Raw genomic sequence first — 255,989 nt, forward strand, 5'->3', positions numbered from 1 at the left:
CTTCTTGGCAAAATCCCTTGAATGAATTATAGTGTTATTGACCTTCAGAGCCCTGCAGCAAAAAGAACAAGGAAACAGGCTATTGGACACACGCTGCGCAAGAAGTTTCCCAGACTTTTACTGTACTGCGGATTCCTGAGGCTTCAGCAGATCAACAGGTGGACTCATGTTTAGTGCTCTTGTCTTGTGCCGGCAAGGGCTCTGGTTCTCATCCTGTCTCCTGCTGCAGCAACCTTGAGCAAAATACTCACCCTGACCTGCTCCAGTCGCAGTCACCCATCTGCGTCACTGAGTGAATCTTGAAGGAAAATGTCTGCGGAATATCTGAATCCGAATTTAAGTCTCTAACATTTAGCATTCCAAAAATAGCCTTTTCATCCATAGCTAAACAGATTTGCATCTCTTTAAAAAATTCTGCTGGACTTTGAAAATCCATTTCAGCTATTAGTGGCATTAGCCAATTATTTGCATGCGTGTGGAAAAAAAACAGCTTATGTATTTCAAAGGACTAGTCATGTGTGCAGACTAATTCACCCTTTTTTGATTAACTGTTTACTGTCAATGGCAGTAATAACTTAGAGATCAGTAACATTAGAGTCTGAGTTAGAAGAAGCTGAAGCAATAATCAATTAAGTGGTGCGGTAAAGCTTAGTGTACCTTGCAGGCAGTAATGATGGTGCCGTTTCTCTCCAGACGAGCGTCACAACGACGTCATGTAGGTAGCTCTCCCTACCGACAGGGAGCTGCAGGCAGACGCAAGAACCTCCTCCTCTCTGCGCCCAGTGGAGGCTGGAGCAGGATGAGAGACAAATTAAATCTTTCCAAAGAGAGCATAAAATTTGGCATTCCCATCAGAATGTGCCTTTGGCGCAACAGTCTGTCAGTAAGATGCTGCATTTTTTTCCTTCTTCCTCCTGTCTCCCTCCTTAGAGCGATGCTTTCCATTTCAAACACTTGGAAACTCGCTCTTTACACACGCTGCGGCTCAGCTCCTAAAGGAGCGATGCACGGTCCTTGGGTACGCTTGCGGGTGGACGCAGCTCCGGCGGGCTCATGCCATGCCCCTGCTTCACACACTCGAAGCTCTTAAATCACGGACAGGGCAAGAAATTCCACTGCGGAGTCTAAAATGCATCCTATGTGAAGAAAGCTGAATTCAAACGGTTCTGTCTGAAAGATTAGAGCAGCCGAACGCCCGCCTTCGTTGGTAATTTTTCACTTCAAATGCGGCATTAAGGTATTCTGAAGAATAAAGTATGCCACCTGCAGTAGGAGACTGCTAAATTCCTGTAAACGATCTGAAAGCAGTGGGAAGGGAAGATAAAGTAAGTCCATGTAAACACATTGATTCTGACTCGCAAATACTCTAATCCGCTGCTGGTTGCCATGTAAATAAGAATTTACAGCACTCCTAGCTGCTTAGACTAAAAGAAATGCCAGCTCTCCCCCCCGATACTCTTCATAATAAGGTCAGCGTGAAGTCGGCGTTTGTCTCAACTCAACTTTTGAAAAAATTAATTCATCTAGTCCTGTCAAAACCTTTGATGAAACCACTGGACCTCCTGCGATCACGTTTTTCCCCTTTAGACGTCATGAGTTGAAACTGTCTATTCATATTGCAGCTCGTCTCACTGAAAAAAAATGGTTCGTGCAAAGAAATTAAGGAGAAATAAGCAATTTCCTCTTGTTTTGCACTGTGCGGTGTAAAGAAGAGCTGGACGAGGACAGCTCACCTTAACCTGTGCAACCTTTCCCTGGAGGATGGTCTCAGCAAACGGTCCACAGGCTTCTTCTAATGCAGCACAGAGAGCACAGAGCAAAGCTGTGGCGTGAAAACCATTGAGGGTCCACCTCGTTCACCGGTTTAAAATGCCATTCCAGCCCAGTTTGAAAACATGTTCTGGCGACAACACTTACAGTTTATGGGAAGAGCTCAGCATTATGGACAGGAAGGCTCTCATGTGCATTAGCTGTTGGTGCACTTCAGCTTTCTCCAGTTTTCTTTGTCATGGGTAGTGTGTGAGTGACAGAGAGAGTGTGTTCCACTGATGTATGGATGAGTGACCCACTGTAAGTAGTGTATCTAGCAGTGTAAGTCACCACGGTGAATAAGGTGTGTGGGCTCATAACACTACATAGAGTTCAGTGAAAGTTGCTATGGAGAAAAGCATCCGCTAAATAAATAAATATAAATGGAAATGTAAATGAGTAGCCAGCTTCTCGAAGGTAAATCGGAAATCAAACCCACTTATGGCTTGTGCCTTTTTGTTTCATTATAGTCAGAATAAGAATATGGAAATTAATGTTTCTGAGATTGCACACAGACCGTGTGTTTTTCTTAGTTTTTTTTTTTTTTTTTTTTTTTAATTATGGGACCTTGATATAAGTGGTTTTAAAAAATGTTGAGGTAATAACCATCACTAGGCTGTTTGGGCCAAAAAAAACCATCTATACTATGTTTAATTATGCATATAAAACCCTTGTGAAAAGAACTATAAACAAAACAGACTGTGTAGAAGGTGGTTAGAGGATATTAACGGTCATAAAAAAGAATTACTTAAAACAAATTGCCTAAAACAACCTCACACAGAACATTCTAATTCAATTAATAAACAAAATCTCTCATGGAAGCTGCAAAAAAAATGCCAGGAATAAAGCCAGGAAACCCGCTGCTCCAAATTCATTCTAGCTCCGCCCAGCTATCCTTCCCAATTCCACTGAACATAAGCACATTTTTTTTGAAAATTTGAATTTTAAAGTGTTTTAAACGTTATGATTCAATTATTAAACATTCAGAAAAGTTGTGATTAGTTTAAAAAACAACATTCATTTTGAATGAACTTAAAACGTGATACTTGAAACGCACCGCTTCTCGACACCAACAATGCCTACAGTGCTGGTTGAAATTATGGAAACTGTACAGGGATGGTCATTATTCTTGTATAAAACATTAAAATAAACTTATAAAATCTGAATGTTAATAACTTTATAAAATGAATAAATGATTATGATTTGCACACCTGATGCTACTGACCTACGTGGTTTAACCAATTCAACTTGAGGTTCACTTTTTTTACACCTGCATTACTTTCATGTCTCTACTACACACGATTTCCTCTAAAGTAACATATGGAATTGATCATTACACACATATTATGTCAGATGAGAAACACTGATTCTCATTAAATAACAATTTTGTGGTAAAACTAAGGAACACATGGGGTTCACATACTTTCAAGTAGCACTGTCTATGAAAACCGAGTAATAGAAAAACAGAAAACCACAAACTGTAAGCTATGAATTAAGGACTGTGCTCAGGCTCCAGTAAGTGACAAAGAGTAAAACTGTTTTTTTTTTTTTTGTTGTTGTTGTTGTTGTTTTGTTAAAATTTTTTTTCAATTTTGTTTAAAATGGAAAGAAGCTTTTATAAAACTGAATCATTTTTAAATTTATTTTTTTTTTTACCTTTACTTGGTAAATTATCAAAGGTGCAATACACACTATGAATCTTCTATGCATATTTACTCTTAGTATCTCTTTCCCATTTATATTCCTTCATTTATTTCACTAATATAGTCCATCATTTCCCTTTATTCAGATTTAAACTTACCATCACCAAAAATAACTAAAAAAAGAATCCGATGGCCATAATTACTCCTGTTTCAGTACCTTACAAACAGCGATCATTAATACTGGGGCAGCATGGTGTCACAGAAAGTAGCACTGCTGTCTTACAGCGCCTTGGTTGTGTGGCAGGATTTGGGATCTATCCTCGCTCAGTCTGTGTGGAGTTCGCATGTTCTCCCTGTGTCTGCGCGGGTTTCCTCCACGTGCTCTGGTTTCCTTCCACAGTCCAAAGACGTGCTGTTCAGGTTCTCCCAGAGTGTGTGAGTGACAGAGAGAGTGTATTCCACTGATGTATGGATGAGTGACCCAGTGTAAGTAGTGTACATAGCAGTGTAAGTCACTGTGGAGAATAAGGTGTGTGGGCTGATAACAGTACAGAGAGTTCATTGGAAGTCACTTTGGGAAAAAAAGTGTCTGATAAATAAGTAGAATGCTACTGAGGGACATGAAACCTGGTAGGGTGGGTAATGCACAGTTTAATTCTGCTGAGTCGTGCATCTTTATGAGAGTAAGGCAAAGGATGTTTCAAAAAAAGTCAAAATTCACTGAAAAAAATGAGATCACAATAATACATTTTCCAACTTCTGTATTGAGGGCTGGTGAAGTATGATAGATGAGACTTCACAGTGCTGGTTTGTTTTAATAAAAAAAATAACAACAATACAGGCTTGCTGTGATTTCTAGGAAATACGCCTCACTGAATAGTATCTACATTGTCCTTTTCATGTGTTTTCAAACACAAGCAAGCAAACTTCAAAAGTCCACTTTCTGTTTGAAAGTATCTGACAAGAAAAGCTTTCATTGGAGTCTTTTAAAGGCTGTTGGGCGCTTTACCTCGGAGACGTTCTGTGAATTTGTATTACATGTAGATGGGCGGAAGCACGAAGCTGTCAGTGTGCCTTTTTGTGATAGCAGCTTCTTATGGCCACGAATACAAATGAATCCCTTTTTAATTATTACTTTTACCTGCATTATTGTTTTATTAAATTTGCCTGCTATTTTGTTTGTGAGACGTCGACAAAGAATAGGAGTCTTATCCCTATTAATTAAAGAACCTTTTTCCTCAGTCCCCATATATGTCGAAAACAAAGCGTTCACTAAACCCTCTTTGTGATGTACCATTCACTTATGTTCTGCTTTTCACCCACACACACACACACACACACACACACACACACAGTCTGAAACCACTTGTCCCAAGCAGGGTTGCAGCAAGCCGGTGCCTACCCCGGCAGCAGGGTGCGCAGGGCTAGAGGGGGAGGGTATGCACCCAGGACGGGACGCCAGTCCATTGCAAGGCACCCCAAGCAGGACTCAAACCCAGACCTGCCAGAGAGTGGGCACAACACTGCATCCCCCCTTTCTGTTTTTCATGCTTTTAAAAAATGTTTGTAAAGCATCATTTTTTGCTGATCTCCAAGTTTGAAGTCTTCAGTATCAATGTAACCTCTAAAAACATAAATGTCAGGTGGATTAAATATTACTTGTATTTGCTATTCAACGTCAAATCAGAATAGAAATTATGCAATTTATATGCAATTTTTCTGTGTTGAAAGGTTAATTTCTACTAAAAAGCAAACATTTTTATCAGTGTTTGACCCGTTCTGCAGTGCTTGAACCCCGTTTTTGTCCAATAGATATCTGCCATACCTCAGTTCTCTCACCTCATACCTCATGCTCAATTCTGCATACTGTCTGAAGGACCTGCATCAGCAAAAAAAGACCTGGAAATGCAATTTTAAACAAATCACAGTCACGAATAGCTCTGCACATTCCCAGGTGTCTAGAAAAATACCCGTTAATCAGCAAAGGAACAGCTTAATACAAAAGAGAGATTTAAGCACAGCAGTTAGTCATGGAAGGCCTGTTGGAAAGGGAAGCCTTAAATACCGTGGCTCACAATCATGCTGGGTCACCATTGCAGCACATTAAAAACCCAGCAGAGTAATTGATTGCCTAAGAGTAGGGATTGTCTAAGGGGCTTTAAAATAAAAGGAAATATCATTTTTGACTTACACAGACGGCCAATTCCCCATGGAGGAGGAAGTATTAAAGAGATGCACGTTTAATGTCATATATAATCTTAGTTAATAATTCAAGTACCGTACATTGTGACATTGTAAAGTCTGTCTGTGGTTTATATTTTAACACGTTTTCTCACATGGTTTAGGCATGGTTTATATTTAATATGCAAAAACCAGAAAGGCATATACAAGAATGGAGAAGAATCTTCAATAATTTATTTGTGCATGATGTGTAAAGAATTCATCTGATGACGGAGGGGATACCCATACGGGGAAAGGTTTGTAGAACAAGATGGTATTTGCAATAAAAAAAGTCCCGGGATAAAAATAAATGGTTTTTTGTGTCATTTCCTTTGTTAAATGAAATACAGCATCTCTGCTGTTTAATAATTCAAATAATTTGCAGGTTCTGCATGTTTTGATGGGAAAAATTCATAAACATTGCTCATCGAAGGAGTAAAAACAACAAGAGTAATCATAGTTGTCAAATACAATGGCATCAGTAGCACTCGTTCATGTAGAGTGTTGAAAAGCACCACAAAATCGTATGCAGGTTTTCAGAGTTACGAATGTACATATTTACTTTTGCATTTGCTGTGCTGAGAATTTAAATGCCCAACCAGTGAGATGAATGAAAATGAAAGCAGCACTGATTATTTTTGCCGTTTATCTTTGTGTATAGTTTATTTGCTTCTGAGAGCTTCTCCAAACTACCATTTTCTCAATTTTTCCGGATTAATTGACACACACAACACATAATGCAGATGCTGCAGATCATCCAAATAAACCAGGCTAGAGGCTACCATAATCGAGGCTATCTCAGCCTCTCCAGAAATTGAGAAACTGATTAACCTTGTCATTAACTGTGGCATGAAGCATCTGCTGGGTCACCTTTGGAGCCTTATTTTTCATGCTGTGTTAGTCCCACCCTAAAATAATGTTAACAGGCATTTGTACATGCATATAAGGTGGGATCAAATATTCCCTCCCCCCAACCCAAAAAGGCGGCAAGTGAGCGGTAAGATAATAATAGTAGTGATAATAGTAAAAGAGTTGCCTGCACATTCATCTTCTGAATCCACATCTCTCCATTCACATGGTGAGGATTTCTTAGCTGTAAAATATACCAAACTGATTCTCCACGTATAACTTTCCTATTGGTTTTCATCAGATTACCAGCAAAGAGACTTAGAAAAAGAAAAACTTAAATGTGACCAAATCCTATTTTTACTTTTGAAGACTTTAAAGGGCACTAAAAATGTACATATCATCTTGTGATTTGAGCATAAGTTTGAGTATTTTGATTGTCACAGTTAAATTATAGATGTGTAACAGAAAATACTACTTTAAGGAACCAATTTACATTAATCTGCTTCTACTTCTGAGTATATATTTAATACTAAATGCATCGCTGTAGCTGCCAGTTACTGATAGGAGTTAAAAGGTCTTAATTTCCTAGGATTTAAAAAAAAAAAATCTGCACTACTTTTGCATGATATCTGATTTAATTTTATAAAACAGGACTCAGCTGCCCAGACTCTTCCAACAATCTACTTAAAAGTATACGCCAGCATTTAATTACTGGCTAATCCTCACACTCTGATATATTGCTGGCTATACCACCTTTATTTTCCCTTGAGAGATTTAATTAAGTCTTAAACAAGCCCACTGATTATAAACAACCTATTTAAAAATTACTTAAGTAACCAAAATGGCTGATTATTTCTCTTCTTGTACCTACTGCTGCCATTGCACTGATACAATAAAAGTTGTTTGTTATCCTCACTCCCTTACAGCTGGAAACAAGCTCATTGTAGCAGACGACCATCTCACAATTTCCATACTTTTTTATAACAGCAGGTGGTAGCATGCTGGTTTTACCTGATGCCTTTGGACCTGAAAGACCCTTGCTTGAGTCCTAGCCCCTGCTATAATAACCTAGAGCTAAGAATTCAACCCGAATTATTCAAATGCAATAGTTACATTTATTTAATTACATTTATTTCTTTAAATTTATTTATTTTGCAGATGCTTTTCTCCAAAGAGGCTTCCAATGAACTCTGTGTAGTGTTATCAGCCCACACACCATATTCACCAAGGGGACTTACACTGCTAAATACATTACTTAGAGTATACCATACTTTTTTGTGTGTCCATGTGTATATACTGTATGCACCTCTTCACATAAAAATGATGTCTAAATGAGTTAATACGATGCAGATGATGAAACACTTAAAATTTCTAAATGGAAAACAAAGTGTATTGCCTGCCTATACATAGCATTTTCCTAAAATTCAGTTAGTATTAGATTATGTTGTATTAAGTAAAACTTACTATTATGTTATATTCAAGGCGTCTAAAGCTACCAATGAAATCTGTGCAGGGACAGAATAGTTGAGTTGCTTGGAGTGTCAGGTTTGAAAGGGTGGCACTCCAGTATGAGAGCAGCAGTCTCAGATGACAGACCTCGGGTATTTACAGTCATGGGACCTGCAAGGGTTTTTTTGTGGTTATTAGCACTCTGTTATTGACTTGCAATGTGCCAAGTTTATAGTTAATTTTATCAGTTTTTTGCATATTTTACTAGTATTAACAGCCAGTTAATTGCTTCTAATATGAGCCGTTAAATAGTTCTTTCACAATTTTGTAATCTGTTAAAGGACTGGTTAGCTTTCAGTTCACCAATGCAAATGTTATTATCCATTCGCCCAATATGAATGAAAACTTGTCCTATTCAGAGTCACAGTGATCAAGAGCCTATCATTTTTTTGTGCTGTTACTGTGTATGCAAATAAGAGCAAAATGTCTCTTTTCCTTCTCACCCCTCTCTTCAAGAGGCCTGCAAGACAACGCCGTTATGTTATTCAAGGTATAAATATGAAATATAGGAATAGTCAAAAGCATTTTGTTTATCACAACTTACTCACCATAGTAAGGGTTACAGTATAATTCATTTACATTATTTAAGTCCTCTGAGTGAAATGCCATTAAATACTAAATAGAAAACAACATCTGTCTACCATTTCAGTCTCCAGTAATGAAACACTTAGTTAACTGTAATTAATTATTACGTAATTTATAACCTTGGGAGTGGAGATTGTTGTCATCATAGGAGTCATTGCATTGTTGTTATTGTTGTTGTAAAATCTAAAACTTAGATTTTAATATGAAAGAATTCTTCGGATGTGACATTTTTGTTCTGGCCATGCATGTAATCACATGGTTTGTTAACATAATTTCTGTCTAGACATGACTTCATAAAATTGTTCATTTCATTTATATCAATAATAAATAATATTAATTGATTCATTAATATTAATTATTAAGAATTAATACTAAGAAAAATATTGCAAGATCTGACAAACATTTTCTAGTAACTTACATCACAAACAGCTATTGTTAAATTCTTAAACTCACAAACCACTGACCATGTGATACTCTGTAGATCCAATAATGTGGATAATGGGGTCCAAAATTCTGAATTGTGTTATGACCCTGCATTGAATGAAATTTGCACATTTTAGCATAAATGTACCAATGCTTCATGCTTGATAGTTAGAAACCATTAACCTAAAGGGTGCAACTACAAATAATAATAGTTACAAATGAAAAAGTCCCAAAGATGAACATGTAGTAATTAGATGCATTTTTTTAATGCTGTAAAAGAAAAGTTCACTTAAAATTTTTTGCTGTCTTTCTGCTAAGAACAAAAATTCACACATGTAAAGTTAAAACAATACTTGCACTATCACTACAAATAAGAAAATCTTTGACAAGCACCTGAACATAAAGATTGTGGAATATGAAGTAGACAAAAATTGGGGGGAATGGAGTCGAAACTTTGATCACTTTACAAGGGCAATGCAATGTCTACAACCACTTATCCCAAGCAGGGCTGCAACAAGCCGGAGTCTCACCCGGCAACACACGGCGCAAGGCCAAAGGGGGAGGGTACACACCCAGGATGGGACGCCAGTCCACCGCAAGGCGCCCAAAGCGGGGCTCGAACCCCAGACCCACTACAGAGCAGGCACCGGCCAAACCCAGCACACCCAACTTCATAACTGAGTCCATGTTATATCAAGCCACATGATGTTGGGTCCACAGTGTATTAGCAGTCACTTAACAGGGTTTTTAACTTCCCAGGCATTCATTTTTCTGTATTCCTAGATGTCATTTTCTGATGTTAGGTTGATTATGAAAGGTAATGTTAGTAAAACTATATTTGCATACTGCATAATTAACTTCAAAACTGAGACCAGTGGAAACCAGAGAGCAGCGCACTGGCCTGAAGGAAGTGATGCATAATCTGCTAATCTTTTCCATTTGCTTTATAGTGTCCTGGAGGACTGATGGGACAAGGATGATTCCAATGCACATTTAGATGTTGTCTGGCTTCTGAAATCAAAAACCAGCACCTTTGAGACATACTCCGAATAATTCCATGTGTGCATAATTTGTTGAATAATGTAACTAGGGAGATCTTGTAACCAATGGTAAATAATTTTATAGAATATAAAATTCTATACATTTCTAGAATATAGAATGTATATTAAAATTCACAAACAACCTACAGTATGCTGGAAAAAGATCAATCACCGCAACATACCTTGTGACAACTTGTAGCCTAAAGTCTAAAATTATGTCAGACTATATTAGTTGCTAGGCTTCCACAAGGCATTGATAAATTACTGACAAAGGAAATGAAATGCACAAACATGTCTACCGAAATTTACCCAGTGGGTTGGTAAATATTCTGCGCAATAATATTTCTGTTTTCTGATGGTACTTTGAGGAGACATACCATGTTGACTGCAGTAAAATGAATATGCGGGTTTTGCGTAGATATCGCTCAATGACGTGCAACTTGAAAATATTGGATTTTAAATAGGAAGATAACAAACTAAGGCAGTAAATGGGCTTTAGCTATTTCTGTGCCAACACCCACGCCACTTTGAAGAAGCAATGCCTTTTTTCATTTTCTGCTGACAGGATTAGGCTGTTAGAACCACATCACAAACAGCGCTCCCACAGTCTGTACACACACACACACACACACACACACACACACACAGGTGACTGGAAGGCTAACCCCATTCCCCCACCCCCCAAAAATGTATAAATGTTGCATTTATCAAAATATATCCAATACACAGAAAGCTGTCTCTATTTGGCCTTTGGCATTTGTTCCTAGATGATACGCACAAATAAACACTATATCTCAAGAGTAACTCAGCCACATATAAATCTTCTCTAGGGCCCTGCTCACACAAGCTTCACCCTGAAAAGTCTCTTGTAACACTTTCTTGTCCCGAGGCCAGAAAATGAGTGAGTCAGGTCATCGCCACTTATGTAAAATAATAACAGCTCCCAGCAGTTTTTGCTGCAAAACATCATAATGTAACACAATTGCATTTTGTTTATGTGGTGAACACAAATCAAATTTGTTATATATAGGCCACTGTATTTATGGGTCATGGCAGAGTCTATAAAGGAACACAGCACAGCGAGTAGAAGGCTGCCTACAAATATACACACCACACATTAATTGGAAAACCACACAGAAATGTACTTTTCAACATAATGGCTAACACTCGAAAACATATTCAGGTACTAGAAAAGAAATCCAATTTATTTTGGAGGAACAGAGTTTTCACACACTTTGATCATCAGTACCAACAGGTTACTATTGTGGCTTGACCTATTGCGACTATTCTTTTTCTTATTTGCACAGCTGGATATTGTTAAGTAGCTTGTTTATTGGTTCTAGTGCAGGGCTCTTTCCTGAGATTCAAATCTTAATTATTATAATAAATGATTCTTTAACAATGGCTTTAATTGACTATGGGGGCAGCTGGTAGTGTAGTGGTTAAAGCTACAAAGATCCAAAGGTTGCAGGTTTAATCCCCACCTCTAGCTGTAGTACCCTTGAGCAAGGTAATCACCCTAAATTGCTCCAGTAAAACTACCCAGCTGTGTAAATGCATAAATAATTATAACCTTAACAGTGTAAATTGTTTTGGAGAAAGGTGTCAGCTAAATGAATAAAGGTAATTATATCATATTACTTTTAAAAACAATATGAATCAATTATGTAATACAAAGCTATATTAAAATGTATTTTAGGTTGAAGATTTTCAATTTTATCACGGGTATTTGAGGTACCCCAAACCCCAGTTGCGTTTTTCCAGCTGGATCATACGGCGCATTTCAGACAAGGTGACTCAACAATGTCCTCCCAATCTTTTGCCTTATTCAGAGGTGTCCCTGGTGCCCCTTTGCAGAGAATACCTCTCCGTGTGAGGGCTCCTGCAGCAGTGCGGCAGTGTGGCCGCATGAAGCAGCTGTCAGTTAAAATCACTGTTTGTAATGCCGTCTTCTTGTCAGATGCTTCCTCCCCCATCAGTCAAACTCTACATGCTCAGCGCTGTCACAGCAACGACGGCGTCGGCATCGCCCACCTGACCCCTCCTCCGCCTGCCCCTCACGCCGTCACAGACGAGGGAAACTGCTTAGTGCCGCTCTCGAGATGACAAACGAGTCCTGTCATTCAGCCAAAGGCTTGTTTGTGCTTTTATTAAAGCTGTGATGGGCCGGATCGGGGTGACCACTTGATTAATGTACTGACTAAGTACATACTTTTGAGGTTCGCTTTTGAGGTCATTCTTGAAATAAAGGAGGGTGGGGGAAAGTCACTCTGCATTATTGACATGATAGTAAATATCTCAAATCTGCTATAACAAAATTAAGTGTCTTCTGCAGCACTGTTATAGTGTTGGCTGTCTTGTGTTTGTCACAGCTTTTAGATACAGGGCCAGAAAAGCATATTTTTTCAAATGTTTTTGGAAAACAGCAAAACAAACAGGGACAGCTGGTAGTGTAGTGGTTAGAGTTACTGCCTTTGGCTCTACGGGTTGTGGATTTGATCCCCACCTCCAGCTGTGGTACCCTTGAGCAAGGTGCTTACCCTAAAATTGTTCGAGTAAAAATTACCCAGCTGTATAAATGGGTAAATAATTGTAAGCTGGTGATAACTGTAGCCTGAACAGTGTAAGTTTCTTTGAAGAAAAGTCTGAGCTCTAGGGCACCAGCTGCTCAATTCAGATTCTGGAGGCCTGGGATGAGAACTGCTCATTGACCACAGTAACAATCCTGCTGGAAACCTTGTTGTCTTGATCAAATCAATTCCACTGACCCTGTCATTTCTAAAATTGCTAGTGGATGCTCGTGTTTAATGGCACCTTCAGTCCAAAGAAGATGTTCTGACTCAGGAGCAACTCACGTAGTCGTATTAGCAACTTCTACGGTGCACTGCTGGACTATTTCACCGAGTGGCAGATGTGTAATAAAAATATGACATCTGTGCCAAAAAAAAAAAATCAAAAGCAAACCCATACAAAAAAAACACCCTCAGCAGGATAAAACAAAAATAATGTTCAGGATTTTCCACACGTTGTGTCAGTGTGCAGGAACGGCTGGAGAAATGGCTCCCCTGTCAGGACTACACATCCCATGATTCCACAGTGAAAGTCCCCCAAACTCCGAGGAATGAATATACCTATATAAAATGTGTATAATATACTTCCAATTGCATTTATAAATTTTACTTTAAAAAGGCAAAAAAAAAAAAAAATAAGAATATAACATTTTCACATAAATAGTTTATTACACTTCCACTTTATGACATCAAACTTAAATGTATTCTTTATGAAACACTGTGGTATATCCTGTAAGTAAAGAAAGGAGTTCCTCACACTTTTCTAATTTGGCCCGATATGGTTTGGTAAATCTCCCCATCCGAGATTACTGCTAGACATTACAAACTGCTGGATCGGTTTATTAAGCACTGAATACAACCCACTGTGAGTAAAACTAGTGTTTAATCAGAAAGCCAATAAGTCCCCTGAGGTCCTTGGCAACACATCAGTTGCTGATGTTCAGAGGGAAGCACCCTGGAGGAGGAGGATCAGGTGCATGATTGTATACCCTGAAGTCATGGGAACATATGGGACCATTGATGCGTGGCTCACTGCTGCTGAAAGCTCAAGAGCAGCACAGTAGACATGAATGAAAACACACAAGCAATTATAGAAATATATAAAACACGCACGCCGCAATGCCATGTATGTTAAACACTGTTTTCAGAAGAGCTACTGAAGAACATACAGTATATATCATATATCGTAACTCTAGGTTTCCAAATGAAAAATCTTTTACATTGTATTGTCCACAATCTTTGAAGATAAATTAACAAAACATGCGATTTGAAGGTCTGACTGATTATTTGGATATACGTACATTCTCAATTAAATGAATATACTTTCCTGATATGGCTTTAGGTGGGTGTGGTGGCGCAGTGGGTTTGGCCAGGGCCTATTCTCCCGTGTGTCTGGGGTTCCAGTCCCGTTTTGGGTGCCTTGTGATGGACTGGTGTCCCTTCCCTCTCCAAAGATGTGCCCTGTGTTGCCGGGTTAGGCTCCGGCACGCCAGGGCAAGTAGTTTCAGAAAATGTGTGTAATTCAGCTCTATACATGTCAATATCTCTATATATTCATTTTAGGATGAATTGGTCTTACGTTGAAAGTAAAAATCAACTGTTCTTTTCATCATATTCACTGTAAAATGTAAAATGTAATTTTTTGATAGTGATTGTCTTAAGCAAATATGACATTGGAGAGGGAGGGAAAATATTGATGCAATAAGTTAAAATTATATAAAAGTGTATGAAAATAAACATTTTTAAATGTCAGTGGTGTCATTCTTTATTTCACTTCTTCACTTGCTGTCAGAGTTCTGTACAGTTTTCTCCTACGTCGTTTCTTGCGGCACGTTCTCGGTATCCGTATAAAAAAACATCTGAAGGTCAAATACTCATAACGAGCCGTATATTAAATTAGTCATGCCAGGCAGTATAAATGAGGTGTGTGCGTTCCTCTGCACTCATATATGCGTGGGTAGGTGGGGGAGGAGGGCCTAAATATGGACAACAGTAATCTGCAGTTCTGCAGCTCAGTGTCACTGCTTATTGAATCAATGTCAGAATTACGCTTTCTTCGAAGACATATACCAAAACATAAGAGACACAAGAAAGGGAGATGGAAGAGCTACTGTATTCATATTTGCAAATTATTACCCATTAGGGAGCGCTACGCGCATGAAAACGCCATTCCTCCAAATTACATCTCTCAAATGTCATTATGCAAAGCTAGTAAACCTGCTGTAGGCGACTTATTTGCAACGCAAAGCACACACTTCCCCAGGTCTTTCACCTGCCAAGGTATCTCTCATAGTGACTGATGGAAGTGGCGCGTGGTGAGGGGGGCGGTGAAGGCACCACCGCAACAGACGAGTTGAAGTGTGTACAGTAGCGGCCCTGCTGCACAAAGTTTGCACGCAGTTTGTCTCCCGCCAAGATTCCCCTGTTCGAACATGGCAAACATGCAGAAAATTAATCCTCTGCTGACGGGACTCCTACACACAGTCCGAGATACAAGGTTATGACGGGCGCCCTCGTTGGTCCTCGACTTCTACGTATTTTATTCAGTCAGGCATCATCCCCGTTCAGAGCAATACTCAAGACAAAAGTGACACAGTAGATAACATTTAAAACAAAATTCCCGCTGTGAACACCATCACCACCTGAATACCATTTGCACTGTTCAAAAGCTCCTGCTGGTGGCATGGTGGCACAGCAAGCAGTGCTGCTGTTTCACAACACCTGGGTGGTGTGAGAGAAGGTGGATTCGATCCCCACTCAGTCCGTGTGGAGTTTGCATGTTCTGCCCATGTCTGCGTGGGTTTCCTCTGGGTGCTCTGGTTTCCTCCTACAGTCCAAATACATGCTACTCAGATTCACCCATAGTGTGTGAGTGACAGACAGAGAGTGTGTGTTCCACTGATGTATGGATGAGTAACCCATTGTAAGTAGTGTATCTAGCAGTGTAAGCCACCTTGGTGAATAAGGTGTGTGGGCTGATAACATTACATAGAGTTCACTGGAAGCTGCTTTGGAGAAAAGGGTCTGATAAATGAGTAAATGTAACGAAGCTCAGAGCAGAACTGCTCCTTTTTTTAATATAAAAGTATATATATACAGTATATAGGAGAAATATTTGTGTTATAGTGTTTACAGCAGTAACTTTGTTTTACAGGCTATTTGTTGTGTGACTTTTGCCTATATATGTGTGTATGTGTGTGTATTTTTTTTGTTTGTGTGTGTTTTTTTCTTTTCCCTAGAGGTGCAGTATGAGAAAGCAGTACACAGAGACAGCGACAGTGTTTCCTCTCATAGAGGGACCTTCTCTCTGGCACGTAGTATGTTTGTAATGAGCTCTGGCACCACTCCTCCTAAAACAGGCCAAACCTGACTTCACCTGGGCCATGGAGCATCTCCCCAATCAGATCACTGAAGCCATGTCTGGCTGGCTGTTGGGCGCACGACTGTGTCTCCTGCTGACACTAATGGGGAATAACCCATGGCAGACCCGCTAAAGATCACATTTAACAGGCATGTCCCTGTGTCACAGAGGGCCGTTTGAAATTGACAGGGAAGATATTGCCATACTTACTTTCCTGCCTTGGCCTAATCTGCTTCTCATAGGGTAAGTTCAGATTGTGCTGACCCTCGGGTTGAATGGTCATTTCTTTGAAGCCATTGCTGTCTAATGCTTCATAATATGCTGTCAGAATTTTTTTTTTTTTTTTTTTCCAATGACACAATATTTTTTGGAAGTTGGAAACTTGCCCAGTTTGTAATCACCATCAGTTCCTAATTTGCTGAAGCTTAAATGAGAGCATATAAAAGGTTGAGGAGCTCCTCCAGCATGACATCATAGTGTCACGACAGGCCGAGTGAACCGGGACGGAAAGACCCAAGTGCAGAGTCATTCGTCTGGAGTCAGCGGATCAGGCAAGTTCTCGGTATCGGGAACAGGCGGAGGGTCAGTCGATCAGCGGTCGGAGCCAGAGCGGGAATCCATGGGCGAGGTCAAGAGACGAAGCGAAGAGTCGGTCGAACGGCGATCGGAGTTGAAACGAAGACCCGTGGACGTAGTCGAGAAACAAAGCTAGGGGTCAAAACCAGAGAACGTGAACTGAGAACTGGAGATGCGTATGAGCGAGGAGTCACAAGGAAGGGCGGTTGTCCCTGATGAGATTCCGCAAAGGTATGGGAGCTGAGGAGGGTCTTTTAAAGGGTGAGTGGTTAATCAGGTGCTGGAGCAAAGTCAGGTATTGTAGGTTGAGATGTGGGCGTGGACGTGACACATAGATAAAAATAGTGTTTTTCCTTATGATTTATAATTCTGATATAAATGGACAGGACCCACTGCCTGTCTATTAAGCTGCATTGATACAGTCAGAGAGAGAAGGGAGTCAGATGACTCTGACCTTTCTAAAAAACGTAACCTTTCAAAATGCCATTACAAGAATTTGGCATCACTAGATAGACCTGGTTGTTAATGCCAGATCCCTGGAAAACTCTCATATGTTGCTGCTATCTCAGTATGACCTATAAAGCACCACCACTTACACACTACTGAAAGGAAACCTGACAATAATAATTGCTGCCTTTCTCCACATCTATTTGGAATGGTTGTAAATGACTTCAGAACCCTGCTGAATAGGACCAATTTTCTTTAACAGTGTCGATGACAGTGCAGAGATGAATGGTCTCATTTTAACTATTAGCAGAAAAAAAAAATGAAACTCTTGAATATAATGTACACAGATGTAGAAGACTATTTTCTGCAAACAAATTCTTCCAGACATATCCTATACATGATTATTAATATATTATTTTTTTGTTGATGCATCACAGAAGGCAACTTAAAATTGTATGCATATAAGAAACTCAACATTCTATCAGACCGAAATTGGAGTAATGTACGAAATAAGGGCCCCTCATGAAGTATGCATAGTACTTCAGCAGGTAAACATCAGTGTTATGAATTTTGCATCCTTATCCACTGTACATGATGAGTTGGCTGTTCATGTCTGGGGAGGGCTGCTTCAAGTGTTGGAGGTGAAAATATGGAGCACTTTTAGAGCTAATTAAATAGACATCCTGCAGCCACATCACAGGTCAAGCCAGCAGCAGATTCTCTCTGCAAACCTGTTGTCAGCGCTGCTGTCCTCTGGTGCTGTAATTGGCCTTTCGGGTTAAGATGGCGAAGCAGCTTTTCAGCAGCGCTTCAGCCCCTGCTCTCATGGAACATGCCAGGAAGGGCAGTATCGACATGGACATCACATCAGATGTGCTCCAATAAGAAAGAAAGCAGAAGACATGGCAAAGTGATAATGGCCCCTGTTACGGAGAATTGAAGAGCACAGGCAGTCCCCAGATTACAAACGAGTTCTGTGCCTAAATCTGTCTTTAAGTCGAATTTGTACGTAAGTCGGAATAGCTAGGTATGGGGGGTATCTAACGTCAGTTTGTCAAATGTTTGTCTTAGCATATAATATATCGCGTACCTTTCTATGGATAAAAAAATACTAAAGAAACACATCCAGATACACTAAAACATCTATAACATAATAATACTACTAATAAGAATAAGAATAAGAATAACTACAGTATTTAAAATAGAGAGACATAGAAAGAGATAATAATAATATATCTTACTACAGTATTTATAACAGAGAGACAATCATCAGGACAGAGCCTTTTACATGCTCAATTATTTTTGCTTTGTCCTTTAAAATTGTCCCAGTCGTTTACCATTCATTTTCCTTTTCTTTGATGCATCGCCATCACTTACATCACATTTACACTTTGGTGCCATGGTTATGAGGTTAAAAACAAAAAAATTAAAGCCAAATACAGTAACACAAGACACTGGTTTTTTCAGGATATTGAAATATTGACCTTTGGTGTGCATATTGTGCGTATCATGAAAGTGCTTGATGACCGTTATATCTGCGGCTTAGAGTCAGCTGGAGGGCTCACACCTGCCATCGGGCAAGGTTGTTGAGCAAGGTTTCTGAGTGTGGGCGTGACTCACTCCAATACGTCTCTCCTGAAATGACGCTTTAACAAATTTCTATTCTTTAAAGAAAACATGGAAAAGAGCTTTTTCTATTACGAAGATGATTTGCACACAGTCATTAAAGTGTTTAAACATGCTTTAATACACACACACACGCACACACATTTTCAGAACCGCTTGTCCCATACGGGGTAGCGGGGAACCGGAGCCTACCCGGCAACACAGGGCGTAGGGCCAGAGGGGGAGGGGACACACCCAGGACGGGACGCCAGTCCGTCACAAGGCACCCCAAGCGGGACTCGAACCCTAGACCCACCAGAGAGCAGGACCGCACCCCCCCCGCTTTAATACATTTGTATCTTATTTAAAAGAGCATTTCTATTATGCAAGTAAAACCGTCATTTAAAATGATGTGCTTTTGTTATACTTCAGAATTGTCTGCAGAGAAATCTTTCCCTTTAGAGTTATAGGACAGATTAACAGTACTGATATTCCTCTACTTATGGTTCGATTCAGGATTTTTTGAAGTTATGACGGTGCGATAGTGAATTTGGTAGAATCCGTACTTTGAATTTTGAGTTTTGATCTGTTCCTGCGTTTGCGACATGCGGTATGATACTTTCTCCCAATGCTGGGCGATGGCAGCGAGCCACAGCATCCACTCAACCAAGCTCACAGTCTCTGTAGCGATCACGCAAAGTGTAAACAATTGCAAGTGTAAACAACCGACATTGTGTTGAAAGCGTTTTTTTTTTATTTTGTGTTTTCGCATCCCGTCACGTCTACTAAATGCCCATGTGTGTCTCCTGCTTAACTTGTTCCAGCTGTAGGCTATGATAAGTGTTCTGAGCACGTTTAAGGTAGGCCAGGCTGGGCTATGATGTTCAGTAGGTGCGGTAATGTATTGTAATGACCCATGTTGCTGGTGTTGGTGCTGGTGCTTATTGTAAATAATTGCATTGTGGGAAAAATGTGAAATGTGGGTGTGCAACCATTGGGGGCACTTCTGGGGGAAATGATGGGGTCACCCTGTTTGCCAGTGTTTTGGGAGGGAGAGCCTGGAGGTGCTAAGCAGGTGGAGAAGGTGCACTGGTTGTGCAAGTCCTGAAGGAAATGGGGTCCTTGGACCAAGAGCATTATTTCTTTGGTGTTGGTGTTCAGGTTCAGATAAATAGTTTGAAATAAAGGCTGCCTCTGTATCCCTCTTTGTTTCATCCAAACTCAGGGTGCTACATGCCATAGTATTCTCTTTTGAGTTGCGGTTTTTTCACTCACGATGCATTTACTGGAACGTAACCCCATCGTTAGTCGAGGAGCATCTGGACTAAATTAAAAAGGAAATATCAACAAAGGTTTATAAAGTTGAATTTTTTTGAGGAGAGTGCCTATAAAAGTGTCTGTATGAATTTGTTTTGCTTTTTTAATATGTATTAAGCCTTTTCATGACACAGCCCAAGTCTCATTTGTGAACCTGCATTGTAATCTGCCAATGATTCTGTACAAAAGAAGCTTAGCTGTAGTAGCTATAATGCTTGTCAAGCAACATGCTACACGCCTGATGCTAAAAGCAGACTTGGCTCTGTAACTCAGGTGGTTTCAGGTATCCTGACAAAGTGTGTCTTGTTACATAAGAGCTTTCTGATGGACTTTCTTCTGCAACCGGAGAACGAAGCCCAAGAGGTTTGAAACCTCCTCCAACACATGGCCTACAAGAAGAAAAGCACTGAGCAGCCCTAGGCCATCTTGTGCTAGCAAAATTTTTGCAATATACAGTATATATTGCAAAAAATTTGGTGTGAAAACAGAGGGACAGGTGGAAGTGTAGTGGTTAAAGCTGCTGCCTTTGGATCCAAAGGTTGCAGGCTGGAACGTCCCACCTCTGGCTCTAGTACCCTTGAGCAAAGTACTTCTGCTAAATTGCTGGAATAAAATTACCCAGCTGTACAATTGGTAAAAAGTTGTAATGTTAACATTGTAAATCACTTTGGAGAAAAGTGTCAGCTAAATGTATATGTATACATATTTTTTTGATAAACTTAAACATTTAAAAATGTAAATAACTACAAAACATTCTTTATTAACTCCATGTACATCGCATGTACATCCATAATAATCTATATATACTACAGACTAAACATTTTTTATTATTCTGTAATAATAAAAAATATTTTTTCCCCATGTGTTCAGGGTATTCTTCAACATTCTTTCCCCGTTTACACTTTGGCATCGTGGCTACTGCTGTTGAGCTTAAATCATTTATTGGTCAACAACATGATGCAGAATGACAGTCATCCTGTTGCCAGAGGTCTTTGCTATGTGCAGAGAAAGAAAATCAGACCATGCAGTGAAACCCACGCTCCCTGATGATCTCATTCTTGTCACAGCACTTCCTTGAAAGATGTTCAAAAAGAAGCTACGCCTTCAAACCAGATATTTGCGAGTAAGTGTTTACCAGCATTTTAATTGATTTTATGGCAGGTGTTAGAAACAGGGGGTGCGGTGGCGCAGTGGGTTGGACCGCAGTCCTGCTATCCGGTGGGTTTGGGGTTCGAGTCCCACTTGGGGTGCCTTGCGGCGGACTGGCGTCCCGTCCTGGGTGTGTCCCCTTCCCCCTCTGGCCTTACGCCCTGTGTTGCCGGGTAGGCTCCGGTTCCCCGTGACCCCGTAAGGGACAAGCGGTTCTGAAAATGTGTGTGTGTGTTAGAAACATCATGGAATGGCACAGAGAACCTGACGTAAGAATAAAAGTTGCGAGGAGTGGAAAAAACCTTTGAGGTGAATCCCTACATGCCAGCCACTGTGGAGTGTGTTGTGTGTATAGCATCAAGCCAACAGTTTCCAAATTTCAAGACTAACTCTATTATTAGTTTTTGGATATCACATTTATTAAAGAGTTGAAGATCATAGAGAATACTGGTGATCTTCGTAGCTCGGGTTGATGGTTGAGATGATGGTTCGCCGAGCTTGGCATTTAGGTTGCAAACGTTTCATCACCAGTTGAGGTGGCATCATCAGTGCATAAGTTACATGGTTTTTGTTGAATGCTTCCTCCTTTATATATAGTTTGATGGGTGGGATTACCTGAAGCTTGCACATGATTGGTTGGTTTCACGTGACCTTGAGCACGAGCGGTTCTTCTGATTTCTGATTGGTTGGTTGACGGTTTCAAACCGGAACCGGTTCGATACCGGTTAGGCCCTTGTTGGTCCTTGCATTGTACTGGCTCGTAGATGGGGTCCAGATCAATATGTTTGTTTATGGAATTGGCTAAAGAGTACCAGGTCTCAAGGAACTCCCTTGAATGTTTTGTATCTGCCTGAGATAAGATTTCTGTATTGTCCATATTGAATGTATGTCCTTATTGATCCTGGTGTACGGATATCATGGACAATGGGTCATGCCTCCTGGTGGCCAGCTTGTGTTCATGGAGCCAAGTTGATAATTTTCTTCCAGTTTGGCCGACATAGTATTATTAAAGAGTATATGGCTACATTAATCCCTCTCCATGTCAGTTTTTAGGGTACACCTCCTGCAATGCCGTGCAGAAAGGAGCAAGAGCCACAGCGGCTGAGAGTGAAGACTCACAAATTTGTCTCTGTCAGGAGATCAAGGTGATACCTGGCAGTTATACTGGAGGTAAACAACGATCCCTAACCCCCAGCCGTTTAGGCAAACAGCAGCTCTCTCTCACAGGCACATGCAAATTAAGGTCTGCAAGAACTCGCTCTGTCACAAGCAGTCAAAATGGACATCACTTTCTCCATAACTTCATTGCAAATATACCTATCCATTGCTGCTTGTAAGGAGACTGCCTTCATTCTCCCCTAGGTTTGTTGAAGACTTGGGAGAGTGCGGTAAGTATCCATATTTATCAATTTAATGCAGTCTCTTTCTGCATTTCCGCCCAGCGGAGGTAAGGACTAATCTGAATCGCTGCAGTAACCCAAAGTAAATAGACTGCAGGTCTCACGCTTACTAATAAGACAAATGCTCAGAGGTCTGCTTTTAATTTTTTGTGGCTTAGTGATGCACGGCATTTTTTAAATTGCAGTTCTTCATCAATTAGACTAAAACACAAGGATGGAATATTCAACTTTGTGCTGAAGATTTGCAAATTTTATTCTGATCACCTATTACTCAGATTTTTTCCCATTATATTACAGGAAATTATTATGCACATCTCTTTGTCTTTTTTCTTTATTCTTTCCATACATAATTAAATAGAGAAGATAAAAAAGATGTTCATATTCATGCATACATATCAACTAAAATGTATATGTATACCATAACGAGGGCAGTGCGCAGAATGTTTACAACAAACAGGGTGGTATTGCCCGAGTGCACACAGGCTGCAGGATAATCTATCATTCTATTACATCATATTTCTAACATCCAAATGCCCTCAGTCTGACCATAGATTCCCATTTAAAGGTCTATATAGCAAATGTTCAGTATTTCCTACTTTCTACTCTCCCAAAAGTCACCAAAATTTTACAGGAATAATTAAAAATTGATCATCTAATAATACATTGCTATGTATGGTAAATGGGTGCAGAGTGAAGCTTTTACCCTTTAAGGGATAGAATTTGTCCCTATATATATATACTGTACCAAACTGAAGGGAGAGGGGGCGTGGTGGTGCAGTGGCACAGTGGGTTTGGCCGGGTCCTGCTCTCCGGTGGGTCTGGGGTTTGAGTCCCGTTTGGAGTGCCTTGTGATGGACTGGTGTCCTGTCCTGGGTGTGTCCCCTCCCCCTCCAGCCTTATGCTCTGTGCTGCCAGGTTAGGCTCCTGTAACCTTGGATGGGACAAGGGGTTTCAGATGATGTGTGAGATATCTAAATTGATCATCTAATAATACATCCCTGTGTATGGTAAATGGGTGCAGAGTGAAGCTTTTACCCTTTAAGGGATAGAATCTGTCCCTATATATACTGTACTAACAGAGTAGAGAGGGGGTGTGGTGGCATAGCGGGCTTGGCCAGGGCCTGCCCTCTGGTGGGTCTGGGGTTCGAGTCCTGCTTGGGGTGCCTTGTGATGGACTGGTGTGTCGGCCTGGGTGTGTCCCCTCCAGCCTTGTGTCTTGTGTTGCCAGCTTAGGCTCCGGCTTGCTGCGACCCCATCTTGGGACAAGCAATTTCAGACAATGTGACAATGTGTGTGTGTAAAGGGGTGTGGTGGCATAGTGGGCTTGACCAGGGCCTGCCCTCTGGTGGGTCTGGGGTTCGAGTCCTGCTTGGGGTGCCTTGTGGCGGACTGGCGTCCCGTCCTGGGTGTGTCCCCTTCCCCCTCCGGCCTTACGCCCTGTGTTACCGGGTAGGCTCCGGTTTCCCGTGACCCCGTATGGGACAAGCGGTTCTGAAAATGTGTGTGTGTGTGTGTGTGTGTGTGTGTGTGTAAACTGAATGGGGTAAATTTGAAACATCCTAATAACATTTCTGTGTGGTGCCAGACAGTACATTGCAAAAAATTCCATCTGCAGGCCTACTGCAATCCTGGAGGTAGTAGTTTTTGTTTTTTTTTTTTGTTTTGTTTTGTTTTTTGGGATCCATTGGGAGGACTCCCTAAAGTAATCCAGACAAAGAATCTCTATGAATTATGTGTATAAAGCTGAGCTGCCTGAAGATGGGAGCCCTTTCAAAATTTCTCTTGGGTCAGATTCATCCAATTTGGAGAGGTACAGCTCCAGTTTTTAAAATAACATTTGACAAAAATGTAAGATCTAAATTAATCACTGAGTGATGATGTAACAGCCTGTGGCATAATTTGAACAGTTTATAGAATCTTTCCTTGTTTGACTAAATTTACTTTATTGAAGTACTGTGCTCTTTCAGAAGCTATATGCATTAGCTGTAATGAACTGATATGTTAATCCTTTCAGTCAATAAAGTATCGGGGGTGAGGTTTCACATCAGATATAAAAATAAAATAAATAAAAATATTTGGTGTTTCAATATGAATAAATGTTACTAACGTGCTAATGTGTTATAATGTAAATACAAATATTTAAATCACATGTAAACTAGAAATATTATTCAGCTAGTCCAAAATTTCTGTTTGGTGAGTTCAGGGAAAGCTGCTTTACCTTTCTGATCATCCCCTGCCTACAAAGCATTTGTCTTGAACCTCTCATGAGTCATTATAACAACCCCTTTATTTTTGTTTGAATGACTGGGAACAGCTGCTGCCATAGACCTTTTGTTCTCAACCTTGTGGGTCTCCTCTTTACTACAAAAGAAGCACTTAAGCATTGCTACAGGCATATGATATCTTAGAGCAATATTTAGATGGTTAACTTATTAAACTGTTGAAGCATTTGAGCTTCCATAGTCCCAGTCACTCAGGGTGACCACTTAAACTGAAAGGATACGGTATTATTAAAAAACTGATATAGAAGGTACAATTGTACTCACACTGTCTGAAACCACTGGCCCCAAGCAGGGTCGCAGCAAACCAGAGCCTAACCCGGCAACACAGGGCACAAGGCTGGAGGGGACACCAGTCTGTGGCAAAGCACCCCACGCGGGACCCGAACCCCAGACACACTAGACAGCGGGACCTGGCCAAACCCACTGCACCACTACAGCACTGCACCCTCTCACTTCCACGCTCCACCGATGTTAATTAAAGTATTTAGACCCAAAGAGGATGAAAATAAACATTTTTTAAAGAAATTTATCACACCTAAATCACACCTGCCAATATGTGTTCCTAGCATGATGCTAAAAAATATGCAATAATAATAAAATATGCATTGTGTGTTCCCTCCTCCCTTGAAATGTTTCCCTAGTAAATGATTTAATATGGTGAGGAAGAATATGTCATAGCTTTGTATTTTATGATAAAATGTTACATAGTTGCTATTATGTTAAAATGTTGTACTGTTATAACATGAGAAACACTTTATCTTCTATTTGAACCAAGTACTGTGTGCAACCCATGTGCATCCAAAGACAGTGACATCTTCATTTCCCACTAACACTGACATTCACACTGATACATACACCATAAACCATAATGATGCATTCTATATGGAAAGTACAGCGTTATTCCTCTAGGAATGAAGAATGAAAAGGTAGAGGCCAGGTAAGACCCTGATATATTAGCAACTCTTTAAAAATCCTGTTCTGTCTCACTGCCTCAATCTCACAGGTTTATGGCATCATCCGTGTCAGGGATGTGAGTTAAGGTTCAAATGTGGCATCCTGTTCCCCCCCACGGGCTGCTTTCGGTGGCAGAAGACAGGGTACAGTCTTGAAGAGATTAAGTGTATTGTATGAAGCTGAACAAATTGGGTGAGTTCAAATAACCAGCAGTTATTCTTCAAGAAGAAATGCTGAGGAAATTCTGTTCTTTTCGAAATTTCTCAGGTCACAAATTATCGTTGCGAAGCTCAGTTGAACCATCAATGAGATGGATGCAGGCGGCTGTATACAGCGGAGCAAACGCTGGGAAAATCAGCACGGAAATGTGGTCAGATCTAACCATCTGAAAATTCATGTTCATTAGACAAAAAGTACTTTCACAGCTTTACAGCAGCCCCATTTCGCTAATTATTAAATGTGTTATTATCATACAGCACCCATATATTAAAATTCATCTATAACATTTATTTATAAATTTATTTCTCTGCCAGTCAGCCACACTGGTAAAAACAGAAACCAGATATTAGTTCTTCAGGTCTTCCATAAATTTACTTTTAAAGAATTAAATGATTACATGGCCTGTAATGACTATGATAATGAAAAGAGGGCAAACACGTATGGACATCTGAGTATACGGTATTGCTTGAAAGCATGTGAACACCTTTTGTCTTTTAGTTTTATTAGAAAATAGTTATTTAATGAGAAAGAGTCTTTCAAGGGGGTGCAGTGGTGCAGTGGGTTGGACCACAGTCCTGCTCTCCGGTGGGTCTGGGGTTCGAGTCCCGCTTGGGGTGCCTTGCGGCGGACTGGCGTCCCGTCCTGGGTGTGTCCCCTTCCCCCTCCGGCCTTACGCCCTGTGTTGCCGGGTAGGCTCCGGTTCCCCGTGACCCCGTATGGGACAAGCGGTTCTGAAAATGTGTGTGTGTGTGAGTCTTTCACATAATAAGTGCGTAATGTTAATTTCCATATGTTACTTTAGAAGAAATCATGTGTGTAGTAGAAGCACAGAAGCTGTAAAAATAAGTGAAGTCCAAGCTGAACTGGTTAAACCAAGTAGGTAAGTAGAATCAGGTGTGTAAATTATAATCATTTTTTAATTTTATAAGTTTATTTTAAGAGTAACATTTTGACGTTATATTTTAACATTTTATATAAGAATACTATCCCTATAGAGTTTGCTTACTTTCAAGGAGCACTTTTTATTTCAACTACAGATAAATACATAAGTCTTTTTTCTTATAGTCATGAATGTGTGGAAGATGAGGAAAATACTGAAGAATAACGAGGTCCAAGTATAGTGGAGCTTGTGAAATGACAGTGAGTCGAAGAAACAGTAATGGTACACCTAGTAACCAACCTGATGGATAGTGCAGAAGGCTGATCACTAACAGCCTGAGAGCACACAAATATGGCTAGAAAGTGATGATCAAGAGAGAGTTCTCTGCTAAACATGTCATTAAATGTGGTTTAAGCACCCATAACGAGTGTACCATAAATTACATGGGGGGGAGAAGACTTTGCAAAAGAAAAGGGGAAGATGAGACGACTAGAAGCTTTTCGGGCGTTTTTGACGATTTTCGGTATGAAGCTCAACTGTGGATGCTGTAGAAGAGAAACTGATCTTCACACACCAAAGTAAATAATACAACACTTTATTGAAAGCATATACAAGTCATAACCTGTCATGACTGAGAATACAACTCTGCATTTATTGTCTCAGCAGATTCTGAAAGTTGCTTTAAGTGACATCAGACCGGTGATTTCAAGTGCAGTGATAGTACTGGGTAGGTAATTCATCCTACTGAAAACTTTGCACTAAAAAGAATAAATACGGTGCAGAAATAATCTGGTGGGAGGTATGATGGAGCAGCGGGTAACGTGGATGCCTCATAACTCCTGGCCCGTGGGTTTGAATGTGGGCTTGAATCTGGTGCAGTTGGAGTCTGCAGGTTCACTCCAGGTTTGCGTGGGTTTCCTCCTACTGTCCAGTGACATGAGTTTCAGGTGAACTGGTGACTCAAAACTGTCTTTGGTGTGTTTATGTGTTTAAATGAGTGTGTCTGCGTGTGAATGCTGTGCTGCACTTGCATCCCACGAGCAACCCTTTGCTTCCAGGATACACTCGGGACCACTGCAACCCTGCACTGCTACTGTACATGTATACCTCATTGTAAGTAGTCCTGTAGGTCTCAACAAAATCTGCCAATCCATTTTAAATAACTGCTTGTCCTCTGCATGGTCGCAGTGACCTGGGCCCTATCCCTGAAGAATTGTGCGCAAGGGTGATGGAAGGTATTCCCTGGATAGGACACCAGTCCTTTGCAGGGTAGCCATACACACACCCCATTCACATGCCATTGGCAATTTAGAGTACTTTCACCCAACTGTGTGTCTGAATACCTAGTTGTGGTCCTGTGATGGACTGGCGTTCCGTCCAGGGTGTGCCCCGCCACCCCTTCAGCCTTGCACCCAGTGTCTCCGGGATAGGCTCCGGCTCGCTGCAACCCTACTCGGGACAAGCGGTTCTTGAAATTGATTGGTTGGTTGGTTGGTTGAGTCAACAATTTACTTTAACTGCATGTCTTTGAACTGCAGGAAGCAACCAGAGCACCCAGAGAAAATCATGGAGACACATGCAGAACACACAAATGCCACAGAGACCAAGCAGGGATCACACACCTGTTCTCTTCCACCACCCAGGTGCTGTGGCAGCAGCACAAACCGCTGCACCACATTGTCTCAGCAAAACAAAGGTTATTAATAACAATAATAATAATAATCTCTGCTTCTACGTAACACCGTTAGTCAAGAAGCCAAATACATTACTTTAAAAGAATTCTCCTTTATTAGACTTAGGAAGTCTATAAGCAAAATATATTTATTTCTTCTCCGTTGATTAATAGGATCCTAAAAATGCGGTCATGCCCCGGACGGGGTGCCAACCCATCGCAAAGCATCCCAAGCAGGACTCGGACCCCAGACCAACCAGAAAACAGGACCCAGCCAAGCCCCCCTCACTGCACGCCCCCCCCCCCCCCCCCAAACAAAGGAAACTTTTTATAAACAGCATGAGGTCACAACAGCATACAGATAGACAGTACACCAAGAAATTGCAAATATGTCCACATACACTGAGTGAGAGATGGTCAGAAGCTGTCACAAGTGTGATCATGCAGCACTGCCTGATAACTTTCAGAAGGGTGTCCAGGTATTCCGGAAGTAATTAGAATTGTCATATAAATCAAATGTCAGTTTTCAAAGTGGGACGAATTGTAACACTTCAGTAGTTCATATGTTTACAAGAAGGTCTGGTGGCGACAACAACACCGCAATACATTTCTGTGCCAAAAATGTAAGAGTAGTTATTCTACATACCATAACATTGTGAACAGAGAAAGTGAGTGATTGAACAAGAAGAGAGCTGTGGAGAAAACACATTTTTTGATTTCTTGGATAATTAGGTGTACCTCAGTCCAGTAAACTTGAGTCTTATCACATTCCCAGAATAGATGCGTCAAAGTGCCTGGACAGACTTTACATTTAAAGCACGGCTAAGATGTCCTTTGAAGGGGCACTGGAGTGAAGTAGCTTCTGTGAATGAACTCAAAGTTTTGTTCCCGGATGCCTATGGAAGTGCAGGCAGGGAAGACTTTGGTTCAGGTAGATGACCATGGCTAAAAGATACTTCAAGATCCTGTTCCCAAGTCTCAGTGAGTCAAAACAGTACCAGCATTGATAAATGGTATATGTGGGAATCATTTCTAAGGTTCCACTTGCACATTTCTCTAGCATTACTGTCAAGATACCTGACAATTAACAATTTGACTTGTTTCACTGATGCAAATCAGCAGTCCCTCCATCAAGGTCCTCTTAATATCTTCAAGTACTTCTGGGTAACTTTGCCCTTCGGGGGCTAGGAGACACACGGAGGTAAGTGGAGTGTGGGTACCTTTCCCTGCCCAACAGCCCACATCGATGATGACTTCATAAGCCAAGTTGGTCCCCACGTAGCAGGAGTCCCTGTCCCCAACATCATCCACTGCTAGAGTATGTCTCTACGACCCGGGACAGAAGGACTGATCTTCAAAGGGAACCCAGCACGCTCGCCCAGGGGTCCACACTGAATTGAGTCAGTGTGTTGTGCTAGAAATCCCCTGCAGCTCCAACCAAAACAAAGCATGATGCCATTTGGTTCTGTGATGCCGTTCTTTTTGTTCCTCCAATCCCTGGCCCTGCACCCCTCATACTTGCGTCAAAATATCCTCTGTTTGGAGCCCCTACCGACTGCCTGTAACCTGCAGTGGAGAGAAAGCTCCATTTCTACACAGGGCTCGGCAGCTGCATGAGGGCTCAGCACAGCGGTGGTCTCCAAAACGCCTCATTCAGATATTCCTGTTGACTCACAAGAAGGGAAATAGTGGTATCCTATTGACACCGCTCCATCGCTCCTTTGATCACTGAAGATGCGCAATAGTAAATTATTGCCATTGCCAGCACTAATTCTGGCAAAGAATACAGACGCAAGGGGTGAACGAACTGAAGAGCAGAGAGTTTATGAAGGCCAAGCTCCAATCAGGAGCAGTATTTAAAAATGAGCAACAGAAATTAAAAAAAACAGTTCAGGAAATTGAGAATATTATTCTTTTTAAACGCTTTGAAGGCACAAAACCTCCCTGTAAGGCAAACTGAATTACCTTGAAATTTGGATTATGACCCGAACCAATTAAAAATTCAGAATTCTTACTAAATTGCAGCCATCAATGTGCAATTAAACCCTACATCACGTAAATAGGAAACCATTTCAGACTGTTACTCCTGAATCATATTTAATGACAGGAACTCCAGTAAGCAATTAAATACAAAATCCTTACTTAAGTGTCGATGTCAAGAGCATTAAATATGGTAACTAAGGTAATGACGGCACAAGAGAACAACTTCCACCTAAAACCCAGAAAAAAGTTTTCTAGGAGAAAAAAAGTAAAATTACGACCTCCTCAAAGTTCCACTCCTGTCATTGCGCAATACAGGATGACACAATATAACCACGTAACTGGTATTTAGAGTAAAACCAGCGTTTGTGAATGCATACTACAGCTCTCCGAGCACAGGTCTGTAATTTACCAGCTCTGACCTTCTATTGATAGTAACTATTGTCTCGAGCAAACAAGTGAATGCAGGTGGATTCTTCAGCACACATGGAACGTGGAAAACCACACAGGAAGTGCCTGTAGAGGTGCCATTCTTTTATTCTGCAAGGTCAAATGCATACCAACAAATGGCTCATTTAACCTGCCAACATTCTGCCATCATCCGAAGAATAAAAGCACATATTTTTCTCATGAGGATGAATGATGATGTTCGAAAACAACTAACTGAGGCATTCACTTATGAATGTATGTATCCATGCGTGTGTTGTCATAAGGTTATGCAACAATAAGACTTATATTTATGAGATTCAATTTCCGTGCCATAAAAAGAATTGCTTAAATACAAAAAAAAAAGACAAAATGTACAGTGATTTCCTAAAAATGACAAAATTTACATTGACTTCTTTACCAAGGACAACAAAGGTTTTGTCTAGGATTCCTTTTCACACTGGTGTCAATTACCAACTGATATATTTTATATATATATATATATTTGATTTAAATTAAATTATATAATTAAATTATATACAGTAATTAAATTAAATAAGTATATAATTAAATTATACAATATATTATATATATTACCAACTGATACATATTTGTAATACATCCTTATCAGATTGTTTAAATTAAGTGTCCATGTAATATCTGCACCTGGAAATTAACCGATGGCCTTTTATCCATTTGAACATACACTAAGAATTTGGCTGGTTATCAGCAGATTATATACATATATAATATTTTATCTATTAATTCATATTTAAAATCCTTAAATGTCTTGCTTGACAATCTATTTTTGCACCTATTCTTGCATCCTGGTGATAAGCTCATGCTGTCCCTTTGGAAGACACCTGATCAGTGACATTAGGTTTTATCTAATATGATAAAGCATGTAGCATACTGTTTTTCCGTAAATTCAGCATGCTGAACAAAGTTCTAACGTGACGTTGGAGCAGCAGAATCCTAAGATATCTTTAACTAGCAGTAATGCAAACACATAAATGACACAACCTAAAAATACGTATGACAGTGTCACTAGTGTCTACCCAAGTCTAACATTTTCCTTACTATCGTCACAGATCACTATCCCGAATGCTCTATATTTATTTCCTTCTCTGTTTTGATGCCCCTAGCTTGTCTGTATTTCTTAATGAATAACGATGAATGTTGACGAATTTATGAAATGTACTGTGATGCCCTAACTTCCTGAACTCTGCAGCAGTTACTAATACAAATGAAAGGCTTTTTGACGGTTTATGCAAAGCAAAAACAAGAGCCATAAGTCTCGCGATGATTTGTCACAAGCCACCACCTTCCTGCAATGTTCTGACACTTGCTGGGCAAACAGCTTTGTAGAAATGTGAGCTTTCGATCTAAAAAAAAATAGAATCCATCTGGATTCCATGTATGTAATAATATTCATAATTGAGAAAAGAGATAAACCCCTGGCATGGTGTGTAGGCCTGCTGGATTACCAGTGTGCACACGGGCACCGCAGGCTCCCCGCAGCTCCTACCATTCCTTTGATCTGCAGTCCTGCTTCCACTGTGCCTCTGACTCCTGTGTCCTTTTACTGTGTTTACACCCTGGAGGACAAGGCTATAGATGATCAATGCAGGGGACCCCATTCGCTCCGTGGGGGCAAAGTGATGGCTTTATTTGTGAATGTCCATCCTCGCAGGCCACTGCCCAGGATGGATCTGCATTGCACCGCAGCTCATGTCTGAGTGCTCAAGGACAACACTGGACATATGATCCCATATGCAACACCAGGGCACGTGTTGTGTACCACAGAGGGATTAATATAGCATTATATTGCGTCCAACTAGAAGAAAGCAAAGCGACATGTGGAATTTTATTTACTGTTAGCCCAAATGGAGTGTCTGTTAGGTTGCAATAATTACCAATAGTTGATCACAAATTAAAGATTAAAAAAAAAAAAATGCGACTCAAGTGAATATAAAAGGTTATATTTTTGGTGAATAACAAAAAATATTAATTCGACCTGTAAGAGTTGTGGATGGAGGACATCACTTACCGTCACAAGAGAATGTTATGCTTGTTACGTGGAAATCTTATCATCATTCCTAAATATACCGCGAACTCCAGACAGCATGTTGAATAATTAAGCGGCCTGCAGGACTCAGCCGTTTTCGTCTTTAAACGCGTCTCTCGGCTCAATCAACGCAGGGGGACATCGGCGGTCCACGTGAGGCTCGCGCGCGACGCGTCCACCGATGAACAAGCGGCGCCCGAGGGACTCGCGGTGAGAGGACGCGCGAGGAAGCCGGGACGCGCGAGACGACGCTCCTTTAATTCGACGTCAGATCGAAGTTTGATCAATATCCCACCGCCCCCCTCCTCCCCCCCCCCCCCCAACCCGGGCCGATCGGAGGAGCCTCACTCGCGCTCAGATCCTCCGACTCGCACCAACCACCATCTTTGCCAGAGAGAGTCCCTGCTCAGAAAAGCCGGCTCTTCGCGCCTCCATGAGCGTCAGTGGCGCGCAGGGCGGGAGAGACGCGCATCTGGAGGGTCTCCTTTGAGTCGGCGCTCGCGCGCACGCTCCTGTTTCAGCGCATTCGTCTTAGGAGCTCCGTTTGGAAGACTGGTGGGGGAAAATGGCACGCGGCGCGCTCGCACTTCTCTTTCTGTGGCTTTTCCGCGCGTCCCTCGCAGGATTCCCGAACCAGATCAACATTGGTAAGTTGTCTTAAATTAATACCGACTCCTCTCGTTCCGTTCTGACCTTTGCGCTCTTCTTCGCCTCCACACACACACACACACACACACAGGATCTTGTCTCGCCCGCACATCCATGCCCATTCGGATTCACCATCCCTCCATCGGGCTGCTCAACTTGGCAGAGGGTTAACACGCGTCCGCGGTGGGAGCACTGCGGGGTCTCCACACCTTCACACACACATCTTCCCCATCATAGGTGTCTCGCGTTTCTGCCGCCTCGGCTTCTTTTGACAAAAATCCGCGTTAAATAAACGAGTCATGTCCAAAAACTGTGAAGACTCGGGGCAGCAGTGCGCTGAAGTCTTGGGGAAGAAATGTCACGAAGGGAGACTGAAATGCGCAAAAAGTGCTTGAGCCCAGAAATGATCCTTTTGATGAGTTTCGTAGTTTGCAAAGCGCGAATTGTGCGAAAGTGGAAATGTGATACAATGTACGTCCCTTTGTTGCGGATTTAGGGACACTTTCACACAGCGCGCGCGAGACGCGTGTCCGTGTACGTACAGAAAGTGAGCAAGGGCCGTTGCGTTGGGTTATGATAACTGCGTGTTCCATACGTTCGCAAAAGCATAAAACGAGGGGGGGACGAAAAGAAAGGAAATGTTCACTAGCACGTTTTCGCCACATGTGTGTCTTCTTCGAATTCTAGGCGGACTCTTCATGCGCTCCACGGTGCAGGAGCACAGCGCCTTCAGGTTCGCCGTCCAGCTCTACAACACCAACCAAAACGTGACGGAGAAACCTTTCCACCTCAACTACAACGTGGACAACCTGGAGTCCTCCAACAGCTTCTCGGTCACCCACGCGTGTGAGTGCAAACCCGCTTTTTCTTTTTTTTCCTTTTTTTTTTTTTTTTTACACACCATCATGCTTTCTTCCCCCGTGTGTTCGTCGGCGGTATTTGCGCGCGGCGGCGAGTCGCAGTGCGCGCGCTGTCCAGCACTTCAGCAGCACTCCCCCCCTCCTCCCCGTCCCCCCCCACCCCCACCGCTGTGCCTCCGCGCGGCACACATGGTCTCTGTCCAAATACCCCCCGCGGGGTGCGCGTGCCATGCAGCCGCGGCTCGTGTGCGCTTACAGGCTGCTGGGAGCGTCTGCCTTCCGATGGGAATCGTTAAGGAATCCGTTATGGTGAAAAGCGCGCGTGTTGCTTCAACCTCTGCATCCCAAAACCGAATTATTATTTTTTATATATATATATATATATATATATATCAATTGACGTGTTTATTTTGGAACTAATCAGCTCGCTGTGCTTATATCATTTGTCCTTTATTGGTCAGTGAAATGAGGGTGAACCTGGATTTGAACCGCATGTGTGCAATTGGCCCTTATGAGCTTGGCGTTGGTATTGTGCATATCTGTATTTCCCAATTTTTTCTTTTTTTTTTGTTAAATATCACTGTTAGTTGTTCATCACAATGTCATGATAGTGCTAGGCTCAAAATTTTTTTGTGTGTTTTCTTAAGATCAGATGTCACGGTTTTCACATTCAGTTAAGATGACCGTTTTTTTTTTTTTTTTTGCATGTCAAGAAGTTTATTTTACTAAGTATGTGTAGATGTGACGTAAAAATGGACTGACTTTGCAATGATTACTGTGAATTTTAATCCCAAGTGCGACTGATGTTACTTTAAAAACTGCACTTAATTGCACAAGACCTTAATGTAATTAAGAGGACTTATTATTTCTGTTTCAGAATTTTATGTTAAAAATAATTTGTTTGACCGGCATCCTGTAAAAGGGAACTTTCAGTGGACATTTCAAGGTTGGATGTCAGGAAAAAAACGTAAAGATAACAGTCCCCCTGCACCCTTTGCATAACTTCATAATAAGTTTGGCAGACATCGGGGCTTTAACTCCCTCCGTCCTCTATTTCAGAAGTTTGTTTTTGTTTGTTTGTTTGTTTGTTTATTTTTGAGATTCTCTGCCAAGAGACTGGGAATTGTCACATGAGATACATGGCACTGCATTTTTTTAAGCATGGTGCATATATTTCCATCTTATTTTTAGTTTTGTATAAGTAGCCTTCAAGAAATATTTTGCACAATTCCAAAAGAAAATGCAAATCTGTCAAATCATTGAAAACGTGCATCAAGAAGGAAGAACATTTACGTCAGTCTCTTTGTATCTTTTTGCTCACCGTTGCCAACATTATACAATAGTGTACATCCTGTACTACAAAGCAAGAACTTGTTTATACAGATATGCCGTCGCATCCAAAAAAGAAAATAGAACGCAAATATAACAACCTTTTCAAATTCAAGTGTTTGACAATTCAGCTTCCTTACCAAATTGATGCCCCCTAAGGCCTCAATAAACACAGTACTTTATTGCTTTTTGATAGCTAACAGAACTTTGGAGGCCTATACAGGACAATGAACATGTCAGAATGCAGTTGTCTTGATCGTTCACACATTAAGGGTACCACATTGGATTTTCCACTGTACTGAACTACCTCAGCCCTCTTCTGGAGAATTATGTGGCAAATATCTTAAATTGCCAATCCACATTCCAGTCCCTGCTTAGGGTAATTTAGAGCACTTGAGATTTTACAAACATAATCTCCAAACTCACCTCTGTATCAGAAAGTTTTTTTTTTTTTTTCCTTTTCGCAAGAATACAGCGGTGCCTTGCATGAATCAAAATGCAGCACTGAAACTGAAAAAGTTCCCTTGGCAACCAGGTGAGCAACATTAGATGAATATATGCTGGACCGTGGCAACCTGATATTATAGTTGTACTTCTTTTGCAACGAAGCTATGAAAGGAATCAGCTTGGGAGACACTCATACGCACAGCTGCAGTCAATAGCACTTTCTTCTGATCTCAATTCATAACTTGGGAAGTGTGAAGGAAATGGCCTGCTTGCTTCTGGAAATTCTCTGTTTGTTTAGAACATGTGCTGTTCCCAACAGAAACAAACATGGTCTGTTAGCCTCATTGCCAGCACTGCATACAACAGTTGTTGTGCAAGGATTGAGATTCTTTGGAAAGGTCTTCTCTACTTCTTTATATATTTCATACCCACATTGGTTCATTCAGAAAAAATTCATTAGGAAATGAGATACATGCATATTAAATAAATACATACCATATTTATTTTTTAAGTATCTAATATGTATATAATTATATATTTAATTTATATAAACATTCGAATGTATGTCTATTTATATCTATATCATGTGTAATGTAGCAGTTGTTGCAGTTCTCCCTGTGCTCTTGCCATACAATTTTGCTGCTAGATGTTATACAACAATCAAACTCAATTACATTTATTCGTTTAGCAGAGTCTTTTCTCCATAGTGACATACAACTTGAAAACAAAACTGCATTTCACCAACAGATGGAGCGATGTAGATGCAGACATGCGATTCTCCAAGTGCAGTCAATTAGTAAAATACCACTGTGTAATCAGCATCCATTACACAAGTAGCTGCATATGGAATTGGTGCTGTCACGCGGAACCGAGGACACCGGGACGACTGGACCCAAGCGCAGGATAGTTTGTCAGGTGTCAAGGGGTCAGGCGAGTTCTCGTTGTCAGGGACGGGCGACGAGTCGGTCGATTGGCGGTCAGAGTGAGAGCGAGGATCCAAGGACGTGGTCGGGGATGAAGCGAAGGGTCAGTTGATTGGCAGTCAGAGTGAGAGAGAGGATCCAAGGATGTGGTCAGGGGACAAAGCGAAGGGTCAGTTGATTGGTAGTCAGAGTGAGAGAGAGGATCCAAGCACGTGGTCAGGGGCCGAAGCTAAGGGTTGAAAGCCCGAGAACGGATACAGGAAGCAAGAGATGTGGAAGAGCAGGACATAGCGCAGGAGGACAGTTGTCTTAAATGAGATTCCGCGAGCGTACAGGAGCTGAGGAGGGTCTTTTAAAGATGAGTGTTTAGTGAGGTGCTTGATTGGTGTCAGGTGCTGTCGACTGTGGTGCGGGTGTGGACGTGACAGGTACAGGGTACTTTTCACAAATAGATAATAGATAAAGTTAAGGCTTATGGAATTGATAGGTGATCGGGAGTTGGGTCTGAAAGAGATTTGTTTTGAGACCATTTTTGAATATTGGCAGGGATTCAGCAATTCTGAAGAACAGAGGGAGACTATTCTGCCACACCAGAGCCAGAGCTTTCAGGTTTTTGATGTTGGACATCTTGTGCATGAGACCACCATAATGGTCTGGATAATTGTCAGGTTGCAATGTAGCATGTGATCTGGAGCTTTAGATATTGGATAGCAGATCCATTCAATTAATGTCTCATCCACACCTGTTTGTAAATGTCGATACTAAAACATGTTTATTCTTCTACTGTATTTCCTATTTGGGAGGTAGAACCATGTGTATGTCAGGTGGATTGTTTTTGGGGCTGGATGCTGTTTCAGTAATGGGGCTTGGAGACAGAGGGACCAAGTAGTGATACAGTACTGCGTTGGTTCTATCCCAGTCTTTGTCATGCAGTGCTATGTTTTCTTGTGCCTCTGCAGTGTCAGCTCATTAGCACACAGATCTCACACTTGACTCCCTGAGCTGTCATTGCAAGAAAGACCAAAAAACTCCTTCAGAATCAAGGCGTGAGCGTACAAGGAGAACAGTGAGCATTGCAAAGGAGCTGCAGCAAGGCGAGTCCACAGTCCATTTGTGAACCACCTTTGACAGTTGTAAATATGTTGAAGAGGCAAAGCGCGGCAAAGGAGTGGCTTGGCTGTCGCAACGTTATGAATGTGCAAGCAGACGTTTCGTGTGATCTGTGTGATCCTACTAAGGAACGTTACCCCCATTTTGGCTTGTTGGTAGCTGGGCTTTCCCAGCTCCACCAGGGTGTGCTTTCCAAGCATTCATGTGTGGTCTCTAAATCGTGCTGAACGCTCAGAGCTCTATCACCATCATGAAACCACAACATTTTCAAATTTGTGGTATACAGCAGAAAAGAATATTTACACTGGAGACTCAGTTCACCATTTCTGTTTTTGGATGGGTCCCGATGTAGCTTTGAAGTACGTTATTAGGTTGGTAATAATTTACTAGGTTTTGACACCTCTTCTGCAGACTACCAGTTAACTTTATTCACAGTTTGATACCAAACTGAAGCCATGTTTTTCAAAACAGATCTTCCACAATTATTAATATACTCCCTCAGATTGAAGTGATTTTTTTGCTCCCGTCTCATGCAAACTGTCTCGTTACACAGAAAGGCACCAAATAGTGTATCCCAACAACCAGCAACACTGTATGGCACCACAGCCCTCACCAGGATGAGCTCTTTGAAAATCAACTGTTGAATGGAAAACACGGTACGTTTGGATTAAAATTTTTACGTGCATTCAGTCCACTTTCTACACTAATTTTGGTAAGATTTTCATCTGATTTTGAAAATCATTTCAGTACGAGACACGCATCAAGTTCCATTGGCAAATTCATTGCCTGGAAATAACTGGGTGACCATAGTAATGGAGGGGAAACGTCATCTTGAATTCAGTCAAAGTTTATGACTACATGACTACATGACTACATGCATGATGTTCAATATACCCACCCACCCATCATCTGAAACCACTTGTCCCATACGGGGTCACGGGGAGCAAGAGCCTAACCCGGCAACACAGGGCGCAAGGCTGGAGGGGGAGGGGACACACCCAGGATGGGACGCCTGTCCGTCGCAAGGCACCCCAAGCGGGACTCGCACCCCAGACCCACCAGAGAGCAGGAGCCGGTCAAACTCACTGCACCACCACGCCCCCCTCAATATTCTCCAACAGAAATTTGCCTTTTAAAATGCAAAAATTCTAACCATGCAGTCCGAGGGAATCCAACATAGATATAATAAAGTAAATGTTAATTTGAAAAAAAAAAGTGGTTAATTTGAATAATGTCCCTACTGCTTGGGTATCTATTTTCTACGGCATCTGTGTGCTCAAACTGGACTGTATGGTGACAGAAACTGATTATGTAAAAATGGTTTAAGGAGAGGGAGCACTAGATGCTCTGGATAATAACGCCACCAAGACCAGAGAGTAGATGTCGTTTCAGTGAGGTGAACATACCTCCCTTAATCTTCAGAGCTTTTCACTGTGGACTGGATCATGTCCTTTTCATCTGAAACGGATATATATGAACACAATATGATCTGAGAGACATGCATGCAATAAAAGATGAGGTTATTTTTATCTGATATTAGAGGCAATGCAGTTGAAGGTGAACCAGTGCTTGATTTCATCTTGCACACCTTAAGGCAGTTATTTCTCCTCTTAAAATAGGCCTAAATGGAAAAGGTCACGGTGCACAATTAGTTGGAGACACACTCTATGCTCAGTTAACTATAATTCAGCAAGATTTTATAAGTATTACGCACACACACATTGTCTGAAACCACTTGTCCTGAGCAGGCAAGCCAGAGCCTAACATGGCAGCACAGGGCATAAGGCTGGAGAGGGGAGGGGATACACCCTGGATGGGATGCCAGTCGGTCCAAGGCACCCCAAGAGGGACTCGAACCCCAGACCCACCGGAGAGCAGCACCTAGCCAAGCCCACTGTGCCCCCACGCCCCCTTATAATTATTAATAGTTTTATTTTTATTTCAGCTCTCACAAGATCACCAAGGACCAAGGTTATCAGTGTACCTACTTATAATGAACATCACTCTTAATTTTTTACTGTATAAGTAATGCGGAGATATCATGTTGATGTGACGCAACCGTGTGCCGAAAAAAGCTGTTGTTTATTTCACGTGGGACACACTCACGCACAAAGAAATGCACACACATGCTTACATTCACTCACTGATGGAACTTTTGATTTCCTTGTAACGATTTTCTCCTTTGCGCGAATACAATGGAGAAATCGGATAGTTATCAACAATGCCGGGGGGTGAGATATTACAAAGGCCATAGAAACCACAGTACCAGGAGAGATGGCTTATTGTGCCTTGGCATACGGATGAACGCCTGCCAGCGGGAAGTAAACGTCTTCGTAAACATGGAAACTACTGAGCTCCTTCCTTTAATTTGCCCACAAATATTTAGGATTTTTCTGTTTTTATTATGAATCAACTTTTTGAATTGCTTTTTGTATATCAGGTTAGTATGCTGCAGAGATAAACAATGCAATATGTACTTTTTCATTTTTTTAAAAAGAAAGCATCTGCTGTAAATTATGCAAAGGTGGCTATTCCACGACTCTGTGAATGCCTTTCCATTACTCCAGGCTATTCATACTGAAATTACATATTCTGGGCATATTCAACTAGAGTCTGATAAGGGAATGGCTGTTACGAGAAGTAATCGTAGGCTTTTGACCGTTCTTTTTGCTTACTATGCTTTATTTCATAAAAATTTAGACACCGTTTACATTATTTGCAAATAACTCTGGAGGGTCATGGAGAGGCAGCTTCCTATGAATAGAAAATTTCTAGCTTTACTGATGTAAACAATGTGGAAGTCATTGTCACACAATATTATGTTCAGCTTTGCTATGACCTAATGAATTCTATCTTAATTGAAATTCTTACATTTTATAAATTAATTCAAGAATGAAACATCATTTACCCCAGAAGAGAAATTCTGCTCATTTGCTTCAGCATACAGCATACAACATATAGTATATTCATATGTACGTAGACACATACGTTGAAGATACAAAGATACGTAACTAGATAAATAACTTATGTTGAGTGAATAAGTTAGGAAAGTAAATAAATAAACAAGCCTCTATACACAGGCAGGGTGAAGTGAGGCAAACCGTAGTGTGATCAACACTGTTACTGCTTTATTATCAGGTGCATGATTTATTTATTTAGCGATAATGAAAACATTCATTTGGACACGACATGCAGATGTTTAAGGGCTATTTAGGGTTCCCAACACTTAGTTTGCCGTTTTTTTTTTTTTTTGCTTATACAGTGCACTTAACTCTGTCATTAAGCTGAGACTGTATGAGGCAGGTGGATGCCATAGAAAGCAGCAGTACAGGACCAAGCACTCCATCTCAAGCCAACCTTCTCCATAGCCAGGGAGTCGTTCGCCAAGTAGCAGGACTATCACGAGTCCTTATTCACTGATCTCCCTCTCGCAGACCCCCGAAAAATCCGTAAGACTGTTGCAGTGCACCAGTCAAGGAAATGAGGTGTTCAGATCCACATTTGACTCCATAAAGACAGGAGACTTAGTGAGGTTGGCGCCAGCACAGTGCTTACGGGACACTGCAGTGAAGGTCACACTTCAAGGGTCTGCACTCAGTTGCCATGATTCTGTTAGTGTGCTTGTTTAATTGTGCCCTCTGAGCTGAAAAGGATAATCTTTGAGGTGAAATGATTGGAGTGACCTGTTTTCCGCAGATCTGTGTGCAGCCACATATCCTGTTGACAAATCACTGTACAAAGCCCACGAGCAGAAATGACCTGTACTTAGAAGAAAATACTTACCACATCGTGTAGACTATTTACCACCACCCATCATCATAAAACCGTGCAATGTCCATCTATTGCAGCACAATAACCATGAAACTGATTCAGTGGTGGGGCCAACATCTGGTGTCAGGGAACCAGAATTGTGGCACCTCTCAGAATTGCCCCATTCTTTCTTTTGAAAAATTAGGTTTATAGATCACACACGACACATACAGTGTCTACAACCACTTGTCCCAAGTGGGGTCGTGGCGAACCGGAGCCTAACCTGGCATCACAGGACGCAAGGCTGGAGGGGGAGGGGACACACCCATTACGGGACGCCAGTCCGAGGTTTATAGATGATACACTAAAATAATTGAGTAATATATGGGTGATATCCGTCATTTGAGTTATATAAAGACCTACATATTGGTTTAATTCCTGATGACACAAATGAAGAGAAAACTTGAAAAGAGACTGTGGCGTACCCCCAACAGGATCACTGTACCCATATCTAAGACTAATTTACCTTAGCCCCAGGCAAAAGTCATTGATACCAACAATTTAAAAGACATTTTTAATTCATCCATCCTTTTCTTCTTCAAAATAAATAAAAATGCTGACTCACCAAGAATCATACTCGCAATGTGCTTTTCCTCATACTGAGTCTTTTGAAAAGGTCCGGGGAGATGTGTCGTAAGGAAAAAAGGATCCGCTATAGATGGGCGTGACCGTGGCTGGTATGAGGAACACCAACAAAACTTACACCTGCAGATTTAATGCTGTTTAAATGCAGTGTGTGAAGGGGTCCGTCCAGAACTAACCATTCTGAATAGTTCAGACTTGTTGGAGAGCCTTTTAGGCACATATCTAGATCTACATTTACAATAGATTATAAAGGAATGGAAAAGGCCATTAGAAAACATAAGAGCATTTGAATTTTATTTCAGTCATGAGCTACAGTGAGCAGACTATTACAACAATTCAAATGTGGGACATAATAATAGCATTATTGTACATCATACTTAATGCATTTAGGAAGCCCTGCTTGCACCAGGCTACCAATGAATATTCATTTTCTTATCATTATAGTTTGGTTGCTTGTGCGATACTTTTATCCAATGCAATTTGCAATTCTACATATTCTACATTAATTCAGGTTAAATACCTTGCACAGGAAAACTAAATCAGGTCCCTTTGACATAAACCTACAGCCTTCAAATTACAATTTCTCTAAGCACTGGACAGTTTTCTGGGTTCAGTGTAGAACAACACAAATATAATAAGAAGAGACTATAATCTGTATGCTTCTGAAATAAATACATTGTTTATGTGCACAGTGCTAAAGATAGTGTAGAAATTAACTTAAATTTACTGGTCATCCGATTTTGTACACTAAATATAAGAGATTAAATAAGGTTTTAAGATCTGACTTAATGTGAAAAACTAGGCACCCTCTGAAAAGTTTCTTTCTTCAACATACTCTGGCTTTTTTGATATTTGATCCATGTGTCAGTGCACAATAGAGTGATACACACACACACACTGTCTGAAACCACTTGTCCCAAGGCGAACCGGAGCCTAACCCTGCAAAACAGGACACAAGACTGGAGGGGGAGGGGACACACCCAGGACGGGGCATCAGTCCGTTGCAAGGCATCCCAAGCAGGATTCAAACCCCAGACCCACCAGAGAACAGAACCCAGCCAAGCCCGCCACTTCTCCTCGCCCCCTTAGACTGCTACTCAAGATCCAAATAACGCATTGTCTCTATAGTAAAGACTGGGCAGCCCTGTTCTATCAATTGTTGAACCAAATATATTATATTATCAAACAGTTTGTTTGCGCCCCAGTTTCACAAAAAGGCGGAAAATTTGATGTACTTCACTCGTGATCGTACAGATGAGTGGAAAGAGAATGTGCAAAGATCCATATAGTCTTTCCAACAGTAGAGCTGTTGATGACCATGTGTCTCAAAGGGGTTAGAATACAATTTCAAAGGATTTTCAAGTCAATAATTCTGGAGTACTATGGATTATGCACAAATGAAGGAAATTCAAGGGGGTGCGGTGGCGCAGTGGGTTGGACCACGGTCCTGCTCTCCGGTGGGTCTGGGGTTCAAGTCCTGCTTGGGGTGCCTTGCGACGGACTGGCGTCCTGTCCTGGGTGTGTTCCCTCCCCCTCTGGCCTTACGCCCCTGTGTTCCCGGGTAGGCTCCGGTTCCCCGTGACCCCGTATGGGACGAGTGGTTCTGAAAATGGTTGTGTGTGTGGTTCTGTGTGTGTGTGTGTGTGTGTGTGTGTGAAGGAAATTCCATATCCTTGGTAATCTGCCAAGTGCAAGCTGTCCCAACAAATTCATCTCTGATACTGACCAGAAGATACTCAAAGAAGTTTCATGGCACCATCAACACATGCATGTGTAAGTCAACTGTCAGACTGTTGAAGACTCTGAACTTCAACGCTGCTGTCAAAAAAACAACCTACACGCAAATGTTATTAGCGATCTGCTGACTGTAGATCTGCAGTTTGCTCTAGACAGACAAAGGTGGAGTTATGTAGCCCCAATTACAAAGGTGTTGTTTTGCAAAAACCAAAGCTGCCAGTAGTACCGCATCTCAACTGCAAACAATGGTGGTGGGAGCATTGTGTTTTGAATTGTGCTACATTCCGATGGCTTTGCTGCTTCAGGGCCTGTGGAGCTTGCCATCATTGAATCAACCATGAATATCACCAGGACCAGAGAATACGAGAGAATACTTGAGCAGAATGCGAGGCCATCTGTCAAAAATCTGAAGCCGAACCAGAAATATATCTTGCAACAGCACAATGATCCAAAGCCCAGTAAATCCACAAAAGAATAGCTAAAAAGAAGAAGGAAGTTTTGGAATGAGTAAAGTCAAAGCTTCGATATAAATTTGGTTGAAGCGCTTAGGGACGATTTAACATAGGATGTACATGCAGGAAAGCAGTGAAACATTACAGCTGATGCAGGCCTCTGTTAGAGCTTGAGCCAGCAAGTGCAGCAGCCAGGCGTTGTAAGATACACAGCTACAATAAACACAAACGTCAAGTTATTGCTCTCAATCTAACACCACCTGATGAAGACGTGGGTGAATTTACTTTCGGCATGGGAGAATTTGTTATTTGGTGTGTGTGTGTGTATGCATAGGTATATAAATGTAAATGTTCTGTATTATTCTTTACATTGTGCCACCATAGAATAAATACACATGTCCAAGTCCATAAAAAAAAAAAAAAAGACTTTTGAGAGGTGCTGTATTGCTGTATGTACATTAAAACGCTAGAGGATGTTGACAAGCAAATGCAGTTTTTCAAGGCACTACTCACTGAATGTTAGACATTTGAAGTAATTTCTTTTAAAGTCAGTTTTAAGGTTGCCTGCTAATGGAATTACTGACCGCCAGCGAAATACCGCGAGGCTCCGGTGATCCTCCAAGAGGAGCTTTGCACAGTCCCCAGCGTACAGTAAGCCGAGGCTGGGGAGATTTATGACTTTGAAGCAGACCTCAGGAATTAAATATACACCAATTACAAGTTCAGAGCTGGTAAACAGCAGTGCAGGTATGTCTGCCAATGGAGGAGGACCAGATCAAAGGGAACAGAGACAACGGTGAAAAATCCCGAGGGAGTCAACATTGCTCTGCTCACGGGCCGTGACTGAATTAAGGGTAACAGCACGCTTTTCACCATTTCCTTTCTGACCTGGGGCCAAAGCATTGAGCAAGCCCCTGAGATTTTGTGTTTCACTGTTATTTTTATTTTTTTTGTTTACTTACTACCATGTTTATGATGTTTCTCTCAGATTTCAATTAAAGAGGAATTTTGCAATGCTTGGCTCTTTAATCTTTCCCTCCCGTCCCCACAAAGTTCCCATCGTTCATTCTGTCGCTTAGCTAATGGCGTGTGTCCCCGCTGCATTTTCTTTTCCTCATGCACCAACCCCACCACCACCACCACCACCACCACACTCTCTTTATTGGATCCTCCAGGTTCTTTAACACCCGCGTAGCAGATGGTTATTTGGCTGCACACATCCTGCAGTCTGCCGTTTATACTATAAAAAAGAACAAAGGCAAACAGCAGTTCCGTTTCGTTGCCGTCGCCTTTCCAGTAATGAAAGCTGGCCCCGCTGCAGAAGCAAATATTCAGCGGACTGAATTTCTCTGTAGGTGGAGGGCATCTTAATGTGTGGATGACAGAATATGTTTATCCAGTATGTAGCTGCTGGTGAGGGGCTGCGATTCTCGTAATCTGCTGAAATACCATGGATATTAGAATGTGTTTATCTTCATCTTTAGGTGGATTTACCTTTTTTTATTTTTTATTTTTTTTTTTTTTCTGTATGTTAGGCAGCCAGCAAGGAATGCAGCTTAAGTATTTACATGCACACATAAATAAATTTATTCTGTTGAATAGGTGTGCAAGGATTCGGTCTGATTCAGTTATACTCCTAGTGTCAGTGCGTCTGCCTTTCAAACAGTCATCCCTAGGGCAAAATGCCCCTTTTGCATGGCCGACCGACATCTACACCCACTTGTCCTGAGCAGGGTTTTGGTGAGTTGGAGCCTACCCGACAATGCAGGGCGCAAGGCCGAGGGGGGGGGGTCACACCCAGGGACGCACACCAGCCTATCCCAAGGCACCCAAAGCAGGGCTTGAACCCCAGACCTGCCACCCAGCAGGCCCCGGCCAAACCTGCCGCACCACCGTGCCCCCCTCTTGTATGATATATGAGCAAAATGTCTGACAAACAGGGACAATACAGCCTTGTGCTAAATAATAAATTGGAAATGAAATTCAGAAAAAAAATTAAGAAACTTTTTTTTTAAATCCACTGAGATTTCCCTAGCCACATAACACAGGCTGTATAATTATTTAAATCATGGTGTTTGCTCACAGGGAATTTCAAACCTTATAAAACTTTATAGCCTACATCAGTTGATAAACACATCATTGACTTTAATTAAACAAATTAGTGCCTACTACAGTAGTATTTGAGCTAGATTCAGCATGTGCCTGTTCCAGAGCTGCTCCAGGTGAGAATTCTAATTCACCAAAGGCCTGGAAAGCAACAATAAGCTGAAAGTAGAAAACTTCCCCTACAGCTTTGCTGAATAACTTAAAGGCAGATATACCCGAATGGCCAGGTGAATGTGAGAAAATGTGAGAAGTGATTTGTGCTCATTCTAACAGACTGCAACATGACAGAAAAACTTGATAAGCAGGTGTGTTTGGGGAGCTGTTATATTCCAATTACAATATGAAACATTTCCCCATGCTAGTTATTGCGTGGACTTTCCCCAACTTTCGCTAGCTAAATCTAATATAGTTGTTTGCTGCTTGGTAGTGTTTTTTTTGTTGTTGCTTGCTACCAGTCTACTTATGCAAAAAAGCCATTGCATATCACCTTGGTTTACCGCATTCCTTCTGCAGTGCTGTTTCTGCCTGGGCTATCCCAGCAAACAGCAATGAGGAGAGCAGAGTGCAATGACTGTGTGCAGATCTGAGCTCTCATGGAATAAGAGGCTGGTTTCATGCAATTTCCGTAATCTTTCTGAAGTATCAGAACACTTCTCACCAATCGTTTTTGGCAGCCTTTGAATAGGATAGTCACTGTCCTGGCATTAATAACAGTTTAAGTTCCATCATTCTGTAGAGTGCGTTGAACGGTTTGCTTGAGGTCTACTCGTTCTTGGCATTTTAAGTTCTGTCCCTCATTAAGGATGCAGCTTGCCAGCAATGCGGTTTAGGTATTGATTGAGCAAGGTCCAATACATCAAACTAATTTGATTGTTGGAGCACTAGGAAATGAGTTGAAACATGAGTCCGTAAACAATGCAGCCCTCCGGATTGTTGCACCTGTTTCCCTAGCAAACAAATAGACTGGCCCTGTACCAGCTGTTCTCATCACTGCCGATGGTGTCGCTTGGTTGGGTTGCAGTCCTGCTGCTTATAAACTCATCTCTTTCATGCAGCAGACAACTAAAAAGAGCAGAAAACATCAGGCTTGTCTAACATGCTCAGTTCTTTCATTTCTCAGTTTTAATCTTTTATTCTGAATAATCTTTTATTCTTTTTGCTGTATTTCATAAGCTGCAGAATATCAAAATGTGTTGGAAAATGTACTGAATAAAGCTGCTGTTTTGATGGTTTCTGAAAGAGCACTTTCTTAACCAGTACGGCAGACTCCACAAAAGACTAGATAAATAGTCCAATTAGTCTAAAGTGGCCATATTTGTATTAGCTGCAAAAAGATATATTCCTTTGTTCTTTTTTTTTCGGAATGCAAAAATACTTCTGTGCGCCTTGCATAAAGTGCAGAGTTGTAGAGCAGGGACTCTCTAATCAGTGCGATTACGCCCACGTGCATCTTTGCACAAGTCGCATATCTCTAATGATAATACTCGTTCCTCTGATCAGAGAAAGAGAGGAAGCCACCGATTAGCCATGTCTCGCATGCACTTTCACTGTATGGGAAATGTCAGAACTGCAAAAGTAACCTGGCTTTAGAAGACTGGTGATGGCTTGGGCCTTGGGTGCTTTGGGTTGTGCCAGCTGAGACAGTCCCACTGTGTGACCCCCCCCTACAAGGAGACTGCAGAGACGTTGCACACCCGGCTGGACTCTTGTCATGAGTGCCCTGCAAAGGACTCTCCTGGCAGATGAGATCTTGCAGTGCCTCAGGTTGCTGTTGTATATATGGAATTGGCAGTGGTCATGGGATACTGCCAGTTGGGCTTCTGTAGTTGGAGGCGTTTGGCCCTGCATTCATCCTTAAGCACAAAGACTCTTAAGTCCCACTTTTCAGTTGCTGTGGGCATTCATCAGAATGGGTGCCCTCCTCCTTCTGTACAAGGAACAGCCCTCAAGAGGGACCATGCCATCAGAACAGGGAGCAGTGATGCACAGATTAGCCTTTTTGTGGACGTGCGACTCGCCTTGTGATTTCTGTAAAGGCCCCGTAAACCCCTAGAGCACCAGTAACCATCCAACCTAAACCTCTACGGTATATGAGCCTTGAATTTCCTGTGCAATAAAAAAATTAAAATAAAATTAACAAATATTTATTAGTAAACCTCTAACATAGCATAGTGTGGTCGTTTAAAACATAGTAAAAGCTTTTTTCTAGAATACATTCCATAAGGGTGTGTGACAGGCTGATATTTCTCCACCGCAGAAGTGAGCAAGTGTGAAGTCGAACAGCATGGATTTACAGAGTTTTATTGTAAGCATGAAACAACAAGTGTAGCAACTGCAACTCCGTCACACACAAAAAGGGACTTTGACCTACACTAGCAACAGCCCTTAGTCCCCTTTTAGGTCCACCCTTTCTCCACCAGTCCACTGTAATGCTACCGCGAAGGTTCTCGGTTTTGGCTCCGTTGTGGTGGAACGACCTCCTCCTCTCACTCAGAACTGCTGAATCTCTATCCACATTTAAGAAGGGTCTTAAAACTCACCTCTTCCTGACTCACTTTAACCATGACCTATTAAGTTCATGTAATGTGTAAATTGTCATTCCCTATAACTTTGAGATCATGCCTGTTAAACAATGAATAAGCTTTCACGCAACTACTCCTGTAATGTAACATAAATATACTGTATATATACTGTATATGTATCTATATATATTTTTATGTTACATTCATATATATATACATATATACATATATATGTATATATATATATGAATGTAACAAAATGTTACAATCAAAAATACAATATGTATTTTATGTTCCATTCATATATATATATATATATATATATATTTTAATTACTAGGAAGGAATCGTTGATATTTGGATAAGGTTTATGCAGCTACTCGTGTGATCTACACTGATTCAAATAATGGAAAGAAACTAACAGCACTTAAGAATCACGCGTCTGAATCTAAGTTTTTCTTTCTGCTAATGTACACTTTATATTTTCTATGAGATGTACGTCGTTTTGGAAAAAAGCATCTGCTAAATGGATAAATGTAAATGTCAATGTAAAATACTACCCGACCCCCATCTCCTCTCCAGGTGGATTACCTTTACAGTTAATCATTTAACTGATGCTTCTCTCCAAAGTGGCTTATAATGTTAGGCTACCCTATTTATGGATTTATACAGCAGGGTGATTTTTACTGAAGCAATTTAATGTAGGTGCCATCATCAGTGGTAAAACTTTCGGATCAAAAGACAACAGCGTTAACCGCTACACCACCTGCAGGTGTAGCTGCTAATCCAAGAGGTGAACATGTTCCATCACAATATCACTTTGTAATATTGTGTTTTGGCCATACCAAATTTGGTGAAAATTTACTGAATTTACCCCTTCCTGAAAATGGTTTGGATGCCAAAATTCTGGATACCCAAAGCCTTTCCTCATTATTTTAAGTGAGAAATAATAATGATGTGTTGTCAGCCTATCCAAAAACCCCAAGCCCCAAACCAATCTTCCCAAATATCACTAAAAGACTGTTAAACTGCTATATGACCATCAACGCATGATTTTAACATGTTATAAAACACTTCAGGATTATCAGACATTTAATGATGTCGTTAATGTGTATGCTTTAGAAAGGAATTGCGATTTTCTTATAGCAACAAACTTTCAATAATAAAATTTATGTTAAGAAATAAGTTCAGAAAACAATTTAAAATAAACAATTTACTGTAATGAACTGTTACTGGGGGTGCGGTGGTGCAGTGGGTTGGACCACAGTCCTGCCCTCCGGTGGGTCTGGGGTTCGAGTCCCGTTTGGGGTGCCTTGCGATGGACTGGCGTCCTGTCCTGGGTGTGTCCCCTCCCCCTCCGGCCTTACGCCCTGTGTTGCCGGGTAGGCTCCGTGACCCCGTACGGGACAAGTGGTTCTGAAAGTGTGTGTGTGTTTGAACTGTTACTGTACTCACCGAATGAAGGGAAGGTGCACTGTGGTGGTGGAGGAAGAACAAGGCTTGGCAGTCATTCTTACACCACCACTGTACAAAGTAAACATGAGACAAGAAACTCACAGAACAGCTGATTGCTACACTAGTACCAGCTACAGTACTTTACTGCACTTCCACTTCACTCACGCAACACATAACTTTCAATTTTTTTTGACAGACTTCAGATTATTTTCAGATACTAGTTTTTTTCTTCCGGAAATCAGAAAATTTGGTATCGGAAGCCAAGAGGCATTATACCAATATTTCAGATGAAGAAACTTTGCAGATCGAGGGATGCCTGTAGTTTTTTTAGATAATTTTCTGACAAATTAAGCATGAATCCATCTGACTTGATTTCTAGTTTAGTATGTCCTTTTTGCCCATGGAGACTGAGGAGAAGCTGAACAAGCAGCTGTGTGACAGTATAAACACAGAGCGTCTGTGCACACTTGGGGCCTTTGGAGGAGATTCATCTCACACACGAATCAGTAGCTACCAAGTCACGGTTTCTGGAACTTTTACATAAATAGTGCTTTTATTATATAAACACATAGGGCAGATGGCTATCAATTTTTAGCAAAGTCACAGTGCCAGCACCTTAGATGTATGTAAATAGCACTTTTCTGGAGTTAGATGGGAACAGATGGGATGGTAATTTTGTTTCTCAGGTAATACGTTCAAGCTTTTAGGTCGAATGAGTAATGTTATTGGGCTATAAACAGCTGGTTTCTCTCAAAACAGCAGTCCAAGAAGGCCTGACTCACCACACAGTTGTGTACCTAGCATTAGCAGAGCCGCGCGCAGCCCTAATGTCAGTTGATAGATCTGACATGACTTTGCCTCGTGGCGGTCTCCATTTAGCGGGATTAACACAACACTACATATGTCACGAGCTGTAATAAGACAGCGTGGGGCTACCGCTAAACTAACAGTGACACTTTAAATGCTCCCTGGTTTAATTAATTAAATGTTAACATAATGCTCAACCGCTCGTCAGATGTTATAATAATTTTAAAAGGAATATCTGTAAAATCAGAAAACAAGAGAGGCATTACAAGAGCAAGTGCTCTGGTGCAGGACACGCAAACGTTGTGGTATGTGTGTGTGTGTGTGAGACCATGTTGCTCGCTCCAGTGAAGTGATCCTCCCGCTCCAGTCCCGTGGTTGGAGAGGCACTCCGAACCGAGATAGCCAGTTATGGGCTCTACTGAAGTTCGTGTGAGTTTAGCATGGAATTCTGCATCCAGGCTTTGTTGAATGGGATTCGGACTATTGGCTTTCTGTAATAGGCTGCCGAGGATGTCCAGGATGTCCAGCGCAAACGTGCACTTCTGGAAGAGCAGGTCACATGATGTTGAGAAAACCTAGCATTACGGCAGAGCCACGGACCACTATGGGACTACCCCCACAAAGAGTTTTTTTTTTGTTAGCACTCCATTTTCCTGACTTCTCTGCTGATGTAAGGGCAGCTTTGCTTCTGGGACCAAAAACCTCAAAAATCTAGATAAAATATAAATTTAAAAATGATTCAATGAAATGCCCAAGGGTTGTTAAAGAACTCAGAGCCCACTTTCAAATTAAAGCTCTTTGGTCTTTAAGCCGCACTTAAAAAATCTCCTATCCTCCCCGCAGATTTTTTAAGTAGCAAAACAGCCCTTTGGAAGGCGTAATACAATGAGTTCTGGGCGGAAACAAGAAGTAGTGAGGAAAAATGACTTGACCCTGGGTAAATTGAGTTCGAGTTCTGGACAAAGGTTGCTAAGTCGCGCGGGACGCTTGCGCTCCATCCGAGAAATTACACTGCATCGGAAAACATCCTGCTTATTGTTTTATATGCATGCCATAGAACCATATCTGGCATTAACTGCTTAAAACCTTTTTCTCATTTGCCTGTCTTCATATCAATGAATGAACGGGATATTCTGCTTGGAGCGTGCTGAAAATTCATAATTACGCAATAACCTGTGGTGGCCAGCTAATAACCATGTACTCAGGCACCATTCAGCAGCAGGTATTTAGTTGTAAGTGACTGCAAATACCTTGTGGTCCACAATTCAATAGAAACAGCAGGATGCCATGGGATAATAGCTGCTCTTTTTCATTCCCCACTGCATACTGACCAGTTTAATAAGACAACACAAGGTGCTGCAGGTTGCTACTAATGAATCAAATAGAACTGAAAATTACTTATCAATTCGTGTCTGTTGGGAAAAAATTTATGACGTTAGTTTAGCTGCCGGGGGGGTGCAGTGGCGCAGCGGGCTTGGCCGGGTCCTGCTCTCCGGTGGGTCCGGGGTTCGAGTTCCGCTTGGGGTGCCTTGCGACAGATTGGCATCCTGTCCTGGGTGTGTCCCCTCCCCCTCCAGCCTTATGCCCTGTGTTGCCGGGTTAGGCTCCAGCTCGCCACGACCCCATTCGGGACAAGTGGCTTCGGCCAGTGTGTGTGTGTGTGTGTGTTTGAGTTTAGCTGCCGGTTAGTAAAAGGACCTGAACGGAGCCCAGATAGCATATCTGCACATGTCTCTCTGGGAGTCCTGTCCGCTAGGCCCTTTGATGGCGCTGTGTTTCGCCGCACTCGTCCGCACCATTGCAATCTGCTCCTGATGGCCGTCCCTCTCATTAGCTCCTGGTACGGCTGAAAAACACCTTGCAGGAGTCGTCCCTGTGGGACGTTATGTAAGGGAATCCAAGTCATACCTGCCGTACATCTCCTTCCCTGTCACTTGACCTTATTCTCTTCTGTTTCCCTCAGAAAAGCAACCTTGATTTCAAAAGTCTGCCTGATTAAATGAAATTCTAATGAGATAAAGAACTCATTACATATTCATTTTATTTAGGGGAAATTGCCATCTTTAATCTGAATATCAAATGAGTACTTTTTTTGGCTCTGAAGAAAAATACCGCCAACGAAGATATATTTTTCTAGGAATCCGTGAGCACGTTTGCCACAAGTATATCTTTTATTATTTCATGTTTGGTGTATCAAGGTTTACTGTACTTTGCAGTAAACATGAGTATGCTTTGGGCAATTTCTAAATTTTGCAAAAAAAGCAGTTTTTTTCTTTTTTTTTTTTCTTTCCCACTGTGCCCGAATCATTACCCAGATTATTTGGGACAAACTCAGAATCAAATAAACCATGAAGCATGAGTCAGAGGACCAATATTTAACTGGTAAAATTGAATTTTACAGCATTACAATTTTATCCAGTACTTTCTCCCTTTAAGAAGTAGAAATATTGTCACATTTCTGCAAACAGTGAGAATGTACACTCTCGTTTTGCTGGTTTCAGTATCTAAATAAATATGTGTTCATATGACTTCTTAACATTTTACTATTATATCAGTTATTATATGCATTGCAATGCATGCAGGAATATGGCATACAGTGCGCATGCAAAGGATACCCTTGTCGAGATTATTTGAATGATCATAACCTCCTTTAAATTAAACTGCTGTAAACTGATGATGTAAGGTCTGTATTTGTCAGATTTGTTCCAGGCGTAGTCTGATACTGCTATACATTGTTGGCTTGTAGGTTTCACCATTTGTCTCATAATGCTAATAAAGTAAAAGTATATCTAAATAATATTGTATTTGTTGCTTTACCTTCACGGTCATTACGGTAAGGTTGTTTCATTTAACCAAGAGCATGTGTGTGTCGGGTGTGTGTGTTCAGCTACTTTAGGCACATAGGGTGAGGTCAACTGAGTCATTTTTGCAGACTGCATTCCTTAGAATAAAAGGGATCTCTGTCACCTTTCATTGGGTCGTTTTTTTACAGACCATCTGCTCGCTGAAGATTGACATCTGTCTCCTTTGCTCCATCGGCCACAGGGTTGCCTTGACATTTCTATGAACCCCTTCAGCGTAGAGATGTCAGTGAACCCTTAAACATCTATTACGGATACTAAGGACCCCTTCAAAGCTAGAGACAGGAATTCAATTCAATTAAATCACCAAATAAACGTTTCCGAGGCCGAGACAACAAATTGACGTCTCCTATTAATCTATGAGTAAACATTTCTGGAAAAGCGGAGCGCGCGCAGGAAACGCTCCGGTGATGATTTCCGCTTCTGACGGCCGTCTTACCTCATCCATCACAGCCGTTCGGTTTCGATCGAGCAGCCGCCGCGGTCTCCGCGGACGGCAAAATGCTAGCTCTGCTTATTTCGTTTCCTGCTCTGCGGTAGCCTCGTGTGTCTATAAACGCAGGTCTATCTGGCGGAGGAAAGAAATCTGTATCAATTACAAAATGGCTCTCTTGGCTAATAACAGGCTGTCCCAGGATGAGCGCTGGTAATGTATAGTCTGGGCGTGCATATTGCATGTGCCAGTAGACAAGCTAGCACAGCACAAGATGCCTCGTGTTGTGTGCAGAGTGTCATTAGGGATGATACTGAGGCATCGCCGTGACCCCGTACACCTTCATGTTGTGCTGATCACGTGTGGAGTGGAAAAGGGTGAAGTGGGGGCGGGAGGGAGCCGGGAGCGGCGTGTCGGCACATGAAGCCTGTCCGCTACGTTAACCACACGGACGCCCAGCCACGTGTGAAGCAATAAACGGTTTATTACAAAAACAGCACCCAGCTCCACGCTTTGCACTGACGGGGGAAATAATGGCTCTGGGTTGTCATCGCCGGTTATTCATCACCGGGGCAGCAATTGTGCCGTGGCCCGCCTGCGCCCGACTGCCGCTAAACAGTTTGGCAGCGCGAGGTTAATTTATTTACATAAACGGTGCACTTTCTCCGTTGTTGTGGTAGTCAGGTCGTTACAGCAGAGAAGATCCTTGCATTATACTTCAAGAGGTTGTTCGCCCCAACCCTTCTAAAGCAGGCAAAGGGAGGCATGCGGAGGGAACGGCGCACAACGCCGCCGCGGCAGTCAGCACATTTTTCCTCCCTCTGACTCAATTCAAAGTCCTTTCCACATCCTCTCAGCCATTTCTGCTCATCCTATCTGATCGTAATCATCCAGGCAACGCAGGAGCCCTGCATCTTCCTCTTTCTCTCTCACCTGCAACAGCAATCATTTTATCAATAATTCTTAAGGTGAAACCAACCCTGTAATGGCACATTGGGGAACGTTGTCCAGATTGGCTGGCTTTTTCGCTCCGGCGTCCATAGCCCTGCTGGATCTGCCGCTGGGAGCAAGGTCACGTAAGGTCATATAGATCACTAAGGCGAGAAACTTTACGTAGTCCTGTGCTGCTGCTGCGAAGGGATGGCACACCAATTTCAGAGCACCTCTGGGCCCATGATGTGCCACGCTGCATAAGGAGAGTCAGCAATGAGTATTTTATTTTCTTTTTATGTTACTCACAGGTGCTCACAGTATTTCTTGGAGCTTCTTGGGCTGTCTCCATCATGGAGGGGCTCAAAAAGCAGGCGCACAAGGAGCAAGGACACGGGGGAAATTAATACACACCAGCGACAATATACAGCAAGTTTTTTTTCAAGATGCCGGAACATTGCTGCTCGGCGTGCTGTAGGAACCTAAATTATACTGCGCTTGCAGCCGCATGAAATAGATTCCTTTTATTGTGCCATGGTCATTGGTATGGGTATGGCCCACGAGGCTGGTAAAATGGCGAATGTCACTTTGACGGTGACAGCAAGGCATACTTCTGCCTGACACCGTCCAGACCCAGGGCCCCGGTTCGCCGTCTCTGCCTCGCGCACCCCCAGGGCCCCTCACCCCCTGCGGTGTGAGGCATGGAAAAACCATCAGTGTTACCCAGCTGTCTCATTGAGTTCATAAACATGGTCCTGGTTTGGCGAACCATAACAGAATGAATAAAATTCACATTGATTTTTCATTTAATGTTTAAATATTAGATGAACGACATTTGGGGATTCATTGCTTGTGTTTCAGCGAATCATCTCTTTATCTGCTGCTATGTAAATTTATAGGAAAAATGTACTAGGCTTTTTTCCCCCTACCCATGCATATTCTGTGAATATAGCTCGCCCTCTGTGTTTCTCCTCTAGTAAAATTAAAGAGATACCCTAGAAATGTTAATGTTCAAGCTTAGTTTTGCTTTACAGGCATAGCTTTTTGCTGCATGGAAGTAATATTTTTTCCTTTTAATGCAAACCCTGCAGACATATGTATGTGTGTATGTGTGTGTTTATGTTGTCTTCACACTGAAAGAATGTCCTGCTTGTGTTAAGTGAAAAATGTGCATGTGTGTGTGTGTGTGTGTGTGTGTGTGTGTTGGGGCCATTCTTTGCACTCTGTACAGCTCAAAGATTTGTGTGTGGTCTCCTTTTTTTGACCAGTGACTGAATCACATCAAAGCAGCTATGTGAACAGCCAGTTAAAGTATAAGATAATCAATGAAAAATAAGATAATTTTAATGCCTAAGTGTGTTTACATTTTGACATGGTGGATGCTTCCACTGACTCAGAAAGAACATCATTAGAAGAGTGGTAGCCATGTAGAACACATTTAGAAGAAGATGCAATGAATAAGTACCATGCATACAGTTCAAACCCTATTGTGCAATTACTTACAGGTGGAATCTGGTATGGTTTTATAGCTAGATGCAAACAGTTGTGTCTTAATGTCCATTCAGGTAGGGTATGGATCATAATGTGAACTTCACCGATTACTAAGGGACACTGCTGAAGGAAAAACAAATCATTGTTATTGTTATCCTTGTTATTTGGATTCTGGGGAGGGCCTGCAGTGATTTTTTTCTGGTCCTGGAATTGTAGAGGTCTTGGAGCTTGCAGTAGTACCAAGGTGAGAATATTTCAGAATGTGCACAACTTGTAAATGTCCACACGGATGTCACAAATCTAGTCTTCCGTATCTGGTGTCTCCAGTAGCTTCCCAATGAAATGTTCCTCAGACTAAATAAAAAGTAACCAGCCAGTGCAGAGCAGCCAGTGACTGGTTTACAGTGCTCTTCCATGTACGTTCTAGAAAAATCCATCTGTATCACTCTGTTAAGATGATAACTCAAGACTCCATCTATCATTGACTACATATTGCGACTGTTTTTTTTTTTGTACTGTCAAAGGCACCCCACTGAGTTCCCTCAAAACTCTTATTGATTTCGTTAGATATCTCCCTTCTTTAAAGATTAAATCTGAGAGATTACAAAGGCAGATCTCATGCTCTGGGGAAAGCAGGCAGTCTTAAATTGACCTTTTTGTGTGCTGCAACGAGAATATAATTTCCACAGGTTTGAGCTGCTTTTCTGCTCGTTTTCTTTATGCTTGAATTTTTCGTTCAAACAAAACAATTTTTATCATCCGTCACTCTGTGTTCTGAATGGACATATCAATATCTAGACAAGTTATAGGCTATAGGATGAGGAAACTTTCCTAAGACCGATACACACATTGCTTTATGTCTGAACAGTTCTACGTGCTCAGCTCTTTCTTTCTTTGCTCTTTATCAATGTCCAGTGACATGTAAGCATGTCATTGCAGTTACGTGTTCATTACTGTGGCACAGCAGGTAGCACTGGTGCTCGCAGCACATGGGTTGCTCGTTCAGACATAGATTTGAGTTTGGCTCAGTTTGCCTGTGTTTTCCATGTTCACGTGGGTTCTCTTTATGTCTTCGAAGTTTCTAGCACGAGTGAGTGAGTGAGTTTTCTGCATTGCTCTATTGTATAGATGTGTGAATAGTTGCAAGGAATTTAGGTTACTGTGTCTTGAACCATGGACAAAGTTATTGGCTAAATATAAATTAATGATCATTGTACATGGGCTGGGGGGTGCGGTGGTGCAGTGCGTTGGGCCAGGTCCTCCTCTCTGGTGGGTCTGGGGTTCAAGTCCTGCTTGGGGTGCCTTGCGGCGGACTGGCGTCCCGTCCTGGGTGTGTCCCCTCCACCTCCGGCCTTACGCCCTGTGTTGCTGGGTAGGCTCCGGTTCCCCGCGAACCCGTATGGGACGAGCAGTTCTGAAAGTGTGTGTGTGTGTGTGTACATGGGCTTTGAAAAAAATGACCTGCTAAATGAATACATTTAAACAAATACTTTCTAAAAAGGACATGTGGAAGTGTGGGGAACCACTCTGGTTTTATTGATGGTTATTTATTTTGACATATGATGATTGTTGTTTTAGGTCTTATATAAGATAGTGTGAGCAAATGCTGTTGTTTAGAAAGATTAGAAGATATCGTGGTGTTTTTTTTTTTTTGAGAAATTTTGAGAAATGCATTTTAGACAATCAAATGAAGCTGTCAATGGGCAGACAAAATTTCACTATGAATGCAAGTCATTGAACAGAATCAATGGAGCAGCGACGCGCGAGTGATTAAGAAGTTATTCATCAAATAGTGCCCGTAACAAGGGATTTAGAAAAAAGACCTTTGTGTCTTGGAGAACACAGGTTTGGGTTTCACCTGTGTTTGCTTTGGTAGTGTGATTGGATCTTCAGAGGAGTCTGGACACTAGACAGGATGAAGGTGTCTGCAGATGCGTGGCAGCTCGATGGAATATTACAACCGTCCTACATGAGGCCGAGAGGCCAGGATACTGCGATTTCCTTGACAGTGACGTCTCCTCAGTGGCTTGTTTGCAGAGCAGGAAGTGAACCCTGGGCCACGATGATAAGTAATCCTCCGCAGCTGCAGGCTCAAAAGACCCCCTGGAATGCTTCCATGCACAATCCCTCCAATGGAAGAGCCTCCCTCAGATGTGCTCACCCTCAGGGCTTCAGAAGCTTCCCAAAAATGTGAAAAAGGCAAAAACGAGTTGCTTGGCAGAGTCGTCATTGTGGCGTTTGAGGAACGGGGGGAAGGCACAGAGGCAGAGACTACCAAAGGAGCCATGCGGAGACTTGAAAATCCCAACAGCGTGTTTGGAGCGTGGGCCTGATAACGACACAGTGGGGTCTCAGCTTGGATGTCGCTTTGGTGTTAAGCAGAGCTGAAATAGAGGTGTAACCCAGCCTCAGAAGACTGGAGCGGAGTTTCCGAGAGCCCTGGACTGATGGTGACACTCAACGTCGGCATCTGTTTCAGGGCTGAGGAGACTCTTGTGGTGGAGTCTTCAACTTGTCACACTCCTGTCGCCACTTCCAAAGACGTCTGCTAAGGGGACAGAAGTTCCTAAGAGTTGCCCACACTTCCCCTGCCAGCAAATGGCCTGCCTTTTCTGTGGTCACCACTTCTTTCCTGTGCTGCCCTTCTGCCAGATATTAAAGCCCTTCTTAAGCAGTGAAGCTACAACATTCACCGCTTCTATTTACCTGATGCTTTTCTCCAAAGGAACTTACATTGATAAGCTACTTATAATGATTTACTCATTTGTATAGCTGGGTGATTTTTCCTGGACCAGTTTAGGGTAGGGACCTTTGTCAAGGGTAGTAGAGCAGGAGGAGGGATTCAAACCTCGGTCCTCGGAGTGTAAGGTGGCAGCTGTAGCTACTACGCCACCTCATCTCGTAGACACCTCCACCCCATATTGTTGAGGATACACAGCTGAGAGCAGCTTGTCTGGGGTTGTTCACAGGGGGGCTGAAGGTGGTGTTTCCAGCGCATATCGTCTTGTTCCCGAAGGGCTTTAGACATCCGCCTGTGGGCTCTATGTGCATCTGGCCTGCTTTGTGTCTGTGAGTTGTGTGTACACTAAGAGATATTTCTGGGTGGTGTATAGGAATTATTTCTCTGGTGAATCGTAAGATCTACATCCTCAGTGAGTTTTTATGTAAGAGCAACACTCTCAACAAGGGCTGTATAAGAGTACAGGTCATCGACTTACATTGGAATGATCATTCAGTCCAGTAAATCACAATACTGTTTTTAATATAATTTCAGGAAAAAAAATCAACAAAGAGGAACCCTTTGTTAGTTTTTTAAATGATTTTTTTTATTGAAATTTCAATAACACACACACACACACACACATTTTCAGAACCGCTTGTCCCTCACGGGGTCACGGGAAACCGGAGCCTACCCGGCAACACAGGGCGTAAGGCCGGAGGGGGAGGGGACACACCCAGGACGGGACGCCAGTCCGTCGCAAGGCACCCCAAGCGGGACTCGAACCCCAGACCCACCAGAGAGCAGGACTGCGGTCCAACCCACTGCGCCACCGCACCCCCTCAATTTCAATAACATTTTATTAGAAATTCAGATTTGGTAAGCAGACACCACATCTTTCCACATGGCATGATGATCATTAATATTTTTTCTTTTGAGTGATTGTTTAATCAGCAAAATTAAGTTGAATTCTTTTAAATATATATATATATATTTCATGATTTATATGTACACACATACACTATGTGAAGCGGCTTGTCCCAAACGGGGTCGTGGCAAACCGGAGCCTAACCCAGCAACACAGGATGCAATACTGGAGGGGGAGGGAACGCAAGTCCATCGCAAGGCATCTCAAGCGGGACTCAAACCCCAGACCTGCCAGAGAGCGGGACCCGGCCAAGCCTGCTGCGCCACTGTGCCCCCCATGATTTATATGTTTTTTTTTTGTTATTTCTAAGCATGCAATTCTTAATAATTAACTAAAGCATTTTATTTGCTGTTTTATTTTGCTACTTTACTGTTATTTATTTTATTTATTATTATCATGCCAAAATGATTTTAAAGGATCAAGTATATGATTCATCGGAATGATTGATGAATCATATGACCGAACCACCCATTCTTGTTATTATCCAGTCATGCGAGTGACTGGTCATTACAGTGTGAACTGTATGTTCTCAGTAAATTATGTGTAAGAATGAGCTGCTCCCTAAGTGATGTGGGTTAGAGCTACACCCAGGGATCTTAGACACACACCATGGTGCTACATGAACAAGATGCTGAAATAAGCTCCCATTTATGTACATATGGAGAGAAGCATAGCAAGTGGACAGTGAGCATGATGGCAAACATTAGCAACAACTCTGAGTGCTGTGCTGTAATTGACTATGAAGCTGGTGAGATAACTCAGAAGGTCCATATACAAGTGACCCAAACTGATTTATATAAAACATTTATTGGACAGCAGTCAGTTATGTAGAACATAATAACTTAATACTGAGAAATAAATCACAGCAATTAGGTAAGGACAATAGGAATTAGAAAGGTTACAAATTAAAAATGAACCCATATTTCTCTGATGGCATAAGGTAATAAAAACTAAACTGTTCAGAAAGTTAAGTGTTGTTTTGTTGTACATAAAAAAATTACGGAATAGACTACGGACAGAATTCGCTAAAGCTGAAAAAAAAACCCGGTGCATGGAAAAATTCCAGGAGTATGATGTTGGCATTATATACCTTTTAAAAAAGGTTGCACTGCTGCATAGCACCTGGACTGTTTGAGCAAAGGTTCAAATTGGGCTGTCTGTGTAGAGTTTGCATGTTCTGCCAGTGTTTGTGTGGCTTTCCTCCAGGTGCTCCAGCTTCCTCCCACAGTACAAAGACAGGCAGTTCAGGTGAATTGGTGACTCTAAATTGCCTGTATTGTGTGAATGGGTGAGTGTGTGCGTGTGTGGCTACACTGTGATTGACTGACATCCTTCCCCAGGTATAACCCCCAACCTTGTGTGCATTGATTCTGGATTAAGTTCTGGACCACCCTAACCAAGGCAACCATTTAGTAAAAGTGGGGGACTAATCAATAAAATATCTGTCACAGTATTTCAAATATTTCTCACTCTTGCCAGGGAAGGTGGGCAGAGGCCCTCCTGCCCACTTCATGTGCGAAGGGCTACAGCTGACGCTTATCTTCAAAGCAACTAGCACTCATTTACCCATTTATGCAACTGGGTAATTTTTACTGGAAGTCAGAGGAAAAAGATCAGAGAGCAAATTCAAGCTTAATGAGATAAATGCTTCATTGTGCAACACATATTCATTTTGGCATGTTTCCTTCAGCAGCGTGCATGTACATTATATTGTGTATACTATGACACTGTACTAGGCTAGGTCCTGCTTTCTGGAGGGTCTGGGGTTCGAGTCCTGTTTGGGGTGCCTTGTGCTTGTCACATCCACGCCCATAACTCAATCGACAACACCTGACTCCAGTTCAGCACCTACCCGTTAAAAGACACTCCACAACTCCCAGACCTTTGCGAAATCTCGTCAGGGACAACCGCTCTTTCTCGTGGCTTTTCGTTCACAAGCATCACTAGCTCTTCGTTCATGTCCTCCGGTTTCTGACTCTTCGCTTCGTTTCCCGACCACGTCCACGGATCCTCATTCCTATCCTGTTCGTCATTCAACCGACCCTTCGCTAAGTCCCCTGACCTTGCCCATGGATCTTCGCTCTGACCCCGACCGCCGATCGACCGACCCTTCACCTGTTCCCGACACCGAGAACTTGCCTCATCCCTTGTCTCTAGACGAACGACGCTGCACTTGGGTCCGTCCCAGGCCCCTATGTTTCTCGTGACAGTGCTGGACTGGCGTCCTGTACTGGGTGTGTTGCCTCACGCCCTGTGTTACCGGGTTAGACTCTGACTTGTGGTGACCCTGCTTGGGACAAGTGGCTTCAGCCAGTGTGTGTGATTATACTATATATTGTGTATTCATACTATACTGTATATACTGTTCATGTGACAGGTTATCACATCATTGTTTATGGACCAGCAGCTGAAACCAATAATATAATTCTAATCATAACACAAAGGTAGCATAAATAATATGAGGATCATGAGTACATAAATAACAAATTATTGTAACAACAAGGTGAGGACAATTATTTAGAAAGAGACAATAACTGGAAAATAGAAAGTAGTCCAAAAAGACTTCCAAATTATTGATAAGCAACCAAAAATTCATCTATGAAAAACTGGGTTAAGAAAACACAATTCATTAAGAACTCGGTTAAATGAAGCGCGGTAGGGACATGTCTTCACTGAGGCCTTCAGTGATATTGTACTGCAAAGGTGAATGGACTGTGTGACTAACAAGTGTCCCTTTCGCCCCTCTTCATGATAACTTTACTACTGTAATTCGAGAGCCATGAAAAGGAGAGTACCAACATCATGTCCCACCATATTAAAATGAAATATGCTGGGGCTCTTTGTGTTATGAAGATGACAGCAGGAGGTGGGATTCAAATCTAAGTCCTCTGAGCACAAGACGGTCACTCTAACTTTTGCATCTCCCTCATACCTCCCGTGTTTGCAGCTTACTGTGACTGTAGAGGGTAAGTCATTTAGACCTGTCGTCTTGCACTGTGCCTGTTATAAGGCTGAAAACTCCCCCAGCTCTCCTCTCAGAGCTCCATGATGTGGTGAACTGAACTATCACTAATATTAGTGTGAACAGGGCCCACACCCACCTTCTCCCTATTCCACCTCCTGACAAGGAGAACCTGTGAGATTGGCCTGTTGCTCTACGGCGCTCTCCCCCCACTACTCCATCCGCCTCCTCTTCCCTAGCAGGCGATTACATGCCTCCACGGTGCTTCCTGCGCTCCCACAAATTGGGCCCTGGGGTTAAATTAGAGCACAATGCTGCTGAGGTGTGTAGACACATTTCCTGCGCTATCCCACAATGCGACGGCAGCAGTTCTTCCTTCACCTTAACGTCTGTCTCCGCGCATCGGTCACAGACACGCTCCAGCCCCACGGCACTGATTGGGGATCAGCTGCTGGGACGGGACCTTGTCAACAGCTTTCTAAAAATCCAATTACACAATATCATACGGCCAGCATGTTTTAACCCTCCGCTCTGCCCCTGGTGATTTTTATGGGGCGAAAATTCCCCGTATAACATGCAGCCTGTCCTGTAAAATCATATGGATTAGATTCGCAACAAATGTTTTCCTTGAATATCTGCGGTATGCTTCACAAGTATTTACTAGCTGTATTTTTATACCAGAGAAGAGCATTAGATGCCTTCTGTAAACCCTCTGCCACTGAATAGAAATAAAGATAACAGTTAATTGCATGGATATCATTTTGTTTTTCTCTCCAGGATCCCTGCATTAGATAATGTCGAGCGTTGCCTCCGCTGATTGTCTGTCCTGTACGTCTCAATTAAATCCAATCAGGGGTGATTCTTATGCAGAGCGATTCCCAAAGCCCTGGTATCTCACATGTACGAATGTGACATTTCGCCACGTGCAGTTTAAAGTGATCGATTCATTATCAGCAACCCACTCTGAGTGTGGCTTCCTCTCCTCCACTGCCAAATGTTCGTTCGCATGCCTCGGAACAGTAAGTTGTTCAGGAAAATCTCTACGTTGGGCTTTTCATCAAAAGACTTTTCCTATAAATCAATGCCTCCACTGTGGAAAGCACTTAATTAATTTTGCATATGTGCCACTTGGTTTATATTTACACTGTCTTATGGAGTTTAATAAATGGAGTACAATTAAAGGGTATTATTTGTCCATTGACTCATAATTAGCACTATAGTAGTCAGAAAGGAAGTGTCTTTACTTTTCCTTTAGACACATCTACATTTGTAGACCATAGACTATTATTTGTGCGTAAATAAGCCCACGCTCATAGTCTAGAGAATGCTACTGGTACGTAGGCACACCCACATCCAGAGACCACAGGCAGATCATGGTTCACAAACAGACCGACACATGTAAAACAGATTACTGAAGCACACAGACATGCCTGCGCTTCGGAGGCCATCGGCTACTGCTTTCTGTACATGCATTCGAAAGGCCACTTCACATGGAGGCACCAGCACACTTCAGGATCTCAGGTTCCATTGTAGCATGTGTCACTCCAAGGGAACTGTGCACTCATTGCGCAGTTAAGGTCATATGAGGTCAGCGATGGTGCACGACCATGTTTGCTAAGGACCACACTCATAAGTACATTTTGAGTAATGCTCATGACTCACCAACATATCAGTGATACTGGCCATTGCAATGAATACATATCAATATATGAAACTATATACTGCCATTTCACAACTCTTACTTCTAGTCATGGGGCATTATCCCCCCAGCTGTGCAGTTAGTGGACAAGTACAGCTACAGGCAAGGATTTTGATCTCTAATCCCGATGTTAACTAAGCAATGACTGTAAAGATCTGGAGCCACTGGGGCCAGCTGCCTTGGTATCATCAAGTGCCTGGAGGAAGGCAGCCTGAGGATTCGGGGAAGCAGTGCTTTCTGACTGGGGCCTTGTCCCTGTCAGGGGAAAGCCTCAGGTCCAGTGTAGGAATGAAGGGATTGACTTCGTAGGATTGCGGGGAAACCTTTGCACCGATGGCACATTATTCATCACCGAGTCAGCAGAGAGTGAGAAAAGCCATCCCGTACGTCATGTATAAGCTGTTTGAGCATGTTATGTGTTCTAATGTGTTTCTGTTGGTTCAGCAACAAGAATAGCGTGAGTGAACAAGTTTCCAATAAAACTGGAATAGCTGCTTTAGATTGGTTGGTTTATGAGTGCTCACACATTGAGGTTACAACGTCTTAATCTGCTGATGCAGTCATTCTACAAACATCAGTTGCAAAATATTTGATGGAGAGAATCACAGGCCGCATCTGATGTGCCTAAGAGCCGGCCTAGACAAGGTAACCGGCAGTCCATCGAGCCACTGCGATCCCCAGATGGATCCACCACACAGGTGCTGGACTGAGCAGAATAAAGGAATCAGAGGCATGTAGGAAGTAAAGATCTGGGGAAGCAAATAGTAAGAGAAGTCTTTGTAGGTGACAACATGGGGGAAAGTATATTTGATTTAAGGCAGAGTCTTTTTTTTTTCAGGGAATGAAAAAACTAAAATGCACAGGAGTGCACTGGCATATGTGTTATTCTATCAAGTGCTGCAATTACAGTAAGACGCGGCAGCAAAGGAACACCATGACAGAGCCAGGGGAACTGTTTCCCCGTGCACATCATGTATAATTATTGCAATGAACGGACGGACGGTAGAACATCGAGAATCATCTCTGCTGGCATTCCTGCGTGTGTGCATTAGCGTACTTGTAATAGTTATGCCTGGCATCACAAGCTACATTTACCTCATCGGGAGCCTCATATTTCCTGTAGCCATTCATGTAAATGTACCCCGAACTAAAAGCCATACTTCCTGCCTATATAAATATGAAATAATTTCTGAAATAAAAGTACTTATTAGAGGCAAGCCTAATTTTTTCATTGTTTTCAGTACTGATTAATATTTATATGAGGTTTGTATGTGTTACTGTCAATCGCACATTAAAGCGCATGATATTTTCGCAGTCCTTTGGACGTAGAGAGGCTGTCGGTGTTGGGTTGGTATTCTAAAAGAACGGTCTGCAGCGCTGCACATCTCTAAATGAAAAGGGCTGATGCAATCCCCCACAGAGATTATCTGTTGTGTCACTGTGGCTAGACTGCAAAAGAGGATGGGGTTGATGTGGGTCCTGAGCAACATGGGGGGATGATGCGGGGGTGGAGGCCCTGGGGGAGGATCGGTGGGAGGAAGGGGCACGAACATAGGGTGAGGAGGAATAGGACAGGATGTAAAGCTTCAGCTTGCTCTGCAGCACTTTCCCATTGCTGGATGGAAGAAAGCTTGAGTGCAGGAGAGCAAGACACTGAAATCCTATCATTAATTTGCTGAGGGGCGAAAACAAGACCAGAGGGTGATGCATTTACAGCATTTTTCGTAATTTGAGCTCAAGCTGCAGCACGACAGGCTCCCCTGATGGATTTAAAATTAAATGTCCTGTTCAGGCTGTTGTGGTTTTGTGTCTTCATTACGGCAACGTGCAGTGGTGGGGCAAAGCGTGACTGCCGGCAGCCTGGAGGGGGAGGGCGCACGAGACCCAGGCTTCCCAGCGCGGAGATGTGGGTATGGAGATGCAGCCATCTTCCAAGGCCAAGGCTCGACAGGCACATGCTCGTGCGCTCAGATGTAAATACGGCTTATTAAAATCCACAGTGACACCCGAGGATCTACGGACTATGAAACCTGATGAGCCGTTCTCCTCCCCAGACCGCAAAACGGGCCCAGTTTACATCCAGTGCTGTTCTATTGGCGACACTTTGATTTAATTACGAGCAGGCAAGAGAGGGAGAGGGCTTTGGCAGGCGATCGTCGCAGCCTGCGTTCCTGCGTTTTCCCACTTGGGTTGTGAACTTCGTACTGAAAAAGGACACCCATGAAATCAAAGCGATTCCAGAGAAATGAATCCTGACACCAAAAGAAGGGATATACAGTAGGTTAAAGGGGGTAAACGGCGTAAAAGTGTGTTCCGATGATCACGAGGGGCGTTGTCCAGGCAAGAGGCATTTAACCGTAGTACTAAGGGGTAACATATTTAGATTCGTATTTAAACAGAAGCAAGGGCTCATGCGAGACCATTGAATGGAAGGGGTAGCAGCTTGCATGGCTCCCGAAGGCTGTGTCTCTGGCTGTGCTGAACCTACACTGGGAGCAAAATGCGACAAATGAGGCGGCAGTGGGAGTATGAGGGCTGTCACCCGCCGAGGGGGAGTTGGGGGGTTGGGCTGAGGGGAATGCCTACCCACACACGTGGCTGTCACAGCACCCAGGATTTCTCCAGCAGCACAGCCATTAGGGTGGAGGGTCCTAGACTTCGGGGAAAATGCTATGCCGTCAGATGGCATAGACAGGCTTTTTAAAGTGACTAAGTGTAAATATAATTTTTTGTAATTTTTTTGAAGTACATTACTTTTTGTTTGGTGCTGACAGCCTGCCTAACTGTGTCTGCAAAAACATATACGCATATGTCAAAAGTTGTAAGAGACTAATCCCAGGGTTAACATTATTTTAGAGTAATAAATATATAATAAGCAAATTTTATTCTTCTTTTTTTGCAGCTCCGAAAACTGTCTACAGAATCCATAAAGAAACCGAACGTAAATTTTCTGAAGGAGGATATAATACATTTTGTTCACTGAAAATAAAATAAATGATTTCCATCTTACGATCTTGTCTCCTCTCACTACGACTTGACAACACAAGATGTGCACATTAATTTCACTACTCACCATTTATCATGCTATGTTATACTATGAGGAAGAAATTTTTGATAGCAAAAGCTTTTATTGTTAGCTTATATTTTAATGTTATATTTCCGCAGATCCATTCATTATCAATAACAACTTGTCGAATGCAGGGACAAGGAGGTCCAGAGTATCCAAGAAGCACAGGACATGGAGTATTTAGATAATTTGCCTATCATGCTTTATATGATGTTTATGATATAAAATTCAAAAGATCACTGTCTGTGCCTCTCGCCCTGAAAAGTATGTGGACACTTGTGTTTAAAAAACTGCCTGAAAAAAAAACTTTATTATCAATAAATAAAGAACCCTATTATAATTCTAACTGTAAACGTAGCTTAACACTGTAAATCGTTTTGGAGAATAAATCTCAGCGAAAACGATTATTGTTATTATTAATATTATTAATATTAGTATTATTGTTGTTGTTGTTGCTGCTCTAATAATTCTTATTATTATTATTATAGCAGCAATATATATAATATTTATTATAGCAATAATAATAAAAATTATTATTATTATAGTAGTACTGAATCTGATCTTTCATTATGACATTATATTGTATATTTTCATTTTCACTCGGGAAGTTTCAGTCCTTTATTCCGTCTGTTTCATGTGATGTAAATGCCTTTGGGTGTATGAAATGAAGGTTATTTTTTTATTATACTGTACATGCATGGCTTGTCTTTGGCCAGCTTCCTTGCACAGACATGACAGTGACCTGAGAATTTTCTCCTCTTTGTTACCGCAGTCTGCTCCCAGTTCTCCAGGGGTGTCTACGCCATCTTCGGCTTCTATGACAAGAAGTCCATGAACACTCTCACCTCCTTCTGCGGTGCACTGCACACATCGTTCGTCACGCCAAGCTACCCGATCGATGCTGACGTGCAGTTCGTGATTCAGATGCGGCCGGCATTGCGCGGTCCTGTCCTCAGCCTGCTGTCCCACTACAAGTGGGAGAAGTTTGTCTACCTCTATGACACAGAGAGAGGTGAGTCACCTCCCTGGCGAGCAAAAGTGTTCCCATGAAACTGAGGACTGTGCTACACTGGAGACCAAATGTCTACCAGTAAACAACATCTGATATTTCTGAGACTAAGCACTTATCAAAGAAAGGAAAATGTGAATGAATGAATGAATGAATGAACGAATTTTATAAATCCCAGAGGGAAATTCTATTTGGGTGCAGAGTATACAGTGTAAAACATACTGTGCATACACACAAATTACATACATATATACTGTAAAAAAACTGATAAACAGGCAGATTTACATTTCATTTATCTGACACTTATCTCCATAGCAACTTATAATTATTTACCCATTTATACAGCTGGGTAATTTTACTGGAGCAATTTAAGGTAAGGACCTTACTCAAGGGTACTACAGCCAAAGGTAGGGAGTGCACCTGTGACCTGTGGGTCCAAAAGCAGCAGCTCTACCCACTATGCTACCAGGTATCTGAAAGGTATTTAGTCATTTAAGATCTGCAAATGAATATCAAAAAATCAAAGTTAACATGACATAATATTTTATATTTTATACATAAAATATGTAATAAAAATACACGTTTGCCAATCTGAATTGGGCTCATCTGATCACTGTTCCAGAACAAAAATGTGTCGAGAGCATAGGACAGTACAAAGACACACACAACCGAAACCCTCCAATTAGTCCAAACAGTGTCATTTAGTCGTGTGGAGAGAATAAAAGATCTAGCAAAAGCACACCAAAAAGTCAGAAACCTTCAGATTCCTAAAACACACACACACACACACACACACACACACACACCAGGATAGCAGTCTGCACTAGTTAGGTGTGATTCTGAATTATTGTATATGAAGGACAATTTTGCTGTGACAAATGGCCACGAACAAAAGAAGCGGAGAAAATAAGCAGAGATGAGCGAGGGACCGAAAACGAGAAAATGGTTTACACTTTGACGAAACCAAGGGCATGCGGCACATCGAAAGGCTTCTCCCCCGCAAACGAATCTGAAGTGGACGTCAAGTTATTGCCAGCAAGAATTAGCTCAGCCGCCCGGGCTTCCTTCCACTCTCCCGAAATTATAGTCAAATGGAGTGAACTGAAGGCACGGAGAGAAGAGGCTGACCCGCAGTCGGCTCCTCATGAGATTTCACTATAATTCCCTTTTATTTTTGTGATGGGGGCAAGTTGGGTTGACTCACCAGACCATGAACAAGTAAGTACTATAGCGAATATTTCCAACACATTTGGCTCTGATGCCACGCATAGCCGTTCCGTGCTCTCTGGTGTGTACGCAAGAAAATGTGAGCGAGAATGTCTCTCGGGTCTCCGCATTCTGTCGACTAATTGCGATCGTTTTTCACGATTCCATTTCAAAATAAGCTGTTTTTCTGAAAGAATGTATTTCTGAATATGTTTGTCTGAAATGTGCCCCGTGTCTTTCTGCTGCAGCTGCTGTCGGCAGGATTTATGTTGTCTTAATTATAAGGCAAGGAATCATCTTAATTGTGTGTAAGGAGTAAACTAAAATTGACTTGCCATTGGAACTAATGTAAAATAGGGTAATTACTGTATGTGACCACAACACCCTACTTTCTTTGCAACAAATACACTGCCTCGCTTATACTACAAGGGTCTTTCTGAAACAATGAAAAATTATTAAATACTTGCATTCAGAGACATACATGCAGTAAAATTCTGCAGAAATACTGCATTTCATTACACTTGTATCTGCGTGCCAAAAGTATGGGTTGCTGGGCAGCAAAGTTACTCTAGATGCTGCAGCTTTATAGACCATTTCAAACAAGTCAGCATGGATATATTTATGAAAACCTGACTAAGTTCCGCCGTGAAACATGAAATGGAAAATTCAGATATTTGGTGAGGATGGTTTTAGTCAGCCAAGGAGTTTCATTTTAAGGTTGACTGGCAATGGCATGCATGATAATGACTTGCCTTGAGAGGAATAAACAAGTGTCTGCAGTGTTCTGAAATCCGCCGTGTTTTGCAAAAAATATCAAACTTTATGGAATCGGCTTTTTAGGTTTCACGCAGGTGTGTGTGTGCTCTCGGAATGAAACCGCGATAAATCCAGCAGACTAAGCGCCATGGATTGATCTAGAACAGCAATAAGGGAGATGCTTTGCTCTTCTGCCATATGGACTTATGAAATTATCGGCGCCCTCCAATCCAGAGGAATGAGGAGTCAGAATTGATTTAGAAACAGCAGTAATGCAGTAAAGATTTTTAGAGACAAATATTAACATTGTGAGGACGGTTAACAGTGATCGAGAGACTCTGAATGAATCTCTGCCATTCAGACCAGCCAGACAACAGCACAACTCAAGGCAAGTGGCACTGATTGTTTTATAGTGTATGTTCATATTCTGCTCTCTCCTAATTTCTAAATACTCAGCACTCTGATAGTTTTCCTCTCACTCTAGGCTGGAAAAAAAAGAATTATCTTTGACTCATCATGACATCCGATTCCAATAACCTTGTCGCAAGTCCCCTCATACTGTACTATATATACCATATCTATACCACAAGGATAAGAAAACAACATGCAACTCTAGTATGTTGGATAATACCTCTGTTGTATTTTTTCAGCAATTTCACACATAAATATGTTAAAATGATACTAGAACGGAAGATTCATTTTAATACAATGCAGTGTTATAAGTATGTACTTCTAATATGATACACAAATATTGCATATTTATATATTTTCTAATTTATTTCTAAATCCGCTTTCACTTTCTCTCACTTTTCCGTTTCTGCATCTTGCTAGTTGTTGTAAAAAAAGGTGACTTGAATGATAAATGCACACACACACACACATTGCGTGAAATCGCTCATCCCAAGCGGGGTCGCGGCAAGCCGGAGCCTAACTCGGCAACACGGGGTGCAAGGCTGGAGGGGAAGGGGACGCACCCGGGACGGAATGCCAGTCCGTCGCAAGGCACCCCAAGAAGGACTCGAACCCCAGAGCCACCAGAGAGCAGGCCCGGCCAAACCTGCTGTGCCACCGTAATGACAGCAAAATATTCTGTAAATAAAAGAATGCTTCTGTAAATAAAACATAATGGCTAATAGAGACACTGACAGCAGAGCCAGTTGATGTTATTGTACAGCAGATGGAGCGTCGTCACTAGGTGTTACAATCAAACATCAGGACTCGAAATTAGTATAATAAGGTTGATGAATCAGCTGTCATAAGTGCAGGTTGTCATAAGTTACATATATCATATTGTATACTGGGCAGCACGGTAGCACAGCAGAGTAGCGTTGCTGTCTCACAGCACCTGGGTGGTGCGAGAGGATACGGGTTCGACCCCCATTTAGTCTGTGTGGAGTTTGCATGTTCGTCCTGTGTCTGCGTGGATTTCCTTCAGGTGCTCTGGTTTCCTCCCACAGTCCAAAGACATGCTGTTCAGGTTCACCCATAGTGTGTGAGTGACAGAGAGAGAGAGTGTGTGTGTGTTCCACTGATGTATGGATGAGTGACCCATTGTAAGTAGTGTATCTAGCAGTATAAGTCACCACGGTGAATAAGGTGTGTGGGCTGATAACACTACATACAGTTCATTGGAAGTTGCTTTGAAGAAAAGTGTCTGCTAAATAAATAAATGTAAATATCACAAGTCAAGGATAACCTGTAGTTGCGTGTCTCAGCAAATGAAGAAATCCCCCTGGAAAAACAGAGAAACACATGTAGAGACTCTTAACCATTCACCTCCATAGGGTGAGTGTCCCCATACCTGCTTATGTTCCATTCATCCCACTATACTGAACAGGTTCAGACCACAGCCTGGTGCTGCACTGTATGAATATGGGATGGTGCCCTCAGCTGCTGCCTATGCTGCATCGTGCCAAATGACGCCAACACACTCACGCAGGTATTTTGGCTGGGGCAGGGCCTGGTGCTATGTACATGTTTAATCCTGCACCATTCCTGGAAACCACTTGCGAATAATTGGATTAGACAACGGGGGGGTACGTCTCTTTCCCATTACCTTCACCAGCCACATGTCCTTTAGGCAACTCCAATTCAAGGTGAGGCAGGCAGCACAGAATAGAGGTGGGGTTGCGGGGGGGGGGCAGCAAGAGCACTGAAAAAGACTCATCTGGAGTGCAGCAGCCAGCTTTTATTCTCTTATCGTACGCTCATGATGGAGCGCTGCTTCCTCTGGCAGGTGCCTTTCCAACCCCTTCCATTCATCCGCACCCCCTCCTTCCTGCCCACTACTCTTAAAGCTGGAGCTGGATGCTATCTTTATTAGCGAGAGCAGTGGGTCCCAAAGAAAGGATTTGAGTTTATTGCATCAAACACTCTGGTGGTTTCTGCTCTTTCCTGGCAGGCCAGATGTACTGGATGAAGAATCTCACCTTATCAGAAGCCTAGAGGTCCCTGGAAGGGTTTGAAGTGAGCCAGTTCAACAGAGGAGCAGATGCGGAAATGAAAGAATGTTCCGGAATCTAAAACCGCTGCCCGGAAAGTAATGCTCCCATTTTTACTCCCTCTGGCAAAACAATTTATTACAATTGAGTGCAAGTGCGGGGTAATATTTTGCAATAACTTGATTTTGAAAATGCCTGCGCACTCACCCTCTGTAGTATCCATTAGGTGTGCGCTCCACGCATTTGTGCCAGTACGTCGTCGGGTTAGACAGCTTCATCTTTCTGAAGTAGCCCGTGTAAATACACCATCCATGCATTTCCGTGGCCAAAAGGTTGCCACCGTTGAGTGCTGTACAGTTTTTTTTTTCTTTTTTCAAAAGGCCGGTAGAGACTCGAAACGTTCCAAAACTGGCTGAGGATTCTCGTGGTTTTCGGCTTCAAGAAAATACCAAATCAAAATATGAAACCCTTTTATACACTTCATACGCATGATAAGTACCCGAACAGATGATTAATTTGGGTGGCAGAGAAGAAAAAAGATTTTTTTAGTCTGTGTTATTAATAGAATTATAATTTGATAGCAAAATATAAAGACGGGCGGTACGGTTGTACAGCGAGTAGTGCTTCTGTCTCACAGCTCTTGGGTGGTGCAAGAGGATGTGGGTTCGATTCCCGCTCAATCTGTGTGGAGTTTGTACGTTCTCCTCATGTCTGTGTGGGTTTCCTCATGGTGCTCTGGTTTCCTCCCACACTCCAAAGACATGCTGTTCAGGTTCACCCATAGTGTGTGAGTGACAGAGAAAGTGTGTTCCACTGATGTATGGATGAGTGACCCAGTGTAAGTAGTGTATCTAGCAGTGTAAGTCACTGTGGTGAATAAGGTGTGTGGGCTGATAACACTATACGGAGTTCATTGGAAGTCACTTTGGAGAAAAGAATCTGCTAAACGAATGTAAAACTGTTGTCACGCCCCCAACTGTACCCCAGTTACATGCACCTGGCAGGGATCAATGGGACAGGGTTTAAAAGCAGCCCAACCACTGCTCTCAGGTTGCAGAATCTCCCAGAGACAACCGTCCATTCCACTCTAGCCTGCAGCCCATGACTCTTAGCCCTGTTTCTCCTGCATCCTTTCCTCTCCCCTGCCCTGTTTCATTGCCCCACAACTTGGCAACGCCGGTTCTGATCACTGCTCCCCACCTCGACTACGGCTGCGGATTCGCCCGCTGAACGATGTTTGCACCTCGGTTCCTGAAACTTTTTTTTCCCCCAGCGATCATTAATAAAATTCCTCTGCAACTGGGTCCAACCTCTTGCCTCCCGCCTCGTGGTTGTGACAACAGTCTGCACTTTTCACTCATCTTACACATGCGACAGCTATATTTTCATTCACTACTTTTTCAGTTCTTTCAGAATTCAGGAAAGGAGCCCACTATCTATCATCAAAATGGATTTGGATGCTGACATTAGTTTAGTGTCTTCCCGCAATTTAATTAAGCTAATATATTTTGAAGTAAAAAAAATGCCTGCAAGCTGGAAATCTAATTGGTAACAATGGATTACACATCAAGCACTCGATGAATGGTCTTTTATCTGCGAGGAATAGCAACGATGCTCTCCGTCTAACGGATTAAAACAGGTTTTCTTTCCGACACAAAAACTAATGTGACACCAGACCAAGGGCACAATAGCTTTTATCAACTTTAAAAAAAGGGACCTGAGTCACTGTGCAGTCACTAGAGACAGCCACTGGGACAATGATTTTTCACTGAACACACATGCACTTAACTTGGACGGGCATAACATATACTGGTGTTCCTTGACTTTCGGCAAATGGCACTACAGATGATCCGGACTTGCAAAATTCATCCCATTAACTTCGTTATTTGGGGGTGTGGTGGCGCAGCAGATTTGGCTGAGTCCTGCTTTCTGGTGAATCTGGGGTTCAAGGCCTGCTTTGGGTTCCTTGTGGTGGACTGGCATCCTATCCTGGGTGTGTCCCCTCCCCCTCCAGCCCTGTGTCCCGTGTTTCTGGGTTAGGCGCCGGTTTGCTGCGACCCTGCTCGGGACAAGTGGTTTCAGACTCTGTGTGTTATTTTCAGTTCCAGATGTTTGGTGATGACAAGCAGTCCACTGCTGTATGATGACATGGGGTGGCACCACATCTCTTATTGTTTGGGTCTCAGTAAGTGTTTGGGTATATTGCAGCAATTGTTTACACAGTTTTTTGTTTATTTCCTTCAAGTTATTTTTTTATGTGAAATTGCTAACAAGCGAACAAGAGTGTTGCGGTGGTGCTGATAAGAAAAAGCAAGTAAAAACAATAGTGCTGTATCAAACTATAATAATAATGTTTTGTATTTATATTATAATTATCTTATGTCAGTATTATTTTAACAGAAATAATTTGTGAAATTAACAAAAAATATGAGAATGCCCATTGCTTTATCCAGTTTCAATAAGAGCTTTGCCCTGAACAGGATTGCAATGATCTGGAGCCTATCCCAGAAGTATTGGGTGAAGGGCGGGGGGGGCGACCTGGATGGGACAACAGCCCTTTGCAGGATAGCCGCACACACAAAGACTCTCCCCCATTCACACACTAAGGGCAATTTAACATCACCAGTCCACCTAAACTGCATGTCTTTGTACTGTGGGAGGAAACCAGAGCACCCGGGGGAAACATTCAAACTCCACACAGACTGAGCACCACCCAGGCATGGAGGTGGCAGCGCTCCTTGCTGTCCCATCGTGCTGCACCCATTATACAATGTTTTAAATTTTTTATATATGCATATGGTTTATATATAAGGATTTTAGACTTATGATGAAATTGATTTACAACAGGGTCATCAGAACAGAACACCTGTGTATTCAAAGCCTTTCTGTGATGCTAAATGCATGGAGAAGTCTGCAGTGCTCTCGCCAAAGGTGATATCATTCAGTCAATTTCTGCACCACGCACAAAGTGTGAGGAGGTATATGGGAAAAAAAGTGCAATCCTGTGCAGTTCCAGTATGAACGTATTTTCCAGGCAAATTGATGAAAATAATTGCATTAACGGCTTCAACTGATGTTCCAAGGAGTGCTTTTAGACCAGAGTGGTGCTTTCAAGATCAAGAATAATCTCCTGCTCCTCAGTGTAAGGACTTTTCAAAGGAGCAGCAAGGCCAGGGCCAGATTTTGGTGTTTGTAGGCCCTGGACACACTCAATTTCAAAAGCGCAACAAGAAAAATAAAGAGCATCTGAAATATGACAACTGACATTACAGCATTTAGCAGACACTTTTCTCCAAAGCAACTTCCAATAAACTGTATGTAGTGTTACCAGCCCACACGCCTTATTCAACAAGGTGACTTACACTGCTAGATACACTACTTACACTCTGTCACTCACACACTATGGGTGAACCTGAACAGCATGTCTTTGGACTGTGGGAGGAAACCAGAGCACCCAGAGGAAACCCACACAGACATGGGGAGAACATGCAAACTCCACACAGAGAAAGTGGGGATCAAACCCACATCCTCTTACACCACCCAGGTGCTGTGAGACAGCAATGCTACTCGCTGTGCCACCCATGTGACTTGACGCAAATTATTCTAAAGCTAAACCATGCAATTGGTAGAATGCTTGGAATTATGTTTCTGAAATGTATTTTTGAAGTTTTTTTCACAATGAATATTACATCTCAATCATTTTCCTTATTTTTACTTATTATGCTTTATTTTTTCTGTTTTTTTTTTTTAATTTTTCCCCTCCTTCGTAGGGCCTGAACATTTTGTAGGCTTTAGTGACCGTATCTCTATTGCCTAATGAGAAATTCGACACTGTGTGAGGCTCAACAGCACATCTGCAGCTCTTCTGCAGTGGGTTCTGCAAAAGTACATGAGTCAGGTGAGCTGTGAAAGGCCTTGACAGCCCCCTTCACATAGTGCTCTCTCATTCGTGAATCCAACACATTAGTCCAAGACCATGGCTGGAATCCAAGGCAGCCTCTAACAAGAGCAATGGCTGCATTGAGTGAAAGATCCCCTTGTTATTTTCCTCATTAGGGACCCTGTACCTTGCTCAGTCTGCCTTTCATCTCCCTTTGTTAGCACTCAGATCCAGTACAAATCTTTAAACCCAGAATGTGTCAAAAGGATGTGAAGGTTGGGAAACGATGGGTGGAAGTCACCGACCTCCCAGGCCCCTAGGGGCTGCCTCCCCTCTGCAGTACACAGGTACTGTATGGTAACTGCAGGCTGCCATGGTGCACGGGATGATTATGGGGTTTTATTGTCTCGCGGAGACACGATCAACCCCTCCCTCACCCTGATTCAGAACTCTCACCCTCCTCTTGATTTATGGGACTCTCTTGCACTGAATTTATGGGAAACTGGCTGAAACACACCCCTACTGAGGTAAAAAAAAAAAAAAAAAAAAAAAAAACAACTTCGCAGCAGCAGAATAAAATCTCTTTCGTTTCCAGTTTACGTTTGTGACTGAATTTTGAGAAAAGTAACAGCACTGTAAAATTTTCTGCCTAATTGCCAGGCCCAGAATTCATTTAGATGACACCGTTGGAAAATATTAAATATCAAAGACACCTTGTGAGAGATCTTGCGAACATTAGAGTATTGATAGTAGGTTTTGGGAACTCATTCAAGGGCAACTCTGCTGACACTATATTCTGGTTTTCATTCATACTCTGTGCTTTACATTAAAGCTCATCTTCACCTCATTCAGTAACATATAGTTATATATAAATATAAAGATAAATATAAAGTCAATACTCAGAATAAGTGTTGAAAGCACCTGAACCCCACAGCAAAAGCAGTGTTGTGGTTTAAACAACAGACAGACATCAAGCATGATGTATAGATGAGTGACCCATTGTGAGTAGTGTATCTAGCAGTGTAAGTCACCTTAGTGAATAAGGTGTGTGGGCTGGTAACAATACATAATATCCGTTGTAAGTCGCTTTGGAGAAAAGTGTCTGCTAAGTGAATAAATGTAAAAGTAAGCATGGTTGTATTTACTGCTTTTTCCTTTATATAGTCAATTACAGTAGAACATTTTTATTATGAACTTGTTGATTAGCTACCAGGGGGTGCGGTGGCGCAGTGGGTTGGACCGCAGTCCTGCTCTCCGGTGGGTCTGGGGTTCAAGTCCCGCTTGGGGTGCCTTGCGGCGGACTGGCGTCCCGTCCTGGGTGTGTCCCCTTCCCCCTCTGGCCTTACGCCCTGTGTTGCCGGGTTAGGCTCCGGTTCCCTGTGACCCTGTAAGGGATAAGCGGTTCTGAAAATGTGTGTGTGTGTGTGTGTGTGATTAGCTACCACTTAGATGCAGAGTGGCTTTCTATAGCTAAGGATTTTGTCAAAGTCTCCAACCTTATTGAAAAGCATGATACAAGAGCAGGTTATAAAAGCTTGAATTGACCACCTTCAGCTAATGCAGCCAAGCCCTTAACCATTATGCAACCTTCTGCCACAGTAACAACAGGGTCGAGAAATCTTATTTGGCTATTGTTACTGTAGATGATATATAGCATGGCTTTGTAGCTCAATGGAAAGTAAATGGTTTTATGTCTTGGAGAAGCTCTAGGACATATTGAACATACTGCTGTGAAATAGCTACAGATTGCTACCACAGAGAAGCATAATTCAAAACTGAAAATATGAACAGTTTTATTTTGTCCTTCAACAGAACTGACCAAATAAAGCACACTGAAAAAGCATGGCTCGCTTAAGGCTCCTAAATTTGTTCAGTGAACATCTATGCACGAAAATTGCATTTGTTTTTGCCCCTTTCACAAAATCAGGTGCCATTTTTTTCTTCTCCAGTGACAGCTAATGGGAAATTATTCGCTTCCTATCAACAGAGTGATTCCTAGAACTCAACCCTGTGAACTAGGGTTTGGTTAACAACATTGCGTTCACTGTTGCTTGGCAAGAGTCATGCATTAAGTGGAGATTTGTGATGTGTGTCAGGTTATAGCTCAGCTACCTCCTTGCTCCGTCGGCTAAAAGCTTTTCATTAAGGTGAATAAAGATGTGGAGACTAAATCTCCCAAGCCTGAAACTGCATTTGACTTACCCAGTCAATTCAGTGTGTTACTCGCCTGTGTTTCAGACTGCAAATTGAAGTCTTAAATTAAAATACAAAAATATGTCCACATTTGTTAGCAAAGGTCTTCACATTTATTCTGAGCCATATCCCCATTAACACACTAACAGAATACATCTAAAAACAATTTAAAAAAACAAAATAGCAATGAAATTTTTGTTATGAATAATTTAATAAAGGGTTATATAAAAGAAAGCATATTTTTTACAGCATATCTAAGTATACATTGAGTTTTGAGATACACTGCTTAATTTATTCAATGGTTTTGCCCAAAAAAAAAAAAAAACACCCACAGTGTCATAGATGAAATACTTATGTTAAGTTTGGTACAATGAACGGTCATCAAAGATAAATTAGCTTTCATACCATTTTTGGTCTGCAAGAAGCATGTATTGAGGCAAAATCACACCAAGAGAGTAAGCTAGTCTTGGGTGGCAGTTTCATATACAAGGGCATTTCCTTTAGCTATTAAATATCTAAAGGTAAATATTAAATGTTACCAATATTGACGGTGATCAGCCGTATTAGTTACTGTGTATGTACTATCTGTCTGCTGATTGCTCAGATTTCATCAACAAACAAGGGACTGTGGCACCTGGTAGCATCTAGGGTTCCCACGCCTAGGAAAGGACCCAGGTTTGAATTGTATCTCCTGCTGCAGTGCTTTTGAGTATGATACTTTCTCTCCATAACTTCAGTAAAGATGACCCATACATTTAAATGGGAAAATCATTGTAAGCTACTCTGGAGAGTGATGCCAGGTAAAAACGTAAATGTTTAATTTGTACTGTTCTCAAAGCAGTGGGCAGAATCTTGGATTTCATTCTATTATCCCCCAAACCAGACAAGACCAGATTAATCAAACAATGTTAAACGAGTGTTCAGTGCAGAAAAGACCAGATTAATCAAACACTGCTAAACGAGCGTTCTGTTCCGCAGCCAAGATCAGGCTAATTAACATAGTGTGGGAGAAAGGGCCAAAACAATACTGATGCTTCATTTGATGCACACCCTCCAAGGGCCGGACTGGGCTCGGACCAATCAATTAAAAGCAGCAGATTATCACTTATGTCACTCTCCCAACCTCGGAATTATCTTCAACACTGCAGTCGTTGCGATTTCCCTCTTTTCACTGCGCCTGTATTCTTCCTGGCACACACGGTTGTCCGAAAGACGTGTCCCTAATCCTTTTAACAGGATTCTCGCTTTCAGTGGGGTTGTAGCTCAAGTGTGCTCCATTCTGCTTCCACATGGTAAAATGTGAAAACAGTGTTTTAGGGAAAGGAGGGGTGGTTCGCTGGCTCAATACCTAACACAGCAATGACCCTGTTTTGGTCCAAAGGAGATGAATACCAGCTGGTCCTATTGATGCTGTGAGACAGGGCACTGGAGTCAGCATCAAAATCCATGGGAACAGGATGATGTGATGGCTCTGATTCCCTCACACAGTTGCAGGAGGGGAAGGGGGTTGAAAGATAGCGAAAGCAGATTTCCACCATCTCTATCTCATTTTACTGTGGTACTCAGATCAACATTACAATTGTACACAGACCATATCAGATGTACTGCATGTTTCTCATCAAAAAATGCTAAAACACACTGTATATTTGCACATTTTAAAGCACATAAGTGTATAAATGAACAAATGACAGCCATATACCTATAAATACTGTTGGGACCCAAGTGGCCTCTACACTCCCAGTTATTCTGTCTCCTGATATCCGTTTCACATATCCAGTCACATATCTGTTATTAATATCCTTCATTACCAGATCTTCATATATCTAATCTGCCACTTATGTCACATCTGGTCCTGGCCAACAACATTTGGTCTATTGCGATAAACTGAGATTGCATATGAACATTGCTCTAAGTACCTGTGCGAGAGACACTGTGAGATGCACTGCATTGTAGGAACAGGGTACCGAGGCTGCAGTTGTATCTGGCACTGTGCAGTGTCTCCTGTGTATTCACGTTTGTGGGTGAATCCTCTGTTTTGTGCCATTGTGCTTTAATTCTCCAATGATTCATTTATTTAAAAGCGATATTTAAAAGCATTTATTTAATTTATTTATTTGTCTTCCTGAAGACAGTCCACATACACTATTACTGGAATTTAACTTTGTAAAATCAATGTATTACAGAAAATATCAAACTTATGTCTTAGTTAAGAGTATATTTCTACAGCAAATTTATCTTTGAGTACAGACGTGTTGCTTAGCGGTGGGGATACGTTCTGAGCACTGTGTCGTTAGGCAATTTCGTCGTTGTGCGAACATCATAGAGTGTACTTATACAAACCTACAGTAGACGGTATAGCCTCGGTCACAGGGTGTACTTATACAAACCTAGATGGTATAGCCTCCATCATAGGGTGTACTTATACAAACCTAGATGGTATAGCCTCGGTCATAGAGTGTACTTATACAAACCTAGATGATATAGCCTCGGTCATAGGGTGTATTTATGCAAACGTAGATGGTATAGCCTGGATCATAAGGTGTATTTATACACACCTAGATGGTATAGCCTGGATCATAGGGTGTACTTACACAAACTTAGATGCTATAGCCTTGGTCACAGGGTGTACCTGTACAAACCTAGATGGAATAGCCTCGGTCATAGGGTGTACCTGTACAAACCTAGATGGTATAGCCTCGGTCATAGAGTGCACTTATACAAACCTAGATGATATAGCCTCGGTCAGAGGGTGTACTTATACAAACCTGGATGGTATAGCCTCGGTCACACGGTGTACTTATACAAACCTAGATGGTATAGCCTCAATCATAGAGTGTCCTTAAAGAAACCTAGATGGTATAGCCTTGATGCAGGCAAGAGATGCGGTAAACATGAGATTTATGACGCTGCTGCCAGCATAACACAGCATTCTGTTTTACAGAAAACTTTTTTATCAGTAGAAAGAGTACACTGTGAAATAACGATAAAAAGTATCAGTATGGTAAATACATAAGGCAGTGACGTAGGTGTTTATTATCATTATCAAGTGTGATGTACTGTACATAATTGTATGTGCTATACTTTTATACGACTGGCAGTGCAGTAGGTTTGTTTGCAGCAGCACCACCATGAACATCTGAAAAAAAATTCAAATCGACTAGCGATGTCATCGACATCGCTAGTCGATAAGAATTTTTCAGCTCCATTATAATCTTACGGGACCACCATCGTGTATGCAGTCAGTCATTAAGCGGCGCATGATTGTATATCAATAGGCATCCCAGTTGAATAGATGCAATTTTTTGAGCATCTTCTTTGTACTGGACAGAGAGGGGTAACAGTAGTTATACAAAGCAAATTGGAAAAATGTGAAAATAAAGTGTGCCCTTGCAGCAAAATTGACCAGGTGCCTGGGATTTCACTTGGAATGCCCCCTCAGTTCCACTGCCAGGACAGGAGTCTGGGCTTCAGGTGTGTCACTTGAACACTTCATTAGCTATGAGCGCTAACACAGCACGCACCGTGTGTTCGGAACAGATGGAGAGGTTTTCGGTTCTGGGACGTCTTAACCTTTCTGCACAAGGCCCCGTGCGCATGCCAAGTGTGCCGGCTGAGCTGACACTCCATTCACTGAGCCCCAGACAGCCCTCCCACCCCCACCCCAACCTCCAGCAAAAAAACAGGCCTGTTCAGAGACAGCAGTGACAGTGAATGTCATACTGGCCCAGGGCTAAAACCCCTGGATGACTGTGCACTCTGTGTCCTCTGTGGAAGTACAGGCTCTCTGTGTTGGAGATATAAAGAACCAGACGTAATATCTTCATACACAGGCTTTCAGTAGTTTGTATTTCATTCTCTATGTGCAGAACACTGCACAAAATGCCTGATGCTATTAGAATTTTGTGTGTGTGTGTGTGTGTGCGTGTACACCGATCAGCCACAGCACTGAAACCACTGACAGATGAAGGCTCTGGGTAATGTACTGCTGGGAAACCTTGGGTCCTGACATTCATGTGGATGTTACTTTGACACAGACCACCTACATAAAGATTGTTACAGAACACGTACACCCCTTCATGGCAACGGTATTGTCTGATGGCAGTGGCCTCTTTCAGCAGGATAATGCACCCTGCCACACTGCAAAAATTCTTGAGGAATGGTTTGAGGAACATGACAAAGAGTTCAAGGTGTTGACTTAGCCTCCAAATTCCCCAGGTTGCAATCCGATCGAGCATCTGTGGGATGTGTTGGAAAAACAAGTCCGATCCATAGAGGCTCCACCCCGCAACTTAGAGGACTTAAAGGATCTGCTGCTAACGTCTTGGTGCCAGATTCCGCAGGACACCTTCTGAGGTCTTGTGGAGTCCGTGCCTTGATGGGTCAGAGCTGTTTTGGCAGCACAAGGGGGCCTACACAATATTAGGCAGATGGTTTTAATGTTGCTGCTGATCTGTATGTGTGTGTTTGTTTAAACCCTCTCACTGCAGTCTGCATTTTTCCCTTGAGAGAGCAGACTTTTATGAGCCACTCTGACACAAATGAAAAAGACACATCTATCGCACCCAATGAAACTTTAATTCTCCCACGTGGTTTAGAAACCTTCACCACCCCCTTCAGAAAGGAATGCTAAATTATGCATGAGTCAGAGGAGTAATTGGTTCGGACACTGTGACGAGAAAGGACACTGAGGCAAGGTAAACGATCGGGAGCAATTATTCAAAACGTCTGCTTTATTTTCTTTGTTTCATTTTTGAATTCATGTGTGAAGTACTCATAAATAAGATGCTGTCCTGGATTCCCAACCGAAATCTCACTTATAATTTAACTATGCAAAGAATAAATCAATACGACGATAGCCAAATGTCTTCTGCCGGGCCAGTGATCTTGTAGAAGGGGAACAATAGATATGTTAGTCATTTAGGTGATGCTGGAATGAAGTCATTTTACCACCTACCAACTGCCACGTCCACTAACCGTGAAATTGTAGCTAGGAGCATTTATCCTTTTTTATGTATCTAATGTTATAAAAGATAAACTGACCTGCCCTGTGCTTCAAGTACCCTCCAAACTGCTAGATTGCTCAAATGTTCCAGTGCTGTATATTTACAGGACTTAGTCTTTTGAATTATCTAAGGCAAAAGAAGCAAAACATGGAAAATGTATTAAGGTATATATATGATGTCCTTACGGTTTGCTTGTGAGCTGTTAAAAAACAGAATTTAACTGAAAAATATTTTTAAGTATCACCTTAACTAATTCAATTCAAAGTTTGTCAGGGAACACAAATCCGTGATTTAAGACTTCCCTCACTATATTGATGTCCTTACCACACTCCCCAAATGACTTCATTACAATTTTGCTGATGTTATCCCAAAAATGCAAATTGGTTTTGCTTGGAAAAAAGATAATGAATAACTGGCCGCTGACAGAAATCCGTTTGCATGCCAGTTATTATCCACATGGCCGATTCAACAGATAATTGCAGTGCTGTGTGATCCAGCAGATGTCCTGTGTGCCTGTGAGCTGGGAAAATTAAAAGATATGAAAAGGCGTGGTCCTCCTTGCCATTTGCGGTGTCTTTACGAGATTGGGTTTACATGCCGTTTTGCCCTGACTGAACATCGGCAGCCTTCTGGGAGGTATGTCCACAGGGTTGTGCTTGGCCAACAGTCATTAGAATTAATAGGAGCCAACATATCAGAGACTCCTTTGGGTTTATCGTGGGCATCTCAAGGAAGTTTCATTTATACTCATCCTGCAAAGACAGCTTCACAAATATATTCTTTGCGGGATTTAGTCCGACAGCACCCAGCTGCTGGATCACATAACCATAGCTTGTGCCTCATATGAGAGCACATCCACTACAAGTTTATAAAAGCAGTTCCTCATCATCCTTGCTAAGATCCCCCTTTGGCACCTCACTCAGCATTCAGGTTAATTGTTTTCGGGGGGAAAGTATGTGCTGCTTTTGCTTTCAGTCAGTTGCAAATTCTGGGTAAGTTTGTTTCGTGCAAATTCAGAACCCTGGACAGATCCTCTTGTAGTGCTAATGGAGGTCCACACAGCTGTTCCAACTCAGAATTTCTTGTCTCTGAGTGACCTCATCACTAACAGTGGGACATTATATCCAGAACATAACTAATACTTTTACATACATATTACTATACTGCCAACTAACGGATTCTACCCTCCTCTCTTAGTCAGCTCGGGATTAAAGGAGCGGCACTAAGATGGTTTGAGTCCTACCTATCTGACAGATCCTATCAGGTGGTCCAGCAGAGCTCTCGTTCTTATCCTCTGCCTCTTTCAACCGGTGTCCCGCAGGGCTCGGTACTAGGTCCTCTTCTCTTCTCGATCTATACCTCCTCCCTCAGCCCGGTCATGGCCTCCTATGGATTCAAATACTACTGCTACGCTGATGACACCCAGCTCTTCCTCTCCTTTCCACCTGGAGCATCAGACATTTTTGCACGCGTTGCTGCCTGCCTGTCGGACATCTCTGCATGGATGTCTGATCACCACCTCCAACTCAACCTCTCCAAAATAGAGATTCTTCACCTCCCAGCTGGCCTGTCCTCCTGTCACGATCTATCGATCAAACTGGACAACTGACTCATTTTGCCTACCTCCTTGGCTTAGAGTCTGGGAGTGACGACTGACCCAAGTGTATCTTTCTCTCAACATATCGAAGCCACAACCCAGTCCTGCAGATACATCAGATACAGATACAGGATCCATCCCTACCTCACTATTGACTCTGCCCAACTACTTGTCCATGCCATGGTGACTTCCCGTCTGGACTACTGCAACTCTCTCATTATGGTCTTCCTGCTACTGCCATCAAACCTCTGCAACTGTTACAGAATGCTACTGCACGAGTTGTGTTTGATTTGCCAAAGCATTGCCATGTTTCTCCTCTACTCATTTCTCTCCACTGGCTTCCTATAGCTGCCCAGATCAAATTCAAGACCCTGGTTATTGCCTACAAATGCATCAATAGAACTGCTGCCAGCTATTTACAAGACTTGATCAACCGCTACACCCAGCCAGAGCCCTTCGCTCCTCTACTTCTGCTCACTTGGTGGTCCCATACACGAAAGGTAAACCACGGAGGTTCTCGGTTCTGGCTCTGTTGTGGTGGAGTGACTTCCCTCTCTCACTCAGAACTGCAGAACTACTCAGATCTCTGTCTACATTCAAGAAGGGTCTGAAAACTCACCTTTTCCGGACTCACTTTGCCCAAGATCTCTCCAGCTCATGAATGGTGTAAATGTTCATGCACCGTAACTTCATGATCATCCCCAGATAAGCCTTTACACAGCCACTACTCCAGCTTTGTATGCCAATGTTTGTGTACCTTATAAAAAAAAATGTAGGAAGGTTATCAGGATTCATCTATCCTGCATTTTATGCAGCTACTGGAGCGCTGAACATCGGTGCATCAAGTGGAAAGTGACAAATTAGGTTTACTTAAGAATCACATCTGCAGCCATGTCTCTTTCTCTTAATGTAATGCACAAATTGTATTTTCGCTGAGATGTACATTGCTTTTGAGAAAAGCGTCTGCTAAATGAATAAATGTGAATGTAACTGTAAATTATTATTTGCACTACATTTACAGATATCTCAAGTGGCAGCTTTAATTAATTTTATTGTTATCTCTCATTGCATGAAGGCACCTTTTATACAATCAGTATTAAGCAACAATTACAATAAAATGACACAGGTGATAGACTGGATGAATGTTACTGATCTTATATTAAGTGCTTTTTTACCACACTACAAATATTCCCCTTGGGAGCATTTAGACTGAAACAAAATATATGTATATTTTTAAACAAATTTACAATCACACCACAGTTAGCAGAATCAAGTCCACCTGTACTTGGAATGATTTTAAAAATGTTCCTTGAAACCTATTTACTTGTATTTAAAATGCAGAGGTAGTTTTCGTAATATTTAAAGCATAAATAGCATTTTTCAAAAGTCACTTGCAACAGATAACGGCAATAGCAATGCTGTTAATATTATTGGTATTAATTACCAGAGAAGAATTTCTCATTTTTCTTTATATACCACACTCAGTTTAAATAAATGTAGCAATACTGGCCGGTTTCCTGCAAGTACACATTTTGCAAATTATCCATCATTTTCCATATCATTGTTTTTAAATGATGCCTGCTTGCATTTCCATTATAGAGAGAAGCTTGGATGTTTTTTTTTCCTCTCAAACACACTGAAGCGTATACATTGTCATGCTTCGATTGCCGGCCTATCTGACAAGCACATAAAGAGAACAAATACAAGCATTTTGGCAGTATGAAATGCATAGAATTAAAGCACAACAAGCTTAATGGCATTTATAGTTCTTGGACTTGCATCGCGTTGTTGTGTCCGCTGATTTCCGCAGGCACATATGAGAACCTCAGTGCAATATTCCAGAGTGTGCACTTGGAGCCGGAAATTAGAACTGGGGGTTTAGCCGTCTATTACTGTTAATGCCTCATTTCAAACAGGTACACATGGCTCAGCGTCAGCATCGCCTACCATTTCCCCAAAGCCTGCTGCCTGGTCTATTGCCAGAGCAGAATATCTACAACATTTTCAGAACACATTAATTAAAAAATCAGTGTTGTTTGTATATTATGTACCTACAAATGTTGTATATTGCTCATCATTTGCATAAACAATATACGTTATATTATATTATGCATATAGCATATGTATGACGATATGGACAGCCTGTTATCGTATAGCACATTCTTTGAAACAATATGCGTTGCATTCAGTGCTGTGAGACTATTGATCCTTATCCGTGTCTCAGAGGCTACCAGTCACATATAATTGCTTGTGGAGGGTCCAGAAGGGTGAGCAACAGTTTAATATCTGGAAAGTTATGTCCCATTAATCTCTCAGCTAAACACCCTTGTTTAGACCCTGAGAGCTGGGTTTGGCAGGGGTTGGGTGAGCACCATCGTATTGCCAAACCGAACATTATCACCCCCTGTCTTCACCAAAGGCTAGTGCTTCGATTACATTTAATTTAACTAGTGTGAGCCAATCTGTGAAAACACAGCTGTTTGATGGAGAAACCGAAAGGGGAGAGGGGAGCCGTACTATGCGAGCAAGGTAGCGGTACGTATTTTACACTCGTTTGCTTAACACACAGTGAGTGTGGTGGTGCAGCAGGTTTGACCGGGTCCCCCTCGCTGGTGGGGCTGGGGTTTGAGTCCCACTTGGGGTGCCTTGTGACAGACTTGCATCCTGTCCTGGGTGTGTCCTCTCCAGCCTTGTGCCTGTGTTTTTGAGTTAGGCTCTGGTTTACTGCGACACCCACTTGGGGAAAAGTGATTTCAGACAGTGTGTGTGTGTGTGTGTGTGTGTATTCCATTCCACCTTCCCATGATATATTCAGTAACCTGGATGTTAGCAGTGTTCACACTCACATAGTCAGATTCAAGGAAATGCAGTTTCTCCACAGGCAGAAATTTGCCGGAAAAAAAAAAGTTCAGTGTGAGAGCACATACAATTCACAAAAACACACATTTCAGCTTTTTAATGCAAGTCCTGTTTTCAACAAAGATTATTATGATTTTTTTATAGAAGCCAGTGTTTGTTCAAGGTTTTGAAAATAGTAGAACAATGTATTCATATCAGGCCCATGAAAAAGCTTAATTACCAACATAAACATCGCACACAAGTAAACATTTAAATAGGGTAACAGCTTGTACGTGAACCGATGAAACTATACAAAGTGTGGCTTTTGACAAGGCATAGAGACGCATGTCTACTCACCCATCAACAATCTAACATTGTGAACATCAGGGGCAGCAAAGGGTGCCTGAACCTGCAGTGCAGTGTTTGATGGGATGAGAGCTGCATCACGAGTGATCCAAAGGTCCATGCTCTGATAACATCCATACACACACTATATGTGGATATGGGATCAAGCACACTGACTGGCCCTTCAGCCACAGCTTCATATGAAGTATCTTTGGCAAGTCGATGCACTGAGGTCAGCTTAAAAAATTGTCCACAAGTTTGCATGCCATTCAATTAATGTCTTACCAAACCTTCACACACACACACCACCTGTCCCAAGCAGGGTTGCAGTAAACTGGAGCCTAGCCCAGCAACACAGGGTGCAAGGGGACACACCCAGGATGGGACGCCAGTCCATCACAAGGCACCCCAAGCGGGACTCAAACCCCAGACCCAACAGAAAGCAGGACCCGGCCAAACCCACTGCACCACCACATTCCCCCTACCAAATTTTCAGTTTTTAGTAATACATAGAAAACCATTCTAATCACACGCAACACCGAGGACTTCTACACATGTCACACTCAACAGGATGAATATCAACAACCGTCAGCTTGTGACATACACAATTTACCATAACTCGGACTTACCACCTCTGTCCACCGTATGATAACGTCGGCTGACCGTGCTGTTCTAAGGAGCCATATTTCTTTTTGATTCAGTGTGTCTATCGGTGTATTTTATTTATCAAAACATTTTATTTACTGAACATTTCTGTTATGATCCTTTTCAAGTTACATTTTTATGATGGCTGGCAAGCAAAAATTTGTATACTCTGGTGATGCAGAAAAGAAAATTTTGCAGATTTAGAAAAGAAAGTGAAAATAATGGTGCTGAAGGAAAGTAAAACACACTATTGGTATTCTTTTTTCTTTTTGACTTTTAACATGAATAATGTGTGACATCAGTGAGAAAATATGACAAAGCCATATTATGCAATGTAGCACTCATATATGTTCATTGTTTGTACACCCTTATGATTTCTACTTTAATATAGTATAAGGAGATTTGCAACTTAAAATGAAGTAGACTTACGGAGGGATTGTTGGGATACCTGAAAAAGGAGGCAAACCGAAAGAACTGAAGCAACTTCACGAATTTATTCTTCATTTCACAGGTTATATTTCCCTATACTGGCCCCTTGTTTTATATTTACTTCAAAAGCTCCTTAAAGTTAAACTTTGCCTCCTTCGCCGAACTCTCCATATGAGATGCCGTGTTTACTGTACACAGGCACGTTCCCTCCAGCTGTTCAACAACTGAGCACAGCTGTGCCGGTTATATCAGGGAATCCAGCATGCTGTACGTAGGCGTCATCAATAAGAACCTCAACTTCAAAATTTGTTTTTTTTTTTTTTTTTGTTAAGCATTTGTCAAAACAAAGACACAAAATGTGCATTATGGATGAAGGAAGGAAGTCGGAATAAGGCGCCAAGCAGATGGGTGACAGGCAATCACATCCCAGCGCGTCTTGTGCACATCCAGGAACACACCCCGTGGATGCTTTTTAAACTGTGTTGCCGTAGAGGGCCCGTGTATACTGAAGGGTGAAATTAGGACTTGTCATCACCTAGCAGTGTTTGTATAACAGAGATTTGTACTGTAGGTCCAGATAAGGAAATGATGCAGGTGCTTTTGGAACTGATGTAGTGCCATATATGACAGCACTAGTAGACAATGAGGCTGGAAACTGCTCTGGTTTAGGGTTTGCATGCAAGTGACAGTGTACCTCCACACTATTACTAAAGCAAGGGGGTATAGCTGGGTACTGGAATGATTGTAGGCGCAACTAGGCACAGATTACATCCTCTGATCCACTGATGCCCAGAATGACTTGAGGCCAAAAGAGGGGAAAGCACAGATATATATGCTTTGCCAAGGCCAATTTCATTGTTGTAATAATTGTCCTTGTATGCTCCTAGACATCCAGGAGATGAGTAGCTATGTTAGTCATTTTCATCTCGATGTCCATCAAGTTTGACTTTTAAACAACCAGAAAGCAAGAAGCTGGGTACATTCTCTATTACAGTGAGGCAGATGTTCACGTTGTCGCGACTGGTACCTGTTCTCACTGAATGCCAGCAGTGGACCATAGCTGTCAGTTTAATTAGTTCTCTTCACAAAATGTAGCATCCATCCTTTATATTTTTCACACTCGCTTTGAAAGTTTCGTGCCGACTAAATTAATTTAATTTGGAGGGCAATCTTTACCGTGGAGGGATTCAACACTTAATTTCCATGTAAATGTAGGGTGGAATCTGGAGCGCATGGAATCTTTGTCAAATCTTAACTGGATTTCATTCTTCCCTCTCTGATGTGTCTTCGAGGAGTTCGCTGCGGAGAAGAAAGGAGCGCAATTCATTAATTAACAATCTAAAACACTGGCTCCTTTTGCAGCAGGAAGAATGGCAGTATGGGGGAATGGCTTGGAAACATCATAATTAAGTCAGCAGACGTGATTAAAACAGAAGGATTCCATCACAAACATGCATTTGCCTGGGGTCTTTGAAGGAAAGGGCTGACAAATGCATTCGAATCAGATTAGAGCCGTTCCCTTAACGTGCTCAGTTGACTGGTTTGTCTTTATTCCAGTATTGCTACAAGAGATGAAAAATGGTACTGTTTAAAGACTGGAAATCAGAAACATGCAAAAGTACTGGTCTCTGCATTCGGAGTTCGGTTCAGATTCAGTCTTTATAGAGTTTGCACTCCAGCTGCCCTGATTTCCTCCCACACAAATGTGTTTCAGGTGGACTGGAGACTCTGTAGTGTAATGTATCTAGCATTGCTAGTGTCAGCTTAGTATCATACTATTAAAAATGTTCAAAAACACAGATGTCTTTTTGTGAAAGTGTTGCAGTGGTTAGGATGCTTCCAAGGGCATGGGCAGCACTTCCACTGATCTGATCATAACTAGCACTTTAAGCGTAACCAGTGTATCCACTGATGCCTGTTGCCGGCAGCAGTGTCCTCCTCCGTGGTGCTCAAGTTGGCTGAGCAAATGCTTCAGACTATTGATTGCAGGGTGCAGCATTAAAAGAATTGCTTAAAAGTAAATGGATTCTGCTTATCTACCAAATGCTTGCAAAACAGGATATAAATTGAGGACACAACTATCCATTTCTTAAGTTAGAAAGGTTCCTAAGTCACCTTTGTATTAGGTATATAATGGTTAATTAATATAAATATATATTCCATGTAATGATATTGTAAATATATCATCTACGGAGACAGCTGGAAGTGTAGTGGTTAGTGCTGCTTCCTTTGGACCCAAGGGTCGCTGGTTCAAATCTCCTCTCTGGTCTTCATACCCTTGTCCCAGGTATTTACACTGAATTGCTCCAGTAGACTTACCTAGCTGGGTAAGTAATTGTAAATAGATTAACAGTTACTAGGAGGAAAGTGTTAGCTAAATGAACAAATGTGAATAATGTCATTGCATAATGAAAAATAACATCATTATATATGTAGTGACATTATCTCTATTTAAATGATTAATTTAATTTATTTGATAATGTTTTATTATTAACATCATGAATAGTGCAAATTATGATGATAACATTATTAATATTATATTGTGCTGACAGTGTTGAGGTTGGAATTTATGCAGAAGTTAACTGCTGTGTACAAATGTACTTGGGTTTCTTCCTTTATGAACGAAATGGTTTCGGCGAAAAGACTCTATTTTACTCCCGAGAAACACCGCGTAACATTGTGCTCATTTTACTCATTCTACAGAAGAGTGTAATCCATAGAAAAAATGCTGAGTCACAGAGAGCAAATAGGTCTAGCAAAGCTTTTTCTGAACTGCAGCTTGATGAGCACAAAGCCAAGGTTTTGTGAAGAACCCCTGTGACCTCCTGCTCTTTCTGAAGCAGGGCCTTCGGTGCTCATTTTCTGAAAAACGCTAACGTATGGTGCTTGAAGGCAAAGAGGCAAATCAGTCCACTTATTCGTGTGTTTTTAAATTGGCTATTCGGTATTCAAACAGATAATGATGAGAAATAATTTGAAAAACAGCTAATCATCTCAAACATTAATTTTCAATGTTCCTTTACTTTATAAAATGAACTGAAAAACCTAAGTTCAGCACCTCAAGGCATTTCATCCAGAGTCTTCGTTCTCTCGGGTTAAGGGACTAATATAGACATACTCGTCAGATCTTGAGGTGTGGCTGCTTTTGGTCCTTTAATATCATTTTAAATAGGATGCATGTAGAACTAAAGTTTTCCTCAGTTTCTTTGGGCCAGAACCAGAAGGATTCACTGGAGAAAAGTGGCATGTGGACAGTGCAGTGGGACAAATGTACTGGTTTCTGTTCCAAAAGGGCACTGTTTCAGAGCTTCTGGGTTCATCGGTATTTGCTCTGAAACTTTTAGGCCAGGCAAGGTGTCTGAGGAGAGGAGAAGGGCATAAGGACAGTGTTGGACCTTTCCTGTCTCTCGCTCCGGGGCGTGTCCTCTTTTACCGTCATGTAGGACCTTAACTAGGGGAGTCATGGCAACTGGGTGTCTCTTATGGTAGCTAGGTCCATGTGCTATAGTCGTACCAGCATAGTAAGCAGGTGTAGATTTTCGTGAGTGTGTGTGTTCTGTACTATGTGTGTATGCGTGTGCTGTATGTGGTAGGTGTACGTAAACAGGTTTACTATCCACGTGCCACATATTGTGATGGAAAAAATAAAACCTCAAACCATCTTGTAACACTGTCATGGGTTCCAACACATTTATGTCATTTAGCAAAACTAGAAAAGTAATTTGCTGAATTGTACAGCTCACTTGAAGCTCCAGTAGGATACAGTACATCTTTGAAAAAAACTAATCAAATTACCAGACAACTTGACAGGACAGTGCCGATACTTCGCAGACACACACGCTGTCTGAAACCGCTTGTCCCGAGCAGGGTCGCAGCGAACCAGAGCCTAACCTGGGAATGCAGGGTGCAAAACTGGAGGGGGAGAAGACACACCCACAATGGGATGCCTACAAGCAGAGCTCAAACTCCAGACCCACCAAAGAGTGGGACCCAGTCAAACAAACCCATTGCACCACCGGATCATGCTATATTTTCCATCCAAGGAAACTCGCCAAGGACTTTCTTTATCCCGTCTTCACTTGCACTTGACCTTCTTTGAAAGTTTTCAAAAACTGTTCTTAGGCAGCATGGCGGTCTCACAGGAAGTTTATTTCAGATTAATTTTGTTTTCCTAATCCAGATTTATTTAATACTTTTAAAAGTATTTTGATATGTGCCTGACGAAACCTATTGTTATAGTTTCACTGACCGACATGTGTACCGTAGAAAGACCATTCACATTATACTGCTCCCAATCATATTGTGAGAATTCAAATAAATCATCTTAAAAGTAACTGATAGAATTTGTGTGGAAGAATGATTTCTAAATCCCCCTAAATCCTCACTCTAGCTGAGCTACTAGTTACATGTTTAAAATGTCAAGCATTGCTAAGATGACTTAATTCAATATCAATTCACAGGCCAGCATTATAACAGAACTTTGAGGTGTCAGAAGATAATCTTATAAAACTAAAAATAAATGTTTTTCTTTTTGCTTATTTCTGAGGCATGTGAGAAGCAGAAAAGTCATAGCCAATGGAAAAACAAATATTAGAAAGTGGGGAAAAAATATATTTATGTAATATTAAGTATACAGATGCTGTTCCACTTATGATGGTTCAGCTTATGATTTTTTCAAGTTTATGATGGTGAGCTGGCAATAGATATTCAGTAGAAACTGTACTTTAAATTTTGAATTTTGATTTTTGGAGTGCGATACTCTTTTGCGATGCTGTCACGCGGTTGTGTTTTGTGCATCCATAACGTCACAGAAAGGCCCATCTGTGTCTCCTGCTACCGGTGGGAAGAAGAAGATGAAGGCGGCAAACCCCTAATGGCCATCACATGTATGTTAGGCTATGATGTACAGTAGGTTAGGTGTATCAAATGCATTTTCAACATACAATATTTTCAAGTTACGATGGGTTTTTTGGAACGTAACCACATCGTAAGTCGGGGATCACCTGTATGCTATTTGTAGTGGGTGGCATGGTGGGGCAGTCATCAGTGCTTGGGCTGTTTGGACACAGGTTCAAATCCAAATCAGATTAAGTGGAGTTTCCTGCCACACCCATCAGGCATGTAGTTCATGTTAATGGATGATGCTTAATTGCTTATAGTGTGTGAATATGTGAGTGAAAAAACAAAATTAAGAAATCACATATTCTATTTAAGGATTTATCTTAACATGAGGGTGTGGGTATACTTTGATCTGCTGCGAAGAAATGAAGGAAAAGAACAAGGCTGTAGTTTTTTCCAATATTATAGAAAAGCTTTTTTCAGAAAACTCAAGAGAAAATGATTAGGTGAAAATGGCTGTCAGTTAAAGAACATGAGGGAATTTAATTGAACAGGAGCACCAACACAGATGCCAACGGGAGGAAACACGGAGATCCCAGGAGCCTTGCAGGCTGTCCCTTGGCTGTTAGTTAAGAATGCCCCGCTAAAGCGAACTCGGAGATGAAGCGCCAAAGAGCAGAATCGGCCTGAGAACTTTGTTTCACGTGCACTCGACACGCTCCATCTTCAGCAGTAGCACCGTCTAGGCTGTTCTGCTGAAATTTGGTGGGCACAACATGTAACATGCTCATCGCCAGTCTCTTTGAAGACATTTACACTGTCTGCGTTGAGTAAAACAGCACCATTCGTCTTGCTTACCATAGGTGTGGAGGAACTCACCATCACTGTCATCACCCTGTGCCACAAACGAGTGCATTTATCCACCCCCACTGTCCTGTTTCTCTGCACTGTGTCCAACGACACGTAGCCATTCATCACCATAACCCAAAAATAAGACCTGACTTCCCATGGGTGGCTAAGTACATCATTGTGCGTTTTGACAGTGCGTGCATTGTGAAACAAATAGCTTTCACAGTTCAAAAAGGGAATTATTCATAAAAACTCTCTGTGTTAGTGTCTCCACTCCAATTTAGAGTGAGTGATTTCTTTTTGTCTCTTTGCACTTTCTTTCAACTGACAGATTTGTTCAAAGGCCAGATATCACTGAAATGTGTGCTTTAGGGCTGTTTAAGAGGTTATTATGTACATTAAATGGCACTTGAAGCCATGCCTAGAGTAATGCCAGCTGTCATCGACGCCATTTCATGTTGAATAAAAGCACTTTATACTCATACCAGTGCTTCCCACATTGTGGTTTTTTTTTTTTTTACATTTTCTACGAGACTGAATGACCCCCCTCCCCCCCCCCACCCCACGCTCCATACAATTTTAAAAAGAATTCATTGTTTCTGTCAACAGGGAGCAATGCGGAATTTTTGTTGCAGTTTACCACTTGTTTCTTGTTGGCTCACTTCAACCTCACAGTAAAGGAATGTTCCGACAAGAATTTGAGGAAAGTGTATGGTCTATTGGATGTATCGGTTGTGATTTATCAGCACCAAATTGCGGTCGAATCAGTCGCTACACACTGTACAAGTACTGAAGCGAGCCTGAGTACCATGGACTTGTGACATTGTAGAGTCGCCATAAATGCACTCATGGCGTTCCCAAAGCAAACACATACCTGCACATTCTGTTTAAATTTTTTTCTAATAAGAGTGAAACAAAAACATTTTTTTTCAGAACTTTTGGGCAGATTGAGTCTCAGTCTGAGTCTGTGAAGAATTACTCAAAATAAGCATGTCCACAAGCAATTGAAACTGGGACAAAAACATCTCGATACGACGGGAAAATAAGATTCTGATACATCCCGCTCATGTTAATTTCACCGAAAAATAATTTGTACACCACCAAAAGTTATTGTCTGTTCCCATTAAAATGCAATTAGCCGATTTGACTGGAAAGAGTCCAGTTACGCACATTAAGGCTCTCATGGGGAAATTCTCAACTTTATTCCATCGCTTTGTCTGCTAAAAACTAAAAAATGTCTCTGTGAGATTGCAGTGAGTTGATTTCATGCTCTCGCCCTCCAGGGTTTTCCATTCTACAAGCCATCATGGAGGCAGCTGTGGCCAACAACTGGCAGGTGACAGCACGGTCAGTGGGCAGCACCTCAGACCCCCAGGAGTACAGGCGCATCATTGAGGAGATGGACCGGAGGCAGGAGAAGCGCTACCTGATAGACTGTGAAGTGGACAGGATAAACGACATCCTGGAACAGGTACTGGCACAGGGGATAGCCGATCCGCTCCCAGCGGCTGGTCGCTTGGCCGGGCTACTTAACAACGCATGGGTCCCTCGGGTCCAGAGCCAGCAAACTGACACAGTGACCCGCGAGTCCATCGGGTTTGTTTGTTTGTAGCACGCAGCAGCCTTAGTCGATTCATGTCTGTTGAGGGGCATTGAGTTGGTTCTAGAGCCACTTGCTGGAATGCAGTATACACGAATGGACCAGGTTAGGATGGAACCAAAATGAAAACCAGAGCAAGTGCTGCCTCATGCACATGAAGCATTTCACTCCCTTTTCCCAGCCCCCTAAGAAGCTGGTGCCATATTACAGCCCCCTCATTGCGGTGTATAAAGCAAATCTCCCACCTCACCAAACCGTTCCTTTACATTCATTTAGACATATTGTATTCCGCTGCTCAATAATCCTGAATGAGTTTGAGGTAGCTGTTTTTATGAATTTAATTCCCACAGTCATCATTTAATACAGAATGCCTTTTAGTATTAATTTACTGCATCTAATTTCATTCTTGCAATGCAAATTCCCTTACTCAGTGGGTCTCACTTAAATTACATTAAGCGCGAGTTCTTTATTTTTTTTTTTCTGCTTTCCGTGGATGGCACTTGCTTTTGAGACTGTGAAAAATATCCATTACAAATTATTTGCAAGACGTGATAACGGCTTTATCTTTGATGGCTTAGTTGTTTTTCTTTTCTCTCAGATTGAAGACTAATGGAGCTTGTTAATACACAACATTATCGGTTGCAGCCTCAGTTTGTGAGATGATCTGGTTAAAGCTAATATGCGGGTGTCTGTGTCTCACAGTGAGCAGGACCGTCAGGGAACAGTCGAGGCCATCAGGTTGTTGGGTCGGAGCCCTGACCAAGCTATAATATACATATTAATATACAGTATACATATGCTCCTGCATTTATTAATTTACATTAATTTGTTTAGCTGTCAATTTTATCCAAAGTGCTTAATCATGTTAATTGCATTTTTCTCCAATGCAACTTACAATGCTAAGGTTACAATTATTACAGTTAACAAGCTTAGAATTATTTACCATTTTACTGGAGTAATTTAGGGTAAAATGGGGGCGCAGTGGGTTGGACCGGGTCCTGCTCTCTGGTGGGTCTGGGGTTTGAGTCCCGCTTGGGGTGCCTTGTGATGGACTGGCGTCCCATCCTGGGTGTGTCCCCTCCCCCTCTGGCCTTACACCCTGTGTTGCCGGGTAGGCTTCGGTTCCCCGCGACCCAGTATGGGACAAGCGGTTCTGAAAATGTGTGTGTGAAATTTAGGGTAAGTACCTTGCTCAAGGGTTCCACAGATGGAGTGCAAACTTGCAACCTATGGGACCAAAGGGAACAGGTCTAACCACTGTGCTACCAGCATTCCTCTAATTAAGCTAATTCCAACTACTTACCTATTTATACAGTTTGGTGACTTTTACTGAAAATTCAGAGTACATTCTTTGCTCTGTGGTTCTACAGTGATTGGTGGGATTCAAACCCATATTCTTGGAGTGCAAGAGAGCAGTTCTAACCACTACACTATGTGTTGCTATCCTCATAAGTGTACAAATAGCACTCAATATTTGGTACAATAGCAACTCAAAATGGCCTTGTATTTTTTTAATACGAGGTTGAACTTTTTTAAAGGAAAGGAAATCTCAAAGTCGAGGTTTAAATATTTTTTTGATAAAACGCTCAACTTTTTTTTTTAGACAGCAAAGTTATTTGAGCCGTATAAGATGGTTGAATATCCATCAGCGTCAATAATAACCGCATCCTATACTGTCTGTAATTTATGACGAGGCATTTTATTACACCCCTTTTCAGAGTATTCAGTTAAATGTATCATTTTGTAAAAGTAGGTACCGAAAAGAAAAAAGATGACCAGGGTCAACAGGTCTTTGTGGTATATACTCCAAAGAGACTGCATCTATGATCTATTTTTTGCTGTGTCAACAGTGCACTTTTACAAGCTCCTCCAATGCAGTGAGAGCACCACTCAGACCTGAGCAGCAGACTGAGCTTCCTGCAAGTCAATCATTTTAGACAGAAGATCTAAGCATGAAATAACACACAATTTCTATAGCAAACAGCCAGCAAAGTAAGGTTTTCTTTGGAGGAGGTCCAGGCACTACTGGATTTTGGGCACAAGGTTTTCCCTCAGTTGCATAATTTTCAGATACTCCCCAAATTATTCAGACCGCAGTTCAGCACTTGTCTGTAACTCTCAGACCGGATAAGATTGCAGCAGCCGCAAGCAAACCAATCTGGAGTGCGATTTATTCAGAGGTCCCCATTGTTTGCTACAGGAAATAGCCAGCTAGGTAAGCAATTACTTTAACTGCTTGTGCACAATATGGTAACATTCCACAGAGGATTCTAGAAGGATTTTCACCTCTAGCTCCTCCACCCTGCTTGACTAACATTTCCATGCAGAAAAGGCAGCCCCAGGACATGAGGCACGCTCTGGAGGACTGCAGTAATGATTATGATAATGATTTATTTCATGGGCGTGTGTTCTGCGGCAGTAGAGAATTCAGAGTGTTTGCCTCGCCTGCACATATCTCATGTTATCGGGGCCTCCAAGCTCCCTCAGGGGTCTCACTTTGGTGGAGGCAGCTGGAAGGTGGTGAGAAAGGGAGAGGTTGGAATAAAGGACTCCTCACAGAGGCCCGGGGCCCACAAGCTGTTCAAAAGCGAGAGTGCAGTCCAAAATTCCCAGTGTCGCACTGGACGGGGCGGAGGGATTGGGACAACAGCGGTTTACATTGGTGAGGGAGTTAACGTGCAGTGTTTCTGATGATTGGTAAAGGATGCCGCAGCTCCAAGATGGATGAGCTGCATTATTGCGCAACATCCTTCCAATAGTTGAAGTTGAGCAAAGGTCCTTGTCTATGACAATGTCTGGAAAGGATTGTAGGTGCAGCAAGACTCTCAGTGGAATCCTGCTTTGGCTTTGAGGTTCAGCATGAACAGCAGCCATTGCAGTGGCGGGTCTCAAATACGCATCTAAGATTTAATGTGCTGTTGAACATTTGTGGACCTGCATGAGGAATTTTCAGATCTGATTCACTCAGGATAACTTCATTGGAAAAGGAGCGATGTGTTGCAGTTTTTGCTATTGAAGCCTATAAAATTATCTGTAGTTTTTCAGAAAGGCTGTTTTTTTAAAAAACCTTGGGTGCGTTTTGAATATTACAACATTGTATTTTTCCTTTGTTTAAATGAAGTTCAAACAAAGGTAGACTGCTCTTTTCTTGAACAATGTTATTTTCTTTAAGGAAAAATGCAGTATTGCAATTCTAACGTGCAAGCAAACGTAAAGTTATCAAAAGTGTTAGTCCATTTGCTGGAGATTTGTTTATTCGGGAGCCCATGGCCATTTGTGGAGGTCGGGGTGTAACTACAGAGTACGATTAAGTTGCAGGGCAGCACGTTTGAGCAAACAAAGGGTTTTATTTTACTACAGAAAAAAACAGCCTCAACAGAGCTCAAAAACAAGGTCCTTCCACTAGAGAACTGCACAGACCAAAGTCATACTGTCAAAACAAATCTTCCAACACAGCTCTCTACCCGTCATGCTGACACCAGCTGCTTTTAAAGTCCTTGCTGATTCACCTGTATTGGCAGCAGCTGGTCTTCATTAAGCCTTCGTGGCCTGACGGAGGTGGGCAATGGGCCATTGTCCGTCAATTCAGCCCTGCCAGGCCAGGACAGTACCACCCACCAGCTTAAGGCGTATATTTAACAGGTTTGAGCAGAAAATTACCCTAAGTGTTTTCACGGCTCTTCTATAGCATCTCCCAGAGATGCAAGACACTTGTGTGTGGGTTTCACTTTCACTTTCCTGTCCTGTTTGTCCCATACAAGTATTGCCCAATTTATCTAGGTGTACTCAGTCTTTTGACTAGTGATGTGTGGTATAGGTAGTATATTAGTGTATTCGATACCTGTATAATAGTACTTGTATGCTTGTATAAATTCCTTGATGATGGGAAGTAAGTCGATATTCATTCGCGCTGATCCACACACACACACAAACACACACACACTTTTGAACCGCTTGTCCCATACGGGGTCGCGGGGAACCGGAGCCTAACCCGGCAACTCAGGGCGGAAGGCTGGGGGGGGGGGGGACACACCCAGGACAGGACGCCAGTCTGTCGCAAGGCACCCCAAGTGGGACTCGAACGCGCTGATCCATCTGTTCCAAAAAAGTTTTGTGTTTATATTAAGTTAAAAATCTCAATAGTCTTTACTTGCATCACAGACAACTCGAAGAAACTCGCTAAAGCAAAATAACTTAGTGAAACAGTTCACTGAAAGGCTTCACCTTACATTCTCCAGCTATACTATGAGATGTACGTCTACCTCCATCTGTGTCCACTGGGAAAGGACAGATGGAACAGTTCTTTATCAAAGAGGCCACTGATCATGGTCCTCCGCACTGTTGCTGAGCAAAAGGAAGGAGGAAGGCTGGGGAGGCCTTGTAGAGCGACTCTGAAGAAGAAGTTCTTTTCAAGCCAAGCTCCTTTCAGCACTATCAGCGCTTATGCAGCACACACAAAGTTCCAGCAGACTCACGGGGATTATCACTTTGATTTTACTGGTGGTGGCCCGTGAACGTATCCGTCACTGCCGTGTTTCTGGGACTCAAAGTAAAGGAGGAACACAGTCGCACCCATTTGCCGAACACATCACTGTGTCCTTTTTCAGCCGGCAAATGGGCAGGCGCATCACTTGGCCCACTTCCCATCATGCTCTGCTTTCTCATCAAACCCAACAAGCTCCAGGCATTGCCGCACTCGTGTAGGCTCCTGGGGGTGGAGAGATGCAGCAGTGTGGTAGGAGAGAGGTGGAAACATAGCTATCACTCATCTGGGTACTCTTTCTTCCTGGGTGCTGCAGAAACCCTTTTACCAAGAAGTGCTCAGTACTTGGAAGGGGAGTGCCCCCCGATCTGCTGTAAGGATGTTCGGTGTGATTTGTTCTTGACCAGGAGAGGTGTGTTTTCGAAAGGATGCAGTGATAATCCATACCTTTGTAACAATGTACTTGTTTGTTCTAAGAGAAATAAACTGGCAGAAAAATAAACTGCTTAACTGGGGCTAAGCAACAGCAAGCAAAGGTGACAGCATGAGGCAGAATAATAATTAGTTGAGTTCTTATGTTATGAAAACATACAAAATGTGATTAAGCAACACAAGTGCTACTGCAAATGTCAGCACTAGTGATTTCGTTGTAAGGTACACGAAAGGAAATTAGAAATATCACACGGGGGAAGTGGGCAACATTTTTTAACTTCCGGACTCTGAGGGAAGGCGCTGTTTTATCAAGGTTACCATTCTGAAAGTAAAAAAAAAAGAAGTAGCAGAAATGGTGGTTTATAAGAAGGGATCACTCTGGGTTTCTGGAGGACTCCATAAGACAAACTGCGCTCACATTTCACAGATAAAGAAAATAAAGGGAGGGCAGAGAAGCAATGACCACGTGTTTGATATTTATGCAATGTTCATTTTCTGGAGGAAAGCCAAATCTGTTTAATCCACAGAAGCACAAACCCAGGCCTGCCAAGAAGAAAGGCGAGCCGGAGAAGCTGCAGCCAGTTAATTAGAATATATTCCCCCAGGACTCCTCAGGATATTGGCCTCAGAGTACAAACCCAGCCTTAAGGAAAGGAAATGAAGATAACTTCTGCCTTAGCCTCAAGAGATCTGTGGACCCTTTTTTTTTGGTTCTGTCTTCCTTTTGGTGAGGGATAATAGCTATTTAAATGTAATTCTTACTGTAAGGCATGCACATCATAAATACATACAATAAATGCAGTGGATCTGGGCCACAATGTGGCGACATGTGTGAGCGTGAGAGCGTCTGTGCATGTGTGTGTGTGTGTGTGTGTGTGTGTGTGTGTGTGTGTGTGTGTGTGTGTGTGTACTACGACTAATAGCAGCTTTGAGTAACACACTAAACTGCCTGTGATGCCCTAATTAAGAGAGGTATCCATTAAACATCATTTTTTTTCTAACAACTCTCTATAGAATCCTTGCTGCTCTCCAACATTCTGCATTTATTCTATGCCTTCAATTTACTGACATTGATTTGTATAAATTGTAAGTGTTTTTCAGTTCTTCAAAATATATGAGATATCTAATACGAAAATCAAAATATACAAAGTATCAAACATAGAAATTACATTAAAAAGGTTTTTTTTTTCTTATTTCTTTTGCAGATTGATAAAACAAGTACAGCATTAACTTCTCTGTAGCATTTATGAACGTTAAAATTTCACATTCATAGCCAGGGATGCATTTTGAGAAGGATACCTACTGACAAACAGTGACCCGTAGAAGCTGAACTGTGGCTTTATTGAAGGGAGTGAGTAAATGCATGTCTATACTGTTCTCACCACACTGCATTAGATTCTCAAATGTTTTTGTCTAGCTCCTTCAATAGACTCAAGGCACAGGCGACCAGCAGGTCACAAAGCTTGTGTGTGTGTCCATCAAGCTTTAATGAAAACTTCTCTCCAGGAAGGGCAACCCTTTTCTTTACAGGGAACAAAAGGTGACATGAAGACAGCTTTCGGGTCAGTGTTCTCCCATGAGGAGATGGAAGGAGAGTCAGGCTGCAAGCTGTGTGAAGCAGAGACTATGATTTTCTCTTCTCGTGGTTCCCAATGCCACTATTTGTGAAAGCATTAGGAAGCATCGAATGGGATACTGATTTCACACGATTGCATCTCTCCAGATCCCATTTTGGATCAACATATACATTCCATACAAGGTATGGATTTCCATAGAAGGAATGGCAGAAAAGCCCTTTCTATTTGTTTTATTTCTTAGTCAAAGTAGTTTGGGATTAGTATATGTGAGAGTTGTTTAAAGATGCAAAATAAATAGACTCTTCTACTATGGTATCATTTCAAGCACCAGCGGCTAATGTGAAAAGGCAAGACAGCAATTGTGATAAGCCAATTAATTTTGTTTCGGCAAACAAAGCCTTGCGCTGAAAAACTTCAAAACGTTACTAGGAAAACCTTGACCGCATTTCTTTTCACGCGGCAGAATCACAGGCTAACACTGACGAAATGAGGGACTGTTCAGTTCGTCACGCACACAGAATCTAGGAATTTGCTTTATAGTATAAATATCCCATATCCATTTACGCGAAAGCTGATTACCCAAATCACATTAGCACCGCCATAGGTCTCTGGGTGTGCATCTACGCTGCAATGGCGTGCTTCGACTTTGCAATGCGTTCATCATTTATTAGCTGCAGTAGGGATGTAAATGGAAGGAATGAGTATTTCAGACAGAGACGTATGTAATGGTAGAGGCAAAATGCATGGACAGCCTGCTTGTGCCAAGCAAATCACTGTATGGGACTTTGGGCTGGATATCCATATTTAGGCATGAGCTGACTTCTTTAAGTCCTTACCGCTCACTCCCATGTTGAGGCTTCTCTGTGCTCTCACCAGCAGCAACCCACTGAGTCTGTCTCAAGTGTAATGTTGGTGGACCAAGAACATCACGCTGGATGTTTGCTTCTTAAACTCACCTATTTGGTCAATTGCCCTTCCGAAGGTTGTTTTCTGCAGGTGTACTTTTTGTAATACATACAGATGCACGCTTATTGTATTTTGAGCAGTTCTGTGCCAAAATTAAGGCCACATTTGTGTTACAGTGGTGCAGTGTTATATCTGTAACAATGGCACTGAGCTAGGTAGAGCAACAGCATGCTTGCCTGCTGAGAGACCCCAGGAAGAGTCCAGAGAGAACGAAGCCCTCTCTGCATTAGACTTAACGGATTAGGGATGCATTCGCTTTGAAGGCAATTAAGAAATTTTAAAACTTGAGTAACTGGACTAATAGGATTGCTTAGATTTAGAAAAGAGATGTGTGGAAGGAAAAGCTGGGGAAGATGGATGCCACCAAGTCTAAGGAGCCTGTTCATTTGTAGAGGGTGCCCTTTAATCTGATCAGAATTGCTAAAGAGGTCACTGCACGTCTGGAGCGTAAAGAAAAGGCTGCGAATGACATTCAGGATGTGCTGAGACACAGGCAAGGTCAATTTTATGAATGAATGGAACACAGGCATTCCTGCCGACCTTCTTATCACTTTATGACTCAAGCATTCACACCTTTAACGGTTACTTATCAGCAGCTTGTTTGCTTGTTCCTGTCATTTCCTAGCCTGATACAAATTTATGATACTAATTTTTTAATGACGCTGACTCAAACTCAACTTAGCAGCAAGGTTCTGATAGATTCCACCTGCCATGTCCTGCACGTAATACCACATTGCACTCAGCAGGGTCAATATTTAGTTTTTTTACGTTACAGTGGCTCACGCAAACTCCCACATAGACCTCTTAAAATGGGGGTAAGGGATACATTTCACGGAGGCATATGCTGGAGGCCGTAATGGGGGAAAGTGTGTGATCATGCTCTTCAACTAACCAAAGGAGAGATGAAACAGAAAACCACACTCGACTGCAGCAAAGGTGGGTAGCAAATAGGAACTGACAGAGTCACCGCCAGGAACAGAGCATTTAATTTGTTAATTAACGGGAGAAATGGAAAATGCATGTGACACATTGCCAGCACAACGAGAACACACCAACAGTACTGAGAGCAATTTGGAAGTGCTGCCTTATCTCTTCAGTGTGTTTTTAAGGATCTCCCTAGAAGACAAGGAGCTATGATTTCCATTCTGTCTCAATCACAATCTCGGTACAGGTGGTCCCCGATTTACGATGGTTCGACTTGCCATTTTTTCGACTTTACGATGGTGAGCTGGCGATAGACATTCAGTAGAAACCATACAAATAAAAAATACAAATAAAAGACAAAAAGTACAAATAAAAAAATGCAATACTCTCTCATGATGTTGGGCAGCGGTAACGATTCGCATCTCCCAGTCTGTCACGCAGAGGTATGTATTAGGTGTATTAAATGTATCTTCGACTTATGATATTTTCGACTTACGATGGGTTTCGGGGAACGTAATCCCATCGTAAATCGGGGACCACCTGTGTAACATTATCAGTATAATTGGTTCATGACTACTATACAGTGCAGTTTCCTTCCATTGAATGTATTCAAAACAAGCATATATGAATTTAGTATTAAACAATCATTTAAAAGAGTGATAAAATATATCATAAAAGCAGCACTGAGGTTTTGATGATTCCATACAGTATACTGGGAGCTTACATATAAAATGGTCACCTTAAGGTTAATTTATCTGCTGCGCTTTGTGCCAAAAGGAAGTTGGGGGCAATGAGGACATCGTATCAGATGTTTATTGATAGTGTATGACACAGTCATCAGGCCTGTGTGTCATTATGAGAGGGGGCTAAAAAATACCATATGGCCATTGTGGATAAAGGGCAGACAAACTGACCGTTTAATTAACTGGGCAAAGATGGCAGACAAGGTCTTGAGTGTGCGATGCGACAGAGTGCATCACGCTGTTCCTGCTGGGAAGACCCGTCAGCATCCACATCACGGTAAACGATACAACAAAAGGTAGCGTTTCGTTTCATGCCAATTTGTGTGAAGGACAACACGACCACCTCAGAGACACTGTGATCTCACACACCACGGGGGAGACATCCATCATGGACATGACCGTCAAGAGCCGGTCGTCAAAAGACAGCACATTCTTCAGATGTAAAGCCAACGCACTGAAACAAACGTTCATCTAGAGCTGTAGAAGATAATGCTACACTGCTTAACAATTCACACACTTGGCGTGTGTTGCAGTAGGCAAAACGGCTCAGGTAAACTCGCCAAAAAGGACGGAAAAACACAGGCAACCATCTCCCTGAAGCTTTTGTCCTGCTAACTTTGATAAGGTTGGTCATTACCTCAGGACATCAAATGCAATCTTGGAGCTTCTGCCTTCCTGTTTGTATACAGAGATTATCCTTCCTTGTGTGAAATTGTGAAATGATAGATAAGAGTTCAGCATTTTGCATGTATGAAGGGTTTCTGTGATATATGGATCCTCACACAGATACACTTCTGTGTTCACAATATTGTTCTAGTTTGACTCAAGTATGAATCTAACTTTTAAAAGTCAAAAATATAAAAAAGACTTTTGCCTGGGATGGACCAGTATGTCGGATATCTTGCCTTGTCTGCCCAGATCCTTCAGGAGGTTGTAAAATACTTCATAAATCTGGCAACGGAATTAGAACCATTGATACAAATATTTTATTTGTCTACAGATGTATATTCAGACATTGTCCAGCAATTTAATTTGCAGACTGATACTTATACTGTATAATGTGTGTCTACACATGCACACAGTCTACAACCGCTTGTCCCAATTGGGGTTATGGCAAACTGGAGCTGAACCTGGCAACACAGGGCTCAAGGCTGGGGGGACACACCCAGGATGGGACACCAGTCCGCCGCGAGGCACCCCCAGCAGGATTCCAACCCCAGACCCACTACAGAGCAGGCCCTGCGCCACCACACCTCTCCAATATGTGTATATTTACATTTATTTATTTGACACTTTTCTCCAAAGCGACTTCCAATGAACTGTATGTAGTGTTATCAGCCCACACACCTTATTCACCAAGGTGACTTACAGTGTTAGATCCACTATTTACACTGGGTCACTCATCCATACATCAGTGGAACACACTCTCTCTGTCGCTCACACGCTATGGGTGAACATGAACCACATGTCTTTTGACTGTGGGAGGAAACCAGAGCACCCAGAGGAAATCCACACAGACACGGGGAGAACATGCAAACTCCACACAGACTGAGCAGGGATCGCACCCATGTCCTCTCGCACCACCCAGGCGCTGTGAGACAGCAGCACTATTCACTGTGCCACCATATTTATGCTTGTACATATATATTTACCTGACACTTTTTCCAAAGCAACTTACGGTGTTAAGATACCTAAAATTATTTACCCATTTATACAATCAACCAGTTTTACTGGAGCTACCCTTACTGGAGGGTAAGTACCTTGTTCAAGGGTACTATAGCGGGAGACAGGATTTGAACCTGCACCATTTGGGTGTAGAAACAGCAACTCTAACCACTGCCACACCTGCTGTCCCCAAAAGCAGTAATATACTGTATATGTAACGCACACATTGAACATCTTCACCTGACTAAGCCAGCAAACTGCTGCTCGGCAGCAATATTGTCATTATTTAAGAGCCACATTATACATAAACCTTGCAGTATTGTGTCTTCTCTTTAAAGACTACTAACTAAAAGTACAACATGGTTCAACATAGTAATAATATAATTAATTGTAGAGAAAAAAAAATAATCCTGCACAAGATGAAATGTTTATATGAACATGTGTACTTCATTAGTTTTTTTAATTTTAATTTTATGGACTAAATTACACTGTTTATAGGGACAGCTGTGTTGAAAATCCTATTTAGCCTAGGACAAGGCTTAGCTTCTGCCTTGAAAACTGGCACTTAGAGTAGAATCAAGAGCAAACCACAGCAGGAACTAAGCAAAACACATATCGTTCACATCTGAGAAAATCTGTTGTATTTTCGAGAGAAACGAGAACTGCAATAGCTGTGAGCCTTTGTAGAGTTTTAATGTAAAGTTGTTTTTGATTATTCCTGTACAGCTGTAGAAAATTTAAGGCCAAACTCACCGAAAAAGTGTGCTACGAGAGCAATTCTGAGGAAGCTCTGCTCTTTCGAGCCTCTTTTTTGAAAAACTTCCCCCTTCTTACGGACTTCGAATGGCTCCTCATTCACCCGCCCCATTTAAAGCAGAAACAAAAGATAATGTACTGCTCTCTGTTTGCTTTTCATGCCACAAGGCAAAAGAAGAATTCATGGTGTACAAAAATAATAATAATGATTGGCAAATTTGGAGCCACTTTCTGTGCTCTTCTGAAAGGTGGCCGGTTGTTTCCTACAGGTCGTAGCCCTCGGGAAGAACAGCCGGGGCTATCACTACATCCTGGCCAACCTGGTGAGTACGGTCACTCCCAAGAACCGCAGCGGATGCGCACCACTGACTGTTCCGATAAAAACGGACATTGTGTTAACTCATGTTTACGTTTTGATTAATGTCTTTTCCCTTTCACTTTGCTGAGCCTGTTGATTTATTGAGTCCATCACAGTGAGCCTAAATGACACTCTGCAAGGCTGTCCTTGGAGTGTTCCTCGAAAACAAGAAAAAACGTTGGAATTCTTTGCCCCTGGAGTTTACCTCCAGTCAACAATACGGAGAAAAATTTTTTTTTATTTGTTTTCAATTCTGACAGATATGACAACATAAAATCTAAAGAAAACCTGACAATAAATAGCTTCTTAGTTGATCATGTTATATTTTTCTTTATAATGCATTACCAAGAATGTAACAATCCATATTTTTCCCCTGGTCTGAGAAATGTTAAGTATAACTTGCTGTGTGACCTTGTCAGGATAGTGACCCCCATTGATTTTGGCACTTTTCTCGAGAGGTTACGAAGGAAAAAACACAAGAACAAGTGGAGTGCACTCCTGTATTATCTGACTTAAGCTCAAGACCTATTTGAATTTTCTCCCTCTGGTGACAGGGCTTCTCCAACGTGAGCTTGGACAAGGTCTTTCTTGGAGGAGCGAACATAACTGGCTTTCAGATAATCAACCCTGAAAACCCCATTGTGCAGCAGTTTCTCCAGCGATGGGACAGGCTGGATGAGAGGGAATTCCCAGAAGCAAAGAACACACCGCTGAAGGTAGACCTCAGATGAGCAGTCCTGGAAGTTATTGACCAAATGAGTAAAATGTATGACCAAAAGGGTCAATGTATGTATGCATCTATCTATCTATCTATCTATCTATCTATCTATCTATCTATCTGTTTGTGTGTTTCTCTCTCTCATTGCCTGCACACCGTTCTGAGCAGTCACCATTCGTGGTCACTCCAGTCTCATTGAATGCTATTTCTGGTCTGCCAATAGGTCAATACATTGAAAGGCAAAGCAAATTCTATTCTTTCACTTTCACCACAGTATCCAGGAAAATATCTTCAGAAGAAACCAATGTTTAAAGGACACTTAATTATGTTTGTCAAGATGTGTCTGTTAACAAATTAACTTTTGTCACACCAGCAGGTAAGTCCAGTGTCCTGTATATGAGAGGTGACTTGCATTATAAATAGGCTCAAATTCCTTTACATACAATTTGAAAAGTTAAACAGTTCGGGTGTTGTGAACAGCTCTGATAAAGGCAGATGACAGCATTAATCAGAATGCAAATTTTTTATGAATGCTAAGCTACAAAATTTTTCCTCCACAGTAAAGCAGCAGTATTTAAATGTACCCCGATTATTACTGCATATTCTGATGCACAGCCCATTAATAAAGTATAAAACGGATAAGGATCTTGTTGGCAATGACTGCTAGTACCTTGAAAAGGCCCATAAACATGGAGAGCTTCTAATTTAACCACTCTGAAACCATTGCATTTAAACATTTGAACAGGGGTTTTTACATTTGCATTTACATTTACATTTGTTCATTTAGCAGACGCTTTACTGCAAAGCAAAGTACATCTCAGTGTGTTTTTAGAATTAATGTTTTTAAAAGAAGTGCAAAATTGTCTTGGCACGGATGCTTTGATTGCTTCACATCAAATTAGAATAAAAAGAATTAACCTCTAATCTCACTCACTCACACACAGACACAGACACACACACAAGTATTGTCAGTAGTGAGTAATACATTTTTGCATTGGGTGTTCTGAGTAGGGCGCTTCCTGTAGCCCCAAAAAACACGCAAGTGGTCCTAAAATTCTCATTTTGTAGCAATGACTAGGGTGTGATTGTCAGTAATGCATTTGAACTTCCCTCTGGTTGAGTCAGGTTGTTCATTATTTCCTGTCAAAAGCCTGTAGTTTTAAATGTTAAACAAAACTGGAACATCCTTTGTGCTTGTTTCAGTGCATACCAAGGAAATTAGACAAAAGACACATATTCTTCTTACACTGAACTCTTTGACAGATAAGGTCCACCCTTGAATAGGGATTAATATTATGCTAATTTGATTTTCTTCAAATGACACTGGCCTGTCAGGAATAAAATTAAAAGTAAAAACTAATTTATGCGAATTTATCTAAGCATTACACAAAACTCAATGCTGAGGTTTGGCTTTAAGAGCATAATTAGTTCTGCAATGTCTTTGGAAATCAGTTACATATAAGGGAAACACACTCGGTACACTGAAAAATACGTGCATGCAGCAAGTCTGATATATTGAAGCTTGGACTTGTGAGGCTCAGATTAGTATAGAAGTACTTTTAACAGACCTTTCATAATATCTCTCTTTCCCCCCGGTGAAAAGGGACAGGCTCTGTCTCGGAAAGCCAGCTTTTATTTTTCATTTAATTTCCACCGAGCGGGGCAATTAATCTGTTTTCAGCTGCTGTCACAGTTTCACATCCTTCAAATTTACCATCTGAAAAGTGGAGGAGCATGTTCAAGTAGTGTTTCCTCCGACAAAAACCCGGAATTCCTCTAAAGTCCTTGGGTCCTGCGTCCGCGGGGCGGTTAGATTCTGACACGCGGTCAGTTGTCGCCGTTGTATGGTCATGTCCACCGTCACAGTGTACGGTGCCTCTCTATTTTTATCTGCTGAAATGCTCTGCATCTGTGCATTTAACATTGTGCAAAAATTGTGCATGTTCCGTTTGGATAAAACCAACTGGGCTCCAAAGCAGACAAAATATTGAGCTGCTCAATTCAGTTGGAGAGATTTTTGTTTAAGAGGATTTCCTCTATAGACGTGTTTTGTGTTTTTTTTCCAATGACTATCCAAAGTTTATGTTTGTTCAAACAGTGAGATTAGGTTGTTCTTGATAACAAAAACCAGAAATGTTGAGCTTTCTCACAGATGCCATTGCTAGGGTGATGAGGCCAAGTGCATGTGTGAGGCGTGGTGTGTGTCGGATATATTCCAGTACACATCGGCGCTGACCCATGATGCCATCCTGGTGATTGCTGAGGCTTTCCGGTACCTGCGGCGCCAGCGGGTGGATGTGTCCCGGAGGGGAAGTGCAGGAGACTGCCTGGCTAACCCAGCTGTGCCCTGGAGCCAGGGCATCGACATTGAACGGGCGCTCAAAATGGTAGGGGCTAAGGACCCTTCGTGGCCCCTAGTGAGCCCACCGTCAACTCAGCCTGGAAACGTTGGAAGGGACCGACCGGTCCTCCTGTGCTTTTTTAAACCAGCATGCAGACCTTCAGTTAAATCCCACTGTTTATTGCCATATTCCCACAACACGTACAATTACAGCCAACAAAATGAGAATGTTTGCAGTTTGTGGTTTATTGTGCATGGTTTTTCTCTGTGGCTGTGTCGCAGGTGCAAGTGCAGGGTATGACTGGAAACATCCAGTTCGACAGCTTTGGTCGGAGGTCAAATTACACCGTTGACGTGTACGAGATGAAAACAGGTGGGCCGCGAAAGGTAAGCAAGTGGTATCCGCGCTGGGATTGAGTGTCCCGACCCCCAATTGTGTCAGTGTTTCTAAAATGAAGCACACGTATTATTACAACCAGTCTCTGTATTTAAGCCTCACCCAACCAATCAAGCTTCAGAGCTTAGTTAGGATGTAAAATTGTTGGAAAAAAATATGTCATCGCTAAATTTGATTTACTAAGACACTCATCTTCTGCTATAAAGTTTTCGTTGTTGGAAGACTGCGGTAAAACGGGCAAATACAAATAGTCATATATTCAGCTGCCTTATTCAGGTTCAACTATAAAAAGCTTATTGTGCTTTAATGTTGCTGCACTGATGAGCTGATTATCTCCCGACGAACGGAATTACCTTCCAAAAATATATTTTCATTTTTCGCTCGGCTTTTTATGAGTGAAATACGCTTGCTAACTGAAAAACATTGAGGAAAGAGCAGTATGAAGTGTGCATCTGTACATAAACATATATTGGTCCCCTTTTATCCTCCTGGTACATATTATTTATGTACACATCCACATGCATCGAGTGGATACTTCTTTAAAGCAGGTTGTTTTCAGGTGAGAACAAAGCGTATGGGACTCCCAGCATATATCTCCATGTAGCATCCATGGACTCCTGCATCTTCAGATCCTTCATATAGCAGAGCCTGTTATACAAGAGCGCCGCTCCTAAGTAGTATCCTGCTCATCTCTACCGGGGCCTGGCACCCTGGGCCAAATCCAAGGGTCGGAACATGCCAGCAACGGGCACAACCGCAAATTGATAGGACTTATTCCACACTCCGAGCCACCCTGTTCACAAAAAAAAACAGCGGAGAAACATGAGCAGCTGTGGTTAATAATAACAACCGTGTTTGTCACTTTCAGATCGGCTACTGGAACGAGTATGAAAGATTTGTATATACTATGGATCAGCAGGTCTCCAACGATTCATCATCTGTGGAAAACCGAACAATTGTGGTCACTACTATTATGGTACACTTTCCATGATGTTTTAAATGTTCCACTTATTCTGCCACTCAAGGTCAAGGTGTTTATTCCGAGATGGATACATTCTGTCCTGGGCGGGTAGAAAAAGGTGCTTTTTTGTGCTGCTTTCCACCCACTCACTACACGTTGAAACAGTCAGCACAGAGTGTTTCAACTGTACCCGTGTGGGTGCCAAAGCATTTTGATTTTCCATACTCCAGTGGCCTGTTGTAGCAGTGACATCACAATAACGGCTTTGGTAACGGTAACCGTAGCGTTTACTTCATCAAAGTAGACAGAGTGTGTACGTAAGTAGACCTCTCTTTTCTCATCAAGTAAATGGTCAATGACACACAGGGTGAATTAACAAGCAGGAAACAAGTCAAAGTCCAATGGTTTTCTTCTGGCAAAGCAAAAGAGGCAGTTCTTGAGAGGGGGGCATAAACAACTTGAGACATGTGTCTTTGGTTTTTATCCCCTAACTCAAATCTGTTTTGCGTTGCTCTCGGGCGTTTTGTGCTGAAGTATGACCTGTGTCTCTGCCGATATCCGTCACGGCGCCGTAGCACGAGTCAGCGGGGAAGTGGCAATGGTAACGTTTTTACCATGGTCAAAACTTATGGGCCACTTTTACTCACTTGTAAGTAGTTGTCTCTAAACATCGACAGTTCCTTCTCCACCTGCTGTAACTCTGTTTTGAAAAAAGTGTTTTTCACCCGTTTTTCAAAAAGTTGTGCAGATTCCAGCAGTTTGGAGAATAACCAGTTGGTTTCACTGTGCTCTGAGCATTAATGTGACGTGATGGGCCCCTGCCTTCCAGCAGAGGCGACGATTAAAAAAATTTGTAGTCGGTTCATTGGCACTAAAACATTGTTTAATGCACAAGGTGCCATTTCGTTCTCCAAGGAGTGCATTCAGCACAGAACAAGCAAACCATTGAATCCCCAAAAGCATCCTAATTGTTCCCGGTTCCTTCAGGGATGTGTTTTCTCTGTGAGCAGTCCTTTTGTTTGGTCATGATGATGTGCAAATATGCAAAAAGCGTAAAAAATAAGCACGCACTATCCTGGCATACAGTTTGTAAGATATTTCCTTTTGGACTATGGTGAGTTTGTTTTTCTTTTTACTTGGAATGATGCAGCTTCCCAACGCATTGATGCAACATGCCTGATGATACTGAAATACTAGCAGCACCGTCTGATCCCACTCCAGTCACTGCCATTTACTTTATGAATGGGAAAGTGTCCTCGAGCCAAAGCACGACAAGCACAGATCCCACCCAGCAAGCCCCACCAAGCCGGGTCTGAGGGTCAACGAGGGGTTGGTGTGAGGGATCATGGGATAAGCAACCTAGCTGTTCTGCTGATTTGCACTTATGTGTGGCTGCAAATGGAGGCTTTGTGTTTTTGTCTGTGTATTGGTTCGAATCCCCCACTTCCTTTCCAATACCTGAAAACCCACAATGCCATATCCACCGGGGGAGGAGGGCTGTTTTTTTGTCCTGTGTCGTCCCCTGTTCTTGTACCGTGATTCGTGGAAGCATGCGAGCATGTGACCCTCGAGGATGGTGGACTTGGCCGACAGGAGAGCATCCAGTATGCATTCGCAACCATAAACTGGCCTGTGTCTGATTGATCGACAGGAGGCACCTTACGTGATGTACAAGAAAAACCACATGCACCTGGAGGGGAATGACAAGTACGAAGGCTACTGTGTCGATTTAGCTTCCGAAATTGCAAAACATGTGGGAATAAAGTACAAACTGTCCATTGTGATGGACGGGAAGTACGGTGCAAGGGACCCTGAGACCAAAACGTGGAATGGGATGGTGGGTGAACTGGTGTATGGGGTGAGTATATCCGAGAAGCACAATTTCCTACTAATGTTCAAGGCCTGTCCTTTCTCAGTCACATAAGAGTAAGCCTGAGTCTGGAATGGGAAGCTATGACATGTGTAAGCAACTATAAAATCATAAATGTGTTGATTTATGTGGGAAATTACAAGCGCCAAATTGATTTATGCACTGGATGGATCTGGACTAAAATAAATGCTGTTAATTACTTCAGGGAGACTTAAAATTCCGATTAGATGTGTCACATAATTAGAAGACAGTCATCGGTGATTATTTTATGAAATCACAATATATGCTATCCTGAGATGAGGTATCAAGATTTTGTTTCTTTCAGTTGGGAAAATTGCTCAGGATAGGCCGAGTATTTGGAAGTGCTCAGCTGGATTCACGCGAGAACTTATTTCCCCTTCTCTGCGCCCAGAATTGTGGAGCAAGGCCATATACAAAATGTATGAGAGTTAGGCTACCTCATCTGTTCAATTTCCCAACCATCAGTGAGAAAGATTGCATGGTTTGATGTGCTAACGTTAGAAAATTATCCTATAAATTGGAAAACGCCAAGCTACACAAATAAAGAGGGAAAACCTCCCCATCAATTGCACTCGCCACATGTTTGAAAACCGCCACAATTTGTATTTCACAATGGACAGGAAGCACAAATGATTCATCTGGCTTTTGACCTTTTGGCCAGTGCATTAATTTGATTTTAGTAATCTTTTAAAGGTTATGTGCAAAAAAAGCCCTCAGGAGCGCTATTTACGCCAATATTGATTGACTGTCTCCAAGTTCCTCATTAGAATTAAACTGCAATAACAACACAACAATTCTATTATCGCGAGCATTAACAGAGAAACACTTATCGTTTGACTGCATTCGCTTCTTTTTTGGATTGTTCTTAGATTCACCTTTTTTACGCGTAATTCTACGCCTTTTTTCTTATTAGCTATGTATGAGATGAGGGTAAAACAAGAGCCAGTGTCCTTCATGAATCAATGCATATCACGAAAAGAGGGTGTTTGATAAATCACCTCCTCGACTCGCTGCATTCTTTCTCGTTTCGGCACAATACTTTCCGCATGAGTGCATTTCGGTAAATGTGGTTTTGTGGATAAAAAGTAATGCAGATGATAAAATTCAGCGCTTTTGGAGGGTACATTTGACAGAGATTTTATAAAGAGCAGCTGAGCGGAACTAGTGCCTGACTCATTGTTTGTTTCTTGTTTTGATCGTGTTTAAAAAAATATTTTATTGACTGTAATTTAAAATCAGTCATTTAATCCTTCAGGGGCAAAAAACATACAGCATAGTCCTCTCCAGAGAATTGCAAGTAAGAAAGATGATCATCTGCTAATATTCATATCCTTGCTATGAGCTTTGAAAAACCTTTCTATATTAACAATCAATCATTTAGATCTGTAATTAGCTATTTATATGCAAATGAATCAGTGATATTTCGAGAAGACACCAGAGGGAGTTACAACTAAAACAGAGTGCAAACAATCAAGGTGGCCAAACTATTTTCTTGCCCTGGTGTGGTTCATCCCTTCCAATGATCTAGACTTTGAATTGTGCTGTAATCATCTAACTTCTTGTTCAAAGCTGTTGAGTGTCATATCAGAAGGTTTAAGAAGGATAGGACAGCTCCAACCGCAAAGTTTGTCAGTGATGATTATTATTAATGCCTTGGTGCTTTACAGCAGAGGTGTTGTTATGTTCTCAGACTAGCCTGGCTTCAGCAAATTAGAATTGAGGTAAATAAGGTAAACAAGGATGTCTCAAGACAACCAATTCTTCTTGAGTTTTCAACCTCATGACCATGTTTTTCGTATCCAGCATCTTGATTTTTTTTTAATTTGAATGCAGAATAAATTACTACTAGGAAATTGGGTCTTTGAAGTAATAATATTTTAATTGGATAATGGAATCATTTCTGGATTTGGGGTGGGGGACATGTTTCATTTAAAATCGGATTGTGGTTTAATTGGGCAACAACAATCAATAGGATACATAGAAAAAATCTTTAAATACATTAGATCTATAAAGAGTTTTCAGCAAGATTTTACTCTCAATGGCTTAAAAAACCAATACTGTTGTGTGTTATTACCCAATATACCCCAAAGTAACGTTTCTTTGTACAAGTACTGAATACATTTAAAAGGAGATATTTGAATATGTCATTAAACCTTTGAATCGATTTTTAAATCTGTTTAGGATTGAACTGTTTGTGGAGCTGTGATTGCGTTATTTTAATCCTTTAGTACTGCTGAATATTGCTGAACTTTGAAGACTAACACATTCCCTACATGTTCCTATTTACAGAGAGCAGATATAGCGGTTGCACCTCTAACTATAACTCTGGTTCGAGAAGAAGTCATTGACTTTTCTAAGCCTTTCATGAGCCTGGGAATTTCCATTATGATAAAGAAGCCCCAGAAATCCAAACCAGGAGTGTTTTCCTTCCTCGACCCCCTGGCCTACGAAATTTGGATGTGTATAGTGTTTGCCTATATCGGGGTCAGTGTGGTCCTTTTCTTGGTCAGCCGCTTCAGCCCCTATGAGTGGCACCTGGATGACAACGATGAAACCAAAGACCCCCAGACCCCTCCGGACCCCCCAAATGACTTTGGTATTTTTAACAGCCTCTGGTTCTCCCTGGGAGCCTTTATGCAGCAAGGATGCGACATTTCACCAAGGTTGGTTGATCCATCACCGTCTGTTGTTCTTTCAAATTTATTTGTCACGTAACTGATGCTGTGCTGCGTTATCTCTCTTTCCTGCCTTTCTTCATCTCTCCTTATTTCATCTGACATCCACCACAACTGCATCATTGTTCAGTGTACCTCATGACTAACCTACATGCACTACAGTGAGGACTGCAAAATACGCAAGGATCTTGGTTGGTTTTTCATTTTTTTATACATTCATTGTCAGTAACTTTTTCCAGTGTAGGGTCTCAGTCGTTTGGAGCCTTTCCTAGAAGTATAGGGCATGGGACATGGTACTCAAGTCCATCGCATGGAAATCGCACACACAAAGGATAAGACCCATAAGAAACTTACATGAACATGGGCAGAACATCCACACTCCTTACAGTTTATAGGGCTACCTAAGTGTCAATTTGCTGCCCATCTAATTTTTTCAGGTACTCAAAATATGAACCTTTCAAGCATGTGTTTGCTGTGTATTACAATGGTTCAAAAACAGTCTTGTAAATGTAAAATAAATATAAGAATTGCAGAAATGTTAGCTAATTTTCAAAAACGTGCAGCAATGTGACAAGTCCGAAACCACGTCTTCACCCTCAAGCTCCCTGGTCCTTTCTCCTGATTACTCTGAAAAACTCTTCCATCATCTCATCTTCCCATTCATCCACTCATTCATTATCCGGCACCTGAAGACGGAGGACATTGTTCAGGTTGTTGTTCCCCTTGACAGCAGGATGCCATTTAATTAGATCCCCTTTATATGGCGGACAGCCATAGATCACTCTGCACAAGTATCCCATGTTCCTCAGCAGGGGCAATCACTGGTAGTCCACGGGAGGTCCCGGCATAAACGAAAAGATGATGAATATGCTGATTAACACTAACATGAATAATGACAGAATAATGCCAATCGTCACATTCCATGTGAGACTAGCAATGGACAACTCAACCATTTTTTAATTAACAGGATTTTTTTCTACCCAAAGAAAAAAGGCTCTCATCTAACGTTTTGAAAACGAGATGATTCCTAAGTTAGTGACTCATAAATTTCCCACACAATTTTCCCAGGGAACAAACTTTTTAATGTAAACTTTATAATGTGCAACAGGCAGCTTTTTGCTAGTGAGAAAGCTCACAGAAAGAGTTCAGTGTGTGCAGTTGTTTCTGGTCAAAGCGTGCAATTATTTTATTATTATTGTTTATATACATTAGGGTTGTGTATGAAACTATTATTATTATTATTATTCAGCCATTTACGCTGCAGGTTAATTGTACTGGAGGAATTCAGCAGGTTCCTTTCTCAAGGCTATGACAGTCAAGTGAGAATCTTAACCCAGGTTTTTTGACAGCTCTAACCATTTCTAGCCAGTTGTCCAGCAGTTGTACTGGTATGTCAGTGTGGATACCTTTGTGTTTTCTTTTAACGATGGGGTTCATTTCATTGTAAAATGGAAGGAATCCAGTGAATTCACCTTTTTAGTTTTATAGGGCACCATTTTGTAACATAAAATTGCTAAATCACCCTTTATTCCTAGGTAATTTCTGATTTACTCACTATCAATAATCTCATATTCTAAGGCAGGATCACAGCACTCCAGAGTGTATCCTGGAAGCATACGGTACCAGGGTTAGCAGAGTACATGCCAGGCAGGGCACTAAACCATTGTGAATTCCCAAATAATCATTAAAATATTATTATTAAACTATTTTTATTGTTACCATTGCTTTTACAAGTAGTGAGAGCAGTGGTTGCAACAGTAGTAACTGTATATCCTGAACCCAAATAATGCATATATCAGAATGTTGTGGCAATTCTGTATTAGAAAGAATACTGCAACCTAACAACGATAACTCATAAAATATTGTTTAATGCATGGAAAGAGGGGCTTATAAAAATAGCGGGCAATAAAATCCAGTGCATTACTTGAGATGTTCATCCATTTCCCTTTATGGAAAATCCCATGTTAAAAATTAATTATAAAGTAATTACCTTATCTTTGGCTTAAATTTGCAAGCGTTACTCCACAAAAAAGAAAATGTTCTTGAGATTTAACAGAAAACTGAAATACATGTCTGTTACCAGACAAAAATTTGCTCTCTAAGCTGTAACTGTTGTAAAGATTTGATTCCTTGCCAGTCAGAGTCTGTGTGCTATAAACGTCCTATTTTAAATCATAGCAATGAACAAAATGTTTTAATCAATATTCTCTATCAATACAATAGGACTCCAGGGACATGTGCTTGTTCTTAGGGCTTGACTCTTTGACCCAGCAATAAATTTTGTTTTACAAGCACAAATCCTGGAGCTAGATTCTTGCTATGGGCCCATTTTATATATTTTGTCCTTTTGTAATACTGTAAGTCTGCCAATCTCACATTTTTTAGTTCACCATTGTAAACTTATTATAAGGACTTCCAGAATTGATCATTTTACCCCAGATACACTGTCTGCTCGTTTACTTATTTCACTTCACTTCAACATTACCTAGTTTTCTTAGATTTAATGAAAAATCAAATAATAATGTTTAATTTAAAAAATGAGTAATTGTATATTAATAGGGGGTGCGGTGGCGCAGTGGGTTGGACCACGGTCCTACTGTCCGGTGGGTCTGGGGTTCGAGTCCCGCTTAGGGTGCCTTGCGACGGACTGGCGTCCCGTCCTGGGTGTGTCCCCTCCGGCCTTACGCCCTGTGTTGCCGGGTAGGCTCCGGTTCCCCGTGACCCCGTATGGGACAAGCGGTTCTGAAAATGTGTGTGTGTGTGTGTATATTAATAAACTCACATCGTGGGTCAAAGTTTTGTCAAACTTTTCCATTACTTCATTTAGCAGACGCTTTTCTCCAACGCAACGTCCAGTGAACACTACGTAGTGTTTTTGCCCCACACCATTTTCACCAAAGGTGACTTACACTGCTACATACATTACTTACCATGAGTTACTCATGCATACGTCAGTAAAACATTCTTTGTGTCACTCACACACTATGGGTGACTTAGAGTCACCAGTCTACCTGAACACCATGTTTTTGGACTCTGGGAGGAAACCCACACAGACACAGAGAGAACATGCAAACCCGACACAGACTGAGCGGGGATCAAACCCACGTCCTCTCGGTACTGTGAGACAGGGGCACTACTTGCTGTGCCACTAAGCCTTTTGCATTTATGGTTTGCTGTTCTGTTAGTACTGTATGCAAGCTGCCCCCTGATGTTCAGAAAAGTTTTTAATAAATAATAATTCGAAGGTTTAATAAAAAATACCACTCAGTTCATGGAAAATAGTAGTGCTATTGTATGATGCCCAGTTTTTTGGCAGTGCATGTCGAACAATGTCACTGTAGTCTGCTCAAGACACAGACTGATCCAGCAAAAGACTACGAGATCATTGCCCAGAGGACAATTTAGCACTGTACTCCAAAGGGTTAATGACAGTGTCTCAGAGACACCACAGAAGGACAAGTGCAAGACTTAGTCAATACATTTTTGGACTGGTGGACATTCTGCGGTCTAAGACTGCATCTATGATTTCAATTGTTTCTTAGCGTGTCGTGAGGAAGGGCCTCCCTCTCAGTGAAGGATTCTTCTCTCTCTCTCTGTCCTGCCTATTCTGCACTCCTCACAGGTCTTTGTCAGGGAGAATCGTGGGAGGGGTGTGGTGGTTCTTCACCCTCATCATCATCTCGTCTTACACGGCCAACCTGGCTGCCTTCCTCACCGTGGAGAGGATGGTTTCACCCATCGAGAGCGCAGAGGATCTCGCAAAGCAAACGGAGATAGCCTACGGAACACTGGACTCAGGCTCCACCAAAGAGTTCTTTAGAGTAAGTCTTGCACCGTCTCTTTCGCATCGGCCACCTCTCCTCTGTACGCTAAAACCAGCGCTACTCATTCCTCAGTAGAGCTCAAGATCGGGAGATTACTCTAAAGTCACAAAATTAATTCCAAATTTTATCAGCTTCTGCTGCACAAAAATGTGTAACATCTTAATAATATGATATAAAAATGTAATTAATTTGATATTTTTAAAAGGAAAAATGTGACCATATTCAGCCTGTTTCCTCTGCCTAAAAAAAGCATTAGTGAATTTATGTTTTTTTTTTTATTTTTGTGTTATTTTGCAGTTTCTGAACAGCTTTTAGGAAATGCTGATATGATATGATATGATATGATATGATACCATTGCACTTTATTGTCACATTTCTCTGAAATTTGTTGCACAGCAGCTCTCTCTATCCATCAAGGTCAGTGACATGTTAGAAATTAGAAATTAAAAGTGGGATTAAACATTACAATTACAAACTAAAGCACTGATAAACCAGTTAGCGCTGCTACCATAACAAAATGTTCTGTAATATGTTTCTCTTTCTGAGACAGTAATTGCCATAACATCTGTGCTGATGCGCATAACAGCAGTTCCCCTTCTGGAATGTTCCTCAGACATTTAAATTAGTCTGAATTGTATTGATAAATAGCAGTTTCAGTGGAACACTTCAGGCTTAAAGTCAACACATGTGCAAACCAAAAGGCTACTTATAAAAAAAACTTGATAACAAATACATATTAATCAACACAACATATGTTTTAGTACCATGCATGATATGCAAGCATGTTTCAGTACCATCTTCCAGCCGGTGTAGAAAAGTTCTTAATTTGACCTTGTGTATCCCGCTTCCTGCATGTTAATGAGGATAAATGGCTCCCAGTCAGTCAAAATGAGAATGGATCAAAGCTCACTCATCATACTTTGGCTTTCCAAGGCCAAACACGAAGCGTAATTAAATAGCTGGATGAAAGTGTGCCTGATAACACTGAGGCCTGGAGGTCAAACAGCAGCCTGGAACAGAGGTTCAAGATGAAGATGAAGCGATGGCTCTCAGAACATGGTTAGGGCCCTTCAGCCTAGTGTGGAGGTGTGATTTGCATTATTCTTTCTCTCTTTGGGACAATTGCATGAGGGACATCCAAGCTTCTAGGCTAAAGGCTGGAGATCCAAAGGTGCCGTTTACACGTGGTGCTCCAGGATAAAATACTGCGAGCTTGTTGTTTGCGCTGTGTTTTAGGTAGAGTCAGCTGTCCTTGCAGGAGAATTTGCGGAGTCAATTAATGATTTGTTTGGCTGAGTGACGTATGCCGTCTCGCTGTGTAGTCAGAGGGTTGCAGTGGAGGTAATTGAAAGGTGGTTGGGGACTCGCACATTTCAAATATACTACATAATGAGTGTCCTAGTTACACTCTCAGCCTTCAAATTGGAAATGACATGTGCAAGCTGCTATTCCAGGGGACTTTTAATTAAAACTGTAGATGGCTGACGAGGAAAAAAGAATACTGATTAATAGGGGTTCAAGTTCTATTTTAAATCTGTTCTTCAGGAAAGACATTTTGCTTTAATTAGACCCACACGGCATAAAGCAGCTGGAAATTTAAAGTCAAGAACAATCGTGGTCTTTTTTATATGAACTATGTACTCAACTTGAACACATGTCACCTCAGCCTTTAAATATGTACACTCTATAAATGAAATGAAGCATATTGTAATACTGTTCATAAACACAGCTACAGAAAGAATGAAAGCAGGGTTCGACACTTTCTGAACGCCTTGAAACACATTGCAGAAGCAGTCATGGAACAGCTGGTAGCATAGTGGTTAGAGGTGCTGCCTGTAGACCCAAAGGTGATAGGTTTGAGCTTCACCTCTAGCTGTAGTACCTTGAATGAGGTACCTACCATAAATTGTTCCAGTAAATATGTGAATAATTGTAACCTTGACACTGTAGGGCCCTTTGGAGGAAAACATCAGCTAAATGGACAAATGTGTGGTCAGATTTGGCATGATTTCCCCCTGGCAATCACATAGAAGCTGGCTTCAGCTTGCCCAATGTCATAATCATTGTTTGTAAATATTTTGAAGATATTCACTTTTTTTTGCTCATTCTCTCATTATGAAACTGTTGATTGTACGCTGGGCATTAACCATCACTGGCCTGCGCTCTTCACACAGTATAACTGAAATATATTTCCCAGCAAGAATATTCTGACAAATCAGCCAGCATCATTATAAAAAGGGTAGAACTGGAACAATATGAGTTGAGTCTCAAAATAGCATTCTGATAGGAACCAAACAGCTCATATATGAAAAAAATGCCTGTAACATTCATAAAATATCCCTCTTTTTGAGCCCTGTTGCCTTTGACTCTCCGAAATGTCCCCTTGACAAAATGCCACCGGTTTCATGGCCTCTCGCCCAGCCTGTCTCCTTCGTGCTGGATTTTGCAGCTGTCATCACAGGGCTCCCTTTCTTTATTCTCCCTCACTTTGTCTCTTCGCTTGTACGTGTCGGAAGCCGTTTGGCCTTGATGCCGCGACAATCGGACATACATTATAGCGCAACAATTGGCAAGAATGTGATTCCAGACATTTAAGGGAACAGGTCAAATGGTTAGGGCAGAAACTGGGATGTAGTAACAGATGATTCCTGCTATTAAAATGATAATTACAGTGTTTAAAGCACTACTATATTTCACTGTTTAGCCATATATCCCTTTTCATAATCTGTTTTAATTGAGTTTTGGAGAGCTTTCTGTGTTGTCTATAGTACGACTTAAATAGGTGGCTTGATGCTCCACAAAAATGAGACTGTCAAAACCAATGTGTGTAAAAACAGTATTTCCAAACTGATGTGGATTCTGAAGGAAAGGGTAAAACTCGGATTTCATGGGCGGTGTTTGTGCAATCCGCGAAGCATCGATTAAAGAAGGTGCTGTTATTTTGGAAAACAGCAGGTATATAGTATCTTTGTCCTTCTGCAGAAGTTTTTAACACTTGAAAGTATGATGCAAAATATTCCAGTTTCTTGATGGCTTTGATCTACTTATTTAATCTACCATGCACCTCATGAAATTAATACATTAGAGACAGCAGAGCACTTTGTAATGTGGCTTTGTGCTTGCGCCTGCTGTAGAAAGGATGGTCATCATAGAGATAATGAGAAAGTGAGAGCATGTATTAAAAACGCCTCCCGCGGAAAGTTGAAATTCTCTGTCGAAATCCAAAATACCATTATAAAAGCGAGCCATCTAATATGACCCAGTGTATAAATTCAATTTACACAGAGCAGGCACCTGTCATAATGTATTACTGTAATTTCAAAAGCGGTTAGGTACAGGAGCTCGAGGTGGAACAGAGCACCAACACAATTCACTAATTCTTACTCCATCTACAAGACCTATGGCTCTTCATATACTGTTTGTTGCCCTCATTAATGAAAGCACACAGACTTTGGTGAAAAATACATTCCAGCCAGCGGCAGGATTGTACCGGAAAAGCCCTCTTAGTTGTAAAGGTTTTGTGAAGTACCACACACAGTATTTAGCACATCACTATTGTATCTGTACTTTATAACAACTTATAAATAACTCATATGCGGCTGAGACCTTTCTTAAAGAGGGTTTAAAGTTTTAGTTATTTAACTGTTGTTTTTCTCTGAATGAAACTGCAATATTTTACCTGTTTGCACAGTAGGTAATTTTTACTGTATTGGTTTAGGGTAATTAATGGCTGTATGTTAGAGTTGGTAGCTTTGGACCCAAAGGTCACAGGTTAGATGCCCACCTCCAGCTGTAGTACCTGTCAGCAAGGTACTTACCCTAAATTGCTCCAGTAAAAATTTACCCAGCTGTATGAATGAGTCAATGTAAAGATCTTAACAGTGTAAATTGCTTTGGAAAAAAGCATCAACTCAATGACTAAAGGTAAGAACCTGTTCCTTTCTCAAGGGTACTGTAGCAATAGATAAGTTTTGAACCTCAGTCAATGGAGTGTAAGGTGGTCACTATTATATTACCTGTCAACCTTAGCAAGATACACCATACCAAGCTACATATCTATCTAAGAGCAGTGTAACACACTGTGGACAGTTTAGAGTCAGCAGAACACCTGAAACACATCTTTGCACTGTTGGAGGAAAACAGGTGGTGCATTATGCAGACATGGGAAGAACACCATTTATCTTGAGTACGTCTTCCTTACATGGACCACCCACTCCCATTGCAAACCTTTCCCATCTGGCATCAAGATCAAAATCTCCAGTTTAAGGGCAACACCACTCGGAAGTCATTGTGATGTAAAGGTTGATGTCTTGGGGCTGGTTGTAGTTGAGATGGTTTCCCAGAGGCCCTCAGTATTGACCCAACATCCATTGCAATAACAGCAATGCACCAACATCCATGCAACATCCAATCTGACATATCCAATGACTGAAGCCATCTTTGTCCTGCTGCAGAGTGTCAGCAGTGCTGCTGATCAATGAACCTTTCCCAGGTTTCACTGTATGCTTCCATCATTGGCTTCGCCACTGAGCAGGAGGTGTTACTGAGGGCACCAGTGGAAACTGAATCGATGACCTTGTGGGCTGTCTTTCCACAGATTAGTGAAGTGGAGGCAGAGCAGCATATAAACTGGATGCAGTCACAACATCCCCCATTAGTATCTTCTGTTCATTGCAGAGCCCTGTTTCAGAGACAACCTTTCGAATTACTGAATGACTGATGTTTACATCCCGGACCCCATTTGTGCTTTTTAATTTTCAATTACGATTTCTGCTCAGCTAAACTGAAGGTAAATCCATTTGAGAGGCGTTCAACCGAAGTGACTTTGTTTTTATTTTCCTCTGTACATGGAAATCCAGTCGTATTAAGGGTTTAATTGTCTTGGCAACCTTGTAATTGGTTCGAGAATGTCCATCGTACCACAGCGAAGAAGCAGTGCCCCCTTTTTGTTGAAACAATACCATCCTTAATTGGCTCTAAAGCGACTTCAGTCACACTTCGGATACGTTAAAAAAGTAATTAAACAATTGCATGTTGGATGCAAATTGTGTGTAATTATTGGCTCTTGATTGTCTGGATTGTCCCTTAATTACAAGGGAAATAACGATAGATTTAAGTAAAGACTTTCGAACCAGCCAAAATATTGGTTTATAAACCCTTGTTAAAGCCACTGTCAATCAGATTCATACTAAAAAGCAAATTACAGTTTTTCAGTTAAGAAAAAAAAGATTAGAGCTTCTTTCTAAAATGGTAATGCATGACAAGAAAATGGACAACCTCGTCTGGAATAGATATGACCTCCAAGTGAGACCCCTCCTCCTTTGAAGGTTTTCTCCTACTGCAAATGAAGTGAAATGACAAAAGGTGTCATGTTTAATGGATCTGTGCATGAGGGCTCGCAGCCAATTTGGTATTCAGGACATAAGAGCATCAATAAAGCTGGGCCGACCTGCAGCTCCGTTCTCGTGGTGCCGAGATACAGCAATACCCGGCACCAGGAGCACCGCGACAGGGCGTGCCGTATGTATTGCATACTTTGGAACCTCGCATAAATCGCCCATAGTCCGTGTTTCAATGGACATAAAACAAGGCCACGAACTCTGCAAGGCGGAAAAGTAATTTTTCGAGCAAAATATGCAGTCCTTGTGTTTGGTGGTTTTTGTTTTGGAGTGCAGAGCTGCAAATTAAGTCAATATCAGTTATCTTTGCATTTAAAGTGAATGTTTTCATTTTAGCATATAAAGAGAAAACATGAGCGCCAAGATAAAGAATCAATGTGAGAAAGTGTAACACAACAAAAAAAGCGGTATTTTACTTTAGTACCGAACAGCTGTTACATCTGTTACGTTTTTGAATTTGTAAAAAAGCTGGTTTTTAGCTGCTGCTTAAGCTCTAACACATTTATTCCAAAAGAGACTTCAGTGTCCAGAATAAAAACAAAAAAGAATGAACTCATAATTCACCCCATATAACTCATCACAGCCATCACATATAACACATATTTGTATAAGAAACTGCATATTAAAGTAAAAAGTACAACCAAAATGAGAAAAAAGTAAAGAGTTAAATAAGTGAATACATTTTTCAATAAGGATAAGAAATAACAGAATCGTAAAGAATCTACTTCCATGACAATGAGGTGATACAGACGTATATCTACATTTAGTTCAGATCACATGAAGGAGTATAAAAGATTAGTAAAGTACTATTTAAATGCCTCATTTTGTCTTATACAGTTAATTATAGCTATAGATTATAACCATCACCCAATCAGACCAGTGCCAATATAAGCAGCTCTGCTTTTTGTGCGTTTGGGAGTGGGGGGTTTTGCACAGTGCCATCTAGGAAATATGGAAATTTGTTTTTGAGTGTGAATGCCAGTTATTGCTTTGCAGTCCATCTTTAACTCGATACGTGTTGTGAGAAAGGGGAACAAAGTCCAGTATTTATTATGAAACCAAAAAACCATAGCAAAAATTGCAATCACTTCCATTGCAATGGAAGTGCTCTTATGGCCGGACGTGTTCTATTGTACATAGGACTACATGGCGAGATGTGGTCTACTAAAAACGGTGGGCTTCGTGGAGACCCTTAGTGGAAGAGAAGTACATTTTTGGGATAAGAGACAAAAGGTCTCTGAAGCAACCCCCTCACCACCCAGGACACCTCTGTCTCACCACCCCTGTGTAGAAAGGGGTTCTAACTCAAAACACACACACATACGCACAGTGTCTGATATCGCTTCTCCCGGTGAACTGGAGCCTAACCCGGCAACAGAGGACGCAAGGCTGGAGGGTGAGGGGACACACCCAGGATGGGACGCTAGTCCATTGCAAGGCACCCCAAGCAGGGCTCGAACCCCAGACCCACCAGAGAGCAGGACCCGGCCAAACCCGATGCACCACTGCACCCCCAATTATTATTATTATTATTATTTTCAGTAGTAGTAGTAGTAGTAGTAGTAGTAGTAGTAGTAGTAGTAGTAGTAGTAGTAGTAGTAGTAGTAGTAAAAGAGATATGAAGAAAATGAGCCCCAGGTGACCAGCGCAGTGTGGTCCACAGCTGTGTTGCTCAGAAGCCTTTCTGATAACCACAGAAAAACACACTTCTCCCTCTGCAGTGTCTGCAAGGGCGGTTTCAGTGCTATTTTTAGAATGTTCACCAAGTTTCAAATAAATTTGAAAAAGAAAGAGATGTGAAATCCAGACTGAGACACTCAGAGGAGCTGAAGTTGAAGTTCAGGGAGCTCCGTTTCAGTGCTTGATCTACGTGCTCCTGTGGATGGGCTGCTGGAGAAGCCACCCAACATGACACAGGTGGGAGTGTGTCCTCCATTCAGGCCTCTATTCAAACCGGTTTAACGCTAAAGACGGGAGCCGTTGTCCTGTCAGAAGCACAAGTGGAGGCGGAGGGGTGAGTCCGCTGTGTTTCAGTTGACCTTGGCACATCTGCCCGAGCCGCTCCCCTCCCTTCCTCCCCGACTCCTCCAAAACCGTGATCGTGATTCGCGGTGTCACACCGTGAGCCCGTTTCAAACCACTACCCCCATTGGCATCTGGCAACCAGCCCATTCCCACAACTGCGCACCCATGCAGCACCACGTCCGGCTCTCGGTTACGACATGGAATTTACACCATGGGCAGCCCTGTTGCTCTCCTAGCGAAGGCTTCATGGAGACAACCGCAAACCTGGTGTTGGACGTCCTCCAGCTTGGGCTGTAATGCAGATCAACTGAAAAAAATGTATCGGATGCTCTTAGCAGATAAATGAGTCAGTTATCCCACTTTTGTTTATTTATTACCCTGGTCATTAGCCTATATTTGCATTTATAAATTTAACAGGCAGTAGGTAATCATACAAGCAGGTAGGACCACTCTTCCAAGCTTCCATGAGCTGAGTGCAGCCTTACTCCTCGTAGTAGCTTATGATGTGTATTTCTAAACCACGTCTTAAAAAGCTAACAGCCAGCAAAGTCATAGATAAAGGGATTCATTCAGAAGTTCTAGCTGCGGTGGTTGTTTCATCATATATGTCTTATTATGGCTGGGGATGAACGATGGGAGTATTCTTTTCCTTTATACATTTTCCCGTTTGTCCCTTTACTCTAAACAGACTCTGATATATATTTCATTTAAATGAATTCTTCAAATGATTGCCAGCCAGTGAGGTGTATTTCGGATAAGCTCCTGTATCGGTGTGGTAATGAATTCCCTGGGCTTAATAAGATTTCAAATCCATTTCATCACCTCTGAATGGGACTGCTGCAATTTTTGGTGAAGAATGGTTTGAAGAAGAAAAACTGGGAATATGGGAAATGATTACAAAATTTAATATTTAAACAGTACATATGAGCATTTATTTTAGCTCTGTGCACTCAAGAAATAGCTTAGAATTGTCTGAAATAAATTAATTACATTTAAAAAAATGTAACATTACAATGGAAGGTTTTCCATAAAAGCCTGGTTTACCTGGGGATGACTTTTTTCCACCTGACGACCTTTTAAAATAGTCCAATAAAAATTTTATTTAGACTATTTTGAGTAATTGTGAGCATTGCTCAGTGTTTAAATTTGTTACATTTTAGGTGTGATGGATTGTTTGGCCTAAAGAAAAGTGCCAGGGAAAACCCCAAGATACCCTAACACTTCTACTGTTAACCCCGGTTTCTTCTTTTTTTTGAGACTCTGCACTACACTAATCTCTACAAGTCCTTACAAAGCCAAGGCGCTCGGCGATACTTCTTGAACTATTTGAAGATATCGGCTGCATTTGAAGATATCTATAAATATTTCAAGATATGCATCTCGATATTTAGGCTTTGTAACCGAAATGATGGTGAAGTGCAGGGTCCCAACGAGAGAAACGTAGTGCGTCTCTTTGACTGTGATAGTAATGTTCTCTCTTCTCTCTCTTCCTTCTTCTCTCCCTGTGCAGCGCTCAAAAATAGCAGTGTATGAAAAAATGTGGTCATATATGAAATCAGCAGAACCCTCTGTGTTTGCCAAGACAACACCTGATGGGGTTGCCCGGGTACGAAAGTCGAAGGGCAAGTTCGCCTTCCTACTCGAATCCACCATGAACGAGTACATTGAGCAGCGGAAGCCATGCGATACGATGAAAGTGGGCGGCAATCTCGACTCTAAGGGCTATGGTGTGGCGACCCCCAAAGGCTCAGCATTAAGGTGGGTGGAATAATATAACAATATTCTCCATGTTGTTATAGTATTCCACCTACCCTGATGTCCTGTGTTTTCATTTCTCTTCTTCCACTTTTTTAATGGTTTGCTTTTTTTCTTTTGGGAGTGGAATCCAAGAGGTAATGATGTCTCTTACTGTGTCTGGATATCAAGGCAGATTATTCTCATGATTTTACTTTTCTACACGTTTCTTTAATTTCCAGTGTTTAATTACAAACCTTGAATGTCAGAGGTAAAATCTGCAGTCATTCCATCTATGTATCTCCCTGCCATCGTCGTCCCCTCTATCCCTCCCCACCCCCCAACCTCCAGTCCCGTGCGCCCATCCTTCCTGATTCCACGTTGTCACTTTTAATTTAACAGTTGGACGGTTTTTCAATTTAACTTGTAAAAGCTGCGCTGTCGGTTGTGACGAATGTTAATTGCATGTTGTTTGTTGTTGTTACTTTCTTCTCAATGATGAGTGTCCCCATCCCGCACACTTCAGTTCTGAACGATGTAACCCCCCATGCCACCTTCCAATATTTAACACTTTCTTTGCTGTACAAGCGTCTCCTATCTCTCCATATCTGTGAAATTTAACCAATTTGCCCTTTCGTGCTCCTTTTAATGATCCTTCTGAATACTGATATTATTACTATTACTATTACTATTATTATTATCATTATTATTATTATTATTATTATTATTATTAGGATAAGAAGCATTACTATACTACATTAGACTTCTCACGGACCTGTGCATTTTCTTACAAGTTATGTTTTATCGTTTCAAGAAATGCTGTTAACCTGGCAGTGTTAAAACTGAACGAGCAGGGCCTCTTGGACAAATTGAAAAACAAATGGTGGTACGACAAGGGAGAGTGCGGCAGCGGGGGAGGTGACTCCAAGGTCAGCCTCAATGTCACCAAAATCGGGTACCTTAGAGCAGAGTAATCGGCAAGGCTGTCAATCCCCGAACCGAAAGGGACAGGGCCGCCCAGCGTTGTGTGACCTGCCGCAGCGCTCCGGTCACGTGGCGTCACCACTCAACCGAGCAACGGAGATCAAATCAGGAACCCTTTACTTGACCAAGGGAGGGAGGAAAAGGACCAGTAGCGTTTTGGGCTTACCGATGAGAACTGTGAGCAGCCTTTATCTGAGGTAATTAAGACACGACAGAGGCTGATTAAGGCAACGCGTCAGTCTGCGAGGGGCGGTCCGCTTTATCGATCGGAGAGAGTGAGGGGTCTTGAGATTTGCCAGTCACCGCAGAGGATAGTTTGTGGTGTTCTTCAGCCAGATGTGGCTGCCCTGCAGCTGTGGAAGGCAGCAGTCACTTTAACTGTATCTTCAGCATCTGCTGGGCAGCATCAGTCGATCAAGGGTATGTGTGTGTGTGTGTGTGTGTGTGTGTGTGTGTGTGTGTCTGCGTCTGTGGGTGTGCTTCTCTTCCAGGACCACTTTAATAGGTCTTAAGGGAAATGGGTTTGCTGTCATGAAGCCAGAGTGCATATCTAGAGCTAGTAGCCCGTGTTACAGCCCCATGTCAAGGACGTATGAACCTTGATTGCTTTTAAATAACCATCTTCTTAGGTTTGCCCAATAAAAGCGGTGAAATTTTAGTAAACAAATAATAGTTTCCTTGAAGCCATCCTGATGTCTACTTCATTTGAATTATGGGGGGTCTCTTAGCTGCCAAAAGGTGCTACCCAACTAGGTGTCGGTTCCTAGGAGAGGGGTTTTAAAGCATATCAGAGAGCTCGTGATAGAGGCGTGCCGCAGTTCCGGATGGGAGAGACAGAGGCAGGCGAGGCGAGCAGCGGAGTCTTGAGGGGACAAAACATTGCAGGAGAACGTGAGAATTCTAATCACGAAAAAGAGAAAAGTGACTCAATTTGCACACATCAGCCACACAGACATAGTTCTTTCGCTGGTGTCGATCATCATCAGGGGCCATTCAGACAACTCACCGGTGACCCTTGATGTCATGTGTGGTGTAAATAAACTCACTTGATCTTTTATTTCAGAGGTGGACCGCATTGCCGAGACCAGCATCCAACTGCAGGTCCCGTTTTCTATTTGGAAAAAAATTGCACTTGGCAACTGCAAAGACCAGGCAACTGATTTCGCTGTTCCTGACTGAAGTGATTCACTCCTGAGAGGAAACAGGAGGTGAACGCTGTTGTTGCAGGAACACAAAACAGATGTTCTGTTCATCCACAATTTGCCAAGTGTTCTGGGTGGAACAAGAAGGCCGGCAGGCTTGATTATGTTATCAGTTTGACTGTTACTTTTCTTATTTTCTAACTGTTTTGTGATGCAGTGTGTGAACATGAGCAATTTAACAAATGTACAGAAGGTAATGTAAATTAGGAACATTGCCGAAAAGTAAATTGGGTCTTTTCACTAAGGGCGATTCCTAGACTAAAGGGTAAAGTATTACGTATTCAAGTATTAAATGCATGTTTCAATACATACCAGCAAATATTTTGCAGAGTAATCCACTGTATGTAGTTTTATTATTATTAGTTGTTGTAGTAGTAGCAGTGGTAGCAGTATTAGTATTAGGGTTATGCTGTTACACCTCAGAACAGATAATAGTCCTATGAGAATACGACACAGGTAGTCCTCAAGTTACGACATGTACGACTTATGATCCCTGCCCAACTTACGACAGCCATCCCATTGACCTTGCTGTATTATCTTTGAGTCCTGATGTTTGATTGTAAGGTGAAATTAGTGAAAAATATAGAAAAGGCCTATTAGGCAACATAGCATTTGTGAAAGCTAATTGTCTAAATATCCTCATGCTTCATGCAATACAGTAGAAAGGCATTTTCGACGCGCAAAGAAGTTGACTCACAAAAGGGTCATCGGGATAGAACCCGGTCGTAATTGGAGGACTGCCTACATAGGCTCGTATAAAATGAACTGTAGACGTAAAATTTTATCCCGTTTTTCCCTCTGGCAAACGTGAAGCAATTTATTGAAACAGAAACAGATGAAAACGGGTGAGTTGCCCATTTCTGTTAGCACAACAGGAGTGGTGCGTGAATGTGGTAACGGAAGGGACATCCCTACAGACCAAGCATGCCAAGCAGTCACCTTGCCGTTTGGCGGTTTGGTGCTGACAGGGACGGGACTGTGCTGTGGTTGTGTTGTGGTTGTGCTGTTGGAAAGATGAGTGGGTTTTTCACTGGAAGACCTGCTCTCCTCCAGCTGTCTTCTCAGCTGTTTCTCCCAGGCAGATGAAGCCTTCGCAGGCCTCCGCAGAGCCACCCACCAGCATTAATGAGCTTGCTCACAGTGCTGGCATCACCCGGCACCTATAGCAGGCATACTGGCTGCAGATGCATCCTCATTCAAGTCCTCTTTTTTCCTCAGAAGCGTTCACGGTGTTTTCACCCACCATCCAGCACCTTTGTTTCTATTAATCACCTCCCAGATCACAGTTATTCTCATTACATCCATCTGTTTACTTTGTTTGAAACTCTTATCAAGGCCAGAACTTTGTGGTTACATCTCTGTGGATGCATGTGTCAATCATTCATAACACCGCCTAGATTAGCTGGTTAGTTGATTTGCTAGGTTAGCTAACCACTCAGCCATAGGATCCTTGAGGATTGTATTCGCTAACCCCTAATCTTGTGTAAGGATAGTTGCACACTTTTGACAATGTCAAAATAAATGCAACAGTTCTTTCTGCTGCACGCTTAGAGATGAACCAATAGCTGGAATCAACAGCACGTCCTGTTAGCATCCCAGTAGTGTTCGTTCCCATAGTGTCCCGTCATCTGCACAATCATAAGTAGTGTTGGAAAGTCACTGTCAAGTCCACTGTCCATCACTCTCAGCATCCATTCAATACCCAACCCATCTACACTTTACTTCATGAGGCCTGTTCATCTTTAATAATCAGCCATACATTTTTTATATATCTCGGCTAAACACGCTATTCAGCATCCATCAGATGTGGACAAATTGTGTCCTTTAGCTGTCGTTTGGTGCAACCATGTGAGTTTCTGGACAGTCATTACCTTGGGCTATATCACTGGGAAAAGGGAGGCTTTACCTCACCTGTGACACAAAATCAGTTACCTCTTATGTCATTTGTTCAGCACAGACAGCTGAATACATATTTATAAGAGAACGATATTCATAACAGACAAGTGACAAAGGCCAGGGAAATTTAGCAGTCTTGCTGATAACATAATGCCTTTCAAAACAAATATCAAACGGGAAAATTAAAAGTACTTCTTTGGAAGCACCTCCTCTAGACAAACCGGACGTTCATTTACAAACGTGACAGCTGTGAACACGCAAACAAACAAAAAGATGGTCCCACTGGGCGGAAGTTCGGTGTGGTCTGTCTGACGAACGGCACCGAGTTCCTGCTATAAACACGCTGAGGCAATCCGCTGCCGACAGGCCTCCTTTGTGTCCTTTGTTTATACTACACATTAACAAGAATGAGAATAGAGGGAGACAAGCCGGACCCCCCCCCCCACCTCCTCGAAGCAACGCACTGCACTAAAGTGTCTTAAGTTGTTGCCGAACTGCAGGATTCGTTTCCCATGCGAACACTCGGTGCCGTACAACATTTTCACTAGAACCCTTCAGCCTAGTGTTTAAGAAAGAAGAGTTAAGGTAACTAATGCTAGTTGAGGACCTTGCACCGCAGGTAAAGCATGCCAACACGAGTCAGGTTAGTGTGTTTGTAAGATGGCTGGTATGAAACCAAATCAATGGCTTTTCTTGGTCCCTCAGTCAACAAAGGGTTCCTGCTGGATCAAAATTGCTTAGTTCCGGTACAAAAAGCAACACACATCGTGAAAATTGGTCTCTTATTGTGAACGTATCGCTCCCAGCTTCAGCTAATTGCCAAGAAACGTTCTTTTCCTTTTGCGAACAGTGTGTGCCGATTACTCAAAGCGATATGAGTAGGCCCTGGCACCGTAGACTATCCATGGTGGTTGAAAGGTAACAACTAGTATGTCTGCACTGTGATGTTTAACTGGCCAGGTGCCCTGCTTTATCGCTTTGTTAAGTATGAAGTAGTATAAAAGCTTGAATAACATAAAATAACATAATATAATGTTATTTATGTTATTTCCCACGTGAAGAACTCCTGTAAACCTTGCAGTATTGAAACTCAGTGAACAAGGCATCTTAGACAAGCTGAAAAACAAATGGTGGTACGATAAGGGTGAATGTGGAACCAAGGACTCTGGAAGTAAGGTCAGTCGCTGCAGGTCTTTTGTACCAATTCCAAATTGCATTTTGACCCACTGTTCATATTCAAAGGGAAGTACTAGTCAAAGATTTTATTTTCCTTTTCTAGTGTTCATTTTTAATTTTTATAATAAAACCTTAATCTACTTGCCACACAACAGAGTATTTCTGCACTACATAGCTTAAGGTGTTTAATTTTTTTCTGCAACTTACAGTACGCACTAACATTTTATATGATAATTGTACTCTTCTCTAAATAACGCATCTTTCCCCACACTAAAGATGCAATATTACACAATGTTACGCCAGTAGAGCAGCACAGCATGTCTGTGGAATTTATACCAAGTACAATTGTTTCTAGTTTTCACACTACAGTGACAATATCAGTCTTTTTTTTACACTTGGACATTTATGGTACTCTGACCATTATGCTGCTGTTTCTATTTACCAAACTTTTTATTAAAATTTTATTTATTAGTGTTATACTTTTTGTGTGGGACCTGCGTTTATTACGTTCTTTAGTCTCATGCAATGTGGACTCCAAAGTTTCTTTTCCTGACAAACTTCTTCACTCTTGACTTTCCAGTACCATTGGATTCTCCGAGAGGTTCCGTGAAGTCATGGGTGAAACTGTATTGTCAAGAGTAAAAAATTTTGTTTGCACATTATCTGAAACTGAGTAATGCAATAGACCAATTTCTTAACCCTCTGAGATGAATGAACAAGCAGTTTTACACAAGTAAGACGTTCAAACGAAGACCTGTCCATTTAACATGCCCACTGAAGACATAGAGCAGTACAAATATGCAACCTGAAGGCTCACAGGGTTAAACTACAAAATGGTAAAACTCTTATAAACAAATTTTTAATAAAGAAGTTTGGGAGGTAGCAGCAGCAAAATGGTTTGTTTTGCTTTATTAAATCTTGCTTTTCTCAGATATATCGTGAATTTGAGCTTAATTTTATTACAGTAGACACATACAAGAGTTCTGAATGATTGCTAAATTGCAGAGGTTGTTCAGTCAGAAGCTTGTCAGAGTTTTGACCTGTAAGTTACTGACCATCTTCCTCAAAGTGGCCTTTAATGTGAGCCATGCATTAGAGTAGATGATGCATCCTCTACATTCACCCATACTTGTGGGTTCAACCTAAGTTCCCTCCTGCCAGACTACACGGGTCCTGAGTTTCTCCCAACTTCTGACCCATGTGTGAAAGTCACAGATTGGCACGGCATTTGGCTAAAGCCTAATTCTAAGCCTGGCATTCAGCGAGGGCCTCGGGGAACCAGGCCCCGCACGTTCTCCCTTTTCTAACCTTCGGCATCACTGTAACCAATGAAATGCCACTGGTGGCCAGCAGAAATATTTCTACAGGGAGGTTCTGAGGCTTAACGCAGAACAGGATCCAGGTGCCTGCATTCGGGTGCTGGTCTTAGCTGGCATTGGAATCAGAGGTGTCTGAAAGCAACAGCACGGAAGGATGAGGCTATTAGGGCTGCAGCTCAGCGAAAGTAGGCTGATTGTGCTCTTACAAGCACCTTCCACTGTAAATGGCCTAACTGTGTTCTTCACTCTTCTCAGGACAAGACAAGCGCTCTGAGCCTGAGCAATGTAGCAGGAGTCTTCTATATTCTGGTTGGAGGCCTGGGCCTGGCCATGATGGTGGCACTGATAGAGTTCTGCTACAAATCTCGAGCAGAAACCAAAAGGCTGAAACTAGCCAAGAATGCGCAGAACTTTAAGCCTGCTCCCCCTGCAAACACGCAGAATTTTGCCACCTACAGAGAAGGCTACAATGTGTACGGGACAGAGAGCGTGAAAATCTAAGGGTATGGATCCAAAAAAGACTCTCCCAGACATCTGGTAACTGCTGTGTTATCTCCTGAGTTCAGTTTATGTTTTGTGTCATTATGTCTTTTTTATTTCTTGTGTCAAATATAAAGTCATTTCATTCTGCTTAGGGATGAAGCTAAATCTTGGTCTATGAAGGAGCATTGTCCTTGGACAGAAATCGTTGACTTGAAAAAAATCTCATGATGTTACGCCTTCCATATTCACCTGACCTCACCCAGTATTTCCTTCCTGTTCGAAAAAAATAGAAACGTTTTAGAACTTTTTGATCATACCATGGATGGAATGAGGACATTCCTACATTTCGGTATTTCAGCCGCTTGGGGTACTTAGTTTGTGCCTTTTTTTTTTGCTGCTTTCCATTCGAGAGTGGGTAAGAAACTGCTATAGAGCTAACTGGGACAAATTAAGTGCAGTAAAAACCAAGACCTGTGGGTGTGAGAGTTGTAGCTCTACGTTTTCCAAGCAGTCCAACAGTCTCACCAATGCCGTCATTAACAATTATTTTTTTCTCATCTTGCACAGCCAGGTGGAGGCAAAATTACTCAGAACACCAATAACCAGAAAGTTTGAGACAACGGAGAAGCCACAAGCCCGGACCTCCCGATGGACCGGCGAACGGTCGCTTCGTAGTGCTGGCCATGGCCTACTTATCCACCACGATGACAGGAAAGGACTTGTCATTTAAAGAACTGAATTAGTTTCCTTCAGTGCCTTACAGAACATCCAGAAATTCACAGTAATGCAACACATCACAGTAATACTGCTTCACTTGTCATATTGAAAAAGAAAATGGAGGAACGATACCATAACCTAAGAGGGAAACGAGTCTTCGGTACATACTTCAACAAAACAAAAAGCCATTAGCCACATCATTAGTCTAGCACATTTGGAGGAACCTGATATACTGTAGTTAACATCTACTGGAGACATGGGATGGTACTGTAGCCTTGTATGAAGAAATATTATTTTAAATATTGCCATTATTTTACAGCCAGATTCTACTGGTTGAACATTGTTTTAATGAAACCAGAACTCATATTATTGAACTAACTCATTCAGTGTAAACTTGCTCGGAACGTAGCTCCTCAGTTCATGCTACAGTAATCGCAAGGGATAATTTGTTAGTCGATTTTGATGGACACGACCTTTTTTTGCCTTGATTATAGAATCTTTCCTGGATTCATTCATTCGGTGGTTGTCTTGTCATCCAGAACTCTGGTGCTTCTCACAACTCAGTAACATTGATAGAAACCCAGGCCCTGTAGTTTACTAGAAACCAACTAACCCAGGAAAAATTAAATGACACAACCTACTGCCAACAGATTTGTTCTGCCAATAGATACTGATATTTATACTGAAATACTGAATTAATGCAGAGGAGATGACATTGTGATCAGTTCTCAGATATACATTTGCACATTGTACCTTTATGATTTCTTGAGTACATAGAAAGGCAGACACAAAGGTAGGAGAAATATTTAAATGTAGATACACTGCATCCCATTCAAAGAACCCACTGTAATGGCTTTGAAAATGATACTTTGGATTACCATCGGTATTTTGTGAAATAACAGCACATTTTAAATTCAAGCTATAGTTCTATTTTGGTTTTATTTTAATCTGTGGGCATACTCCTTTTTGTGCAGAACTTCAGTGAAAAGATAAAAACAGTCATGGCTACAATGAGAACTACATTTAGCCCAGTGATCATTGCAGGGCAGGATTTTTAACTAAAGCTTTCAGCAAACGTCCATTTACGCTGTTACAGTTCTTTTAATTTCTCCGAGTAAAGTGATTCTGTAGTATTTGAAACATGCCAAGAAGGATTCCAACGAATAACAGAAAATAAAAGATAGTTTTTTAAAAAAGAAAAGCTAACTGTAAAAAAAAAAATTGTACATTTATTTAAACAACGTTAATTTATGAATGCAAACGGCTTCACAAATTTTGATTTTTTTCAATTTTTCAAAATGCATGTAAAATTGGTAATTGCTTAATAAGGCCAGCTACGTTTTTGAGACAGTAGGAGACCAGTGGTAGAAGCTCTACTTCTGTTTTAATTATTTTACCCTTAATTCCCGTTTTTGTGTGACTGCACTTCAGCAATCAAAAATTGCCAAGCAACCTACCAATTACAAATGTAAGAACTGCATGTGTGGGTGTAATTTACTGAGCCTCATTAGTGAGGGGTTGTACAAAATAAATTTTAATACATTTTGTAAATAAAACTGTACAGAAGATATTGTGCCTTGTGTTTTTCTCCAAACCCCATGATGTCAATAGATCATTCATGTGTGGCTGGATGCAAAAATTGAGAAACAAATACAAAGCAGAACATTACATTTTTTAGAATTCTCATCGTATGATACATAGCCATTACCTTTCCAAAGTACCCCTCGAGTACTCTGCATTTCTACACTATACTTTTACATTGCGAACCACTCACCACCAACATGAACCGAAGGGGAAAATTAAGTATATTTTAGTGGAACTGCTAGTAATTAAATTTTAAAGTAGACGAGGAAGCAGGAAAACAAAGTACTTTTTCGACGAGGTGTTATTTGCGAGTTTTGTTCACTGAATGACGACTTGCATTTAGTTTAATGAAATGTATGTAGTGATGATACTTGACTATTTGGTATGGAGGAGTTCTATTGGCACGCAGCTCAAGCTGGGGCAACTGGTGGTGTAGTGGTTCGAGCTGCTGCTGGGGGATCCAAAGGCTGCATGTTTGATCCCCATCTTGAGTGATGTCCTTACCCTCAATTACTCCAATGAAATTACTCAGCTGTGTAAATAATTGTAATGTTAACACTATAAGTCTCTTTGGAGAGAAGTGTCAGCTGAATGTAAGTATTCCTTGCTCAGCATAAGACACAAGCACAAATTGTCTCATGAGCACAACAGCAGCCTTTCCTCCCCCCTCCACAAGAACAAATTCTGACATGGAAAAACCCATAATTCACAACTGACAATTTTATTAACTTGTAAATGCTACCATTTAATTTTTTTTTACTTACTATTTATGTTTGTATCAATCACAGTGAAAACTATCAACACGTCAAAATAGAACTGAATCCATAAAAACATTAAATGCACAATAATTTGCAGTGGATTTAATAACCTGGGATGTTGCGTAACATGAAAATAAAAATTCAAGACATGCCTAATCAAAACATCATTAAAAGCCATCATGAAAAATTTGAGCAATATTTTTTATTTACTCATGTAATGATCATAGATGTAAACTGATGGCTAAAATGTCAGAACACACATGAATATTAGTGGGGAGCACGTCTCTCTAACACACACACACACATTTTCGGAACCGCTTGTCCCATACGGGGTTGCACAGAACCGGAGCCTACCCAGTAACACAGGGCGTAAGGCCAGAAGGGGAGGGGACACACCCAGGACAGAATGCCAGTCTGTTGCAAGGCACCCCAAGTGGGACTCGAACCCCAGACCCACTGGAGAGCAGGACCCGGTCCAATCCACTGCACCACCGCACCCCTACTTTCTCTCTAACAGTGAAATATAAAAATATTAAAATATACTTCTAAGCAATATCTGTATGACTGCAGCCCTGACCCCCCCGGCAAAGCTGTCTCCTTACGGTAGCAACTACCCTAACCCTACAGCAGAGCTACTGAACCTCATTATGCAATCACAGCTGGAATGCTTATATATGTGCACACACACACACACACACACACACACACTACAGTTACAGCAGTCTGCTTTTCTCGCTTCCAGCCTGTTAAAAGTGCCGAGCGGGGCTAGCAGTGTTTGTGAAGTGGTCCCCAGGACACAATTATAGCTGACAACCTCATGGTTTATTTACTTTTTAGCGTGCAGTTTATGAAGGAACTATTTGCAGTGCTCTTATCTGTATATGGAGTTTGGTGCGAAAAGAACTGATATTTCTTTAATCAAAATAGCCATTGTTCATGCTACATATAGAAATGCGGGTGGTCGTGCACCACTTACTAAGTGTCGCCGCCAGGGCATGAGAGACATGATTGGAAAAAAACCCGCTAGAAAACAACCTGCTCTCATTTCTTCTTAACCTCTCTTCAACTCAAAAATAAATCAGCTGGATATTAATACCTTATTGGTGTCAAAATTGCTGAATTCGGGGTGTTAAATTCGAAGTTTGGGTGAATGAAACTACATTGATCACTATGGGATGCCCCCCCCAAGGATTCTCAGAAGGAAAATGATGTTTATTAGGATTTGATTTCGGATGGTACTACCGTATGTATAAGTTCTCATATCACTGTTTGCGGTGGAATTTCTTAAAAGCCCCTAGACATCATCCTCTAGAAAGTATTTAAATACGACGAAATTTGGAAAGTCCCGCAGTTACATAGACTGGGCTCCTTCCTCCTGGAAGACACACAAAGCACCCTTGGGCAGCTGGAATGGTACGCAGTCAGACTAGCTGCTACTTTTAATTGCTTTTGCTTTTATTCCAGGTTTACTTTGGACTTTAATTGATGTGTAGCCTCACACTGGAAGCTCTGCGTTTCGCTGTACTGGGACTTGGGCACCCTGCTGTGGGGACTGTGTACAGGAGCTGGGCTGCTGGGAAACATAGAGCCTATAAAGTTGCCAAGCTTGAAATTGCTAAATTGTTTTATGCCGCATTCTTGCTACTCCAGTAAAGTCGGGGATTTTATATGGATGAAGTCTTTTATAACCATTACATTCTTTTTAATGTCCGTTGAGTTGTTAAAGCCTGGAGACAATCAATAAAAATGGGCAGTATGTTGTATTGTTTAGTCATCTGTTTAATGGTGCAGGTCCTCTGCGTGGAATCGGTTGCCATCGGAGTATGGTACCTATCACGGTGTCCTGCTATGGATGCTTCCAATGACATCTCCACTGACAAGCTGAACCTGTCGGGCTTCCCCATGAGGGCCGCTATTTCCAAGAGGAAGGAGGTGTGCTCCTTCTCATAGCGATCAATAAGCCAACCAATCACAATAAGTGTCTAATGCCTGCTGCCAACACCTCTGGAAGAAAAAAATTTATCATGTATCATATCATCAGACGAGTGAAAGGGAGAGGAGTCATATCACTCCGTCATAGGCAAAGGAATGTAAAGAAGAGCTTAGTGAGATGCTGAAGGGACCCCTGTTGTGTCACTCTGGTGCTGACAGATAAATGAAAAAAGAGCCACTAAAAATGCATGGAGAAGTAAGTGAATTAAGATGGAAAAGGATAATAAACCAGCACGTCTGAGTGCAGCTATGGCCCGATGGTGTGTCTGCGATTAAGAGTTTGAAGGAAGATTGTATGCAAAAAAATGCAAAAAAGTGGAACAATCCCACTCTGCCAATATGTAGGACCTTTATTGCTTGCACAAACACTAATCACACTGATTGCTTATAAATAACCTGGAAGAAAACTTTAAAATTCATTAAGATTCACGTAGAGACTTCACAGAAACAGTGATTATATCCAAGGGCTGCTATATGTTAGAAAACTTACAAAATATGTAATGGATCATACAGGTTATGACAAGATAGAGGTTACAACAGAACCACATTTCTCACTTGTGACTCAAATTTCATTTGGAGTTTCAAAAAGAAAAGGTAAAAAGCAAATGTCACTGTCAGAAGGCGGTATATCATGGGCATTTTAGAGATGATGAGAATATGATACACACAAATTATTTTTTGGCAAAAGGCCCTTGATAAAAGGGGTGACATAGTGGTTAGAACAGCTCCCTTTGAAGTCAGAGGTTGTAGGTTCAAACCCCATTTCTTATTAGTGTATCCCTGAGCATGACACTTACCCTGAACTGCTTCAGTAAAGTTACAACAAAAGTCATTTATTACCCAGCTGTAAAAAGGGGTAAATAATGTACAGTACAACAGAAATCTTATGTTTATTTTTTTGCATTTTCCATTCAGTTTCATAAGCCTTAACATACTTTTGGCATTACTTCCTACTCTATGTCAGTTTTTAGATAAATATTACACATTCTCGAAATTAGCAAATTTTGGCACCGGGTCCCAAGCACCGAATATTCCAGTGCCTTTTAGGAGCTGATGCGTTCTAGAATGTTTTTGTACTTTCTACAATGTTCTGGTGACTTCTAGAATCTTCCAGTGGCTATGAAGTACTAGTGTAAAGTACAGTACTGTACAGAAGTCTTAGGCACTTAGATGTTTCACAAAAATATTAGTTTTTTCTACATTAGTGTTAATGGGAAAGAGTATATTTTAGATTTCCAAGCATTTCTTTTGCAAAAACTTATAGTATTACAGTAGGGGTTTTGTATGTCGTTAAAGAAAGAAAGTAAAATAGTAATAAACCACTTTCCAAATAGAGAACTTGAGGTCTTTGTATGGAACACCAATAGACTGAAGCAGAAACAGCTGTATAGAGACAATGAAACTGGATGAGGGATAGCCATACTGAAAATGTGAGGTCTTGCCAGATGTGGCAATTTAACGCTCAGATCTTACACCATGGCGAGAGTGAGTAGAGCAAGAAGACACAAGGTGGTCGTCCTCAGGACAAGCGCTTGTTGATGATGGATGGTTACTAAGCTATGTAGGAAGTTTATTAATTAAGAGCATTATTTTTGGAATCATTCTCACTTTACAGCTTTTTCCCCAAGCGTCTAAAACTTTTGCACAGTACTGTAAAGGCCTGTAAAGACAGTAAAAAACTGTCACTGTAGAGCCAGTGGTATTTTTGCAGTCGGTAAATTTTCAGTAATCACAATCAACGCAAAAAATCAGCATTAGGAAATTTGACTTTTGTTGCGTTGTAGGATTTTTTACTGTAAGTTGTTTTGGAGAAAAGCCTTAGCTTAAGGAGTAAATGTACTTAAACCTTTTGAATAAAAAGTCCTCCATCATCCGAACAAGTACGGTACTGTGAAAGAAACGTTACACAGTGATGATACACGTGACTTAGGACGGCGTCCTTTTGGACGACTTCTCCACGGATGACGGCGACTGGCCACGTTGCTACAAGGCACCATATTTCTTAGTGACTCAGCCATTGTGCTTCATTTACAAAAATACCGCTATATTTAGAGGACGTTCCATTCGTAGATCCATGCGACTAAAATGCAGTAAAAGTCCTGTATGTGTTTGTATTTGCGTATATGTATTTGTAATAAAAAGACTGACAGTGTGCGAAGAATACAACAAGATTTCTGCTGAAGGTGACACTGAGTGACCAAATCTGCCCCCCAGGAGCAGGAGGACAAACAAGGCTCGGTGCACTGCTCAAAGGTAATAAGAGGTTCACCATGCATTGAACCCCCTTGCCGACCACTTCACACCGAGTAAATGTGGTAACCCTGGTTACGTCCTAAGCCATCCCCCGCAATAATTGGCTGCTGTGAATCAGCCGCATGGGCAGATACATACTGTATCTGTAGGAAGCGATTGAATCTCCCTTCTCTCTGTATATAGTGACACCGCGCCCAGTTTTCCACATTCACTGTCCCTTTCCTCAGTGCCTGCAATTAACTGTGATTAAAGCCAGGAAAATAGTGAAGCAATCGTCACCTCGGCACCTCCATATGAGCAACAAACCCAAAGGTGTCATGATCCCTGTGACGGCGGTGCGTTTCAGAAGGACAGCAGTTTTCGGGGACGTTTCGCAGGCCCGTCACGCTCTGAATACACAGGCCGTGGTCTCGTTGCTCTCTGGACACCATCCCAGATTGTGTCAAGGATTTGGGTGTCCTGTTGGATGGGAAGCTGTCATTTGTATCGCATGTAAATGCTTTGACTAAGTCGTGCTTCCTTCAGTTAAGAAACATAGCTAAATTACGGTGATTCCTATGTAGGCAAGATGATGAGAAACTGGTTCATGCTTTTGTTTCCAGCAGGCTGGATTACTGTAATGCTTTATTGTCGGGTTGTCCGTACCAGACTGTATCCAGGCTACAGTTGGTACAAAATGCTGCTGCAAGAATTATTACTAGAACTAGGAAGTACGACCATATAACACCGGTACTTAAATCATTACATTGGCTCCTGGTTGCATTTAGAGTTGATTATAAAATCCTACTTTTGACCTATAAGGCAGTACATGGCATTGCTCCTGCTTACCTTGGTGAGATTATTGATTCTTATATCCCTGGACGATATCTTCATTCATTGGATGCAGGCTACCTTAAAGTACCTGTGATCAATAAGACCTCAGTAGGAGGTCGCGCCCTTAGTTATAGAGCACCTAACTGTGGAATAGTCTAAAGTTACTGTCAGAAATGTCCCATCTGTTTCTCTCATCAAATCCAGACTAAAGACTTACATGTTCACTCAGGCATTCCACCTCGAAATGTAATTTCACTTACCTGTGTTTGCTTTTCCCACCTCTATACCAATGCAAATTAAAATGACTTGTTTAAGTTAGAAATTACTAACTGTTTTTTCTTCTTGTTGAGCACTGCCTCGCTACATAAGACTTGAGGAGGCCAGCCCGTGACAGACGAATCCCATGCTGACTGAAGATGATGACCAATTGCCATGATGGATGAGACGTTCCATGCTGAGCTAGGGATTCAAGATACCGTTTAGCAACAATATCATTATTACCCGTTAACTGGCTTAGAATTGTTACTAAATCTAAAATGCCCAGGAGGGTTGGGCAACCACTGGCCCTAGGACCCCCAGAGGTTTTCTTTCAGTTGGGAGTTTTTGTTCCTTTCCTCCATGGCCAGTAGGCATACTTATAGCTCCATAAAAGTACTGTATTATGGTAGTCAGTAGTCTACAGTCTTCTTTGTTTCTTATCTGATGTATTTGTTTTTCTTGCCTTATGCCTGTGTTAAAGTGCTCTGTGTCTCTGCGTGAGAAGAGCGCTCTATAAAATGAATTGAATTGGTGGGGGAACTATAGTAAATGGGGGGTGCAGTGGGTTGGACTGCAGTCCTGCTCTCCAGTGGGTCTGGGGTTCGAGTCCTGCTTGGGGTGCCTTGTGGCGGACTGGTGTCCCATCCTGGGTGTGTTCCCTCCCCCTCTGGCCTTACGCCCCGTGTTGCCGGGTAGGCTCCGGTTCCCTGCAACCCTGTATGGGACAAGCGGTTCAGAAAAAAAAATAGTAAATGGAGGTAAAAGGGGTAGTTAGTAACATAGTTCTTCGAGTGCCTACAGTTGAATCCTAAGGTTATAGGTTCAAATCCTACTTTCAGACATAGAACTCCTACACAAGCTATTCAACCGAAGTTACTTCAGCAAAATTTCCCAACTCTATTAAATGGGTAAATAATTGTAGGTAACCTGACATTGTAAATTACTTTGGAGAAAAGCACCAGATAAAGGCAAATTACTTCAGTGTGATTTTTAGATATGATGATATTGAGCTGAGCAAGTCATTTTTAGCTGGTAGTGTAGTGGTGAGCTCTGTTGCCTTTGGACTCAAAGATTGCAGGTTCAAGTCTCGCTTCCAGTTGTAGTACCCTTAAGCATGGTCCTTACCCTAAATTGCTCCAGTAAAATTACCCAGCTGTATACAAAAACTGCACAGCTGGACACTGCACAACTCTATACGCTTATGCGGCGACAAAGGTTGTCTCTTTGTCACCACCAGTGTTCTGAACAGCAGGAATCTTCTTTCACCATCTCACAAGAGCAATCTGGAAGGGTAAGTCCAAAAATACCCACAACAATGTTCATGGAAAAGGTCAGACGTCATTGCAAATACTTCCCGACTTTCCGTCATAGTTGTAAACAAATTTCCGCTTCTGAACGGATTTTTTTTTTTGCGCCTGCTTCCATAAAAGGCTTTTGTGATCCTGTTGAGTGACCACTGCTTCGATAGCGTCCAGTCCGGCTTCCCATCTGCTTTCACATTAATAATAAGTGCTTATCTGAGGTAGACACCGGAGAAACCCGCAAACATTATTGAGGTCACACTGACAGCACAAACTATTTTATGTAAGCTTTGGTGGGTTTGGGTTTGACAATTTCTCACACATGGCCAAGTTCTAGGTTCCCACTTTAGAGGTCAGACTCACCAGCAGCTCCATCAAAAACAAAATCACAGCATTAACTGTTGGTAAAAAAGATACGGTATACATGTAAATCCATATTGGACTGGTAGTGTATGTGTTACTATTTCACACACCCAGCATGATATTTTATTGTTAATTTATTTAATCAAACCAAATATTAGTACTAGTGAAACTCAAAAACTTAGATTTTTTTTGTATTTATTGTCATACTGTTATTCAAGATAATTATAGAAAATGTTAGTGGCATTTAAACCAACAATTTATCAGTCAAGTGAATATCTGAAATTCCACAGATAAATTCTCTGAAAATGTCTCCATGAGATTGTTTCTGTTTTGTTTTCAGAAAAAAAGAGAAAAAACTTGTCTGCAAAAATGTCAGCTTTTTTATGTAAATGTTCATGAAACAATCAAAACTAATGTGAAAACAATCACTGAGAAAAAAATACACGCACGCAGCTGTCAACATATGTACAGTGCTTGTGGCTACATATGAAAAATAAAATCCATTGTAATACAGTATGTTTGGATTGTACCTTCTTAAACCTTAATTACATGAAAGAAAAACAACAAAAACGCAGAAGTATTTCTAGAGTTCACTTTGAACATAATGCGAACATGCGAGAGAAGCAAAACATTACAGTACATTACAGATCATACTTGTCACACACATTGTGCACAATTTGTCCTGTACACTCATCATTCATTCACACTGCCTGAAGCTGAGTGTGACTGTTGTGTTTTCCTCTACAGTAGCTCATCCGTACAGGTAGTTCCCGACTTAACGATGGGGTTACGTTCCGATAAACCCATTGTAAGTAGAAAATATCGTAAGTCGAAAATGCATTTAATACGCCTAACCTACCGAACATCATAGCCTAGCATACGTACGATGGCCATTGCGGGCTTGCAGCCTTCATCCTGGGCAGTTGTCTTGAATTTCTCCTCAAGAATAATTGCCCTCCTCTTCTTCTTTCCACCAGCAGCAGGAGATACAGATGGACGTTTCTGTGACAATATGGATCCACAAAACACAACGTAGATACAGGGGGGTACCTATATAGCGACCGCGAGACAGACTATGAGATGTGGATTGCCGCCGCTGCCCAGCATCAAAAGACAGCATCGCACCGCATATCGCTTGCCCGGGAAAAAAATCGAAATTCAAAATTCAAAGTTCGGTTTCTATTGAATGTTTATCGCCAGCTCACCATCGTAAAGTTGAAAAAAATCATAATTCAAATCATCGTAAGTCAAGGAGCATCTGTACCAGTTTTTACACCACTGGGGCTCCTTACTGATGCTGTAAAGCTCCAGAGCTTCTTATGCTGTTGGCCCCAAAGAGCCCTTTACTCTTGTTGTTCTACCCTAGAGGTGTGAAGCTAAGTTTATTGCTGGACTTGGTTCCTTCTCCTTCCTCGCACCTGTTGCCCTTGTTCTGAGCCAGCGCTCGCACCCAGGCTCTGCCTTTATTCTCAGAGGTCTCTAAATCGCCTGTGTTGAACAATAAATCTACTTTACTTACTTGGTGATAGGGGGCATGGTGGTGCAGTGGGTTTGACCGGATCCTGTTCTCTGGTCCGTCTGGAGTTCAAGTCCCGCTCGGGGTGCCCTGCGATGGACTGGCATCCCGTCCTGGGTGTGCCCCCTCTCCCTCCAGCCTTATGCCCTGTGTTGCTTGGTTAGGCTGCAGCTCCCCGCGACCCCCTGGGGACTAGCAGTTTTAGTCAATGTGTGTGTGTGTTACCTTGTGATGCAGTGGCGTACCTTCCAGACTCTACCCCGTCTAACCTAGTACCACATGATTTCAGGATAGGCTCCGGACCACTGGAGCCCTGTCTATACATGTGTACAGTATCTCACTGTGCTCTTAGATGCAGATTATCTTTGTAATAATTTCATTTTTTTACGTTGTTCCTGTGTTGATCACGTGTTACTGCTGCGCATTATTTCATCTTAGACAGTCATTGAGTGATGTGCTATAATATTATAATCACTTATTTATTGTTCAGTTTTAACATGGTAAGTGGCCTTGAACAAAGGTGCTGTCTAAATAAATAATGTGCGACTGAATTCATCTATTAACCGAATCCACGAGCGAAGTGGTGTAAGGTTCCTGGTTTAGGTCCTTAGAGGGACCCTCTTCCAATATTCTCAAAAAGCTGCGTAAAGAGTTGATTCTGCAAAATAAATCATAATAAAAAGAGACCTACAGAACTCCCTTAGGCTTTTTAAATGAAAATGGGAAATTGCAAAAACTGCTAACCTAGGGGGGCATGGTGCCAAAAATTTTCTCCAGAGAATCTTGAGCAAATATTAAAAAATGTTTAACCTACAGGACATGTCGATAAAATCCTTTCTGCTGGGAAAATCTGATTTTATCGTCATCGCATAAAGCGGGAAAATGAAGGAAAATTGCAGTTTCACAACTGCAACCTTGGAGAAAAGCAGGAGGGCAGAAGAGGTACAGAAGAGAGCTCATTGTGGCAATAAGTGGAAACAAAGATGGAAGTGGGTGCATTTCTCAGGTTCAGCAGCATGTGGCTTAGAGTGAGGTAAGTGTGTGGTATCAAGTGTGTGTTACTGAGTATCTGTTAGTGAGTGTGTGGTAAACCACCCTGCCATGTCCCTATAGCAGCTTATGAGGAATCAAACCATATATACACATTGGGTTCTGACCCAGAAAACCAGGGCTTATCACCTTCAAATGGGACAAGTAGAAGGCCTGGTTCTCCATAGAGCAGCACGTGGTGAAACGGGGGAGGAGGAAGCAGCAGCGCTCAATGTAATTACCCAGCAATATCTTGTGTTCATCGCATTGGAAAACAACACAATAAACGGGTAACTTCATCTCCAGAGCCATAAAGAGAGGGCCCCGAGAACATTCTCATTATGGCTCATGCTTTGCTGAAACATACTGAAGCCATTCATCAAACAGCCCTGCACCAGAGAGGATTCTGGGGCAGCAGCTGGCAAATTTTCAGTTTCCCCCTCTAGCAACGGGGCTAAAACAGGTAAGTTGATTTGCAGAAGGGGAGGGAAAATTCAGCAAAGGGCATACAGGAGGTTATGAGCAGTAATCGGTGTAGCTGCAGCGGACTCTGGACACTGTTCTCCCGGAGTGCATCTTGCGGCATCAGCCTTCTTGATCTTTATGAATCCCTTGGATGCTAAGACTATCCATGACACTTCCACCACCACATCAGCGAAGGTTACTTACATTGATATGTGATAGGTAAATCTCACACTGTTTTTTTTTTTACTTAAACTAAACACTTATAGGGGGTTGCGGTGGTGCAGTGGGTTTGGCCTGTGCCTGCTCTCTGGTGGATCTGGGGTTCGAGTCACACTTGGGGTGCCTTGCAATGGACTGGCATCCTGTCCTGGGTGTGTCCCCTCCAGCCTTGTACCCTGTGCTGCCAGATTAGGCTCTGGTTCACTATGATCGCCGCTTGGGGCGGGTGGCTTCAGACTCTGTGTGTGTGTGTGTGTATGTAATCATTTATAGGAAAATATATACCTAAACTGGTTACCTTCTGCTCCCCATGGGAATCCAGATCACTGTCACAACCCATCCTATATACCTTGTAAAGACAGCCCACTGTTTATAGGGATGAAAAAGACAAATATTATAATTATAATCTATTATTAAATCAGTGAGTGACAATGTGCGACACAAAACACCATCAAGGATAGTAAGAGCAGCAGGACTGGAGACTAACAGTAAAACATACAGATCCATCCCAACTACTATGCATACAAAAAATATGAAACACAGCGCACTTCTGACTTTTAATGACAATAAAAAACACAGGCAACATTTCAACCTCAGTTATTTGAACTGCAAACTTGCAATTTATGACATTTTTTTTAATTGATTTTCACGAAAAGAAAACATAAGAAACAGAAGTGAAAATTCACATGATTGATGTAAAAGTTGTGTAAAGAGTCAAAGGAAAAGATAGCTAGAGTCAACAGGTGTAGAAATTCACAGCCAGGCACCAGACTGTATTCCGAGGACAATCACACTCACAAGAAGTAAAGTGTGAACTTCTATTCTGATCTTCTCCAGATCTGAACTTCATGGCAGAGTAAGAAAGGAAGAAGCCAGTTGTGAAAGCAGGGCAAAAACACATTACTTTTGTGAGACGGGGTTGCCTGTGAACGCAGAGCTTTGCACCTGTTGCACCAGAGCAGCAACTTTCCTGAGCAGTACAATAAATCAAATCAACACAATACTGTTCTTCAGAATTCCGGTCACACACAGAAAATGAGGAAGTAGAGGCTTGTAGTTTTTCACTTCTCAGTTTATCAAGGGTTACATGCGGCTATGTTTGTCGGGCAACACTTTGATCACATTGTCATAATATGGAATACTAAGGGATCTCACCTTCAATTCACATGCTGAATTTGGCTGAAGTTCCTTGGGCCAGCTGATAGGGTAGTGGATAGAGGGTAGAGGAGCTGCCTTCAAATCTGAAGGTTGCCACACTGAATACTACCACCTCCTGCAGTACCCATGAACAAGGTACTTACCCTGAATTAATCCAGTAAAATTACCCAGCTATACAAACATAGAGAGTAAATAGTTGTAGGTACCTTAACATTGTAAGTTGCTTTGGAGAAAAGTGTCAGCTAAATGAGTAAATGTCTTTCAGATTGTGTCAACACTTCTTGTCCTCCAAGGTGATGTATGATGCACGCATACAAATAAGCACTGCTGAACTTTGACTGATTTGTCAAAACAAACTCACTGTCCCTGGTTTCTCGAGTGACTGCAGGTCAACCCTGTGCCAAACATCGGAATTCTGAATTATTTTCCACTGGCAATATCATCTGAAAGCATTGCATCAGCTGCTATGAAAATAAACACGTCAAGCTTTAAATGAATTATGTCCACCATGGCCAGAAGAAGAGTTCAGTTCATTGTTATTCATACATTTAGCTGACAAGCTTCTCCAAGGTAACTTGCAATGTTACATCTGTACACTAAGCTACTCAGAACATTTTATCTTTTATACAGCAGGGTAAGTTTTACTGCATTGATTCAGGGCAAGTACCTCTCTCAAAGGTATTATGGCAGGGGAAGGAATTCAAACCCTGATCCTCTGTATGTGTGGCGATGCCTTCATAAACAACTCCACATCAGGTCATGCGAAGTTAATGAGTTTCTGCTAGTGTAGCAGAACTTTGGTTTAACTTTGGTTTATTAGTAACATTCCCCTGTATCCTACTAAGGTGGCACAGCTGAACTGGGTATTTTGGATCTTTAAACAAAGCAGTTCAGGACATTTTTTTGTCCTGTTAATCTCTCCCCCCCCCGACACACACGCACTTATAAAAATATCTTACAGCGTAAGAACAAAACAAGAACCAAGCCGCAGTTTACATTGATTGCATGTGCAAACCCAGATTCGAAACAATAAGCTGCGCGACTCCATTTAACGACTCTAAATAGACGTTAGAGAAAATACAGGCTCGTTCAACTCTAAACACACTACTCACAACAAGCAGCTGGTCAATTATACCCATCAATTCACAACTGACTCAGGATATTAAACCTTCGAAACATTTGCATGAGGTACTTTGTCTTCACTGAGCACAAAGAATGAGGCACATGACAACTATTTATGACCCACTAAGAAAACTATCGTTTATTTAGAAAAAAAAGCATACACTGGAAGAATACAGCAGATAAAAACTGCAAAAAGTATTTCTGAAAGTTTTGTGACTGCATTACAAAGCCTCTCAAGTTTTACAATCTATTTGCTTTATGAAGAAATGTAGCTTTATTTTATACAAATCATTTAAAAACTTGATCAATGCATACGCACACACACGCATTTAACTGAACATTGGAAAGAAAAGAAATTGTGATTTTAATTACATGTAACCATTTTATTATTGTACATATAATATACAAATAGACCACATATCATTCCACACACTATGCCTAAATATCACATAAACAGATTAAAAGGAGGAAAAATAAATACAAAAGGAATCTAAATGAGGTAAATGCAGATGTAAGTTTGACATCAAGTTTTGACATCAAAAAAAAAGTTTGTCAGTTAAGAAAACAGAAGCAGGCAGGTTTGAGGACATCAAATCTGAATATTCAAGACTTGTTTTTACTCAAATTACATTTGTCATGTGAGCAGCACATTGTGCTAATATTATAACGGAAAACACTTTCAGCAGATTACTGAAAATACAGAGTAGGAAAACCATACAGCATGGTAAAACACTAGAACCTTCCAAGGTGGGACAACAAAAATAATGACGCTAGAGTACTTCAAGTGAGACAGCTTCTCTTTTCAGACTGACAGGACAGAGTGAGGACAGAAGCTGACTGGCTGCAAGTGTGTTCGGTGAAAGTCTCTCTCCGGACAGTGGCAGCCCACAACAGGGAATTCTGGGAAAAGAAAGAACACAATGTCATTCATTCAACATTCCTTGAATGTTTTAACAGAATCACACCACCACAGTGAACTGCTTACATACTCACTATTTAATGGTGCTTTTTGCTACCAGGTAGTAAAATTAAACACACAAATTACTTTTTTAAATAGTCTAAACACCATGCTATTTATTTCAGAGCCAGTTACAGCCTTTTTGTCTGACTTGCCAAGACACCGTTTGCCAGCGCTAATTACAGTGTACTTTCTGCAGTCTCAGTGCTGATTATTATTCACATTTCAAAGTCCTATTTAAAAGCTGCAAATCTGAAACAATTAACCAGACAATCAGTGACTGCCGCATTTCGCTGAAGAATAAGGGATCAACAGCAGCTTTAAAGAACAATGGTGTTTAGCTCATGATATCTGTAACACTTCATCTCAGAACTGCATTTAAAAACCTCCCAAATGTTAACGTACCTTTGGCTGCAACACCATACATTATCTGTGCTTTTCCGAGGATTTATGAGTGTCGCAATTAAGGGGAGAAAAAACTGGAGTCCGATGAATCACACAAAAGATACGTCAGGCACTGAGTTTATGGTTGATCACCTAAAAATAAGTGAAAACAAGCACTGTGGAATGAGGACCCAGTGTTCTGACCAGGAACTTGGAGCGAATATGTGCACTTTGATCATTTCATTCCCTAACAGCAGGGGTGCAATGAGACGACAATCAGGTAAATGGCACTTTGCCACTGACATTCTCTGCTTCATTAAGCCACCAAAGGATATTGTTTTTTGACGTCTTTTGGCCCGGTGCTGTCACGCTTTTCCTTCTTATCAGATTTCTCTTTGTCATGCCTGGACTCCTTCAATATGCAACATAACAGGGTATGGCATGAGTTTCTCAAATCACACAAAAGAACAAGAGTTAGGCAATAAATAAAATAAATAAATAAAAATTGAAAGCACAAATAAAAATGTCTGATCATCTTAGCACTTTGTTTCAGACCAAAATAATTCAGCTTCTGACTTTTTCCTTTTGCAACAATAGCAAGGAACCAGATTTTTTTTCCCCCTCCCCCCAGATCTTTTTTTCTGAAGTGCCACTGCACTGCAGCTCTTCTAGCAGACTCTTTTAAAGCCGAGAAGATTTACTTGCATTTAATTGATTGTCATCAAAAGCAGAGCACTTTACTGAGCAGAGGCCACTGAACAGGATTCAGGCCGTGCAGCACTTGCGTCGCTGTTTGCAGGAGTCATTAAAGCTGCGTGGTTGAGTGCTACGGTTGAAGCAGAGCACAGTACCACCACCGGCTGCTTGTGCTACAAGCGTGGGCCGGCCGTGCCTACCTTTTTTCCGCCTGATGAGTTCTTCTCGGCCTTGGCCACATCACCCTTTTCCTTGGCGGAGGACCTAGAGCTCTTGCTCTTGTCACTGCTGTCAGCCTGTGGGGAGCCGGAGGGGCTGGCACTCTTGGCATGCTTGGAAGAGCCTGGGGGGAAGGCAGGAGTGAGGGCTTCGGAGGAGTGGAAGGAAGTTGAAGGAACACTGCACTGCGGGCTACTATATCTCCATTCGAAAAACAGCTGCACGGAAAGCGCGCCTCCGACTCACCTGTCCCATTTTCGTCTTTCCGGCGCTTGACTTCCTGACTCATCTCGCGATCGTTGTTTGAATAATCCTAATAAAAAGATGAAGAAATCATTCAATAATTCAGCTCATCAAAAATTCCATCCCGAACACAAACAAAGCTCTCAGCTGGCTTTAAAACCTTTATAATTAAGTTAAATATGCAGACGTGCAAAAGCGAGACAAATGCAGGATTTTGGCCATGCTTGCGGTGGGTCTGCATGTACTCACTCGTTTCCTGTCCTTCCTGTCCTTGTCCTCCTTTCTCTCCCTGTGTTTCTCACTCTCTTTCTTATCCACCTCCCGCTCTTTGCTTTTGGACTGAGTGGCTGTGCTGTGGTTGGCGTAGTGCTGATGGGGGTTAAGGGACAAGCACATTAAGCCTCACAAGAGATGACACGTCTCCAAAGCCCCAGCCCAGTCTACAGGCCCCTGAAGGCCATCATCGTCTGCCCCCTCGCACTCAGTCATGAGCACATAATCACACGCAGCACTCGCCAAGCCCGCGTGACTAAGGCACCCTTCACGAATTACATAGGAAGCCTGTTCACACCTTTCCCTGACTATGTTCAGGATGCTGGGTTTACCTCAAAAATCAAATGTCAACTGTGTCAGCAAATAAATACTAACCTTAAATTAACAACTGGTTATATTCAAAGCTGCATTTCAGTGACGACTGTAAAAGCTAAATGAAGGAAAGGAGCACAGGGACTCATAGTGAAGGGAGTGCATTTGAATTCATCAGGACCGTAATAGTTCAGAGTCCTACATCCTAACGTTGAGCCCGAGGCCACGCAGTGAATCGGTACCATTGGTCGGATGGGGAGTTTGTGCAAAACAACCAGCAACTTCATTCAAGTAAATGAAGTGTTCATGGTCAGACGATGGGAAAATGTTCACTGCTCTAACAGTCTGTACTGACGTTATGGTGCATGTGGGCAGCACAGTAGTCAGCTGCTCCTTGCATTCAAAGGACCCAGGTTCAAATCCCATGGAGAGGCAAGTAGAGTATCCAAACATAGTACCCAGGTGAAATTAAAGCTATTAATAACATATAAATTTAAAAAAACTGATCCAGAAATGTATTTCAGTAAAGAAAAAAGAACAGTTGCTCTAAATCGAACTAAACGCATTTTAATTCTGAACCAGTAGCAGTGTCAGCAGGTTCAAGATAACCGATGGAAAAATGTATGCATTTCAATAAATTAAATCAATTTGTTCTCTTATTGGTGAAAAGGTATCAAACTGGCTGCAATTTTTTTTTTAAAAAAAAAAAAAAAAAAAAAAAAAAAAAAAAAAGTACATGTGGTGTTATTTGATAACTGACACTTTTCTACAAATCAACAACATATTAAGGTACTATTCACCCATTTACATTGCTGGGTAATTCTTACAGGAACAGTATCTTGCTCAACGGTACTACAGGAGGTGGTGGAATACAAACCCTGGAGCTCATACACACTGAGGCTGACATGGTTTGGTAAACAAAAATGACAACACACGTGAAGTCAAGGTGGATGTGCAGCCAGTACAGATTTTAGGCCAGGGTGAATTTGTACACCATATAGCCTTAAGAGCGGGAAAACTCAGATACAGCCAGACTGTTGTTTCCAGTGGAATGTTGTGCCATAACAAGAAAAAGGAGACTGGCTGTAACGGGGGAAGGGGGACTAGTCAGTTTTACTATAAAATATGAAAATGTATTTACAGCAACACAAGTTACATTCAACAATAAAGTAGAAAAAAAATGGCACATTGTGAGATGTACGTCATTTTGGAGAAAAGCGTCTGCTAAATGAATACACGTAAACGTAAAATACAATCACAGATTTGTTACAACATTTTGGACAATACTCATTCACTACCCTGAGTGCTGCATCTCTCAATAAAGGGAAACTGGTAATTCACCAAAATTTACTAACCCATGACAAAATCAAACAGAGCACACAAAACACACACACAAAAAAGGTAAAATGACAGTTTTCACAAGAAAACTAGAAGAGTGCGGATGAGAATGTGAAATCTTTTACTACTTTCTGCATTTTAGAAGTAATTTTTAAATGGTACGTATTGACCTTCATATTAAACACATCAAGGCAAGTGAAAACTGAACCCTAAACTCCGACTGGTCAGTACAACACTGACTGGTCTCACAATTAAACTGTGGGTACTGAAATGGTCAAAGGATGTCAGCTAGAGGCACTGTAAAAGGTTCATATAAAAGTGACTGACTGACAGCTGGCAATGGCCAATGAAATCCATAGAAAACATCACTTTCACAGTAATAATTACTTTATTAGTTTCATGGAGAGAAATTGCAAATATTAAATTCAAAGGAGAAGTGCGTGAAATTTTACAGAGCAAAAGTGCATTCTGTCCTTTACAAATGTACTGGAGTGAAATATATTGATTAAAAATACTATTCACACAGAAAGGTATGATTTCTCGAGAAAAAAAAAACAACTCACTGTAGTACCCTTGATCAAGGTGATCACCCTGAATTGATGCAGTTAAAATTACCCAGCTGCACAAATGGCCAAATCATTGTAATCAGCTTAACACTAAATCACTTTGGAGAAACACATCAGCTCAATGAGTATATGCAAACGTGATGTTACGACATTATCTGTAGTGTGAGCCTGCATAGTTGGACGACCTTTTCAATGCTATAACAGTAGAATGTGGTGGCCCAAGCACAGACAGCAGGGGATTTTGTGTCAGATGCAGCACACGACAATTCGACAGTATAATGAAGCAAGTGCTTCAGGAATGCTTGCTAAGTTTATTCATCAATAAGAATCAACACCTTGACCGTATTCATAATCGAAAACTGGGCCAACACCACAAAGTTCAAAGAAAGGAGATAATTTTCATTCATTATCACAATCTCTTACAGTGCAGCATTCATATAATCCATAGCAGCAGTCACGAAATCAGAGCAAAGGAGGTTGGGTTCATTAAAACATTCTTTTTAAGACCAATTGGTTATTAAGCGTCGAAAACAAAAACCATGGCTCCTTGCTGTTGGTGGAGCTTATAAACAGGACAGTTATTCAAGGGTTTTGACTGCAGTTTGCCATATAAAGGCTCCAGAGGTTTTCAGGAACACTCAATCGTTAGTACTCTTTTCTCCAGTTTTTGCTCCCACTAGGTGACTGATCCTTAAGGAAGCTAAAGAGAGGTGTGGGAGGCCAAGCAACATGTTGAAACCAAGAAATTTCCTATAGCTTCAATGAAGCCTACCTGCCTCCTCTTTCCATGCTCTGCTACGAAACAGTCAATGTCAAAACAGAAGAAGGTGGAGGCTGCTATGGCAAAACATGCCTCCTGCCTGCTTTTGAAGAATTCAAAAATACGTTTTCCTTCTCTGATAGCAACAGCATCAGTAGTGAGGAAGAGAGATGAGATGGTGAGAGGGAAGAGGGCATTAGGGAGCGTGCCAAAGTGCCGTTTACAAGGGCGCCGATGTGGCATCACAGTGGAAGGAAGCCAGAGTTGTGACGAATGTTCCTCCCTATTAATTGACAACAGTTACAGCACGCTGTCAGCTCTGGCTACGCTGATAGCTCACTAACAAAGTACCACACAACTGAGATGAGATGGCTGTTACATCTTTTCCCCTTTGTAGTAAAATAGGGACCAAAAAAAAAAAAAAACTAACAAGTGAAAAAGGGTGAAAAGGGAAGAGAATAGGTGAGCTCATTAGTGCCAAGAGAGTCTGTCTGCAAGGACCAAGCAGGCCGGCTGAGGGAATCCTGCTGTATATTTTGCTAGCCATGTACTTCAAGGCCTAATTAGGCCTCTGAAGGCTCTGAATAGCTTGCTTGTTTGTTTTTTCTTTTTTTAAACATCAGGCTCCATGAAACTTTCAAGGTATATAGAATACATTTTGTGCAGGAACTGGACATTCTTCAGAAATTCCAATCAGGGCTACTGAAAACCCTTGGAGTCATTCTACATAAAACCCTTGGACTCATATACATCAATCTAGTACTTTCTAGCATAAAATTGTTTTTTTCAATCTAATGCACATCGAAAAACTGCTTCTCCACTCAGTGCTGAGCTTATTACAAACCCTTTACCATTTTTATAAATAATTTTTTTTTGCATGAAATGTTTACATCTCTAAGTTAGAACCACCTGCAAGTGGTTAATCCTTGTAGGTAGCCTTGGAAAAAGACATCTACACATTATAGGAAACAACATATACGAAGTACCAAAATTGTTGTAGTCAGTACTACAGTACCGAGTGCCACTAATGATTTTGCAGTCTTGGATCATGCTACTAAACCATACTTGCATAGAAGACCAAAAGTCTTTGGAGCTGATCTTCACATTAGTTGCCCAGTTACACACAAAGAGTGATCTTACTAAAAGGTTACATAACTTACAAACATCATTTTCGGAGTAAGTTAAGTATGGTACACACATTTTTCGTAACAAATGCCCACTGCCTTTGTTGTATTACATTAAGTTGAGCAAAGTTGCATGTAGACCACCCTTTAAAATGTTACTTTTCAAGTTGATTCTGTCCACTTGTTACGAGTTATTTCTATTCTTTTCCAAATGGGGGGGCTGATAATCTCAAGGTTTACACTCAATGGCAACACTTAGACACTGTTGAAAGTCAACAGACAGTATTTCTTTGTAATAAGTGTCAGTAATAAAGTACCTCTAACATTGTTCTTCACCATACAACAAAAGAACTAGACATTTGAATGTATACTGAAGACCAGCCACAAACTACTTTTATGAAATGACAAAGAAAGCCTAAATGACAGTCCTCTAACCATCACTTTATAAATACATGTTTGTTGCACTTGATTTCACAAAAAAAAAAAAAAAAAAAAAAAATACTTTAATCCAAGTTAAAATGAACTGAAAGAATAAAGGAATGCATTCCAGTCACCACCACAACCAGCACAGCCCCACATGGCATGAAAAACATCAGTGGAAAAAACATGACAAGTTCATTCCAGGAGTGCAAAAAAACAGTGTAACCAAAGCATTGCCAAGAGGATTAGTTCCTCCACCTGCACTGTGTGGGTCGCAAATCTTTCTCGCTCAACTTTCAGACATAATGAAAGCCATTTTAAGCACTGGGAAATGCCACAGAAGCAGGAGCAGGGACACAAGGAACAGGGACGCTCCTCCGAGTGGGGCGCTCAGTACATTTTACCATAGTCTGTCATTTCCTTTACAGATGGCTCTGGTAACACTGCTGTTATCACACCGCATCACAGGGAGAGATGCATTTGGGATTTAGAGCAGCAAAGCGAGCCTCACAGGCAGCCAAGTCAAATCACTATCTGAAGACTTCAAGGTAGGAGGGGGTGTTTTTTTTTTTTTTTTTTTTAAGGAAAAAAAAAAAAAAAGCAAAAAAAAAAAACCCCCGAATAATCCGGATGCATTATAATGATCCACATGCAATTTAAGAGTTCTTTCAGTATATAGCCAGCTGGGTGTTTCTGGCTCAAACACTGTCTAATCACATTTCTGCCTATGGTACTGTCTATTTTTCAGACAAAAACAAAATGTAATTTGAGTTATTTTACAGAGGTACTTCAAACCTGATTCTACGCAACACACCACAGTAAGAAAGCACTTTAAAGTACGTGTCACTAATTCAGACACAGTACCAAAAGGTTACTGGTAACCTGATTTGTTTTTAGGAAGACTGCTGGATTAAAGTGCAAACCAACATTTCATCTCAATTTTGCAAAAAGTCTTCAGAGGACATGTGCTCAGGATTGCCATTTCCTTTCAGTGGGACGCTGATGGTTAATTTCCCTTCATTCCTGAGTACCAAACACTGAAGAAAGAGGGTGTTACAGAACGAGCAAACAGTAAAAAGGGCCAAACCTTTGAGGTGGAATCCTTGAGTTCGTTGAGAGCGTCCTGTAGGAATGAACGGAGACGACAGATGAGCTGGAGGGGTTGGCACACAGCGGGAGACGGGGAGGGTGCGGGGTTGGGGTGGGATGGCTGTCGTTCCGCACGTCCCCCACAGACCTTCGGGGACTAGAACTTCGACAGAGTCACTCGGGAAAGAGACTTAAATTTAGGTAAGGGTGATGCTAACCTGGGTTCTAAGAAATAATATGTATTCGTGAGACTGGCAAAAATAACACATTCAACAATAAATAACTAAATAATAATAAATAACACCACGACGTTCCCTGATCTACCAGTTCTTGTGTAAACCACTACACCGGTAGTATAATTCTGTGACCTGAGTGATATCACCAAAGCTTCGACCATGATTGTCTCTCAGCATGTACGCGTCATAACTCAAGGCAGATCACATATGCTGAAGGATTAATCTGACATGATTACGAACGGAGATATTATGGTATTTCTGACAGGCCAAACTGAGCAATTTGAACGGGCACTTCATTTATTAATTGAAATAAATTTAGTGTTGACTTCATACAGCTTTGACTTTTTAACGACATTATATTTTCAGAGACAGACTTCCCACAAAACTCCCCCCTCCCCCCCACTTGAAATGCAAAAACAGACTGGCCTGAGCGGTACCTGGGACAACAAATGCTCGCAATGAATCTGATGGCACGAGTGGCCCGTGTTGGAGAGTTGGTCAAGAATAAGTTTGATGACCCCCCCCCTTTTTTTTTTTTTTAAAAAGGGGCTCGAAATGAGGGTTACATAAAGAGGACCTGCGAGACGCTGCTCAGTGCTCGTCCCTGTCTCTCATCGCCAAGTCTAAGTGTGCTGTGTGGGTGGGTGTGTGCCTCTGCCTGGCCAAGCAAGGCGATATGAGGGCTCTTGTGTGGGGTTCTCGCTATTAATAATAACTGCTCCAAGGTTCTGCGACTCAAGTGTGCCTTTGGCTTACAGCACCCTAGTCTCAAGCATATCATTGTTACTGGCTGAAACGCTTTCTTAACGTGCTTTGTCTGCAACTTAATAACTTACAGCTGCTAAAAGACATTGCTATTTGGGAACTCGGCGACTTCTTGACTGTGAGGAACAGAAAACAAGAAAAAGCTCCCATAAGCCCAGGCAGATATGAGGGCTTCCAGAAGCCTTTGCCCATAAGCGTAATCCTCCCTTGAGAATGCTGGGCTCTCTTTGCGTGCTGATGTCACTGGTACTTCACGGCCTCTTCTTGAAGGCGCTGGTGGGTCCCGGTAGATTTGGCTGGCTACCGCAGCATCTCAACAGGCAGGGGGCTGGGTTTGAGATGAATGCTCCTCACAGGGCAGGACACACACAGCGCGATGGCCAACAGAACAATGGGAGACCAATGGAGGAAGCCAGCGGCACAGTAGAAAGGACATCTCGCATCAGATGCTCTCGTGACACAGACAGGCTGCAGAGCTCCCCAAACTCGATCCCACCCGTCCCAAAGAAATTTTCTTGCGCCATCTGGGTTTTCTTCTACCGCAAGCATGTCATCTGAACTTGCAAGGATTTTTCTTTTTTTTTTTTTTTTTTTTTAAAAAGTGTTCTCCACTTCTCCGTTGGTAACCCATTGCATTTCAATGGGTAAAGAAACAAAAAAATACATTCAAAAAGCAGATGAGGCACTAAAGTGAATATGAAAAAATGGTGCTGACTGTAGAAAAATCTTTCCTCCAGGACAAAAAACTAAACAGTGAGGCACTTGAAATGGTATCCTCCACATTGATGCGGACAAAAATATCATCGTAACTTGCTATTTACAACTTTCTGCTAGGTCCTTGACATTATTCTTACACAAAAACTTTAGAAAAATAGTCCATAAAATGCTTTACAGATCTGTATACATCTCTCCTTTTAAAGCTGGACTCCAGAGGCTCACAGGCATTCTCTGTGGTTGGACTTGCAGGAAGATGGACACTTGGAAGAACCTTGATCTCCAATGTGAAGGGCATGAAACACAGGAATCGCCTTCCTCAGGCCATACTAACCTTAACAGTGGAGGAGTGCGACGGTGAGGCGTGGCTGTCAAGTTTTCGTCGCTTTTGTTCTGAAAATAACGAAGGAAAAACATATAAGAACTTCCTTTAAAAAATCTGCTATTGACATTTTTTGGTCTAAAGACATTAAAATTTACCAACACCCAAACTGTTTTTACAAATATGCCAATCTAGGCATTGGCAAACCACTACTCTATCCCAGCAGTCTTTCTAAAGACTATATGCTTCCCCATCCAGCTACAGCTCACGACATGAGTGACCCCAAGGGCAGCTCACCCCGCTCACTCTCAGCCGACTCAGACCGGGGAACAGGAGACTTCAAGGACCCAGCAGCGCTGATCTTCTCTCCCTTGCTGTTCGCCTTGGCTATGTCACGCTCCTTCGAGGATTCCTTGTCGGAAGACTTGAAATCGCCTGTCTTGCTCTTATCCTCCCTTGCCATTTTCTCCTCCTTCTTCACCTTCTCCTTGTCAACCTTGGGGGTTTTCTCCTTGGTGTCTCTTGCCTTCTCCTCCTTGCCAGGTCTCTCCTCCTTCTGCTTCTCCCCTCGGCCTGTTGCCTTCACCTCTGGAGTGCCACCTGGTGTCTTCTCCTTCTTCTCCTTTTTCTCCTTCCCACTTTTCTCTTTGTCTTCCTTCTCCTTTACAGCTTTGGTGCTAAAGGAAAAAAGATAATATAAATATTTAAATAATATGCTAATATAAAAGAGAAAAGCAATGAAACACTGTTAGAAAATCAGCCAAGGCCTTCCCACAAACCCAAACTGTCACTTCACCATGTGCTCTATCAGAGTGTCTTGAGATTCGCTCTGAAGCATTTCATATGCAAAGGTTCTCAGACACTCAGGACTGAAGGTCCAATAACACCTTGAAGTACTGTAAATTATTCACAGAAGAAACTGGTAAGATGACAATTTCAGCCTCCACAAATGCCTCTAAAGCACTACATTAAGATGTTCTTTTACATCTTAATGCAGCACTTTAGAGAAATTTAGGGGAGCCTTTCTTTGTTGTCTGTATCGGAGCCATATCCTACGAAAAGGGTTACTTCACAATCACTTCGGTGAGCAATAGCTCAATTTAATAGTACAGAATCCAGGAATGACGCAACTGAGACTGCCTTCAAATTGGTTATGCAGCTTGCAGGACAGACACAGTCTGACAAGGGTTTGATTTGTTTCAGAGTTACTTTGAAATAATAACGCAGCTGCCGAACCTCCATACCTACAGGCCTCGACTTTTAATAACATTATATGAGAGATGAGAACAGTACATCATCCCTGCGGCTGCTCATCTCGTACCTGTTTGGAGCGCCGTTGCCATTGCTGGTGGGGACTTTGCTCGCCGCGTTGTTGGTTTTGCCGGCCGGTTTCACAGTCCCGTGGGGTTTGTCCTTGGATTTGTCTGAAAACCAAAACAGACAGATGTGTCCTTCCATAAGGTGGCACTAGGGTCCCTCTGACAAAAGAAAAAGACCTGAACAGCATCGCTGCAGGGTGGATAATAGGGGCTGCGCAGCAGTTTCGGGGTTGTCTTTGATGTGGTGACTTTATAATGGGATAAAAGAACATTTTGAAAAGCAGAGCATACACATAAAACCGCTGTGCTGGGGCAAAGATAAAAAAATGACAGGTTTATATTGGCGTACATAAGAGGAACCTCTACATTTTTCATCCACACATGAAAGCCCATGAAAAGTGAATGAAATTTAGATGAAGTTGCCTATGTGAATTATTTTAAATGCACCAGACAAGAGATGCTTAGAGACACTTTATTCTGAAGCAATGTATGCGGACAGGAGAGATAGAAGTCATGCAAACTACAATTACTAAGACCGATTAAGGGAAGACTGACTATGGGTATATTGAAAGGAGTAAGACTTTTGTATTAGAAATAGCGTACAATAAAATGTCATGGTAAATAAAGAAGGCTTTCAATCAATTTGCAGAAGGACATATTAAAAAGAACGTCTCCTCCGGGTCTTAAGCTCTCAGCAACACAAACGACAACACTGCTAGGGTCCTCTGTGCCCAACATAATCAACCCCCTGGAGGACTTTGGCGACAAGCCATTTGAATGTTGGCCTTCACACAGTGTAGGGACAATGTTATGGGTAAATTCACGCACTGGCCTGCCTCTCACCTGCATCCTCAGCAACACCCTCCTCGGATCTGCCAGTCCCTGAAGCGCTGGCGGGGGGCTTGCTGGCACCACCTGGGCCATTTTGCAGGTTGGCCGGCGTGGTGCTACGCACAGGCGGCTCCTTGTGGTGGAACTCATTTTCAGGGACCATGTGCACTTTCCTGCCTTTCAACTGTCCAGAATAGCTGCAAGTCGCACATGCGGTTACTGGACACTCAGCCACAGAGGTACACAAGCAAAGCAACCAGAACAAAAACAGTCCCATTTTCCCACCATAGAGACAAAAATGCCTAAAACACTCTGCAATGATATACAGAAATGTGAGCATGTGTACAAATACTGTAGCGTAGACTGTCATAGTTGTTGGTTGTTTTAGTGGTATCCCCATTAACTACATTTTTAATGATCTGAGCCATTTGCACACAATTAGATATATCACATTCTGCAACGCCTAAAGCACATCCCTCCCCGACAACGGATGTTTTCTTAATGCTATATAGTTGTTTTCAAAAATCTTGTACTGGCAATACTGACATTTTTTCCGTTTTAGGAAAGGAATTTACATAATTCTTCAGTCTACATCCCACAGCCATAAAACATAACTAAACCGATTTTTGTACATCATTTACTGGACAGTCTGTATTATTTAAACATGCACAGACATCAACGATGAGGAAAACAGACTTTAAAAACAGAAGAGCCCTAGGCCTAAACCCTTTCACATTCAAAATATAGAACAGTTTTATAAAAGGGTCCCCAAGGTACTGAATTCTGAAACAATAAAATGTTTCTACTGGAAGTCAAACACCTTTAGAGGATTAGAAGTTTTGAAGAGTATAAATCAAAAGCTATTTTTAGTGTATACATTCTCTATAGACAACTGCAATAAGTTAGTGTCTCACTTACTGTTACTGTCTGTAATGAGTCACTGTTGACACTAGTCAGAGAACAAGCTAGACAACAGAAAGTTTCTTTGCCTTAACATAGACTCCTGCTGAGACTTATAAATATAGGTAACTACAGAGATCTATGAGATCCTAAAGTGTAAAAGAAGAGAACAAACATCACCTTGATCCTTATGATTTGTAAAAAATAAATGTCTTCACATTATATTTATTCATTTAGCTGACAATTTTCTCTAAAGCAACTTACACTGTTAAGTTACTTAAACTGATTTACCCATTTATACAACTGGGCAAATTTGGGGTAAGCACCTTGGTTCAAGGGTACTACAGCTGGAGTTGGGATTCAAACCTGCGACCTCTGGGTCCAAAGGTAGGCACTCTAACCACTACGCTACCAGGTGCCCCAACACATCATTACTGTCTCCACGTTTTGGCTTACAGGTCCCCTTAAGTACTATTCTTATTTTAGTTATTCACTCAAAAAGTGGCAAAGGATCCACAGAAAGTAATTTCTGCACTTCAGCAAACTGTCATGGAAATCTTACTAAAGGAATGCCTGAAGTTTTTACAACGAGACAAAATTTGAAATTTTGAAGGAATTAAAAAAATATCATTGCTGGCATTTCACTATATGCTCTTTTTACAATCAGTCAAAAACAACTTTCAACTTCACATACCAGTGTCTGTACAAAATATCTATAATTATGATGAATTAAAAAGAGAAACTACTGTATGACTGCACCAGTAATCTCCCAAGTAAACCTGCTTTACAGCACGTATTTTGACACGGTTTACGATTATGTGCCCTGCTGCACCCAGGATGCCCTGAAATCCCATTACTGCATGATGAGCATGGGGCACACCTAATGGCCCCCACTTGGAAAGGACGCTTGTTTATGTGCTGCCTTCTCCGGCGCTACACGAGAGGAAAGCTCATTACAATGGATAAGTGATAAGATCACTTAATCACGGCCAGACAAAGGCTGGCGGCATCGCAACGAATCCCTCCTATTGAATTAATGGTTTTCATTAGCCAGCAATGAAGGCCTTTTCAGCAACCGTGACCTTATCCTGCCGCTGCGTCTTCGCTGAAGCGGTTTCGGCCTGTGCGGCCTGTACTGCCGCCGCCTTCACTGACAGGCCACGGACAGAGAACAGCACTAATGCCTGTTCCCCTTCGATCCCACCCCCGGTCCCTGGAACCCACCAGAGGTAAATAGAGTAGCTGGACTGAACAACCTGCTGTCTACTCAGTTGGCTTTAATAGGAAAGTGTTCGATAGTAGCTTATTAAAAAAAACACAAAGCCCCACTAGCACCTTAACATGTATTATGGCAACATGCCCCCCTGCAGAAACCACCCCCCCCCCCCCATAGCATGGGACTTCTACAAACCAGTGTGGCTTCAACAGAGTGGAAATCTAGCTGACCGTTGGGTAATAAATCATTTAAAATCGTAGCGTTTGTGGGGGGGTGTTTCAATTTCTCATTTCACCACCCCCCCACCCCCACATCACCTTAATAAACCAGAATGGAGAGGAGTTTGACCCAAGACAGGGAAATGAGAATGCTGGGCTCGGGTGTACTCCGTTACCCCATGGCCAGCGCATACAGGTCAGGCCTCCTCTCCTTCTCTTCCTGGCAGATCTTGTGCACGCGGCACTCCAGCGCCTGGCCCAGGTTGAGCACCTTTGGGTAGCATGGCAGGATCTTGGTCAGCACAATGAGGATGTTGCGAATGTGTGTGTACTCGCCCGTCTCTAGGCAGTGTACTGATGCCTGTGGGGGGTGAGAGTGATTCCAGGTCAGTCATAACATTAAATTCATACAATGAAAAGTACCATACAATTCTGAAAAGTTATATGTGGCATTCCAGAGCACAAGACACTCCCACTTCATTGATTATTGGCCATATCTGAGAAGCTAACTGGGCTCAGGTGCAGCCAAAATATCTGGAGGAAAAAAGTAGTGACTGGACTGCAGACTGGCCACTTCCACTCTGGACACGTACCGGTACGTCACAGTACGCAATTCAAAATACGCGATATGAAAATGGGTGACTCTTCTATGAAAATTACCAGTGTTCTTTGTGTAGGGTAAGTGCCACTGATTCCAATTTGACCCATGGCAACTACTTTTTTTTCATGTTAATGGAGGGTACAAAAGTGGTTTACTGTTGCTGTCTTCTGCCAACACAATGACAACATGGAAACTGCACACCGTGACCAAGAATCGAACCTAAGCCAGAACAGGTGGTTCAAGAACTGTAAGGTTCCGGTGGTACCCGCTGCGCCATTGTGGCCAAATCTCCACATCATCCATAAAATGTGTTTTCCCGTCTAGTACCTCATAGTGTCCTTGGAAATGTTTTCAGAATGCAGCAGATTTTGTAAATAGTTCACAATTAAAGTTTGCTAAATTGCATAACAAAGAAGTAATATGGGGAGTTAGAAATGGATTATGGAAAACACGTACTTTTGTAAGCTTGTAATGCCATTTGTGAACAACGTGTCTGAAGTTCTCATAGTCAAGCTGGTCTGCTTTGTTGCCACCATCAAAGCCGGTTGCTCTGAAGATTGTGAGGAATCCAGGGTAATTGCCACATTCCTGACACAGGAACAACAGAGGGGGGTGGGGGTGGGGGGGAACACAAGTTAAAATGTGGACTGGGTGCATTTGGACAGGAAGTGTTTATAGTTATGACTTGACTCGAGTCCATGGTGAGTTCTACAGAGATCCTGTGTGGCAGGGCAACAGCAGCATTAATAAAGGAAAGAATGCGCCTGGCAGGACCTGAATCAGTGCCAACAAGTCGCAGTGCTTAACAACATACGACAGCTGAGCACACCTACGAAGGTGTATATGCACTGTGTACGAGCATCAGCAGGAAAAGACCATGAGGAAATAGCCACCAGCAACCGCCAGAGGTCAGCGTATGAAACGCACATGGTTCCAGTTCAAGGTGGTGTTTGTAATAATGGCGCTTGGTTCTCTTTTGCACAATGACACAAAGAGCAGAGGACGATACCTTCTCGTAGATGGCCCGGTCACTGTGCCACCGTGTGACCGTCTCCAGCATGCAGCACAGGAAACGTCCATATCGTCGTGCCTCATTTTCTGTACAGCTGGCTACCGTATAGATGATGTCTGAGAAAACCTAGTAGGAGGGACAAGAGTAGGGGGGGTCATAGACATTCTGCCATCGGGTGCTGCTCTTTCTTGTTCTTGGACAACCATTCACAAATGACAATGAGAGACTCACCCGGTCATAACAAAGCAAAGTGCAGAAATTGGTTGTTTTCTGTTGATGCACCAGCTCCACAAAGCGGGCACAGAAAACAGCGTCAATGGCCGAGAAGACGCAGCGTGGGAAAACACACAGCTGCAGGAACTTGGTGATGGTCTCATTCTTGGTGGACTCTGTTGGAGGAAAATAATCTCAAGCGTTGCCCAGTGACATAGGAGCAGTGAACAAGGTACACTGTGCTAGAAATAGCCCAGCAGGCAACAAGGTAAACACATCACAGCTTCATGCTAACAAAGCACAACGAAATGTACACTCGGTGGAGGGCATCCGACAGCGATGCCATCCACTTGTCAGGAGCTACACAACACCTATTAAGCCACCAAGGAAACTAAGCCTGCTGCTGATCTGCACTGGCTGGCCCATGATTTCCACCAATAGGGGGAGCTCCTTACTGGCCAGAAGCCAGTTGTCCTTCTCCAGTTTGAGACGGTGCAGGACTCTCTGCACGTGCTCCAGCTGCTTCTTCTCCTCCTCCAGCAGTTTATCCTGCAGTGCTGTGCAGCGCTCCTTCTCCTTCTTCTTCTTGTTTAGGGGCTGTGCAGTGGTAGAAAGAATAAACAACATACAAACAAAGCATTTCATTAATTTCCACTGAAGAGGCAATTTAACAGCTAACAGTGTAAGTGCTGAAATGTGACATGTTTGTCCCTGACAACAACATCCAAATGAAACACATCGGCAGAAGAAGCACGCACCATTTCTGGGTTCTCATCGATGGCTTTTATCTGTGCCTTCAACTTGCAGACCTCACGATCATAGGCACCGTGGGGCACCGCCAGGTCGTACATGGTCAGCGACCAGAAAGTGGCGTAGAACTGGGGTCGCAGGTCATCCCACACCTTGGGCAGGTGGAGGGACACAACGGCCTCGTGCACCGGCGCCATTACATACTCGCAAGCGGCCACGTACTTGTGCACCTTCTGCTGCTGCCGGTTGCCCTTCTCTGCCTTCTTCAACTCGTCGTACTTCGACTTTAAGCCACAGTGAGGGGGGCGGGGGTGACAACGAGCACAGCAGGAAGTTAACACGTGGCCTTTTCATCAAATACCTACTCAGATGAGACAGCCTTAGGAAACAATAAAACCCTGCACTCCAGAGTTTAGTTTCTTTAACAAAAGCACAGCTGAAGGTAACTGGCTGCACTGCAGGCCTGAAAGCATGTAAAAATTCCATCCGTAGACGTTTAGGAAAAATGTGTGCAAAGAGTCACACTTGTGTTTCCTGTGACAAAGAGCGAAGTGAACACACAGGGATCCATGCAGGGAGACCGGGGGGGGGGGAGGACCAGTGAAAGGGATGATGGGACACTGTACAAAACAGAGCAGAAAAGTGAACCCTGGAGAAAGAGGAAGCTGTTTGGAAAGATACTGAGCCAGAAAGGGGCACAATAGGGTCTCAACTCAGCTGTGTCTCCATCCTTACCAGGATCTGATGAGCGTACATGGGCCGGGACAGGAAGAAGGCAGCGTCGTGAGGCGTGTGGAACTGGTTACAGAGGACGTCCACAGGAGGGACACGCTTTATGTAGTCCTCTGTGCTGAGGTTGGAGGCCAGGAAGCCACCAAACTGCACCAGCGTATCATGACACTGATGCCCAGGGAACCGGGAGAAAGGGAGGGAGTAACAACACACATCATTAACAGCCTCTCTCAGGACTGGTGCCATTAATGTCCGCTGTACACAGCTCCTAATAAATCCCTTCCGATTCCTCATTTATTTGCACACTCCACATCATTTTATTAAAGTCATCCATCACCACACTGTCCTGATGCGATGCAGTGCACAACAAAGCCCCTTCTGCCTTGAGCTCCTTGGAGAGCTGCACCACCTGTGACCATGAAGCACGAAGTAAGGGCGAGGTAGTGAAGCGTGATCATTATGCCAAAGCCAGAGGAATTCGGAGTACTTCAATTACATGCTAAAATGCCCCTGAGGTTATATATGTCGTCACAATTAAAAGGGTGTGGTACCAAAACAGCCTGTTGATACTGTGCTTCTTACTGACAGAAGAGCCGTTGAAAATGGACTCCTACATCCTCAGGCCAAAGTAACTGCTCCACAGCATTGCTGGGAATGACTGTATTTCAGCAGGCTGTCGAATAAACAAGAGCCAATACACGTCCGCGAGATCAGAGACAGTGAGGTAGGAAGGAGCAAGCTACCAAGGGACTGTGGATGTAAATCACCAGAGGCTTCCTCCAAAAACACCAGAAAAAGGAGCAAGCAGGATCTTTTTTTTTTTTTTATAAAGTTGGTGGGTTTTGTAACTGGCGTTGGGAAAAATTGTTGTTGGGGCAAAAGTCCTACAGAACATGGGAGAGATGCCAGGACCCGTCTGCTCCATCATTTGTCCAATCAGCATTGTTTCATAGAAGCCAGTGGAGTCAGTAGTTCTGATCGCACTTCACCGGCTTCCTGAAGGTCCACCCCAAATCTTATCAGAGCTGCGGTGGTCAAGAAAATAAAAAAATGAGACAATGAGCGCAAGCTGTGGGTCTCATCCAGTGGCAGACTTGGACAGGATGTTTGCACACAGAAAGGCAGAGCGAGGCAATATGCCTCACAGACTGTTGTCTTGTAAAGGTCAGAACACAACAGTGACTAACTCTGCAAGAGCTACACACAAAAGGAGGGGAACTGTAAAAACAAAAAAATTCAATTTTCTATAATACGTATCTATTACATACATTAAAAGTTTTTGAAAATATTCACAAGCAGCATTTCAAGGATAAAAAATGGAATCAGGGAATGCTGTATTGGCGCTGCAAATGGCAGCGAGCAGTGCCGATCTTAAGACCCTGCAAAATACTGCTCTGGTGATAATCCTGCCCACGGCATGGACGCATTGCTGCACTTGTCTGGACTCCCACTTAACGGTGCCCACTCATCCGTCTGGTGCCATTCGGCCACCCTGAAGAGAGTGCCATTACCCTCCTGAAAGCTAGTAAGGAACTGCACTGGAGTGGCAGGGGCTGTGACTGTGCCATGCTGGAGAAATAAGGGATGTAAAGAGCCACAAGGATTATCGCAACACTGACATTGCTTATTTTGCAGCTGTTACGGCTATTTTAATTGCAACAGTGGAATTTAGGCACCATATAGTTTGTAGTTACTTACAGGATAGGCATAACAAATGAATGTGTCCCCAGTGTTCAGGCAAGGCTGATGTGCCCCCAACTATCTGTTTACTACATGCAGAACTATTGCTAATATTTTTTTGATTATCCAAATTCAGGTTCTCTAATTCTACTTCAATGACACTTCAACAGCTCTGTTTAAATGTTCTGGAAAAAAGAAACAAATAGTAATAAAATTACAATAATGGCCACTTGACAAACAGAGCAGATCATCTATATAATTAGGAACCCGTGGTGGTTGCTTTGCATTCACATTCCACATAGCAGGAAGGCCCCATTTCCTCTGTCTAATTGTTAATACATTGATTCATGACACGGGTGATGCTGCAGGCCTGATTTTAGTGCTGCATGCCCCTCGCTCAAGCTGTTTTGTGATGTGAACTGGCACGTCCAGCAATGCAGAAAATCACTATTGACATTTAAAAAAATTGTTTCACAGATTCTGTCATGTGTCCAGCATATACATGTACTTCTGTTTCAGACTGGTCCAGAAGAGTCTTCTTGAAAGTATTATCATACCATTTTTATAAAGATTCTGGATTAATATAATTTAAAAAAAATCATGGACACAATATGCTGAAACCGATATCTAGTATTTCAGGCATATGAGAATTTTTTTGTACGCAATACAAGTATTCCTCGACATACAACATCCGCGACTCACAAAAACCTGCACTTATGACGGCGGTCCAATCAATGCTGTTACACTATTTGAGTCTGGACATTTGGTCATAGCATCTCACGATGACACTCCCATCTGCTGTATGATAACATCGGCTGGCTACAGTACCGCATGGTACCATTATTCTATTCTCACAATCATATTATTCGTTACTGACTTAGTCGCTGTATCCATCATCGACAGTTTCATTAACAAATGTTTTATTCACAATACATTTCACGTGTGAATCAATTCAAGTTGCTTTTCATTTAAAATGGCTAGCCAGCAAAAGCCTGAGTGTTCTACTGGTGCACATAATACAGCGCCAGGAGAACTGTGACTTACAACAAAGTCACCCAGATGAGGTTGTGGGAGCAGAACCCTGTCAAAACTCGAGGACCACCTGTAGCTACAATTTAAGAAATGCATTCAACCATGGTATGGTACTACTACACATTTAGAGAGATACTGTTGTGAACTAAAGTCATCTTGCAGACTTTAAACTAACTCTGTACCCTGTACTAACCAGACTGGGAAGTTTGAATATCGACAAAAAGACAGCAGCATCCACATTCAGCAAGATTTGCCCCAGGGAGGGGGTTAAAAGGGGAAAAGGGGGCAGTGCTCCTGCTCCCAAGAGCCGCTCCAATCAGCAAGCTGCAGACTCAAATCACAGCAGAGTTCCACTTCAGTGCAAAAGGGGATCAATGGGTTTTCGTCAAAGCAGGGAGCTGAAATGCAGCAGCTGCACCGGGCCACGACGACACGCTCAGAATAAGCCCAGTTTGTACTCTCTCCATTTGTTTGATGAGCCAGCAACTGCTCACACATGCATTCTGCAAGTAGTCCTGCTAAGTTTTAAAACATTTAAAAAATGCTAAGGCATGGGCCGGACAAAAACTGAATAAGTTATACCACTTAAGTATTATTTTTGGTTCTCACACCTTTCTTTGCAACTTATTTATTGTAGAATAGTGTACAGGATATTTAAGGATAGCTAATGGAGAAAGGGAGGGGGAGAGAGAGAGTGTTCTGAAGAACTGGACAGAATTAAATATCTCCAAAAGATGCTAGTTGACCTGTTTTGCAGCAGGCAGAGCCTTTCAGAGGAACGAGACTGCTACAGATCAACATATGTGAAATGTAACTGTCCTCCAAAAAAGGAATAAATAAAAGCGAAGTAGAAATGTCACAGATAGCACTGCATGGGAAACTGTAGGATGATATTTACTAGCAGTTATCCCAGCAGCCATCAAAATGCATAATTTACTCTCACTTCCATAGATCCTTCTCATTACATTAATTTAATTATTTTGCTTGTGCTATTAATGATTTGCATGAAGAAGCCTTTCATCCATCAATTACGAACAACAACTTGTTCAGTACTGGGTCACAGTGGTATGGAGCCAATTGCAGATGAATACAGTGTGTGGCAGGGTAAAACCTGGATTGGACACCAGTCCTTCAGAGGGCAATCTCTCACACACACACACACACACACACACACACACACACACACACACACACTTATTGAAAGACCAAGTGCAATTTAGATTCCACAACTTACCCAAAACACATCTTCGGATGGTGAAAAGAAAATCTGAGCAAATGTGGGGAGAACATGCAAACTAAAAATGGACTGAGCTGGATTCGAACCCACAGCCCAGGAGCTACCAACCAATCATGATAAATGACAAGGTAACTGACAGACGCAATACAGTGAAGGAATCCACGGAAACACTGAACGCAAAACCAAAAAGTACTGAAAGAAAGCGCACAGAAACTTTGTTATATAGGGCAGGTGTGGTGCCTGTGATATTTCAGTACGCTATGCTGCACATGTCATGAGATCACCCTCACTGTCTATACACCATAGGTAATCTACTGCCCAATACACACGAAAGCAGCATTCTTCGCCTTGAAATAAAAATGTATTTCTGGCATTAGAAGGCTTCCAACTGCAGGAAGAAAAACTGATTTCAGGGAAATTATTTTAGCTGCACTCCTGAAACACTTGAAATAAGGGCATTATCTACAGAAAGGAGGCCCATAAACACCAAAAAAGTGAAGAGAGTGACACCTTCCAGGTGATGTTTTCTCCAGGAGAGATCAATGCTAACAGATAGTTTACACCTCTGCTTTAACAGATGAGGCGGAGAGCTGTTCTGAACTTGCAAATTTCAGTTTACTCAGGCACTGTAGATGGCACCCAGAGGGATGGCAGTGCCTAAATGCTCTGGCGTGTGCTCAGCCATTAAAAAGCCCACCAATATGCTCTAAAGAACTCAAAAAGGCGTGCTTGAAAATCAGGACTCCATTTAACACACCCTGGAGATAAAAGGCTCCAAATGGGGGCTGCATGGCACCATCATGGGCAAAGCGGTTTTATTTAGTGTAAGCAGATCCGCTTTCAGGTGGTACAGTGAGCTGGCGCGTAATTGTAAACGTGTCAACATGATCGGCGTTCTCCCCGATAGGTAATTATGTGGAGGGACGCGGACACTGGCAGTAATGGTAATGAAAGGTGCGGCATCCTGCTCAGGAAGAACAATCCCTGAATCAGCGCACCCCCCACAACCCCGCCCGCTAGAGGGGAGTGTGCTTCACCGGCACATCTCGCCCAATTATCTGGACAATTCAGAGCAGCAATGGGGACTGATTTAGTGTCTAAAAACCACAATTTGGAGCCATTCAGGGAGAAGGGGAGAGAAGCAGGCGCGCACCAGCGACGCCGAAATGTCGGTTCCGAGTCCCACTGATTGTTAGTTCCTTAGCTCCATCTGCAGCAAACGAGCACACCATTTAAATATGAAAAGCGCAGGCGAGAAGGGGCTGCCGCATTCAGCCAGCACTACCACGGTGCCTCGCGGCTGGACTCTTTTCACTAGGAAGGAAGTAGACGTGCTGGCGACGGTGTCGAACTGCGCTCTCGTCGACTGCCTGCAGCAGAACAATCGTCATCAGCAGATCGCACAGTTCAGCTGGGAAAGTCACTCCCAACAATCACAGGCAAAAAAAGCCTTGAACAATCCCTCCTCGAGTACTGTTATTTCTTTATCTAGCTGATGCCTCAACGCAACACAGTTTTAGGTTGATTAGAATTGGAAGTGGGCCGTAAGCGTTAATAAAGCGATGTCTAAAAAGCCATGTTAAGGAAGTAATAAGTGGCAGAGGGCTCTGCACCAGTGAATTTATATCTTAAGACAAGCTGAAGGAGGTACACTTCTGAAAAACATCCACATAAATTAAATTTCACATAACCATATGCCAGCAAACTCTGTCCTTATAGACCATCTTAACTCCGAATCAGTAAATCTGTACTTAACCCGAGCATTAAATGTGCTCTGAGCAAACACAATGTCGATTATTGTTACGTTTCCAGTGTAAACATGAGACCCAGTGAAAGACTGGGAATTTTACACAATATTAGCACACAAATATTGTATGTATACAGTATGCGTGATGCATGTGCGTGACTGTGTGTACCTGGTCATAGAGCTTGCCCACCAGCTTGAGGTGTTTCTCACCACCCTCAGAGAAGACTACGCCGTTCCTCTGTTGGGCCATGAGCAGGCAAAGCGGCAGGGCCAGCTCGTGCTCCAGCAGCGCCTCCTTCAGGCGCTGCGACGACTTCTTGGTGTTCCGGATCTGTCCGAAATAGCCACCCTGCCGACAGAAAAAGACATCGCATCTGTGAAAACCAGATGCAAATTTCAGTTTACTCAGGCACTTTAGATGGCACCCAGAGGGACGGCAATGAGCTGCTGCAACAAGTTCAAACACACAGTGAAAACACACACGCACTGACATAGGTTCACATACATGCAGACACACATTCAGACAATCTTTCACTCACACACAGATACTTCTGTCGAATGCCTGCCAATGAGAGGATCTAATTGCCACTGGGCACGCTACGCTCATGTGGTGCTTTTTCTTAGCTTATCCAGGGGCAGGCAGAAAGAACTGTACTTCTTGCCCTTCTCTTGCTGGGCAACATCTGGTTGCACAGCTGTCTTTTTCACTGCATGCCAATAGGGAACAATGTAAGAACATTGCAAATGGTGGTAAGAAACAGGGGGGAGACCAAGTGCTGAGGTCCACAACTGGCCTTCAGCCAGGGAGACTGGCCTTCCACTGTTTAGTCTGAATAATTCACTTAATTACATCTTTAGCGACAAAAAGGCTCTCAGTTATTGCCACAGTAACTGTTAAAGTGAAAACATGGAAGCATTTTTCGTATTTTACATGGCACATTAACACTGACTTGTTGAGACAGATTTTTACCGCTTTTGTGTTCTTCACAGAAGTCATCTGTTAACTCCTGAAAGCACACACTATGCAGATGGGTTTTGGTTCAGTAACAAACTAAAGGGATGAGAGAGAGCACAAGAGAGAGAAATGCCAGAGTACCTCAGCTTTAAGCTGCTCTCCCCCAGTCATGGCCTCCAGCTGCTCCAGTGTCATCTCGTCCGTGATCTCAATCCCTGCCATCTTCTGCACCACCTCCTTCAGAATCAGCAGATCAAAACTGCCGGACACACGCCCACACAGCAGTGCAGTTAAGGGAAGGGCAGCAATACTCAGCATTCACAGCACAGGAGTAGCAGCAGAACACACAACTCTTGCAAGATTCTGAATTATTCATGCTGTAGATGTGTGCTGCCATGGCAATGGCGTCATGATGGCTGTTTTCTAAGTGTGCATGGGGGGGGGGGGGGGGGAATCTCACGACAGCAGGGATTTGATAACGAGATTGGGTGAGGAAATGTCCATAGCCGCAGTGTCCCCTGGCGCTCCTGCCTGACAGCTCCCCTGCAGTGGACTACAAAGTGGTGCAGCACAAAGGAGTGATGTACCTCTTCCCCGCCTTTAGCTGATTGGTCACATACTGCAGTAGACCTGCCAGTTCGATTGGGTACTTCCTGAAAACGGCACCACAGAGGCTGGCCAGACCTGGACACAGGCACGTACATACGTACACATGCACACAAAAAAAAAAAAAAAAAAAAACATCACACAGGGGTTAAATAAAAATTACTGGTGCTACTAAGAAAATCCCTACTACAGAGACTGGAACAAGGATTCCCAAAGTGCTTTGCCTCATGAGGCCATGTGCAGTAACACCCCAGATGTCTCCATCAGGCAATAAGGACTTCGTGTCTGTAAAGGTCACCGAGCTCATCAATGAGAAAGCCAAACTGCAGAACAGTGGTTGCTGACCACACTGGAGCAATAATTTCCCATATGCTCGATTCTCAATCACCTGGATGTCACAGAAGAGTTTGGCTCTCAGACAAGAGGCAAACCGCATCACTGCTGCATTCGTTCAAGGGAAACAACTCACAACAAGACATTTTGGAGCACTTGGTTAATTCATGCGGCAGAATGCAAAAGCTACCGAGAAAATCACTGGTGGTTTATTTTTACATGCCTACAATGTTACCAACCACACCAAGTAGCTCATTTTCATAAGGATAACCTTATCACAGAGAACCGAGAAAAGCAATGATTAAGAACAGACACAGACTTGTTACCTGAAGGCTGCCAGTTCAAAAACCCTGCAGTAATACACCTCTGCAAGGAGATTAAACTTAACTGCTGCAGTAAAGTATCAAGCACTATAAAAAGACAAATCTAAGTCATTTTAGATAAAAGCACTAAGACTTCCTATCTGCTACATATAGATTATTTCAGGTCGTACGACTCTTAAGAGGTGTTGAGCTCTCAGCTGAGTGGTAACCTGGGATCGACTCTAACCTGAGGAGAGAGTAGGGCAAAACTGGCCACACTTTGTGAACTTACTCTGCAGCCAGGAGGATATGGTGGTGTCATCGTGCTTCATTTTCTCCTTTTCTGGGTTCGCGAGCGCTTCAATGATGCAGTCTTAAGGAAGAGGTCAAGGGCCACAGCCGTGTTCTTACAGTCACACATGGCATATAGGGCCAAATCACATAAATCGTGCCAAACTAAGCACTGACAAGTGATAAACGTTTCTATGATTATAAAATGTGAAGATGAACCATGAACGTGTGGGAAACATGTGAGCTGAATTAAGCAAGAGTGAACAATCAAAACAATTAAGAAGGTGCAGTACAACCACTGTAAAACACCTCCCATTAGAAGTTTGCAGCTTGTTTGATAGGAAGCTGACACTGCCACCTACATGCTCATGGGGCATTAGGAGTTTGTTGCGGTGAACCTGTCAGACCCTAGGAGTCAGTATCCCCCCTCCCTTCCTGTCACATGGTTCTGCCTGGGGCAATGCAGCCTGTGGGCACAGCGAGCACAGCGGATACACGCCAACACGTCGTAGTTAAGCGAGGTGAGGTATTTCAGCGAGTCCACCACAGGCGTGATCAGGTTGTCGTACCACTGGATCTGAGACAAGATCTGAAAGACAAAGCATGGCACACATGAGCTCCCCAGAAAGACAGCAACTGCGCTTGCAGTCTCATCAGCACAGCCCTGCTCTTGGACAAAGGAGCTTTGTAAGCCCAGCCCAAGTCCTTAAGCACTGTGGTCCAGCAAGTTTGGGAGAAAACTTCCACCACTTGGAAAAACTAGGTGATGTGACTTACTCACCAAACTATACAAGTTACTTGGGCCAGCAGGTGGCACTGCGGTTACAATCAGTGAATTCGAATTGAAGGACGTGGATTTGAACGCCACTCCTGCTGGAGTACCCTTGATAACAGTACTTACCCTGAATGCACACAGTAAGAAATACTCCGGTGAAAAAATGGCCAAATCGTTGTATGTAACAATCTTCAAACCTACATCACATTGCAAGCTACCAACTGAATGTGAGCTGATGAATAAATAATAATGCAAGTTATTTTCAGTTCGATAAAAGCTCATTTAGCTGACACTTGACTGACTGATAATCTACTCACACTGGTTTACCCACTTATACAGTTGGGTAACTTACTGTATCAGTTCAGGGTAAGTATCTTGCTAGAGGGTATCAGAGCAGGAGGTGCAATTTGAATTTGGATTCTTTGACTGCAAAGTGACATCTAACCACTATGCCACCTGCGGTGTTGAAGGACCACCTGCAATAAACAAACAAGTGTTTGTTGTCATAGGGCTTAACAGATTTCAAGATTAATTACAGATGTGGTTTGGGCAACAGTCATACTAATGATCTTGATCTCAGCTTACACTCTTCGCATGACCTGCCCTCACCTCTTAGAGCTCACTCACATGAGGGCAGCCCTCAAAGAAACTACAGCCCTATAGCGCTCTACTCATCTCAGTAGCAAAAAGAGCTTCAGAGCAGGGGCCCTCTCAGGAGTTCTCTGCTTTGCCAAGTAGCAGCAGCAGCAGCAGCAGCATCTCAGACTCAGCGCTGTGCTCTCTAGTGCTCTGCAGTCTGCTCGTATCTTGGGGCTTGGGAGCATGGCTGTTCCTCCCCCCATTTCACAACAGACCCATCTCCCCCAGGTGCTTCTGAAATGCAGATGCGTGGGGGAGAACATGTCTTTGAAGGTGTGCGGAATGCCTGTCTTTTCTCTGCAGTACCTGACATGAAGGCCTGTGCTGAGTGTGGAGTGTGTACACTCAGCCCAGGCTTGCCAAAATTCTCAGACAGTTCACAACAAGCCACCTATGACTGACGTTCACTCCGTTTCACTATTGCACAGAACGCACAAAACCCAGTTGCAACATCAAGAGCAAAAACCCTGTGTAAAGAAGGTTAATCACCAGTGATCTTATCAGAATTCAAACACTGCAGAGCAGCTTATTCAAACATCACAAGATTAGATGCTCAATCTGCTACACTGCTGCCACAGTATGATCACTGACAGTGGGTGTTTAATCGCTCAAATCAACGCAGTGCCTTCATGCCCAATCTTGGGCTCTGACATCAGCTAACACAGTTAGCCATCATATGCACAATGTGTGTGTGGGACAGCGCCTTCGACAGTCGGCACTGTTGGACCCTTTAGAGCAGGATGAACGCAACTTTGGAGCGGCTCATTTAACAGTCTCCAGCATCCACGCCACCTGGCCAAGTGAAGAACGTACATAGTCAAAAAGGATGGTGGGGTTACTGTGGCTCAGCTTGCCGATCTGCCGTCCGGAGGGCTTCACATTCTCCTTCGTCAGTCTCCTGAAAAACAAATCGACAGAAAGGAAATTTGGAGAGCATTACTACTGGCACTTCCTCTGGACAGTGAAAGGCAGCAAGGTAACTAAGAAAGAGCAGCACTGAACAGGTTTATAAGTTTCAGGTAGTGACTGCGAAGACATGACAACGTCCTCTTTCAAAGGCTCTGGACAAAAGACGACAGGTAAAAGATTGTTCCTGTGTTGTGTGTCGTTCAGGATTCATCAGCGAACACTTCTACAGCTTATTATCACAGCAACGTCCTGATGCGGCCAGACTGGACACTCCAAATCCAACATGGCAAATTCAACTGTGCAACTATTCTCTTCAGTGTCCAGTTATAAATTTCCAGGCCAATAAATGGCACAGCATATTCATGAATGAAGATGGACTGATTGGTGAGTGGATATTTTTAATCAATAAGAAATTAAAGATTATAAGGAGGAAAAGGAGGTATTAACGAAAGGCCATGGCCAGTACTGAGAAGGGGCCTTTCCCCTGGAAAGTGCTGCATGCTGCGTCCCTCTTCCTGTTTAACACGCAGGCTGAGCAGGGCCTTGCCTCCACCCTCCCCATGCACCTCACCATGACAGAGAGGGATGGGGTGGGGTGAGCAGCTTGCTTAACCTTCAGAGCACAATGAGCACACTGCAGTAAAAGGTCCGTGATCTGCCCAGATGCAATGAAGGTCCAAAAAGGCCACTTACAGCAGCAAATCTGCAAGCAGAACCATGTAAACACCAAGGAGGAAGTGACACCTTCGTGCCCTTGAGGGAACAGTGAGCCGTTGTGACATCACGCTGCCTGAGGCTTTTAAAACCCGACCATCGGTCCAGGGAGCCTATTCAGAACCGGTGCTAAGAAGGCTTAGCGTGCTGAATGAACTTAGCAACCAGCTTTTTGAGCACGTCATACAGTGCATTACAGCAGCAATGAAAAGGGAGATTTGCCAGAGCTTTATAGCTACAGCATAAGACCATGAGGGATCAAGAAGAAATTATATCACTAATAACTTTTTTCCTCCTTGGAGGTCAATGTCAGTTGGAGGGAAGACATCAGCACATCAGTACAACAGGAGTCAGAGAGCGAACAGCGACACTCGCCAACACAGCACTGAAACAAAGGCTGACTTAGCTGAGGTAACGGACAATTAACAGCACTGTGCCAGTAAAAAATGTAAGCATGTGTGGGTGTGTATTTGTATATGTGTGTATGCCTGAGAGAGCCCTTCAGCTCCCAGAGGCAAACGCAGAGAGCTGTTTTCGCTCTGCTGCTCCCACAGTTCCACTGCGGCAGCCCTGCACTGCACTGCACTGCAGTCCTCAGGTCTCAGTCCCGATCACCGCCCCAACTGCCTGCCCAGGGTGCGGCCAAGCATTCCCAGCCCACACTAGCCCCCACCAGCCTGCGCGTGTGGACACACACACACACACACACACACACACACACACACACACACACACACACAGTTTTGCCCCCTCAGGGTAACGACTCTCATCTTGGCACCCTCCCTGCATATGGGCAATCCCTGCAGACAACAAGACAAGCAACATTTACAAAAGGCACTGTGGTTCCACTGGGACCCGAATTATGGATGACTCCAGGGAAAAGCTGCTTGCTTCCAGGGTGGCTGACAGCTCTGATTTGAACTAATGGATAACTCCAAGGAGGGAGAAAAAGGGCAAAGCATGCCAACTAACAAAGAACCCTATGCTCTGTCTCCTCCTGAAGGCTGCCAAAGAATTAACATGTGGGAGTCACTGCATCAGTTAGCCCTGCAATACTGAGGAGGAGAGGGTCATGTGCAGCACTAGAGTTTTTCAGCACATACGCACCATCTCCATGTCAGGGTTAAACAGTCCCACACTTCTGGCCTAGAAGAAAATGGAACCACAAGCACCGTTGGGGTGTTACAGGAGCATGTCAGCCACATGTACATCTGTGGGAGATTTTAAGTCAGCTGTATGTGTATACTTCTATGCACCGATTGAAGAGAAGGGAAAAAAAAACCCCATAACGTAAAATTCAACAAACGTACGGAGAGGCCTTTGTATTAAAGTGTCTTTAAAAAATAAAAAGGAAGTGCCAAAACTGTTTTGTTTATGAACTGAAACACTTTGTTGGGTGCAGGTCTAGCCTTGCAGATGAGCAGTTAGTGAAACCAAACCAAACCAATGTCCACAGGTTGGGACACACTCTACAGTCCATCTTCCTAAAGAAACTGTTCCGTTGTCACTTTGTGCCCCTTAAACACCCCATTGGTGTTTCCCTGCAAGACCCCCAGCCCAAACAATAAGACTTCCTCTCCAGATATTGTATCTTATTTGAAAGCAGAGCCTATCCTGGCCTGGATCAGCCATCCCACCGAGGACCACTAGTCCATTATGCAGCCAAATCAAATATTCACACAGTACACAATAACAAAAGATGAGCAGGAGAAATGATTGAAGTAAAAGAGAAAACTCATCTTCAGACAATCTGCAGGTTTGAGCCATACAGAGATGACAGTCAGTCAATCCAGAAATGTAGAAGTGAAAAACAGTAACATTTTCAAAGATAGGCCTTACTTTGACAGTTTGGCATCACCAAAACAGGTACAAGGTGCCGTTCTCCCCCCAAGGGCAATAAGATCCGTTAAAACATAGGCTTGAACAGTAATAAGCAGTACATGTCTCATCCTGATGTGTTTTGTCAAGAACAAAAACAGCAAAGTGGACACTTGTCATCTGAGATTCTCAACAACAGAACTATGCTTACAGTGGTCTCCAAAAACACACACACACACACACACACACACACACACACACACACACACACACACACACACACACACACACCGTAAGTACCTACTGATACAACTCACAGGGCAAAGGAGCACTTACTTCATGATGTATTTGGCTCTGTCAATGGTCTGAGCTTTGACTTTCACCAGCAGCGGGTGGCTGCTGTACGTCTCATTCTTCCACTGCCCATAAAGGCGATACCTGGGGAATGGGACAGGGAATTAGCTTCAGCTCAAGCCTGAACTCTATATCTCAAGTTATATTGTGGGGGGGGGGAATCTTTCACAGGCTTTGACACAATATACATCGACACACTGCTCACAGCAGGTCCAGCTACAAGACTACTAAATCATTAATTACTGGGTGACACAGGCTCAGCAGGTAGTGCTGACAGACAGATGGGGTCCTCATGGGGCCCGGGTTGTGGGTTTCAATGCAAGTTCGATTCCTCCCATAGTGCACAGACGTGTGTTTCAGGTGATACAGTAAATCTCATTTGCCACTGTGTATGTGTGTGTGTGTGTGTGTGTGTGTGTATAGTACTGTGCAAACATTTTAGGCACTTGGGGAAAAATCCGTAAAGTGAAAATGCTTCCAAAATAATGCTCTTAATTAATAAACTTCCTACAGAGCTTAGTAACCATCCATCAACAACCGCTTGTCCTGAGTGGGGTCACAGTGGGTCTGGGGGTTGAGACCTGCTTGGGGTGCCTTGTGATGGACTGGCATCCCATCCTGGATGTGTCCCCTCCCCCTCCAGCCTTGCACCCTGTGCTGCTAGGTTAGGCTCCAGTTCACTGCGACCCCACTCAGGACAATGGTCTCAGGCAGTGTGTGTGTGTGTGTGTGTGTGTGTGTGTGTGTGTGTGTGTGTGTGTGTGTGTATATACTTAAACAACATACAAAACCCTTACTCTAACACTAACTTTTTGCAAAAGGAATGCTTGGAAATCTAAAAAATGTTCCTTCCCATTGACACTAATGCAGAAGACATTAAATAACCGTCTAAAACAAATATTTTTGTGAAACATCTAAGTGCCTAAGACTTTGAACAATACTGTTTGTGAGTATGTATAACACTGCTCTGCTGTATAAATAGGTGAATGACTGTAGGCAGTATGTACTGTGTCTAGCACGGCTAGTCACCCTGGACAAAGGCGTTAATTCTAATAAGAATCATTGTATATTGCTTTGGAGAAAAGCATGAGCTAAATGAATAACTGTAAATGTACTACACTCATGCTGGTAGTGAGAATGGATCCAAGCAAACACTGTCGATGTCAAGGAACACGGTTTCAAGTAGATGCAGGTGCTCACCAGACATTCAGGTCTGAGTGGCATAGGATAGAAGGCGCCGTTTTTCTCAACTCACTCACCTGTGCTGGTAGGGAAAGAGCTTGAAGAGGCCCCAGAGCTCCTCAGACATGCAGGCGTTGCACTCCATCAGGGAGAGCGAGGGAAGTAGCACCTGGTCAGCGATGCTGAGGAAGCAGCTGAGCAAGGTGTCCTGGGAGGAGATGAGAGCTCAGGCGGTGCACTGCGAACCACACCCCAAATCTTGTAAAAAAAAAAGACTTGAGCGGTGATTTATTTGAAAGAGCTCGAGCACAACACCAGCTCTCCTGTGGTGAAGCACCATTGAAATCACCTTAAGTACAGCATATGCACCTAAACTTGGCCAGAGCTCCACAATAGTGGATTATTTACAGCCCTTCTGTGCAATAAAGCTGCACTGCAATTATGCTGAATAAATGCTGTTCATCTTCTGCATGGAAGACACAGACAGCAGACTATCCAAGAATCAAGTGACACACTCCACATGCACACCTACTTTCCACATCTTACCATTTTCTCCTTGTACTCTGGTCTGCTCTCATTCTGGTACTGCAGGAGGTAAAGAACGAAGTTGTTACTGGTACGAACAGACTAAAAAACAGCCAGGATTTAATAACAGGTGTGGACTAACAGATACCTTTTGTTATATTTATTCATCTACCTATTAAATTTCTCCAAAACAAATGTTAGGTTTGCATACTGTGTTCCTTACATTAATTAATCCATTCTTACAGCATGGCAGCTCTTAGCGGAGAAATGGAGTGAAAGTACATTGAACAGGGGTAAAATAGTGAGAATGGGGATTTAAACCCTGGTCGTTCAAGTGCAACAGCTCTAATTGTTACACCACCTGCTGCCACATAGAGGGGGCAGAAAAGCTCCTAAAGGTTGATGGAAGGATCGGTAAACCAATTACAGAGAAGCTGCATCTTTTCACTTTGAAATGACATTTAACAGATCTTCCCATAATTCTTCCTGATAGCACACAGGAAGAATCTGCATAGCTGAGCTATTCAGTTAGAATCACTGCTCATAACCATGCCCCCCTCCGTTGCACCTAGGACCTACCTCCTTCATGAAGCCTTTGCCCAAGCGTACCACCTTAGCAAACAAGATTGGGTCGTGGGCCATGTGCGGACCCAAATATCCCATCATGCTGAAGGCCTCCCTCCGCAGATCCTCGAAGGACTCAGCCGGCTGCGGTGCCCTCTTGCTCCAGTGCACTCGCAGCACACCACCCTTGGCGCCCTTAGGGACCCCCGCTCTGAAATGGGCAAAGGATGGGTGGTGTCACGGGACAGGGATGTTCTGGCAAATGTTAAACCACCTCACCTCAACTGCTCCAACGAATGAATTTATTAAAATAACCTTAATCTCGTCAAGCACGAATGATCTGTTGTACATGTTGGAGATTAACTATGAAGAATTATGGCCCCAGAAAGGAAAGTGAACGCACAGCATAGTGTGAACATGTGCGTTTACTCAAATACCAAAGTAGCGCAGCTTCATCACTGTTAAAACTATGCATCTCCAAGAAGAAACGGTTGTGTCGGGAATATCCCCTGAACATGTGTGCAGGTGTGTACCTGCGGTACAGCGGCTCCACAGTCAGGTGCAGCAGCTGGCACAGTGCCAGGGCAATGGCCTTGTGCGATGTGGCATAGAAGGGGGGCATCTGGTTCATGATGCTCTGTGCATGATTCCAGTCCCCTATTCTCAGGAGGGCCTCAAGCAGTCCCAGCTTCTGGTTGTCAGGAGGCTGAGGGGTGGGGGAGAGGTCAAGGGCAGAAAGAGGAAGCACCTCCAATTCACAACTGTCCTTTAGTTGCTCCAGAAGCATGAAGGAGGCACAAAAGAAGCAGCTGGAAGAAGCTGTGCAGAAATGACAGCACCAGGCTGAGGTCCAAATCCAGCCCAGTCTGCCACATTTTTCAACCACAATCAGAAACAGAGCTACAGGAAGTTGCCATGGCAAAGAGTCTCAGGAGGAGAGCAGAAGCCAGGACCCACAGGCATCTGGACGTTTGTCGTGATGCTAAGACAAATCCAAAGCAACCTGTCTTGACCTCCTTTAATTCCTGTGTTCTTAACTGCTGAAAAGTTCAGTGATGCCTCGCTGACTGAGAAAACACATTTGTATGCCTGAAACAGCCAATTTGCTTTGCATCTTTGTCATATTTTAACTTCAACTTTACCATACATAAGTACCAAGTACACTTTGAAATGAAGGAATACAACCGCATTATCAGAAGGTTAATTGCGCTATGAGAAGTCCAAGAAGAGCATGTAGTGTATCAAGAACCGACAACTTCCTTTAATTATCAGAGTAATGGCTTGAAAGATTGTGTTTAAACATAATAAATATTAAATATGCCTGCACTGCACAATGCTGTTTCCCTGGAGACACCACAGCCCCCAAACAGCTGGTAACTCATTCAGGGCTTGTCCTGTTCATTAATAAAAACAATTAGCTTTTTCAATTGACTTTTGCAAGCGCTGGTGCACAGCACAGCACCAAGTCACTCAAAAACGACAACCTTGGAGAGATAAGAAGTGAACAACCTCATCCATGTACAGCCGTGATTTAATTAGCGGTATAACGTATTCCTCTCAGACCTCCAAAAACTTGGGGCAAACTTGTCCTGGAAGGTATCCTGTTGGAAGACAGCGCAGTGGACAGTAGGGTCAGAGTTACCTTTTCGCTTTTTTCCTCCTCCTTCTCCCGCTCTTTCTCCTTGTCCTCACTCTTCTCAGAGGGCACCACTACCATGGTGAGCTTGCGAGCAATCTGTTTTGCCTCCAGGATCTCACTCTTGTGCTCCTCCATGATGGTGGAGTCCAAGGGCAGCAGCTAAAAGAGAGTAGCACCGGGGCCTGTCAGACACAAAGGGAACACGCTGCCCAACCTGGATTCAGCCAGTGTTAATGAGCTGCTGTTCTTGTGATCCCACAAGCCCTGCTGAGCCACACAACAGCCTGAGACAGCTGCCTCATCTCTTCGCTAAACCTGGGAAGTGAGCCTGTAAACAGTGACCAGTAACCCCCGGCTGAGATCTGGGAGGACATTAGAAGAGAATCGCTGGCAAGGTGCTTGTATATAAACAAGAAAATGCGCTGGTGGCTACAATGCCTGTTTGGAAGAGCGATTTGGTGTTTGCTTCAATGGATTCTGCCCAGCACAGCTGCAGGGAAGATGCTAACACATCCAGAACCTTGGGCCACTGCTTCTCATGTCCTCTAAAAGAACTGTGGGCTGCAGAGACGTTGAAAGCCACCAAGGCAGCCACTACAAAACAGGTGCCATTGAAAAAGGGGGTTTATGCCTATTGCTTGTAATCTCCTTTAACTCAAAGTGACACTGAGCTCCTGTATGACTTCTAAGTGAACTCTGCTGGACTTTTAGTGCACCAGGGCCCCTCTGGCTCTGCAATGTCTTACTTTGTGGCAGATGAGGGCTCACAGTCCGAGAGAGGCGTAGAGCAGGGCAGGATACGGTTTACTTACGTGCACATACAGGTCCTCTAGCTCAATGAGGTTGTGCTGGAGCAGGGCAGCAGCCACATGGTACAGCGATGTGGGTGTCTCCCCATTGGGCTCCTAAAAGGGAGGGGGGGTATAACGTTGGAAGGGTTCATCACAGAAGATTCCTCGTGCCTGCCTCCCAGACACCTCTCCCTGGATGTCTGATCACAACCTACAACTCAAGCTCTCAAAAAAAAGATCCTTCCAACACCTGCTCACACCAAATTGAAGACTCTGGTTTTATAGGCTGTAACCATCAACGGATCTGGTGCCCGATATCTACAAAACCCGATCACTTGTTACAACCCAACCTGACCGTTACGCTCCTCCACCCCTGCCCACTAGGTGGTCCCCACACACAAAAGGTTCAAAATCAAAAAGACGAAGGTTTTCAGTTCTGGCTCTGACGTGGTGGAATGACCTCCCCCTCTCATTCAGAACTGCTGAATCTCTCTACATTTAAGAAAGTTCTCAAAACCCATCTCTTTCAGAGTCTCTTAACCCATCAAGAACAACCGAGGATGTTTTCAGCAGACCCACTGTTTCTCCTCCCTTGGAGAAAGATAACTGCTCTAGTGCTATCAAATAGTTCACTGAAACAGTGAAACCTAAAAGTTGGGGCTTTGCCAATAAATTTCATTGCATGCAACATCCAAGCAGAAAAAGGAAAGGCTGCATAAAGTTTAAAATAAAATATCCAGCACAGGCACACTATAAATTCTATTCAGCTCTATCTGAAAATGGGTTTAGGCATCAGAGGAAAGAAACGCTGGCAGATCTGCTGTCCTTTCAATAACATACCCTCCTGCTGTCCACTCTGGCTAACCGAGCCATGATTCCTGGCAGCTCCGAGCTTTAGCATTCAAGGTTACAAGATAAGACTGAAGACATGATGAAATTTAGAATCCACATGTCAAATCATGTATTTGCAGAGTGATCTTTCACTCACAAGCAGGCCTATATATATATATAAAAATATAGATCGATATATATATATATATATATATAACACACACACACACACACACACACACACACACACACACACACGAGAGACAAAATTTGAAATTGCGTTAAGAGCTAATTAAAACTCTTAACTTGGCCCAAAAGGCAGATATGAGATGCACTAATAACAGCCCTTTAGTATAATAAAGCAATTACAGCACATTTGTCAGGACTCTCAAGACATGCACAAATCATTAGAGGTCAGTTCCACACCCACCACTAATCAGGCAGAGACCAGCTGCATTTTTACTTCATTTAATATGGACTTGTGGGTGGGAATTTGCTTAGTTTTATCTCACAGGATGTATGTTTCTGTACTATTCTTTCCAGAAGTTATTCAAGGCGAATGTTCTTCTCAGCTGGCTGACATTCTTTCCAGTCTTCAGTCTTGACCTCCTTTACCATCAAAACTCCAAAAAGTCCTGGTTGCCAGCAATCACCTGATGGAACTTGAACTTGAAGCCCAGGATGTGGCAGAGGGTCTGTGGCTCGCACATGTAGGATTTGATGAGCGGGAGGAAGAACTCATCTTGGTCTGATCGGCACTCATATACCTCCAGGATGATGTCCAGCACGCGGTTGGGGTCCAGATTGAAGCATCCTGGGCGCAGGTGGGGGTCAAAAAGGGAACATTAACACCCTCAAGGATCACAGCCCATAAAGACACATTTTATGTGTGACAAAATGTATTCTATTTCAAGACTGTAAAACCCATCAGCTGTCCATTACTATGCAGAACACAGTATTTAACTACAGAAACATGGATTTCTTTGTAGAATCTGACAAACATTATAGTTGTACAGATACTAACAGCTACAGCTGCTGAAGGTCCCAAGAACACCTTTAAAGTTTAAAGTGTGCATGAACAGGTCATGCAAACAACTAAGCAGTAAAAAGGAAACGTAAAGACTTCTTTTTCCATAATGATTATCCCAGCTGGGCTGAGGGCTGAACCCCATTGTCTGAGAAAGGACTAAACAATGTATCAGAAGTCGTCTCAACTCAAAGCCTCACGTTACTCAGCACCCTGGAAACAGCACCCACTGAGTGGGTTTAAAAAGTCTAGTCGTCGCATACAGGCAAGAGGAATAATTTCACGGTCCCGTGAGTTACCAAACATCCGGACAACCCTCAACACTGTCTGAAACTGTGACGTGCAGTCAACTCAGAGCAGAAATCCAGCTCGGGGATAAAGGACGTCATTTCGATTTATTCACTGAAATTGAGAGAGGGGACCTTTCAGTAAATCCTAATTAGGTTTAAATTAGAACATAACCAAATGCCAGGGTTTAATTAAATGGAAGACATGCAGGAGATGCCATCAAAGTAGAGTTGTGACGACAAAGGCAAATGCTAGAGAGGCTGCCTAGAAGGGGTGGGGGCTGGAACGAAGGTGCCAGCGGGCTAAGTGCCTACCTATAAGGGATTTGATGCTCTCCAGCATGAGGTGACTGGTGACGCTGCCCGACAGGTCCTGGCCCAGTTCCGTGACGAGCTTGGCGTAACCTTCATTCTCCTCCCGCAGCAAGTTGAACTTCTGCTGCTTGTAACTGTATGGGGTGTGAACAGAGGAGAATAGGGCAGTGTTAAATCACAGGTAGCACCTAAAAGTACAGAGCTAAGCTCACATACAGCTGACATCTTTGCAAACTTATGACGTTGCGTTGCCTTCGGAGGGGGTGACAGAGGGAGCTGTGCAGCAGCACTCAGGGGTATTTGTTTACAGACCCATTTCTGCGGAAAAGAAAACCAATTTTCCACAAAGTGCATTTGTGGACATTTTTTATAGAGCTCTGGGGGAACTGTAGCACTGCGGTAAGCAGTGGAGGCAGCCCTGGGGGACCTGTAAGGCTGGGGAGAGATGAACTGCATGCAGAGAAGTTCACGGTGGTGAACCGGGAACAACTTAAGGCACTTCATAAAAGTTACCGAGAAGCACGGGGAATGTGAAGTGAAGCAGGGTTTTTGGAGACCTGACACAGTGCAGGGAAGCAGTGTGCTCCTGCTCCCTCTGCATCAGCACTACAAATGCACAGGAAGTCCCAAAACTGAAGCCTTTCTGACCAATTGAGGTCACTGGAGCCACTGAGGCCTTGTGATGGGGACTCTAACTCCAACAAAAAAGGGACTCAATAAAAACTTCCAATTTTGGGAGGACAAGCAGGAAATCGAGCAGCTCTTTGGAAGCAGCTCTCTCAGTGTCCCCGTGCCCAGCGGGAAGGCCATACTCACAACAGCTTAGTCTTGATCTTCACAATCTTCTGGTTAAACTGCTGGGCCTGCTTGATGAGGCCCAGGGTCTCCAGTGTTTCCGGGTCCAGCCGCTCCTTCAAGACCACATCAGGTACGAAGAACTGAGGATAGGAGGACAGTTAAGGGTGAAAAGCGAGAGTAAGACGTGGGTTCCGTGTGTTTATAGACACTGCATGCACACACTTCTGGTGACTTCAGGTCAGACGCACAGACCCAGAGTGGTCACTGCACAAGCAGGAAACTTATAAGCAACATCCGCCTTTAATTACCACATACACTGATCTAACGTCACCTCGCAAACAGAGCCTGGCACCGGTTCACTACACTGTACCAACCTTCCAGTCCACTAAACCACCATCTTCCCAAAGCTGCCATAAAAATTCTTCCCAGCCTGCCTCTGACACACAGAGAAGACAGCAAAGCAGCGTGACATGGACATCACCCATAAAAAGGAATTATTCCGCTCTCCGGATACGGAGAGAGCCAAAAACGTGCCTTGCAATTGGTTTAGTTTAAAAGCTTTTACAAGCTGCAAATGTACTTTAAGTGTCTGACTTTTCTTCCCTCAAACCTTCCTTATCTAATTTTAGTAAAATGTTAAAACTTGCCTTGAGAACTCTGTGTTTTGTGTGGCAAGAGATGTGGCCTTTGTCAGCAGAGTATGAGCACTTCCCAGCACGACACAATATAGGCATTTAATCATACTAACACAGCTAATCTTCTGAGTCTAGGGGACTACAGCAAAAATGCATGTACCACAAATAAAATTATTTACTTCCAACCTCTGGACTCAATCTCTATTAATATGGCAGTAGCAAAAAATGTATTTTTTTTATTAACTATATCGCTACACATTTCGACTTCTGCTTACACAATGCTGCCATCGAGTGGTAATAAGTCGAAGTACTGACTTATGTCTCAGCACTGGAATGGTTTACTGTGGTAGGCACAACGTCATTGCAGTACACATTTCTTTGGTGCAGTAAAAATTTGACTTTTTTTGAGAGACCAAAAAAAAAAGAAAAGAAAAACAACCTTTTACTTACCATGCATGCTCCCACCAACTGAGTGAAATGGTCACGCTTGTTTTTTTCTTCCAAGCAGCTAGTTTCAATATCTGCAGCAAATATAAATTTAAATCAAGCATGTAGCAACTTACCACGTGTAATGCACAAATATTCGGGGGGGGCATTAAAACTGCTTTTATATTAATATTGGAGGGACAAGTATAACACTTGTATATACAGCCATAAACATCAAACTTCAGCAGTATCTCAGAACATGTACAAGTCCATGACCTTAAGGTGTTTCTGGAATGGCATTTGGTGAGTTTGTTTATATACCAACCACATCAACTAATTCTTTAATTTACATAACCACACAATTTACTGAAAAACCTTCAGACCTCTGACATTCATTAACATCCACGTATGTACAACAGCCAAAACTGAGGATGGAAATAAGGTGTACGAGCACACCAACATACCCAACACAGAGAATACGTCAGCTAAAATGGATGACATATCCTCTCGCATTTCCTGAAAATATAACAAAAAAGCATTAACAATACGTCAGGGCTATCTCCAACAAGAAATAAATCCAGGCAAAATGCTGATGTTGTATTAGGCATAAGAATTTATTGTGCTGACGTGATAAACCTGAATAAATACGGTACAGTTTAAGACTGGTCAGTAATTTAAAACTCCTCGGTGGCCATTAGGACAACAAACCTATGGAGAATTAGACGACGCCCCTTATGAGTAAAGTGCCGATAGAAAGGGGTATCACTGAGGCTCGCTCTTCAAGCAAGCAGGTGGAGAGATGCCAATCAGCAGCAAGACTATGGTCCGAGTCACCTCTTATTGGCAAAGTAAAAGAGTTCATCACAGGCGTCGCAATCATGTCTCTGCTGCCATGCCACGCGTGTCAGCAAACAGTGCCATGAAGCAGCTCCCCGGAATGCCACCCTGCGAGGCCCAACAACACACACAACTGTCCGAACACATCGACCAAGGACTGTACCATAACATCAGCCAGGGCGCCAGTGGCAAGCTCCAGCTTGAGGGTCCCTCGGAGTACATGCGAGGAGAGGTCATAGAGGGCAGCATGGAGATCTGCAGCAGGGGAAGGAGGAGGTACATAGAGAGTACACCAGTTAGTACTGTGCCCCCAGGTGGCTGAGCTTCGCACAAAGTATGGGACATGGTATGCTGCCCCAAACACATGCAGGGAGAACACTGAAAGGGGAAAAAAAAACAAAAGGTTCTTCTTTAAAAGTTGCTATTGGAACTCCAGCACTGCCAGCCATTAGTGTTCACTCACGTAATAGAGACTGTACAACATCGGACACCCCAACACACATTTTCATCCAACCTCAGCAATTACAAGCTTCACTCAATCTGGGGATTCCCTACTTCACCTACTTCAGACTTCAAGTTCAAGGTTTATTGTCATAAGTACAAGTACTGTGTACAAAGTACCATGAAATTCTTGACTGAGTGCTTCTCCACAGACTATAGACAACACAATAGATAGTACTACACAAAAAAAAAAAAAAAAAAAAAAAAAAATGCCAGCACTTAAACAATGCTTCTTTCAAGGATGCTGCTTGACAGAAAGCTGGAAAAACCAATAGATGGTGTAATGCTTACAGCTGCCACTCAAAAGACCCAGGTTCGAATCCCACCTCCTGCTGTTGCACCATTGAGCAAAGTACCTACCGAGTTGATGCAGTGTATTAAAAAAAAAAAAAAACCAAAACACACAGCTGTTTAAAGTGTAAGTCATTGTAAACAGTTGCTAAACATTTCCATTTATTCACTTAGCAGACATTTTCCAAAGGGAGTTCCAACACTGCATAGTAGTATTTAGCCCGTACCTTTCCACCCAAGGCAACTTACAATGCTAGATACACTACACACAATGAGTCACTCATCTGCACACGAGTACAACACTGCAAATTGCTTTACAAAAAAGCATCAGCTAAACAAAACAATTACAATCACGCACACAGATTTAAGAGACTGGAGGAGCCCCACACCAAGAGTAAAATGGTTTCCACAATAACAATGAACTCTGACTATATTACTACTTGTTGTGGCTTAACAGCATACACTCCCACGCAGCAGTGCTAGCAGGAGAGCTGGAATAATACCTTATAATACCACAATTATATGTTAGAAAGCAAAACAATATCACTGAACGGTCAATGAAACATATTCGTCACATAACAGCAGTGCTACAAGTCCATGTAAAGAAGAAAAGCTCACTAAGTCAATGGGGAAACAATTCATGCAAAAGTGAGCAAACCAACAAATTCTACATGGAAAAGGGCACAAAGGCTCTCACAACCCTGCTATGTAACATCATTTCAACCAACCAGCCCAGCTGTTACTATGCAGTCCTGTGTGGTACTTCAAACCACGAGGAACGCATCTACGGTGACTCATAAAAGTGTAAGAAAAAAAATGGATTCAAACTGATTCTAAGTAGTCTTTTGGGTTTTTTCTGAGAAAAGGTGGGACACGACACACCGAAGAAGTCGAAGGTAAGCTGTGAAAGGTGACGTGTATCAAGAGCCAGGACACGGGAAACAGGCCAAAGGGTGTGTTATCTAATTCCCGACATATTGTCACCCTGCTGTTACCTAGGAACCAGCAAGCATACAGGGAATCCATAACATCACAGTTGGACCTCAAGACTCTGCACCTTTGTTTCAGAGAATACATTCTAATTACATTTTTAAAAAAAAAAAAAAAATGCTTCTATTATCCAGGACAACACGAAAAATTAATTTGCAGTTAAAATAGAAACTCCAAATGGAAGCCACTTGTCCAGTGCAGGGTCACAGCAGTCTGAGGCCTCTTCCTGAAGAATAGCGTGAGTCAGGGACTACCGTGATAGGATGCTGGCCCAATACAGGGCAATCGTACGCGCGCGCACACAGTAAAAGGCAATTTAGAGCCACCAGTCGGCTGGAAACATGCCTCTGTTACTGTGGGCAGAAACCAGAGCGCTCAGAAAACCCAGGTGAAAACAAGGGGGACACGCATTATGTTCGACCACACTCCACACCCATGGAGTCGGATTCAAACCTAGAGTGAGGGACCAGCACAAGGTCTGTTGGCTATTAATTTCTACAATATGTAGCAGCACTGGGAGGGTAATAATGGAAAGGATGGCAGTTCATCACAAACAGTTCAGTCCTGGTTGTTTAGGGTGGCTGTGGGTGATATTAAGTGATTGGGCTTGGCATGGGACTGAAGCCATAAACATGCTAGGGACATGTAAATACCTCACACATGGCAGCAACCCACCTCTCAGCATCACGTCATCATTGGGTCCATCTGCGAGGCTTCGGCACAACTGCGCGCTGAAGAGGAACGAAAGGCAACAGTCAGCACTTTAAATGAACTCGTATGTTGTTCACACCCCTGCAATATGGATGTGCTCCGAGCTCTAGCATTCTTTTAAAGCACTGCTAAGCAGGACAGCAACTTGTGAGACTTGAACCAGCAGCCTTCAGGTTACAAGAGCACCCTGCACTAATACATTTGCTCCAATGCACAGATCCATCTGCGTACACGGGTACAACTATCAGCGGATGAGGAAATCGAGTGTCATCGAAGCAAAAGCAGACGCCTCTGCCCAGACACAGACTCCGAATGGAATAACAAGAAACATACTGTGTCCATAGCACTGTTTTGTGCCTAACAGTACTCCAAACCCCAAGCCTGTGACCCTCCTGACAACATCAAGCATCGAAACACCGCCACCACCTTCGAGGCACAGAGAAAACAATGGCCTTTCCTCATTAATCGGACTCCGAAACCAGCAGCTTCCCACTGATAAAATGTGACGTAATGAGTAGAGTTCATAAAGACTGGGCATCTTAAACCTTTCACATATCCTGGATCTCTCTGAACCACCAATGTACTGATTGAGGAATGTAAAATGAACCTAGTTTTAAAAAAAAAAAAAAAACCCTTTTTTTTTCCCCCCAAAGTCGACTCCTTCGGTTAAGGCCACTCACCTCGTCCGAGAACCCGCTTTACGATTTACCAATTTACACAGCGGTGTAATCTTACAGTCAACTACAGCAGTAACAGGAGTCGTGCCAAGGACCTCCACACTGCTAGTAGCGACCTTAACCACTACGCCACCTGCTGCCCCCAAAGGAGAAAAATAACTGCACGGCTGTACAGTGGGAGGCAGTGTGAGGTTCCACAGCAGCAGGTCACGCAGACGCCACTAACCCTGTTATAAAGGAAACAGTGTTTCTTTCTTTTTTTTTTTTTTTTTTTGTACCCCAAACAAAGCTGTGTTTAACAGGAGCACAGCTCCAGTTTCAACGCTCTGCTTCGGTGCCAGAGCCGTGTCCGTGACGGGCTGTCTCTGTGGAGCGGGAGCAGCGCGTTCCGCCTTCCCGCCGCTGAGGCCGGTCGCTCCGCTCCGTCCGTGTCTCGCAGAGCGGCGGAGCCACACGGCGCACAAAGTACCGGCGCACAGCGGAGGCAAGTCCACACGCTTCCGCTTCACCGGCCCGCCGCGGGGAACCTCGCCCCCTGTGCGCTCGCATGCTGGACGGTTACTTACAACTCGCTTTTGCCCGATTTTTCCCAGTTTTTGATCCAGTCGGTCGGGAGGACCAGGGCCGCCATCTTCCCACCGTAGCGCACATGTAGCCCGGATGTGCGGCTCCTCGCAGCGGGTCAAAGTGCACCCGCGACGGGGCGCGAGCGTGGGGGCTGCCCGGGAAACGGCGGCACGCGACACAAGCTCCGCAGATTCACACTGGGGTCAAACACGCGGTTCGTTTTAAGAAGAAAAAAAAACATTTCTTTACGTGAAGGAGTGATGCGGACGAGTTCCAGTCGAGTTTTCCTTTCTAATAAAAACCAAAAAGCATGTGGAATGCTATGCTAGATGTTCTGCTTGTGTGTTGTGGGTGTTTAAACGTGTCAACGACGCGCCTTCGAGTATGCGAGCTGTGACTGACGCGCTTCGTCAGCGGTGAGAGTTGGCCAGAAACAAGCGACGCGAAATGTCGCTGTACCGTAATGTCACTGTGTTGTCCATAGTGGGAAGAAACATTCACACGCGATACACAGTATTTTCCAGTCGCCATGAGCAGTGACTTTGTCCACATCGTCTCTCCTTCCAAAACCGCCGTTCTCCACGTCGCAAGAGTTACAACAACACTAAAACTTTAATAGCAGAACGTACGTTCAGAAGACAACTACGCTGTTTAGTTTTTTTTTTTCTTTGGACACGGAATGCTTGTGCCTTTTGACACTTCACTTAAATTAACTGCTCGTTTCATCGCTTGGAAATGAATCGATGAGGTGCCCGCAACACACTCGACACTCTGCTTCAGACCAACTCGTCACGAGCTCCTCTCTGTTACTATGTTAAAAAATGACAATTTACCATTGTATTCAGCTTCCCGTGTCACGGCTGCTACTTTCAATCAATGGTGTCAATTCAATTTATTTTTTTAGAGCGCTCTTTTCACGCAGTGACACAGTTAATAATGGAGCCTCCGGCGTCCTACACCTACATCTGTACGTGTGGTGGTGAAATAAAACCTGTTCTTTCCAAAATTGTTCGCCGCGTCTGCTAAACACATCAATAATAAATCAAATGTGGGCGCCGCTTTCGTGTTGCTTCTTCGCAAGAATAACAGTGAAAGTACGTATCTTCAAAGATTCGTGACTCGAAAGGAAGCTGGCATGGAATCAATCCGTGATGGAGGGCGGAGCGGAGGTGCCGCCTCAACACACACACTCCTTCGTAACGAAAAGCCCACCGTCCATGCGACGGAAATTAAAATGTGAAGTTAATAGTTACGTGGAGCAGAGAGCAGCGCTGTGCCCCTTAATGTCGAGTAAGGTGTGAGGTACAGTGCAGCGTCCCTGCTCCGCCATGCGAGAACACAGCGAAAATAGAGCGAAAATGTGCTTCTTACTGCAAAACACCACAGACTGGCACTACCCCCAAATCAAAGCATTAACGTGCAGCAAGTGTCTCATTTCCCCTCTCTAGAAGTAAATATAATCCACCACTCCATATCCAAAGCAAACTTTTTTTAATCAAAATTTTTCTTAAAACATTATGATTTTTGGAGGGAAATATTTGATGCTCTATGTACATGTAGCAGCACGCCAAGTCTGGAGCAGGAAGAGAAAGTGCTGTAAGAAGTAAGTGAACAACCATATTTTCTTCAAAAACATCTTTCCTAATAAAGATTAGTCTTCAGAGCAAAAAACTGTTTTTACTGCTTGTAACTTGACACGGAGTCAAAATGCATCCCTGTGTGGCGCTAGTGGATGTGTGTGTGTGAGGCGGGAGGTTCGAGTCGCCTCCTGCTGCAGGACCCCGCAGTAGGTTGTCACCCTCAAAAAATACAGTAGAAATAGGTAACATTATCAGAAAGTCCTTTTTGGAAAAAGTGAACAGGGGAAATGAAGGATTAAAGTCACACTTCAGGCCTTCTACGGCTGAAATAACTACCCACGGGCTTCATTTCTTCGTGTATCTGATGCTTTTCTCCAAAGCGACTGAGTGAATCCGCCTCCAATCATTCACCCATTTGTACAGCTGGGTAGCTTTACCGGAGTAAATTAGGTTAAGTACCTTGCTCAAGGGTACTAAACTCAAAGGCAACTATCATTCCACCTATAGTGGAGTTACACAAAGAGAATGAAATTTCATTTCTTTTTGGACCTCCATGCCACATAGAACAGTATACAGTGCAGCGTCTTACAGTCGAGTACAAATACAGGACAAGAGTTTGGCGACGACGTACTGCAGCCCGAGGTGGGATTCAAACCTGCGACCTTTGGGTCCAAGAGCAGCAGCTCTAACCACACTATACTACCAGCTGTCCGTGGTAAGGTGAACCAATAGTTGGGAACCGGAGCTTTCTTCCTTTCCCAACCATGGATGCATCTGTAGGGCATTAACCGGAACCCAGGACACTCGTGAGAAGAAAAGAGGCCCACGGTCGTGCTAAAGCTTGCAGGATAATGCACATGACTGGGGGGAAAATAAGTGTTAATTACCATATTGAAACACTGCAGCTAACCTGAGAACAAGATGAAGCTTTTCAGAACAAGCAAACCTGAATTTAAGGGTACTTAAAGTAATTGAATGCATTTGATTCGCTTCTCAATGAACTTAAAGGAAAAATACATATCAAGTCAGAATATTTTATGCAATCTGTAGTATGTTGCTTATTTTGTGTCCCAGCATATTCTTTACATATTTTATTTTGATATGGATTTAAGTTAGGGTCAGACTTGCCACACAATACTGTAATAATATGGACAGTGGGCCTTCTTGCATTGCAAGTTCGTAAACTCTTAAAATACTTCAAAACTAAGTTTTAAACATTTGTTGTTGAACTAAAGATTGAGACCATTATAAAAATTACTTTTAAAGAACACAATGAGTAGTTTCAGCAACTGTTCAAGGACTTATGATCCAAACTGTTTACTGCTGTATAATGAACCGTTTTACTTTTCCATTCTTCTTCTAAGGCCTGTTTGGCAGGTCTCGCTCATCGTTGGCTTTACGTTCACTGCAAATCCCCAAACAGCAAGGGGTGCGTAACCATGTTACAGAATATTTCATGGAAAAACATGGTACTTGAACAAATGAAATGGAGGAAGGGTAGAAAGGCATTTAGTGCAAAACGTTTCATAAATCTTCTTAAATACCGCATTGTCTGTATTTATCTACCCCCCTCCCCACACACACACACACACACACGCACATTTGCATGCAAAAATAAAGGGCATTTCTTACCTTTAAAACAGCAGTGTTCCACAGAAGAACTGAGAAATGAATCCGTATTTTAAGTGCAAGCTGGTTTTCTCAGTCATTTTAAACAGGGTAAGAGAGAAACCTTGTGATTAAGATCACACAACCGAGGAAGTTTGACTTTATTCAAAAAAAGTTTGTCTCCAGATAAATACAAATTGTGGATAGTAACAGAAGCAAAAGTCGACAATGAAATTAATGCAAGTTGTGACTGTACGTACATGAATCGCTACGTGCGTATTCGTATTTCAACCATAAACCATCTCCTAATTTAAACTGCCAGAATGCAGCTTAAGTGCTCACTAGAAAACATCCGTGGAAGAGGAATTAAACATTTTATAGTCAGCTTATTTTTTACATAAAACTAATTTGAATAAATGTATTTCTTTTCTTGCTTAGCTGACATTTAATAAACCTAACATTTTTACAAGTGGAAACGTTACCTGAGCTACTCAGAAGTACCTTGCTCAAGGACGCTATACCTGGGCCCTTCCAGGGACGTTATCGACGGCCCTCGGGTTATAAATCAGCGTCCTTAACCACTACCCTTCCTGTTGCCACGTGCACAGTACAGAGTACTTTAAAGACGTGCGCAGTCCTTGTAGGTGTTCCACCGCTGCAGTTGAGACAAACACTGAACACTTTTCAAAACATGGCAGTAATCAGTTACACTAAATGAAGTAAAACACAAACGTTTCGGTTTACCTAGTTGTGCTCGTCATTACACTAGTAACCTTTAATGTGTTTAACTGAAACAACTCAGTAACAACATTTAAACATGACTGGTTTTATTTACTTACATGGAAGAGTTCTGCATGAGAAAACATTTTAGTATGACAAGCATGTTAAGGCTAAGGCATGGAATGATTATAAAGAATACCTCAACAGACAAAACATTTCAGTTAAATGTACATTTTGTACGATAAGTTAATGTTATACTTAAGCTTCGTCTAGCTGCCCAAGCATTGCAGAATATTAACGTCCAAATAAGATTAAGATTTTTTTTTTTTTATGTTACAGAACCATATTTAAGGATTTGTGAAATGGCATTTCAAATTGAAGAAAAAAACAAAAAAACTTAAAGCTGAATTTCAAGGGTGTGTTCACAAATCTATTATTCAAACTAATTTACATATAGGAAAAAAGGTATAGAAACCTGAAGACTTTGCAGACAAACAAAAAACAATATAAAATACAAATTTAAAAATCTTTCTTAATGCATGACTACACATGCATTCATTTTTTTAAACAGTTTCTTATACATTTCTTAAAACATAAACTTTAGGTTGGAATTTGAAAGTAAGAAAAACTAACTGCACAATTATAAAATCAGCACCAATTTATATAACTTTATTTAAAATGTAGATACCCATTCCAACACTCTAATAAGCCGTATATATGCTCAGAGACGTCCCCCCCCCACACAAATGTACGATACCAAGCTCTGCTTTTCATAAGAGACACAATAGAGTGTGGCACTACTGGGGAGGTTCCCCGCTTGTTTCCCTAGGATTAGTCTCTCGGCAAACAGGTAAAATCTTTGGGTAAGCTTCATTGATTACTACGACGCGGAGACATCCCCAGTCTCGAGCACTGCGTGGAAACCCTCAGCTGCGCGTTCAGCGTTTCCAATTCCTCTGCCCAGCGGTCGCCATGCTCTGCTGGCCTGGTCACTCGTCTCCAAAAAGTAGAGTCAGCATTCACATGGGAGGGGGGGGCGATTTATAAAAAGGAGTTTGGAGGCCTCCCTCGATTTTGACACATAAGATAGTTTTGAAGAATAAAATCTCAATACTATGATGAGCAAATAACCTGTTTATAAATTACTACTTTACACCTGATTACGTACTATTACAAAAAGGGCTATACATAAAGTTTTTTTTATAAGTTACAAAAAAAGTGAATCCCTGTTTTTTTTTTTCTTCTCCCCCCCCCCCCCCCACTCTTTTTCTTTACTTTTTTTTTTTTTTTTTTTTCTTTTTTAGAAAATACCACCACAATTCTGAGATCCCAGGAATAAAATGAACAATGCCTTCACACCACATCACATTTCCCTCACTTTAAAACAGATTTCATATATGGCTACAAAGTCATATTCCACTTTCAAAAGTCAGCCAATGTGTAACTACAGGGAAAGCTTACCCAATGATTGCAAGTATTTTAGTAGTTTTAACAAGTTGTTTTAGAACAACAAATGCTGCCTCTGGATGCCGTTGGAGTCCATGAAATGTGAGAGATTCTCTACAGAGAATATCTGCACAGCATCTAGAGGTTTACTTTCACAAACAAAACTGTCTTCCTGTATCCTCCAATTTTAGCTTAGAACATTGAAACACCAAGGACCTATAAGGAGGGGAAAAAATAAAAATCAGTAATTGTTTAACAAAAACAGTGGCATCTGCTTAACATTTCACGTGATCAGAAATCAACTCGCATTGCTAACAACTTAGTAAAAACCTGAACTAATACAGAAATGAGTTATATTTTCGAAACCCGCTCTGATTACACCCAATGCCATCTAGTGGCCATGGAAGTGTACATACTGCATGTGTGTGATATGTTTTAAATAAATACACCATTAATATATTTTTAGGATTACTACAGGAAAAAAAAAAAAAAAAAAAGGCTTGTAGTACTTTCCAGTTTTTTTGAGCTCTGCTTTCACCACACCTGAATACTCACAGAGAGAGAGAGAGAGATCACAGCACCAGAGGGGCAGTATTCTGCCAGCCTCTGATTAGTTGGGTTTTCATGGAGCAGTTGAAAGCGACTCACAAAAATTCAGATTTTTGCTTATTTTTTCCCACTGTATTTCCTTCTGTGTTGCTCCTTTTGTGCAGCTTTTCATTTTTTGTGGCTGGGCCCTGGGCACTATACTAAAAGCCATAAACTGAGCAGTGACATAACGAGGCTTATGTGTACATCATGTTTAATTTCTAAAGAGATATTTTTTAGACTAGCACATAAAGAAGATGTGTACACCAACTGTCCGTGCAAGATAAGGAACAAATGACTATTAGCTTACAGACTCATCCATGATAGAAGCAGGATCAAAAAAGTCCGGCTTGAGCTCCGATCGCTCCCGACGATTTTTTGATGGAGGCTACAGTGTGGAGAGAATACAATTAAGAGGAACTCACAGTATCACATACTTTGATAGATTGCATTTTGCTATTTTTCCTTCTCATTTTCTGTGTTTAATCTGCTGTGAAGTACAGATAATTTCAGGAATATGCAGCACTCATGTTATGGCTTAAACGGAAAGAATGCTTATTTTTTAAGTGTAAAAATTCCACAAAGAAATATTTTTAATATAACCTACCAGATCAATATCCATGGTGTCAAAGTCCATGCCTTCGTTGAGGTCCTCAATTCGCCCTTCAGATGACATCATCACATCTTCAACGATGGGCTCTTCGTCATCCTCCATAAGTCCAGTGCTGCGGCGACTGAGGGAAGGCCATGAGACATGTGGAAACTATTCGTTTTCGGCAGCTTGGACTCTTCTATCTGTTAACTAAACTGGCCTCTGAGCACACAAGAACAAACGTGGCTCACGTGGAAAGTGCACATTTGCAGCATCATGCTTACATGGCGTGTTGCAAGTTGCTTCGGAGCTTGGCGTAGTTCATGGCGGCGCGCTCCTGCTGCTGCCGGACCTCCTCCTGCCTCTGGGCCAGCATCCAGGTGACCTGCGTGCTTCATGAACACCAGCGGGACAAGTTCATATCGCAACGCAAACCTGCTCTTCATCATCAAGTAACAAAGGAACCCTCATTCCAACAAGGTGTTCAGTCAGAAAGACACGACCTTAATCTGGATCCATGAAGAAGCACTGAGGAGCTAAAGCAGAGTATGTATTTCTTTGCGATCTATTTCAGTAAATAAAATGACAACTCCTGCAGGCAAAGGTAGGCTTTTACGCTTATGATCACCCACACTAGGGAAGGCACAAGTGCGTACTTGTAGTCCATGGGTGTCTGTGGATGGTGCGGCTGAGGGGTTTGGGGTTGGGCATGCTGAGGCTGTGGCGGCTGCTGCTGCTCTGGGGGCATGCCGTACACCCCCATGTAGCTCTCCTCAGGTCGTAGCCTCTTGGGATCCCTCATCACAGTTGAAGTGAGGTGGGGTGAGGGCATCATGACGGGTGTCTGCATTGCCTGCTCCCGGTTCATCCACACGCCATCACTGCTGCTGCTGCTTTCTTCAGCTGAGAGAAACATTTGGGGGGGGGGGTGTCACACACATGGCCAAAAATGGCACCACTGCTGGGCTGTTTATGGCTGCAGTCCCGCTTTTCTTATAGAAATTCCGCTTGAAGCTCTTTGGCAGAGAAACACCTCCCTTTTCATAGGCTGCTCTCTTGTTACAGAACAAGAGTAATTTGCAAAGCTGAACTGCTGCACGCACACACAGAGCAACACTCCCTTAAAGCGCAAATCAGCTGAGAACAAACTCACCTTCGGCCAGTTTCCGCTTGGCATTGGCTGGCTTGGCCTTCTTGCTGCGTGCAGTAGAGCCGCGGCTGCTGATGCCACTAATGACAGACATGGTGTCGTCGTCTCCTCCTGCCTGCAGGGAGTTCCGGTAGGAGATGAGGGGGAGCCAGCAGTCCTCCCGCTGCAGGGCCATCTGGAAGGTCATGAACCTCTCCAGGTACATGTGCCTGAGGAGAGACAAAGCACGCGTTCAGCGTTTTGCACTCTTCCCATTCTGGCATCATATCTGCAGGTAGCTATTTTGCTTGGAACAAGGGCAAGTCCTGATATACTTGAACTGTGAGTTTTCAGAATTACCAGAACACAAGGCCAGAAATACACTGTGGAGCAGCGTGGGGTCCCCTGCAGGAATTAAGTATCCTATCATACTCTGGATTCATAACGGAACGAACCGCGTGGAATTGTTCATTTTTACACAAGTGTCTGTCGTCACAGCCACAATGCACGTGCAGTCCAGATGTCTACAAGGCAGCAGGAGTGCCATCTAAGTCCTCATGATGGCCAACACTGGATTTTTATACACTGCCATCCAGATGTAGGGACTGGGAGCAGTGGGGACACTGCTATGAATAGTCTACATTTATACAGGTACTCTGCAGAGTCCTCAGGCTTCATCACTAACCCACTCTCAGTAATATCCTATGTATGCAGATTGTTACCTCAACAAATCAATGTTTTTTTTCCCCTCCCCACAATATATACATTTTTGTAGCATAATGAGTTATGCCCCGTTGTTGTAGTCTATACATTAAAGTACAATACAGCACACCAAGGTACAGCATTTCCATCCCCGGCTGACTTACACAGTCCGCTTGTCCTGCCTCATCAGCTTGGAGGAGAACTCGCTTAAAATGTCCAGAAATGCTAGATTGACAGGAGGATGGCCTTCTCCTTGAGGACTGGGCTCCTTGAACGCAAACTCGATACCATCCCTGCAGTCGAGAGAAGGCACTCAGACTGAAGTGCAGGCAATCAAAATACAATCATATTTAAAAAATTTACTATTTTTACATATACTTTACATTTCATTACCCTATTTAACCAGACAAACAAGCTTTAGAAAGAATGCTCACAGAAGACTAATGTAAAGCCCACTGCTTATTAATTTATGGACTGTTTCATGGCTTGAGAAGGATTTCACAAATAACTCTGGAGTACTTCACAGTAACTCACTTGTGTAACATAGCAATAGCTTCTCTGGTCTTCAGCTGATCCAAGCCGAAGGTGAGCGAGAAGCGACGGGCAAGCTCCTTAATGCCGCAGAAGGCTGAGGATGAGCGGTCAAAGTTGTACCCAAGGTCTGAAAGCATTTCGTTGAATAGCTAAAAAAGAAACACAGGAACGGTCATTAAAAATTCACATTTTCATTAAGTTACATTTATGCTTACTTTGAAGTATTATATTGAAACAAGGTCATATAACACTTTGATAAGTTCTGACCATACCTGTTGCAAACTTAAGATAAGGGTTTTTGCACACTGGATTTTATCAATCTGCCTCGTTTTGCTCATAGTTTCCTTGATGATATCGCCATAATCGTTGTAATACTGCAGAGAAAAGGTGATTATCAATGCACAGCTCCAGAAAAAAAAAAATACATTCAAGCAAATAAGCGAAGACCAAAATACACACTTACCCTCATGTATTGCTTAAATATGTCCGCACCAGTTTTCATCTCCACCACGTTATAAATAATTAATTTACAGTAGGCTGCCAGCAGGTTTCGTCTTTTATGCAAAGCTTCAATTTTTCCCGCTTCATCATCTTGCTGACCATCTGCTTGCAAAAAGGAGGGGAAATAATGCAACCACACCTCAACTACGACCTGTTGATTTTCCAACACGTGACTGACATTCGTAAGCATTTGACTCCCTCTGGTGGACCACACCACGACACACCATTTTCACACAATTGTGACTTCACAATGCTTCCAGTGATGGACACAATATAGAAGTCCAATTTAAAACACTGATCTAGGCCCATTCAGGTGCACTGTACGTGGCTCTTTCACCTGTGCTGTTGCCATCGTCATCCTGGTCAATAAACACATGGTCCAGGATGAAGCTCAGCAGCTCTGACTGCAAGGAGGGTTCTGGCGAGTAGACAAGAGGTTCAAGCACTTCACGTCCTCCGGACACGATCTGGTGACTGAAGATTAGAAGTATGTCGCAAAGAATGGTGAAGGCCTGGCAGGTGAGAGAAAGACAGACTAACGTGAACAAATAACCCAGCGAAGTAGCAGACTGCATCTACGGTCAAATGACAATCTCCTAAATCGTCACACGCGTTACAACAGCGCGCTTACGATGTGTCTCCATCAATACGGACCTGCTCTTTGACAGCCGTGTTCACGTTTGTAAGGTAGCGCTGGCACATCAAACAGAAGGCCCTCATCTGCCTCTTCAGAGTGAGCATATCCTCCTGCAGGTCACAGCACTGGTCGGTCAGTGGGCAGGCAAAACCTTATTAAGTACCCAGTATTACATTAGCTACTCCATCTTCCTTTCAAGCCAAACTGTGGATTCTGCACAGGCATACAGGTGACTAGTGACAGCACGGTCTCTCTGGACATTTACTTACTTTCTACTATAGAATGACGTTCATGAAATGCACCGATCATAATTTGATAGTTAATAGGCAATGCTAGAAGGGGAAAAAGTTTTTTTAAAAAAAACAAAAAGCAACATTGAGGACACGTATACGATTACAGAGTATTGCTTCGACGTGTTATATGAACATCAGAATCATAGACTTACTTCAAAAAAAGGAAATGGTAAGAAAAAAGGTGTAAGGTGGTAAGTCCTAAGTTTTCTGGTGCTTAAGTTTTCTGCATCATACTAAAGTGAAACTATCACCACAAAACTAAAAGCTAAAGCAAAGCATTACATGTTTAAAACAGAACTAATCAAAGTCAGACAAAAAAAGCATGGCAATCATCGATACCTTTTTAGAACTGCCTTCGGAGACCTTGGCCAAGCTCCACAGGATGACATAATGAGTGCACTGCAAAGCGTGGATGACAATCTGGTGGTGCGAAAAGAATGGCAGTGTGAGCGTAGGGTCTTCGTAAACTCTGAGGGTGCGGCTCATAAAACCCGTGTGCTGCTCACCTGCTCCGGCATGTCGCCGTTCTCAATGCCCGCATTCAGTAACTTAAAGTTGCTGGTGAACAGATCCCATTTGGAGAGGTCATGTGCACTGGTTGAAGGAAGGGGGGGGGGGGGGACATTAAGTACCTACTTTGAAAACTTCAGAAGCGCCACTGAAGCAAAGTTGAAAACACATCGATTCCAATGTTGCGCTCCCTCTGATGCCCTCAAACCTACTTATGGAAAGCGGTGATCCTTTTAAGTGTCGATAAGACCTGGTAGGCATCATCCTCGTCAAGTTCGTCTCCCTGCAAAAGCAAAACTTGTCAGCACAGCTTCCACACGCGTGCAAACCCTGCATAGAGCATCCTCACACCACATACACACTCCCATTCCAAGCATCCCCCACAGCGAGGTTTCCCTAGCTCTACTCTCACCCTGCACTCTCCACAGAAACCCTTCACCCGCATGCCGATGTGCACCAACAGTATCTCATCTCACCTCCTGCAAGAAGTCCTCCAGCAGGCGGTTGAATTTGTCCACCTGCTCGTCCAACAGCTGGCTGCGAGCAATGTTCACCCTGTTGAAGATGGTGAACTCCTCGTTGCACAGGGCGTGATATGTCTTGGAACACGTCTCTAAGACTTCGGTGTCCGTGTGTTTCGCCACTATTTCCCCAATTTGCCGTAACAAAGCCCCCAAGTGCTAAGGAAAGAAGGAAAAACATCCCGTTACAAACGAAATTAATTTGAAGAACAGGTACAACAGCAAACATGACATATCCACATATGTTAGATACTTTTACCTGATAAACATGCGCTGTTACACTGGCCACCCTTGCAAAGTGTTCTAGAGGAGCTGGATTAACTTGCACTTTGTTAATTCTAACTGTCAAACCAAAGCAGTCTGAATGGGAATATCCATCTGAGCAAGCAAGACTGCTGAACACACCGAACATTAAAGCACACTGCTGTGCATCTGAGTAACACATCTGGGAGCCCCGAGGGCACTGTGATAAAACAGCTTAAGAGGACGACATTGCACACTTGCCTTCTCTAGTCGCCCTGTGGTGTAGATTTCCAGATCAAAGAACTGTGGGAGCTGCAGAAGATTGGTAACCTTCTCAGCATCTACAGAGTACTGTGACGAAAGGAAAAACAGCTTTTAACATCGGTCGAGCGCTGAATGGGTGAGCGTGGCGAAGAGCACTCAGGTTCAGTGGCCAGCATGAGTCACTGGACTGACAGATAACGGTAAAATAAAAGCACACCTTGGCAAGCAGCGAAGGTAACGCCACGGCGAAGAGCTCCGTCATTCTCGTGCGATCATCAAGCTGGGTTTTTTTTTCCTTTGCTGTCAACACCTGGAAAAGCAACTCAGAGAAATCAATGACAACTAACCTGAAATCCACATGAAGTCCTGTGACTGTTTCAGTGAAAACGCCTCTGGTTACACATACACACACAGACGTGTTTATGAAAACACCTGTGAGATGAAGGTGTAAATTAGCAGAAGAGGAAGGTGGCCTCACCCTCTTCCCCGTTCCTCTGCCCACGGGTGGGTGACACTCGGAAGCCTGGCGAATGGTGCACAGCATGATCTCGATGAGAGCCGTCTCCTGCCGGTCACTCAGTGCTGAAACACAAAGAAGATGAGATGTGGTGACCAGCAGAAGGCAGATGGACATGCCTCAAAGGAGCCACGCCGAAGGGTCAGAGGAAGAGAACTGCTCTGTTCACTCCTGGATTGATAGAAGGCTCTGAGCCATCGGACAGACCAGGACACGCATGAGCCCACTCCTCACCTTCCTCGCCCGGCAAGGGCTCGTCGAGCAACAGGCTAATCATGCACTCCCAATCCTTGAGCAGATCCGAGGCGCACTCCCACATGCTGTCGACCAAGTACGCCGCATGCTCGTGGAGCTGCAGGGAGAGGAAAGGCCCACATCACTGATGACATGAAGGTGTTGCAAGTGTTGATTTATTACACCGCTTTACTATTATGTCTCCCAGTGCTCCCAACAGAATCACTGTTAATGCATACTATGTAAAACTTTATGTAGCACCAAACGTATAAATATTACATATTTTGTTTATATAATCACATGCTGAAATGCCTTTCATGTGGTTTAAGGTTATTTCTAGGGCTGTCACGATTACTCGATTGAGTACCTGGTTAAAAAAAAAAATCCTCGAGTACAATCTGCCGTGTCGAGTACTCGACAAAATGGCGGCGGTGCACAGACGAGGGTCCGTGCAAAAAACGGCAAAAAATGTCAACGGTGTGGGAACACTTCATGTTAGAAGAAAAGAATAACATAGTTGTCTACATTCTGTACAAAAACCAACTTAAATACAATAACGGCACATCTGCAATGCTGCAGCACCTGAAAAGGCGACATCCAGGCGTAACAGATGCTCCGCCAGCACGGTAAGTTCACTACTAGCTTTAATGATTTCGAATACTCTTAATTTGCACGCCGTTTTACACACAAGAGCGAACATGATATATGTATATTTGCATTATGAAGAGTTTCACCACTTAACCACCCGTCAGAGAGCACAATTTAATGGAATGTAGATGATAAACTGACGAAATGTGAAGTTAAGGCGTGAATATATCCATGTTTCAAAATGTTCACATTACTTTTCATCACGATTTCATCCAAACTCCCGCTTGGGTTAGCATGTTTGATGGTTACTAATCACACAAATCAAGGAATTATAACCTTTACAAAAATTAACCATGGCTTTACTACAGTAAACACTGTTTAACTATGGTATTTGCTGTAAAATCGTGATAACCACAAATTTACTATAGTCTTAGTAACCATAGCATAACGATGATATTTGTACTAAAACTATGGTAATACAGTTAATCAATCTGCCAAAAAACATGATTACTATACTACTAGAATAAATCCATGGTTAATTTTCCTATTTTTGTCTGATTACTCGATTACCAAAATAATCGATAGTGACAGCCCTAGTTACTTCGTGATCCTCAGCACACACTGGACAATGTGCTTTAAACGCTGTCTGTTTAGAATGTCTTCCAGGATGCTTCTTTAAAAACATTTTATCCTGCTACTACCTTATTGCTCTAAGTGGATCAGTTTCTGAAAAAACTAACAGTGCACCTGCTTACATCACTGAATAAACACAGAAATAACACAACACACAGCACAGCTCCACGTCCAACATTAAGGATATAAAGAAACAGGATCTAAAGGTGTTATAGAAAGACACCCATTTGTTGGCAATACTGGCACCCCTCAATTTACAGACATCATTTTTATGCAGAATGGCAGTAGTATAACAGCCCTTGGCTTTTGAAAAACAAAAGGCTGCCTGTTGCACAAGTGAAACGGAAGTGCAGTAATGTACCACGGTTGTGCGTCTGCCTCTCTCCATGTGTTGGTGCTTAAGGAATTGGAGTGTTGCTTTAAGAGAGTAAGGCACTGAGGGAAGCGTACGAAATTCCACAGGAGTGTCCGTCTGCCATATAGGGAGTGTAATTTAATAACTGCAGAGACAACAGAGCAATTAGCAGGAAAAAATTAGCTGATGATTTTTCCAGTATGTAGGCTCATTTTAGCAGCAGCGAGCAGTAACTCTGGTGCTGGAGTTTCAGCGCAGACGGAAAACTACCTTGGATTTTCCAGGCATGGTCTGGAAGCACGACAGCAACGGTTATAGCTGTAATGCACTTGTATATCGTTTTCTGAGAGCATCCATCACTTTAGAGAAAAACATCTGCTCCATAAACCAATGAAAATGCAAACACGTTTGATATTTTGCTGAAATCGTGTGCTATTTGTATGTTTTAATGTTCTTATGATATTTGGGAAACTTGGTATGGAGTTTTCAGATGGGCGAGGAATGTATTTTTTGTCCGAAACATCGATCGATATCTGAATATCTGAACTGTTCTCACGAACAGGTTAATTTTGGAAATACTGCATTCCTGGTACATTTTCAATGCTTCTTATGCTGTGATTTCTACTTTTCTACTTTCCTAAGTCATTTTAATTAATTTATTAGAAATGCGGAATCACACAGAGTTGGTATTTTATTTCTTTGCCGAAAACATCACTCAAAACTGCGGAGTATTGAGCTGATATCACCTTATACGCTCTGCGTGCTTTTTCTCTACCGCGTTCCTGTTTTCAAGTGTCATCTAAAAACAAGCTCGCTTTTTCCATCACAACACACCTGAGTTTGCAGAGGCATCCTAGGCCACATGACAGAACAGAAGCACCAAGTCAAGAATGTAAGCACACACCAGGGGTACGTTTTACAAAACAAGAATATGGCGATGGCCTGGGGAAAACAGCATCAGCACTAACAATAAAGTGGACGTTCTTAATAAAAGCTAGAGCAACTCGTGTCTTTCTCTCTCTCTCGCTCTCTCTCTCAAGGCAAAGCTGTTCCGTGGCAGCTCGAAACAAGAGCACTCGTCACATATGAGTAAACACTCGTTTGAATTGCTTGTTTACAGATACTACTCTGGTCCAAAGAACACGCTGTGTCCCATGCAGCACGCTCCTGCACTGCCGTCTGCTGTTTCAGCACGTGCCCTACTGTGACGGCGCGCTGTGTGGGCATGTGCACTGCGAACAGGGCTTACTCACTGCACGCTGGTTAACTGCCCATCGTATTCCATACGATGTGCTCGTGGGTGGACCGTACGTTGGTTACACGGCAGCGTGCCCACAACAGTCCCACACTGGTAAACAGTGGTTCGCAGTACTGGACTTCCCAAACATAAACAACATTATTCATTTGGCCAAAAAAAAAATTTGCTGCAGTCGCTTTTTCATGTAGTAACTACAACCTGGTCGTTCGAGTAAAAGATTAGTGGGTGGGAATAAATAACACAAAAATACCAACAACTGCTGCGATGGAGTTTATTTAAGAGCCGTATTGAACGCTAATTAATAGATTCAGTTTCGAAGAAAACCAGAACTTTATGTTCAGCTTGAAGGGGAAAAGTACAATGACCTAATGTGACTGACTTGTTCATAACAACCAGTCAGTGAGTTTGTCCTGTAACACCAGGCAAGTTTTCAAAAAAGGGGGGAAATAACTTGCTGAGCTTCTTATTTTCATTTCCTCAACCTTACCTCGCTTTCCAGAAAGAAAAAGACAGTGGTCTTGATGAGGTTAGCATTGGGACTCTGCCTCCCCCTCCTCTTCGGCATGGTGTCCTCCTCAGAATCCCTGTGGCTGAAGAGCCTGCAGTGGGCGGACACACACAGAGCCCAGTGTGTTGACACACACATCTGCATGCACATGTTTCTAAACGCTAACACACAACTGACGCCAAAGGAAACCATGAAGGAAGGGTTTGTGTTCACACACAATGTATGGCTCCTCAAAGGAGAAACACCACACGATATCAAGACGTGACGTTGCCTCTTTTTGAAACGCAATCCGTCAGAAAAAAGCCTCGCATCTCAATCATCCATGCATGTAACTCCAGCTAATTGGGAAAACAGTGCTCTTTCACCTTGTGCTCACTGGGATTAAAATTCACTAGCAGCCAATGGGAAAGCACGTTGTGGGCGTGAAGGCAAATTACATGTCGGGTCCCCAAAGAACAGAAGAAAAGTTTTCACAGTTCCTACTCCAGTGGAATGTGACTTCTTTTGACTGGACTTCCCTCACTTTGTGTACAGGCACCTTTTCAACACTCCTGTTCTTTTGAGGAGAAATGAAAACAGACCGAACTGTCTTTATGTATTCGTTTAGCTATATTTCCCTCCAACGTGACTCGCAAAGTTTAGTATACAAGGAATGATGTACCCATTAATGCAACAAGGTGTTTTTTACTCATGTTAAGTACAGTGATCTAAGTATATTGAGCAAAGGTACAGCAGGAGGGGGATTTGAACCAGCAATGTTCACACTAAAAAGACGGCAGCACTAACCACTACACCACATGTTGTGCATTCCTCTGCCTAAATAAACTTGTATCACATGGAAGGGTACTGACTTTTTGAAGAGGAATTCTCCCGCCGCGACAGCGACCGGCCGGTGGGCCGAGTAGACCAGGTGGTACACACTCTCGCAGTCCTCAGCAGTGAGCACCTCGTCGCTGCTTCTGTGGGATGCAAAGGAAACCAAGCCGATCACACGGGGCGGACACACGGAGGGTCATTGTGTAGTTGCATCAAATAAGATTCGTGCACGACTGAAGGAAAGTAACTCACTGTAGTACAAGAGTAAGGAGTTTTATTGCTTGCACTGCAACATCATACTCCTTGTCCAGTGTCATCGACACAATGCGATCCTGTTCAGGAGAAGCGAGCCCATCAAAGTCAAGTTCAGAACCGTAAACAATGTGATTAATTCAATATCCGATGTAGAGCACTAGTCAAAATTTAGAGTGCATCTGGGCAACCTGATCTATATTTTCTGGGACAAACTGGTCAGAAAAGTGATGGCAAAGTTAACACACAAGTACCCCAAATCTCTGGAAACTGCTACAGAAGAGCTGGGAAGACGGATCAGTTGATTTCTTGCTCACGCTTGAAAACGAAGTGCTCGGAAAAACTTGTTTCTGGGAAGTTTACTCAAACTTTTGACTGGTGAACCGGCATTAGTCCAGTAAACACAAACTATTTTTACAGGACGCGTCGCAAAAATGCCAACAGTTAATTTGTGTAGAGTGCAATGTGTGAAGGCACTATCAGCAAACTGAAGTTACCTGCAACACTAAGAGCGCATGGTGTTGCTCACACAACGTTGCGCGTGCAGATGCCTGTGTCACAATGACAGGCAGAATTGTCGGAGAGATCTGTGTTCTGCGGGTGTGGAATGCTGAGACGCGGAGAGGCGCTGCGCTCACCTTGAAGCGGCTGGTGAAGAGCTCCAGCTTGTTGTTCAGCTCCCGGTTGTAGTACAAGCCTTGCAGAGCGGTCAGGCACTTGAGCCTCACCTCGCCTTGCTGCAGCCAGCACCAAAGGCACCGTGTCACACCTCATCTCCTTCAAGCACAGCCTGGGGCTCAAAGCAGAGGACAACCTCTGGGAAACAGCCTTACCTTGTCGTGCATTGTCCACCCCACGTACTTCAGGTAGCTGTCGTTGAGGAATGCGTCGCTGTACATTTTCATCCACACTCCGATCTCCTCGATGCAGACGGCACGGATTTCTGCTATTGCATCGCTGTGGATAAGACGGTTAAAGAGTGACAGCTCTGTCAAGTCTGCGACTAGCGCTGTCTCGTACTACAGATTACACTGGCTCCTCAACATACAAACGCATCTGGCATCTTAAAGATGTCGCGACTTGTTGTGTCCAAAATGACATTTACCACAAGACAAAACTGGTAACGGCTAAACGATACAGATTCATTTGCTGGTTAGGTTTTGTAAAGCTTTCGCATACAGTTGCATTAAATCTTTTGGAAGATTTAATATTTTTAACTTTGCAATATTAAAGCCAATAATAAAATTTCTGAAAATAGACATGCCTCCTTGGAAAAAAAAAAAAAACTCATGTTCAGTGGCAATTCTTTACCGATTAATCTCACAGACAGACAAAACTGGTTAGTGGGGGCAGTGTGACGCTGCCGTTGTGTTTGTGCGCTGTGCATTGCCACCTATTACCTTGTCATGTAAACACAGGTCAGCTCTGCTACAAAGAAAACTACTAAGAAAATTCAAGAATAATAAATCCCCTGTTTTCAAGGGCAGCAGTGCAATTTGTGTGGCAAGGGAATAAATGCAAGGTGCAAGTCAGCTAAAGCCACTGAGTAAATCCTTCACGAAAATCTGTTTAAAACACGCATAAAATAAACTTTAAAAAAAAACTCAGCTCCAAATCTGAATAAGGTTTTATGCCCAGTTACATTAACAAAAAACACAGCAGAGAAATACATACCGATATCTGTGAACAAAAACACCTTTGAATATGGCGTTCATCATGTTTTCAATCTCATCTTGGTTTTCTTGAAGCTGAACCCAAAAAAAAAAAATGTATCATTTAATGAAACAGCCATCATTTACCTAATGTTTTCTTTTTACACAGCTTTCACTCAACTAGTGAACATACTGTCAAATAGAAAAAATTACTGCCAACATTTTATTTAAAGATATAATAGGGCTTGGTTCTGTGCACTCCATGCACTACCATGCCATTTGTCAAATTACACAAGCTAGCAGATGGTATCCCAGCAGGCGATGCTGTTATGTAACTCAATGTTAATTAATACTGCCAGCTAAACAGAGCTAGCACTCCAAGAGGCCCCGGAGGATGCGCGCGCACACACACACACACCACAACCAGGCTCACAAACACTGCTGGTATTATATTCAGCACTACCCCTACACAGACCTAAGACACACCTAACACCTCGAGCCCACAGGGGAAAGTTCAGGTTTTCCTACCAACTGATCAGCCACAAAGACTTATGGGATGACAGGTATGGCTTCGGTACTCAACATTGCACAGCCAGTCTTTCGGGGGGGAATTGTGTGCTGTTGTGGAGATCCTTCCATCCTCACTCACCTCTTTACGTTTCTGCAGGAGCAGCTCGAGCCGGTCGTTGGCTCTCTTGCCAATGATCTTATTCCGCTCGGCCTCATACTGCCTCTGTGTGTTGTCCATGTTGATGCTGAGGTTGAGCGCCACATTCACCAGGGCTGTCATCAATTTCATGGCTGCGGGAAGGTGAGGTCCTATGTGAGCTCATGCACTAATGATGCCGCTCCTCCAGAAAAGCTCATCTCTAACAAGGACTAAGATTCATTGTGAGAACCATGTAAAGCTCACAAGCTGTGGCGCTGCAGAGTTGGTTCTGACCTGCTAGTGTGCTGGTGTGCCGGAAGGCCCGGACCTGGGAGTCAGACAGCCCCGTCAGCAGCGAAATGACCGTGTCCATCATGTACTCATCGTAGATGATGCTGTACTGGCACTGTCGAACCAGGACCCCGATGAACTCGCAGAAACTCGATTTGAATTTCTTCCACTGTGGCCCTGCCATGGTCAGTGGGTAGTCACCACTGTCCTGAAAATTAACACAAATAAAAATATTTACAACATACACACCCTGGGTCAGCAGCATCTAAGCAAAGCGCAGACCAAACAAACCACAGAAAATGAAGCGCTACTCCAAGAGAACAAAGAATCACGGTCACCATCATTAAAATAACTGATCACATGGAGTCAATACACACTACTTTAGTTTGCCATTACAAAACTCAAAACTTCCTTCATTAGTAGCTATGCCTCAATAACTTTCTTAAACAGATAAACAATACTGTCATATCACACTATTGAAAAGACGCAAAAGTACAGCGTACCTCATCAAACTCCTCCGTCATCTTTCTGATGATTTCAGAGTTCTGCATGTGTCGGAACATCTCTCCAGTAACAACACCTGCAGCGCAGAGTAAGACATTAAAGCACACAACTGCATCTGACGAAAGACATTAACATACACGCAAAGTGTTCTTTATTGTGTTCATGACTGTGAAATGCTCGTACCTTTACATCCTGAGCACTGGATGAAGAAGTTGATCAGGTCGAGGAGTGCTGTATCTCGGTCGTGCTTGTAGGACTCAATCCAGTCGTCAACGACGGACTGCAAGTACAAAGTAATTCCATTGGACAAGGAGCTTGTTGTCTCTAATTTCAAGCTATTTCTCATCAAGTGAACATATTCATAAGAAAGGTAATCCCTAGCATTGAGCACACCACAGGAACGGAGAGAGGACGTGTCCCTCAGGCACTCACCTGCATGGCGCTCTTCCCCAGCTTGACCACCTCAAACAGCATCATGTTCTCCATGCCGTTCTCCTGGTGGTGGCCATTGATTCGCCCGGTACCACCACCCTTGACCCCACCTTTGCCCTTCTCACCAGGGCCTTTCTTCCCCTTCTTGGTGCTCTATGGGACACATGGAGGAGACAAGTGAGGACTGAGTATAGAACGCTCCTACCGCGACATGGAGAAAGGGCAAAGATTCTGGAGCCGTCAGCTTCGTACCTTTCCTTTTCCAGGGTTTGCATTCTTCCCATCGGGCTCTTCAAAGTCAGTGTCGGAGGAGAAGTGTGTGTCAGTTTCCCTGTTGATGAAGGAAAATCATGCGTATCATTAACCCCTCCAGTCATCCAATGTTCAAATGTTCAAATGCCATTCAGTTTCGCAATGCTCACGTCCACAGATCTGTATGTGTGAAAAAAATACTTACTGAGGAAAATGAAAATCTGTTTGCAATTCTGGTGCTGCTATCATTTCTTTAACATCTTCCGTACCACTTCTACTTAGTAAGGACTTTGACTCTTCATATGCCTGCCAGCAAAGAGGCCCGTTTCAGAAGACCTGCAACGCACCACAAGAGGAGAACATTGAGAAGGTTTAAGCCCAGGAAGATGTCAGCACTGCTAAGCAGATACTCAAGCGGTCATGCATTGCTGTTCACGTCAGACATCTTAACAGCTTGAGACCGAATGACATTCTGAGCCAGAACTGGATTCCGGGAATCAATACGAACCCTTTCAGATGAGTAATGGCTTCCCCCCTGACAAAATGTGCTTACACATATTTAAGTACTGCAAAAAAATATTCAACTCATTTCACAATATGCTAAAAAAAAATTACTCAAGTGTGAAAGCTGGTGGAAATCATGTGCAAATTACGCCAAGATGAAACGCACAAAAATGCCATGTTTTTTTCAAATAAATTAACAGAACTGGGTCACACAGACAGAATCAATACAGTGAGAAAATGCAAATACATAGAACATAACACAGCACAAAACCACTTGCAACAAGTTCTCTGGGATGTACGTTGTTTTGAAGAAAAGTGTCTGCTAAATGACTCAACGTGACCGTAAATGTAAACATCGTGTCTAAGACGATCCAAAAAGGTGACCGGACCTGAACTGTCACGCCCTGACAACTGAGCGGACCACATATTCGCAGAGGCGGTAACTGGTTTTGGCCATAGCAACAGGAACAACTGAATGAATGCCGCTCAAACAGGGCTTTTCGATTTCATTACCACCTTAACCGTAGTCACGTCAACAGAGAAGCCAGAAACCTTTTTTTTAAAACTGCCCAGGTAAACTTTGTTCATTTCAATAGCTTAATCTTCTTGGATGATGTGCAGAAAGGCTATTTCACATCAGCTGCCATTTGTATGTGTAAGAACCATATACGAGGGGCTCTGGGGCAGCCCTTGGCAAAATGCAAATGCACGTTTGATGGGATAGTGAGCGGAGCAGCAGCGCACAGCTGTGGTGGAAACACCAGCGTTGGCTGAGGTGCCGCCAAAGCGAGAGCAGCGCTGCGGCCACTAGGGGAGCAACATTGCACTCCTTTTGAGGCACTGCTCTCCGCCGTTAACCCACGAACATCCTGAAACACGTGGAAACCAGGTACTTCTCACAATGTTCGGAACACCTTCAATGGGTTCAAATTAAGTCAAAACCTCTATTTGAGCAAAAGGACAACTTAAAAAAAAAAAAAAAAAAAAAACGGGGTGATCAAAACACACTGAGGTCAAATGCAGGAATGTCTTAACTCGAGGCTGAGGGCTCGAGCTCAGCCTCAGCTCTTGACTGCTATTCCCACAGCATCTCCCTGGACAACATGTCACCTCTACAGGTAAGCCAGGGGTCAGGAATGTATCGCGATTTGTGTTCTACAGGCCCTAGGACAAAAGAGGAGCACCACTGGCTAGAGGAACGTGGATTTCGTGCAAGAGTATCAGAAAGGGCTTAAAGAACAGCAGACATCAATGTCCACCAACACTGACACTGGAAGAGAGCTGAGGCAGCGCCGCACGAGCCAGTCCATTCAGCCTGCATGTCGGTCGGTCGGTCCTGGCAATGGGGCAGCTTGACGTAACCTGCCCCTCAGAGTGTGTACGTGTGAGTGAGCGACAGAGAAACTGAACTCCGAGAGCCTCTGCGATCCTCCACCGCAGCGGACGTGTCACCGATGAGCAGCCTGAAGGTATTTCAGAACATCTCAAAAGCAGCAGAACCCAGGACGAATCAGCAGACTATCATGAACAACGTGCACCCTAAACAAACACGACAGCTACTTTATTATTTATAATCCCTGGAGGGAAATTCACATGCATGGCAGCTGAATATGTGACATGTAACAGCAAGGTGCACATGGACCCAAACAAAACTAATATTTTTCATACAGATTTCTATAACTGCAGATACTGCTGAACAAGGCAAACTAGTGATGTACAAATAGCTGAAATGTTTGGCTGTGGTTTTAAAAAAAAAAAAAAGGCAGTAGCACAACACACCACAGCAGCTCGGTACATGTGTGATTCTCAGCCACAGGAATGCGGTCTCTCTTTTGACGCACGGAGCTGGAGCGCATACGACTTCTTACACCATATTTACACACAGTCCAATAAGATATCGGCCAGAATCACGGAATCGGGCAGTACAGGAGTTCGACGGTTCAGAAAGGCACCGTCAGTCCACTCCGAACGACAGTCTGCTGGCGACAAACAAAAGACCACGTGACACCACGGCTCGGACGCAGGCCCTGAACACGGCATCCCCGTGATGGAGCGAACACGGCACCGCGCAAAGCGATGTTTCCCACAGCACCTCGGAAACCTCTGAGAAGAGCGATCGACTGATTCTCCGCTGCTTCGCAAAAGTGCCCTGAAAGCTGGTAAAACATTCGTCGCGAGTGAAACAACATTAAGAGAACAGTGTATTTTTCCAGGGATGTGACAGATGATCTAAAGCCGCATCCACTGAATGCTAACTTAGTTATACTTCCACACGGACGCAAATGCGGTTTTTAACAAAAAGTGAAAGTAACATTTTCACTCATCCACATGCATGTATGAAAAGGTAAAATTTATATATATTTGGTTTCAACTTTATATACAGGAGTACCTTCCCTTTTCAGCAATTCAAAATACATCGGTTAATGCTCAAATTAAACATTAGTAAGAATATAAGCATCCCTTATATCAGTACACAACTTGGACAAATAGTCTTACACTACGCAAAAGACCACAATGACACACACGTCATGCAATGCCTTATGAAACTGAAATAATGCATTTCACTGCATAACCAATATGCAAATATACGCAGAAATCATTCAGTAGTGGCTCACATATAAAGGTGCACAGAGGTGCAGGTGTAATACTGTACTACACATACTATATACACACACACACACACACACACAAAATAAAGCTTATAATGAGCCATGTTGCTTTGACCACTTTTTCTCCCACACAAAATTCTTATGCAATGAACAAACGCCGATAAAGTTCAGCGGATTTCGGATCTGCCAAAAACGTTCGAAGTTTGAATTTGAACTTTGTCACATCCCTATGTTCTACACTACCTGAGTATTGCCCTTGCCTGTTTGCTGCCTGCAAGCAATCTGAAGGCCAGTCTGAATAACTCTGCATTAAATTAAATATATAAACTGATTGTAGACTCACGTGTTAGATGTGGTATGGAGAAATTCCTGCACTAAGAATTCAAACGGGATGCAAATGTCCCCCATTTCTCTGCAACTCCCCCATACAAAAAAAAAAAAAAAACAGGAATGTTATAGGCAAAAGGAACACTATATATATATATATATATTTTTTTTTTTTTTTTTAATCACAAGAGGGGTTCCTTTTGCCTAAATATTGAAATTAACCTACAACAGTGTATCGTGAGGGGAAAAGAAACAGGGGTTCACAGCATCCAGCTCTTACTTTCTTTTCAATTTACTCATTTAGCAGGCGCTTTTCTCCAAAGCGACAAACATCTCAGAGAAAGGGGGCAGCTGGTACCACAGTTGCTAGAGCCACTCACCTTAAATCGTTCCAGTAAAATTACCCAGCTGTGTAAATGGGTAAATCATTGTAAGAAGGTCAACACTAAGTCGCTTTGGAGAAAAGCATCAAAAAAATAATAAGTCATGTATACGTAAGAAAAATACAAGTGCATTACAGCAATAGGAGACATGTGAATGCAGACATGTGAATCCAGAGTACAGTTCATTTGTCAATCTCCCATATGAATCTGTATACATCACACAAGTAGCGGCATTAAGGTTTATCCGTTATTCTACAGTTTCCAATAAAAAACAAGCATAAACATTGACATAATAATCATGCACCTGAGGGATCAGGGGAGAGGGAAGTTCAAAAGAGGTGAGTGTTGAGACCCGACTTAAATGTAGAGAAAGACTGAGCAGTTCTGAGCGAGTGGAAGGTCATTCCACCACATAGGAACCATAAGTCATTTGCTCACACGATGTACTGCGACTCCATTTGGTACGTTAAGTCTCACCCATCCTGTGACATCCAACAAGACCACGAGTAAAGCCGAAGCTTGCGAGCGTTGCACTGCGCTGCACATCAGTCCCATTGGGGTGTCCTGAGCCATTAATCAAGCGTGGCGCACCATTAAAATTAAAAGTTTCGTAGAAAGCTGCACGAACATGTTTCAGTCTTGGCTTCTCCACAAGTCGCCTTAGAAGCTGTTAACTCATCATACCAACGCTTGCATTGAATAGAATGTGCAAAATACGGTCACTACTCACTGTCCTCCACCTGTAAGGGCCCAGAAGGCACTCCTCATCTACAGTGTGTAACTAAAGGAAGTTGAACGGGGTCACAATTTTCACACTGACCCCTGCGACATAGAGGCCCAGTCCTCGATGTACTCTATCAAAACATTCACGTTTGGTTCTCCTCTTCATCATGGATGGGGGTTCTGTTTTCTCCTCTCCTCAACTGCCAGCTGCTTTAATTGCTCAGCTCTGGTATACCATCACCGTTCAGCATTCTGCATCATTTTACTAAAAGCACACTGTAAAAATAAACTGAAAATTAATTAATAATGTAAAACATGATGAAGCATAAGCGTAATTACTTAGAAGGAACTGAAATGCAAACAAAAGCCAAGCTACAACAATTTACATGACCATTTTTTCTGCAACAACAAACAGACGAATTCAAACTAAATAGGGAGTACGCTGGCTCCTTGTCTTACAAACATTCGACTTACAAATTTCCAAAGATGGAGACACCTAACAGCACTTCAAATGGCATTTCTTTTTACCATTTTGTTACTTAAAAAAATTCCGTATTGCAAAAAAGTAACCTGCATTTTCACGTTAAGCTGTTAGCCAGCAGTAAAACACACTCGGACAGAACACAACTGACTGGAGCGCGAGACTACCTTCATTCAACTCACTTCCACAGTGTTCACAATTTGTATCTGATGTTCCTGGGGGTTGGTGGTCAATGACAAAATTGCACGTATTTATCAGATGAATTAGTCAACCAGCATTTAAGATCGGTTTCTGGAGACATTTTTTATTTTCAATCATTTTAAATTAAATTTTCAATTAACATTTTTATTGTTTAGCTAAATAAAAATTTAAGTCTTAGAAGCATTTCTATTTAAGTATATCCAAGATTTCTGCATAACTTGGAAATCCACCAAACATTTTTTTTTTTTTTTAAACTTTGTATTGACTGTGTGCATAAAAATAAAGCTATAAGCGGCCTGACAGTGATGAACACAACACGCTTATGGGATCAAATTGTCAAAATTTAGAGGAAGGTTGCGGAAATGGCACGGCTTTATTTTCCGTATTTTTAAATTAATTTTAATCTAATTGGATCTTATGAGTTTTTTTAGAAAAAAATAAGTGTTAGATATACACTGCATCACACCACATGTTAGTAGGCTATAAGAGAGCACAGCAAAACTGCAGCTATTGATGATGGATGAATGGTTGAGCATGTTACCATTCTGTGAACAAATCAAGTTACGATATTTCCGGGCCCACTTGTACTCATACGTTTGGAATGTGTAGTCACTTGTGCCATACCAGTGTTTTTGTTACACAATTTGGATAAAATGGGATGGAAAAAATAAGAATACAATTTACATAATGCAAATTCTGTGCAACTGGAGAATAACAAAATCCCCTTCCAAAAATCTAAACTGACACCACACATTTTTGGCATTTCATGTTTAATTACAGTTGAACATGGTTGGCCATAGAGTTGAGTGTAAAGAAGCATTCTGTTGGGCCAAAATTAAGAACATAAAGCATCAGAACTGGAGCCGAATGATATAAAGCACTATGAGGAGTGGGGGGGAAGTCAAAACGGCAGGTTCTTTCACTATTTTTATGTACTTTCATCAATTTGCAAGTGACTTTTCATTTAGGTATTGTACCCACATCTTCTAATATTCAGACTGCGTTTTGTGCAGCCGATTACTGTATTTCATGTGCTCTCCCTTTAACCTCATTGTTTTCATCCAGCTGCAATCTTTATTATGCAACTCGACAATGTTTCATACTATTGCTTTAGAGCAAAACTGACAAACCGGCAAGAGTGCAAACAAGATGCCCGAGTATGCAATATAGATGCTCACCTTCAGGGCTGAAAGTCAAAATGAGATTCTCAGTGAGTGAAACCAGCCTACTGCTTTCTGCCAAAGCTTCATGTCAACAACAGCAGCGTATTCACCTTTTAAAAATACGAAGATCACGGCAGTGGCGATGAAGCCCACTGCGCTTACCGCGGATTCACAGGGGGCCTGGGCCTGGCCAGCTGCACAGGTGCGCAAATATTTTCTTGCGAGTTTGGCCTCGGGGGAATTTATCATTCAATCGTGCAGCGAAGAGCCCTACGTCGATGTCATCAGCCTGCTTTCCGCACCGAAACCGCCGGATTCTCAAACAGGCTTCAGAAATGTTTCAGCTCATTTTTAACCGTCCATACTATCTCAGAAATTCAGAAGGAGTAACTATAAAATAAGAGTACAAACTCAAAGTCACTAAAATCACCTCACAGATTAATAGCGCCTCTAAAAGCCTTAAAATCTCTCATTATTAAATGCAAGCGGTGACAAACACATATTTAGTAGCTAGAAGCCTGGATGCAGATTTGCTTATGCAAAGAAACTATTTTGTTGGCTAAGTGGACAACTTTCTTTCAAATTAGAGCCACCCAAATTTAGCTGATCATTTCATTTATTTATTTATTTATTTTTTTAAGACGCTGAGTAAAGAGCATGGGGGTGCAGTGGCGCAGCGGGTTTGGCCTGTGTCTTCTCTCTGATGGGTCTGTGGTTCGAGTCCCACTTGGGGTGCCTTGCGATGGACTGGCGTCCCGTCCTGGGTGTGTCCCCTCCTCCTCCAGCCCTGCGTTGCCGGGTTAGGCTCCGGCTCGCCGCGACCCTGCTTGGGACAAGTGGTTTCAGTCGATGTGTGCGTGTGTGTGAGTAAAGAGCACCTGAAACGTGCCTCACATCATTGCCACTTCGTTTTGATTACAACGTACCGGGTCAGATAACACTGGAGAAGCAATTTTTTCATTCATCCAGTAATATGACTTGCTGCTCAGGGATTTCATGGAACATGTTAAATTCCTTATTGCCAGTAGTAAGGGATGGCACAGGAACATCATTGTTTGTTTTGATGCCATTGCTGAACCGCTGCCTCACCCTTAGTAAATCAATGTCACCGTCAGGAGGGGTGTGTTACCAGGGTAAACCACACTAGCAGCTGACAGTACTAAACTGATCAAACTAAGAGCACATATCTGTTGCAACGACACTGTAAAATGTAACCAGCAGAAAGTAAATACATTTTTTCTGAACCACAAAAGAAATAGAAATGGTGTTATTTTTACTGATACAAGAATTAGGTCAGTAACACAAATGATTGCAATTCCTCACTCTTTATTTTAATATGATTTATATGGCTCTATTTAATCAATTAAGCAGTCAATCAGGACTAATTATAATGTGAGCATGTGAACAAATCCAGCATGCAGCAGCAGAGTACCAGCACCCATAAAACACACGAGCTCACTGTACAGCGCTTCTTTTGTGTATTGACATGTATCAATTAAGAATTAGTTTAGGCACCTGTGGGTCTAGAACCAGTGCACATTCAAACTGTTTGCCCAATACCAGGTATTGCAGCTAGAGGACTTCCAGAAACTATATTTTACATAAACCACAATAATTGAAAATAATGCTGTAAGCATCAAGAAGAAATACAACTCCGCCTAAAATGCAAACTGCCAATATAATAATAAGCCAAGTACATGTAGTACGTTTTCTATGGCCCTTAAACAAAAATCCAAGCCTCTTAGTAGGGAATGAGCATTTTCCAAACATTTCACATCCTCTTCTGCGGAAGGCAGGTCCACAGTCCAATTCACAAGAGCAGGTAACACACCTGTGACTGAGACGCTGCACAGAATTGGGTCTAAATTAAGGTGAAAAGGCACTTCTTTGCAAGGCTCCAACCAGCGACACAGGTTTACTCTGCAGCAGCTGGGAGCTCTTACTCTCACGCTGCCATCGATCACGAACATTCTCGAATCTCACCACAGAGTGCCTCTGCCACGTTTGAACAATAGACAACAAGCCTGGAATAACACTTGTCTAACACTCGCTGGCAGGATGATGAAAGGTCCCATGAAGCATCACTGTGCCGAGAAACAGAGGGAAGGTTTCTGAACACCAACAAAAGCTTCGGGTGTTTCATCCTGCATTATGTGGACTTCCGCCATTAGTGAAACAAAGCAATAAAGTGCCAATATCGGTAAACGAGGAAGTGATTAAATAAACAGGGTGAATGGATGAAGCGCGGCTGACCGGACTACTGCAGTATGTCATCTTACGCTAAATGTTTTTATCACGATGCTCAAGTGCCCGACGATACATTTCATAGTCATTCCATTACGTCTAATATTGATAAACACTTTTTTCTGCACACCCACGACAGTCTAATAACACAGATTCAGAACTACTGTAGAAGAGAAAAGGCTGGACGTATCAATAACTTATTTAGGAGACACTTTCTCCTAAGCGACAGGGTGAAAAGCCTATTTTACAGTTGGGCAATTTTGTGACTGGAGCAATTTTTAGGCTAAGTACCTTGCTCCAGGGTACTATCACCACAGGCGGTGGGATTTGAACCTGGTCCTTTACGAGCAAGGTGTCAGCTCTAACTACTACAGCACCTCCTAACAGGCGTGATGCATCCTGCAGTCGTCCGCAGCACTCGGAGTAGAGAAGGTACTTGCGCCGCTCACCTTTCGACACAAAAACCAGCCACGAATTAACTGAAAGGGGGGAAAAAAAGAAAAAAACAAGCATCTATACTTTGGTACCTCGATACTGCGATCGCAGGCCAGCGAATTGTCAATTTACACTGATACTGATTTTCACGCTAATCCATCGCCCTCTACATGTGTATGTTCCGTTAGGAAGAACTCGAGAGAAATAGGGTGATTTACAGCTCGGCTGGAACAACGAGGAGCAGCACAGAGAGGCCTGGTCTTCACTTGAACGTCTGCGCAACACCCAGTCACATTCCTGGCGCTTCCCACGTCAGGCTCGCGCTCCTGTGGGCTGACGACGGGGCCGCACCGATCAACAGATTAAACGTGTGCCCTGGTGACGCTCGCCACTTTTAAGCAAGGAAATGGCCTGAGGCGTTGCGCGACAGAGCAGCAGTAAGGAATGCGCAGCCCAGTCTTTGACACCATCTAGCTGTCCGCCTTGAGCTTGCGTGAGCGCCCTCATTCCCTCACGCTGGAACCGCGCGCGTTCCTTCGACTGTTACGAGTGGGGGTCAGTTCTAAACTGATTAATGCCACCTTTGTTGAACACACACAAAAAAAATATGCATCAGATGTCCAGTACAAATGTGACCAGAATAGTCACAAGTACCATAAAAAGCGGAATTATCGGTGCGGGTGCCGAGTGTGGTAGCCAATGCGGTGCGGATAGCTTCCCATTTTTTGGCGAGACAACTGGAGAGGATAAACCACTCATGATAGCACAGACAGTGTGAACGAAGCGGTAAAAAACCAAGCTTATGTACAAAACCCACAGCGTGACTTTATAAAAAAAAATTGCATTTTTTAAATCGGACGAGGAAACAAACAAGTCAGTTGGCCGGTGAATGATTAACATTAATAAACAAAGCTAATGAGAAGAGGTTTTCCAAACCAGTCGCACAGTTCTAAATGACCAAATATGAGGGAGGTGTAAAATGTGTTGTTCATCCGAAAGGAGATCCTCAGAAATGGGCCATTTGCGGCAGAGCACCTTTCACGAGGTGGCGGTCTCCAGAGAAAGGCAGGGACACATGGCACCCGCTGCATTCGCTCTCCGCCATCATGGTCACATGCACCTCGTGACATCACTGCCACCACACATACTCGAGCACTGCCATACAACTGTACCCATGTCAGGTGACCTCTGGACCACGATCCGTGCGGAGCTGCAGACGAGGCCCACGAGCGAAACAGAATTCAAAGAATTCCTAGCTAACGGCATCTGCGGCTTTTCCCGCAGGTCCCTAGTACGGGCCTGTGTGACACCAACACATGCATCTGTCAGCTGTAGTAGCCTTGAGCAAGGTACTAACCCCAAGTCGCTCCAGTGAAATTACCCAGCTGCAGAAATGGCTAACTGCAAGCTGCTCTGGAGAAGTGTCGGCTAAATGTACATTCAAGGAGTAGCAAGCTGCTAACAGGTGTTAAACCGCCCGCTGTCACATACCACAAGCGGGAACTGTTCCAGCACCAGTAAATCACCCATCACTGTGACAAGGGTGCGTGTCACCGCCAACAGTATGTACACGAGTCACCGGCACAGATCTAATCTCAGCATGAAGTAACTGGAAGTAAATAGAAATGTGACTCAATCGAAATCTTGCTTTAACCACCAACCATGGCTGGGTGCCACCATCCCTCAAAAAAAGTGACACATGATAACTGTCACATTACGGTGCTGTGCTCCTCAATGAACGCCGTTTTCACAATGCATGTTCCTTACATGGAGGGAAATGGGAAACACAGCAGCGCCAGTGCAGCCAGCCAGCGGTGACGGAAGGTCCCAGAGGGAAGCCATTAGCATAGATGTGCAACGTACGCCATTGACTGAGGAGTGAGAGATTTGGCAGCCGTCGCCTTTCCTAGAGGTTGACCTACACTGGAGAGCAAGCAACAACTTCAGGTCACACTTCTAATTCACAACATTTCCCATTATCCGGTTCATCATTTTCACGAAGGCTGGTCATTTTGCGTCTTGTTCAACTTTTGCAGAAAATGACAGCTGTCACACATCTGGATTTCTAAGACGGCGCAGTAGAACTGGCATTTTACCACAAATACTGCAGGTGGAACCGAAAAGTGGAACGAGGCAAACGGAAGAGAGCAGCCATGCGGTCTCTATTAAAAGCATCACAGAGCAGGAAGGCCTCATCGCCAAGCAGAGCTTTAACGCAAAGCTACTCCAGGGTTACAGTGTGCACAAGGTGAGAGCAAAATGTGTCAAGATACAGAACAATGAACAAAAATTTAACGCTGAACGAATTAAGTTTGTCTATCTGTGCGTTACATCATCATCATTTGTTACAAACTGCTGCTTATGAATCTGATCACATTCACTGACCCGAAGTGACCCAAAAGCTGCATTACTCTGAGGAAGTACCGTTCTCAAAGTTACAACAGGCCATCCTTACAATTATTTACCCATTTACACGGCTGGGTAATATTACTGCAGCCGTACAACGCAAGTACCTTGCTAGAGGGTACTATAGCTGGGGGTGGGATTCGAACCTCCAACCACTATGCTACCAGCTGCACCTGCCTGGTTTAATCTTTGAAAAAAAGTCATAGCATTTTTATTCACTTTGGTCAAGACATCTTTACAAAACTCAACATTTCTTTAATTTATACAACTGGGTGTTTTAATTATTCTAATTGGCTACAGGTTCTTCAAAAAGAAAAATTCAGTTATTTGACTCTCTTTTTGTCTATTGCATGACTGCATGCAAATGCTGCTTATATAAGCAATTATTCCAAAAAGTCCCTCATTTTTCTTTTCTTGAAAGAAGGATCCCAAAGCATTGGTTTTAGCTTCATACTATTTCCCTGAGCACATTTTACCATCTTCTGCTCTTTTCTTTTCTCAGCTACACCGAAACAGAGAAAGAGCAAACCTATTGCAATGGTGTGGTGGTAATTTACCAGCTATGATCCATAGTCATGCTTCAAATCTGTTAACAGCATGATTTAATCCTATTAATTCATAAATCCCATTTACTCATATATTCACAATGCTGTTATGATCCATGTAGTACCACGATGGTTTGTCTTATAACAGCAAGCTTATTGCTAGCTCTGCTTCCCACTGCTTCTCTCTCCACACAGTCACATAATCCTGGTTCATATAAGAACAGCCAAAATGAGACTTCTGTATAAACCCAATCTCACAGAGGACAGATCTGACAATTCCACCTTTGTGACATGTTTTATTGTCAGACTGTCAGGTATAGAGCTTTTTTCACCACTTATGTTTTAACACACCATACACATCACAAACACTAGGGCTTTGCAACACACACCGACAGGCTGGATATTCAAGGTGCAATATGGGAGGGGGGAGGACTTGATAGACATTTATAGGTATGAAGCATTTCAAACAGTCCTATTAACAAGAGTGCCAGGAATTTGCAACTGTCCGTTCTTATGGAGTAGTGAAAAGTGTCGAAGTAGCAGTGAGCACTAAATATTTTCAAAGTTAAACCTTTTACATTCTTTGCTTGTATGTCAACAGTTAACATGTACTGTCAGTAGAGCTGCTGATGAGTGCAGACTGAGCTGCTCTGTGGAAGTGACTATTGTTGTATAATGTGTAGGATGCTGGAAAGAACACGACTTCAAAAAAATCCTTTAATTGTAAATATCGGAAGCTGTTGTAGGACTTTGTGGACAGCAGTTTTACAAGTGGACTAATGAGTAGCTCTTATTTAACTTATGTAAAATGTAAATAGTGACGTTTCACATGGATAGACAATGAAATTTGACTAATAAAATATAAATTAAATCCACATGTTCACAAAGTAATGTTTCACTTGTTTACTCTATTTGGGAATATTTATTTTCTGAGGGTTGGAATGCAGTTTTGAGGGCTGGTGGCATCACGGTCTTTTTCCACTTTTTCCCAAAAATTATAGAATAACTGCAACACAGGAGCACAAAATCAAATTGTGGAACATTGTCTTAGCAGATGTGTTGTTGCACAGCACTACGAACAACTTGCAATTAATTCAACATTGCAAGAAAAATTTCACATTTTATGTAAAATTAATCTTCTTACCCAAGAGGAATAAAACTAGTAATCGTACTAATTTGACAAATGAAGGAACACAAATTAAAACTTCATTGGTGTTTTTTATATGAAGCCCCTTTCATTACAGCTAAACATTTTCCTGATTAATGTCAATCTCTAACACTTACTGACAACAGGAACCCTACAATCCTGCAGAAACTGACAAACTCATGAACCTCCCAATTTGAGAATTATATTTAACACTAATGATATGGTGGCATCGTCTCAAGGTGTTCGAAGTCAAAGAGCACTGCAGCTCAGAAATGCAAGTAGTTAAAGGGAGAAGGTTCATCTAACTACAACACAAAACATTATACCTGCCAGTTTTGGAACATGTTTGTTGCTGTTATGCAACAAACTATCGTGGCAGGCCTTAAAAGACGTACACAACCGACTATAGAAATGAGGGGATGCAGGTCAACGATACTGCACTACTTCAGAATTAATCTACTCCATTGTTACAAATGACAGTTGAATGTATACAAACCCAAAGGCTACCCTGCCTGCTTGCCTGAATCATAGTACTACTGTACCTTGCACTGTTTACCACAAGAAAAAGGACCAGAGGGCTGACAGGGACTCAGATTGCGTAGATGATGCATGCACACAGTCAATAGTCTCATGAGATCAAGAGACATGAGGAGGTAAATCTTCAGTACAGTGTTTGCTTTATTCATTAAATTGGTAAGTCACTGAAACATTTAATTCTTCATATGTTCAGTGTAATGAAGAAACAGTGCTGCAGTATAACGAAACAAGATACAACTGTCAGAGTAAAAGGTAGCAGATGGTTCTGTGGATATCTCCCAAACATCACTAATCAAAATCCATTCAAGATGCCTTGGTCAATGTGTAAAATTGAAAGCTATTCAATTTCCAATACAATTATCTGCTAACCAAATAAATGTCATGTTACATCACAAACACCAAGTTTTCAAGTGATAAAGCTGATTACAACACTGTTCACTATTTAAACAAATGGGATATTTCAAAGCAAAACGCAGTGCACATAGTAGCAGAACACAAAAGTGCATTCCCAAAACCTGTGCCAGAATAAGCAACTCTGCCTTTTATTTTAAACAAAAAACATTTCCAGGATCTCCCTTTTCAGTGCGTTAGAAATGCCAAGAAATTAATGAAGGGACAGACCTGCAGACCAGACCGTGAGGATTATATTCTCATGAGTAGAGATGCTGCAGTCCTTTAGAGTACCATTATTTCAGTGTTACACAGAGAAGGCCTACATGGGTACCACTCTTAACATTCCATGGAAACACAGAAGTCTGGCAGCACATTTCACACACTGCTAGCTAGCCATCTCTCACATAATGAATTCATTGTACTAAATGACTAAGAAAGTGATTTTAATAAATATGATTTTTAGTACAGGACATTAACAAAGGGCTAATATTGTTTGTACAATGTTCCATGAAAGATTTTATACAGAATAAAAAAAGTGTATTCTGAATACAATGGGTTCATTTCTGTAAGAAGGTGAATAGTAAGCCATACATATTCAATGCAAAACACAACAGGACAATACAGAGCATTACAATAAGACAAACAGAAAACGTATTTTAGCTGGGTACTTCATATTTAGCAATGTGTTAATTTGTAATTTAAACCACACGGAATTTAATTTCTCCAATTAATATTTTTCTTTGTCCTGAAAGTAACGTGATACACTGATCTGTCACTACAAAAACAAATGGTCTTCAAATATGTAAGATGCAAAAAAAGTAACTCGCAGTCAAATTTCTTCCTTTCAGTGTTTCCAATTACTAAACCACAAAAACAAAACTTGTAAATATGAAACATGAAATCTAAATTGTCTTTCACAGCCATTACTGACAGCAACAACGAAAGAGGACACTGTCAGTATGGTTTATGCAAGTATGGAGACCTGTTTTTGTGCATTTCAAATACCAACTTCTGAGTTCTTCTAATGATTACCAGACAGATATTTTATTCAAATATTAAAAAAATAAGCATTTTGAAAACCAATTACAGGACTTCAACAACCTTTATACTGATTTGGATGAGAAATACTATACATAGCATGGTCACACCACAATACATTTGCTCTAAGTTGTCCATCGCGTTTCTGTAAACAATGGGCGTCAACATCCGCGAGAACAGAGGAGGACATTATTACACAAAGGTGGAGGGAAATCTGTTGGATCTACAACTGGGGAGGGGGCGGGCTCTACTGTACATCCGCGAGTCCGTCACGTCTGTCTTGGGCTGCTCATTGGTCCCACTACCCTCGTTTGTAAGAGACTTCTACCAAATCAGGAGGGGAGTACTTGCCTTCCAACGCCTTATTAGGAAGCACCCCATCCCTCCCTGCTCCTTCGGCTTAACCAATCGCAGGACACTTAACATCCACAGACATAAACAAGACAAAACAGCCGGAGCCGAAAACACAGCCATAGCTGTTGAAGTGACGCATTTTTAATAGAAAATTTAAACTGTGCATTTCCACATCGAGCGGCATAATATTACGAACTGCGAGCATTATGGAAATTAAAACTAAGAGAAGATCCAAAAAAGAGAAGACGCACCAATGATGTGTGTGAAAATACATGCGGTGTATGAAAAACACCGGTTATGGAAGTTGGTGTAGCGCCAAAGAGGCCGTTTCCATTAAAGCGGAGCGTTTCCAGGCGTCCACAGGGTGTGGCTACAGCAGCACTGAGAGCGCGAGCGCACGCAGAGCACGTCACCGTGCGTCACCGAGCGAACGCAACACTCACTGTACTTACAAAAGAATTACAGTATGACAATGACACCAAACCATAGATGTGCAGTGTAACAGCCATGTGTTTCCCACTTCTTGTTGTCAAGTCGACAAACTTCACAACACAGACCCGCGCACACATACAGAGGTTAAAAATCTCTCTCAATAAAAGAGTTTCGTATACACCGCACTCTCTGTCACTGGAATAATGATTTCCCAGAAACTAAGTGTGTGTATACGCAAAACGTACAAGTGCACAAATACATTACTGGGACGGGTAGTTATCAAATTGAGCCTTTTTTACGGCGGCATGAACCACACACACATTGTACGACGTCATTGTATGTTGCACGAATAAAAGCAGTTTAGGCAGTCGCATACACATACAATGAGAAAAGCGGGCTAGATTTTAATTTCTATATGACAGCTACAATTTCATAACACGAAGATAAAACATGTTACACGACAGTGCCTAGGCACACCAGGTCCAATGACAAGATAGACAACGATCTGAAAGTGGCGCCAAAAATCTTGATCATGCCTTTGCCCTTTTGTAAAATATTCTGATGGGTTTTATTTTTAACACGACATGATCATGCACGCGTAGGAATAACAGGGATTGGACGAGTTTTCATTGTTTTGCAACAAAACAGTCGAAATAGTCGTGCAACCTTTTTGTCGAATAAGATTAATATCAAATAGCGCAGCGAGGACCGCGGGCCTAAAAAACCGCGGACGCAGGGCTGCTAACTTATTTAGACTACAGACAGAGCAGCTCAGTTTCAACTGTTTCGCTCTTATAACACGTCCACACAGCGCGCAGTTTACCCGCTATGACATGACTGTAACACGCAGTTACAGTGAAGGTAACGCAACTATGATGTACGTCCGTATCACCGGCTCGTCCCGCGTACCGCGGTTAGCAGCTAGTTCGGCTACTTAACCTAACTTAGCCGAACTAGCTATGAAACGCATGTGCAGTAACAGTTTGACAAGCTAATCGTATCTCCGAAGCAAAAGTGAACAGCTCAACAGCGCAGAAATGAGGTTGGAAAAGCAGCATGGCCACGGCAGGTTACAGTTGGTTACTCAGCCATAGCGACCGTTCCGATCTGCAATGAAAACAAGCCGTTCGTATCCGAACAAGAAGAGCCCGAGCTATCCCCGCTGTGCCGCCGCCGCCGCCGTACTCACAGGCTCACGGCAACACGTTTCACCTGTACCCGCAGGGCCCCTCGCTCGATGCAATTTCACTGTTCATCTGCTCAAAAGTGCAACAAAAACAAACGGAGGGAAAAGGATTCTCCATTTTGAAGCGTGCAGCAGCAGCTGTTCTCGGGTTCTCCATCTTGGCTCTGCTGGAAACGCTGTTATTTCCTTTCCTCTCTTCCAAGCGGCACTGAAACGTTTCAACGCGTCACTACAAAAACGCCAAAGTAAGTGCCTTTCAATGGCGCGGAGCCGGCGCCTGACAGGAAAATGTACCGCAGCCCGAAGTCCATTTTTAGGAAACGTCTCGTCCTCCTGTCCTCCATCTTGCCTTGGCTTGGACCGAGTTCCTGCAACTCCGCGCCTCTCACCGCTTCACAAGCTTCCGACACTGTCGCGGCACAACAATTTGGATTCTTTATTGAAATTAATAGCTCCCAGGGAGCCGCCACTTCTGGAACAATTCTAATTATTCGCCTTTTTATTACAGAAATAAACCACCACGTCCCCCGTGACTGAGGGACTCGCGGCCAGCTGGCGGAGCGTAATCGCGCCTTTGCCCCTTCCAGACTTCCTCCCCTCACAGCGAGCGGCGAGCCTCCGACAAGCAGCCCGGCGCGCGCTGCGCGCCGCCCGCCGCCAACAAAACACACACTAACAAACTTCCAGAACCTTCCGCCATTTTATAACTTACCTCGCCGTCGAAATGCACACGGCGTGCTCGCTGTCCTCTTATTTAAATATATATATATATATACACATGTACTTCAGCGCCAGATTTTGCGATTCTTGGGCGCGATTTGATAGAAGAGTTTGAAAGTGGCGGTCAGAGGCGGTTTTGGACTCCCTTTAGCCCGCTCGTTCCGTTCGGTTTGTTGTTTCGATGATTTGAGGAGAAGGGAGCCGCGCGCCGCAGAGGCGCCACCTGGCGGCCAGAAGGAACGCGGCGCGAGAGCTGGTGACTGTGCGCCATCTAGAGTAGACACGTGGTCGGAGCGCGCGTGCGGTGCGCCACGGATTAATCTCAGCCATGTTGGAGGCCCTGCAGCCTAGATCTACGGTTCAATGCATTAAGCGCAGCACCATGGTGCTCCTACAAGCACGTTGTTTCTTTATATTTTACTGTCTTCTCCAAGTATTTAAAATTAGAAGCACGAAAGCTGTTGTTTGCCCAGTCGGTTTCCTTCCCCCTGTCCTGGAGAAGGTTGCAGACCGGCCCAATCCTTCCTTTCCCCATGGTCTCCAGCTCCTCTTGAGGGATCCACAGCAGTTCTAAGGTCATAATATCTCCAGTGTGTCCTGGGTCTGCCCCGAGGTCTCCTCCCAGGGGGACGTGTCTGGTATAACTGGAGCAGCAGGAGCATTTTATGGGGTATTTCACCACGCCACCTCAAGTGATTCCTGTTGAGCTGGATGAGAAGCGACTCTACTCCAAGGCTCTCTCGAACCGCTGAACTCCTCACCCAGTCAGGGGGAAGTGAGCTATGACATACTGGAGAGAAACCTAAATTCCGCCACTTGTACAGTATTCACAATCTTGTTCTTTTGGTCATACACAAAGCTCATGACCATAGATGAGGATGGAGAAGTAAACTGAGCAGAAACCTGAGAGCTTTGTCTATAGACCCAGCTCCCGCTTCACCATCACAGATCGGTACAATGCCACCACGTAGGCTACCTACTGATGCTGCACCAATCTACCTTCCAGTCCCCTGCTCCCCTTTTCTATCACTCATGGACAAGACCCTGAGATACTTTAACTGCTCCACCAGAGTCACTTGTTCCCCCTTCACCTTCAATGTGAATGAATGGTAGGGTCCAGCTGCAACGCCAAGGTCTTGCATGAGCAGCATGGACCTACAAAGTCACACTTTCTCAGACCGAAATATACAAGCTGAGGAAGTTCAACCTGCCACAGGAGCTACTGATGCAATTCTACTCCACAGTCATCCAGTCTGTCCTCTGCACTTCTATAACTGTCTGGTCCGGCTCAGCTACGAAATCAGACATCAGAAGATTACAGCAGATAGTTCGGACCGCTGGAAGAATCATCGGCACATCCCCCCAGCTCTCCAAGAACTGCACTCGTCCAGAGTCAGTAAAAGGGCTAGCAAAATCATTCTAGACTCCTCACATCCAGGCCACTTCCTCTTCGAACCTTTGCCATCTGGCCGGTGCTACAGAGCACAAGAAAGCAGCCAGGCACAAGAAAAGTTTCTTTCCTCAGGCCATCTACCTCATGAACAGCTAAATCCCCCCTAGAGAGTAAACCAGTGCAATACACAATGCTATTTATATTTATAATTATATCTATTTATCACATAATATGTCTTACTCACATTCCCTTGCATTTGTATAGAACATACCTGTACATACATACAATGTCTAGTGACTATTTTTGTATATTGGGTACTTTATATTTTTATATATTTTTTATCCCTCATTCACATACTCTATCTTCTCATCTGTCTTGTCACTGTCATTCTGTCTGTGCTGTGGAAGTTTCTGTCACCAAGACAAATTCCTTGTATGTGTGAACATACTTGGCAATAAAGCTCATTCTGATTCTGATTCTGAACTCCTCAGTTCATTTTCAAACCATGTTGTATATGAGGTGTTCTTCCTAATTCTGAAAATGTAAGATGCACTAATGATATACATATCATAACTGGGTGCCTAAAAATATCACATTTATTTATGTCATAATATTGCAAATGAAAATGAAAAATGTCTTCTTACTGAAAGCAGTCAAAATCAATTTGTGCAAAGTAGTTTTTTTTTTATTACCCACAATTATCAGCTTTATTGATTTAGGTTATATGTGTTTTGTGTTTTTTAATTAAGCAATAGAATTGTCTGAATAGGGGTCATTTGTGAATACAAAACACATCTAATCTTGTGCTATATACTGTTTGGTCAGGCATGCAATGGGTACATTTTTTTGCAGATATAGTTACCAAATAGAATGGCTTGTCTCCAGGGGAAAAATTGATCTTTGTCACACTTCATCACCTGCCAAACACGAAAAAGTCAAAAGGACCCAGGAAATCGCATATTACCAGAACTGATCTGTCTCTTTTACCAACTGAATTTATTTATTCCAAGTCAATGCTTGGTCATTTTTTGAAACATTTCATTTTATTAAAGGTGCTGAAAAATTTCATGAAGCTAGCCACATGGGAATGGGCTGACATCTATTTTCTTACCTACCATCAATATTTTAGAGCGCTGTGTTACGATCGACAATCATAAGGTTAATTTATATCATCTTATTTAAGATTACAGGTTAAATTATCTATATTGCTAAGGCCAATGTATATAAGGTTTCAGCGGGAGACCCGTCATAGCAAATAAAAAGAAACACTTTGCCAAGATGCTCTTTTCATATGACAAACTAGTTTGTACGATTATTGTATTAGCAAGAATAACACTCCGTACCATCTTTATTAGTCTATACGTATTTATTTTTGGCCAGTTACCCAGTTCTTATGTCTCCCGTGAACGTACACCAACTCACACTGCTCATCTCATGTGTTCGCTGTGAGCCACGCACTTCGTGTCGCTGTACAAACACCAGGCTTCACTGGGTTCTGTAGCATGCTTGGAAGACAGTGCTATTCTATCACAGCTCATGCAACTGACCACAGATGTCACCGTGACCGACGAGGGAAAGGACCCCAGCTACCTCACCTATCCAAAGGAATGCAGGCCAATTTCCAGGACAGACCGCAAGGAGGCATTGGAACCTGGATCACTAACATAGGAAAGGCAGTAATTTACTCATGCAGCACTGGTTACACACTTGTTAACGTGTTTCATCTCCTATCAAAACAGCTAGGTGACTATATTAATGTGATTGTATGGCTTCATTATGAGCGGTATGAATTACATGCACCTCCACAGATCACAGCCTCGCTATTGAAGAGGGTCTTGAGCCCCCCCAGGAATACTGAGGGCTGTGTCTGTTGTGTTCCTGGTGGGGCTAAAAGCTCGAAGGATTTGGGTTGACTTTCAAGGCTAAAGTTGCTGCACCACTATACTGACAGAATTACGGGGGTTAATGAGATTTGTCCAGAAATGGCATTAGATACTGTTGGGGCATCCTGACTACGACCCTCTTCCATATTGTGTGGAAGGCTGGGGCAGTAACACTAGAGTTGCATACAGGGGTGGTGGTCCCCACTTCTGAAAACTTGGAGGATGCATTATATTTCTCAAAACACTGCACTTCTCAATCTTCTCAAGGAAGTCCATGCCACGATACAGGATTGGAGGCTACAGGCAGTTGTAGATCCAGATTCATTGTGACCATGAAGCAGTGGATCAACTTTTAACCCTTGGGGAGATATTGAAGGCTCTTTGGAATTTTTACACTGTCTGAATTTTTTGACCTGAGGAAAGCCTATAGTCATGTCCCCAGTATTCTGTGGGAAGTGCTCCAGGAGTGTGAAGTTTCAGGGCTGCTTCTGTTTTCCATTTGTTCCCTGTACAAAGCAAGGGCATTGTTTGCATTTTTGGCAGTAAGTTTAACTCATTCAAAATAAGTTTGAAAGTCCTCCAAAGGTGTGTTTTGTCTGCTCTTTTGTTTGTGGTATTCTTGGGCAGGATATCAAAGTTTACTTGGGTTTTGGAAGGTATCCAAGTTCACCACCTGATGGTGGGCTACCAGGGTGTCAGATGGTTGTCCTGTTAGCCTCAGCTGAATGCAATCTTGAGTATGCATATAGAGGTTCACAACTCAGTGTGGGTAAGGATGAAGGTCAGTACCTCCAAAAGTCAGGTGATGGTTCCCACCAGAAAGAAGGTAGGTTGTTCCCTTAAGCTGTAGGTATCTTGGGGTCTTTTTTTACACTACTGATGGCAGGGGGAATTGTGAGACTAACCTCTTGGAGAAGCAGCAGCCATACTGCACATACTGAACAGAAGAGTGGGAGTGAACTGGGAGCTGAGTCCTCAGAAAAATGTTACTATTTATTGCTCGGTATACACCCCATGAAAAGGTTAGTCTTTTTCACATTTTTGGGAAAAAAGTATTTAATTATTTTAACAATACTGAGATAAAGGTGATCAAATTAAAAAAACATTGAAAAAAATCCTCACTCATCTGCACTATTTGAATAAAGAGAAATGCAATTTTCTTGTAAAAAGTTATATCACTGCATCAAATAGGTGTAAATGAGTAGAACATCACTGGAGAGTAACATGGCGAGCACTGCTTTACATAAACTTTTAAAAACCTTTGGTCAGGTTTGGTCTTGCAATGGAGTGTGAGACTACATCATGCCAAGAAGAGATCTATGAGGCATTCAGAAGAAATATTGATGTCTATGTGTCTGGGAAGAGTTTTAAGGCTATTTCCAAGAATTTTATAGTCAATCGCTCCACGGTCTGAAAGATAATCTACAATCTGAGAAAATTTCAAACTACTGGCCATCTATCCAGGTCAGGTCATCGTACCAAATTCAGCCCAGGAGCTGACCAAGAGATGCTGCAGGAATTCTCCAAGAACCTCAGGAAAAAGCAAGTACAAAGTCAGCATTCGAAAGAGAGACTGCACAACTTTGCCCTACATGCAAGATCCCGCAAAAGAATATAGATGCACAACTGAAGCTTGCCAGATAACACCTAGGCGAAGATCAGACATACTGGAACAATGTGCTGTAAATGGATGAGATAAAGGTAGAGCTGTTTGGCCACAATGCCAGACATGATCTTTGGCAAAAACCAAAAACTGCATTTGACCAAAAGAGCCTCATGCCAACTGTGAAGTCTATTGTTTGGAGCAGCTTTTCTGGCATAGGGCCTGGCCAGCTTGTCATCGTAGAGTCAAACACAAATTCCTCATTGTACCAGAGTACATGAGAACGTGAAGCCATCTTGTCAAAAAATGCTTAAGCTGAACCATAACAAACTTACAAGACAATGACCCAAAACACTCAAAATCACAAAACCATGGCTGAAAAAGAAGAAATTGAGGACTCTGGAATGGCCAAGGCCAGACGTTAAGCTCCCCCAGAAATGTTGGAGGGACTGAAAGCAGGCAATACATGCAAGTAAGACACCAAACATCACACAATTGATGAAGTTCCATAAGGGGGAGTGGACAAAGATACTTCTCCAAGTCAACGTAAGAAACAATTAGCAGAAACATCTTCAGCAAGTGATTTCCGCTAAACCCTATTGACGCTATAACCAGCGTTTCTTTTCCACAGCAGACAACTGCACTGCTGACTTTTGCTGAACAGATAATTGCACAGAATAATTTTCATTGTTCACCTTCATCTTCCAAAATTGTTGAAATGATCAAATGTCCAAATAAGCAAATATGTTTGGGGGGGTCATTTTCATATTTTTCCACAGCACTGCTTAGTCTGATGCTTTAGGTAATTACCAAAAGAACCATATCATAGGGACAAGAAATTTAAAATGGTTTCTTTTACAAGTCAGCAAGGGAGAAATTCTGAGATCCTGCAAAATCCTGCTCCTTTTCCAGAATTAGGAGGTTGGAAAACTGATGATTGCAGTGAGCACTGGCTGGAATAAAAATACACACATCATGTTAGATTTTTGAATAAACATGACTATCAGAAAAACAACACCACAGTTCAAATAGGGTTGTAAAATATTTATTTCATTAGAACATTTAAAAGTCCATTAATTCAAAATAGCAAAAAATATTTGGATTCAGAAACACAGGCTTGTGGAGCACCGTAAGCATTGAAAATTACAACTTTGTAAATGCAGGAAATCATATAATAGGAACATTTTATTTTTTACAAAGGCATAGCCTTAGACAAATATTCTGACTGTAGTATTTTGGAATGAAATTCTTACTGTATTTCTAGTTGCTGCTCTGAATGAAGCTCAAATCTAAAGCATGAAATGTTAAGCTAGCATATTTATAATTACCACTATGTACACATCAGTATATATGGCATACCCATGTACTCATTGTCATAAGAAAATAAAAATTACATTTCAGCTATATAAATAGATCCTACCTGGATTTGGATATATAATAAAAACCCACCCAATTTCACTTCATTTACAGTCATTTACAAACAGCTGAGTTCTGGCAGTGTTGTTTGCAGTTAATAGCAGCAACTTGATGTCATTCATAAGTTACTTCCACATTTGAGAACCCCTGGAGTAATGCTTAAATCTGTACTTGTCAGACTGTGGGAAGGGCTTGTTTGGCTCTTCACTTGGTCCCATTCCCCAAGAGATACAGTGGTGAAACTGAAGCATGAACAGCAAAGTGGTTCTAAACTCCAGTTGTCCCATGTCATTCAACTGCTTCATATCCCTAGGATAGTCAACTGTTACCAGGGCCTTAACTCTATAAACTTTCTGTGGAGGGGAAAAAGTGACTCTTACATTCATATACTACAGTTCCCAAAGTTATTGCAGAGTCAGTGTATAGTAACTATAACATTTAAGAACAATTAACCAATGAGAAGCTGGGTGGGTGCAGCATCTAGGATATGTAAGCCTTTATCTTCTGTGTGATGACAGCACAGCAGATGGGGCACTTGGTTAAGGACTGGGAGCAGTCGTTGCAGGTGGCCAAGTGTCCACATGGGATAAAGACTATTGCAATGTCTCTGTCCATGCAGATCTTGCACTGCTTCTCCCTCTGCAGCTTCTGCAGCTTTTCCAGGGGGTCTTCGTCTGGAAAACATAAGACACACAAGTCAACAAGGCTTAGTGCCACGCAATAAAAAGGATAGGGGTTTTAAGTAGTTTAAAACTATGTTGGACAGGGCTGATTGTATTCTTGTAACTGCTGACACCCCTTTAATTAGGGTGGTTAAAATTAAGGGGTGATAACTTCACACGTATGATTGCACATTTCACTTCCACATTAAGGAAATAAAATAACTTTCCATCTGGAGCTTGACTACTGCATTACTGGCACCAACAAAAAGATTTCATTTTCAAATTTAATATAGAAAAAGTCACAAAAACAAAAAAGGGGCAAATACTTCTTCAGAGCACTACACAAAAAGTGCACAATGTCATTAATTTATACAAGGTGCAAAGTGGTTAATGCATTTTCACTCATGGATTTATACCAAACTGTCACGAGACCCACAGGGAATTAATGGATTGGTACTCCATGAATGGGAAAAGGACAATGCAAAGAATGGATTGTGTAAGGTTATTTCGGTTAACGGAAGTTTGTGCTCCGAAGTAAGACAAAACCTCAATTTTTTAAAAAAGGAACAACTTATAAAAGAAAAAGGTTTCCAGGTTCTGTATTTTGCCAAGAGTCAGCTGGCTACACCTTGAGAAATATTTGCCAGACATGATACCTTTTGTGCACATTGTTGCATGTAGAGTGTATGCACAACCTAGATAGCCTGATTTCTTAGCATTATGTTTCAGGTATCTATACTGCTTAGAATGAATTTGGTGCTAGGAATAGAGAAAGCTGAGCCGAAATATGTGATGGAATGAGAAGGCAATCCCGTCTGAAAGGATAGCACAAAGGAAACTGCGAAGAAAGCACAATATGTGGTGGTAAAATCCACCAGGATCCACAGCTCCATGACTGACACAGAGGTGATGTACTTTACTTCTCCAGGTGTCAAAAGCAGGAGCTTTAACAGTTTTTAAAGTTCTGTATTGTCAAAAATGCCTCTGGCGCCGTGAGGGGAAGGTGTCTGAGTCAAGCAGGTTCTCAATGAGCACAAGAAAAAAGAAAGCCTAGAATCTAGGTGTGAAATAAGACAGGTGGCTGAGACTGCCCCCCAGTGAACACACACCACTGGTCCAAACAGGCCTTGGTCTACAGCAAATCAATGACACACACTCTAGCTTGGCTTTCAGTCATTTCCTGTAATTTTACAACTGTATGTACATGACATTTACCTCTTCCTGGAGCAGGAATTCCATTTTGATGACTGGGTGTCTAAAGAGGGAAAAAAAAAACCCACAACAAAGTTATCAGACAATAGTTCACAACCAGACCTATATTCAAAATAAATCCAGAAACACTTCATTATTTACAACTAAAACCTCAGGTTGCCAGAAAATACTACCAACACCATGGCAGCTACCTAGCGCTCAACACTGCTATGTACTGGGAATCTGGTCTGCTAAATGTTCTTAGAACGAGCATCTTGTGTTCTCTACACTCTGAAATCCCAAATTGAGGCAGCATTCTTTCCCAGAAGGTCCGAGGAGCGACTGCCTGCACTTACCGAGCCGCTGCCACTGGGATCCCCCAGCTGTATCCTGTTCACAAACTCCTGGCCCTTCTCCCCCAGAAGGAAGCGGCAGCTGGTTTTAAAAAGAGTAACGATGAAGGCTGAGCTGAAACTGCTTAACTATACAGTACATTTGTCAACTTTAAGTACCCAAAATAAGAAAATAGCTGGGTGTAGGAGAGGGTGGGGTGCGTGCATGTGAGAAAGGCATTCTGTGAACGGCAGCATTCATACCCTGGGTAGTGCTTGGCATGCTCTTCCCAAGGATCCTCCTCCGGCTGCCAGTTCTTCAGGCCTCCCCCGCACGTGAAACATGTCACCCGGTCAGGTGGACCTGCAAAGAGCCAATGCGCGGAAAAAAGATGAGGCAATAGTGTCACGTCGATGCAGTCGATTTCCTAAAGGGCTATGAGGCTGAAATGGCACTATAAACTCCTCAAATCTCACCAGCTAAAAATATGTAAATTTGAGTGCTGTGTATAACCCCTAAAGAGCTAAGGCGTAGGACAGCTACGCACCTGAGCTGTAGAAACCGGCCCTGGCGAGTCTCTCAGGGGCGATGGGATGCGATACGCCAGTAAAACTGCGGAGACGCTCCTCGAAGGAGTCCGTCGAGGGCTGCCGCTCCCTCGGCTCTTCCGGTGGCAGCGAGGAGGGCACATTTCCCACATCGTGGCCCAACACGAAGAAGCAGTTGCGGAAGTACTTCTCATGCTCGTCCCAGGGATCGTCTCCGCTGCTCCACTCTGACAGCATGCCGCCGCAACAGAAGCACTGCACACGGTCTTCCATGTCCAGGTAGAAAAAGCCAGCTTGGGCAAGCGCCCGTGGCGTGACAGGGGCTGAGGTGGGCCAGCCCGCAAACGAGCGCAGTCTGTCATCCTCGCTGCGCATGTGGGGAGCGACGGGATACATCGTGTCGTCTACCACCTCACCTCTGCGAAGACGGTACTCCATGTCCTCAGCCTCTTCGTCGTAGGCAAGGGAGCTGTTCATGGGGGAAGCCGGACGCACGCCGTGTACGCAGCTGAGGTACTTGCAGGTGGGGGAGACGTGACGGTGGCGGTCCACGGGGGCATCTCCACGGTGCCAGCCCTCCACCGTCTGGTGGCAGCTAAAGCAGCGCACGCGGTCGGCCTCGCCCGTGAAGTAAAAGCCGGCGCGGGCCAGGCGCTCCGCCGACACCTGGGCCACGATCGGGAAGTGGCGGAAGGACTCCAGGCGCGTCTCCAGACCCGACCAGTCAGAGTAGTTGTCTGCTTCAATGTCACTGCTGTGCCCAGCCATTCTGAGGGAGATGGGAGACAACCAAACATTAGAAAATGGTCTGCAATGCAACACACACACACTAACCATGGGAAAACTAACAAGTTTACTAATAGAGCACAGGTAGCGCAAGTTGGGGATGTTACTGGAAAGAGGTGACAGTTGTTCATTTTGAGTGAGGCACACTGCTACGCGTATACTGTGCATTACATAAAGCGTACGTGTGCTTCCTGCTGGCCCTTTAAGAGCTGCGCTCACATGTCAGCGCCGCTTCCCCATGTGACGGGAGCAGGAACGTGCTGAGCTCTGCTCTCGGAGGGCTGCCAGCCGAGCTCAGCGGACGCAAACAGCCCTTCGCTCGCTTCATCTCCCGGGGAGGGCTCAGCCAGGTGGCCACCCGCGAAGCGATGGCACGTCCCACGGGGAGTTCCACTTCTAACATTTGACACACTTAATTTTCCCCATTACGACCACAACCAAGTTCCTGCTCAACTCCCCACTGTCCCTTCCCACCCGATATTTAGTCATTTTAGCAGTTTCTTCTTTCCCTTCCTTACGTGGGTAAACTGAATACAGTACTTGTTTTATGGAAACGTGCCCTAGTAAAACCACCACTTCCCTCGCAGTTTCCCTTAACAATACAAAACGCCAAAAATGCCCCCTTTTGGGGAAATGAGAACAAGAGATTGTCACTGAATAGGGCAAAGCACCTTGGGCAGAAGGCACTCAATGGAGGAAGTGGACCAATGTACATCCCCTGCAATACTCTAAATATTTCTCATTCACAAACTAACACAAAAAAAAAAAAAACCTCCTCTCGCTCTCACTACCTCTATACAAAGAGGCAATGTGGCATTTTGAAATTGATCTGCAAACTGATCCGGAGAAATGAGCCTGATCATCACGGCCAACCTGTTTATCTGTCGTCTCAGACAGGAAAAATGTTCCCACGTCATGACCAAAGGTTGGTCCTCTTTCCAAATCATCGCTGCTGCTTTTTAAGAGATAACTGGTAAAACAGTGCAGAGCTCTGCTCTTGACTTTTGGAAACACATTCAGCCCAACGACCTGCAAATGTGACTTTTAACGGCGTTCAGGCCGAGAATTAAAGGATTGTGTGAAATGGCTGTACAAGTATTTGTTGAAACTAAACAAGAGACAAATTAAACTGCTTTTAGAAATTAAAAGGTACTCCCTACAGTTTCATTCCCCCTGCAACTTACAACAGAAGCAGCAAAAAGGCATTAAATACATTATGGTTTTACTTTGTAAAAGTTAAAATATACCTCATTATACTATGTTAAGCTACTTCCAGTTATTTACCCGTTTATACAGCTGGGTAATTTTACTGGTGCAATTCAAGTTAAGTACCTTGCTCAAGGGTACTACAGCTGGAGATCAAACCTGCGACCTTTGGATCCAAAGGCAGTTGCCTTGATAAACACCAAATTCAACACATTTCTTTAAAAATCATACTGCTCTAATGAATCATCGAACATGCAAGTGTTGTGGGGGGGGGAGCATGAGTGATCTCTGAAAAAGCTCATTTAAAACCCACTCTTGCTAACCGCTTTGTCCTGGTGAGAGGTTGTGGGGGTCCAGAGACTAGCTTCTCCAACAGCAGAATTTAAAAAGCTACTCGGGAAATGAAAAAGAGGGAAGAAAAGACAATGACATGGTGGGGTCTATGTAAAACACTGTTTAAAAAAAACTTGTATATACTGTACTCTGCCAAATTTCCACAGAAGTAAATGGGTTTAAGTATAAAAGGGCAGGAGATGTATGGGCTCACCAGCGGTGCTTTCTCACAGCCACAAGTGAATGGCAGATAGAAATGGATAGCGAAAGCATACAGTTCATGAATGAACAAGCACTGCCCCCCGCTTCCCAGTGCCCAAACACTAGACCACAGCAGATTGCATTAACATTTAAGTGACCACATTTAGATGCTGTAGTGTTTGGCTTGACACGCTACACTAGGCTCCTTACACTCATTTATCTGTCTATAGACTGGGGAAAAAACCAGAGCACCTGGGGGAAATCCACACGGAGAATGAAGAACATGCAAACTGCACACATCCCGAGTGGGGATCGAATATCAATCACGCAGCTTATGCTCTGCGAGGAACCAGCAATACCTGCTGAATTACCATACCACCTACACTAAATCAGAATCAAAAGGGGGGGGAATTCTAAAAAACACAGAAAAGTCCCACACAAGCTGACTCTTTGCAGGTTCTACCTGGAAACCCCCCAAAAATGATATTAAAAACATAATTTTCTGCCAAGATATTACTTTTACTTCCCCTTACACAGGACATCAGAATCAAAAAAATTATAGTCAATTGTAAGCATCACATGTAACAGCACGTCTCCAGTTAAACCTGATGCATCTTACGTTTGTTTTCCTTCATCTAATACATTTATTATAGGCACTGTCCTCAGAAGGGGGGGGAACATACACCATGTAAAGATAAGAAAAGGGTATTGTGTTGGAAGCACACATTTACCTTTCTCCATTGAGAAAATCATTTACACCAGTCTTTTAAATCATAGTCAGTGTAAATAAAATGTATACATTTATATAGTGAGCTTTCAAGACACTACATACAGCCCACATATATGCAGATTTTCAATAGGATGCTAACGTACATACAACTATTCACCCACATATACACCAGGGTAATTTTTACTGGGGTCACTCAGAATGAGTACCATCTCTTAAGGGCAGTCCTAAGTAGGCTGGTTATTCGTTCTTTTTAGAGCCCCATATACAGAGCAAGCTGCTGTACGGTACGTTACCAGTTCAGCCCAAGTTTACACTTCCTCAGGTGGTTATTGGAAGTGTTGGTATGATGACTTGAAGCAAACAGATTATTGATCAAGCGAGGGTGATCGTGTAGCGACTGGAGCTGCTGCCTATGCATCTGATGATTGCCGACTTGAATCTCACCTGCTACTACATCCATTCCACTGACAATCCCCACTCCACCTGGCTGGAGCACAGGCTTGGGCGTGTGGGAGGAAACCAGAGCACGTGAAGTGGTGGAAAGGCATGCGGACACAGTAGAACAGCCAGGTGTGCATGTACTGTTTACACTCAACATTTCAGAGAAAAATGTCGCTGAAACCCGACACTCGACTCGCGAGGAGGAGCTAAGTCACTTATTTTTGTAGGCGAAGCGCACAAACGGGACGATCGGTGATGTAGAAACACTCTCCGCTGGGATGGACGGGCTGGAAGGGCCTGTACACACCGACCGAAGGAGATGATTACTAATTAGAACAGTATTCCTAACGCGGCCACCGCCTCGCTTAACGTAAAAGAACGCGCAGGTGACCCAACTCAACCGTTTCCATGACAACGGATTTCCAGTAGAAAGTTCCACGCGAAACGCAAAAACACGCGGACGGAGCCGGAAAGTCTGACGAAGTGCACAAGGACAAGCAGACTTATTACACAAGACGGTGACTGCAATTAGTGTGTGGGTGCACTCAGCACTGCCATTACACCCCTCCTGCCCTGCGCTGCGCTGCCCTACGAGCTCGATAGGCGAATAGGTGTGTCCGTGTCCACGCCCGTACGTCGCGTGCGCGTGTCTGCATACAAATCCAGTGTCCTCCAACACCCTCTGCGCAGTCGATTCACACAGTAAAAATAATATAAAAACACAATATATTTCCCTAGAAGTTACGCAGAAAAGTCCAAACTGGGCAGTCGTGCAGTGCGCGCGCCGTCACCACGCACGCGGCGACCAGCGAGCGCAGCAAAAATGACTCTGCACGGACACGATAACCATTTTTTTCCTCACTGTGTCACTAACACCGCTGTAGCCAGTTTTGACACTGTTAAGCCTTAAAGTTATAATTAAATACATTTTTTCCCACCTCAGAGTCGACCACCCCCTGCGCTAGACTCCTCCTTGTTCTGTTACGGGAATGTCCTTTTAGTACACAAGTTAAATACATACGACACTAACGCGAATTGTCTCGTGTCTCCGCTTACCCTGCGCGGTCGATTTGTCCGATGTTCCGAGATTCGTGCCTTCTTCTAAACGACTGTCCTTCGACTCAGCCTTCGCTTCCAGGCCCAAATTTGTAAATTCGATGACGGGAGGAGGGACGCGAACTAAAGCGGAAGTGACGTTGAACGCGTATGACGTATTCTTTGCGTGGGCGCGTTGTACAGAACGCAGCTGATTAAACCTTCGAAATCGAAAAGAACCGCCCAAACGTTCTGTGACGTTACAGAAAACTGTTAAAATGCTCACTGACTTATTTAATAGATTTAACACCTTTATCTGTGCTGTATGCATGACTTCGAAAATAATGGAAATGCACAGAAGTTGTGTCGCTGTTTTATCCTTGTCTTACTGCAGTGGCTTACTGTACATACAGCAGTTAGTTGGGTACTTTCACTGAAATATGAAGGAAAGACCCTTTTTCGAGGGAATTTATTACAGAAGTGACAAGATGTGGCTTTTGAATCAGTCACCATCAGAATCCAAACCGCAGTCTTGATCTTGACGTGTTATAGTTAAAGTGACTGGGCCTCCGAGGGGGTCTCCGTGGCAGACTAACAAACATTGCTGCGGGGAACAAGATATGCATATGACTCATTTAAATGTAAAATAATTGACTTTTCCTCTTTGCTCATTTGAAACTTTGCTACGAAAAAATCACAATGAGATACTTCTTTAGAGAGAAGTGCTTGCTTTTCACAAATCTTCCTCTTATACGCTTTCTTGTGCAGTTTATCCGCAGATATTATAAAGGACTGAAATTTTTGCCCATTAAATGCATTACACATACACACATACATACGCATCATCTGAAGCCGCTTGTCCCATACAGGGTCGCGGGGAACCGGAGCCTAACCCGGCAACACAGGGCGTAAGGCCGGAGGGGGAGGGGACACACCCAGGACAGGACACCAGTCCGTCGCAAGGCACCTCAAGTGGGACTTGAACCCCAGAGGCACCGGAGAGCAGGACTCAGTCAAACCCATTGCGCTGCCGCCGCCCCCCAGATGTATTACTAAAATATTCAAAAAATTCTTTTTATTTGAGGAAAATCTAATCTATAACCTTTCATGTCTTCAACATTGGACAGTTATTGATAATCAGTGATGAGTGATGGATGGTCAACAATGATAAAACAGCAAGGTGTCCTAGGCACAGTTCACTTACTCTAATTCTGAAATACTCTGTTAAAATATAACCACGAGCACTTTATCAGGGATAAATTACTTTAAGACTAAATTAATTTTTAACTCTTTTCTCTGCTGTTTTAAGGTCTGCAAATGATGCCTATTTTTTGTTTCTCTGAAAGTTAAACATTATTCCTATCCGCTGGATTTATTTAGATTTACTTTCTTTTAGTCAGTGTGTGGTTTCAAATCTGATCACTTTAACTAGAACCAAATCATTCATGCTGTTAATTGATGGAATTTCTTCTGCAAGTAATTTTTGCTCTTTTTTTGGGGGGGGCAGAGGTCTCATCTAAGTAAAGGTTAATGATAAAAAATGTATTGTCTCAGCTGCTTTTTTCTTGGGTTCCTGTTTGGCCTTCATGTTGTTGCAGTTTCCGCACACAAATATGAGCTCTCTCTTTCTATTTGTTTTCATATTATTCAAATTGCGAAGGTCTGTAGCATGTACATATCCACACACACACACACACACACACACACACTTTCTGAACCGCTTGTCCTATACGGGGTTACGGGGAACCGGAGCCTACCCGGCAACACAGGGCGTAAGGCCAGAGGGGGAGGGGACACACCCAGGACGGGATGCCAGTCGACCGCAAGGCACCCCAAGCAGGACTCGAACCCCAGACCCACCGGAGAGCAGGACCCGGTCCAACCCACTGCGCCACCGCACCCCCCTGTACATATCCATATTTATGTATTCAAATTTCCCCATCACAATAGGATATGTTAAAACTAACACACACACACACACACACACACAACTTGTCCCAAGCAGGGTCACGGCAAACTGGAGCCTAACCCAGAAACACAGGGCACAAGGCTGGGGGCGGAGGGCACACACACAGGACAGGACAACAGTCCATCACAAAGCACCCCAAGCAGGACTCGGACCCCAGACCCGCCAGAGAGCAGGACCCAGAAAACTCTCTGCACCACCGCATCCCCTCTGTTAAAACTAACCATTTTTCAAATATTATTTCTGCTTGTGGGGGGCGCAGTGGCACAGTGGGTTGCACCGGGTTCTGCTCTCTGGTGGGTCTGGGGTTTGATTCCCGCTTGGGGTGCCTTGCGATGGACTGGTCTCCTGTCCTGGGTGTGTCCCCTCCCCCTCCAGCCTTACACCCTGTGTTGCTGGGTTAGGCTCCAGCTCCCCGCGACCCTGAATGGGACAAGCTGTTCAGAAAGTGTGCGTGTGTGTATTTCTGCTTGTTTTGAAATGGGACAAAAGATGCAGTTAGATGCCAGTACAGGTTTTATTGTTCAGTTTTGAATGCAGGTGCAAAAACTCTTTGTGAGGAACATCACACAGGTTCAAGAGTGTAACGCATCTGCCGCAACAGTGGAGTGGAGCGCAAGAGGAGACATCACCTTAATTCTGCTAAAAAATGGCCCTCTCCCAAGGCGGGCAAATATGCAGTAGTAGGTTTTTTGGTTTGTAAAATATTAATGAATTCCAGTGTTTAACATGTCTAGCAACAAATTTAGCTGGACTGTTACACAACTGCTTCGGCATTAGCACTAAAAGACCTGTGTAACCCTGTGCTAAATAGAAATCTGAACTAACATATAAAACTAAGGCACATAGAACTAGTTTTAATATCGCAGATTTTGGGGATTGGTGACCCATCCTGGGTGCCCCTTGCCTCGCATCCTGTGATTCCCGGAGAGGCTCCAAGCGTCCATGACCCCTACGTTGGACAGTTATTGATAATCAATGATGAGTGATGGGTGGTCAACAGTGATACAGCAGCAAGGTGTCCTAGGCACAGATTTGAAGAGCAGGGACTCAATTTATCGAGTTCATGTTCCAGGCCAGCAGTGCAACAATGCAAGAGCACTTGGTGAGGGCTTTGCCCAGCAAGGCAGGCTGTAGCATTTCTCAAGGAACTGGAGCACACCATGCTCAGGCCTCCTAGTGATGACTGGGAATTGCATCTCTGAGGCCAGACCGCTGCTCTTAAGATATCTTGCTGGAGTTTACAGTTCCTTGATAAGAATGCATGGAGGGGGCCAATGAGGGAAAGATGGTCAAGATTCCAGAACTGGTGCAGCAGAGCTATGTTCAAAGAAGGGCAACCTTCACAGGCTGCATCCGGTTGTCCAAACAAGGCGAGGGAGTCTGATGATGTAGCAGGGTAGTGTGGTTGGTTGTGGAGTTGTGGTGGTGAACAACAGGTTGAACCAACACAAATC

The 255,989-nt window shown here is 42.7% G+C and overlaps 4 protein-coding genes across 7 annotated transcripts; 1 reads left to right on the forward strand and 3 right to left on the reverse strand.

The window, feature by feature from the left end:
• Positions 1-33,350: 33,350 nt before the first annotated feature.
• LOC108925441 (glutamate receptor 3) lies at positions 33,351-141,635 on the forward strand. 2 transcript variants are annotated; one of them, XM_018737366.1, is made up of 16 exons: positions 33,351-33,631; positions 34,320-34,478; positions 69,637-69,876; positions 98,178-98,365; positions 110,310-110,363; positions 110,953-111,114; positions 113,336-113,503; positions 113,740-113,844; positions 114,723-114,830; positions 116,467-116,673; positions 118,996-119,369; positions 123,004-123,202; positions 132,140-132,387; positions 133,178-133,292; positions 139,196-139,443; positions 139,991-141,635. In XM_018737366.1, exons 1-15 carry the CDS (start codon positions 33,550-33,552, stop codon positions 139,439-139,441), a joined length of 2,655 nt encoding a protein of 884 aa, XP_018592882.1. In that variant the 5' UTR covers positions 33,351-33,549; the 3' UTR covers positions 139,442-139,443; positions 139,991-141,635. The 2 variants fall into 2 exon arrangements, with proteins under 2 accessions (XP_018592882.1, XP_018592881.1); XM_018737365.1 differs by lacking the exons at positions 114,723-114,830; positions 132,140-132,387; positions 133,178-133,292.
• A 13,775-nt stretch (positions 141,636-155,410) lies between these two features.
• LOC108925422 (THO complex subunit 2-like) lies at positions 155,411-200,627 on the reverse strand. The gene is made up of 39 exons (XM_018737319.2): positions 200,168-200,627; positions 198,889-198,944; positions 196,595-196,686; positions 196,059-196,110; positions 195,619-195,689; positions 194,552-194,673; positions 193,736-193,869; positions 192,760-192,920; positions 191,297-191,389; positions 190,488-190,643; positions 189,379-189,551; positions 188,861-189,056; positions 188,303-188,341; positions 187,834-187,964; positions 186,557-186,658; positions 183,593-183,677; positions 181,861-181,954; positions 181,367-181,447; positions 180,421-180,517; positions 179,975-180,092; positions 179,048-179,227; positions 173,186-173,350; positions 172,459-172,734; positions 172,156-172,297; positions 171,719-171,876; positions 171,485-171,613; positions 170,932-171,063; positions 170,051-170,235; positions 167,553-167,737; positions 166,712-166,814; positions 165,688-166,067; positions 165,403-165,461; positions 163,352-163,387; positions 157,721-157,840; positions 157,475-157,541; positions 157,210-157,352; positions 156,649-156,725; positions 156,335-156,383; positions 155,411-155,871 (listed from the first exon to the last, which is right to left on the reverse strand). The coding sequence occupies exons 1-38, from the start codon at positions 200,230-200,232 to the stop codon at positions 156,356-156,358; spliced, it is 4,683 nt and encodes a 1,560-aa protein (XP_018592835.2). The 5' UTR covers positions 200,233-200,627; the 3' UTR covers positions 155,411-155,871; positions 156,335-156,355.
• A 4,724-nt stretch (positions 200,628-205,351) lies between these two features.
• Positions 205,352-239,014, reverse strand: stag2b (STAG2 cohesin complex component b). Of its 3 annotated transcripts, none has more exons than XM_018737279.2 (34): positions 238,798-239,014; positions 221,183-221,313; positions 220,978-221,056; positions 220,726-220,878; positions 220,477-220,573; positions 220,293-220,369; positions 219,793-219,997; positions 219,499-219,650; positions 218,872-218,945; positions 218,031-218,154; positions 217,836-217,934; positions 217,198-217,277; positions 216,981-217,088; positions 216,109-216,220; positions 212,788-212,905; positions 212,515-212,618; positions 212,254-212,346; positions 212,034-212,123; positions 211,485-211,688; positions 211,221-211,291; positions 211,005-211,092; positions 210,838-210,918; positions 210,223-210,315; positions 209,906-210,080; positions 209,531-209,670; positions 209,340-209,441; positions 209,068-209,216; positions 208,698-208,826; positions 207,856-208,061; positions 207,359-207,605; positions 206,987-207,094; positions 206,718-206,844; positions 206,421-206,498; positions 205,352-205,738 (listed from the first exon to the last, which is right to left on the reverse strand). In XM_018737279.2, exons 2-34 carry the CDS (start codon positions 221,224-221,226, stop codon positions 205,715-205,717), a joined length of 3,831 nt encoding a protein of 1,276 aa, XP_018592795.2. In that variant the 5' UTR covers positions 221,227-221,313; positions 238,798-239,014; the 3' UTR covers positions 205,352-205,714. The 3 variants fall into 3 exon arrangements, with proteins under 3 accessions (XP_018592795.2, XP_018592798.2, XP_018592796.2); XM_018737282.2 differs by lacking the exon at positions 238,798-239,014 and adding an exon at positions 238,380-238,713; XM_018737280.2 differs by lacking the exon at positions 238,798-239,014 and adding an exon at positions 238,089-238,362.
• Positions 239,015-244,721: 5,707 nt separating this feature from the next.
• xiap (X-linked inhibitor of apoptosis) lies at positions 244,722-252,699 on the reverse strand. The gene is made up of 6 exons (XM_018736992.1): positions 252,588-252,699; positions 247,834-248,603; positions 247,550-247,649; positions 247,310-247,388; positions 246,978-247,017; positions 244,722-245,774 (listed from the first exon to the last, which is right to left on the reverse strand). The coding sequence occupies exons 2-6, from the start codon at positions 248,600-248,602 to the stop codon at positions 245,581-245,583; spliced, it is 1,182 nt and encodes a 393-aa protein (XP_018592508.1). The 5' UTR covers position 248,603; positions 252,588-252,699; the 3' UTR covers positions 244,722-245,580.
• Positions 252,700-255,989: the final 3,290 nt, after the last annotated feature.

The sequence above is a fragment of the Scleropages formosus genome, chromosome 13 (genome assembly GCF_900964775.1).
Source record: "Scleropages formosus chromosome 13, fSclFor1.1, whole genome shotgun sequence".
Lineage (NCBI taxonomy): Eukaryota > Metazoa > Chordata > Actinopteri > Osteoglossiformes > Osteoglossidae > Scleropages > Scleropages formosus.

What these genes read in the sequence shown, in the direction of transcription:
- xiap (XM_018736992.1), bottom strand. Translation starts at nt 248,602, where the DNA reads ATGGCTGGGCACAGCAGTGACATTGAAGCAGACAACTACTCTGACTGG. An exon ending in CATGCCAAGCACTACCCAGG is followed by an intron (nt 247,389 to 247,549) that starts GTATGAATGCTG and finishes TTTTAAAACCAG; the next exon opens with CTGCCGCTTCCTTCTGGGGG. An exon ending in AATTCCTGCTCCAGGAAGAG is followed by an intron (nt 245,775 to 246,977) that starts GTAAATGTCATG and finishes TATGTTTTCCAG; the next exon opens with ACGAAGACCCCCTGGAAAAG.
- LOC108925422 (XM_018737319.2), bottom strand. Translation starts at nt 200,232, where the DNA reads ATGGCGGCCCTGGTCCTCCCGACCGACTGGATCAAAAACTGGGAAAAA. An exon ending in TCAAGTTCAAGTTCCATCAG is followed by an intron (nt 191,390 to 192,759) that starts GTGATTGCTGGC and finishes CCTCCCTTTTAG; the next exon opens with GAGCCCAATGGGGAGACACC. An exon ending in GGGTGTTGCTGAGGATGCAG is followed by an intron (nt 166,815 to 167,552) that starts GTGAGAGGCAGG and finishes TTTGGTTTTCAG; the next exon opens with ACAAATCCAAGGACAAACCC.
- stag2b (XM_018737279.2), bottom strand. Translation starts at nt 221,226, where the DNA reads ATGATAGCAGCACCAGAATTGCAAACAGATTTTCATTTTCCTCA. An exon ending in GCACACCAGCACACTAGCAG is followed by an intron (nt 219,651 to 219,792) that starts GTCAGAACCAAC and finishes ACCTTCCCGCAG; the next exon opens with CCATGAAATTGATGACAGCC. An exon ending in TGGAGGACTTCTTGCAGGAG is followed by an intron (nt 211,292 to 211,484) that starts GTGAGATGAGAT and finishes TTGCTTTTGCAG; the next exon opens with GGAGACGAACTTGACGAGGA.
- LOC108925441 (XM_018737366.1), top strand. Translation starts at nt 33,550, where the DNA reads ATGGCACGCGGCGCGCTCGCACTTCTCTTTCTGTGGCTTTTCCGCGCG. An exon ending in CCACCAAAGAGTTCTTTAGA is followed by an intron (nt 123,203 to 132,139) that starts GTAAGTCTTGCA and finishes CTCCCTGTGCAG; the next exon opens with CGCTCAAAAATAGCAGTGTA. An exon ending in GCGGGGGAGGTGACTCCAAG is followed by an intron (nt 133,293 to 139,195) that starts GTCAGCCTCAAT and finishes CACTCTTCTCAG; the next exon opens with GACAAGACAAGCGCTCTGAG.